Source organism: Engystomops pustulosus, chromosome 10 (assembly GCF_040894005.1).
Source record: "Engystomops pustulosus chromosome 10, aEngPut4.maternal, whole genome shotgun sequence".
In the NCBI taxonomy this organism is placed as follows: Eukaryota; Metazoa; Chordata; class Amphibia; order Anura; family Leptodactylidae; genus Engystomops; species Engystomops pustulosus.
In genome coordinates this window covers 97046864-97265210 of record NC_092420.1, presented here as the reverse complement: position 1 = coordinate 97265210, position 218347 = coordinate 97046864, and the positions used below count along the sequence as shown (strand labels likewise).

Here is a 218347-nt window from a genome sequence, read left to right as displayed (position 1 = left end):
CAGCCGCGCCCCCTTTCCCTGCAGCCGCGCCCCCTTTCCCTTCCAGCCGCCCCCTTTCCAGCCGCCCCCTTCCCCTCCAGCCGCCCCCTTCCCCTCCAGCCGCCCCCTTTCCTCTCCAGCTGCCCCCTTCCCCTCCAGCCGCCCCCCTTTACCTCCAGCCGCCCCCTTTCCCCTCCAGCTGCCCCCTTTCCCCTCCAGCCGCCCCCTTTCCCCTCCAGCCGCCCCCCTTCCCCTCCAGCCGCCCCCCTTCCCCTCCAGCCGCCCCCTTTCCCTCTCCAGCCGCCCCCCTTCCCCTCCAGCCGCCCCCTTTCCCCTCCAGCCGCCCCCTTTCCCCTCCAGCTGCCCCCTTTCCCCTCCAGCTGCCCCCTTTCCCCTCCAGCTGCCCCCCTTCCCCTCCAGTCGCCCCCTTCCCCTCCAGCTGCCCCCTTTCCCCTCCAGCTGCCCCCTTTCCCCTCCAGCTGCCCCCTTTCCCCTCCAGCTGCCCCCTTTCCCCTCCAGCTGCCCCCTTTCCCCTCCAGCCGCCCCCCTTTCCCTCCAGCTGCCCCCTTTCCCCTCCAGCTGCCCCCTTTCCCCTCCAGCCGCCCCCCTTTCCCTCCAGCCGCCCCCTTTCCCCTCCAGCCGCCCCCTTTCCCCTCCAGCCGCCCCCTTTCCCTTCCAGCCGCCCCCTTTCCCCTCCAGCCGCCCCCTTTCCCCTCCAGCCGCCCCCTTTCCCCTCCAGCCGCCCCCTTTCCCTTCCAGCCGCCCCCTTTCCCCTCCAGCGGCCCCCTTTCCCCTCCAGCCGCCCCCTTTCCCCTCCAGCCGCCCCCTTGATATAAAAAAAGAAGAGAGCGACACAGAGAGATACAACACAGTCTTGTATTTCCACTTCCGTTGTATAAAACATAACACTTTTTTTGTGCAAATATTTGAAAACAAAACTGTCGCTTTAGGGAACGTCTCCCCCTCCCCAATAATTACATAAAAACTAGTATTTATGTACATAAACCGTCAGTGTGAGAGTCAGGATCATAGCAAAAATACCGTCTGAACATCGCCAAGTGGTTTCATAAGAACAAATGAAAGTTACTACAAAAATAGGGCTCAAAAAGATTCATACAAGTAAAAAAAACAGAGGAGGGGAGGTAAGTACCAGACTGTAAGGAAGAAACTGCAGCTCATTGGTCGTAACTCTTTTGACACCTACGCAACAGGAATTAGGGGAATGTATAATGAGATCCGGATTGTCTCTATAATTTACCTAAAATATCTGATAATCCAGTATTTCAGAAACTTTTGCAGATTTTTTTTAAAGGGAACCTGTCACCACAATTTTCACACACACATCTAATGGCAGGTTCCTACATAGCCCTGGTAACTATCTGACCCCCTTCTTTTAGCTAAAAATCGCTCCCCTTAGATTCCAATTTATCCAACTTTATGGTTTTACATGGTGTCCAAGGATGTCTATAGCGAGTCAAGGTGGGCAGCTCCTCCCCTTGCTATCTCTGCATGCAGCAGTATGTCATGTGACCAGGGTGACATCATCGCAGGTCCTTTAGCCTTCTAACATTAGAAAACTATACACCAAGCATATATTACATGAAATCACAGCAGCAGCATGAAGAAGAGTAGAAGTCCATTCGAGCTGCTCTGATTTTTTTATGTGGTCAGATATGTGCATGGGGTACATTTTGCAAATGTTAAGAGGCTAAAGGACCTGTTATGTCACATGACATTAGGCCACGCCCCTCGACTCGCTCTATACATCACTAGATCCCAGGCAAGTTCATAAATAACTCTGATTTTATGGATAAATGGGGAAAACAATTTCTAGCTAAAAGAAGGGGGTTGGATAGTTACTAGGGCTCTTTGGGAACCTGCCACTAGTTGTGTTTGTGATAAATGTGGTGACAGGTTCTCTTTAAGCTGGAAGGGGAGTGTTGGAAGGAAAGTAACATATTTTTGCTTTTAAAAGGGGATGTCTAGTAAAAACAAAAAAAATCTATATAAATGGAGTCATTAGGGGGAAGGAGAATAGCTATGGAAGAGTCAGGAGGGGGCGGGGTGATAGGTAGAATGTAGGATTTTACTGCCCCCTGTTGAAGCAATTTATATAGATTTTTTTTCCCTTTGAAGGCCAAAATGAGTGCAATACTGTCACCTATGGACTAAAATCTAAACTATGATCTTAAGATTATTAACTATTTAATTTTAAGACAAATCTAATAAATTGCTAAAATGTTCCTTCCGTCTATAAGTGACTTTTGAATAAAAATTGTGTTTCCAATAATAATAAAGGCCACCGCGTCAAAATTGTCCACACATTCAACCCCATTTACTTAAAGGGGTCATCCACAGGTTGAAAAACATGGATGCTTTTGTCCAAAACAGCGCCACACCAGACCATGGTTAGTGCCGGTATTGCAGCTCAGTTATGGACAGATAAATGGATCTGAGATGCAATACCACACACTACCATTGGTCAGCTGTGGTGCTGTTTTTAGAAGAATGCAGCCATGTTTTCGAAAATGCTGGAACACCCCTTAAAATGGGCTGGAGCTGCAATACCATATACAACCAGTGAACAAGGGTGGCGCTGTTTATGGAATGAAGCAAAGATTTTTTTCTGTAAACCTATTTTAATACGGTGTGTGATACGTATCATCGCTCTGTGGGATATGAACGCTCATGTTTTGCATATTTCTGAACAGGAAGGTGTCAGGTTTAATACAGTACACGTGCGGCCGCCATAAAAACCGCCAAATACTTTTGGTAAAGGCAAAATGTAAGGCACGACCATCACTTCTCATGGCTTGAGTCTTCCCTAACTCCTGGTCTTGGCAACATTAAAGATACAAATATATATAAAAGTGTCCATGATTAGCGAAACAGCGCCACAGCTGTCCAGAGGTTACATGTGGTATTGCAGAAGTGACTGGACCTGAGCTGTGACACCACCCACCACCTGAGGCGGTTTCTCTAATTTTAGACATCCCCCCTTCGAAGGCAACAAGATTGAAACAAGAGATACCACACTGTGTAGAGGATAAGGTTAGGACTTCACAGAAGATACCCGAAGGAATGACCTCAGTTCAATAAAAATACTTTATATAAAACTTCTCTTTTTTTTTCTCAAAAAGTGTCCATTCGATTGTTTCCTTGCATATAGTATGTACATATTTACCACCAAATATTACAACTCCGCCGAGATCATGGAGTCGTTGTGTCCATGGATGCCGGGATCCTCCAGTAAGGAGGACGCTTTCAGGTCCACTTTGTAGGTTTTCATCCCTTTGCTGGAGTAGGATTGGACTCCTATACTACTGGGATGGCTCTGCATAGACATATGGGACAGTAATGGGATGTTTGCATCCTGGTTGGATCCTGAAGATGGTAAGCTGGTCACATGACCTGTACTTGTTGACCCACTAGCGCTACTTGGTGAGCGGCTCTTTGGTGGTGGGCAATGCTGGATGACTCTTGGTGGTCCAGGTGGTTGGTAGTGAGCAGTTGGGAAAGCAGCATATCCCGGTGGGATAGGGTAACCATTGATAGGTATGAACCTTTGATTTTGAGGTAATGGTGGCCCTATAAATCCAGCGATCTGGGCCTGAGGCATTCCTTGAGGTGAAAATAGAAAATTAGGATACCTTTGATTGCTCAAATTGCTGACAGGGCTAGCACTCAGAGATGTGGTCTGCGTGGTGGCATTACCTCCCGATGGTGTAGTGGAGCTGGTATGGCTCGAAAGTCCTTCCCACGACCTCAACCTCATGTGAATATCCTTGAACCTCGGCCTCCGAGATGGTATCTCCTGCCAACATTCGGTCATGAGACTATACATCCTTGGAGGGCAGTCCTCGGAACATGGAAGAAGTTGCCTCTTCCGGACCATCTCTATGACTTCTTGGTTACTGAATCCATAATATGGTTGAAGACCAAAGCTGAAGATCTCCCACAGGACCACACCGTAAGACCAGATGTCCGAGTCGGTGGAGAACTTCCCGTACATGATGGCCTCTGGAGGCATCCACCGGATGGGAAGAAGAGACTTGTTTTGGACTCGGTAGTAATCAGCTGAGTAGATTTCTCTGGAAAGTCCAAGGTCGGAAATTTTGATATGAAGTTGTTCTCCAACTAATATGTTCCGGGCGGCCAGGTCTTTATGGACAAAGAAGTGACTGGCTAAATACTCCATGCCGGCTGCAATCTGAACGGCGATATGAAGGAAATCTCCGTGGTCGAGGCTCGATTTAACTGTTCCATCCTCATCACTGCTGCAGCCTACATCTGAATGTGGAGACCTCATAATGAGGAATTCATGGAGATCCCCAATGTTCATGTACTCAAACAACATGCACACAGGCTGCTCCTGAGTGACCACTCCGAGAAGACACACAATGTTGGGATGGTGTAGCTCCGCCATCAGAGATGCCTCCTGCTGGAACTCTGCCCACTGCTGTGGATTGTTATAATCCTTCAATGTCTTGATGGCCACCAGTTGAGCGTGGTCCATGCCTGGGAGGTAGAGGTGGCCTTTGTAGATCTTTCCGAAGATGCATTCCCCAAGTTCTTCCATAAACCGCACTGCAGACAGGGGGAGCTCTTTAGCCTTAGTCTGTTTGGAGTAAAAACAGAGGAAAATCAATGTTTATTGCTAGGGAACTTCTGCACCCAAATGTAACATTATGCAATGAACATGACGCTGACATATTCACTACCACCATCACTAGGAGGCCATTATTGATGCCATAAAGTAAAGTTTTATCCCACAGGTCACCCATCTTCTACTCACACATAAAACTATTTTTTTTTACATCCTTTCTCTACTTCTACTCTTTCAGTAGCCCTACAGACAAGCCTCTATGTCCATGCTATGTGTGCCTGGGGTAGGTATGTGTGTGCCTGGGGTAGGTATGTGTGGGCCTGGGGTAGGTATGTGTGGGCCTGGGGTAGGTGTGTGTGGGCCTGGGGTAGGTGTGTGTGGGCCTGGGGTAGGTGTGTGTGGGCCTGGGGTAGGTGTGTGTGGGCCTGGGGTAGGTATGTGTGGGCCTGGGGTAGGTATGTGTGGGCCTGGGGTAGGTGTGTGTGGGCCTGGGGTAGGTATGTGTGGGCCTGGGGTAGGTGTGTGTGGGCCTGGGGTAGGTGTGTGTGGCATCTGCTTTCTTCTAGAAGGAAGAAAACTGCATCTCTAATGCCACCTATAGGTGGACCCTTGTATTGAAGGTTTGGCCAATCCAAAGAATACTACAAAAAACACAGATTAGAAAGCTGCAGATAGTTCTCTTGCAGTTCTTGACCCTTGACATTACAGATAAGCCATAAGATTGTGTGCTATGTGCAGGGTGTGTACTATGTGCAGTGTGTACTATGTGCAGGGTGTGTACTATGTGCAGGGTGTGTACTATGTGCAGTGTGTACTATGTGCAGGGTGTGTACTATGTGCAGGGTGTGTACTATGTGTAGAGTGTGTACTATGTGCAGTGTCCTGTGTACTATGTGCAGTGTGTACTATGTGCAGGGTGTGTACTATGTGCAGGGTGTGTACTATGTGTAGGGTGTGTACTATGTGCAGTGTGCATTGTCCCGTGTAGTGTGTACTATGTGCAGTGTGTACTATGTACAATGTGTACTATGTGCAGTGTGTACTATGTGCAGTGTGTACTATGTGCTGTGTGTATTATGTGCAGTGTGTACTATGTGCAGTGTGTACTATGTGCAGTGTGTACTATGTGCAGTGTGTACTATGTGCAGTGTGTACTATGTGATGTGTGTACTATGTGCAGTGTCCTGTGCTGTGTGTACTATGTGCTGTGTGTACTATGTGCAGTGTGTACTATGTGCAGTGTGTACTATGTGCAGTGTGTACTATGTGCAGGGTGTACTATGTGCAGTGAGTACTATGTGTAGTGTGTACTATGTGCAGTGTGTACTATGTGCAGTGTCCTGTGCTGTGTGTACTATGTGCTGTGTGTACTATGTGCAGTGTGTACTATGTGCAGTGTGTACTATGTGCAGTGTGTACTATGTGCAGTGTGTACTATGTGCTGTGTGTTTTTTGGTGCACCATTAACATGGGGCGTGGAACACATTTCTGTCGGACTTTGCATGATAAATCTGGTGCACGGTCCGACTGAGCACTGGAACGCCCCCTTAATTTGTGCCGCATAAAGACGAGTGCAGCCGTGCCACAAAATGGTTGTGTGTCACACAAATGTGGCGCGGACACTTCTTAAATATCTGCAAGCAGTTTGCTCTAAAAAGAACGTACAAAGAAAACTGGCGCAAGGGCCTTAGTAAATGTGCCACATCTCGCAGCCCCCCAGGGTTAGCAGTGCACTCGGGGTCCTATGAGCAGCTATTAATAGGGAATCAGATGATCTTCTGGCTGCAGTTATTAAATGGAAACTTTCTGACTTCCGATGTATCAACAAGCAAATTCCATGGTGTGCGGAGAACGGCGTCTGCCGGAGATGATGAGGATAATGACTGGATGAGTAGATAATGTATATAAACAGTGGGAGCTACAGCCGAGACGTCTCCCTATATCACAGCAATCACATGGATCTAAGGGGGGCGTGGCCAGCGGATTATTGACGGATTTAACAAGTAAAATTTTAAAAGCTGCAAAAATAAATAAAATGTGTTAATATTTTGGGTTGCAAAGTGTAAACGGTCTCCGAGTTTTACAATTAAAACACATTTGTATTTTGAAATGAGCCGACGTGTCTCCCCCTGACCACCTACTGTTGCTAAATTACACAGCAGATGGAAGAGGGAGGGAGCAGGGGGGAGAGTGAGACAGTGTATAAGCCAGTGAAGCTACTACACAGAGGGTTCTGGAAACACCCACAGATCCCTTCTAATTAGTTTAGTTATAAAAGTTGAGGCCATGGATAACAGATATAAGAAGACACCTCAGTCCTGGTGCCTGGATCTATGAGTAATGTCCCTGGTTTATCAGGATGGATTTTCATGATTGATTTCCTTTAAGCCTTTATGATTGTTCGAGTCTCTTAATTTTAAATCTGAAAACAAAAATAAAAAGTTTGGCTCTCTGGAGGACCCATCATTGCCACGAATGACCTTCTAGTGATGGGGTGCATGTAATACTTCATTTACCCTGTAGGGGCAGTGTGGGGCACAAAAAATAGCTGCCAGGTGCCTTTAAGGGTTACAGCTGATTGCTGGGGGGTCCCAGCATCATTATATAAGGAGGTGGCCTGAAGGCAGGGGGATGATTGTGACCCTAATGTCTCCAAAAACTACTGTCATGACTGTCGCTTGCTTATCGGTGATTCTCCAGATCAATACAAAACTGTTTAATAAATGATTGAATGGGACATGCACCAGAATTTCCTGCAGTAATGTTTTCGGCTCGTGGTACAAGCGGAGATCCTCCCAACATGACACAAGCTTCCAATTTTTCTCCAATTACTACAATATCCTCCTGATGTAACCGCACTCGGCGGAGTCAATCACCGTGTCACTGCCTCTTCACACAACGAGTGAGGGGATCGTCCCGAAATATGGAGCCAGTTAAGGGGACGGCCGCGTCAGGAAATTAGCTGTGTTGTCCGACTCCAGATGGTTCACGTTATACAAATCCTTTCGGCCAAACCTGTTTACATCTGGTGTATAGTAAATGATATCCCAGAAAGGAAAGTGCGATGACCTCTCCCTCACCTCCCGCTAGACCACATCACAGGGGCCTAATAACACCCCCAACCCGCTAACAACCTACCCTCCAACGACACCGCGCAACACACAAATACAAGGATAAAAACCGGAAACTGACACCGAGATCCGACAACCAGAGACTTCATCTTACAGGAAGACAAAAGATACAGTAACAGCTCGGCCTCATAAGTCGTACAAAATACTCAGAAGATAAGAATCTACAAAGTCCTCTGCATGAACGTGCACAACGTAGCGGTGATCTCTTCTATTGTTGTACATGAGGGCAGTATTATAGTACAGGAAAAATGGAAGAACGGTCCGGCACGCCAATGTCTGGGAAAAAACAGTATAATAATAATGATAATAGTGACTGTCTCTCTACTGTCTCTACCATCATGTCCTCTCTCTTCTTGAAACGTAATCTTCCTAAAACTGAACTCCTTATCTTTCCACCATCTACTAACCTACCCAACCCTGACCTCTCCATCTCGGTCTGTGGGATCACTATAGCCCCAGGGGCACAGGCCGGTGTCTTGGGGTTGTGCTGGACTCCAATCTCTCCATCTCGGTCTGTGGGATCACTATAGCCCCAGGAGCACAGGACGCTGTCTTGGGGTTGTGCTGGACTCTGACCTCTCCTTTGCACCATATATTCAATCTCTTGCTCGCTCTTGCCGCATCTCAGAAACATCTCCAGAATCCGACCATTTCTGACAATTGAAACTTCTAAAATGCTAATTGTTGCGCTGATTCGCCCTTCCCGTGCTCTTCAATCTGCCAGTAATATTAGATTAATTTCTACCTTAATTCGAACCTCCCATGCACATCTCCAGGACTTCTCCCGAGCTGCACCAATTCTCTGGAATGCCCTTCCCTGGACTCTGAGACTAAGGCCGGTGGCACACGTGGTGTTTTGAACCTGTTTTCGGGCCGTTTTTAAGCAGTCCATTAAAAAACGCATTAGCAATTATCTTAATTAAAACTGGCCAAAAAACGCATGCATTTTTTAACGGACTGCTTAAAAACGGCTCAAAAACCGGTTAAAAATGTGTGCCGCCGGCATAGTACCCACCCTCCAAAGTTTCAAACGTGCTCTAACCCATCTTTTTAGACGGATCTATCAGTCGCTAACTGCATGAAATGTCAACTCTCTTTACTAATCCATCCTGTGTTCTCCCCCCATCTGTTATTCAGCAATCAGCAGATATTGTATATAGGGGGCAGTATTATAGTAGTTATATTCCTGTACATAGGAGGCAGTATTATAGTAGATATATTCTTGTACATAGGGGGCAGTATTATAGTAGATATATTCTTGTACATAGGGGGCAGTATTATAGTAGTTATATTCCTGTACATAGGGGGCAGTATTATAGTAGTTATATTCCTGTACATAGGGGGCAGTATTATAGTAGTTATATTCCTGTACATAGGGGGTAGTATTATAGTAGTTATATTCCTGTACATAGGGGGCAGTATTATAGTAGTTATATTCCTGTACATAGGGGGCAGTATTATAGTAGTTATATTCCTGTACATAGGGGGCAGTATTATAGTAGTTATATTCCTGTACATAGGGGGCAGTATTATAGTAGTTATATTCCTGTGCATAGGGGGCAGTATTATAGTAGTTATATTCTTGTACATAGGGGGCAGTATTATAGTAGTTATATTCCTGTGCATAGGGGGCAGTATTATAGTAGTTATATTCCTGTGCATAGGGGGCAGTATTATAGTAGTTATATTCCTGTGCATAGGGGGCAGTATTATAGTAGTTATATTCTTGTACATAGGGGGCAGTATTATAGTAGTTATATCCCTGTACATAGGGGGCAGTATTATAGTAGTTATATTCCTGTACATAGGGGGTAGTATTATAGTAGTTATATTCCTGTACATAGGGGGCAGTATTATAGTAGTTATATTCTTGTACATAGGGGGCAGTATTATAGTAGTTATATTCTTGTACATAGGGGGCAGTATTATAGTAGTTATATTCTTGTACATAGGGGGCAGTATTATAGTAGTTATATTCTTGTACATAGGGGGCAGTATTATAGTAGTTATATTCTTGTACATAGGGGGCAGTATTATAGTAGTTATATCCCTGTACATAGGAGGCAGTATTATAGTAGTTATATTCTTGTACATAGTGGGCAGTATTATAGTAGTTATATTCCTGTACATAGGGGGCAGTATTATAGTAGTTATATTCCTGTACATAGGGGGGCAGTATTATAGTAGTTATATTCTTGTACATAGGAGGCAGTATTATAGTAGTTATATTCCTGTACATAGGGGGCAGTATTATAGTAGTTATATTCCTGTACATAGGGGGCAGTATTATAGTAGTTATATTCCTGTACATAGGGGGCAGTATTACAGTAGTTATATTCCTGTACATAGGGGGCAGTATTATAGTAGTTATATTCTTGTACATAGGGGGCAGTATTATAGTAGTTATATTCCTGTACATAGGGGGCAGTATTATAGTAGTTATATTCCTGTACATAGGGGGCAGTATTATAGTAGTTATATTCTTGTACATAGGGGGCAGTATTATAGTAGTTATATTCCTGTACATAGGGGGCAGTATTATAGTAGTTATATCCCTGTACATAGGGGGCAGTATTATAGTAGTTATATTCTTGTACATAGGGGGCAGTATTATAGTAGTTATATTCTTGTACATAGGGGGCAGTATTATAGTAGTTATATTCCTGTACATAGGGGGCAGTATTATAGTAGTTATATTCCTGTACATAGGGGGCAGTATTATAGTAGTTATATTCCTGTACATAGGGGGCAGTATTATAGTGGTTATATTCCTGTACATAGGGGGCAGTATTATAGTAGTTATATTCCTGTACATAGGGGGCAGTATTATAGTAGTTATATCCTTGTACATAGGAGTCAGTATTATAGTAGTTATATCCCTGTACATAGGGGGCAGTATTATAGTGGTTATATTCCTGTACATAGGGGGCAGTATTATAGTAGTTATATTCCTGTACATAGGGGGCAGTATTATAGTAGTTATATTCTTGTACATAGGGGGCAGTATTATAGTAGTTATATTCTTGTACATAGGGGGCAGTATTATAGTAGTTATATTCCTGTACATAGGGGGCAGTATTATAGTAGTTATATTCATGTTTCATTTATAAAATAACTTGTGCCTTTCTCTTTAAACCTTCACACTTTCTCGCTGTATTGTGTAGTATTAGGAGGTGTCTTGTGATTGGATGTTTCAGAGGTGATGTCTTTGTTTCTGGGAGTAATATTCTGTAATGTTACTGATGTGTTTGTGGTTATGAAATCAGATTCTGTTATACTTTGGTAAATCACGTTGTGTCCATACATCACACTCACATCTGTCGGGTTCGTATAAGTGCACAGGATCCTGCATCAGATTCATACACGAGGTTATAATTGTGATAATTGGTACCAGAGTCGGGGGGTCTATCCTGATTGCTATCCTGTGACTATGGGCCTTTGTCTCTCCTTAATCCCTCTTTATGAGATTACTTTGTGAGCAAACCCTTTTATTACGTCCAAAATGTCGGCATCTATTCTTCTTAAAGGGGTTTTCCTAAGATAGACAATTGTGGCCAATTATTAGCTTCAATTTGACATGGGGTTTAGATGTTGTTCCAACCTCTCGGACCTGTCTGGACAATGGGGGTTGGAGATTTGCCCCGTTGTTCCTTGTAAGTCCTATGGACACGAAACTTGTGCGTCTTTCCCTTCACTTTCGCTTAGAAGAAGCAGACGCAACCGCAAAACCGAGGACCCAAGTGCTCCTCAAGGGGGCGCCCACACTTGCAGGTATGGATCATAATGGGGAGGACTATCATTACGAAGATCTGCTCCTCCTCGATTTACTCTCCACTCCTGGTTTGGACATCGAAAACTGCATCTAAAAAACTGACCGTGTAGACGCACCTTTAAGGTTTGGATCTTGCACGCTATGTCTTACCTTTGGTTTATAAGCGTTCAACATGGACATCTCGACGTTCTGCCCGCGGACATGCTTGGGCTGTCGCTGCACGGCGGGGGAAGACGTCTTCTGATTATTCCGACAGATGCAAATGAAGAAAAACAACAGGGCAATGGCCAGCGGGATGGTGACACTGGGGACCAGGATGTAGAGGATCTCCATCTTGTTCTTTTCTTTAGAGTCCTGGGTTTCTAAGTCGGGAAAAAAACCAAGAAGTCGATATCAAACTGAGGTTAGAACAGAGAACAAGAGAACCTTTTCTAAGCATTTGCATTACAATATATTTGTGTGTTATAACTTACCTTGCATCCTGACAGAATCCTCTGTGTAGTCACAGGTGTTGGGTTTTGATTTGGATGAATTTCAAAAAACAACATGTGACTTGTCTGTGCTGCTCACTCCTCAGCCCTTTGTGCTCCTGTACAGCAACTCCCTCCCCCATTGATGTTAGCTCACCAGGCTGTGAGCTCTGTAAAGGAGCAGGAGGGAGGAGCTGTACAGGCGCACAAAGGTGGGGGATGAGAGGAGTGAGCATCACAGACAAGTCACATGTTGTTTTTTGAAATGCATTCCAGCCCGACCCCTGGGACTACACAGAGGATTCTGTCAGGGTGCAAGGTAAGTTATAACACACAATTATAGTGTAATGCAAATGCGTAGAAAAGGCAGAAAGTCATATTTGCACTGCACATGTAATAAGCTTCTGCAACCTGTCTTTAGTGACAATGAGGCCCCTGGTGACAGGTTCACTTTAAGGCATGTGGACCGCTTCAGAATAATCCCAGAGGACCTATGGCTATAACGGGAGATGCCTGAGCATGAAGTACTTACCGCCTAGTTTCTTAGTAAAGGTGCCTTATGTATTTGGTGACTCTTAAGCAACATGCACACGAATGGAGGGGGGAGGGGGGTGTATTTACAGCACATAATTGCAATACACCCCCGTAGGCCGGCAATGGGCACACTAATCAATATGGTGTCGCACATGTGAGGCAAAGACAGGACATGGCGAACGTATGCCTGCCTTCATTTGAATCTAGTCTTAGGCTGGGTTCATATCACGCTTTTTGGATACGCTAAGCATATACGTCGGGATAGCACCTGACCTATACACTGACAAATAGGGGCAGTCGGAGGCGTAGTTGTTGCCTCCATCTGGCCACTATTCCCTGTACGTCAAAAAATGCAGAATGGAAAGAAGTAGCAAGATGCGTCTTTTCATCCTGCGGCCCCCGGCTGAGCGACATATGCGCTTAGTGGAGGCAATGGACGGCTATGATGCAGCATATTGCACCAGTCCCAACAGCCCCACCGAGGGCATACGTCGCCCAGCAGGAGGGAGGACACGATGATGTCATTGTCCATATTAGGACAATTGGGGGAACACCCCTTTCATCAGCAGCAGTGGTGTGAGCCCAGCCTTATATATTCGGACCCCGGCTCTTACTGCTCTTCTATGTTCCCTGCTAACCTTTCCAGGCTTCGGCACAGCAGTCTCTTCCATCTGTTCCCTTATTGCCCCATACACTCTAGTGCTAGGATACTAAGTATTAGGGAACTGATACAAAGGGAATATGACTGTAGAACAAGACTACATAGTTTGTTTGTAGTCTGTTACCATAGAGACAACACATTTCTTGAATAGAACTGTAAACACAAAGCAAAAGGAATTTTTTAAATCAAAACTATTCACACATATGGCACATTTTTCATTTTAGTTTAACTTTTTTTACAAGAAGAACATGCAAAAATGTGTAAACAGGAGAGGATAGCGCTGGCATAATCGGAGCGGCGCGACCTTGAACCATACATACATGTGGGATTGTGGGAAGTATAGTATCTCCATTGTAAATAGAAACCACAGGGTCACAGATGGGAAACGGGCAGTAATGGGACCAATTAGAGCCATAACTGGGGCCCTTCCGCAAGGTTAGTAACGCCGTGGAGCTGAGATATCAGCGCGGATATTTTCTTTCCTTGTAAACATCTACAGTGAGAATCTCTGCTGTGATTTTGGGGCTTGCTGCACACATGGAGCAGCTCTGAAGCTTTGCCTTGTTGGGGAATTTCCTGTTTGAGATGTTGTGGCTTTGAGATCCAGGCCGCGCGCGGTTCCTCGGCAAGGCTCGTTTTTCATGTACTACAAAGGCGTCCTGTGTCCGGGGGCAGCGCCATCACACAGCACAGTAGCATCGCTAACCAAAACAGGCGCCTCCCCTCTCCCCACAATAAAGGAACGTATCAAACTTCCATGTGCAGGTTTGGGAATGGTACGTGCTATGGGGGTAATTGCATTACACTGCAGGGGGTAGACCTCCACCTCATCACAGAACTGGAAGTGGGACCCATGGGGCGGTTTAGGGGGTTTTCAGAAAAAAGAGACTGATTTATCAAGTCTGTTATAAGAGACTTAGTAACTCTGAAAAGTTTATAAAACTTTATACATATGCTAGTGACATGTTAGTAGTTATGATCAATGGGGTCCGAATGCTGAGACTCCCACTGCTCCCGGTACTGAAAGAGTAGAAGTTGAGCACTGTGCCTCTTCAACTCAAAGGCCTTCAAGGGGATGTCCACTTATTTCAGTTGAGTGCTTTTCTTATACTTCCAGTAGCTCCCCCTGCAGGTAAAGCTCTGTTTTACAGTCTCTAAGTGATGCAATAAGGCATTGGGGGTCAAGCTTGTGTCTCATACATATGAATATTATATAGATGATTAACCCTTGGCTTACCACAGGCTGGAATGTCGCATATCTCGTGCTTGACATTTTCGTCCAATGTGAAACACCAGGGGGCTTCTCTCTGATTCCCGGGATTTCTGCAGTAGGAATGACCCCCGTTCAGCTCGGGGTAGCGCAGGGCGTTAAACATGTGGTTATGCGGATACTGGGAGTTCCACGGCTGACACTGACGTCCGGATTTGGTGACGCTCACGGTCCCTCGATAGTCAACCCCGCTGCTGTTATAGCATTTATGGTCTGCAATAAGAAGAATCGATACACAAACATTACAATGACATTTAGATTGGAATAGCGTCAAATCCAATCACAGGCGGTTATCGCATCCGGTCGCTGCGGTTATCGCATCCGGTCGCTGCGGTTATCGTGTCCGGTTGCTGCGGTCACCGTGGACCCTCATCTTGTGGTATGTAGTAAAATAGGAGCCATGTGTTACTATGCGTAGGGCGATTATGTAACATAATGAAACCATTGACTCTGCGGATTGCAGCGTATCAAATTGCCGTGATCAAGGGCCGCAGCGTTCAATCGCTCCTTAACGCGTCACGCTCAGTTCTTGTTTTCAAGAGGAAAAAAAATGGCACGTGTTTCTGTCGCTGACGCAATGGAACGCAACAGAACAGTGATATCATGTTATGGATCTAATAATAAGAGGAGGTTAAATGCAAAAAAGTAACTCAATACTGTACAATAGAATAAAGAGGGTCAGAAAACAGCGCCCCTACTGTTCGTGTGGTTGCATCTGGTATTGCAGCGGAACTTGGGAATACACCCACCTGTCCCCCGCTGTTACAAACCATCCAGAGCCCAGACAACCTCTCTTTATGGTGATGTCTTTGCGCCCACTTACTCTTATTGATGGGGTCGGCCATCGGTATTCCGATCCGTATGCAGTTGCTGGCCTCAGGGCTGTCCGGTTGTGGAAGGTCCTCGCAGTTGGGAAGTTTTAATGTCCTTAATATCATAGGGTTAGACCTGGCGAAGATGTACTCGGCCTGACACAGAACGTTCTCCAGGATCTCACACTCGTCCCGGCACAGGTCCCGGGGTTTGGGTACGGAGGACGTCTCGGAGCAGTAGGGGAAGGCGTAGTGGCAAAGTGATGGGATGGCGAACTGGGAACATTTATCCGAGAGGTGATTGGATGTTCCGATCATCGTGAAGGCGGCTGAAAGAGACCAACGTGAAAAGATCAGAAAGAGACTCTGATAGCTCTGAGAGGTTTCCTATCCTGTCACTCAACAGTTTTATATTATAGTCAGAGCAAGAAGAAGACATATACAACACAGGCTATGGGGCCCACAGCATCAGGGGGCCCTGCCATCTAACCTGACACTAAGGAATGAAGGATGTCCACCAATATATACATTATTGTACAAATTATTATATATATATAACATATATGTGTTGTATATATCCTGTAAATGTGTGTGTATCTGTGATGTGTATATACTGTATGTGTGTATATATGCTGTACGTCTGTATATGGCACTGTGTGTGTATCTGTGATGTGTATATACTGTATGTGTGTATATATGCTGTACGCCTGTATATGGCACTGTGTGTGTATCTGTGATGTGTATATACTGTATGTGTGTATATATGCTGTACGTCTGTATATGGCACTGTGTGTGTATCTGTGATGTGTACATACTGTATGTGTGTATATATGCTGTACGTCTGTATATGGCACTGTGTGTGCGTATCTGTGATGTGTATATACTGTATGTGTGTATATATGCTGTACGTCTGTATATTGCACTGTGTGTGCGTATCTGTGATGTGTATATACTGTATGTGTGTATATATGCTGTACGTATGTATATGGCACTGTGTGTGCGTATCTGTGATGTGTATATACTGTATGTGTGTATATATGCTGTACGTATGTATATGGCACTGTGTGTGCGTATCTGTGATGTGTATATACTGTATGTGTGTATATATGCTGTACGTCTGTATATTGCACTGTGTGTGCGTATCTGTGATGTGTATATACTGTATGTGTGTATATATGCTGTACGTCTGTATATTGCACTGTGTGTGCGTATCTGTGATGTGTATATACTGTATGTGTGTATATATGCTGTACGTATGTATATGGCACTGTGTGTGTGGACATCTGTGATGTGTATTATGTATATTTTTAAGCGGGAAGTTTGCTATGGGGCCCTGCCTCTCCTAGTTACGCCCCTGGGAGCAGCTCCCAACTACTAATGACCAATATTATGGATATTTTGTCGTCAGTTCAGGACTCCAGAAACCCCATTAAAGGGAATCTACCATCAGGATGAAGGATTGTAAACCAAGCACACTTATATGCAGGTGTGGGCCCTCTCTGGCACCATCTGCTCTTCTTTTAGCTCTTATGCACTGGTTTCTACTAAAAAAAGGCTTTTAAAGTTATGCAAATGAGCCTGGGGGGGGGGGGGGGGGGGCTTCAGGCTCCATAGGTGCTAATGCATAATTTTTAAAAACTTTTTTTTTCTTAAAAGCAAGGGCATAGAGAGAGCAGATCCTGCCAGAGGGGGCCCACACCTACATGTAAGTGCGCTTAGTTTACAATCCTTCGTAGAATTCCTTTAAAGTGTAAACTTGCTTTGACAATAGTAAACTAATAAAAAAGGTGGAGGAACCAAATTCAATCATACTGAGCCGTGCCAATCCAATAAGATACAGCGGCAGATGCCTATATTTCTTTAAAGGGGTTGTCCGGAGGTTGAAAAACAAGGCTGCTTTCTTCCAAATACAGCTCCACACATTACCGTGGGTAGGGTTTAATATTGCAACTTTTGCAAGCTCCAATCATCTCTATACAAATAATAATTCTTTATTTATATAGGATGCACAGATTACGCTGCGCTGCACAGAACTTGCCAAATTGGTCCCTGTCTGCATGGGGCTCACAATCTAAACAACCTACCAGTGTGGGAGGAAACCGGAGGACACCCACGCAAACACAGAGAGAACATACAAACTCTTTGCAGATGTTAACCTGGGTGGGACTTGAACCAGATCCCCGGCGCTGCAAGGCAGAAGTGCTAACCACTGAGCCACCGTGCTGCAATATTGGCACAGACTATGGTCAGGGGTGGCGCTGCTGGAGGCTGGGAGACTAATATCATATATGTAGATAATACAGATACTACACTGCATCAGATTCCTAACAATCGCAGTCTTAAAGGCAAGGTCAGCGGCTTCTGTACCCGTGATCTGATTTTCGATCTCTCCTTGCATGTGCAGAGACTCCATGTAGATGGTGCGGTTCCCGATAAATCGAGCACAGGCGATTCCTCTGTATATCTGACAATACCCGTCTTCTTCAAACTCATCCCTGGTAATGGGCAATAAATCCAAAATATTTATATCATAATAATAATACAATAATACAATAATACAATGTTTATAACAACAAATGTAATAAAACAGGATTATATACAACAATAACAGAATCACATACAATGGAAGATCAGATACATTATAGAACAAGAGATATTTATAAAAGAAAAGTGATTAAAAAAATTACAATTTTTTAACAATTAATAAAATAACAGAACAAATATCATTTTAAGAAATAATACATTTATATATCATATAATGCTACAATAACATCACACAGGAAATCTAAATAAAACTACATGTAATAAATAAGTCATTATAGCAAGAGATATAATAAATCATGTACAGGCAGTTCCCCGGGTTACGTACAAGATAGGGTCCGGAGGTTTGTTCTTAAGTTGAATTTGTATGTAACTCGAAACTGTATATTTTATAATGGTAGATCCAGACAAAAATTTTTTTTGCCCCAGTGACAATTGGAATTTCAAAATTTTTTGCTGTAATTGGACCAAGGATTATCAATAAAGCTTCATTACAGACACCTTACAGCTGATTATTGCAGCCTGGGACTATAGTAACATCCAGAGAGGTCACCAGAGGTCACAGGGGGGTCCGTCTTTAATTATGGGTCGTCTGTAAGTCGGGTGTCCTTAAGTAGGGGACTGCCTGTACTTAAATATTATTTTATATAGTACAATAATAACAATAATAATAATAAGTTTGGATCTGCCACTAGAGGGCGCCAGAAAACAGAGCATCAAAAAGGTCCAAACTTTGTAACAAAAACTTTTTAGTTCCACAGAATAGTTTTATGTATGGATACAAAGAGGAGCATCAGGCGGACTACAAGTACCACAAACCGCACACATCTACACTGCCGTGTATGGTCTATGATATTCTTAGCATGTTGTGGGGAAAATGAAGACCCCTGCACTTCAGTGTAAAATTTATAACCCCCCCCTCTCCCCAGCATGATATATGTGGCCTTAGGACCCTCTTAGGAAGCAGGGCCCATGCCCTCCCCCCCCCCCTATACTATGCAAGGCCCATACCCCCCCCCCCCCCTCGTGCCCCCGATATACTATGCAGGGCCTCGTTCACACTGTGATTTACTGCCCTGACCATGGTGAATCTTAGCATCAGGAGACAGGCGGCCAGCGGCCATAAATTGAGTTAATTGGCTCCTTTCATCTGCCACTCAATATGTCTCGTGTAAAACAGAAGTTCTGGTATATTTTACTATTTTATGACGCTCATCCTTAAAGGGGCAAACACAGCAACAGCTGCAACAAAAAGGATGACTTTCCCTACTGAAAATTGTTAAAATTGTTGCATGTGGCTCTTATATATTGTGATACGTGTGGATTTTCCCTGCTGATTAGATGCACCAAGTCAATGCAGGTTTCAGGGTGATGGTTTGCTACAATGTGCCAGTACAGTGTAAAGGCTTTTAGGGACAAATTAGGCGAAAGGGAGAAAGTGGCATCAAATAAAAAAAAGATATTATATCTGTGATGTGTATGGACGTGCCAGAATAATCACTGAAGCCGAGAATTGGGTAGTGGGCGAAATCAACACAGACCAGTGGTGACCAGTAGTGGAGGATTTATCAGGGGATAATGGACAATTCTGTTCTATCATATTCTCTTTTTGGCCTATTTTATTCCAGGGTGAGTCCAAGTGTTTGAGTGGGTTTCCTCCGGGTCCTCCAGTTTCCTCCCACACTCCAAAACATACTAGTAGGTTGATTAGATTGTGAGCCCCATTGGGGACAGGGACCGATTTTCCAAGCTCTGTGCAGCGCTGCGTAATCTGTGTGCGCCATATTAATAAAGGAATTATTATTAAGTCCTCGGTGTCTAGTTAACAGAGGGCTCTCTCGACCTGATACAAGTGTAACAAAACCTCAGCTGTGAGAAGAATCTGCAAGTTTAGGTGCAATTAATCAATATGCTGCACAATTGCCATCATTTCTGGATTACCGTCTGGTAAACGGGGGCAGAATATTATTTGGGTGCAGGGGCTATTTTGGTACAGCATCCAGGCATCATACAGGAGGTTTGCAGGATCATTCAGAAGCCCACGAGGCTTCTTGTTATTCTAGTACTCCCCTTCCCCCACCAGATGTATTGATGAATCTGGCAATAAAATTTTGGGTAATTTTTTTCAAATCAGTCCCTAAAAACAGAAACACTCATTCACTGACTACAAATATGCAAAAAATTGCATATCTTTTTACTATACTAAATGTTACCTTTCGTGGTGACCCCATAAATATCCTGCAATTAGTAGTTTTGCTTGATGTAAATGCTCGAAGACTAAGGGTACACTGCACTACATGCTCCCTACCAACAGAGGGTAGCAGAGATGCATAAGATCCTGCAGTCTTAGAACTTCCAGTTACTCATCAGAATTAGGAATACAGCTCTGGAGGTAACTGTAGCATAAAACATGATGTAAAGCAAGAAAAGTACAGGTTATCCCGGTCGTACTGGGGACAGGGCGTGTGGCAGGCAAAAAGTTAATACTTGCTTTCAGTACTGGCGCCGGGTCAGACCTGGAATGGAGAACTGTGCAAGTGATTGGCCATTAAGAAGGGATTGAGGGAAGTGATACGGTGACACCAGAGCAGCATTCAGCCTGAATGACTCCACTGGGTTGTAATAATCACTAATCAGAAATAAAAGAGGGACATTGAGGAGATGCCAGCTGCATTCGGAGTGCCCCAGATTATTATATTGTCTCTTGGCACTCTACGGGTCTAAATGCACCAGGGTGACGTGGGATGGCGAGGCGGCTTTGTGATGTGAATGCAGACGAGGGCAGACTCTCAGGTCCTGGCTGCCCTCCATGCAGGGATGGGTACTGTAAGGCGTTCAGGAGAGGAGGGCAGGACAAGTATACGAGAAACGCCTTGTGTCTGAGATCACAAGTCCCTGCCACCATAGAATGGGCAAGAGGGGTATATGCCCCAGGTCTGCCACCATAGAATGGGCAAGAGGGGTATATGCCCCAGGTCTGCCACCATAGAATGGGCAAGAGGGGTATATGCCTCAGGTCTGCCACCATAGAGTGAGCAGGAGGGGTATATGCCCCAGGTCTGCCACCATAGAGTGAGCAGGAGGGGTATATGCCCCAGGTCTGCCACCATAGAATGGGCAAGAGGGGTATATGCCCCAGGTCTGCCACCATAGAATGGGCAAGAGGGGTATATGCCCCAGGTCTGCCACCATAGAATGGGCAAGAGGGGTATATGCCCCAGGTCTGCCACCATAGAATGGGCAAGAGGGGTATATGCCCCAGGTCTGCCACCATAGAATGGGCAAGAGGGGTATATGCCTCAGGTCTGCCACCATAGAGTGAGCAGGAGGGGTACATGCCTCAGGTCTGCCACCATAGAGTGAGCAAGAGGGGTACATGCCTCAGGTCTGCCACCATAGAGTGAGCAAGAGAGGTACATGCCTCAGGTCTGCCACCATAGAGTGAGCAAGAGGGGTATATTCCCCAGGTCTGCCACCATAGAGTGAGCAAGAGAGGTACATGCCTCAGGTCTGCCACCATAGAGTGAGCAAGAGAGGTATATGCCCCAGGTCTGCCACCATAGAGTGAGCAAGAGAGGTACATGCCTCAGGTCTGCCACCATAGAGTGAGCAAGAGGGGTATATGCCCCAGGTCTGCCACCATAGAGTGAGCAGGAGGGGTATATGCCCTAGGTCTGCCACCATAGAGTGAGCAGGAGGGGTATATGCCCTAGGTCTGCCACCATAGAGTGAGCAAGAGGGGTATATGCCCCAGGTCTGCCACCATAGAGTGAGCAAGAGAGGTACATGCCCCAGGTCTGCCACCATAGAGTGAGCAGGAGGGGTATATGCCCCAGGTCTGCCACCATAGAATGGGCAAGAGGGGTATATGCCCCAGGTCTGCCACCATAGAGTGAGCAAGAGGGGTATATGCCCCAGGTCTGCCACCATAGAGTGAGCAAGAGGGGTATATGCCCCAGGTCTGCCACCATAGAGTGAGCAGGAGGGGTACATGCCCCAGATCTGCCACCATAGAGTGAGCAAGAGAGGTATATGCCCCAGGTCTGCCACCATAGAGTGAGCAAGAGAGGTATATGCCCCAGGTCTGCCACCATAGAGTGAGCAAGAGGGGTATATGCCCCAGGTCTGCCACCATAGAGTGAGCAAGAGAGGTATATGCCCTAGGTCTGCCACCATAGAGTGAGCAAGAGGGGTATATGCCCCAGGTCTGCCACCATAGAGTAAGCAAGGGGGGTATATGCCCCAGGTCTGCCACCATAGAGTGAGCAAGAGGGGTATATGCTCCAGGTCTGCCACCATAGAGTGAGCAAGAGAGGTATATGCCCCAGGTCTGCCACCATAGAGTGAGCAGGAGGGGTATATGCCCCAGGTCTGCCACCATAGAGTAAGCAAGGGGGGTATATGCCCCAGGTCTGCCACCATAGAGTGAGCAAGAGAGGTATATGCCCCAGGTCTGCCACCATAGAGTGAGCAAGAGAGGTATATGCCCCAGGTCTGCCACCATAGAGTGAGCAAGAGGGGTATATGCCCCAGGTCTGCCACCATAGAGTGAGCAAGAGAGGTATATGCCCCAGGTCTGCCACCATAGAGTGAGCAAGAGGGGTATATGCCCCAGGTCTGCCACCATAGAGTAAGCAAGGGGGGTATATGCCCCAGGTCTGCCACCATAGAGTGAGCAAGAGAGGTATATGCTCCAGGTCTGCCACCATAGAGTGAGCAAGAGAGGTATATGCCCCAGGTCTGCCACCATAGAGTGAGCAGGAGGGGTATATGCCCCAGGTCTGCCACCATAGAGTGAGCAAGAGAGGTATATGCCCCAGGTCTGCCACCATAGAGTGAGCAAGATGGGTGTATGCCCCAGGTCTGCCACCATAGAGTGAGCAAGGGGGGTATATGCCCCAGGTCTGCCACCATAGAGTGAGCAAGAAGGGTATATGCCCCAGGTCTGCCACCATAGAGTGAGCAAGAAGGGTATATGCCCCAGGTCTGCCACCATAGAGTGAGCAAGAGGGGTATATGCCCCAGGTCTGCCACCATAGAGTGAGAAAGAGCGGTATATATGCCCCAGGTCTGCCACCATAGAGTAAGCAAGGGGGGTATATGCCCCAGGTCTGCCACCATAGAGTGAGCAAGAGAGGTATATGCCCTAGGTCTGCCACCATAGAGTGCGCAAGAAGGGTATATTCCCCAGGTCTGCCACCATAGAGTGAACAAGAGGGGTATATGCCCCAGGTCTGCCACCATAGAGTGAGCAAGAGAGGTATATGCCCCAGGTCTGCCACCATGGAGTGAGCAAGAGAGGTATATGCCCCAGGTCTGCCACCATAGAGTGAGCAAGAGGGGTATATGCCCCAGGTCTGCCACCATAGAGTGAGCAAGAGGGGTATATGCCCCAGGTCTGCCACCATAGAGTGAGCAGGAGGGGTATATGCCCCAGGTCTGCCACCATAGAGTGAGCAAGAGGGGTATATGCCCCAGGTCTGCCACCATAGAGTGAGCAAGAGAGGTATATGCCCCAGGTCTGCCACCATAGAGTGAGCAAGAGGGGTATATGCCCCAGGTCTGCCACCATAGAGTGAGCAAGAGGGGTATATGCCCCAGGTCTGCCACCATAGAGTGAGCAAGAAGGGTATATGCCCCAGGTCTGCCACCATAGAGTGAGCAAGAGAGGTATATGCCCCAGGTCTGCCACCATAGAGTGAGCAAGAGGGGTATGATCTGTACAGAGGCATAACCTGAAGCTGCTGGGCACCTACACTCCTGGGCCCCTGGATCTTAGGGCCCATTGCAGGCTGCATCAGAGACTGATATAAACCTTCCGGCAGATGTGGTTGTGATCGCCATCTGTGATTGAACGTGCCAATTCCTGGCAATGACTTTTATTACTGGATGCTAATTATTTGTTAGACAGCGCTTGTAAACCGCCGCGGCCTGATGTTACGGAGCAGAACATCTGATTTACATTCATCCACAGCCCCATCTACAGAGTCATTATGGGAGCAGATGGAGCCGGATCCCGACTCCTCCTGTGATGAGGATCTCATTCTTCTCATTAAGACCGAGCTAAGACGTGTCTCAAGATGCAACATGTTAGGTGTGGCACAAATCACATTATGACTGTTCTCTGCCAGACACTGCGCTCCATGGTTCCCCTTGGGCAGGGCGAAGAGCGCCTTGGGGGACATGTCATGTGACTGCACGAACCTCGACCAAGAAGTGGGGTCCCCATGATAGATCAACATAGGAGACCCCTCACTTATCTACTGGACATGACAAAAGAGTTTGGATTGTGCTTGTCCTGCACTTGGCCGGCCAATATTTTTGAGTACTAGGCTGTTACAGAACCTAGTGTGGTCAAGTTTTTTGGGTCCTGCTCACAACCCATTGTATTGCCAGTTTCCAGTATTTTTGGAATCCTCCCCCTATTGTGGTGAGTACTGACCCCATTGTTGTCCCGACCCCTATTGTGGTGTCCTGCTTCTATTGTGGCTGCTATTTTTGATTCCCAATTCCTATTGTTACCTGTATGTTTAAGTCCTGTCCCCTATTGTGCCTGTTAAACTTTGGTGAACCTACCTGCACCTCCTTGGGTCAACTCCTCAAACCCTTGTCAGTTGTTGTTGTGCAAGTGTAACAAGGAGTCATGAACCAACTAGTCTACCCTCTCCCGAAGTCAACCACGAGATGTTGCCACGTTCATATAAGTTGTGCTTAGATAGGATCACAGCGGTTTTACAATGGTGTATCCTCAGAATAACCATCAAAATCTAATATTGAGAAGAGGAAATCCCAGGACCCACATCCCCTACAATGAGATAGTCCTAAGGAAAGTGTAATCCTGCCACCATATATAGTGTTGTATAAGAATACAGAAGACCTATATGGCACTTACGGTATTAGGTTATATGGTGGCAGTATAACACTTTCCTAACACTATAGACAACCCTTCCCCCATATGTTATTAAAAATATAGAAAATCCAAGTGACTACGGGGTGAGATAACACTACTCCCTGGCACCCGCAGCTCGCTGGCAGGACTCCACCCGTGATGTCATCACCCAGAATGTACTGAGTGATGATGTCATATGATTATTCAGTCTGCAGAAATAACTTATTACTGAAACTGTGTGAGCAGAATAACATCTCTATATAGCGACGGTGCATTATATATCACCCTGACCCCCACCATTCTGCCTACATCATATGATGAAGCTTTTCAATTTACTTAAAGGGGTATGAAATGATCGACACTGAATGGCGCTGTTATGTATACACCATATGGCAGTATTACGTGGTCAGAGTAATAAACCCTGCATATCATCCCACATTACTCCAAATACTGAGCGCAACCAATCACATGTTATTTTAGCATAATAAAGAGAAGGTTACTGTAAGAAACATTTCAAAATGGCCGCCAAATGTTATCATAATGACACGACGCAACGTCAGATGGTACAGGCGGCTACAGCCGGCCGCCCCTTTCAGCCTAATACTGAATCCTCAGGCCCCCCTCACCCCATTACTGAGCCCTGCAGATGATATATGGGTTTTATGGGTTTTATTTACCTCAGTGATCTGTCACCTCAGAACCGCTGACAGAGATATCTCTCTGAAAATGAGAAACTGATGTGGAATGTATGGCAGCCGAGATAAGCCGCGGCCTTTCAGCACATTTAATTGCAGCTCCTCTCCCTGATGGCGCTCTGTGATAGGTACAGGGCAGGCTCCATGATTTTGGGAGAGTAGGCCTCAGTGAGGAGGCAGAGGCCTGAGGCCTAGGAGTCTCCCTCCAACCTGCAGCCAATGGAGGTGTCATATTTATACAGCGATCTCCCTGCGATTAAAGTGAGGATCGGCGGCTGCGAGGGATTTATCCACAGCTGGAACGCTTAGCTCCAAACCCCCATTATACACAAATATAAATACACGGAGCTTTACTCCTACGGTTTTATGCCAAAATTAACTCAGAACGTTACGTGGACGAGATCCACATGTTTTTATTTGTGGGTGATCATCTGGACCGGCGCACAAGGCCATATTTTATATTTATGCAGATTATGCAAGTTATAGATGTGTAGGGGATGGTATATATAAACGCAAAAGCGGGCTAAGTCCTGACACCCACAACAGATGTTATGGGCCGGAACCGGGAGTCAGCAGTGGTATAGGGTCAATGTTATGTAATACCGCGGAAGTGATGGTATTCAGGGCCAGCACCAGGCGTTCAACAAAAGCACACATTGGGGCAAATTTACTTACCTGGTCCTGTCACGACCCCCGATCCGGACAGTCCGACGAAGATGAAGTCCGGCGCGATTCACGTAGCTCGTGCGCCCGAGTTCCTGCATCTGTCGCTTCCCCGCTCAGGTCCACCGGAGTTCATCTTATTCTTCCCGATGCATGTAAGTGCATGTCTTGCGACACAATTGATTTGTGTCGCGTGAAAGCCAGTGCCGACGCGCCAAAATCCGATCGCTTGCGCCAAAAACCCTTTCTAAATGTGGCGCAACACGGAAATCTTTGGGTATTCCGACGATAGTGCGGACCGCAGACCCTTAGTAAATGAGCCCCATGGAGTACAGTGGCTTCCTGTTCATATTGCGCATGCACAGATATCAGGTGGAATTTTCAATTCCTGGAAATGTAAATTTTCTCACATAGTAGAGCAGCATCGGGGCTCCCCGGGTTAGTGGCTACTACTTCTGCACCCCCCATTACAATCAATGGAAGCTGAGCAAAGGTGAACATGCGCCAAACACTGGGCAAATGGAGCATGCGCAGGAATAAGACAAGAAACCAGAAGGAAACGGGGGATGAGGGAAGGTGCGCCAAGCACAATGTCAACACCCACAGTGCACCAAAGTTTACATCATGTGACACGTTTGTATTTTCTGTGATGGGTGACGCAGGCCACTAGATGCTTCTACATGATGGAAAATCCTTCAGATTTAGATCCAGACACTGATTTACAAAATTCAAGGGAAAAAAAATTGTCAAAATTAGGATTTTATTATACTCCACTGCTTGATCATATGGAAGATTTACATACAGGGGATGGATGGCTCCTCGCAGCGATGTAATGAAAGTCACTGATTACAATTCTATGATGTCAGGTCTCATTACAATACACCCAAGCTGAGACAAGTCAGACCTCTACCGAGACGTAAACACCGGCCCAGGAAGGTGACATGCTAAATGTCCTCATTAAAGAGCGGTCTGCCGTCTGCGAGATCCTGAGAAATTGTGCAAGCATTGTGCTGAGAGATTATTTATTGTACAAGACGAAGCGGAGTGGAAGAGGGGAACATGACATCTGACGCACATAGCTCACAAATACTACAAAACAAAGGGGCAGTATTATAGTAGTTATATTCCTGTACATAGGGGGCAGTATTATAGTAGTTATATTCCTGTACATAGGGGGCAGTATTATAGTAGTTATATTCCTGTACATAGGGGGCAGTATTATAGTAGTTATATTCCTGTACATAGGGGTCAGTATTATAGCAGTTATATCCCTGTACATAGGGGGCAGTATTATAGTAGTTATATTCCTGTACATAGGGGGCAGTATTATAGTAGTTATATTCTTGTACATAGGGGGCAGTATTATTGTAGTTATATTCCTGTACATAGGGGACAGTATTATAGTAGATATATTCTTGTACATAGGGGGCAGTATTATAGTAGTTATATTCTTGTACATAGGGGACAGTATTATAGTAGATATATTCCTGTACATAGGGGGCAGTATTATAGTAGTTATATTCTTGTACATAGGGGGCAGTATTATAGTAGTTATATTCCTGTACATAGGGGCAGTATTATAGTAGTTATATTCCTGTACATAGGGGGCAGTATTATAGTAGTTATATTCCTGTACATAGGGGGCAGTATTATAGTAGTTATATTCTTGTACATAGGGGGCAGTATTATAGTAGTTATATTCCTGTACATAGGGGGCAGTATTATAGTAGTTATATTCTTGTACATAGGGAGCAGTATTATAGTAGTTATATTCCTGTACATAGGGGGCAGTATTATAGTAGTTATATTCCTGTACATAGGGGGCAGTATTATAGTAGTTATATTCCTGTACATAGGGGGCAGTATTATAGTAGTTATATTCTTGTACATAGGGAGCAGTATTATAGTAGTTATATTCCTGTACATAGGGGGCAGTATTATAGTAGTTATATTCCTGTACATAGGGGGCAGTATTATAGTAGTTATATTCCTGTACATAAGGGGGCAGTATTATAGTAGTTATATTCCTGAACATAGAGGGCAGTATTATAGTAGTTATATTCTTGTACATAGGGGGCAGTATTATAGTAGTTATATTCTTGTACATAGGGGGCAGTATTATAGTAGTTATATTCCTGTACATAGGGGGCAGTATTATAGTAGTTATATTCTTATACATAGGGAGCAGTATTATAGTAGTTATATTCCTGTACATAGGGGGCAGTATTATAGTAGTTATATTCCTGTACATAGGGAGCAGTATTATAGTAGTTATATTCCTGTACATAGGGGGCAGTATTATAGTAGTTATATTCTTATACATAGGGAGCAGTATTATAGTAGTTATATTCCTGTACATAGGGGGCAGTATTATAGTAGTTATATTCCTGTACATAGGGAGCAGTATTATAGTAGTTATATTCCTGTACATAGGGGGCAGTATTATAGTAGTTATATTCCTGTACATAGGGGGCAGTATTATAGTAGTTATATTCCTGTACATAGGGGGCAGTATTATAGTAGTTATATTCCTGTACATAGGGGGCAGTATTATAGTAGTTATATTCTTGTACATAGGGGGCAGTATTATAGTAGTTATATTCCTGTACATAGGGGGCAGTATTATAGTAGTTATACTCCTGTACATAGGGGGCAGTATTATAGTAGTTATATTCTTGTACATAGGGGGCAGTATTATAGTAGTTATATTCTTGTACATAGGGGGCAGTATTATAGTAGTTATATTCCTGTACATAGGGGGCAGTATTATAGTAGTTATATTCTTGTACATAGGGGGCAGTATTATAGTAGTTATATTCTTGTACATAGGGGGCAGTATTATAGTAGTTATATTCCTGTACATAGGGGGCAGTATTATTGTAGTTATATTCTTATACATAGGGAGCAGTATTATAGTAGTTATATTCCTGTACATAGGGGGCAGTAATACTGCCCCCTATGTACAGGAATATAACTACTATAATACTGCCGCAGTATTATAGTAGTTATATTCCTGTACATAGGGGGCAGTATTATAGTAGTTATATTCCTGTACATAGGGGGCAGTATTATAGTAGTTATATTCCTGTACATAGGGGGCAGTATTATAGTAGTTATATTCTTGTACATAGAGGGCAGTATTATAGTAGTTATATTCTTATACATAGGGAGCAGTATTATAGTAGTTATATCCTTGTACATAGGGGGCAGTATTATAGTAGTTATATTCTTGTACATAGGAGGCAGTATTATAGTAGTTATATTCTTGTACATAGGGGGCAGTATTATAGTAGTTATATTCCTGTACATAGGGGGCAGTATTATAGTAGTTATATTCCTGTACATAGGGGGCAGTATTATAGTAGTTATATTCCTGTACATAGGGGGCAGTATTATAGTAGTTATATTCCTGTACATAGGGGGCAGTATTATAGTAGTTATATTCTTGTACATAGAGGGCAGTATTATAGTAGTTATATTCTTATACATAGGGAGCAGTATTATAGTAGTTATATTCCTGTACATAGGGGGCAGTATTATAGTAGTTATATTCCTGTGCATAGGGGGCAGTATTATAGTAGTTATATTCTTATACATAGGGGGCAGTATTATAGTAGTTATATTCTTATACATAGGGGGCAGTATTATAGTAGTTATATTCCTGTACATAGGTGACAGTATTATAGTAGTTATATTCCTGTACATAGGGGGCAGTATTATAGTAGTTATAATCCTGTACATAGGTGACAGTATTATAGTAGTTATATTCCTGTACATAGGGGGCAGTATTATAGTAGTTATATTCCTGTACATAGGTGACAGTATTATAGTAGTTATATTCTTGTACATAGGGAGCAGTATTATAGTAGTTATATTCCTGTACATAGGGGGCAGTATTATAGTAGTTATATTCCTGTACATAGGTAGCAGTATTATAGTAGTTATATTCCTGTACATAGGAGGCAGTATTATAGTAGTTATATTCTTGTACATAGGGAGCAGTATTATAGTAGTTATATTCCTGTACATAGGGGGCAGTATTATAGTAGTTATATTCCTGTACATAGGGGTAGTATTATAGTAGTTATATTCTTGTACATAGGGGGCAGTATTATAGTAGTTATATTCTTGTACATAGGGGGCAGTATTATAGAAGTTATATTCTTGTACATAGGGAGCAGTATTATAGTAGTTATATTCCTGTACATAGGGGGCAGTATTATAGTAGTTATATTCCTGTACATAGGGGCAGTATTATAGTAGTTATATTCTTGTACATAGGGGGCAGTATTATAGTAGTTATATTCTTGTACATAGGGGGCAGTATTATAGTAGTTATATTCTTGTACATAGGGGGAAGTTTTATAGTAGTTATATCCTTGTACATAGGGGGCAGTATTATAGTAGTTATATTCCTGTACATAGGGAGCAGTATTATAGTAGTTATATGCCTGTACCTAGGGGGCAGTATTATAGTAGTTATATTCTTGTACATAGGGGGCAGTATTATAGTAGTTATATTCTTGTACATAGGGGGCAGTATTATAGTAGATATATTCCTGTACATAGGGGGCAGTATTATAGTAGTTATATTCCTGTACATAGGGGGCAGTATTATAGTAGTTATATTCTTGTACATAGGGGGCAGTATTATAGTAGTTATATTCCTGTACATAGGGGGCAGTATTATAGTAGTTATATTCCTGTACATAGGGGGCAGTATTATAGTAGTTACATTCCTGTACATAGGGGGCAGTATTATAGTAGTTATATTCCTGTACATAGGGGGCAGTATTATAGTAGTTATATTCCTGTACATAGAGGGCAGTATTATAGTAGTTATATTCTTGTACATAGGGGGCAGTATTATAGTAGTTATATTCTTGTACATAGGGGGAAGTATTATAGTAGTTATATTCCTGTACATAGGGGGCAGTATTATAGTAGTTATATTCTTATACATAGGGAGCAGTATTATAGTAGTTATATTCCTGTACATAGGGGGCAGTATTATAGTAGTTATATTCCTGTACATAGGGAGCAGTATTATAGTAGTTATATTCCTGTACATAGGGGGCAGTATTATAGTAGTTATATTCCTTTACATAGGGGGCAGTATTATAGTAGTTATATTCCTGTACATAGGGGGCAGTATTATAGTAGTTATATTCCTGTACATAGGGGGCAGTATTATAGTAGTTATATTCTTGTACATAGGGGGCAGTATTATAGTAGTTATATTCCTGTACATAGGGGGCAGTATTATAGTAGTTATACTCCTGTACATAGGGGGCAGTATTATAGTAGTTATATTCTTGTACATAGGGGGCAGTATTATAGTAGTTATATTCTTGTACATAGGGGGCAGTATTATAGTAGTTATATTCCTGTACATAGGGGGCAGTATTATTGTAGTTATATTCTTATACATAGGGAGCAGTATTATAGTAGTTATATTCCTGTACATAGGGGGCAGTAATACTGCCCCCTATGTACAGGAATATAACTACTATAATACTGCCGCAGTATTATAGTAGTTATATTCCTGTACATAGGGGGCAGTATTATAGTAGTTATATTCCTGTACATAGGGGGCAGTATTATAGTAGTTATATTCCTGTACATAGGGGGCAGTATTATAGTAGTTATATTCTTGTACATAGAGGGCAGTATTATAGTAGTTATATTCTTATACATAGGGAGCAGTATTATAGTAGTTATATCCTTGTACATAGGGGGCAGTATTATAGTAGTTATATTCTTGTACATAGGGGGCAGTATTATAGTAGTTATATTCCTGTACATAGGGGGCAGTATTATAGTAGTTATGTTCCTGTACATAGGGGGCAGTATTATAGTAGTTATATTCCTGTACATAGGGGCTGTATTATAGTAGTTATATTCTTGTACATAGGGGGAAGTTTTATAGTAGTTATATTCTTGTACATAGGGGGCAGTATTATAGTAGTTATATTCCTGTACATAGGGAGCAGTATTATAGTAGTTATATGCCTGTACCTAGGGGGCAGTATTATAGTAGTTATATTCTTGTACATAGGGGCCAGTATTATAGTAGTTATATTCTTGTACATAGGGGGCAGTATTATAGTAGTTATATTCCTGTACATAGGGGGCAGTATTATAGTAGTTATATTCCTGTACATAGGGGGCAGTATTATAGTAGTTATATTCTTGTACATAGGGGCCAGTATTATAGTAGTTATATTCTTGTACATAGGGGGCAGTATTATAGTAGTTATATTCCTGTACATAGGGGCTGTATTATAGTAGTTATATTCTTGTACATAGGGGGAAGTTTTATAGTAGTTATATCCTTGTACATAGGGGGCAGTATTATAGTAGTTATATCCCTGTACATAGGGAGCAGTATTATAGTAGTTATATGCCTGTACCTAGGGGGCAGTATTATAGTAGTTATATTCCTGTACATAGGGGGCAGTATTATAGTAGTTATATTCCTGTACATAGGGGGCAGTACTATAGTAGTTATATTCCTGTACATAGGGGGCAGTATTATAGTAGTTATATTCCTGTACATAGAGGGCAGTATTATAGTAGTTATATTCCTGTACATAGGGGGCAGTATTATAGTAGTTATATTCCTGTACATAGGGGGCAGTACTATAGTAGTTATATTCCTGTACATAGGGGGCAGTATTATAGTAGTTATATTCCTGTACATAGAGGGCAGTATTATAGTAGTTATATTCTTGTACATAGGGGGCAGTATTATAGTAGTTATATTCTTGTACATAGGGAGCAGTATTATAGTAGTTATATTCCTGTACATAGGGGGCAGTATTATAGTAGTAATATTCTTATACATAGGGAGCAGTATTATAGTAGTTATATTCCTGTACATAGGGGGCAGTATTATAGTAGTTATATTCCTGTACATAGGGGGCAGTATTATAGTAGTTATATTCCTGTACATAGGGGGCAGTATTATAGTAGTAATATTCTTATACATAGGGGGCAGTATTATAGTAGTTATATTCTTGTACATAGGGGGCAGTATTATAGTAGTTATATTCCTGTACATAGGGGGCAGTATTATAGTAGTTATATTCCTGTACATAGGGGGCAGTATTATAGTAGTTATATTCCTGTACATAGGGGGCAGTATTATAGTAGTTATATTCCTGTACATAGGGGGCAGTATTATAGTAGTTATATTCCTGTACATAGGGGGCAGTATTATAGTAGTTATATTCCTGTACATAGGGGGCAGTATTATAGTAGTTATATTCCTGTACATAGGGGGCAGTATTATAGTAGTTATATTCCTGTACATAGAGGGCAGTATTATAGTAGTTATATTCTTGTACATAGGGGGCAGTATTATAGTAGTTATATTCTTGTACATAGGGGGCAGTATTATAGTAGTTATATTCCTGTACATAGGGGGCAGTATTATAGTAGTAATATTCTTATACATAGGGAGCAGTATTATAGTAGTTATATTCCTGTACATAGGGGGCAGTATTATAGTAGTTATATTCCTGTACATAGGGGGCAGTATTATAGTAGTTATATTCCTGTACATAGGGGGCAGTATTATAGTAGTAATATTCTTATACATAGGGGGCAGTATTATAGTAGTTATATTCTTGTACATAGGGGGCAGTATTATAGTAGTTATATTCCTGTACATAGGGGGCAGTATTATAGTAGTTATATTCCTGTACATAGGGGGCAGTATTATAGTAGTTATATTCCTGTACATAGGGGGCAGTATTATAGTAGTTATATTCCTGTACATAGGGGGCAGTATTATAGTAGTTATATTCCTGTACATAGGGGGCAGTATTATAGTAGTTATATTCCTGTACATAGGGGGCAGTATTATAGTAGTTATATTCCTGTACATAGGGGGCAGTATTATAGTAGTTATATTCCTGTACATAGAGGGCAGTATTATAGTAGTTATATTCTTGTACATAGGGGGCAGTATTATAGTAGTTATATTCTTGTACATAGGGGGCAGTATTATAGTAGTTATATTCCTGTACATAGGGGGCAGTATTATAGTAGTAATATTCTTATACATAGGGAGCAGTATTATAGTAGTTATATTCCTGTACATAGGGGGCAGTATTATAGTAGTTATATTCCTGTACATAGGGGGCAGTATTATAGTAGTTATATTCCTGTACATAGGGGGCAGTATTATAGTAGTAATATTCTTATACATAGGGGGCAGTATTATAGTAGTTATATTCTTGTACATAGGGGGCAGTATTATAGTAGTTATATTCCTGTACATAGGGGGCAGTATTATAGTAGTTATATTCCTGTACATAGGGGGCAGTATTATAGTAGTTATATTCCTGTACATAGGGGGCAGTATTATAGTAGTTATATTCCTGTACATAGGGGGCAGTATTATAGTAGTTATATTCCTGTACATAGGGGGCAGTATTATAGTAGTTATATTCCTGTACATAGGGGGCAGTATTATAGTAGTTATATTCCTGTACATAGGGGGCAGTATTATAGTAGTTATATTCCTGTACATAGAGGGCAGTATTATAGTAGTTATATTCTTGTACATAGGGGGCAGTATTATAGTAGTTATATTCTTGTACATAGGGGGCAGTATTATAGTAGTTATATTCCTGTACATAGGGGGCAGTATTATAGTAGTAATATTCTTATACATAGGGAGCAGTATTATAGTAGTTATATTCCTGTACATAGGGGGCAGTATTATAGTAGTTATATTCCTGTACATAGGGGGCAGTATTATAGTAGTTATATTCCTGTACATAGGGGGCAGTATTATAGTAGTAATATTCTTATACATAGGGGGCAGTATTATAGTAGTTATATTCTTGTACATAGGGGGCAGTATTATAGTAGTTATATTCCTGTACATAGGGGGCAGTATTATAGTAGTTATATTCCTGTACATAGGGGGCAGTATTATAGTAGTTATATTCCTGTACATAGGGGGCAGTATTATAGTAGTTATATTCCTGTACATAGGGGGCAGTATTATAGTAGTTATATTCCTGTACATAGGGGGCAGTATTATAGTAGTTATATTCTTGTACATAGGGGGCAGTATTATAGTAGTTATATTCCTGTACATAGGGGGCAGTATTATAGTAGTTATACTCCTGTACATAGGGGGCAGTATTATAGTAGTTATATTCTTGTACATAGGGGGCAGTATTATAGTAGTTATATTCTTGTACATAGGGGGCAGTATTATAGTAGTTATATTCCTGTACATAGGGGGCAGTATTATTGTAGTTATATTCTTATACATAGGGAGCAGTATTATAGTAGTTATATTCCTGTACATAGGGGGCAGTATTATAGTAGTTATATTCCTGTACATAGGGGGCAGTATTATAGTAGTTATATTCCTGTACATAGGGGTCAGTATTATAGTAGTTATATTCTTGTACATAGGGGGCAGTATTATAGTAGTTATATTCTTGTACATAGGGGGCAGTATTATAGTAGTTATAATCCTGTACATAGGGGGCAGTATTATAGTAGTTATATTCTTGTACATAGGGGGCAGTATTATAGCAGTTATATTCTTGTACATAGGGGCAGAATTATAGTAGTTATATTCATGTACATAGGAGGCAGTATTATAGTAGTTATATTCTTGTACATAGGGGGCAGTATTATAGTAGTTATATTCTTGTACATAGGGGGCAGTATTATAGTAGTTATATTCCTGTACATAGGGGGCAGTATTATAGTAGTTATATTCCTGTACATAGGAGGCAGTATTATAGTAGTTATATTTCTGTACATAGGGGGCAGTATTATAGTAGTTATATTCCTGTATATAGGGGGCAGTATTATAGTAGTTATATTCCTGTACATAGGAGGCAGTATTATAGTAGTTATATTCCTGTACATAGGAGGCAGTATTATAGTAGTTATATTCTTGTACATAGGGGGCAGTATTATAGTAGTTATATTCTTGTACATAGGGGGCAGTATTATAGTAGTTATATCCCTGTACATAGGAGGCAGTATTATAGTAGTTATATTCTTGTACATAGGGGGCAGTATTATAGTAGTTATATTCCTGTACATAGGGGGCAGTATTATAGTAGTTATCATGGAGGTATTATGGCGCTCATTTTTGATACATAATGCTATGTTATGTCTGGAGTAAATATGGAATAAACTGCCTCCATTATTGCAAACTAGGATCAAGGCAACATTTCCAAAAATAACTGTGACTGTATATTGTATCATTGTCTTATATCCAATACTATAACCAGATTTGGTGTAAAAGCAGGAATTGCCCTCTATTTAGATCTGCCCTTTAAATACCCCCTTCCCTTGCACTTTTACACTTGCTGTCTACACGCCACATGAATTGCTGATAATTTGCTCCTAATTACACAGGTTCTAAGTGCCGGAGTGTAAATAAGGCAGTAAACTCTATGTGAGGGGCAGGTCACATTAATGATCATATTAACCACAGGAGTCAATGAGAGCACCATTTAAAGGGTAATTATTTATTTCACCACAAACGACCTGACCACAATTAATCACATCTCTTAAAACTGGTTCAGCCCCCCCCCCCGCCCCCCCACATGCTGCTGGTAATAATAATGTATGCGCTAAGATTTACAGCCATCTCTGCATTAACTGTACTGTAAAACTGGAAAAGTAATGCATTGTATATCTGCTTCAGGCACAATAAGTAAATTGAGAGAATCTACACCACATGCACAGCTCAGGATCCGTGATTTCATGTATGTACACAGTGACTGCACCAGCAGCAGAATAGTGAGTGCAGCTCTGGAGTATAATACAGGATGTAACTCAGGATCAGTACAGGATAAGTAATGTCATGTATGTACACAGTGACTGCACCAGCAGCAGAATAGTGAGTGCAGCTCTGGGGTATAATACAGGATGTAACTCAGGATCAGTACAGGATAAGTAATGTCATGTATGTACACAGTGACTGCACCAGCAGCAGAATAGTGAGTGCAGCTCTGGGGTATAATACAGGATATAACTCAGGATCAGTACAGGATAAGTAATGTCATGTATGTACACAGTGACTGCACCAGCAGCAGAATAAGTGAGTGCAGCTCTGGGGTATAATACAGGATGTAACTTGGGGTCAATACAGGATAAGTAATGTCATGTATGTACACAGTGACTGCACCAGCAGCAGAATAGTGAGTGCAGCTCTGGGGTATAATACAGGATATAACTCAGGATCAGTACAGGATAAGTAATGTCATGTATGTACACAGTGACTGCACCAGCAGCAGAATAAGTGAGTGCAGCTCTGGGGTATAATACAGGATGTAACTTGGGGTCAATACAGGATAAGTAATGTCATGTATGTACACAGTGACTGCACCAGCAGCAGAATAAGTGAGTGCAGCTCTGGGGTATAATACAGGATGTAACTTGGGGTCAATACAGGATAAGTAATGTCATGTATGTACACAGTGACTGCACCAGCAGCAGAATAGTGAGTGCAGCTCTGGAGTATAATACAGGATGTAACTCAGGATCAGTACAGGATAAGTAATGTCATGTATGTACACAGTGACTGCACCAGCAGCAGAATAGTGAGTGCAGCTCTGGAGTATAATACAGGATGTAACTCAGGATCAGTACAGGATAAGTAATGTCATGTATGTACACAGTGACTGCACCAGCAGCAGAATAAGTGAGTGCAGCTCTGGGGTATAATACAGGATGTAACTCAGGATCAGTACAGGATAAGTAACGTCATGTATGTACACAGTGACAGCACCAGCAGCAGAATAAGTGAGTGCAGCTCTGGAGTATAATACAGGATGTAACTCAGGATCAGTACAGGATAAGTAATGTCATGTATGTACACAGTGACTGCACCAGCAGCAGAATAGTGAGTGCAGCTCTGGAGTATAATACAGGATGTAACTCAGGATCAGTACAGGATAAGTAATGTCATGTATATACACAGTGACTGCACCAGCAGCAGAATAGTGAGTGCAGCTCTGGGGTATAATACAGGATGTAACTTGGGGTCAATACAGGATAAGTATAAATTGGTTTATAAAACTGCTGATGTCTGTAATGTCTTGTACTATTATACCTATGATTGTCCCTATGATGGGTGTTTGCTTCTGGGCACAGATTGGACACATACAAGGTGTATATGTGAACACAACACAAGTGGTGGTCTCATTTGTGTGCGGCATCACGAGGGTTAAATTGACAGTCCTCACGTGTTTACAGCAATGGCTGCAGCAGCAAGAGTCGCAGCGCCGCAGCCACCGGTCAATTAGAGACATCGCTCCACATCTGGAATTCATCGGGACCCTCATTTTTAAAGAGCTGCCGCAGGATTCCCAGTGACAAGTGAATGAGTGTGCGGGAAAACTTCACATCTCATTGATTGTAACTTATTAAACACAAAGCTCTAACTGCTTCTCCCAGAATGCTTCATTAACTCAACCGGAGCAGAACTCCCCCCCCCCCCCCCCTCTACAAAACATATACGACTGAGGTTTATGAACTCTGAAGGACACAGCAGACTGCGCCCATTCAGGACGTGATTTACATCGAGAAGCCGCTTAATAATCACCACCGGGGATTTTTTAATTCCAATGTCAAAATTATATATTAAAAGCCGATCTGCCCGAGCTTTACTAATTATGCCATAATATGTCATTAACCCCTCGTTATGCCACCCCGTAGCGACATTCACACCGCACGATCCGCTGACACCGTGACCTGCATTTCTGCTTTGAAGGGACAATAAAAATGTAAAAAATTCTAAAAAAACGTAGCATGAAAATGTCTTCTTCTTTGATCGTGTTCTGTCTTCTATCACCTGTCTATCTGAAAGTTAGAAAATGTGATAAAACAGTCTCCTTTGTGTTGCCCTGGAGGCAGACATTTTGTTTCACTTCTTCACATCTTCTTTCTACATATAATGCACAACAGGTTTCGTAGAAGGGGGTCGGCAGCTGTTCTTACCACCAGATTGTGTTCTGTAATGGGAACCGAGTTAGACTTCCCCTTACCTGGTGCTTGGGTGGATGTCCCAGTGCAATATCAATGCTCTGGAGGGATCTGTATCGCACCCTCGGCATAGTCTTTGTCCACTTGATAAAGGGGAACTTGTCCCCAAAACACATTGGGGCTCATTTACTAAGGGTCCGAATCGCACACTTTCGTCATGATTCCCGCCGATTTCCGATTTGCACCGAAATGCCCCGGGATTTTGGCGCATGCAATCGGATTTTGGCGCATCTGCGCCGGATTTCACGTGGCAGAAATCGGGGAGTGTGGCCGTCGGACAACGGATTCGGAAAAACCACGGAATTTAAAAAAGAATTTGTGTCGCAAGATCAGCACCGGGACGAAGAAGGTGAACTCCGGCAGACCTCGGCGCAGCAGCGACACCTGCTGGATATCGGGCGCAAAACAAAGAGTGTCCGGCTCCAATTCCACCACAACATGGACCTTCAAAGCCCTCTACTGTATTCTAGCCTCTGATAATCTGGGGGGTTGTGTTTTGGCCACAAGCACCAATAATTGCAATAAATAATATGGTAACAAAGTCCACTTCTATGAAGTCGGTGATGCTTCTTGGCTCTGTTGTTGGCCTCTTTCCATGGGAGAACCTTGCCATGTGATGAGACAACCCACCTAAGGATTATGGTTGTTTCATCTATGACGTCATGGACAAGTATCACTCATCTGTATACTGACTGTAACAACATCACGGTTGTGTTGAGTTGACTATCATGTAGCTGGTAGAAGACAGTGTCCACATTCAGAAGCCATGTTTGAGCCTAAACCTAGACACAGTCCTCACCGCTTATACATCCTGGCAAGTCTGTAATCCCCATAATGAAGACGCAGTGTGGAGCTGACCGCTCTGTGGTGGAGATCTTCTCCTACATCCTCCGTGTCATATGTTATCTATGGAGAACATGCAGTGCGTAGATTTTGGTTTCCTGAATCCTTGTTCTTTTTGTCTCTGGGATTTTGGTGCGGATCCAAATGCTGATCCGTAAATGAGCTCCGGGAGATGGGTTTATCTCGGAGATTTCCCTCTCCTGCTCTTCGTCTTTCTAAACTGTGTATTGAATTTCTGGACGTTTTTCATCCCGTGCGGTGGAGGAAGAAGATTTCTGGAATTCCTGACTTACTGCATGGGACAAAGGAGGCAAAACCAGTCTGCTGGTCCCTATTCCGGTATGTACAAGGCCGAGGCAAAGAAGGGGATCTAGAGGGATTGGGCTACTGGAGAGGGGTAACTATAACATGGGCAAAGACCCTGCAAATAGGATGGAGTCCAAGGACAGTTATTCCATTCATTCCTTTAATAAAGTAGGGATTTGGAAATAGGGACCTGATGAAGGACGTGGTCTTTGAGGTTCTCTGAGGCTACAACATTGATGGCTAAGTGTATAAAAAAACCCATTACTTTTAGGTTCCCCCATAAATCACTGAAGTGCTGGAATCATCCTAAAAGTTGCTCATCTTATAATATAGGAATCCCATTGAATCAAGCTTAAAAAAATCATTGTCATACCCCCAGTTAGGGCTTTATAGAGATGGGTCTTCTGTTTAGGATCCTAATCCCTCACTATGGAGAGTGGTTACAGAGTGACTCTTGCCCCGGAGGACCTGTCCTACATGACATAGTCAATCCATGGATATCTGATATACATGACCACAGTGTAATACCTCATTTGTCCAGTGGTGGTGCTGCAGGGAAGATGGAAACTTCCGAAGATCGAAGGCGATCGCTGGGATTTATGGGGTTTTCTAAAGAGGAGAACCCCTAAAAGAAGCATCACTTCCCGAGGGTCCAATCAAGTTCCTCCTTACTCCGATGACTGGTAGATGATCATGTAATGTGGTTGAATGTAAACACTTCCCTATACGTGCGAATGATTTTGTACGACCACAGACAAAACCACATCCCCTCCCGTTGTTAACAAGGTCAATAAAACCAACGCGACTTAAGGAGAAGTTTCTGCAGAACACAATGGAGGAGACCGGATTAAGGGCCCCGGCTCCTCCACATGTATCGAATTATAGGGTTAAATTATGTAACACCTCGTAATTGCCTTTTTGTTGGACCTCAAATGAAATTTTTGTAAAAAAATAAATAAAATAAAGTGATTGGACACTTAGTTACTTTACCGTTTCCAGTAATTGTAACCTTAGACATTGTGTGGCGCTTTATAATGTACGGCCGCGGTGGAGATTATTGGGTTGGGGGGAGATTTATGGCCCCATTTCATGTTTTTATTAGGTCAGATAAACACGTTCCTGGGGCGGCCGGGTGTGTGGAAACAGATTGGTACAAAGGTCCCCGCGCTGTGATTGACACGTCGCCACCACAATGGCCGCCATTGTCACACCAGAACCTTCATTGTCCTCCTCGGACCCCTATTATGTTTCCCCCCTGTGCCCAGGTGGTCCTGGAAGCACAAACACCGTCCTGATTAATGACATCTGAAAGAGGCTGAGATTTCCAAAACACTTATCCTTAAGGGAGGGGAAATGTGTCCGCCGGAAGGTCACGCTGAGACTCTGCTAAATCTCATGCAATAAAAATATTTTTGGAAATTTTTTGAATTTCTTTCTATTTCGTGCAGGAGGAGGGGGGGGGGTAAATTGTTTGAAGTGGTAATCCAGTAATTGACGGATATTGCTAGGATATGCTGTCACCTGTGGATACAAGGGAGTCCAAGTACTGGGAGGCCCCACTAATTCATGGGATGAGGGGCCGGGAAACCTTTGGCCCCTGTCCAGGTGCCGAGCAGGAATGTATCTTGATTTGGATAGGAGTGTTCCCATAGTTCAACATTGCTGAAACTCCTTTGTTATGGCAATCGGGAGGGTTACATTCATATAAGAAGAAACTAACTACTAGATGAACCCTTTAAAAGGAATGCTATGGATATGCATTCCAGGATTGTAGCTTCACCAAGTTTACTGTGGTTGTGTCCTCACACTGCTGCGCTCTGTGCTTTCTGCAGACAGTGCCATGTATTGTCCCTGGTGAGATGTGTAGTCAGACCTTTTTGTATGTTGTTAGTAGCAGCAGGACTGTGATCTACGGATATGTATTCCAGAATTGTAGCTTCACCAAATTCACTGTGGGTTTGTCCTTACACTGCTGTCCTCTGTATACTATGCAGGCAGTGCTATGTATAGTCCCTTGGGGTATAATCATGCCTTTGTGTATGATGTTAGTAGCAGCAGAACTGTGAAATATGGATCTATATTCCAGGATTGTAGCTTCTCCAAGTGCACTGTGGGTGTGTCCCAATGCTGTGTTCTGTGCTCTCTGAAGCCAGTGTTCGGTATTTTCCCTGAGATGTGTAATCAGACCTTTGTGTGTGCTGTTAGTAGCAGCAAGGCTGTGATCTACGTATTTGTAATCTACGGAGCTTGGGGTGTCCTCACACTGCTGTGCTCTCCATGGATCCTCCCTTCAGCTTTCTACAGCTTCTACAGAGTTTGTCTTTGGAGGCACTCAATGCACAGAACACAGCAGTGTGAGGACACACCCCCAGTGCACTTGGTAAAGCTACAAACCTGGAATACAAATCCATTTTCACCAGCAGTCCTTACATTTACAGTATTGCCACAAATTTAGCAATAAATAATAGCAACAATCCTTGTAAACAATCCTTGCTCCGAATTCAACAATGAAAACGATGGTCTCTGCACCTTCAGACTTTAGGTTCTGGTGGGCATGCGCCGGGGGTCTTATAGCTCGCTCCCAACCATCATTACTGTATTACTGGGGCCCAGATGTGCTACGTCCCCTATAGATCCCGCACTAATAATGATGATACATTGTAATAATCCGGAGCTGCTGACATCCTATGACAGTCCTTGTCTGATCCCATTATCCACAGGCCCAGTCTAGTAATTATGTCTTATTGAGATTGTAATGAAAACCATCCGGGAACAATCCGCCGCTGCCGCTATTAATTATCTCATCCACATCAGAGGAGCCCCCCCCCCAGCGCATGACAAGACAAATACCCACGGAACAGCCAAAAATAACATTCACACTAAAAAACATGCAAATGTCATATAAATAGCACCAAAGATGTCATCATTATAGACTACAACTCCCAGCATCCCCAGCAGGCACCTCATGAGCTCATAACTCATCACTGTATAATGAAAAGTTCTGCAACTTTCTAATAAACTTTATTCAGACCAGTGTTTTATACACAAGCTTTAAAGGGGATCTCCATGACTGTGATACTGACAGCGTCATGAATGTCAGATCAGTGAGGGTCCAGCAACTAGCACCCCCCCCCCACCAGTCATCATGTGAAGAGATTGTCACGTTTGGATAAGTCCTGCTTTCTCTGCACTACTAACCAAGCACAGCGCCATGCACAGTGTAGTGGCTGTAATTGGTATTGCAGTTCAACCCCATGAACTTCAATGAGACTGAGCTGAGGATTGCCCATGAAAGTGATGTAACAGACCTGGGAAAGTGGAGCTCAAGTGTGGAGGGTGCTCGATGTTGGACCCCCAAGAGATCTAATATTGATGTCCCATGCTATCACTGGTTAGGTCATTAATACTTTTGGAGCTGGAAAACCCCTTGGAAAACAGTGGATAATTGTGTCCAAACCAGAATTTAGCACATTTTTAATATCACAGTTCTCCAAGGAAGAGCATCAAAGAATGCAGGTGCAGCACTAGAGAAGTCACTGAATCATTGTATTAAAGGAACCAACCATCACGGATCTGTCTAGTAAGGTAGATCCTGTAACGGGTTTTATTAAGGGGCTACTGGGGTGTGGAGTAGCAGTGCAGTGGAGTGGGAGTTACTAGAGGGAGTAGCCTCTTTTGCTCCCTCCTACCGCAGTCTTGCAGCAGCTGCACACACTCATCTGGGAAGCTGGACTTCTGCGCATGCACAGCAGCTCCGGAGCGGAAGGCGCACGCACTCATCTGAGAAGCTGGACTTCTACGCATGCACAGCAGCTCTGGGGCCGAGGGTGCACGCATTCATCTGAGAAGCTGGACTTCTGCGCATGCACAGCAGCTCCGGAGCGGAGGGCGCACGCACTCATTTGAGAAGCTGGACTTCTGCGCATGCGCAGCAGCTCTGGAGCGGAGGGTGCACAACACCTCATTTGAGATGTCGGGGCCACTGCGCATGCGCAGAACTCTGAATTTTCAGAATCTGCAGCTGTCGGGGGTGCGGCTGAAGACAGGAGCGTTGGAGGGATTCAAAGAGGTTACTGGGGCGTGGAGAAGCCATAACTCCCACTCCACAGCGCGGCTACTCTAGATTAGAGGAACCGGCCACCAGGTCTACCTTATAAAACAGATTCATGATGGAAGTTTCCTTTAAGAAAACCCATTCTCCCCCCCCCCCCCCCCCCGACTCCTCAGCACTTGCTGGGACTTGCAGTTTGAGCTTATAAGGATAACTCCGGATGTGAGTGAGCACTCGTCTTCTTCCCAGCAGGATTTCTTAATGGTTAAATGGAATTGTAGACGTTGCGACAAGTGATTTATGGAGCTATTAGGGGCATTGGGCCTGACACCGGGGTAGAATGTCTTTAATGTATTGTATATGTCAGTTTTAGCACTTTGGGCATCACTAGGAAACATAAAATGTAAAACATACATCCATATTTGTCAGAAGCAGAGCCGTCCCCCTGTGGTGCCAGGGAAATTGGCAGGATATTAAAGGGAGCGTCCGCTGCAGCGCGGAGCACTGGAGGCAGCGTGTTTGGCAGCGTTCAGCGAGCACTTCAGCGCGATTCTTCTTATTATACTAAGAGAAAGGGGAATGGGAGGACAGGGAGAGGGTATAGGGGTGAGGGTATAGGGGCGAGGGGTGACGTAGGTCAAGGGCTGGAGGGGGCGGAGCAATAGGGCATTACCATGTCGCGGCGTATTGGTACGTATGGAATCAATTCACATTAGGTGCCGAGCTGGGACTCTGCTGTGTTGTAATAAGTTGGTGTCATTTTGGAGTAGTGCTCTATAGCGCCCCCCTCTGGAATAAACTGACTGCTCTCTCATGTTACAGTTAACAACAAGTCTTCACTTTAACAAAACTTTAAGGAACTTTCTGATACTTTGTTTCACTTTGGTTGGTTTACTGCCTCATTACATATCTATGCTGTATGGATGGGAGCATTTCCATTGAGTTTCTGAGCCGCTGCACATCCACACCGCATACTACAGATATGACGCAGAGCAAAGGCTAAGAGCTCAATGCAGAGAGCTGGGGGCACAGCAGTGTGAGGACACGCCCCCAGTGCACTTAGAGAAACCAGAATCCAGCGATAAAAATCTGTAACATCCAAAAGTACTATGACACATCTCTCCAGGGACAATACTTAATACTGGCTGCAGAGAGAACAGGTTACAGCAGTGTGAGGACACAACCCAAGTGTATTTGGAAAGATAAAATCCTGGAATAGTAAAGCATATTTTACAATTCTGCTGCTAACAACATACAAAAGAAAGGTTACACGTCTGTCCATGGGCCATACCGGACACTGGCTGCAGAGAGCACAGAAAACAGCAGTGTGAGGATATCTCATTGCACTTGGAGAAGTTACAATCCTGCAATATAAATCCATGCTTTACAATCCTGCTGCTACTAACAACATACACAAAGGTGTCATAGCACATCTCTCTGTGGACATTACCAAACACTGGAGGCAGAGAGCACAGAGTACAGCAGTGTGAGGCCACTTCCAGTGCACTTGGAGAGCACACAATCCTGGAATATAAATCCAAATATCACAGTCCTGCTGCTACTAACATCACAAACAGAGGTTTGATTACACGTCTCTACAGTGACAATACATAACACTGGCTGCAGACAGCACAGCAGTGTGAGGCCATGCACCCAATGCATTTGTAGATGCTACAATCCTAGAATATAAATCCATATTTCACAGTCCTGCTGCTACTAACAATATACACAAAGGTCTGATTACACATCTCTCTAGGGACACTACATAACACTGGCTCTTGTGTGCATGGTCTCCTTTAAGTAACAGGATATCGTGTAACAAGTCAGATATTAATGGATGTGTTACTTACACTGAGCCGGGACTCGCTGTAGGAGGGGAACCTGGAAGTGAAAAGATCAGGGTCAGTAAAATCCGATTTATAATTAGTGTCTAAAATGTCTCATTTTTCTTTCCAAAAACTCACCAAATTTGACAAACAGGACCCCGGTGGTGGAGACCGTTTTCCTCCCGTTGGTGGCTACACACTGGAAATATCCGGTGTCGGTTGTGTCCAGGTTGCGTATGCGCAGCCTGGAGCCGTAGCTGGTGGTGCGGAAGGATATCCTGCGGGGTTCCTGCACCACTGGGGCATCGTTCTTTAACCATCGTATGGTGGGGGCAGGATTCCCCGACACCCTGCAGTGCATCTCCGCCGTCTGGCCCAGCGACGTGGTTATGTTATTCATTGGTTCATCAAGCGTCAAATAAATATCTGTCAGGAGAGAGCGGAGATAGGTCAATACAAGAAGCTCACCCTGTGAGGGGCGTCCTCCCTTAAAACCCAAATCTTTATATAGGGACAAGGTTTACATAGAAAGTTTAGATATTTGTTTTAAATAATAGAATTAGGTTTTAACCTCCAGAGCAGCGCTCATAATTCAGCTCCTATACGTTCTCATATCTTTCTACAGACCCTGCTGGTTCAGTGTCTGTACAGATCATGCTCTGCACATTTATACTCCAGTAAAATCTTGGCATTCTAGGATACGTTGCTCACAGATGTGTGATGCAAGGTCAGGTTTGAGGCATTCCCTAACTCAAGAGCCAAACAACGTAAGCAAATGTTGCAAAATGTAGCAAAGAACTTGCAAAGTGTAAATGAAATAGATGTTTTATCTGCACACATCCAGACTAAGTATATTGAATCACGATGAACAAAGGACTCTTCTGAAGCCCTCACATCTCACTGCATACCCTGCTGGTTCAGTGTCTTCGCAAAGCATATTCCCTCCATTTGTAGTCCTGTAACCTCTAACCAGTTGCTTTGTCTGTTAGAAGATGTTGCCTTTAAAACACCTATAAATTTCCAAATTAACATCAGATCAGAAACTGAACAAGCAGGGTCTTTTATGTGATCAACAGTTTATAGCAGCTGTTTCACATTGCCAGAGTACCTGCATCACACATTCTGGGATTCATATGGATACATTGGGGCTCATTTACTAAGGCTCTGCTGAGCACATTTTTGTCGGGTTTTCCCGATGATTTTCGCTTTGCGCCGAATTACCCCGGGATTTTGGCACACGCAACCGAATTTTGCCACATCGGCGCCGGCTTGCACTGCCCCATTGGGGCAGATTTACTTACCTGTCGTGATCCAGTGAGTTGTCCGACGAGGATTCGGGTCTCCCGCGGTTCACTAAGCTTGTGCGTTCAATTTCCTGCATGTGTCACTTCCGCGCCGAGGTCCCCCGGAGGTCACCTGCTTCTTCCCGATGCTTGTAAGTGTTTGTCTTGCGACACAATTCTAAATGTTAAATCCTGCACGTTGTCCGAATCCGTCGGGTTGTCCGGCGTCGCGCCCCCCGATTTTTGTTGCATGCAAGCCGGCGCCGATGCGCCAAAATCGGATCCCGTGTGCCAAAATCCCCTGTTAAATACGGCACAAAACGGAAATAGTCGGGGAACCCGCCGAAAATGCGCTCCGCGGACCCTTAGTAAATGAGCCCCATTGTGTCAACACAGGAATATCTCCCCTGTCATAATACCTGGCGCGATCACTAATAAAGCTTCTTCTTTAATTCCGACTAGAAATTATTTGTCTAATAGTATTCATGGTCTCTGCCAAGACAGAACCATGGGGCCAGTGTCTAGATATAAGGAGGACATCAAAGAGGGGATCCCATAAAAACAGAAGCCGCCCAAGACCAAACAAAAACGCATTTCTCCCCGTTCCTATTCTTCTTGGCACCGCAGCCGCATTGTTCAGCTGCCGACGCCATGTGCGCCTCTTTCATGTCAATCTCCAGCTATTCCCTAGGAAATTAATACTTTTGGTTTGGCCCGGGATTGCGCTGTAAAACGGTTATAATCCCCGATTTCGCCATGATTGTCACCAGACCATCTTCAGGACAAGCCAAGACAGACGGCCTCATCAGGAGGGTCCGGGTGATAGGACCTGGCAGGCCGGAGGCTGATCCTGTAATTCTCTGGTAATGAAAAGCCAGAAATGTTTTCCTAATGTTTATGTACAATAATAAGAAGCCGACCAAGAACCGCGCTGTCTCCAGCTCTACTCATCTTATATTATAAGGAGGAGAGACAAGGAAGTAAAGCCAAGACCTGATTCACCAAGACCGAGAAATGTACAAAAACTGCCTGGAAAATACATAAACTGCACTATATGTACATAGGAGCAGTATTATAGTAGTTATATTCCTGTACATAGGGGGCAGTATTATAGTAGTTATATTCCTGTACATAGGGGGCAGTATTATAGTAGTTATATTCCTGTACATAGGGGGCAGTATTATAGTAGTTATATTCTTGTACATAGGGGGCAGTATTATAGTAGTTATATTCTTGTACATAGGGGGTAGTATTATAGTAGTTATATTCCTGTACATAGGGGGCAGTATTATAGTAGTTATATTCTTGTACATAGGGGGCAGTATTATAGTAGTTATATTCTTGTACATAGGGGGCAGTATTATAGTAGTTATATTCCTGTACATAGGGGGCAGTATTATAGTAGTTATATTCCTGTACATAGGGGGCAGTATTATAGTAGTTATATTCCTGTACATAGGGGGCAGTATTATAGTAGTTATATTCTTGTACATAGAGGGCAGTATTATAGTAGTTATATTCCTGTACATAGGGGGCAGTATTATAGTAGTTATATCCCTGTACATAGGGAGCAGTATTATAGTAGTTATATTCCTGTACATAGGGGGCAGTATTATAGTAGTTATATTCTTGTACATAGGGGGCAGGATTATAGCAGTTATATTCTTGTACATAGGGGGCAGTATTATAATAGTTATATTTCTGTACATAGGGGGCAGTATTATAGTAGTTATATTCTTGTACATAGGGGGCAGTATTATAGTAGTTATATTCTTGTACATAGGGGGCAGTATTATAGTAGTTATATTCCTGTACATAGGGGACAGTATTATAGTAGTTATATTCCTGTACATAGGGGGCAGTATTATAGTAGTTATATTCCTGTACACAGGGGGCAGTATTATAATAGTTATAATCCTGTACATAGGGGGCAGTATTATAGTAGTTATATTCCTGTACATAGGGGGCAGGATTATAGCAGTTATATTCTTGTACATAGGGGGCAGTATTATAGTAGTTATATTCTTGTACATAGGGGGCAGTATTATAGTAGTTATATTCCTGTACATAGGGGGCAGTATTAAAGTAGTTATATTCCTGTACATAGGAGGCAGTATTATAGTAGTTATATTCCTGTACATAGGAGGCAGTATTATAGTAGTTATAGTATTGTACATAGGGGGCAGTATTATAGTAGTTATATTCTTGTACATAGAGGGCAGTATTATAGTAGTTATATTCCTGTACATAGGGGGCAGTATTATAGTAGTTATATTCTTGTACATAGGGAGCAGTATTATAGTAGTTATATTCCTGTACATAGGGGGCAGTATTATAATAGTTATATTCCTGTACATAGGGGGCAGTATTATAGTAGTTATATTCCTGTACATAGGGGGCAGTATTATAGTAGTTATATCCCTGTACATAGGGAGCAGTATTATAGTAGTTATATTCCTGTACATAGGGGGCAGTATTATAGTAGTTATATTCTTGTACATAGGGGGCAGGATTATAGCAGTTATATTCTTGTACATAGGGGGCAGTATTATAATAGTTATATTCCTGTACATAGGGGGCAGTATTATAGTAGTTATATTCTTGTACATAGGGGGCAGTATTATAGTAGTTATATTCTTGTACATAGGGGGCAGTATTATAGTAGTTATATTCCTGTACATAGGGGACAGTATTATAGTAGTTATATTCCTGTACATAGGGGGCAGTATTATAGTAGTTACATTCCTGTACATAGGGGGCAGTATTATAGTAGTTATATTCTTGTACATAGGGGGCAGTATTATAGTAGTTATATTCTTGTACATAGGGGGCAGTATTATAGTAGTTATATTCTTGTACATAGGGGGCAGTATTATAGTAGTTATATTCCTGTACATAGGGGGCAGTATTATAGTAGTTATATTCCTGTACATAGGGGGCAGTATTATAGTAGTTATATTCCTGTACATAGGGGGCAGTATTATAGTAGTTATATTCCTGTACACAGGGGGCAGTATTATAATAGTTATAATCCTGTACATAGGGGGCAGTATTATAGTAGTTATATTCCTGTACATAGGGGGCAGTATTATAGTAGTTATATTCTTGTACATAGGGGGCAGTATTATAGTAGTTATATTCCTGTACATAGGGGGCAGTATTATAGTAGTTATATTCCTGTACATAGGGGGCAGTATTATAGTAGTTATATTCCTGTACATAGGGGGCAGTAATATAGTAGTTATATTCTTGTACATAGGGGGCAGTATTATAGTAGTTATATTCTTGTACATAGGGGGCAGTATTATAGTAGTTATATTCCTGTACATAGGGGGCAGTATTATAGTAGTTATATTCTTGTACATAGGGGGCAGTATTATAGTAGTTATATTCCTGTACAAAGGGAGCAGTATTATAGTAGTTATATTCCTGTACATAGGAGGCAGTATTATAGTAGTTATATTCCTGTACATAGGGGGCAGTATTATAGTAGTTATATTCCTGTACATAGGAAGCAGTATTATAGTAGTTATATTCCTGTACATAGGAGGCAGTATTATAGTAGTTATATTCTTGTACATAGGGGGCAGTATTATAATAGTTATATTCCTGTACATAGGGGGCAGTATTATAGTAGTTATATTCTTGTACATAGGGGGCAGTATTATAGTAGTTATATTCCTGTACATAGGGGGCAGTATTATAGTAGTTATATTCCTGTACATAGGGGGCAGTATTATAGTAGTTATATTCTTGTACATAGGGGGCAGTATTATAGTAGTTATATTCCTGTACAAAGGGAGCAGTATTATAGTAGTTATATTCCTGTACATAGGAGGCAGTATTATAGTAGTTATATTCCTGTACATAGGGGGCAGTATTATAGTAGTTATATTCCTATACATAGGAAGCAGTATTATAGTAGTTATATTCTGTACATAGGAGGCAGTATTATAGTAATTATATTCCTGTACATAGGGGACAGTATTATAGTAGTTATATTCCTGTACATAGGAAGCAGTATTATAGTAGTTATATTCCTGTACATAGGAGCCAATATTATAGTAGTTATATTCTTGTACATAGGAGGCAGTATTATAGTAGTTATATTCTTGTACATAGGGGGCAGTATTATAGTAGTTATATTCCTGTACATAGGGGGCAGTATTATAGTAGCTATATTCTTGTACATAGGGGGCAGTATTATAGTAGTTATATTCTTGTACATAGGGAGCAGTATTATAGTAGTTATATTCCTGTACATAGGGGGCAGTATTATAGTAGTTATATTCTTGTACATAGGGGGCAGTATTATAGTAGTTATATTCTTGTACATGGAGGGCAGTATTATAGTAGTTATATTCCTGTACATAGGGGGCAGTATTATAGTAGTTATATTCCTGTACATAGGAGGCAGTATTATAGTAGTTATATTCCTGTACATAGGAGGCAGTATTATAGTAGTTATAGTATTGTACATAGGGGGCAGTATTATAGTAGTTATATTCTTGTACATAGAGGGCAGTATTATAGTAGTTGTATTCCTGTACATAGGGGGCAGTATTATAGAAGTTATATTCTTGTACATAGGGAGCAGTATTATAGTAGATATATTCCTGTACACAGGGGGCAGTATTATAGTAGTTATATTCCTGTACATAGGAGGCAGTATTATAGTAGTTATATTCCTGTACATAGGAGGCAGTATTAAAGTAGTTATATTCCTGTACATAGGAGGCAGTATTATAGTAGTTATATTCCTGTACATAGGAGGCAGTATTATAGTAGTTATAGTATTGTACATAGGGGGCAGTATTATAGTAGTTATATTCTTGTACATAGAGGGCAGTATTATAGTAGTTATATTCCTGTACATAGGGGGCAGTATTATAGTAGTTATATTCTTGTACATAGGGAGCAGTATTATAGTAGTTATATTCCTGTACATAGGGGGCAGTATTATAGTAGTTATATTCTTGTACATAGAGGCAGTATTATAGTAGTTATATTCTTGTACATAGGGGGCAGTATTATAGTAGTTATATTCTTGTACATAGGGGGCAGTATTATAGTAGTTATATTCCTGTACATAGGGGGCAGTATTATAGTAGTTATATTCTTGTACATAGAGGCAGTATTATAGTAGTTATATTCTTGTACATAGGGGGCAGTATTATAGTAGTTATATTCCTGTACATAGGGGGCAGTATTATAGTAGTTATATTCCTGTACATAGGGGGCAGTATTATAGTAGTTATATTCCTGTACATTGGGGGCAGTATTATAGTAGTTATATTCTTGTACATAGAGGCAGTATTATAGTAGTTATATTCTTGTACATAGGGGGCAGTATTATAGTAGTTATATTCCTGTACATAGGGGTCAGTATTATAGTAGTTATATTCTTGTACATAGGGGGCAGTATTATAGTAGTTATATTCCTGTACATAGGGGGCAGTATTATAGTAGTTATATTCCTGTACATAAGGGGCAGTTTTATAGTAGTTATATTCCTGTACATAGGGGGCAGTATTATAGTAGTTATATTCCTGTACATAGGGGGCAGTATTATAGTAGTTATATCCCTGTACATAGGGGACAGTATTATAGTAGTTATATTCATGTACATAGGGTGCAGTATTATAGTAGTTATATCCCTGTACATAGGAGACAGTATTATAGTAGTTATATTCTTGTACATAGGGGGTAGTATTATAGTAGTTATATTCTTGTACATAGGGGGCAGTATTATAGTAGTTATATTCCTGTACATAGGGGGCAGTATTATAGTAGTTATATCCCTGTACATAGGGGACAGTATTATAGTAGTTATATTCATGTACATAGGGTGCAGTATTATAGTAGTTATATCCCTGTACATAGGAGACAGTATTATAGTAGTTATATTCTTGTACATAGGGGGTAGTATTATAGTAGTTATATTCTTGTACATAGGGGGCAGTATTATAGTAGTTATATTCCTGTACATAGGGGGCAGTATTATAGTAGCTATATTCTTGTACATAGGGGGCAGTATTATAGTAGTTATATTCTTGTACATAGGGAGCAGTATTATAGTAGTTATATTCCTGTACATAGGGGGCAGTATTATAGTAGTTATATTCTTGTACATAGGGGGCAGTATTATAGTAGTTATATTCTTGTACATGGAGGGCAGTATTATAGTAGTTATATTCCTGTACATAGGGGGCAGTATTATAGTAGTTATATTCCTGTACATAGGAGGCAGTATTAGAGTAGTTATATTCCTGTACATAGGAGGCAGTATTATAGTAGTTATAGTATTGTACATAGGGGGCAGTATTATAGTAGTTATATTCTTGTACATAGAGGGCAGTATTATAGTAGTTGTATTCCTGTACATAGGGGGCAGTATTATAGAAGTTATATTCTTGTACATAGGGAGCAGTATTATAGTAGATATATTCCTGTACACAGGGGGCAGTATTATAGTAGTTATATTCCTGTACATAGGAGGCAGTATTATAGTAGTTATATTCCTGTACATAGGAGGCAGTATTAAAGTAGTTATATTCCTGTACATAGGAGGCAGTATTATAGTAGTTATATTCTTGTACATAGGGGGCAGTATTATAGTAGTTATATTCTTGTACATAGGGGGCAGTTTTATAGTAGTTATATTCCTGTACATAGGAGGCAGTATTATAGTAGTTATAGTATTGTACATAGGGGGCAGTATTATAGTAGTTATATTCTTGTACATAGAGGGCAGTATTATAGTAGTTATATTCCTGTACATAGGGGGCAGTATTATAGTAGTTATATTCTTGTACATAGGGAGCAGTATTATAGTAGTTATATTCCTGTACATAGGGGGCAGTATTATAGTAGTTATATTCTTGTACATAGAGGCAGTATTATAGTAGTTATATTCTTGTACATAGGGGGCAGTATTATAGTAGTTATATTCTTGTACATAGGGGGCAGTATTATAGTAGTTATATTCCTGTACATAGGGGGCAGTATTATAGTAGTTATATTCTTGTACATAGAGGCAGTATTATAGTAGTTATATTCTTGTACATAGGGGGCAGTATTATAGTAGTTATATTCCTGTACATAGGGGGCAGTATTATAGTAGTTATATTCCTGTACATAGGGGGCAGTATTATAGTAGTTATATTCCTGTACATTGGGGGCAGTATTATAGTAGTTATATTCTTGTACATAGGGGGCAGTATTATAGTAGTTATATTCCTGTACATAGGGGGCAGTATTATAGTAGTTATATTCCTGTACATAGGGGCAGTAATATAGTAGTTATATTCTTGTACATAGGGGGCAGTATTATAGTAGTTATATTCTTGTACATAGGGGGCAGTATTATAGTAGTTATATTCTTGTACATAGGGGGCAGTATTATAGTAGTTATATTCTTGTACATAGGGGGCAGTATTATAGTAGTTATATTCCTGTACAAAGGGAGCAGTATTATAGTAGTTATATTCCTGTACATAGGAGGCAGTATTATAGTAGTTATATTCCTGTACATAGGGGGCAGTATTATAGTAGTTATATTCCTGTACATAGGAAGCAGTATTATAGTAGTTATATTCCTGTACATAGGAGGCAGTATTATAGTAGTTATATTCTTGTACATAGGGGGCAGTATTATAATAGTTATATTCCTGTACATAGGGGGCAGTATTATAGTAGTTATATTCTTGTACATAGGGGGCAGTATTATAGTAGTTATATTCCTGTACATAGGGGGCAGTATTATAGTAGTTATATTCCTGTACATAGGGGGCAGTATTATAGTAGTTATATTCTTGTACATAGGGGGCAGTATTATAGTAGTTATATTCCTGTACAAAGGGAGCAGTATTATAGTAGTTATATTCCTGTACATAGGAGGCAGTATTATAGTAGTTATATTCCTGTACATAGGGGGCAGTATTATAGTAGTTATATTCCTGTACATAGGAAGCAGTATTATAGTAGTTATATTCCTGTACATAGGAGGCAGTATTATAGTAGTTATATTCCTGTACATAGGGGACAGTATTATAGTAGTTATATTCCTGTACATAGGAAGCAGTATTATAGTAGTTATATTCCTGTACATAGGAGGCAATATTATAGTAGTTATATTCTTGTACATAGGGGGCAGTATTATAGTAGTTATATTCCTGTACATAGGGGGCAGTATTATAGTAGCTATATTCTTGTACATAGGGGGCAGTATTATAGTAGTTATATTCTTGTACATAGGGAGCAGTATTATAGTAGTTATATTCCTGTACATAGGGGGCAGTATTATAGTAGTTATATTCTTGTACATAGGGGGCAGTATTATAGTAGTTATATTCTTGTACATGGAGGGCAGTATTATAGTAGTTATATTCCTGTACATAGGGGGCAGTATTATAGTAGTTATATTCCTGTACATAGGAGGCAGTATTATAGTAGTTATATTCCTGTACATAGGAGGCAGTATTATAGTAGTTATAGTATTGTACATAGGGGGCAGTATTATAGTAGTTATATTCTTGTACATAGAGGGCAGTATTATAGTAGTTGTATTCCTGTACATAGGGGGCAGTATTATAGAAGTTATATTCTTGTACATAGGGAGCAGTATTATAGTAGATATATTCCTGTACACAGGGGGCAGTATTATAGTAGTTATATTCCTGTACATAGGAGGCAGTATTATAGTAGTTATATTCCTGTACATAGGAGGCAGTATTAAAGTAGTTATATTCCTGTACATAGGAGGCAGTATTATAGTAGTTATATTCCTGTACATAGGAGGCAGTATTATAGTAGTTATAGTATTGTACATAGGGGGCAGTATTATAGTAGTTATATTCTTGTACATAGAGGGCAGTATTATAGTAGTTATATTCTTGTACATAGGGAGCAGTATTATAGTAGTTATATTCCTGTACATAGGGGGCAGTATTATAGTAGTTATATTCTTGTACATAGAGGCAGTATTATAGTAGTTATATTCCTGTACATAGGGGGCAGTATTATAGTAGTTATATTCTTGTACATAGGGAGCAGTATTATAGTAGTTATATTCCTGTACATAGGGGGCAGTATTATAGTAGTTATATTCTTGTACATAGAGGCAGTATTATAGTAGTTATATTCTTGTACATAGGGGGCAGTATTATAGTAGTTATATTCTTGTACATAGGGGGCAGTATTATAGTAGTTATATTCCTGTACATAGGGGGCAGTATTATAGTAGTTATATTCTTGTACATAGAGGCAGTATTATAGTAGTTATATTCTTGTACATAGGGGGCAGTATTATAGTAGTTATATTCCTGTACATAGGGGGCAGTATTATAGTAGTTATATTCCTGTACATAGGGGGCAGTATTATAGTAGTTATATTCCTGTACATTGGGGGCAGTATTATAGTAGTTATATTCTTGTACATAGAGGCAGTATTATAGTAGTTATATTCTTGTACATAGGGGGCAGTATTATAGTAGTTATATTCCTGTACATAGGGGTCAGTATTATAGTAGTTATATTCTTGTACATAGGGGGCAGTATTATAGTAGTTATATTCCTGTACATAGGGGGCAGTATTATAGTAGTTATATTCTTGTACATAGGGGGCAGTATTATAGTAGTTATATTCCTGTACATAGGGGGCAGTATTATAGTAGTTATATTCTTGTACATAGGGGGCAGTATTATAGTAGTTATATTCCTGTACATAGGGGGCAGTATTATAGCAGTTATATTCTTGTACATATGGGGCAGTATTATAGTAGTTATATTCCTGTACATAGGGGGCAGTATTATAGTAGTTATATTCCTGTACATAGGGGGCAGTATTATAGTAGTTATATCCCTGTACATAGGGGACAGTATTATAGTAGTTATATTCATGTACATAGGGTGCAGTATTATAGTAGTTATATCCCTGTACATAGGAGACAGTATTATAGTAGTTATATTCTTGTACATAGGGGGTAGTATTATAGTAGTTATATTCTTGTACGTAGGGGGCAGTATTATAGTAGTTATATTCCTGTACATAGGGGGCAGTATTATAGTAGTTATATTCCTGTACATAGGGGGCAGTATTATAGTAGATATATTCTTGTACATAGGAGGCAGTATTATAGTAGTTATATTCCTGTACATAGGGGGCAGTATTATAGTAGTTATATTCCTGTACATAGGGGGCAGTATTATAGTAGTTATATTCCTGTACATAGGGGGCAGTATTATAGTAGTTATATTCCTGTACATAGGGGGCAGTATTATAGTAGTTATATTCCTGTACATAGGGGGCAGTATTATAGTAGTTATATTCCTGTACATAGGGGGCAGTATAATATTAGTTATGTCTTTGCCCATAGAGAACAGAAATAAAATATACGGAGCAGAACCATCCATAACCACAGAAAATCTAAGCCTTGTAGCTGTGAGTGTGTTGTGTCTTGGAGTTTTGGCAGGGGATTCCTCAATTCTATAGTCGTAGGCAAAAAAATATATGTAAAAACAAATTACAATAATTATGTTATTTCTTAACGTCGTCATTATTTCCAGATTACGGCGCTGAAATGCGGCACAGATTTTCTATAATACGTCTCTCTCCTGTAAAGGGAGTGGGATGAAATATGTATTTTGCAAGTAATTGTATAGAAAATGAATCAGGTTGTGTCATGAAGTGTTCTGTGCCCATAATCTGTTACATTCAGGCGTGACCCCTTCCCACCAATGAGTAATAGACACTTTAATGATGTACAGATATTGGCCCAGCTGGGCTAGTAATGGGTTAATGTGTTGATAATGGTCCAGTACCACTTTGTTAAAGACCTTCTCCTTCCTCCGTGTACCGTATCCTCATCCAAGACATCTGCAGCAGCTTAAGTCCTTGGCGCTGAGCTCGGCATGAGGCGAGCCGTAGCGATTCACAGGCCTCCATTCACTTTCTCCGCAGCGAGCTTGGCTCGGGCGCCCGACTCTGCGGCCAGATACACGGAGCCGGTGCCATGCAGCGCCAGGCGCCTGCCAGCTACTACTCTGCCCCACATCTTGGAAAATAAAAAAAAAAACAAGTAAGAAAACCCAGTAATTAAAAGTGAAGCAGAACCTAATTACCCCGGGTCTATCCGCCGCGCGGTAAACTTGGATTGGCGCATTTCCTGGTAGTTTGAATATTTTCAGTAGATTCGACGTTTACAGCGTAATTCCACTTGAGATGCAATTGCACCACTTGAATTTACATCATGAATGGAGAAACTTTACAAATACAAACTTTGCTTTTTTGCCATTACTGCGAGTTTTGTATCCTTTTACTGTATCTACAAAGCGGCTTTCACTGCTGTGCTGCTCGCTCCCGAAAACCTACAACCGTTACTGCGGTCATGTGACCTGGCGACCTGGCGACTCCTTGCTGAAACCTCATATGATGCATTACACTAACAATCTTAAAGGGCATGTGTCCGCAAAATTGACCATACAACTGGAGTCATTGTTGGGTAATGTTAGTAGCAGCAGGACTGTGGTATATGGATTTATATTCCAGGATTGTGGCTTATCCAAGTGCACCGAGGTAGTTTCCTCACACTTCTGTGCTCTGTGCTCTTTGCAGCCAGTGTTAGATGTTGTCCTTGGACAGATGTGTAATAAGTCCTTTCAGTACGTAATTAGTAGCAGCAGGACTTTGATATATGGATTAATATTCCAAGATTGTAGCTTCTCCAAGTGCACTGGTGCCATGTCCGGTTTTTACAATGAACTGTACCACCGCCGCTCCTCTCTCCATGTTTTTGCACTGCTGTGATCTGTGGTCTCTGCAGCCTATGTTAGGTATTGTCCCCTGAAGAGATGTGTAATCAGAGCTCTGTATATCATATTAGTAGCAGCAGGACTGTGATATATGGATTTATATACCAGGTTTGTAACTTCTCCAAGTCCACTGGTAGTCTGTCCTCACACAGCTGTGCTCTCTGCAATCAGTGTTAGATATTATCCCTGCAGAGATATGTAATCATTTCATTGTGTACCATGTTAGTAGCAGCAGGACTGTGATATATGCATTTATATCACATAATTTTGGTGCTTATACAAGTGCATTGGGGTAGTGTCCTTATACTTATGTGCTCCCTGCAGCCAGTGTTAGGAGTTGATCTTGGAGAGATGTGTAATCAGAGCTCGGTGTATCATAATAGTAGCAGCAGGACTGTGATATATGGATGTATATTCCAGGATTGTGGCTTATCCAAATGCATTGTGGTAGTGTCCTCACACCTCTGTGCTCTGCGCTCTCTGCAGCCAGTGTTAGATGTTGTCCTTGGACAGATGTGTAATAAGTCCTTTAGAGTATGTAATTAGTAGCAGCAGGACTTTGATATAGCGATTAATATTCCAAGATTGTAGCTTCTCCAATGGCTCTGGTGCTTGGTGTCCTCACACTGCTGTGCTCTAAGGTTTGTGCAATGAATGTTCCCACCGCTGCTCCTCTCTGTCTGATAGTATCTGATCAGGAGCCTTCTACTGCTTTTCCTAAGAGAATAGAGAAGGTGCAGAGCACATAGCACAGAGCACAGCAGTGCTGGACATGCCCGAGAAGCTACAATCCTGGAATATAAATCAGTTTTTCCATAGTCCTGCTTCTACTAATAACATACACAAAAGTCTGATTGCACATCTTTACAAGGATAATGGGGCAGATTTACTTACCCGGCCCATTCGCGATCCAGCGGCGCGTTCTCTGCACAGGATTCGGGTCCGGCTGGGATTTAAGAAGGTAGTTCCTCCGCCGTCCACCAGGTGGCGCTGCTGCGCCGAAAATAATCTTAACGCCCCGGAATGCACCATCCCATAGCAGGTGAAGGTGAGCGCTTCCCAAGTGACACATTTCGGTTTTTAAATGCGGCGTTTTTTCCGAATACGTCGGGTTTTCATTCGGCCACGCCCCCCCGATTTCTGTCGCGCGCATGCCGGCCCCGATGCGCCACAATCCGATCGCGTGCGCCAAAAACCCGGGGCAATTCATGTACAAGCGGCGCAAATCGGAAATATTCGGGTAACACGTCGGGAAAACGCGAATCGGGCCGTTAGTAAATGACCCCCAATATCTCACTTTGCCTGCAGAGAGCACAGAACACATGAGGACACTTGGTGCATGTAACTGGAAGTCTAATAATTCTCCAAAAAAAAAAGGGAAAAATCTATAGGCTCCTGGATTCAGGTAAAGGGTAGAATAAAGAGGAGTAGGGGCGCTGCCTCGTTTGACCTTAATCTCCTTCCCTAAAGTTGCTGGAAATGTTCCCAATTCCTGGTCCAGCTAAGTGCCCGGAGCAGGGGCTGTGTCCTCCATGGGCCACCTCGACTGTAACGACATCTAATTTGGACCAATTCCACTACAACTCCCACCATCCTATTCACATTTTCCATCCCTATAAGGCTGGAAACATCACCTCATCCAGCTCGGCAAATCCCTTCTCCTTCCGCCTTCAGGCAATATCTCCATTCTTAGAATCCCACTTTTATCACCGGTTGTTAAACTTGTAAAAAAAGTTGAGAAAAAGTTTCTCCCTGTCCAAAAATCAGTGAAAACCTCAGGATAGCGGAGATGTATGGAGGCGGCTAATGTCTTGTGATGTACTGGGAGATTTACGGCTCTCTTATGGATAGTTATGCTGAAACACTCGACATAAATATTGTAAATGTATCAAGCACGAAGCCGGAGATGTTTGGGAAGAGCCGCCGCCGGCGCGTCCTAGGGAGCGGCGCTCGCTCCTCACTAATCAGAGAAGTGTTCCCCAAAGTGTTAATTTTTCTCTTCTTGCTCCAAAATTTTGGCCTTTTAACAAGTTCTCCAACATTTTCCTTGGCCCATCTTCCCTCCAGCGGAGGATACAACTATTTCCTCCAAATGTATCCATCGCAGTGAGACTTCCTTAAAGAGAACCTTGGTGTTCTGAGGAAGGGTATCAGACAGGTACTGCCCTGCCCGGGGGTGGGGGAGGGGTGGGCGGAAGCGCTGGGAGTAGTTGTTCCCCTGCCAAGTCTTAGACTCGTGGTCTGCAATGATTTTTCTGGCCATCGCGTCTTCCTTTATCCTTCGTGTTTATAGGAACACTTAATGAGTTCTGTGCTGTAAGCATGAATCCATGTGAAAACACGGAGCGCTGAGCGGGGACAGAGGAGCGATTCTGCAGGGACAAGCTGCGAAACAACAGGGAGTCAGAACAAAGGAGCGAGGGTAGGTTAGGGAGGGGCCACAGACTCTGTGAGGGGCTCAGTACAGTCACCCCCACAGCAAAACACGTACATCTATGACACAGGGAAGGAGGATTATTAATAGGGTTTTTTAACAAATGTATCCTTATAATAATCCTATAATACCAATGGATGAAGCAATCGATGCACTGGCAGGAGGTTTCACTCAGCGCTGATTGTCCCCCTACTGACTAATGTTCTACAGATAATGAGTAAGAAAGAGTTTACCGAAAAGCATTGACGGCTGGGACTGTGTTCCCGACTTACACCTGCACTTTTTAAGGATGTGAACAATTAAGAAAGAATTTGCTGTATCCCAATGGAAATATAAGTGATGGATACGTCTGCTTTTTAATACAAAACTAAATCCTATATACAAGAATATAACTATAACTATAATACTGCCCCCTATGTACAAGAATATAACTACTATAATACTGCCCCCTATGTACAGGAATATAACTACTATAATACTGCCCCTATGTACAGGAATATAACTACTATAATACTGCCCACTATGTACAGGAATATAACTACTATAATACTGCCCACTATGTACAGGAATATAACTACTATAATACTGCCCACTATGTACAGGAATATAACTACTATAATACTGCCCCCTATGTACAAGAATATAACTACTATAATACTGCCCTTATGTACAGGAATATAACTACTATAATACTGCTCCTATGTACAAGAATATAACTACTATATTACTGCCCCCTATGTACAAGAATATAACTACTATAATACTGCCCCCTATGTACAAGAATATAACTACTATAATACTGCCCCCTATGTACAAGAATATAACTACTATAATACTCCCCCTATGTACAGGAATATAACTACTATAATACTGCCCCCTATGTACAAGAATATAACTACTAAATTACTGCCACCTATGTACAGGAATATAACTACTATAATACTGCCCCCTATGTACAGGAATATAACTACTATACTACTACCCCCTATGTACAAGAATATAACTACTATAATACTGCTCCTATGTACAAGAATATAACTACTATAATACTGCCCCCTATGTACAGGAATATAACTACTATAATACTGCCCCCTATGTACAAGAATATAACTACTATAATACTGCCCCCTATGTACAAGAATATAACTACTATAATACTGCCCGCTATGTACAAGAATATAACTACTATAATACTGCCCCCTATGTACAAGAATATAACTACTATAATACTGCCCCCTGTGTACAAGAATATAACTACTATAATACTACCCCCTATGTACAGGAATATAACTACTATAATACTGCCCCCTATGTACAAGAATATAACTACTATAATACTGCCCCCTATGTACAAGAATATAACTACTATAATACTGCCCCCTACATACAAGAATATAACTACTATAATACTGCCTCCTATGTACAAGAATATAACTACTATAATACTGCCCCCTATGTACAGGAATATAACTACTATAATACTGCCCCCTATGTACAAGAATATAACTACTATAATACTGCCCCTATGTACAAGAATATAACTACTATAATACTGCCCCTATGTACAAGAATATAACTACTATAATACTGCCCCCTATGTACAAGAATATAACTACTATAATACTGCCCCCTATGTACAAGAATATAACTACTATAATACTGCCCCCTATGTACAAGAATATAACTACTATAATACTGCCCCCTATGTACAAGAATATAACTACTTTAATACTGCCCCCTGTGTACAAGAATATAACTACTATAATACTACCCCCTATGTACAGGAATATAACTACTATAATACTGCCCCCTATGTACAAGAATATAACTACTATAATACTGCCCCCTATGTACAAGAATATAACTACTATAATACTGCCCCCTATGTACAAGAATATAACTACTATAATACTGCACCCTACATACAAGAATATAACTACTATAATACTGCCTCCTATGTACAAGAATATAACTACTATAATACTGCCCCCTATGTACAAGAATATAACTACTATAATACTGCCCCCTATGTACAGGAATATAACTACTATAATACTGCCCCCTATGTACAAGAATATAACTACTATAATACTGCCCCCTATGCACAGGAATATAACTACTATAATACTGCCCCCTATGTACAAGAATATAACAACTATAATACTGCCCCCTATGTACAGGAATATAACTACTATAATACTGCCCCCTATGCACAGGAATATAACTACTATAATACTGCCCCTATGTACAGGAATATAACTACTATAATACTGCCCACTATGTACAAGAATATAACTACTAGAATACTGCCCCCTACATACAAGAATATAACTACTATAATACTGCCTCCTATGTACAAGAATATAACTACTATAATACTGCCCCCTATGTACAAGAATATAACTACTATAATACTGCCCCCTATGTACAAGAATATAACTACTATAATACTGCCCCCTATGTACAGTAATATAACTACTATAATACTGCCCCCTATGTACAAGAATATAACTACTATAATACTGCCCCCTATGTACAGGAATATAACTACTATAATACTGCCCCCTACGTACAAGAATATAACTACTATAATACTGCCTCCTATGTACAAGAATATAACTACTATAATACTGCCCCCTATGTACAGGAATATAACTACTATAATACTGCCCCCTATGTACAGGAATATAACTACTATAATACTGCCCCCCTGTACAAGAATATAACTACTATAATACTGCCCCCTATGTACAGGAATATAACTACTATAATACTGCCCCCTATGTACAGGAATATAACTACTATAATACTGCCCCCCTGTACAAGAATATAACTACTATAATACTGCCCCCTATGTACAGGGACATAACTACTATAATACTGTCCCCTATGTACAGGAATATAACTACTATAATACTGCCCCCTATGTACAAGAATATAACTACTATAATACTGCCCCCTACGTACAAGAATATAACTACTATAATACTGCCCCCTATGTACAAGAATATAACTACTATAATACTGTCCCCTATGTACAAGAAAATAACTACTATAATACTGCCCCCTATTTACAAGAATATAACTACTATAATACTGCCCCCTATGTACAGAAATATAACTACTATAATACTGCCCCCTATGTACAGGATATAACTACTTTAATACTGTCCCCTATGTACAAGAATATAACTACTATAATACTGCCCCCTATGTATAAGAATACAACTACTATAATACTGCCCCCTATGTACAGGAATATAACTACTATAATACTGCCCCCTATGTACAAGAATATAACTACTATAATACTGCCCCCTATGTACAAGAATATAACTACTATAATACTGCCCCCTATGTACAAGAATATAACTACTATAATACTGCCCCCTATGTACAAGAATATAACTACTATAATACTGCCCCCTATGTACAAGAATATAACTACTATAATACTGCCCCCTATGTACAAGAATATAACTACTATAATACTGACCCCTATGTACAAGAATATAACTACTATAATACTGCCACCTATGTACAAGAATATAACTACTATAATACTGCCCCTATTTACAAGAATATAACTCCTATAATACTGCCCCCTATGTACAGGAATATAACTACTATAATACTGCCCCCTATGTACAGGAATATAACTACTATAATACTGCTCCCTATGTACAAGAATATTACGACTATAATACTGCCCCCTATGTACAGGAATATAACTACTATAATACTGCCCCTATGTACAGGAATATAACTACTATAATACTGCCCCTTATGTACAAGAATATAACTACTATAATACTGCCCCCTATGTACAAGAATATAACTACTATAATACTGCCCCCTATGTACAAGAATATAACTACTATAATACTGCCCCCTATGTACAGGAATATAACTACTATAATACTGCCCCCTATGTACAAGAATATAACTACTATAATACTGCCCCCTATGTACAGGAATATAACTACTATTATACTGCCCCCTATGTACAGGAATATAACTACTATAATACTGCCCCCTATGTACAGGAATATAACTACTATAATACTGCCCCCTATGTACAGGAATATAACTACTATAATACTGTCCCCTATGTACAGGAATATAACTACTATAATACTGCCCCCTATGTACAGGAATATAACTGCTATAATACTGCCCTATATGTACAGGAATATAACTACTATAATACTGCCCCCTATGTACAGGAATATAACTACTATAATACTGCCCTCTATGTACAGGAATATAACTACTATAATACTGCCCCCTATGTACAGAAATATAACTACTATAATACTGCCCCCTATGTACAGGAATATAACTACTATAATACTGCCCCCTATGTACAAGAATATAACTACTATAATACTGCCCCCTATGTACAGGAATATAACTACTATAATACTGCCCCCTATGTACAGAAATATAACTACTATAATACTGCCCCCTATGTACAGGAATATAACTACTATAATACTGCCCCCTATGTACAAGAATATAACTACTATAATACTGCCCCCTATGTACAGGAATATAACTACTATAATACTGCCCCCTATGCACAAGAATATAACTACTATAATACTGCCCCCTATGTACAAGAATATAACTACTATAATACTGCCCCCTATGCACAAGACTATAACTACTATAATACTGCCCGCTATGCACAAGAATATAACTACTATAATACTGCCCCCTATGTACAGGAATATAACTACTATTATACTGCCCCCTATGTACAGGAATATAACTACTATAATACTGCCCCCTATGTACAGGAATATAACTACTATAATACTGCCCCCTATGTACAGGAATATAACTACTATAATACTGTCCCCTATGTACAGGAATATAACTACTATAATACTGCCCCCTATGTACAGGAATATAACTGCTATAATACTGCCCTATATGTACAGGAATATAACTACTATAATACTGCCCCCTATGTACAGGAATATAACTACTATAATACTGCCCTCTATGTACAGGAATATAACTACTATAATACTGCCCCCTATGTACAGAAATATAACTACTATAATACTGCCCCCTATGTACAGGAATATAACTACTATAATACTTCCCCCTATGTACAGGAATATAACTACTATAATACTGCCCCCTATGTACAGGAATATAACTACTATAATACTGCCCCCTATGTACAGGAATATAACTACTATAATACTGCCTCCTATGTACAAGAATATAACTACTATAATACTGCCCCCTATGTACAAGAATATAACTACTATAATACTGCCCCCTATGTACAGGAATATAACTACTATAATACTGCCCCTATGTACAGGAATATAACTACTATAATACTGCCTCCTATGTACAGGAATATAACTACTATAATACTGCTCCCTATGTACAAGAATATAACTACTATAATACTGCCCCCTATGTACAAGAATATAACTACTATAATACTGCCCCCTATGTACAAGAATATAACTACTATAATACTGCCCCCTATGTACAAGAATATAACTACTATAATACTGCCTCCTATGTACAGGAATATAACTACTATAATACTGTCCTCTATGTACAAGAATATAACTACTATAATACTGCCCCCTATGTACAAGAATATAACTACTATAATACTGCCCACTATGTACAAGAATATAACTACTATAATACTGCCCCCTATGTACAAGAATATAACTACTATAATACTGCCCACTATGTACAGGAATATAACTACTATAATACATCCCCTATGTATGATGGGAATCCTCTGTACGGTAAATACTGTAAAGTTTCTTTTCTTCGGTTCTGGATGATGAATTTCATTTTGCTACTGAGGGATTATAGACACTTGGGTCTTCCAGATTACAAAGTGCCAGATTAACAAATGACTCCCCCTCCCAGTATGACGGGTATGACGGGACCCCTCACATCTCCCACACTGGTTTACACTGATTCATGGTCTCCCAGGTGTCCTGGGGGGTGCGCGGGGGTCTCCAGACTCCATTGATCACATGAGAACAGTCGGAGTCTTTCACCTACAGACCATGAGTGATCTGAGGAGGGGGGCTGGATACAAATATCAGGGCCCCATTTATAAATGTGCGGGGGGCCTCCGCATCACATCCGTGTCTTTACACCCCATAATTCAGGGGCTTTGTGTTTTCGGGAGGTGGATGACATTTCCCAGGCTGGAGGAATGTAGCAGAGCCGAGCGCAGAGCCATCTCACATACAACATGCTCAGTCACTGGAAAGATGGAATACCACACCGGGGCCCAGCGCCTCCCTCCTACAGGCCGCGGCGGCCATAACTCATCGCCCTCCGGCCCTCCGACACATCGACATCAAATACTCTATCTACAGTATTCTTTATTTTTGTAGTTACTTTTATGTTTTGTTTTTACATTTTGGCTGATTTGTAGGGTTGAATGAGGGTTATTTTAAGGTAGGACTCAATGTGCTGTCATTATAGATCATTTTGGTTATTAGCACCCTCCTGCAACTTTGACTTTTTTCCCCTTGTCTGAAGAAAGATGTGAATCTCTATTAAAATGACTCTGTCAGCATTCTGGTGTTTATGTAGCTTTTAATTAGAGCCAATTGAGAATTTGTTATTATTTGTGTTTTTTAATGGCCTCCTGCAACTTTTACTTTTTTCCCTTGTCTCAAGAAAGATGTGAATCTATATTAAAATGACTGTCAGCATTTTGGTGGTTATGTAGCTTTTAATTTGAGTCAATTGAAAATGTGTTATTATTTGTGTTGTTTTACCTTATTAACGCCCCCCTGCAACTTTGACTTTTAAGTTTTTTTGTCTTAACTTCAACATGAATTGAAATCCTAAATGTGACCGAGAACTTCTGACTAGTTGAAATAAATTGGGGGCAGTTGAGAATTTATTAATTGTGTTGTTTTCTTTTATTAGCGCCTTCCTGCAACTTTTACTTTCAAGTTTTTTTTGAATTATTGAAATCCTAAATGTGACCAACAGCAAGTATTAGTCCCTTTATCTCAACATCTACTGAAATGTTTGCCAGATAATTGCCCAATTTTGTTTATTATGTGAATTTATAACATGTGTCTAATGATGTCACCTAGAACTCCCCAAATCCATCTTTACTACAGTAGTATAACACCTGTATATTCCCAGGTTCTCACTCACAATATCATATAGAGCAGTGATGGCGAACCTTTTAGATACCGAGTGCCCAAACTACAACATAGACCCGCTTATTTATCGCAAAGTGCCAACACAGAAATGTAATTTGTGATTTATACTCCCTTCTCTGTCACAGTTTTCATTGATACCAGCACCTGAGCACACCCATATAGCAGAACATAGTCCCAGGTAGAGCTGTTACTTTAAAATAGCTCTGTGCACAGCAAGTCCTGGGCTGTCTGGGACTGCAGGAAGATACCTGGAGTCATCTCTGGTGATGGCCTGGGTGCCCACAGAAAGGGCTTTGAGTGCCACCTCTGGCACCAGTGCCATAGGTTCGCCACCACTGATATAGAGGAAGTCAATGTTGTATGATGTTGTTAGTAGCAGCAGGACTTTGAAAATGGATTTATATTACAGGCTCTTAGGCATGTCAGTTCACTCACGGTGCGCAGCGTTCGGGCCGTGCGTTCCCGGCAGCATGCGTTGCGAGTGTGATGCGAGTTCATCGCATCACACTCGCAAGTGTGGAACGGGCCTTAGTTTCTCCAAGTGCAATGTGGGCACCTCCTCACACTGCTGTGCTCTTTGCTCTTTCATTAAACCTCTCCCTCCTCACTGTGTGACTATTGTAGTATTCAACCAGGAAACTGTTATAGCTTTTACTCTAAGCAGAGCTGGGGACCAGCTGATTGCAGACTGCACAGAGCACAGCAGTGTGAGACATAGCCTCAATGCCCTTGGAGAAGCTTCAATCCTGTGTAAATCAATATATCACAGTCCTGCTGCTACAAACAACATACACAAAGGCATGATTACAAATCTCTCCAGGGACAATACATAACACTGGCTGCAGAGAGCACAGAGCACAGCAGTGTGAGGTCTGATTACACATCTCTACAGGGATAATACATAACACTGGCTGCAGAGAGCACAGAGCACAGCAGTGTGAGGTCTGATTACACATCTCTCCAGTGACAATACATAACACTGGCTGCAGAGAGCACAGAGCACAGCAGTGTGAGGTCTGATTACACATCTCTCCAGGGACAATACATAACACTGGCTGCAGAGAGCACAGAGCACAGCAGTGTGAGGTCTGATTACACATCTCTCCGGTGACAATCCATAACACTGGCTGCAGAGAGCACAGAGCACAGCAGTGTGAGGTCTGATTACGCATCTCTCCAGGGACAATACATAACACTGGCTGCAGAGAGCACAGAGCAAAGCAGTGTGAGGTCTGATTACACATCTCTCCAGGGACAATACATAACACTGGCTGCAGAGAGCACAGAGCACAGCAGTGTGAGGTCTGATTACTCATCTCTCCAGGGACAATACATAACACTGGCTGCAGAGAGCACAGAGCACAGCAGTGTGAGGTCTGATTACACATCTCTCCAGGGACAATACATAACACTGGCTGCAGAGAGCACAGAGCACAGCAGTGTGAGGTCTGATTACACATCTCTCCAGGGACAATACATAACACTGGCTGCAGAGAGCACAGAGCACAGCAGTGTGAGGTCTGATTACTCATCTCTCCAGGGACAATACATAACACTGGCTGCAGAGAGCACAGAGCACAGCAGTGTGAGGTCTGATTGCACATCTCTCCAGGGACAGTACATAACACTGGCTGCAGAGAGCACAGAGCACAGCAGTGTGACGTCTGATTACACATCACTCCAGGGACAATACATAACACTGGCTGCAGAGAGCACAGAGCACAGCAGTGTGAGGTCTGATCACACATCTCTCCAGGGACAATACATAACACTGGCTGCAGAGAGCACAGAGCACAGCAGTGTGAGGTATGATTACACATCTCTCCAGTGACAATACATAACACTGACTGCAGAGAGTACAGAACACAGTAATGTGAGGTGTGATTACTCATTTCTCCAGGGACAGTACCTAACACTGACTGCAGAGAGCACAGAGCACAGCAGTGTGAGGACACACCCCCAGTGCACTCGGAGAAGCTGCAATTCTATAATATAAATCCCACACAGTCACTGCTACTACTAACATAGACAGCAGTATGATTTCATATCTCTCCAAGAACATTACCCAGCGCTGGCTGCACTATCACTGGTTGAGAGCACAGCAGTGTGAGGACACCATAAGATGTAATATGACTGTGGGATGAGATGGCACTGACTGATCAATCCTAATAGTCTGTACATTTTATGAGTGCAGATATAGCATGTCCCCGGAGACGTTGCGGCAGCACCCCCTCCCCCCCCCTGCGGCACAGCGTGCAGCGCAGAGTTGTCAGCGGCGTTACATGCACCACATTGCCGCATACAGGAAACATTACTCATCCATTTCTGCCGTAATCTACTCTGCAGGACATTTTATTTACCCAATCCCATTCTTAATTTCTTCCAAAATCTGTGTTCTGTTAAGAAAATGTTTTTGTTACTGGGAGAGCGCGGCGGAGCCCATGCGTTTCATTTCTGTATACAGTATATGTTACGGGAATTATGAGGGTGAATTATGATGTGTTTTCTGGGAGTTGGCAAAATATCAGAACGGAGTAAAGAGAAAATCCCAGGCCGACGTTCCAGGGATCCATGAACGGTCCCAAAGTTTACAAACGCAAACTACTCCATTGTTATCCCTTATTTATATAGAGCTGACATAGTCCATGGCGCAGCGCAGGGAGGACGCTCCTATGTACCAGACCCTGCACCGGACTACAGGGGAGGGGGTGCAGCACAAAAATGACATCACTCCCCCCTCCCCCACACACAATCTACTACAAGTTTTCTGTAGAGAGAAGCTGCTGCTACCATTATCTGAAGGTTATGGGGCGTCACTTTAGGGGGTACGGAAGTAGCAAGGCCTGGTACCTAGTGCCTATGGTGGTCCAAGGGACTATGTGGATGACGCATGATGGAGAGGTCTAGTATTGCAATATATAAAATATTTTTTAAATATTAGATTATCAGATCGGTAAAAGATCCAAAATCGGAATTGATTTTCTTATTTTCCCAAAAATATGGGGGCTGTCATTTTGCCTAAACTCCTGTTTACAGCATTTAGCGATTTGCTTTGCAGCAGTTACACAGAGCTGTAGTCTGGAGATTTGTAAGAGAAGGTTGTTGTGGGCATGCTCTGTGACCTGGATGGAGGAGGAGGAGGGACACTGTAACTTATCATCTTCCATGGGAGAGGCATTAATATGAAGCAGCTGAGGTTGACTCCAGGTTTCAGTAGGCCCTTTGGCAGCATTAAAAATTCTGAAACTATCCCTAAAATATTTGCTGGTTTATCATCGTAAACACGTAAACAGCCGCATCACGGTTATTTTATATACATACCCTTCATAATTTAATTATATACAACCGCCTTCACCCCTCACCAGACACTGCTAGGCTGCTGGGGACTGAGATTTAGGGCCCTTGAGCAGCTCTGGGCCCGAGGCACTTTGCCCGGGTATCCCGGGTGCCTGCGCCGGCCCTGCTGTGACTATTACCTACAATCTATAGGACATTGTGATGGATGGGGAAGAGAGGAGCTGTGACTTCTCACCTAACATCTTTCATGGGAGAGCGTATGCTATATGAAGCTATGTGAGCTATGACTATCTATAGGACAGTGTAGTGGGCATGCTCTGTGAACTACGCAGAGGTCATTGTGAAGGGAGGGGGAGGAAGTGAGCTGAAATATTTACTATTGTCCATGGCAGATCCTGGGTTTTACATTATATATACTGTAAATATGTCAGGATCAGTGGTAGTGGATCCTCTGGACCACCGCGGACGATGACGTAAGCCGACACCTGGGACAAGAGGCTGCAGCACGGGATCAGAGTCAGGGACGTAGCAGAATGTCAGGACAGGCAGCACGGGATCAGAGTCAGGGACGTAGCAGAATGTCAGGACAGGCAGCACGGAATCAGAGTCAGAGATGTAGCAGAAGGTCAGGACAGGCAGCACGGGATCAGAGTCGGAGATGTAGCAGAAGGTCAGGACAGGCAGAGTCAGAGACGTAGCAGAAGGTCAGGACAGGCAGCACAGGATCAGAGTCAGGGACGTAGCAGAAGGTCAGGAAAGGCAGCACAGGATCAGAGTCAGAGACGTAGCAGAAGGTCAGGACAGGCAGCACAGGATAGGAGTCAGGAACAGAATCGAGGTCACGACGCGAAAGCACTATAAACGCAGAGGACATAGGAAAACCTTTCTCAATGGCAACGAGGCACAAAGATCCATCAGGGAAGACAGGAAGGGGCTGAGAATTTATCAGAAATTTGCACCCAGCCAGCTCCAATTATCGACTCACCCTATCACTAGGATGCGGAGATGCGTGCGTCGTACCGCCGGAGCTGTCGTGGAAACATGGAGAGGTAAGCATAATGGCTGGGGTCCAGGGGCTCATATAGGAACACGGGCGCGTATATCTATGTATAAATATAGCCAGAATCAAAATCACCAAAAATACTTTAAAAATATGTATAAAACTTGACTGAAGCAGTGGGTCCATTCCTGATGACAGGTTCCCTCTCATATGTTCCATAACATTGATGACTGTCCCTTTAAGATTGTGTCTATTTTAAGAATTTTTTTTTTAATTAATTTTTCATTAACAAAAGGAAAATCGGTATCAAGTATGACAAGGTTAAGGATTTCAGTACATTGGTAGAATTTATAGACAATCCTTGTGCTGAGCACTATTTGAGGGGCTGCGCTATAGCAGTGACTGATGGGCTCTCTGGACTGAACCTCTTGTTATTTCTCCTTATCTCTGCTAGTCAGGCCCAGGCAGCGCCAGAGGGGCAGCAGGGACTGAGTGTAATAACTTATCCCCCACTACCATGAATATCAGAAGTTGGAGAATTCCTGCCATTCTCACAGAGACAAACTTTTGTGATTATCCAGCAGTCAGCACATAACTAATCAGAGTCATGAGAGGCCGATGAAACCGGCGCTAATGTCATATCTGTCTAACACTATTAGGTTGAATGAGGTTACATCCCCCCCCCCTCCCCTGAAACACTTTCTTTTTTTTCCCGTGTTTTCAATTGGGAATTATTGCAAAACTGTGATGGAGCCGCCAGAGATAGAGCCCAGCTGGATCTGCAGCTGTACGGACCATCTGGGTCATCTTATGTGCAGAAATGATAACAAAAATATTAAGAGGAGGCTAAATGATCCATCACGCTGATTGTGAGCACTAAGAAGCTTTTAAAGGGCAGTTCCATCCCAAGACATCTAGCATAAGTAGTGCAGTCTGTACTAGGTGCAGTGTCCTGTGGAGTGTGCAGGGGGCGCCAAATTATGTAATAATTCCTGGTTGTCAGGCTCCTGGGGTAGTGGACCCTCTGGACCACCGCAGATTATGACATTAGCCGACACCTGGGAGCGGAGTCTAAGTTGTACCCGGTTTTCACCAGAGCCGTGCTACGGCGTGGTAGCACCAGGTCACTCCACAGGCACGACTTTGACCGTGGTGATGGCCGAGCTGAGGTACTGAGTCGTGAGGCAGGCAAGAGGTCGAGGCAGGCAGCACAGGATCAGAGTCAAAGGCAAAGCAGGAGGTTAGGGCAGGCAGCAAAGGAGCGTTGTCAGGGACGGAACCGGGGTCACAACGGGAATTCACAACACAAGCACAGGGCATCAGGAACACAGAGGCACAAAGATCCGGCAGGGCATAAGGGAAGAGGCTGGTCAGTTATAGATCGCCACAAGGCCAGCGCCAATTAGCGGTGCACTGGCCCTTTAAATCACATCACATTCACATTGACATCACACATTGCAGCGCATGCACGGTTCTCTAGGCATAATGATGATAATCAGTTGGAGTTTGCTATGCTGAGAGCACCACATGTGCAGGAATTACCGAAAGTGGGGGAGGGAGAAGGAGGGCAGGAGGCATGTACAAAGGTGTTTATAATTAACACAGCCCCCCCCCCCCCCGACCTCCTAAGGCTCATTTGCATAGTTTTAAAAGAATTTATTTGAGAAAACGAAGGCACAAGAAACTAAAACAAGACTGGATTCTGACCGAGGGGGAACTCAACAACATGTGAGTTTGATTTAAAATACCTGAATCTGGTGGTAGATTTCCTTTAAAGGACATCTATGATCAGTTTTACTGATGGTGGACGTGTCGCTCCCCACTCAGGTCCCACAGAGTTCACCTTCTTCTTCCTGGTGCATGTAAGTGCTTGATCTTGCGACAGTCGGATCGTCTGGCGGCATGCCCACCAATTTCTGTCGCATGGAAGCAGCGCAGCTGCGCCACAAACCGATCGTGTGCGGCACAATCCCAGCGCAGACACCAGTTAAATACCTGTCAAAGCTGCTCAAATCTCGAAAACAGTCTGACGAAAGTGCGATCCATGACCCTTAGTGAATTTGCCTCATAGAGTTCTAAAAATTATGCTAATTAGACTGGGGTGCTCCGGCTATGTCACCGGAGCGTCTCGTCTTTTAGTTTATTTACCCTCCCGTTCTAATACAAGTCCCGCACGTCCCCTTCTATATGTCGTGTATAGAAAGGGGAGGGGGGAGGGGAGTGAATAAATAAAAAGATGAGTCGCTCTGAGACGCCATGGTGATGTAGCTGTAGCGCCCCAAACTAATTAGCATCATTTTTATAACTCTATATTGCCAAAATTGTGGGTTGTAGCATTATAATAGTCCTGAGGACCATGGTCCTTCTTGGTAGTACTCGTCTATCATCTGTAAAACTGAGGGTAGATGTCCTTGAAATTTTGTATTTTAAAAAAACACCTCCGTGTTGTCCTATGTTGAGGTCGGAGTAAGATTTTTGTGGGAATTTCTGGCTGCACCGTGCTGCGGACACAGGGGAAAGTCTCCGTCTATTAGCACTGGGCATTATGGAATGCAACGGCAGGAATTCAATGGCAAAAAGTTCAAAAATAGCAACTTTTCTCCTGACACGCAGACATATGGCTTCTATTGACTCTGGCTTCCATTAGGCCGTGGTTTACCTGCTCAGCGTCTGGGTAACAGCAGTGTCATATGAACCTATAATGGGACAAGTCTCCTGACCTCTCCATCACTTACAGTCTCCCCCGCCAAGTGTTGGCGAGCCGGCCGCGCCTATTAATATAATGTGTTTAATTAGTTATTTACGACCGCACAGTCGGAGGGTAATGTATCCCAGGAGGATAAAGTCGGGGTCTCCACTTCACGAAAACATGTGATTTGTGATACAGTATTGTGCGTCCTATAAATATTCATAGACGGGTAGTAAAAAAAATAAATAAATTATCATAGAAAATGCAGTTTCCTCGACTCCAATGGAAAAGAAAACAAAAGGAGTAAATGTTCTGCATCTACAATAATGTTTAAACAGACTCCGGGTAATTTACTGCAGGGGCTGGGGGTGTACGCGGGCCCCGCCGGGCGTGATGTAGCAAGGCTCCGAGGATTATGGGAGAGATGGGGGGGGGTATAAAGAGGTTAATTGGGCATTTAGGACGTGTTTGTGTTCCGCTTTATTGGTTAAAGGTTTGTTATTAACAGAAATGGGATGGACAAAAAGTTCAAAAGTTTGCAAAGAATCAATAATAATATGGAAGAATCGGGATTCAAAAGTGTAAAGGCAGAATAAGGACTAAGGTTTTGGTATGTTCCCCTGGAAGATTATTGAGGAATATCAACAACTGACAATGTTGTGGAGCAAAGGGGTTCATGGATCACTTTTGGAGCACAGGGCACTATTACAGTATAGGGTCAGTGAAGGGATACTATTACAGGGGGTCCCCGTTACTTGTTGGAGCACTATTAGTGTACAGCATAAGGGCACTATTACAGTATAGGGTCAGTAAAGGGATACTATTATAGGGGGTCCCCGTTACTTGTTGGAGCACTATTAGTGTACAGCATAAGGGCACTATTACAGTATAGGGTCAGTGAAGGGATACTATTACAGGGGGTCCCCGTTACTTGTTGGAGCACTATTAGTGTACAGCATAAGGGCACTATTACAGTATAGGGTCAGTAAAGGGATACTATTATAGGGGGTCCCCGTTACTTGTTGGAGCACTATTAGTGTACAGCATAAGGGCACTATTACAGTATAGGGTCAGTGAAGGGATACTATTACAGGGGGTCCCCGTTACTTGTTGGAGCACTATTAGTGTACAGCATAAGGGCACTATTACAGTATAGGGTCAGTAAAGGGATACTATTATAGGGGGTCCCCGTTACTTGTTGGAGCACTATTAGTGTACAGCATAAGGGCACTATTACAGTATAGGGTCAGTGAAGGGATACTATTACAGGGGGTCCCCGTTACTTGTTGGAGCACTATTAGTGTACAGCATAAGGGCACTATTACAGTATAGGGTCAGTAAAGGGATACTATTATAGGGAGGTCACCGTTACTTGTTGGAGCACTATTAGTGTACAGCACAGGGGTACTATTACACTATGGGGTCAGTAAACGGATACTATTACATTATAGGGTCAGTAAAGGGATACTATTATAGGGAGGTCACCGTTACTTGTTGTAGTACTATTAGTGTACAGCATAAGAGCACTATTACAGTATAGGGTCAGTAAAGGGATACTATTATAGGGAGGTCACCGTTACTTGTTGGAGCACTATTAGTGTGCAGCACAGGGCACTATTACACTATAGGGTCAGTAAAGGGATACTATTATAGGGGTCACCGTTACTTGTTAGAGCACTATTAGTGTACAGCACAGGGCACTATTACACTATAGGGTCAGTAAAGGGATACTATTATAGGGGGTCTCCGTTACATGTTGGAGCACTATTAGTGTACAGTATAGGGACACTATTATACTATAGGGTCAGTAAAGAATTACTATTATAGGGGTCACCGTTACTTGTTGGAGCACTATTAGTGTACAGCACAGGGCACTATTACATTATAGGGTCAGTAAAGGGATACTATTACAGGGGGTCACCGTTACTTGTTAGAGCACTATTAATGTACAGCACAGGGCACTATTACACTATGGGGTCAGTAAAGAAGTACTGTTACTATATGGGGTCACTGTTACTGTAAAGGGGACACTATCACTGGGACAGCCCCACTATGTGTATCTGTTAGCTGGTAAATTTAATCTCCAAAGCTGGTCACATGACACACTCCATGGCTTTCATTTTATATTTTGGATAAAAAATTGTGCGAATACCCTATTCTTAAGGCCTAAGTGATGGCGCCCCTTTAATATTAAAGTGATTTTCAATCTTTTATTCGTGTAATCTAGTATTTATAAGTCCTGGAGAGAACAACTCAATGTGTTACATACGTACAAGTGGTTTTTTAATATTTCTATATGTAACATGAGAGAATATTACACGGCAGGACTGCGTCCAATTTCCACCTGTCAATCAAAGGCAGGAAAATTGCTTCACCTGTACGTGACGTGTGTCATGGAGTCATGAACTGCTATCAGCATCGGATTAGGTCACTTCCACATGTGTTGAATTTACGAGGCAATAAGAAGGGAGTCCACAGGGGGGGAGTCAATGTGCGGGGTCAAAGTGAAGAACAATGGTGTATATTCACTGCAGAGCCGCTCTTGGCCACTTGTGGCGTCCTATAGATTTCGGGTACAGTATAGTAGGGACATTATAGAGGTACAGATCACTTATATTTGAAGGGCAAGTAGGGCCTACTGATCAGTTATAGGCCCAAAGCCTGAGTCTGCACTGCACAGACATTGTTGCTCATAGCAACCAATCACAGCACAGCTTAGATTTAGTTTAGTGCTGCTGATAAATGAAAGCTGAACTCTGATTGATTGCTGAGGTAACATAGCAACCAACAAGCTACAAAGAAAAACAGCAGTCGAAAAAGGCAAAAATTGGATGTGATAATGTGGAATAAAATTGCGCTAAGCCAAATTGTGAAGCCACAAATCCCAATAACACTATAATATGACCCCCTTTTAGGATAAATCATTCTGATTTATATGACATGGACGCTCAATCAGTCACGTCCCTTTTATCATAACAAAGGCCTCCCAAAAACACAACACTTTCTTTCCTTAAAGTCTCTGTGCTGCTGTTGACAGTGCAAATATAGAGTGCAAATGGAAAATGTCTGGAAAACAAAATGGTGACAGACATTCAGGGTCTCATTAACTAAGGGTCCACGGACGGCACAAACGTTGGATATTCCGCCGATTACCAATTTGCGCCACATTTAAAAGGGGATTGTGGTGTATGCAATCTGATTTTGGCGCAATTGCGCTGCTTTCAAGCAACACAAATCGGGGGACAGGCCGCCGGACAATCCGGCAGATTCGGACTGAGCGCGGGATTTAACATTTAAATTTTGTCGCAAGACAATGCACTTACATGCACCAGGAAGAAGACACATGCAGGATATGGGGCGCAGGATCTTAGTGACTCCCCGCACAGCGCATTATACACGGACAATGCACTTACATGCACCAGGAAGAAGAAGGTGAACTCCGGGGACCTGAGCGAGGAAGCGACACATGCAGGATATCGGGCGCAGGATCTTAGTGACTCCCCGCACAGTGCATTATACACGGACAATGCACTTACATGCACCAGGAAGAAGAAGGTGAACTCCGGGGACCTGAGCGAGGAAGCGACACATGCAGGATATCGGGTGCAGGATCTTAGTGACTCCCCACACAGCACATTATACACAGACAATGCACTTGCATGCACCAGGAAGAAGAAGGTGAACTCCGGGAACCTGAGCGGGGAAGTGACACATGCAGGATATCGGGCACAGGATCTTAGTGACTCCCCGCACAGCGCATTATACACGGACAATGCACTTACATGCACCAGGAAGAAGAAGGTGAACTCCGGGGACCTGAGCGGGGAAGCGACACATGCAGGATATCGGGCCAGGATCTTAGTGACTCCCCGCACAGCGCATTATACACGGACACTTACATGCACCAGGAAGAAGAAGGTGAACTCTGGGGACCTGAGCGGGGAAGCGACACATGCAGGATATCGGGTGCAGGATCTTAGTGACTCCCCGCACAGCGCATTATACACGGACAATGCACTTACATGCACCAGGAAGAAGAAGGTGAACTCCGGGGACCTGAGCGGGGAAGCGACACATGCAGGATATCCGGTGCAGGATCTTAGTGACTCCCTGCACAGCGCATTATACACGGACAATGCACTTACATGCACCAGGAAGAAGAAGGTGAACTCCGGGGACCTGAGCACATGCAGGATATGGGGCGCATGATCTTAGTGAATAGCACCGGAGTCCAGGATCGTCGGACAACGCACAGCGGGGATCGCGACAGGACCGTGTAAGTAAATGTGCCCCTCAATGGTTATACAGTTACGGGGTGCGAGGTTGAGGCTGGTTTTGAGCACCGTGTGGATAAATATTGGCTTCTGCTATAGTTGTGCCCCAGCGACAACCCATTGGTGCCAGTTTCCTCTATAAGCCTCACTGAGGTACGAGACATCTTGAAGCATTTTCGACATATGGAACATTTTATACCAAAAAAAAAAAAATTCCTGTGAAATCACCAAAATATCACTAATTAAATGTCAGGGCGATGAGGAGATGCACGCAGCTGCCTGTAGGGCGGGCCGGGTGCTTGGGACGCACCTTTGTCGAGGTCACTTGAAGCGCTCCACGTTGAGGTAGGCTTTAAATCAGCGTCGACTGTCAGCTCAGTTCCTGTGTGGGACAAAACAAGACATATTTAATATACATCAATTTATGAGCTGCTGCTAAGTCTCAATGTACAGATCTCCAGGTGAAATCCTATAGAGTTACCAGGAACTAATGAGATCTGACTATTTCCAGAGAGCTGCACTACACCAATATGTGTATGTATACAGGCGAGGAGCAGTAATATATTAATTATGTTTTAGGGGGCAGTATTATAGTAGTTATATTCTTGTATATAGGAGGCAGTATTACAGTAGTTATATTCCTGTACATAGGGGGCAGTATTATAGTAGTTATATTCCTGTACATAGGGGGCAGTATTATAGTAGTTATATTCCTGTACATAGGGGGCAGCATTATAGTAGTTATATTCCTGTACATAGGGGCAGTATTATAGTAGTTATATTCCTGTACATAGGGGGCAGTATTATAGTAGCTATATTCCTGTACATAGGAGGCAGTATTATAGTAGTTATATTCCTGTACATAGGGGGCAGTATTATAGTAGTTATATTCCTGTACATAGGAGGCAGTATTATAGTAGTTATATTCTTGTACATAAGGGAAATATTATAGTAGTTATATTCCTGTACATAGGAGGCAGTATTATAGTAGTAATATTCTTGTACATAGGGGGCAGTATTATAGTAGTTATATTCCTGTACATAGGGGGCAGTATTATAGTAGTTATATTCCTGTACATAGGAGGCAGTATTATAGTAGTAATATTCTTGTACATAGGGGGCAGTATTATAGTAGTTATATTCCTGTACATAGGGGCAGTATTATAGTAGTTATATTCCTGTACATAGGAGGCAGTATTATAGTAGTAATATTCTTGTACATAGGGGGCAGTATTATAGTAGTTACATTCCTGTACATAGGAGGCAGTATTATAGTAGTAATATTCTTGTACATAGGGGGCAGTATTATAGTAGTTATATTCCTGTACATAGGGGCAGTATTATAGTAGTTATATTCCTGTACATAGGGGGAGTATTATAGTAGTTATATTCTTGTACATAGGGGTCAGTATTATAGTAGTTATATTCTTGTACATAGGAGGCAGTATTATAGTAGTTATATTCCTGTACATAGGGGGCAGTATTATAGTAGTTATATTCTTGTACATAGGGGGCAGTATTATAGTAGTTATATTCCTGTACATAGGGGGCAGTATTATAGTATTTATAATCTTGTACATAGGGGCAGTATTATAGTAGTTATATTCTTGTACATAGGGGACAGTATTATAGTATTTATAATCTTGTACATAGGGGCAGTATTATAGTAGTTATATTCTTGTACATAGGGGGCAGTATTATAGTAGTTATATTCTTGTACATAGGGGACAGTATTATAGTAGTTATATTCTTGTACATAGGGGTCAGTATTATAGTAGTTATATTCTTGTACATAGGGGGCAGTATTATAGTAGTTATATTCCTGTACATAGGGGGCAGTATTATAGTATTTATAATCTTGTACATAGGGGCAGTATTATAGTATTTATAATCTTGTACATAGGGGCAGTATTATAATAGTTATATTCTTGTACATAGGGGGCAGTATTATAGTAGTTATATTCTTGTACATAGGGGGCAGTATTATAGTAGTTATATTCTTGTACATAGGGGGCAGTATTATAGTAGTTATATTCCTGTACATAGGGGGCAGTATTATAGTAGTTATATTCTTGTACATAGGGGGCAGTATTATAGTAGTTATATTCTTGTACATAGGGGACAGTATTATAGTAGTTATATTCCTGTACATAGGGGGAAGTATTATAGTAGTTATATTCTTGTACATAGGGGGCAGTATTATAGTAGTTATATTCCTGTACATAGGGGGAAGTATTATAGTAGTTATATTCCTGTACATAGGGAGCAGTATTATAGTAGTTATATTCCTGTACATAGAGGCAGTATTATAGTAGTTATATTCCTGTACATAGGGGGCAGTATTATAGTAGTTATATTCCTGTACATAGGGGGTAGTATTATAGTAGTTATATTCTTGTACATAGGGGGCAGTATTATAGTAGTTATATTCCTGTACATAGGGGGCAGTATTATAGTAGTTACATTCCTGTACATAGGGGGCAGTATTATAGTAGTTATATTCCTGTACATAGGGGGCAGCATTATAGTAGTTATATTCCTGTACATAGGGGGAAGTATTATAGTAGTTATATTCCTGTACATAGGGGCAGTATTATAGTAGTTATATTCTTGTACATAGGGGACAGTATTATAGTAGTTATATTCTTGTACATAGGGGGCAGTATTATAGTAGTTATAATCTTGTACATAGGGGCAGTATTATAGTAGTTATATTCTTGTACATAGGGGGCAGTATTATAGTAGTTATATTCCTGTACATAGGGGGCAGTATTATAGTAGTTATATTCCTGTACATAGGGGGCAGTATTATAGTAGTTATAATCTTGTACATAGGGGCAGTATTATAGTAGTTATATTCTTGTACATAGGGGCAGTATTACAGTAGTTATATTCTTGTACATAGGGGGTAGTATTATAGTAGTCATATTATTGTACATAGGGGGCAGTATTATAGTAGTTATATTCCTGTACATAGGGGGCAGTATTATAGTAGTTATAATCTTGTACATAGGGGCAGTATTATAGTAGTTATATTCTTGTACATAGGGGCAGTATTACAGTAGTTATATTCTTGTACATAGGGGCAGTATTACAGTAGTTATATTCTTGTACATAGGGGGTAGTATTATAGTAGTCATATTATTGTACAATGGGGTCAGTCTTATAGCGATTGTTGTACACGGCAGAGACTGAACCCCCACCAATCTCACTGTAATGAAAAATGTTTCCCGGACCCCCCTTTAACAACCCTAACAATGTTTTACATGTCAAACAGGCTGGCTCTATATTACATAAACATGAATACTATATAAATAACCAAATGTTCTTCACTTGGCCTCGAAAAAACTAAATCACAGAGTATCCCTTCTGTTCCTAACTCCTGTGCTGCATAGTTTCTCTATCAGTGTAGACAATGACCCCTATTGATGTTCTTCCACCCCGATCTTATCTTCCTTCCCGGCTTCATCTCTACATGACGTTACGGTTTGATCTGAGACTTCATTGTGTAGAATTTTATGATAAGACATAAATTAATAAAATATATCAGACCACCCCAGAGATGATGACAGATGTTCCAGGGGCCTCCCTCCAGCACCTTAACCGTGACTGTAAGGGGACGTGTGCCCTGTATAATACTGGATGCAGCTCATGCAAGAAGGGACACAGATCTTATGTGATATATATATATATATATATATATATATATATATATATATATATACCATATATACTCGAGTATGAAACTTGTTTTTCTGCACAAAAAAATTTGCTGAAAACCGAAACGAGGCTTATACCCGAGTTAAAAAAAATATATCAAAACTCACCTTTCTGGCTTTCCCCGCTACTGGCTATAAACTAGGTCAGGGGGCTGGCTATATACTGGGGGATATGGGCTGGCAGGCTATATACTGGGGCAGGGGGCTGGCTATATACTGGGGGATATAGGCTGGCAGGCTATATACTGGGGCAGGGGGCTGGCTATATACTGGGGATATGGGCTGGCAGGCTATATACTGGGGCAGGGAGCTGGCTATATACTGGGGGATATGGGCTGGCAGGCTATATACTGGGGCAGGGGGCTGGCTATATACTGGGGGATATGGGCTGGCAGGCTATATACTGGGGCAGGGGGCTGGCTATATACTGGGGGATATAGGCTGGCAGGCTATATACTGGGGCAGGGGGCTGGCTATATACTGAGGGATATGGGCTGGCAGGCTATATACTGGGGGGCAGGTGCTGACTATATACTATGGGGCAGGGTCCGGCAGGCTATATACTGGGGAGGCTGTGACCAATGCATTTCCCACTCTCGGCTTATACTCAAGTCAATAGGTTTTCCTAGGTTTTTGTGGTAAAATTAGGGGCCTTGGCTTATACTTGGGTCGGCTTATACTCGAGTATATACAGTGTATATATCAATACACATGTATCATTTTTAGGATGAGAAGGCACCTGCCCTGAAAATAAACAATAATTCAGTATCTGTACTTATAAGCTACATAAAAAAGCTAGGTTATATCTGTGTCTGGGAAAGCTGGATGACAACCCGTATAGTGGCCACTACAGCTACTAGACACAACTTTCCAAGATTCCTTCATGGAAAATGTACTTAGTTTTGTAGTAACAAATCTCAGTTTTGCTTTATGGAACGTAGTTAAGAAATCCTTGGAGCCCCATTATCTGGTGCTGCAGCATGTGGAGAGACCCCTAATAACCTAGTGGTCCCCAGCTTTAGGCCCCCCCTTTATCAGCCAGGCACCCCTCCCAATCTTGGCTGCACCTGCTTCCCGATAATGTCCTTCTCCAAATTATTTTTCCCCAATTATCCCGACAATAAATATTTGACTTTGGCTGTCAGCGTTAAGTGCCTCCATTGCCTTTGGACACATCAGCGATTGCATCCACTTCCTGAGCGACTGCAAAATCGCTTATTATTTTCAGCCGCGTCTGGCGTGCCGTAAGATTTCCATACAAGGCTCATATTGTCCGGCAGCAGGGGGACAGCGGACCATCTGGACAGTGCCCGGGACTGTTTATACAAGTGTCAGAGAGTCTGAGCAGCAGGAAAATGTCAGATCTTCATCTGCCAATACTATGCCGAGGGTCATTCTGTCTGAAGCCTTCTGTCTATACGTGACCCAGCATCTGGATAGGCAAAATATACTGGGGCAAATCCTTCTGTTTATGGGCAGCTGTATACCTTGCCCACCTACTGTAACCTCCAGCGATCGCTCATAATCTATGGCAATCTTGGCAGTAAATGTTCAGTTTAGCTGCAGCGCCCCTACAGGGGAAGTGAAGTATTACAATGGATTTACTGTGTAATATTGGACAGGACAAGTCCTCCAGGGTAATGATACTACTTTATACAGTCTATACATTTCCTGCTTCCCAGCTCCTCTATAGATTTTTTTTTAGTTCTGGAGCTCAATGCATAAAGCTAAGAGCAGAGCAGTGTGAGGACACACCACCAGTGCATTCAGGCAAGCTACAATCATAGAATTCATCCAGGGACAATGCCTGGCACACAACATACACAAAGGTCTGATTAAACATCTCTCTAGAGACAATGCCTAGCACTGTCTGCAGAGAGCACAGCAGTGTGAGGACACACCACCAGTGCATTCAGGCAAGCTACAATCATTGAATTCATCCAGGGACAATGCCAAGCACTGGATGCAGAGCCTAGAAATCATCAGTGTGAGGGCACACTCCCACTGCTCTTGTTACAATCCTGGAATATGGATCCATATATCACAGTCCTGCTGCTACTAACAACATACACAAAGGTCTGATTACACATCTAGAAACAATGCCTAGCACTGGATGCAGAGAGCACAGCAGTGTGAGGACACACCCACAGTCCACTTGTTACAATCCTGGAACATAAATCCATATATCACAGTCCTGCTGCTACTAACAACATATACAAAGGTCTGATTACACATCTAGAGACAAACCCTAGCACTGGATGCAGAGAGCACAGCAGTGTGAGGAAACACCCACAGTCCACTTGTTACAATCCTGGAACATGAATCCATATATCACAGTCCTGCTGCTACTAACAACATACACAAAGGTCTGATTACACATCTAGAGACAAACCCTAGCACTGGATGCAGAGAGCACAGCAGTGTGAGGACACACCCACAGTCCACTTGTTACAATCCTGGAACATGAATCCATATATCACAGTCCTGCTGCTACTAACAACATAAACAAAGGTCTGATTACACATCTAGAGACAAACCCTAGCACTGGATGCAGAGAGCACAGCAGTGTCAGGACACACCCCTAGTGCACTTGTTACAATCCTGGAACATAAATCCATATATCACAGTCCTGCTGCTACTAACAACATACACAAAGGTCTGATTACACATCTAGAGACAATGCCTAGCACTGGATGCAGAGAGCACAGCAGTGTGAGGACACACCCACAGTCCACTTGTTACAATCCTGGAACATAAATCCATATATCACAGTCCTGCTGCTACTAACAACATATACAAAGGTCTGATTACACATCTAGAGAAAAACCCTAGCACTGAATGCAGAGAGCACAGCAGTGTCAGGACACACCCCTAGTGCACTTGTTACAATCCTGGAATATGAATCCATAAATCACAGTCCTGCTGCTACTAACAACATAAACAAAGGTCTGATTACACATCTAGAGACAATCCCTAGCACTGGATGCAGAGAGCACAGCAGTGTGAAGACACACCTGTAATGCACTCAGGGGTTAATTTTGGTTAAACCAATGAGGAAATGGCCGAAAAACATCTATAAAAATATAAAACAATAGGAAAGTGTAAAAAAAAATAACAGTAAAAAAAATATGTCAAAGAAAACGAATAATTTAATAATTTTTTTTTATTAAAATATCTATTTAAATAAAAACTGAAATTGAAGTGGATAAAAATTATGATGACAAATTACGACTTTACAAATTTAAAAAAGTTCTAAAATCTGAGCTGTTTTGATAAACCATCAGAGGTTTATGTGACCTTCGTAGAAGTTGCGGTGGTAAGTAATAAGGAGACCACATAGTAAAAGTGTGACCCCCCCTGCCTGGCGGTTAGGAGGGGGATGATGTGAGCTCAGCTATTTGTAGCGCTCCCTGAGCTCTGCTTAGTCATACGACGTCCATGTGTATGAGAGGCAGGAAGTACGCAGCACTCCTGCATCACCAATGCTGCTTATGGAGCTCCAGAGCTTATAAATCACAGCTCATTACCCAAACTCTGCAGGAAACTATGCGGACGCAGCAGTCTTCACAACTTCTGGGCACCACAAACTTTTCAAGTTTACAAGCGTTTCCCCACTACGCCCAAAAAAAACAAAAAAATTGACCCCATCTCGTTATTAGGAGTCTATCAAAAATTGGAGCAGCAGAGGAGTCAGTATGGAAAAAAGAGTCATATTTGCCTCTTGTCCTGTCTTCCCGCAGTTTCAGTCCCAAAGGGTTCTGCAAATTTTACCCCACTAAACCCCCAACTCGTCAGGTAGGGCAGTGTCGGACTGGGAAACCTTGGGCCCACCAGTAAAATCTGATCTTAGGGCCCACCCCAGCTATAAATTTGCTACATAATCTATTAATGTAATCATATAAATACATAGGATAGATGCTCTTTGCTAAATATATTTATATATTACCTTGTCCAGCACTACTAATGCAGGGTCTGGGGGCCCACTGGTGGATCCACCTGTCCACCTGTGGGCCAGTCCGAGCCTGAGGTAGGGTATGAAATGTCCCTCATCTCACCTCCTTATCACATGAGATGAGTCAAGTTTAGTGGTTACAGGGGAAGTGTCATATCAGAAGCCCTTATCTTCTGTTCTATAGCACCTAGAAACAGGCTGCTGGTGTCATATTAAAGATAAGGATCTCATCTTTCCGGTCACATCAGGCTTATGGCTTGATACAGGTAGCTAAAACATATTTGGAAATGCAAGCTGCAGATAATGATCCAGTATGTCGGGGTCTGAAGCTCATAGAACCAAAGCTTGATGGGATCTCAAAGATTCATAGAATAATTTTTAAGGACAGATGAAACAAATGCTAAATATTTATGGTTAAAGGGTTTTTTATATAGACTTATTTTTATGGATAAGTCTTTGATATCAGATTTGGGAAAGGTCCAACACTCCTCACAGCTACTTCTGATGTCAGGATCAGAACCGAACCAGAAGTAGAGCTTGAATGGGAGATGAGCTGCAGTTCCCTGGGCTTGCCACTACATACAGAATGGAGCTGTTCATACAGCCTATTAGTCGGACCCACACTGATCCTCTAAATACCTCTTCATCATCACTGTCCTGGAAAACCCCTTTATGTATCATATTAATCCATCCTTTGTCCAGTAATAACTTATTTTATTTAAAGGGATTGGCTTTATTTTTCCAAAAACAGCGCCACTCTTGCCACAGGTTGCGTCTGGTATTGCATTTCAGCGTTATTGATCTACATAGGATTAAGTTGCAATACCGGACACAACCTGCGGACAAGGGTAGCGCCATGTGAAGAAATAACGCAGCCATGAATTTCTAATCTCACACATCCCCTTTAAGGATGATGGCAATCCGTCCATCCCTTAGTGTTACGATCCAAAATCCTGCAGGCAAACTCATCCCGCATTCAGCTCCACTACTTTGGGCAGCCAAGATGATCATTTCAATACGCGGAGGGATTCTACAATATTCGCAGGATTTGTTTTGGCACTACCGGAGGACAGCATGGCGCCATTTCTCCAAGCCCAGCCGCTCCTCCTCCGTGCAGGAATCTTCACATCAGGTCTATTGAATATTTAGAAAAACCCAATCTTGTCCCAGTTATAGACATGTGGGGGAGGGGGGCAAAGCGCGGCCTGTAATAATAAAATAGTAGGAATGTTTCATAAAAGTGAAAAAATATCCAGAATTTTTCGATGATTTTTATACTACGGCTACGAATCCGCCATCAGTGGAGGTGAGAATAGTAAAGCGTCTTATCTATCAAGCTATATGCTATATATATGGCTATAACACGCAGATATTTGTCATTGCATTATATCACATGAAGTATCACATTGTATCAAATGAAGCCCCGCCCCTAGCCTGCCCACAAATAAACTGGACACGCCCCTTCGAAAGCAAATTCACCAAAGCTCCACCCCTTTTTTTGCTTTTTAAGTGCCAAAATAAACCCATATAGTGTACAGATATATGCACTTTAAATATGTCTAATGAATATAAAATATTTGCCCCCACCCCTAAATAATCGGAATTTTAGAAACACCCAAAAAACACTCAGACACACCCATTTTTAAAAACCAAAATATTTACAATTCTACCGTGTTACGTACAAGATAGGTTCCATAGGTTTGTTCATAAGTTGAATTTGTATGTAAGTCGAAACTGTATATTTTATAATTGTAGCTCCAGACAATTTTTTTTTTTGTCCCCAGTGACAATTGGATTTTCAAAAATTTTTGCCCTAATTTGACCCAGGATTTGTCCCAGTCTGGGACTATAGTAACATCCAGAGAGGTCACCAGAGGTCACAGTGGGCAGAGGAGTCCGTCTGTAACTAGGGGTCGTCTGTAAGTCGGGTGTCCTTAAGTAGTGGACCGCCTGTACTGTGCATTGTGTGGAGTCCTGATTTTGTTTGCAGAATCGGTGCCCCCCTTTTCCATGCGTTACATAGGGTATTGCAGCTTCTCCTCGAGAATTTGTCATACAGGCAATACCAGGCATAACCTGAGGTCATGGGGGGCGCTGTTTGTGAAAAGATAAAATCTGTCTAAATGGCAAATCCTGGAGAAGCCCTTTAGTTATAAATCATCCCGTTACCATGGACATTGCCAGGAATTTGGCCCCATGGTCCGTAGGATGAAGGTCACAATAATGGGCACTTTGTAGAGGCCAGGACCAGATATGGACAGAAGTAATGGATCGTCTTCAGCCCTATCACATGGCGCAGGATTGATCGGGTTTCGTTATGTGGCGACGGGATTTCCCAGGAGTCTTTTCAAGCCTCAATGTTTTCTTATGGGGAAAGGAGCAGAAAAGCCGCAAATGATAGAAACAGAAATGTTGTGTGTGAAAAGCAAAAACTAAATCCAATATTGTCACAACAGAGGAACGGAGGAAGCCGAGTCCTGCATAGCTCCAGGGGAGAGCGGAGACCCCAGAGCCATGACAGGAACGTTACACCTTGTGCTAATGATTTACAGAATGTACAAGGCCGAGAATTCACACACGGACGGAAGTAATGCAAATGATTAGCTACAAATATATACTCCAGAGCTGCACTCACTATTCTGCTGCTGGTGCAGTCACTGTACATACATGACATTACTTATCCTGTACTGATCCTGAGTTACATCCTGTATTATACCCCATAGCTGCACTCACTATTCTGCTGCTGGTGCAGTCACTGTGTACATACATGACATTACTTATCCTGTACTGATCCTGAGTTACATCCTGTATTATACCCCAGAGCTGCACTCACTATTCTGCTGCTGGTGCAGTCACTGTACATACATGACATTACTTATCCTGTACTGATCCTGAGTTACATCCTGTATTATACCACAGAGCTGCACTCACTATTCTGCTGCTGGTGCAGTCACTGTGTACATACATGACATTACTTATCCTGTACTGATCCTGAGATACATCCTGTATTATACTCCAGAGCTGCACTCACTATTCTGCTGCTGGTGCAGTCACTGTACATACATGACATTACTTATCCTGTACTGATCCTGAGTTACATCCTGTATTATACCCCGGAGCTGCACTCACTATTCTGCTGCTGGTGCAGTCACTGTGTACATACATGACATTACTTATCCTGTACTGATCCTGAGTTACATCCTGTATTATACTCCAGAGCTGCACTCACTATTCTACTGCTTGTGCAGTCACTGTGTACAAACATGACATTACTTATCCTGTACTGATCCTGAGTTACATCCTGTATTATACCCCAGAGCTGCACTCACTATTCTGCTGCTGGTGCAGTCACTGTGTACATACATGACATTACTTATCCTGTACTGATCCTGAGTTACATCCTGTATTATACTCCAGAGCTGCACTCACTATTCTGCTGCTGGTGCAGTCACTGTGTACATACATGACATTACTTATCCTGTACTGATCCTGAGTTACATCCTGTATTATACCCCAGAGCTGCACTCACTATTCTGCTGCTGGTGCAGTCACTGTATATACATGACATTACATATCCTGTACTGATCCTGAGTTACATCCTGTATTATACCCCAGAGCTGCACTCACTATTCTGCTGCTGGTGCAGTCACTGTGTACATACATGACATTACTTATCCTGTACTGATCCTGAGTTACATCCTGTGTTATACCCCAGAGCTGCACTCACTATTCTGCTGCTGGTGCAGTCACTGTGTACATACATGACATTACTTATCCTGTACTGATCCTGAGTTACATCCTGTATTATACCCCAGAGCTGCACTCACTATTCTGCTGCTGGTGCAGTCACTGTGTACATACATGACATTACTTATCCTGTACTGATCCTGAGTTACATCCAGTATTATATCCCAGAGCTGCACTCACTATTCTGCTGCTGGTGCAGTCACTGTGTACATACATGACATTACTTATCCTGTACTGATCCTGAGTTACATCCTGTATTATACCCCAGAGCTGCACTCACTATTCTGCTGCTGCTGTAGTCACTGTGTACATACATGACATTACTTATCCTGTACTGATCCTGAGTTACATCCTGTATTATACCCCAGAGCTGCACTCACTATTCTGCTGCTGGAGCAGTCACTGTGTACATACATGACATTACTTATCCTGTACTGATCCTGAGTTACATCCTGTATTATACTCCAGAGCTGCACTCACTATTCTGCTGTGTACATACCTGACTTATCTTATATGGGGATTAGATAAAACTTTTTGATTGACATGAGGTTGATGTTGGAAGATTTCCTAGTAATAAGTGCCCTGTATTCCAGGCCCCTCCGCCTGCAGCGTAGAATGTATATGTCTGCCAAGGTTCTGGTAACAGGAGACGCTCAGTAACAACACGGCCTTTGTGATGCTCAGAGACAGCAGATGTGATCCTGCAGGTTAAGGAGGAACAGCAATACCCGGCAGACCCTGCAGCAGATGCTGCGAGCTCCATGTACCGCCTGATGCGCACGGCGCGGGTAGGAATCAATATAGAATAACATGTATCCAGTAGAGGGTCAAGTAGTGTAGTAAGATACCGGTACAACACTAACACCATATAAGGGCGCACCGGGGGTCATATAGTGGGCTCCGTGTACTGCCGGACCTGGCGCTGCGCTGGAATAGAAGTGAATGGAGTCACTACATGCATACATCCCAGCACACAAATAGACACTGACCATTGGGGGGTCTCGGTGGCCAGACCCCAATCATCAGACACCCATTTCCTATACTATGGAGAACTGTCTGTATTAGGAAAACCTTATAAATTAGGGGGTCATCAGTATAAGAGATGGAAGAATCGGACGCCCAAGCCCCCACCAATCAGCTGTGAAAGTATTAATGTAAGCAATGCTGCATCATATATCCATGACATCACTTTCCTTCATGGAATATTAGATACTTTATATCCCCCGTTAAGGGGTTTAGGTCGGATTCTCATGGCTTTGAACAAGGTGTCGCTCAATGTAACTCAATGCACCCCCATAAATCTCTATAGAACTGCCATAGATGCCCAAATACTTTGTGTCGGTGATAACTTATAGAATTACTTCTAAGCCCTTTAAGGGAAACATTCTTGTACAATGAGACATCTAATATGATAAATTGTTATTGTTATTATTGTTGAATTAAGAGTTAGAAATCCTTAAAGGGACATGACTCTCAGGACAGATACATTCCTGATTTGCTAGGGCTCATCAAAGTCATAATGGGCCACGTCTATGCCCAGGAGGCATCAGGGTGGTGGCCATATTGCCAGGAGGAGTAACCTGAAGCTCCTGCAGCATAATGGAGACCCTGTATATTGGAACAAAACTTCTTAAATGGAGTCAATTCTGCCGGTAATTATGTGGGAGACACGACGGTGGATGATGACCACGAACCTCCATCCAATGGAAAAACTAAACTCAAACACATGGACAGGTAATTGCCCCTAAATGTGACGGTTTAGGAGACATCATTTGGTCATTTTCAGTAACACTATACGGCAAATTAGCCAAAAAGTGAATATCGCTAATTCATTCTGACATCAGTTTTGATCCAGAGACGGTTAGATAAAATGGGGTTTAGGTCACATGACTTCCCATTACAGGGTTCAGATGTAATATGCAAAATGTGGGTCAATTATCTGCTGGAATTTTTATGTTATGTATTTTGATTTTTTTATTCATAACCCAAATCTTTGGTTTACATTTTGTGCAACACAAAACACATTGGGACTTATTTACTAAGGGTCCGCGGATCGCACTTTTGTCGGATTTTCCGACATTTTCCGGATTTGCGCGGCTGTGACAGGTATTTAAAAGGGGATTGTGTTGCACGTGATTGGAGTGTGGTGCGGCTGCGCTGCTTTCCTGTGACAGAAATCGGGGAGGCGCGGCCATCGGACGATCCAACTGATTTGGACTGAGCGCGGTATTTAACACTCAAATTGTGTCGCATGACAATGCACTTACATGCACCAGGAAGAAAGTGAACTCCGGGGACCTGAGCGGGGAAGCGACACATGCAGGATATCGGGAGCAGGATCTTAGTGACTCCCCGCACAGCGCATTATACACGGACAATCCACTTACATGCACCAGGAAGAAGAAGGGGGAACTCCGGGGACCTGAGCGGGGAAGTGACACATGCAGGATATCGGGTGCAGGATCTTAGTGACTCCCCGCACAGCGCATTATACACGGACAATGCACTTACATGCACCAGGAAGAAGAAGGTGAACTCCAGGGACCTGAGCGGGGAAGCGACACATGCAGGATATCGGGTGCAGGATCTTAGTGACTCCCCGCACAGCGCATTATACACGGACAATGCACTTACATGCACCAGGAAGAAGAAGGTGATCTCTGGGGACCTGAGCGGGGAAGCGACACATGCAGGATATCGGGCGCACGATCTTAGTGACTCCCTGCACAGCGCATTATACACGGACAATGCACTTACCTGCACCAGGAAGAAGAAGGTGAACTCCGGGGACCTGAGCGGGGAAGCGACACATGCAGGATATCAGGCGCAGGATCTTAGTGACTCCCCGCACAGCGCATTATACACAGACAATGCACTTACATGCACCAGGAAGAAGAAGGTGAACTCCGGGGACCTGAGCGGGGAAGTGACACATGCAGGATATCGGGCGCACGATCTTAGTGACTCCCCGCACAGCACATTATACACAGACAATGCACTCACGAGCACCGGAAAGAAGAAGGTGAACTCCGGGGACCTGAGCGGGGAAGCGACACATGCAGGATATCGGGCGCACGATCTTAGTGACTCCCTGCACAGCGCATTATACACGGACAATGCACTTACATGCACCAGGAAGAAGAAGGTGAACTCCGGGGACCTGAGCGGGGAAGCGACACATGCAGGATATCGGGCGCACGATCTTAGTGACTCCCTGCACAGCGCATTATACACGGACAATGCACTTACATGCACCAGGAAGAAGAAGGTGAACTCCGGGGACCTGAGCGGGGAAGCGACACATGCAGGATATCGGGCGCACGATCTTAGTGACTCCCCGCACAGCGCATTATACACGGACAATGCACTTACATGCACCAGGAAGAAGAAGGTGAACTCCGGGGACCTGAGCGGGGAAGCGACACATGCAGGATATCGGTCGGTCGGTGACGAGCTCTTACTGATATCTCAGGGGATCCATGCAACAAAAAATATGAATACAGTAAGTTCTACAACTACCTGTAATAGGTCGTCCTAAAGTTTATTATCATTAACAAACTCAGAGTCTGTCCTGAATTCTTAAACCATCTTATACCACTGGAAAATCCCCATTATTTTGGATCCTCTAAATGATGTATAGTGCATAGGACTACAGACCTCATGCGGCCGCAAAGAACCGCAATGCGCATGAGAGCGAGTAGTGATTTCAGAAACCCAAAATGAAAATTGTGGAAAATCCAAAACCAGCTTCCTCCTTCCCTTTATCTCCTAAATCCCTGCTGAAAGCCAAGGAAGCCATGAGAAGATAGCATCCAGCGCTGATAACTGATGTAGTCTGGGGGGGAGGGGGGGTCTCCATGCAACAAATGCCCTGACATCTCTCTCCCTGTGATCATACAAGGAGCGGAGGAGATAATCTATCAGTGCCGGGCACATTCTGGATGTCCAGCCACAAATTATCTACAACGTTTGTTGTCGGAGTGATGGTAACAAGTTGCAGAGCCGAAACAACAATGTCCTGGCTCCAGGCCACCAGATACTGGACCGGACCACTGAACCCAGAATAGAATTTTATGTTATATAAAAGAGATTTGTAACAGGTCCGAGTAAAAAAAAAAAACAACCTGAATGAACATTTAAAAATCTGTAAAAATACTATTTAAAATTCGATATTTATTTATTTTTAAATTGATACAATTTTTAACTGTCCAAAAACAATTAATATTGAATTTATTTACATTTTTTTAAATTGTTTAAAAATCATTTATGAGACCCCCGCCCACCAATGGGACTACATCCTCTTTAAAAAAAAAAAACAATAGAAATTAAAGAGGAAGTCCAGGATTAAAAGTAAAAAAAGTAAAAAAAAAAAACAACCTGAATGAACATTTAAAAATCTGTAAAAAATACAATTTAAAATTCGATATTTATTTATTTTTAAATCGATACAATTTTTAACTGTCTAAAAACTATTGATATTGAATTTATTTACATTTTTTAAAAATCATTCATGAGACCCCCGCCCACCAATGGGACTACAACCCCTTTAAAAAACATGGGTCCGGTATGGCACAGTAGACATTAAAGGGGAAGTCCAGGATTAGATATAAGAAGCCACTTTGAACAATAAATAGCGCCACATCTATCCCTGGATCATGCAGGGAACTGCAGCTCATCCCCATGCAAATAAATGGTCTGAAAAGTAATACCAGACACAACCTGAAAGCAAGAGAGGCGCTGTTTTTTAAAAAAAATGTTTGAATGAATTCACCACGGATAGATATGGAAAATGTCGTGTTGGATGTGAAATGATCCCCCTCTCTGATGGAGAATTAAGTACGTGATGGTCAGCGGCCAAGTCAATATTTCAGCTAATAAGTTGGAGCTTTCTTCTCATTCTTCCAGAGAGCGCAGGAATTCCCCAGGACTCATCTTCCCCGGCATTAAATTTCCATGAAATGTTTTCCTTGCGAGACCACAAGTAATAATGTGTCTTAAGAGGCCTGGAAGGATTAGGAGGTTTATGCTCCAGGTTCCTCCAAACTCATGAAGGAGATGATGACAATGTCTTTGTCTTTAGAGGCTGGAAATGAAGACACGTAAAGCTGTGAACGGCTTTGGTAATTATACGAATCGGGGGTCGGAGACGGTAATAAAATTAGAGGGTCTGCAAATAATCCTCCAGAAATTAGACATACAGGCGGTCCCCTACTTAAGAACACCCGACTTACAGACGACCCCTAGTTGCAAACGGACCTCCAGATGTTGGTAAGTTACTGTACTCCAGCACCAGGATACAATGTAACAGTTATCACAGGTGTCTGTAATGAAGCTTTATTGTTATTCCTGGTTCTGATGACAACCCAACATTTTTAAAATCCAATTGTCACAGAGACCAAAAAAATTTGTCTGGAGCTACAATTATAAAATATACAGTTCCGACTTACATACAAATTCAACTTAAGTACAAACCTACAGAACCGATCTTGTACGTAACCCTGGGACTACTTGCATAACATACCCATATATACTCGAGTATAAGCCTAGTTTTTCAGCACAAAAAATGTGCTGAAAACCCAAACTCGGCTTATACTCGAGTAAAAAAAATATATAGGTTTTACCAGGTTTTTGAGGTAAAATTAGGGGCCTCGGCTAATACTTGGGTCGGCTTATACTCGAGTATATACGGTAGTTAGAAGGAGAACGGTGAGGTATGAGGAAAGGTAAGTAAACGGAGTAGTAACTGTTAGGAAAACACTTATAGGTGGTAGAATTGTCTGGTGGGTGTCGGATATACTAAGAGGGCGGAGCCTGTAGGTAAATATGGCGCAACGTGACGAGGTGCTGTCCTAAACCCCGCAGAGCCCCTTTGACTCAAGTGACTCCTCCCTCCCACGATCATTTTGATCATATGTGGCTTAATTTGGGATAAAAACTCTGGGAATTCTAAATTCTGGGAATTCTTTTTCAATTTCCAACGTCATAAAAATGGGAAACATTTATTAAAACATTTTTCCGTGGAATTCTTAACTCTTCGGGGGCGACTTGCGCAGTAATTTCCCATTACGACCCTCGGCCTAGGAGGTGACATCACTTACTGGCGGAGAGCGGGGATATATTCCGCAGGTTATTTTCCAGATATTCCCGTCACCGGTGTAATATACAGTCGGATACAATGCGAGCAGGTGCGCTAATTGGCAAACGCCGGACCTACACCGCATTCCTGCTCCATTGTGTGATCCTTCTTGGCAATTTTGAAAGGTTTTTTAATGCTATTTTTTATTTGTTTTAATAAATCTGCCTCGTCCTTTACGGTTTATTACACGAGCAGGATGTGCGCCCGGCGCTGTCGCTCTTGTTTTATTATTATTTTTTACAAGTATTTTTGGTGCAGAGACCTTCAAAACGAAAAGTATGTTTTCCTTGGCCGATATGTCACCATTTAATGCAATTTCTACTGACATTTTTAGATATTTTTTTTATTGCCGTTCTCGCAGCGTTTAATGTCCGTGGAGGTCGGAAAGGAAATAGCTGTTCTAGGAAAATACAGATCTATAGCGGAGAGGACAGGCGTCAGCTGTGAATGGCTGCATTGTGGACGCTCTACATGTTGGGTCCTCAGGGATGCAGAAAAAAATTCAGGTTTTATTCAGCGAATACATTATAGGTTGGAGCAGAAGGAAAAAGAATACTTTTTGATTACAAGTATTATAATTGGTTATTATGCTTCCTGCTGGCCCCACAAACCCACACATTTATTTCTATAAATCTACTAGGTCCTCAGGGGCAGGACCACTTTATTCACTAGCACAACCCCCTATGGTACTTTAGGCAAGACCCGCCCCTGCTTAAGTAGAAGAAATTAGTTTGTAATACTTTGTCATGGAGGCGCATAGATATATACGTGATAGGAGATAGATATGCGATAGATATGCAATAGATAGATAGATAGATAGATAGATAGATAGAAAGATAGATAGATAGGAGATAGATAGATAGGAGATAGATAGATAGATAGATAGGAGATAGATAGATAGGAGATAGATAGATAGATAGATAGATAGATAGATAGATATGAAATGGATAGATATATGATAGGTAGGAGATAGATAGATAGATAGATAGAAGATATATAGATAGATAGATAGATATATGATAGATATATGATAGATAGTAGATAGATAGATAGATAGATAGATAGATAGATAGATAGAAAGGAGATAGATAGATAGATAGATAGATAGATAGATAGATATGAAATGGATAGATATATGATAGATAGGAGATAGATAGATAGATAGATAGATAGATAGGAGATATATAGATAGATAGATAGATAGGAGATAGATAGATAGATATATAGATAGATAGATAGATAGATAGATAGATAGATAGATAGATAGATAGATAGGAGATAGATAGGAGATAGATAGATAGGAGATAGATAGATAGGAGATAGATAGGAGATAGATAGATAAATAAATAAATAGAAGAAAGATAAGATAATATATGAGATAGATAATAAATAAATAAGATATGAAGGACTGTATTATATAGTGAACTATGAAATAATGTCTGGAATAAGATATTAGAGATTATACACAGATGGTCGGTAATTAGACAGATAGTTGCGCCCAGTATTATCCAATGTAATAGGAAATTACTCAGGTTTTTATATATATTTTATCATTATTGTAGGAATTAGAAGCAAAACTCGGTTTTTGCCCAAAAGTGAAACATCTGTATCATCCTTCTTCATTGGGCGGAAAAGAGAATTCCACAAGATCTGACAAGCAGCCGCTCTTCAAAAGTGAGGGATTTAGAAGGATATGAACTCGCACACCTCACAGGTCACATTAAAAAATCAAAGCTGAACCTGGATGCCTGACATAGCTGAGACAAGCTTCTGTGGAACTAATTCATCCAGCGCTGCTGATGTGACGCCCCGGGGTGATAGGATCAGGGACTATCAATCACAGGGGAAACAGAGGGGCCAATAGTAGCCAATAGGAATGGAAGATGAGATCTGGATGCACCAATCAAATGACTTTCTTGTCCCAGAGAATTTTGGAAGCTTCTTTATGCCTTGGTTTTTCCTAGAAAGGAGGATGATGTTATGTCTGATACTTGGTACAGGGTCAGGAGGGGCCGGGGTGTCTGCATTGTAATAATATCACATGTTATGGATGATACATGGTACAGGGTCAGGAGGAGCCGGGATGACTGCAGTGTAATAATATCACATGTTATGGATGATACATTGTACAGAGTCAGGAGGGGCCGGGATGTCTGCAGTGTAATAATATCACATGTTATGGATGATACATGGTGCAGGGTCAGGAGGGGCTGGGATGTCTTCAGTGTAATAATATCACATGAAATGGATGATACATGGTACAGGGTCAGGAGGGGCCGGGATGTCTGCAGGGTAATAATATCACATATTATGGATGATGCATGGTACAGGGTCAGGAGGGGCCGGGGTGTCTGCATTGTAATAATATCACATGTTATGGATGATACATGGTACAGGGTCAGGAGGGGGTGGGATGTCTGCAGTGTAATAGTATCACATGTTATGGATGATACATGGTACAGAGTCAGGAGGGGCCGGGATGTCTGCAGTGTAATAATATCACATGTTATGGATGATACATGGTGCAGGGTCAGGAGGGGCCGGGATGTCTGCAGTGTAATAATATCACATGTTATGGATGATACATGGTGCAGGGTCAGGAGGGGCTGGGATGTCTTCAGTGTAATAATATCACATGAAATGGATGATACATGGTACAGGGTCAGGAGGGGCCGGGATGTCTGCAGGGTAATAATATCACATATTATGGATGATGCATGGTACAGGGTCAGGAGGGGCCGGGGTGTCTGCATTGTAATAATATCACATGTTATGGATGATACATGGTACAGGGTCAGGAGGAGCCGGGATGTCTGCAGTGTAATAATATCACATGTTATGGATGATACATGGTGCAGGGTCAGGAGGGGCTGGGATGTCTGCAGTGTAGCAGTGTAATAATATCCCATGTTATGGATGATACATGGTACAGGGTCAGGAGGGGCCGGGATGTATGCAGTGTAATAATATCAGATGTTATGGATGATACGTGGTACAGGGTCAGGAGGGGCCGGGATGTCTGCAGTGTAATAATATCACATGTTATGGATGATACATGGTGCAGGGTCAGGAGGGGCCGGGATGTCTGCAGTGTAATAATATCACATGTTATGGATGATACATGGTACAGGGTCAGGAGGGGCCGGGATGTCTGCAATGTAATAATATCACATGTTATGGATGATACATGGTGCAGGGTCAGGAGAGGCCGGGATGTCTGCAGTGTAATAATATCACATGTTATGGATGATACATGGTCCAGGGTCAGGAGGGGCCGGGATGTCTGCAGTGTAATAATATCACATGTTATGGATGATACATGGTGCAGGGTCAGGAGGGCCCGGGATGTCTGCAGTGTAATAATATCACATGTTATGGATGATACATGGTACAGGGTCAGGAGGGGCCGGGATGTCTGCAATGTAATAATATCACATGTTATGGATGATACATGGTACAGGGTCAGGAGGGGCCGGGATGTCTGCAGTGTAATAATATCACATGTTATGGATGATACATGGTACAGGGTCAGGAGGGGCCGGGATGTCTGCAGTGTAATAATATCACATGTTATGGATGATACATGGTACAGGGTCAGGAGGGGCCGGGATGTCTGCAGTGTAATAATATCACATGTTATGGATGATACATGGTCCAGGGTCAGGAGGGGCCGGGATGTCTACACTGTAATAATATCACATGTTATGGATGATACATGGTACAGGGTCAGGAGGGGCCGGGATGTCTGCAGTGTAATAATATCACATGTTATGGATGATACATGGTACAGGGTCAGGAGGGGCTGGGATGTCTGCAGTGTAATAATATCACATGTTATGGATGATACATGGTACAGGGTCAGGAGGGGCCGGGATGTCTGCAGGGTAATAATATCACATGTTATGGATGATACATGGTAGGGGCCGGGATGTCTGCAGTGTAATAATATCACATGTTATGGATGATACATGGTACAGGGTCAGGAGGGGCCGGGATATCTGCAGTGTAATAATATCACATGTTATGGATGATACATGGTACAGGGTCAGGAGGGGCTGGGATGTCTGCAGTGTAATAATATCATATGTTATGGATGATACATGGTACAGGGTCAGGAGGGGTGGGATGTCTGCAGTGTAATAATATCACATGTTATGGATGATACATGGTGCAGGGTCAGGAGGGGCCGGGATGTCTGCAGGGTAATAATATCACATGTTATGGATGATACATGGTACAGGGTCAGGAGGAGTCAGGATGTCTGCAGTGTAATAATATCACATGTTATGGATGATACATGGTACAGGGTCAGGAGGGGCCGGGATGTCTGTAGTGTAATAATATCACATGTTATGGATGATACATGGTGCAGGGTCAGGAGGGGCCGGGATGTCTGCAGTGTAATAATATCACATGTTATGGATGATACATGGTACAGGGTCAGGAGGGGCCGGGATGTCTGCAGTGTAATAATATCACATGTTATGGATGATACATGGTACAGGGTCAGGAGGGGCCAGGATGTCTGCAGTGTAATAATATCACATGTTATGGATGATACATGGTACAGGGTCAGGAGGGGCCGGGATGTCTGCAGTGTAATAATATCACATGTTATGGATGATACATGGTGCAGGGTCAGGAGGGGCCGGGATGTCTGCAGTGTAATAATATCACATGTTATGGATGATACATGGTACAGGGTCAGGAGGGGCCGGGATGTCTGCAGTGTAATAATATCACATGTTATGGATGATACATGGTACAGGGTCAGGAGGGGCCGGGATGTCTGCAGTGTAATAATATCACATGTTATGGATGATACATGGTACTGGGTCAGGAGGGGCCGGGATGTCTGCAGTGTAATAATATCACATGTTATGGATGATACATGGTACAGGGTCAGGAGGGGCCCGGATGTCTGCAGTGTAATAATATCACATGTTATGGAGGATACATGGTACAGGGTCAGGAGGGGCCGGGATGTCTGCAGTGTAATAATATCACATGTTATGGATGATACATGGTACTGGGTCAGGAGGGGCCGGGATGTCTGCAGTGTAATAATATCACATGTTATGGATGATACATGGTACAGGGTCAGGAGGGGCCCGGATGTCTGCAGTGTAATAATATCACATGTTATGGAGGATACATGGTACAGGGTCAGGAGGGGCCGGGATGTCTGCAGTGTAATAATATCACATGTTATGGATGATACATGGTACAGGGTCAGGAGGGGCCGGGATATCTGCAGTGTAATAATATCACATGTTATGGATGATACATGGTACAGGGTCAGGAGGGGCCGGGATGTCTGCAGTGTAATAATATCACATGGTATGGATGATACATGGTACAGGGTCAGGAGGGGCTGTGATGTCTGCAGTGTAATAATATCACATGTTATGGATGATACATGGTACAGGGTCAGGAGGGGCCGGTATGTCTGCAGTGTAATAATATCACATGTTATGGATGATACATGGTACAGGGTCAGGAGGGGCCGGGATGTCTGCAGTGTAATAATATCACATGTTATAGATGATACATGGTACAGGGTCAGGAGGGGCCGGGATGTCTGCAGTGTAATAATAGCACATGTTATGGATGATACATGGTACAGGGTCAGGAGGGGCCGGTATGTCTGCAGTGTAATAATATCACATGTTATGGATGATACATGGTACAGGGTCAGGAGGAGCCGGGATGTCTGCAGTGTAATAATATCACATGTTATGGATGATACATGGTACAGGGTCAGGAGGGGCCGGGATGTCTGCAGTGTAATAATATCACATGTTATGGATGATACATGGTACAGGGTCAGGAGGGGCTGGGATGTCTGCAGTGTAATAATATCACATGTTATGGATGATACATGGTACAGGGTCAGGAGGGGCCGGGATGTCTGCAGTGTAATAATATCCCATGGTATGGAGGATACATGGCACAGGGTCAGGAGGGGCCGGGATGTCTAGAGTGTAACAATTAAGGATTTTTACCTTTGTCAGCACAGAAATCTCGACCTAAAGCAACTAAGTTTTAAAAGTTGTAACTGTGATGATAATTTCCCTCCTCCTGTTGGTGGAGATGATGGGAGTGCTGTCTGCTGGTGTAGATGATGGGAGTGCTGTCTGCTGGTGTAGATGATGGGAGTGCTGTCTGCTGGTGTAGATGATGGGAGTGCTGTCTGCTGGTGTAGATGATGGGAGTGCTGTCTGCTGGTGTAGATGATGGGAGTGCTGTCTGCTGGTGTAGATGATGGGAGTGCTGTCTGCTGGTGTAGATGATGGGAGTGCTGTCTGCATCCCCAGGACCTGACATAGAAAATCTGCTCCTAGGACAAATGTCTCAGTCAGATGTGCAGAGTATAAGAGGCGCAGCGCAGGCCGCGGGGAGGGGTAAGGGTAACCCCAGGCTGTAACAGATGACACAGGAAAGACATCGCCGCTCATGTACAAAGCGCAGACACAAATATTTAGAATGTCTTTGATTTTCCCGTGTTTTGTGGTCAGTGAGGCGCGACGGGAACGCGGCAGGAAACCGGAGGGGAAAATAATTCATATCAAGAAGGAAATGATATTCTAGTATTTATAATAAGTTATAATATTACATCCCGTTATATACAATGATATGTGATACAACATTGCACCCATATGATTTACTGTATATTATTATTCTCTTACATCTTCTATTATACAACATGAAATAACTGAATACATTGTATTGTTATGATCTAATCTGCTGTTACACATAACAATAGGCCGGACGTGTCCCAGAGCCCTGCGTGGGGGGGGGTGGGGGGGTCGCAGATCATCCAGGGACCCAACATCAAAGTCACCAAATCACTTCTGATGCCGAAAAAAAGCAGCCGCACTCCTCAGGGTCAAAGTGCAAACGGTTTAGTCACCAATGTTCCCAGAATGCAATGTTTCAGCTGCTCCTTGGAGCCAATTTCAAACTTGCAGCAGCTGAAACATTGAATTCTGGGAAGACGGGTGAATAAACCATTTGCACTTTGACCCCCGTGGAGTGTCTGCACAATACACACAACTGTACTGTAATATACTACACTATTATATTATACTCCTATACTGTGTCATTTATACTGCACAGTTACTGTATGTTTTACTACTATACTATGTATATTACACTGCACTTTATACTGCATTTATACTACTATAATATATCATTTATACTACACCACTGCATATTATACCACTGTACTATATTATAATACTAACCTATGCAACTTTTACTACACTATTACTGTATATTATACCACTATACTAGGTAAATTGCGGTATACTACACCATTATATTTTCTGCTATACCATTATACTATATCACTTACACAACATTATTACAACATACTTTAGTACTACACTATGTAACAAATACTTATACATTACTTATACTACACTATTATATGATACTATTACAGACGACCCCTAGTTACAGACGGACCCCTCTGCCCCCTGTGACCTCTGGTGACCTCTCTGGATGTTACTATAGTCCCAGGCTGCACTGATCAGCTGTAAGGTGTCTGTAATGAAGCTTTATTGATAATCTTTGGTCCAATTACAGCAAAAAAATGTTGAAACTCCAATTGTCACCGGGGCAAATATTCTTTTGTCTGGATTTACAATGATAAAATATACAGTTCTGACTTACATACAAATTCAACTTAAGAACAAACCTACGGAACCTATCTTGTATGTAACCCGGGGACTGCCTGTATATACAGGTGACCCCTCCTCCCTCCATAGAGAATAGCGGCGCACGGCCGCACACACACCGTGAGATAGAGCATGCTCTCTCTTTTTGCGGTGTGCGGCCCGGATCGTTGCACACGTGTGGCACCGTATCTGCGCAGCGCCGCTATTGCCGTTTATGGGGACGTACATGTGAATGAGCCCTTACATACAGGATAGAGTCTTGAGGTTTGTACTTTAAGTTGTATATAAGTCGGAACTGGTATATTTTATAATTGTAGCTCAAGATAAACTTTTTTTTTTTGGCCCCCTCTTTCAAAATTTTGCGCTGTAATTGGACCAAGGATTATGAATAAAGCTTCATTACAGACACCTTACAGCTGATCATTGCAGTCTGGGACTATAGTAACATCCAGAGAGGTCACCAGAGGTCACAGGGGGCAGAGGGGTCTGTCTGTAACTAGGGGTCGTCTGTAAATCAGGGATATATTATTATATTATATATTATTTATGCTGCACAATTTCTATTGCACTTTTGTATAATATTACTTCCATTCCCCTATTATATTATACTCTGTATAACTTATATTAAACTTTATAAAAATAAAGTTTATTAAAAATATACAATATTACTGCTTCTCCTCTGTATTATACTATTACACCATATAACTTCTACTACATTATTAAATTATACTCCATGACACATTTCTCTCTATTCATACGGCGCGGTGTTATTACACTCTCATACAATACTCCTATTATTAGACGTTTATACCTTATCACACTTATTATAGATGGTTATTTCTGCAGTAAATTCTCTATTTCTCTTCATAAGTTGAAATGACTTCATGACTGTTCCTCTTATCAGGAATATAAAGCAGAAGATGACATCATGTGATGACATCACAGCGGCCGGATGAAATGACTGCGTCCCGGGGGCTCAGGACCTTGAATGATTTCCAATTTGTCAATTAAGTGTTTCCCGTTTCCTGTTCGCTGCGTCTTTCTTGGCCGGTATTAACCATAGAGAATAAGTCTGATCCTCCCCCGGGGGGGGGGGGGGGGAGACAAGGATTGGGGTCCGGGTCCAGCAGCGCTCGATGCTGTGGTTTGTATCTGGTGCAGAGTTACTAGTTATCAGCCCAGGGTCTGGTGGAGACTCCTGTAAATCATCAGCTTCCATGACACCGTGTGATAGCAGGAGAGTACAGAGCGGATTTAAAGGGGATGTACAGGATTAGAGAAATATGGCTGACACAGCAGCACCACACCTGGGCTTGGGGCTTATTTGGGACTGTAGCTCAGAATTGGTCTTAGCTGCAATACCACTCACAACCTGTAGGGGGGTATTATTTGTGCACGGGGGTGTGTCCTCACACTGCTGTGCTCTGTGCATTGAGGTGGTCCACAGTCCCTCTACTCTGAGTTAAAACTATAACATTCTCCGACAGCAGTTAATCAGAGCATTGGCTAGGAGATGTGAAGCATGTCATTGCAGTGAGCAAAGAGCACAGCAGTGTGAGGACACTCTACAGAGAGAATGTATTAAGACATTAAGGATTCATGCTCATTCTCCACCAGGTCGGACCTGTTTAGACCAGATTTGGCAGATGTTTCCGCTATTAATTATCTCAGCCTACCGCACGGACAAAGTGGGATACTGGGTGGAAAGCTTCCGAACCGGCGGAGAGGGGGAGATTTATGTGCCTCCGAACTGGTGAAAAAGGAATAATAAATCTCCCCCTTTGAATCTAAATTCATATTTCACAGTCCTGCTGCTACTAACATACACACAGATATGATTACACATCTCTAGAGATACTGCATAACCCTGGCCGCAGAGAGCACAGAGCACAGCAGTGTAAGAATATGTTCTCAGTCCACAATCCTCTTGTATAAATCCATATTTCACAGTCCTGCTGCTACTAACATACACACAGATATGATTACACATCTCTGCAGAGACACTGCATAACCCTGGGGTACAGAGCACAGAGCACAGCAGTGTAAGAATATGTCCTCAGTCCACAATCCTGGAGTATAAATCCATATTTCACAGTTCTGCTGCTACTTACAACATAAACACAGGTAGGACTAAACATCTTGCCAGGGACAACTGCTATGACTGGGGCAGAAGTGTCACATGATTCCTGTGGCCAATCAGACATCATGGGTACCAGAGCAGCGCTGTCCAGTGATCTTGTGACTGCTCGGGCCACTAATTGTCAGCTTCAGTCACATGACCAGCGACATTGCTCACCCACCTACAGGGTCAGACTACACATAGTTTATTTGTAGTCTGTTACCATGGAGACATTTAGGTCTGTTCAGAAGCTGCATACACAAAACGGATATTTTTATTTAATAGCAAAATCCAATTTCTGTTCCAAATTGAAGCATCTAACGAGCAGTTGTGACGACGGACAGGAGGAACGTCCAAAATTAATGACGCAATTGATATTCTAACAATCAGTTTTTAATTATCCCCCAAATTTATATTTATAGGGCGCCATCATATTCCATAGCGCTGTACAGATTTTAGGGGGAGGGGCATAAGCAAATAAAATATTACAGAGTGATAACATAGAGGAAATAATATGAGGGAGGGCTCTGCCCCCAAGAGCTTACAATCTATGAGTCATTTTACATGAAGATTTAGTATCGCTTTAAATTTATTACAACTTCCAAGTGTGAATTGTGCCCAATAGTCCATAGAAAAAGCTCCATAAACACAATCTACGCTTAATCCAAGTGTTTGGCGCGGGCGTCTTGCGTTCCGTGAAATGTTGCCTTCCCCCCCTTGTATTATCTTGCCGCCATAAATGTGGAAAACGTGATAATTTTCTAGAAGTCTGGGTAACAATCGTTTATTTACAGTTTATCAGCGCTGAGAACGCGCCAGCACCGCACAGCGCCAATGTAAACCCATTAGAGCAGCTTGAAAGGAAGCGGTTAATAATATCTGGCAGAAAGGGACCGTAATAAGATTATGAGAGCGATATCAGAGACAGAAGAGAATTCCACAGGAATGAGACCTGAGACATTTATGGAGAGGCCACGAGAGAGTGTGAGGTCAGGAAAATAACTAATGTATCCATGATGAGAAAGAGAAGATAGATAGATAGATAGATAGATAGATAGATAGATAGATAGATAGATAGATAGGAGATAGATAGATAGGAGATAGATAGATAGGAGATAGATAGAGAGATAGGAGATAGATAGATAGATAGATAGGAGATAGATAGATAGATAGATAGATAGATAGATAGATAGATAGATAGATAGATAGATAGGAGATAGATAGAGAGATATGAGATAGATAGATAGATAGATAGATAGATAGATAGATAGATAGATAGATAGATAGATAGATATGAGAGGTGATTAACTTCCCTTCAGGACCAATACTTCACGCTGGCTGCAGAGAGCACAGAGCACAGCAGTGTGAGGACACGTCCCCGATGCACTTGGAGAAGCCACAATCATGCTATAAATCCATATATCACAGTCCTGCTGCTACTAACAACATACACAAAGGTCTGATTACACATATCTCCAGGGACAATGCATAACTGTGGCTGCAGTCTGGATGGCCACACCTGCTGGAGATCCCCTGAGCACAAGGGGTTAATGCCGCCTCCACAGATGACTTCATTCTGGGCGGATAGAATATTACACTCAATTAGTCGTGTGCAGCTATTTCGGTGCAGATTAGGGCTCCAGCCAAAATGGGGTTTAGCCGCCTGTGCCTGGTCTGGGTGGGGATCCCTCAGACATGTCTGCTCCGCCTGGAGAATTGATTACGTGATTTCGGAGCCTCTGAGGGCGACTTACCTCCACGGACAGAGGCCCATAATCCAGCATCACCCTATAAAGCAGGGGCGCATGCACCGCAGGTCACAGCCTAACAGGGGCTCAGTATCAGAAGGGCAGATGTAGCAGTGCCGAGTATGTTGATGCAGGAGATCTGACTTTGTGGATGTAGCAGTGCTGGTTCTGTCAATGCAGCAGAGCTGAGTTTGCTGATGGAGTTGAAATTGTAGAAGGATACGGGTTTGTTCCTGACTTATTGTTTAGTTTCTCAATGGATAAAAATGACTCTGCCAGAGCAATGTAGCAGTGTTAAGTTTGTTAATGTAGCAAAACTGAACCTTTTGATGTAGCAGAACCAAGTTTGACAATGTAGCAGTGTTAAGTTTGGGAGCCTGAGGATGATAATGTAGCAGTGCTGTATGTGTGTTGATGCCGCATATCTGAGTTTGTCGGCATAGCATTAGTCAGATTTCTAGTGTAGCAGGACTAAGGCCCGCAGTCCGTTAAAAAACACATCCGTTTTTCACTCATTTTAATTAACATAGGGCCACATTTATCACTTTTGTGCGCCTAAGTGTAGTATTTGCGCCTAAATTCGGCCGCACTGTTTTGCCAGAATTATCACAAGCTACAACCATCTGTGATAAGTATATTTTCTGCCTCTTATTAATCACTTTACTTTAACATAGTTTAGGCGCAATTTTGGCGCAGTTTAGGCGCAATGTTAGATTCAGGCAGTTACATGTGATCCTGCTACAAGCTCCTCTCTGCTTCTCCCACATCCCAGAATGAAGATAACACTCACAGCAGCACCCAGGTGTGTGACACCCAGCACCCAGTGATCTCCTAAGCCGCACCCAGGTGTGTGACACCCTGCACCCAGTGACCTCCTCAGCAGCACCCAGGTGTGTGACACCCTGCACCCAGTGATCTCCTCAGCAGCACCCAGGTGTGTGACACCCAGTGACCTCCTCAGCAGCACCCAGGTGTGTGACACCCAGCACCCAGTGACCTCCTCAGCAGCACCCAGGTTTGTGACACCCAGCACCCAGTGACCTCCTCAGCAGCACCCAGGTGTGTGACACCCAGCACCCAGTGACCTCCTCAGCAGCACCCAGGTGTGTGACACCCAGCACCCAGTGACCTCCTCAGCAGCACCCAGGTGTGTGACACCCAGCACCCAGTGACCTCCTCAGCAGCACCCAGGTGTGTGACACCCTGCACCCAGTGACCTCCTCAGCAGGGGCTTCTCCTGGAGGGGATCCCCCAGTGCTGGTCTCCTGCTGCACCCCTGTAATTCTGCACAATATCCCCCTCAGACACTGTGCAGAATTACATGGGGGACACTTGTTTGTAGTATCTGCAAACTTCTGCAAACTTGTGCAAACTTCTCTTGCTCTTGCTGTGAGCTCAGCGTTTTGCAGAATATTTTGTAAATAGAAGGTGATGAACTGTAAATAGTCTGCAGCTCCTGTCTGTAATGTATCTAATGTATCTATTATATGTTATAGTGTCTGCAGTGTATCTAATGTATCTATTATATGTTATAGTGTCTGCAGTGTATCTAATGTATCTATTATATGTTCTAGTGTCTGCAGTGTATCTAATGTATCTATTATATGTTCCAGTGTCTGCAGTGTATCTAATGTATCTATTATATGTACTAGTGTCTGCAGTGTATCTAATGTTTCTATTATATGTTCCAGTGTCTGCAGTGTATCTAATGTTTCTATTATATGTACTAGTGTCTGCAGTGTATCTAATGTATCTATTATATGTTCTAGTGTCTGCAGAGTATCTAATGTATCTATTATATGTTCTAGTGTCTGCAGTGTATCTAATGTATCTATTATATGTTCCAGTGTCTGCAGAGTATCTAATGTATCTATTATATGTTCTAGTGTCTGGCTGAGCTCTGCTGCTAGAAATGAGCTGTTCTGCAAAGGGGCTCAGTGCTTTCTTCTCAGATAACGCCACCTTCGAGCTGGAGTGTTTTTGCGCCCGTTTTTGCGCCTAAATGCAAAAGTCGCACGTGATGAATATCATTAGGCGCAGCAAAACATCTGGAATTGAACGATAGATGAGGGAAAGCTGGTTATTTTAGCTGCGCGGCTAATTTGACGTTTAATCGCAAAAATGGCGCAAAAACGGTGCGCCTAAACGAAAAGGCGCAAAAACAACAGAAAAAACAAGTGATAAATGTGGCCCTATTTCTGAAAGTCTTGATTGTGTTAACGCAGCAGATTTCAGTTTGATATGTAGCAAAGCTAAAGCGGAGTGTGTTAATGTAGCAGAGCTGTGTTTGTCGAGTCACAGCTTTTCTCAACACAGCAGATCTGAGTTTGTCAGCTTAGCGGAGTTTAGAGTGTTAATGTAGCAAGGTTGAGTTTCCTTAACTGATGTAGCAGAGCTGAGCTTGTCAATACAGTTAACATAAGGTTAGTAATGTGGCACATCAGAATGTATTCACATAGCAGAGGCGAGGTTTCTCAGTGTAGCAGAGCTGTGTTCGTCATTTGTCAATGTCAACCGTGAAAAAAAACAAAACTGCAAAATCAAATAATTATGCAAAGGAGACAAAGTCCCGTAAAGATTGTGCAGTCATGAAAAACTTCTCAGAAAGTCTGGGTCCCCTGTGATGCGATGGCAGCGGTAATGCGCGCCCAGCAGGAGGGTCCCGGCTACACATACAGTACAGGCAGCGACAAAACCATCAGGTCATTTATTAACAGTGACCGCCCCTTTAATTAATGCACTCAAGTTCACTCAGAGGTTAATACAGAGGCGGCCATTGAGCACCCGGCTGTCAATCACAAGATGGATGGATGGGTATGAATATTCGGCAGGGCCCTCCACGTTCCCAGGAGGGGATATTACAGTAGATCTGATACAAAAGGGACATTCATCAGCTCGTAACTCAACAGCCACTAATAAAGTCACAATAATGGGTGACGCACAGTATGGCGGCAGCAAGGGGGACACTGCGGGGCAAGGGGAAGGGTCCTTGAGGGTGTGCAGAGACACTAGGGACACATTTTGGAAAATTAATATAACATTGCCTGCATATATCATTTCCACATAATACCGCCATATAGTCAACTTATACAACTGCCATATACTGTCATATATAACCACCATATAATAAATCGAATAATATTCAAATAATACGGTCAAATGTGATCAGCAGCATACAAATACTGCCACATCTTACATAATACCGCCATATAGTTACCTTGTACAACTGCCATGTACTGTCATATATAACCACCATATAATAAATTCAATAATATTCAAATAATACGGTCAAAGAGTTCAAATGTGATCAGCAGCATACAAATACTGCCACATCTTACATAATACCGCCATATAGTAAGCTTCTAGTACTGCCCTTTAGAGTCATTGTTGATCCCAATATAATGAAAATAATAATATTCCAATAATATGGTGATACAGTTCACAAGTGATGAGAATTATACAAATACTGCCACATCTTACATAATACCGCCATGTAGTACCAAAACAATATGCAGTTTATATGCTGCCATATACTGTCTACAGACATCAGTATTTTCTATAGTTCTATAACAGTATTCCAATAATACCGCCATGTAGATCCCATATTACACTGACATCTAGTTCTGTAATAACAGGCAAAATTCAAAAATACCGCCATATAGTTTCCATGTAATACTTCAATATACAGTAGTTTTCACAATTACTGTAGGTAAAGAATACAGCCATGAAGTTCCCAAATAATCCGTGGTATTCAAATAATACAATCATATGGTGCCCACATCATACAACCATATGGTTCTCAAATAATAGTAGTATTGAAGAAATACTGCCATATAGTTTCCACATAATCGTGGCATGTAGCTATCACTCAACACTGCCATACAGTCCAATCAGTAATATTAAAATAATACCGCCACATTGTTTCCACATAATAGGCAGCATTCAAATAATAACACCAGTCAGTATTTAAATAACACTGTCACATAGTTCTCCTATAATACCGCCATACAGTTGTACTGAAATAATACTGCCATATACTTCCCACATACTAATGTCATTCATGCAGTGCTCCTATAATACCGCCATACAGTTGTACTGAAATAATACTGCCATATACTTCCCACATACTAATGTCATTCATGCAGTGCTCGTATAATACCGCTTTGTACGGTAGTTTATTAGGCACTTCTAAGTTCTTCCTATGGTTCCTCGCCCCCTTACAATATGGAAATGGCTGGAGGAGGGATGCAGAGCTGTATCACACATAGCTTAGATACATCACTGGTCCCATGAAAAGATGATATGGGAGTACATGAAGATTCTCCTGTCTGTAGAGGGACAGCCATAATGCCGCCACATAGTGCACAGCGTGGACAACTGCTGGGTCAGGGGTCCGGCAGGAGACGGTCGCCCCTATGGATAACACAGCTGTTCCTTTCCATTGTATCAGGTGGACCGTGAGAGATCGATCTTATACACAGCGGAGACCCCCCCCCATATCATGTGCCAGGAGCGCAGAGCACCGCACTGACAGATGAGGATTAGGGGGTCCCGCTATGGCGAGCTCTCTGGCCCTGCAGTTGTCACTCCTTCCACACTGATAAGATCTCGCCAGTTTTATCTATGACAGAGCCCAAAGGGAGAGGAGACACTTCAGAGGCTGCACCTGGCAAGGGTTAAACCTGAGACACTGAAACAAATATCCAGCAATGTGAAAGAAAAACAACACGATACATTGTTACACTGCATGAGAGTCTGGATTTAGAGGGGAACTCCATTCTAATTGCAATTTAGAGCAGACTGTCGGGCGATAGCCAGTGTTCTTTTGCAGCAGCTAAATATTTGGAAAGTGCCTTGGGGGTTTGTCCTCACACTGCTGTGCTCTGTGCAGCCAGTGTTATGTATTGTCCATGTGTAATCATATCTTTCAGTATGTTGTTAGTAGCAGCAGGACAGTGAAATATGGATTTACATTCCAGGATTGTAACTTCTCCAAGTGCCTTGGGGACATGTCCTCACACTGCTGTGCACTGTGCAGTCAGTGTTATGTATTGTCCATTGAGAGATATGTCATCACATCTTTCAGTATGTTGTTAGTAGCAGCAGGACTGTGAAATATGGATTTATATTCCAGGATTGTAGCTTCCCCAGGTGCCCTGGGGACGTGTCCTCACACTGCTGTGCACTATGCAGTCAGCGTTATGTATTGTCCACCTAGAGATGTGTTATCATATCTTTCAGTATGTTGTTAGTAGCAGCAGGACAGTGAAATATGGATTTATATTCCAGGATTCAAGCTTCTCCAAGTGCCCTGGGGACGTGTCCTCACACTGCTGTGCACTGTGCAGTCAGTGTTATGTATTGTCCATTGAGAGATATGCAATCACATCTTTCAGTATGTTGTTAGTAGCAGCAGGACTGTGAAATATGGATTTATATTCCAGGATTGTAGCTTCTCCAAGTGCACTGGGAGGTGTCCTCACACTGCTGTGCTCTGTGCATTGAATTGCTCTGAGTTGTAGCAGGACTAAGCAGGTTTCTAGATGATATGTTCTGTTTATCCATCTACTATCTGATCTCTATCTTCTGTATATCTATATCACTGTCTCTCTATCTCTCGCAGTTGCCCGTGTACAATTTCGTTACTCGCTGGAGTCGGTCACTTGTGGTCTATAAATTGCGCGTTAAATGTTTCCTCGTAAAAGTAAACCCTCCCCAGTGTAACGCCTCGTATTAACCTCTGCTGGAGATTACAGCAATAACCCCTTTTACTGGGGCTCTTAAAGGGACGGCTGTTTGATCTGGAAATTCCCCTTATTAGCCGCGTTTCATGTGATTAGTTGTATCATTACAGCGTCTTAAGAAATGAAAAGTGAGACGTCCGGATTTAGGATAATTATTGTTCCTATCGGTGAAATTACAGGGTGCTCCGCTGCCACAGGCGGGATCCTTAGGGCGCTGGATTTCCTGCACCTCGGAGGATGAACGCGCCTCCTGGAGGAGGTTTTCTTAATTTATTGGGCTGCCATGTTTGGGGCTCTCCAATAAATAACAGATCTGAGGGAATCAGGGAGAGGGCGGAGGAGATGTACAGCTCCGGGAATAGATCCGCAGGAATGCTGCGAGCACCGCTACACATCCAGGACATAGGATTCATCCCATAAACCACATCCTACACTGAAGGGGAACGAGCGCAGGGCGGCGGGTGTATAAAATATAGAATAGAATATAACTACTATAATACTACCCCCTATGTACAAGAATATAACTACTATAATACTGCCCCCTATGTACAGGAATATAACTACTATAATACTACCCCCTATGTACAAGAATATAACTACTATAATACTGCCCCCTATGTACAGGAATATAACTACTATAATACTGCCCCCTATGTACAGGAATATAACTACTATAATACTGCCCCCTATGTACAGGAATATAACTACTATAATACTGCCCCCTATGTACAAGAATATAACTACTATAATACTGCCCCCTATGTACAAGAATATAACTACTATAATACTGCCCCCTATGTACAAGAATATAACTACTATAATACTGCTCCCTATGTACAAGAATATAACTACTATAATACTACCCCCTATGTACAGGAATATAACTACTATAATACTGCCCCCTATGTACAAGGATATAACTACTATAATACTGCCCCCTATGTACAAGGATATAACTACTATAATACTGCCCCCTATGTACAGGGATATAACTACTATAATGCTGCCCCCTATGTACAAGAATATAACTACTATAATACTGCCCCCTATGTACAAGAATATAACTACTATAATACTGCCCCTATGTACAGGAATATAACTACTATAATACTGCCCCCTATGTACAAGAATATAACTACTATAATACTGCCCCCTATGTACAAGAATATAACTACTATAATACTGCCCCCTATGTACAAGAATATAACTACTATAATACTGCTCCCTATGTACAAGAATATAACTACTATAATACTGCCCCCTATGTACAGGAATATAACTACTATAATACTGCCCCCTATGTACAAGGATATAACTACTATAATACTGCCCCCTATGTACAGGGATATAACTACTATAATGCTGCCCCCTATGTACAAGAATATAACTACTATAATACTGCCCCCTATGTACAAGAATATAACTACTATAATACTGCCCCTATGTACAGGAATATAACTACTATAATACTGCCCCCTATGTACAAGAATATAACTACTATAATACTGCCCCCTATGTACAAGAATATAACTACTATAATACTGCCCCCTATGTACAGGAATATAACTACTATAATACTGCCCCCTATGTACAAGAATATAACTACTATAATACTGTCCCCTATGTACAAGAATATAACTACTATAATACTGTCCCCTATGTACAAGAATATAACTACTATAATACTGCCCCCTATGTACAAGAATATAACTACTATAATACTGCCCCCTACGTACAGGAATGTAACTACTATAATACTGCCCCCTATGTACAAGAATATAACTACTATAATACTGCCCCCTATGTACAAGAATATAACTACTATAATACTGCCCCCCTATGTACAAGAATATAACTACTATAATACTGCCCCCTATGTACAGGAATATAACTACTATAAAACTGCCCCCTATGTACAATTATATAACTACTATAATACTGCCCCCTGTGTACAGGAATATAACTACTATAATACTGCCTCCTATGTACAGGAATGTAACTACTATAATACTGCCCCCTATGTACAGGAATATAACTACTATAATACTGCCCCCTATGTACAGGAATGTAACTACTATAATACTGCCCCCTATGTACAGGAATATAACTACTATAATACTGCCCCCTATGTACAAGAATATAACTACTATAATACTGCCCCCTATGTACAGGAATATAACTACTATAATACTGCCCCCTATGTACAGGAATATAACTACTATAATACTGCCCCCTATGTACAAGAATATAACTACTATAATACTGCCCCCTATGTACAGGAATATAACTACTATAACACTGCCTCCTATGTACAGGAATATAACTACTATAATACTGCCCCCTATGTACAAGAATATAACTACTATAATACTGCCCCTATGTACAGGAATATAACTACTATAATACTGCCTCCTATGTACAAGAATATTACTACTATAATACTGCCCCCTATGTACAGGAATATAACTACTATAATACTGCCCCCTATGTACAAGAATATAACTACTATAATACTGCCCCTATGTACAGGAATATAACTACTATAATACTGCCTCCTATGTACAAGAATATTACTACTATAATACTGCCCCCTATGTACAAGAATATAACTACTATAATACTGCCCCCTATGTACAAGAATATAACTACTATAATACTGCCCCCTATGTACAAGAATATAACTACTATAATACTGCCCCCTATGTACAAGAATATAACTACTATAATACTGCCCACTATGTACAAGAATATAACTACTATAATACTGCCCCCTATGTACAAGAATATAACTACTATAACACTGCCTCCTATGTACAGGAATATAACTACTATAATACTGCCCCCTATGTACAAGAATATAACTACTATAATACTGCCCCTATGTACAGGAATATAACTACTATAATACTGCCCCCTATGTACAGGAATATAACTACTATAATACTGCCTCCTATGTACAAGAATATTACTACTATAATACTGCCCCCTATGTACAAGATTTGGGTTTCCTGGATTTTTCTTCTTTAGTTCTGACCTCAGATAATAGTTCCCTGGGTCCTTATCTTGCAGATGATTCGGTATTATTTTATATGACCCCTGCGCCTCTGTCTATGACTTCCTGTTTGGGTTTTGGTTCTGATTATTGTTCAATCAGGAGATTTATTTATTTTCTGACAATGAATCTCGGTCTCTATACGGCGGCCGGTGCCGGAGTCGCTCCTTGTGTTACATCTTCTTGTGTTTTAGTTTATTATTATACTCTCGGTCGAGTCCTGTCCAAATAAACGTGACGGGCGATGTCCTGGGATTGGCTGCCGCCCGGGGTGATGACAGAACCTCTTGGGTGTCTGTACTTATGAGTTAGCGCTTACAAATCTCAAAAACAAAAGCCGTCCCATCAAAAACGTGCTCATGCGGGAAAACAGATCCAACACATTCGGGGCCCGAGGGAACGGAGGTTACACAAAATAAATAAGGAATGTGATGTATCAGGAAGTAACGTTCAGATTAATTCGGGTCACATGACCAAAGCCGAGAGAATTTCCACCCAGAAACCTACATGACCTTGAGTTATCCACTAGATTTTGCAAAAATTCTCTTTTTAGTTGTGTTTGTATCTTCCAAACTTTTGGGTTATAACAATAGATGCAAGGATCTTTATAGCTTCTCTCTCCTTCCTACAGGAAATCTACTATGGAAATCCATCCTGATAAACCAGGGACATTACTCATAGATCCAGGCACCGGGACTGTGGGATCTTCTTACTTCTTATCCATGGCCCCCTTCCTTCTAAAAAAAATCAATGTTTAAAATTGTGCAAATGAGCCAGAAGGGTTCTTGGGTGGGGTGTTACCAGAGCCCCTCCGTGCTGCAGCTTCACAGGCTGTTACACTATGCAGGAGCACTTCTCTCTCCCACTGTGTAAGAGTACAGCAGGGAGATGAAGGGGGAAGTGCTGTGTGAGCAGGGGGAGATGAGACTATATAATAGCCTGAGAAGCTACTGCACGGAGGGGCTTTGGTAACACACCTATAACTGTTCTGGCTCATTGGAATGATTGTAAAATATTATTTTAGAAGGAAGGAGTCCGTGGATAACAAATATAGGATTACCACAGTCACGGTGCTGGGATCTATGAGATAGGTCTCATTCACGCGGTCAAATAATTCGCAGCCAGATCACGTCCGCCATAGACTTCTATGTCTCCTGGTCACCACGCGGTGAGCACAAGATGTGTCACCCTATGGAAGGAGGAAGGGTGAGTGGCACTCATACCCCCGACCTCCTACTCCTACACCCTGTGCTTGTCTGGGGTCTGGTCCGGGTGAGCGCACGGCTGTGTGAATGCAGCCTAAGTGTCCCTGGTTTATCACAATGGATCGATACATTGTTGCAACTTTGATCATTTTGCTTTTACTGATTCAGTTGACCAAGAACGTTGACAACCAACTTAGGTTCCACAGATTGCGCTGAGTGCGGTTGTCACTTCCCTTCCCCACTGCCTCCTCTAATCTGCACTGCCCAGCAGGGGGCGACTGTGAGCTCGGGGCAAAGTTCCTGCCAGAACTATACATTTCCGAAGAATAAACAACTTAAAATTTCTGGAAATTTTGTATCTCAAAAAGTTAACTACTCTCCAAAACTTGTCCTTATAGTTGACCTTAGTCCTGAGTCCTAATTATTTGATGTGGGGTCTCGAGCCGTTGGTGAGGAGAACGTGATCTGTAATCTCTGCAATCAGAAGAAAGAATTTGGTCAAAGTCTCCCCCGAGCAGGGAGACAGTATCGCCAGCCTTAAATAATTAAAGGGATTAGTTCTGTATAACACAAGTGCGGATTACTAATGATGTTATGATCCAGGATCGCGGGCACCGGCGGACCCCGGGATGGAAGACTTCACCCTCCGCTCGTCCTCAGTGCAAGTTATTTAAGGACACGTTAAGGAACAGATTAATAAATGGGAGTAAATCCACATTTCTGACCTTCAAGCCAAAATCCCAAAAAAAGTCTGAAACCGGGATAGACATTTGATGTGAAACCTGAGTCCTCCGCCGCTTAAATCTTTAAGTCCTCCAAACAAACATCTTGGAGGAAACCACTGGAAAGCGACAGAACCTCCAAAAGTCTTCTACTTAGGAAGGAAAACCATTAATTCCTGGGAGAGGAAACCAAAAATAATGTAATGGAAAACCCTCCAGGAGCAAAGCAAAGGGGGCACCAACACGTATCTCAGTGTATCTAAGGCGAATAGAGAGACCTGAAGGGTCCTCCAGGGTCCACAATGTAAGATGATCCCTCACTGACCTGTAAGATTTATTCCAAATCTCCAGTAAATCCCTCTGACCATATCAGTGGCAGACACAATGGTGGTTATACTGGTCGTTACTTCATTTCCCACAAATTAAAGGGCTTGTCCACTTTTTACCATTATGCAATTATCATTAAAATAAGACGACCACAAGTTACCCCTGTGCAAGAAGAAAACTTATTGTGAAGGTATTGAATTCCCCTACAGCTCCTCCACAGGGCAAAAGAGGCATTGCAAGTCCATGTACTGAACATACTGGGGCACATTTAATAAGGGTCGTGTCCCAGCGGGTCCCAAACCTCTTGCACGGGTATTTAAGAAGTGCACATTTGTGTTGCACATGACCCTTTTGTGGCGCAGGCAGCTGCGCTATTCTTCACTATTCACAAAGATTTCTGCACTGTAGGGGGCGTCTAGATCTCAGTCGGACCTTGCGCCACATTTATCATTGCAAAGTCTGACAGAATTGTGTTGCACGCCCCATGTTAAAGGTGCACCAAAAAAAAATGGTGCACTCTGCCGCAGCAGTGCAGGGGGCGCCAGATTCATGAAAATGTGTGCCAGAAATCCTGAATCTGGCGCCCCCTGCACAATACACAGGGAACTACACACTGCACTGTTCTTAGTAAATTTGGTCCACTGGATCCTCCAAAGAGAGAAATGCTATAGGAGTTGTTTTTTTTTCTTTATGGTAATTGTAGAGGACCCAAAAAAGTAACACCCCTTCTATTAATTTAGAGTGATTGCTAAAATATTAGTCCTCACACTGCAGTGCACTTTGCATTAAGCTACTTCCCAGCCCTTCTTTATGGTTCTCTACGAGTTCTCAACATTGAACTGCTCCACAGCCTCTTACTCTCTGCTCCGAGTAAAAGCTGTTGCAGGCTTCTGGTTCAATATTACAGCAATCATCAGAGCAGAGGGTAGAGGTTGTGAAGGTTGTGAGTATAAGGACACAACCCCAGTGCACTTGGGGAAGTGACAATCCTGGAATAAAAAAATCATATATCACAGTCCTGCTGCTACTAATAAAATAATAAGATTATTCATCTCTCCAGGGCTCACGCATAACACTGGCTGCAGTCTATATAGTCACACTTGGTGACACATGACCTTTAAGAAATGGTTGAATTGAACAGAGTTGTAAAGGGTTAACAGGAGTTCCCCAAATTCATTTATCACATCGGAACCAGTGACAATGTACAAAGTATCAGAGACCCTGAAGAAGCAGGAACAGGAGCTGCAGGACTCTGACCTCATGTCTGTCTATGGCCTCAGTCACCGGAGCTCCCATGGAGAGACACAGTTTCAGGTTCCAGCCGTGACCAATCCAGCTGCCGAGATGCTTTCACATGTCCACGGGGTCCTGGCTCCATGTCCATGTGGGCTCAGGTATCATTACACCCCCTAATAATAACTGTCCCAAAGCAAATATCAGCCATCAGCATTCCAGTGTCCATACGTGAAGAGTAGCATCACTTCTGGAAACCTCATGACCTTACAGCTCTCTTCACTGGGAGACCTAGCTGCTGGGACTCACTGCTCCCCCTCCCCTCTCCATAGACTGCTATATAATCTAGCTGCTGGGACTCACTGCTCCCCCTCCCCTCTCCATAGACTACTATATAATCTAGCTGCTGGGACTCACTGCCCCCCCCCTCCCCTCTCCATAGACTGCTATATAATTTAGCTGCTGGGACTCACTGCTCCCCCTCCCCTCTCCATAGACTACTATATAATCTAGCTGCTGGGACTCACTGCCCCCCCTCCCCTCTCCATAGACTGCTATATAATTTAGCTGCTGGGACTCACTGCTCCCCCTCCCCTCTCCATAGACTGCTATATAATTTAGCTGCTGGGACTCACTGCTCCCCCTCCCCATAGACTGCTATATAATTTAGCTGCTGGGACTCACTGCTCCCCCTCCCCTCTCCATAGACTACTCTATAATTTAGCTGCTGGGACTCACTGCTCCCCCTCCCCTCTCCATAGACTGTTATACAATCAGGGAGCGGTTTTCTCTCTAGCTGCTCGCAACAAACAGATTTCAAAGTAAAAAGTCGATTAGAAAGGAAGGAGGGGAAGATACGAGACAAACTTAGTGGAAAAAGAGGCGTCCTGCACTGACGTGATATGTTACCGTTTATTGTGGTCACTACTTTTACTGATTTATGCAAAATTTGTTGAAAAGCTAATGGACATTTACCAATGATCCCGGTCTCCATAGGTGGCACCTCATACCCCTGCTCTAAGGCGCACCTAGTGGCAGGACCTCTAACTACAATTGTATCCATATAACAACTGTTTGCATTTTGCTTCCCGATGAAACATTGTTCTCAAATCTTGCAAAATGTATCCAAAACAGAGTCTGCAGCGTTTTTACATTTAAGGCAAAAATATTATTACTTCAGAGATGAGATACAGATAATGGGCTCATGTCTGCCAGAAATAAGAGGGAACACAGGCCCCGCGCCAGGAAGCCGAGGGGGCAGGGGTGAGGGGCAGAGAGACGCTCAATGTAACACAACATTTCAATGTGTGATAGAATAAAAGCAATGTTGTAACATAATTGTGACAGTTGTTACTGTGTGATTTTGCGGGGTAACATAGATAGATAGGCCACTGACTTTACATGGAGGAATCCTGGTGGATCAGATGGGTCATGGGGTTAGTGTGGTCCATCCTGCGCTTGCACTGTAGAGAGAGACAGTTTGCACTGGAGGACCATCACCAGGAGCTGGAGGACCTGCAATCTGTACTGGAGGTCCTGTAACCTGCTCTGGACAACCAGCACCTGTGATAGACAACCTGAACCCTATGATGGAAGACCTTCACAATGTGCTTGAGGGCCTGCACCCTGCAATGGATAACCTGCACCCTGCAATGGAGGTCCTGCACCCTGCAATGGAGGTCCTGCACCCTGCAATGGAGGACCTGCACCCTGCAATGGAGGACCTGCACCCTGCAATGGAGGACCTGCACCCTGCAATGGAGGACCTGCACCCTGCAATGGAGGTCCTGAACCCTGCAATGGAGGTCCTGAACCCTGCAATGGAGGTCCTGAACCCTGCAATGGAGGTCCTGAACCCTGCATTGGAGGACCTGCACCCTGCAATGGAGGACCTGCACACTGCAATGAAGGTCCTGCACCCTGCAATGAAGGTCCTGCACCCTGCTATGGAGGTCCTGCACCCTGCTATGGAGGTCCTGCACCCTGCTATGGAGGTCCTGCACACTGCAATGGAGGACCTGCACCCTGCAATGGAGGTCCTGCACCCTGCAATGGAGGTCCTGCACCCTGCAATGGAGGACCTGCAACCTGCAATAGAGGTCCTGCACCATTTGCTGGACAACATGAGCCCTGTGTTAGACAACCTTGGTGGATCTTCACTCTGTACTTGAGGACCTTCACCCTGCAATGCGGGACCTGCAACCCGCACCCTGCTGTGTTGAAAAAATGATTTATTTATTATTTAAATATAATTATTATTTATAGTGAGCCCCATCATGTACATGTCTTACCTCGGGGGCCGCTGTATCACTGATTGCTTCTAATTTTACCACATTTATGTATTTTATATTTACAAAATACAATTTTGCTACAAAATCTCTTTACAAATAACATAAATTCTAACATTACAGAAGCCAAACAAACTTCAGAGCAGGTCCCGGGGCGCTGAGGTCCAGAAGATGGAGGGGGTGGACTAGGACCATGATAAAAACTATAGTTTTTTTTGCAGATTTTTACACAAATGGCTCTTAATTCTTTATATACAAACACCTTCTCTGGGAAGAATGCATGAAGACCTAGCAGGACATTAGCGTTCCCAGTAATTGTAGCTTCTGAGGCTTTGTAGAGCCTTGGACTTAAGACCCCCTAATGTCATTAATTTACTGCACTTTAAAGCTGGGTCAACCACTCTGACCCTGGGGGGGCTTTACTCTCGGATACTTCTCTTTGAAGGTGTCTGCTCCTGTTGACTGTTTACAAAGCGCTGTCCCTCCACCTCGCCCAGAGCAAGGGGAGACAATCTGCTGAGAAGCAGGGCTTCAGCCAATTAAAGGGATTGTCCAATTATATGTCCTATTAGGGTCCATGTATGGCATACAGAAGATAAAATACAGTAGTCAATGCAGGGCACATGCCAGGCTCACCATGACTAGATATTCACCTGTTTGCCAGGGGTATGGTTTAGCCCTTAAAGGGATGGTATATCATTATTTCTATGTGTAATGCATGCACTAGGGAAGCTCAATGGGTCTCTATTATAATGATGAGATTCGGCCTCCATTCATTGTTATCCACCAATCTTCAGTTTCGGTTCAGTGTCCAATCTCCTAATGTGCCAGGATGACCACTACATTATGGGCAAAGCAGCACCCCTATCATCCCCTACTGATGAGGTGGTCATTACTAGTCTAATCCCTATAACATGGACCATCCCTCTGGGTGACAGATGCTACCATTAAAGGAAATCTACCACCAGGATGAAGGATTGTAAACCAAGTACACTGACATACTGGTGTGGGCCCCCTCTTGTAGCATTCTTTAAGCTTCCTATGCCTTTGTTTTTACAAATAAAAGGCTTAAAAAATTATGAAAATGAGCCTGAGGGGCTCCAGGCTCCATTAACACCTATGGAACCTGGAGCCCCTTAGCTTAATTTGCATAATTTTAAAACCCCTTTTTTTTTAAAAACCAAGGGAATAAGAAGCTAACAGAAGAGTGAGTCCTGCCAGAGGGGGTATATACCAGAATGTGAGTGTACTTGATTTACAATCCTTCATCCTGGTGGTAGATGTCCTTTAAGCACTCATCATAGAAATAAGGTATGCCGGCACTTACCTGGTGCGCATGGTAAACATCCACTACAGATACAATATACAAATTGTCTTGGCAAACCATTGCTCCAAAAACAGCACCACTCCCATCCACAGGCTGTGCCTGGTATTGCAGCTCAGCCTCTGACTTCAAGCTGCAGTACCATACGCAACCATTGGGCAAGTGTGGCGCTGTTTGGGGGAAGAAAGCACCCGTGTTTTTTTAATCTCTTTGTAGCTTTAATTTTTTAAATCCATATATTTTTGGACCAAAGTAAGTGACACTCCATAAACCTTGTGCTGGGGTGAACTATTGACCGGGCTGGAAGCGTCATTCATGTGGGGCTCACACTTGGCTCGGCAGCGGAGGCCGCTCTGGTGATAGATCAGACCCCGCTGTCTCATCACAAAGGACGTGTAGTCAGAGTCACGAGTTGATCCTGAAGGCGCACCGCTGTTCTCCCCCCATTTATGGGCCGGGGGTCATTTGTCAGGGTCTTTGGGGAACGATACAGATGTTAAAGTCTTGTCTGCCAAAGGGCGCAGCACAACGTGTTGTATATCCCTGGCGTCTCTGGGGGTCCATGAAGTTCTAATCTTTGGAGAAGAATTTTAAGTAAATTACATTCCAAACGTTTTCTTAAAGGGAAAGTTTGTGATTCTATTGAGGACTTAACATTCATGATCTGATGCCAGGACTCCCTTCTTTGCTGTAATGAGTCCAGGGGGCGGTCCCTGCTGCCCAGTGATTGACAGCTTCTCCTATGCAGCTTGGATTCACTGCATCGCATCACATGCACTCAAGGACAACTATGGAGCATTGTCAGGCCAGTAAGTCTATAAACTACTGCTGTAATCCTATTTCCATACTCCAGACCACCAGGGATAATAGTCTGAACCCCTTTAAGACTATACAACACAATAATGAAGACATTAAAGAGAACCTACCACCACGAATCTACCTATAAAGGTAGATCGGGTGGTAGGTGGATGTAAGGGACGTGAGGAGAGCTCTTTTTAGAGCTAATCCTCACGTCCCCGCTAACTTTTGGGAAACTTTATTAACCTGATATGTAAATTTAGTTATGCGGCTACTGGGGCGTGGAGTAGCCGGCACGAGGCTACACAGCGCGGCTACTCCACGCCCCGGTAGCCACATTACTCCTCCTACCCTGTTGTGTCCGGCGCGCAGCTACGAGGAGCTGCGCGCCCTCGTCCGATATGATGGCGTTCTGCGCGTGCGCAGAACGCCGGCTGAGCAGTCCCAGCTCCGAGGCCGGAGCTACCGCGCATGCGCAGTAGCCGGCTTGTCAGACGAGGAGGAGCTGCGCGCCGGACACAACATGGTAGGAGGAGTAATGTGGCTACTGGGGCGTGGAGTAGCCGCGCTGTGTAGCCTCGTGCCGGCTACTCCACGCCCCAGTAGCCGCATAACTAAATTTACATATCAGGTTAATAAAGTTTCCCAAAAGTTAGCGGGGACGTGAGGATTAGCTCTAAAAAGAGCTCTCCTCACGTCCCTTACATCCACCTACCACCCGATCTACCTTTATAGGTAGATTCGTGGTGGTAGGTTCCCTTTAAACCCATTTCTGGACCACCAGGAATCATGAGTTAAACATTTCACTACTCTAGACCACCAGGGATGCTGACAAAAACACCTTCATTAGGTCACAGTTTATGACACTATAAAGTATTTTCCTACACTAAATAATTGGAAATTCTGTCAAAAAAACCCAGATTTTAATATGCTAGACTTAAATGCTGACCTTGTGCCGTAACTACTCTGGACCACCAGGGATGCCTCCATCAACTCCTTCACTAGACATTAACAACTTCACCGTATCTCGCTGTTCACTACCCCCAGACCACCAGGGAGTCTGGACAAAAACCTATTCTATCTTACATAGCCCCTGCACTGACCTAGACCACCAGGGATACTGATCGAGTCGTAAGACAACCAGGAATAGTCATATCTAGAAGTTCATTACTGTAGATCAACCCTTTGTTATACTAACCTGGACCATTTAGTGCTATGATCAACATGGGATGATGACCTATCCCCGTCACTACCACCAGATATTCTGACCTCTTCTACCACAGACCACCAGGGATACTGATCTAACCATTACCTTAGACCACAAGGGATGATGACCTATCCCCGTCACTACCACCAGATATTCTGACCTCTGCTACCGCAGACCACCAGGGATATTGATCCAACCTTTACCTTAGACCACAAGGGATGATGTCCTATCCCCTTCTCTTCCTTAGACAGTCATCTCAATGATCTCCATACACCACCTAGGGTAAAAGGTTTGATGTAGTAGACCCCCCTAAACCACCAGGGATATAATTAACCCTTCATCATCCAATATTTCCTTATAAAGTGGGTACAGAACTTTCCTTGGTGACTGTATGTGACTAGAGGGTAGGGATTTAAGCTTTAATAATGGACCTGAATCCATGAATCTGCAGGGTCCCTTATGTTAATGGTGGGTGGACGTGGACCCCCGAATATTAGACGGCCGAGTATTTGGGATTTCTCCACCGACCCCATTAAGCTTAAGTCTTTAATTCCATAATGGCTGTACCCGTCTCTGTATGGGCTGATGTTAGAGCCGTGTACATTACACAGGCGCAGATAGGACTGACGTGTGTTTATATACAGGGATCTGCTCCCAAATATAACAATCGCCCTTCAATGTCCTTACACACAAACAACAAGGAGCGCGACATAATGACTCACATTATAAAAAAGTGACCAGGATTCAAATCCATCAAACCCTTCGCTGTCCCCACGAATGGGCGGCCATAAATCATGACGTAGTGTTTACTATAGCGCAGTCACATGACATAGTGCAGGATTTAGGATCCCCGACAAAGACGCCCTATGTGTAACAGTCATTAGTCTTAATGATGCCGCTAATGATCCCAAATGGCGGCTGCGTCTGCTCACGAGATCTGCTAAATGTTACGTGGCAGGAAATGGTCCAAATGTATCACTGAGCGGCCGTCACGGGTGTGGACAAGAAGAGGTTAACATGGTGGGGGCAGAATACAGCTCTATTATATGTTACATATAGAGGACTATAACCCCCAACGTGACCAACTACTATCACCAAAATACAGTTCAACTCAATGGCCCATATTTATCAGAACCTGTGGAGTCTTTACTGGGTGCAGTGCCCTGTGGAGGGTGCAGGGGGCGCCAGATTATGTAATACTGGTGCAGGGTCTTCATGAATATGGCGCCCCCTGCACTGCTACAACCCCCAACATGACGGCCACTGAACATGACTATAATACAGTCCTATTATACCCTATAGACAGAGCACTACAACCCTCAACATGACTGGCCACTAGACATGACTATAATACAGTCCTATTATACCCTATAGACAGAGCACTACAACCCTCAACATGACTGGCCACTAGACATGACTATAATACAGTCCAATTATACCCTATAGGCAGAGCACTACGTTCCCCAATATGAGCCATACACTGGACATGACCATAAAACAATCTATGACACTCTATCCATAGTGCACTACAACCCCCAGTCTATCACACGCTATTTGTACGGACTACTGAACACGACCAGAATACAATAATATTACACACTATCCATGGAGCACTACAACTCCCAACATGAGCGAACACTGGACACAGCCATAATACAACCAATTAAACTCTATACATAGAGTACTACAACTCCCAACAAGACCCAGCCACTGGATAAGACCATGATACAATTATATTACACACTATCCATAGAGCACTACTACCCCCAACATGACCGAACACTGGACACAGCCATAATACAACCAATTATACTCTATACATAGAGCACTACAACTCCCAACATGACTTGGCCACTGGATATGACCATAATGCAATTATATTACACACTATCCATAGAGCACTACTACCCCCAACACAACTTACCACTAGTCATGACCATAATATGATCTATTATACACTATCAATAGAGCAACAATATTATAATACAATTCTATTATTAATAATATATTCTATATACAATTATATTACACACTATTCATAGAGCACTACTACCCCCAACATGACCATAATACATATAGAGAGAGAACTACGACCCTCCAAATCACCACAGCTTCATCCTATTACTCCCTATTCATGCATCACTACAACTCCCATCATGGCATGACCCATCCTGTGCCCTCTCTGCCCCCAGCCTCCTAGATCCTGCCGCCCCTCGGATCCATGATTGTTGGATAAACACAGGTAAGAAGACGCGGATCATGTGTCACAGAGTTTCCCTCTCAGACACATCTCCAGCAAGGTCACGGCCACATGTGTTCAGGAGATCAGTGTCACGCAGAGGGGGTCACATTCCTGGTCCCCACCCCCCAAAATCAGAAGGAAGGTGATTATCTCCAAAACTACTACTCTCAGCATCCCCTGTTACTAGTATAACTGTAGAGACTGGAGCATTCTCATGAGCACTGCAGTCTCTCCACTACTTGCAAAGTCTAGCGCCACACATTGTATAGTGGCCGTGCTTGGTATTGCAGCTCAGCCCTATTCACATGAGACTGAGCTGCAAACAAGTGACTGATGAATGTCATGTCACATGTGAGGGAGATGGAAGTGTCGATCATAGGAGGATCCTCCTCAGCACCCCTAATACTCATCCCCTATACTAAGGATGAGCCCCAAAAACCCCTTTCAAGATCTGACAACCCCATATAAATTCTGCTATATTTGGTAACATAAATCTCCAAAAATTCCATATTTCATTAAGATCCAGCAAGGTCCTGGAATTCCAGATATTTTGGGATTTTTCCATTGTATACACAGTGACGAAGTAAAGTCATAACAATAATAAGTCAAAATATATAATATCTCACGAGAAATACATCCGAAAAATTCTATCACACGATTCTTAGTCTCCCGGTAAAAAAAAAAAAAGTTTTTTTTTAGCTGATTAAAAGTTCTTAAAAAGTAACTCAAAAATACATTGAAAAGTAATAACAATATAAGATAATAGAAGTATAAAAGTGATCATTACATCAGAATGTAATAATAACAGTACCAAAAAAAAATCTAAAAATATTAATAACAAAAATATTTTATTATTAAAATATAAATATAATTTTAATTTATAATTTTATTAATATAATAATTTTTTTTTATAGTATTAAGAAAATAATAATAAAATAAAATGAATTAATTTTTAATTAAAGTTATGATTGTTCAAATGTAATTATGTCTAAATGTAATAATGATACAAATATATTTTCATATAACAATAATAATCCTAAATCATAGAAAAGTAACAATAATAACAGAGCAGGGTTCCAGTTAGTGGGTTCCACAGCCGCCACATCCTGGTGGTCTCCATGCTACACAAATTGGGTTGTAATTTACTAAATTTTTTGGATGGGTCAGGCATTCCGCGGCCGTCCAGAAGCCCATTGCGGCTCCACGGATCTCAGCTGGTCAGCGACTTGAGACTGCGCCAAACTCTGCTGGTAACGGCGGCCAGAATACGGTAATTCTAGAAGAATATCGTCCTGTCACCCGTATTGTGCCAAAATTCCATCAAAATATTCAAGAAAATTACATGGAAGTCAAGAAATCGTGGATAAGTAAATGCATAGGATAATAATGGCTGATAACAGAGAACAAACTATTTCACTCAATCCAGGGCAAAAGCAACAGAAGAGAGAAGAATGACATCTACCAGGGGCATCTCGCTCTCTGGAGGACACATCACCACCACGTAGAACATATAGGGGCTCATTTACTAAGGGTTCGAATCGCGCATTTTCGTCGGGTTTCCCGAATATTTCCGATTTGCTCCGAAATCCCCTGGGATTTTGGCGAACGCGATCGGCGTGCATCGGCTTTCATGCGACAGAAATCGGGGGGCGTGGCCGTCCGATTCGGAAAAACCACAGAATTTTTTTTTTTTAAATTTGTATCGCAAGAATAGCACTCCGGGATGAAAAAGGTGAACTCCGGCGGACTTCAGCGCAGCAGCGACACCTGCTGGATGTCGGACAATGTGCCGCGGGATTGCGCATGGACCAGGTAAGTAAATGAGCCCCATAGGTCCATTCGCGATCCCGCTGCGCGTTGTCCGACGTTGACGTTGATTCAGAGCTTGCCGGGATTCACCCGATGTCCACTAGGTGTTGCTGCTGCGCCAAGGTCCGCTGGAGTTCACCTTCTCCGTCCCGGTGCATGTGAGTGCTATTCTTGCGACACAATTTTTTTTAAAAATTCTGCGTTTTTTCCGAATGCGTCGTTTTCCGACGGCCACGCCCCCCCATTTCTGTCGCGTGAAAATCTGAAATGTTCGGGAAACCCAACGAAAATGTGCGATGCGGACCCTTAGTAAATGAGTCCCAAAGTCCTGCTATTATGGACACAATGTAATTCCTCCTCTCACCAGTGGTGGCGCTGCTGGGAAAATGAACAGCACCTGATTCCTGGGGATCTCAGAAAACTGCTCTTTATTTCTATATGTTTGGAGCCTCATTCAATTGCAAAAATAACTAAATAATTGATCCCCAATATTCCACTTCCCCTTTAAGTCCTCGTAGCTCGGGTGACAGCTTGGAGATTCCAGGTGTTCTGTCTGCAGATGATTCCTCCCTCCTAGAGCAGCAGGTGATGGAGAAACGTCCAACCTGATGCTGCGGATGTTCTCATAAACTCCAGACACCTACAGTGAGCGGCGGGGGTCTCACATCCGATCCGAGGGGCCCCAGCATTCCTCATCCTCCAGGATATGGGATCCCCCGCGCTCCGTACTCTCCAGTCACACGTTATACATGGATACATCTCTGTACACACTGTTAGGCCCCTTCTACACTGGCGTTTTTCACGCGCGAGTTCTGCGCGTGCATTTGACGCGCAGAACTCGCATTGCACTCTGTCCCATTGTATTCAATGGGTCTTTCTCCATTTGCGTGGTTTTCAACGCGCGTGCTTGCGTTCGTTTGCACGCGCGTCAAAATCGCAGCATGCTCTATTTTTGCGTTTCACACGCGTTTTTCACGCACCATTCAAGTCTATGGGGACGTATCAAAAACGCATTGCACTCGCAATCATTGCAAGTGCAATGCGAGTGCAATGCGTTTTAAACGTAAGGGTTGCTAGGTGACCAGAATAACATTATTTCCCCTGCTCGCGAACGATCATTTAATTAATAAAACACAGTGAAGAACAGTGAAGAATAGAATAAAAACAGTGAACACAGTGAACACAGTGACCACAGGATCATTTAAGATAAAAACACAGTGCAGAACACAGTGCAGAATAGATTACAGATGTTCGGCACATCTGCTTACTTGTCGGGAGATACGCGCGGAACGGCGCGAACAAAATAGCATGTGAAGAACAATATATATGTGTGAAGAACACATTGCAGATGTATTTAAACATCTGCAATTTGTTCTTCACACACATATATATTGTTCTTCACATGCTATTTTGTTCGCGCCGTTCCGCGCGTATCTCCCGACAAGTAAGCAGATGTGCCGAACATCTGTAATCTATTCTGCACTGTGTTCTGCACTGTGTTTTTATCTTAAATGATCCTGTGGTCACTGTGTTCACTGTGTACAATGATTTTATTCTATTCTTCACTGTTCTTCACATCTGCTAAATTGTCGGGAGATAATATACGCGCGGAACAGTGAAGAATAGATCGCAGATGTTTGCAAATTATCAGAAGACATTATTTTTCAATTAAATAACACATTTTAATCCCAAACCATGGTCCCTTTGAAAACTGCTCGAGTCTCCCATTGAAACGCGCGTCAAAAATGCGCCGAAAACGCAAAAACAACGCTAACAACACGCGCGTGAAAAACGCAAAAACGCAAATTACTCCAAGGAAAAATGGAACAAAAACGCAGCCAAAACGTCAGTTTTTCACGCATTGCACCCTGACGTGAAACGCAACGCTAGTGTGCAAGAGGCCTTACAATTATCTGCTCAATATGATACATAATATACAAAATGAAGAGCCCCCACTGCGGGAATTAAAGGGGCGGTCCACCATATATAGAATAAAAGGCAAATATTAAGGAGTGACCCTGCAGAGCCTCAGGCGCTGGAAGGAAGGAGCCAAAGAGGAGTCACAATGAACATTTATCCCTTATCCAAGGCACTTGGAGAAGCTACAATCCTGGAGTATAAATCCATATATGACAGTCCTGCTGCTACTAACAATTTATACAAAGGTCTGATTACACATGTCTCCAGGGACAATACATAACACTGGTTGCAGAGGGCACAGAGCACAGCAGTGTGAGGTCTGATTACATATCTCTCCAGGGACAATACATAACACTGGCTGCAGAGAGCACAGAGCACAGCAGTGTGAGGTCTGATTACACATCTCTCCAGGGATAATACATAACACTGGTTGCAGAGGGCACAGAGCACAGCAGTGTGAGGTCTGATTACACATCTCTCCAGGGACAGTACATAACACTGGCTGCAGAGAGCACAGAGCACAGCAGTGTGAGGTCTGATTACACATCTCTCCAGGGACAATACATAACACTGGCTGCAGAGAGCACAGAGCACAGCAGTGTGAGGTCTGATTACACATCTCTCCAGGGACAATACATAACACTGGCTGCAGAGAGCACAGAGCACAGCAGTGTGAGGTCTGATTACACATCTCTCCAGGGACAATACATAACACTGGCTGCAGAGAGCACAGAGCACAGCAGTGTGAGGACACACACCCAGTGCACATGGAGAAGCTACAATCCTGGAGTATAAATCCATATATCACAGTCCTGCTGCTACTCACAAGATATATAAAGGTCTGATTAAACATCTCTCCAGGGACATTACATCACACTGGCTGCAGAGAGCACAGAGCACAGCAGTGTGAGGTCTGATTACACATCTCTCCAGGGACAATACGTAACACTGGTTGCAGAGAGCACAGAGCACAGCAGTGTGAGGTCACATGCCCAATGCACTTGGAGAAGCTACAATCCTGGAGTATAAATCCATATATCACAGTCCTGCTGCTACTCACAAGATATATAAAGGTCTGATTAAACATCTCTCCAGGGACATTACATCACACTGGTTGCAGTCTGTATGCTCACATCTGATTCCTATTAAAAAATTGGGGGATACTGGTCCAAAGGACGATCATCATTCCGGGCTCTTAGATACACCCCATGATAACCTCCAGCAGGATCGGATAAGCTCGGCTTTGTAGAAGTTTTTATTCCGCATTATTCAAGAACTTCACAGACTAAGAAAACAGCCTTGAACACAAGGTCCTCAGCGGGTCGATGATTTGCAAGCAAAGATTTTCAAAGTACTCCCAGAAAAGCCGAAGTTACCCAAATTTGGCCTTGACATCCAACGATAAATTACATCCTACGGTAACAGCAACACCATCAAGAGATGTCAACTCTACCAGAGAGATGTGTATAGAGCCGCGGCGTGCGCTGACAGGACCCATATGCTGAGCCGAAACAAGACCTTACCGCAAAGAAGAAAGATCTGAGGCCTAACATCACATTAGCCCAATAATCCAGAGATACCACAGTAATACATCATAGAAGAGACACAAGCAACACATGATACATTGTACAAGAATATAACTACTATAATACTGCCCTCTATGTACAGGAATATAACTACTATAATACTGCCCCTATGTACAAGAATATAACTACTATAATACTGCCCCCTATGTACAAGAATATAACTACTATAATACTGCCCCCTATGTACAAGAATATAACTACTATAATACTGCCCCCTATGTACAAGAATATAACTACTATAATACTGTCCCCTATGTACAGGAATATAACTACTATAATACTGCCCCCTATGTACAAGAATATAACTACTATAATACTGCCCCCTATGTACAGGAATATAACTACTATAATACTGCCCCTATGTACAAGAATATAACTACTATAATACTGCCCCCTATGTACAAGAATATAACTACTATAATACTGCCCCCTATGTACAAGAATATAACTACTATAATACTGTCCCCTATGTACAGGAATATAACTACTATAATACTGCCCCCTATGTACAAGAATATAACTACTATAAAACTGTCCCCTATGTAGAGGAATATAACTACTATAATACTGCCTCCTATGTACAAGAATATAACTACTATAATGCTGCCCCCTATGTACAAGAATATAACTACTATAATACTGCCCCCTATGTACAAGAATATAACTACTATAATGCTGCCCCTATGTACAGGAATATAAATACTATAATACTGCCCCCTATGTACAAGAATATAACTACTATAATACTGCCTCCTATGTACAGGAATATAACTACTATAATACTGCCTCCTATGTACAAGATTATAACTACTATAATACTGCCCCCTATGTACAGGAATATAACTACTATAATACTGCCCCCTATGTACAGGAATATAACTACTATAATACTGCCTCCTGTGTACAAGAATATAACTACTATAATACTGCTCTTATGTACAAGAATATAACTACTATAATACTGCCCTCTATGTACAAGAATATAACTACTATAATACTGCCTCCTATGTACAGGAATATAACTACTATAATACTGCCCCCTATGTACAAGAATATAACTACTATAACACTGCCCCCTATGTACAAGAATATAACTACTATAATACTACCCCCTATGTACAGGAATATAACTACTATAATACTGCCCCCTATGTACAAGAATATAACTACTATAATACTGCCCCCTATGTACAGGAATATAACTACTATAATGCTGCCCCTATGTACAGGAATATAAATACTATAATACTGCCCCCTATGTACAAGAATATAACTACTATAATACTGCCCCCTATGTACAGGAATATAACTACTATAATACTGCCCCTATGTACAAGAATATAACTACTATAATACTGCCCCCTATGTACAAGAATATAACTACTATAATACTGCCCCTATGTACAGGAATATAACTACTATAATACTGCCCCCTATGTACAAGAATATAACTACTATAATACTGCCCCCTATGTACAAGAATATAACTACTATAATACTGACCCCTATGTACAAGAATATAACTACTATAATACTGCCCACTATGTACAAGAATAATACTGCCCCCTATGTACAAGAATATAATTACTATAATACTGCCCCCTATGTACAAGAATATAACTACTATAATACCGTCTTCTATGTACAAGAATATAACTACTATAATACTGCCCCCTATGTACAGGAATATAACTACTATAATACTGCCCCCTATGTACAAGAATATAACTACTATAATACTGCCTCCTATGTACAGGAATATAACTACTATAATACTGCCTCCTATGTACAAGATTATAACTACTATAATACTGCCCCCTATGTACAGGAATATAACTACTATAATACTGCCCCCTATGTACAGGAATATAACTACTATAATACTGCCTCCTGTGTACAAGAATATAACTACTATAATACTGCCCCCTATGTACAAGAATATAACTACTATAATACTGCCCCCTATGTACAAGAATATAACTACTATAATACTGACCCCTATGTACAAGAATATAACTACTATAATACTGCCCACTATGTACAAGAATAATACTGCCCCCTATGTACAAGAATATAATTACTATAATACTGCCCCCTATGTACAAGAATATAACTACTATAATACCGTCTTCTATGTACAAGAATATAACTACTATAATACTGCCCCCTATGTACAGGAATATAACTACTATAATACTGCCCCCTATGTACAGGAATATAACTACTATAATACTGCTCCCTATGTACAGGAATATAACTACTATAATACTGCCCCCTATGTACAAGAATATAACTACTATAATACTGCCCCCTATGTACAAGAATATAACTACTATAATACTGACCCCTATGTACAAGAATATAACTACTATAATACTGCCCCCTATGTACAAGAATATAACTACTATAATGCTGCCCCCTATGTACAAGAATATAACTACTATAATACTGCCCCCTATGTACAAGAATATAACTACTATTATACTGCCCCTATGTACAAGAATATAACTACTATAATACCGTCTTCTATGTACAAGAATATAACTACTATAATACCGTCTTCTATGTACCGGAATATAACTACTATAATACTGCCCCCTATGTACAGGAATATAACTACTATAATACTGCCCCCTATGTACAAGAATATAACTACTATAATACCGTCTTCTATGTACCGGAATATAACTACTATAATACTGCCCCCTATGTACAGGAATATAACTACTATAATACTGCCCCCTATGTACAAGAATATAACTACTATAATACTGTCCCTGTGTACAAGAATATAACTACTATAATACTGCCCCCTATGTACAAGAATATGACTACTATAATACTGCCCTCTATGTATAAGAATATAACTACTATAATACTGCCCCCTATGTACCGGAATATAACTACTATAATACTGTCCCCTATGTACAGGAATATAACTACTATAATACTGCCCCCTATGTACAAGAATATAACTACTATAATACTGCCCCCTATGTACAAGAATATAACTACTATAATACTGCCCCCTATGTACAAGAATATAACTACTATAATACTGCCTCCTATGTACAAGAATATAACTACTATAATGCTGCCCCTATGTACAAGAATATAACTACTATAATGCTGCCCCTATGTACAGGAATATAAATACTATAATACTGCCCCCTATGTACAGGAATATAACTACTATAATACTGCCTCCTATGTACAGGAATATAACTACTATAATACTGCCTCCTATGTACAGGAATATAACTACTATAATACTGCCTCCTATGTACAAGAATATAACTACTATAATACTGCCCCCTATGTACAGGAATATAACTACTATAATACTGCCTCCTATGTACAGGGATATAACTACTATAATACTGCCCCCTATGTACAAGAATATAACTACTATAATACTGCCCCCTATGTACAAGAATATAACTACTATAATACTGCCTCCTATGTACAAGAATATAACTACTATAATGCTGCCCCTATGTACAGGAATATAAATACTATAATACTGCCCCCTATGTACAAGAATATAACTACTATAATACTGCCCCCTATGTACAGGAATATAACTACTATAATACTGCCCCTATGTACAAGAATATAACTACTATAATACTGCCCCCTATGTACAGGAATACAACTACTATAATACTGCCCCCTATGTACAAGAATATAACTACTATAATACTGCCCCCTATGTACAGGAATATAACTACTATAATACTGCCCCCTATGTACAAGAATATAACTACTATAATACTGCCCCCTATGTACAAGAATATAACTACTATAATACTGCCCCTATGTACAGGAATATAACTACTATAATACTGCCCCCTATGTACAAGAATATAACTACTATAATACTGCCCTCTATGTACAGGAATATAACTACTATAATACTGACCCCTATGTACAAGAATATAACTACTATAATACTGACCCCTATGTACAAGAATATAACTACTATAATACTGCCCACTATGTACAAGAATAATACTGCCCCCTATGTACAAGAATATAACTACTATAATACTGCCCCCTATGTACAGGAATATAACTACTATAATACTGCCCCCTATGTACAAGAATATAACTACTATAATACTGACCCCTATGTACAAGAATATAACTACTATAATACTGCCCACTATGTACAAGAATAATACTGCCCCCTATGTACAAGAATATAACTACTATAATACTGCCCCCTATGTACAAGAATATAACTACTATAATACCGTCTTCTATGTACAAGAATATAACTACTATAATACCGTCTTCTATGTACAGGAATATAACTACTATAATACTGCCCCCTATGTACAAGAATATAACTACTATAATACTGCCCCCTATGTACAAGAATATAACTACTATAATACTGCCCCCTATGTACAAGAATATAACTACTATAATACTGCCCCCTATGTTCAAGAATATAACTACTATAATACTGCCCCCTATGTACAAGAATATAACTACTATAATACTGCCCCCTATGTACAGGAATATAACTACTATAATATTGCCCCCTAAGTACAGGAATATAACTACTATAATACTGCCCCCTATGTACAAGAATATAACTACTATAATACTGCCCCTATGTACAGGAATATAACTACTATAATACTGCCCCCTATGTACAAGAATATAACTACTATAATACTGCCCCCTATGTACAAGAATATAACTACTATAATACTGCCCCCTATGTACAGGAATATAACTACTATAATACTGCCCACTATGTACAAGAATATAACTACTATAATACTGCCCTCTATGTACAAGAATATAACTACTATAATACTGCCCCCTATGTACAAGAATATAACTACTATAATACTGCCCCCTATGTACAAGAATACAACTACTATAATACTGCCCCCTATGTACAGGAATATAACTACTATAATATTGCCCCCTAAGTACAGGAATATAACTACTATAATACTGCCCCCTATGTACAGGAATATAACTACTGTAATACTGCCCACTATGTACAAGAATATAACTACTATAATACTGCCCCCTAGGTACAGGAATATAACTACTATAATACTGCCCCTATGTACAGGAATATAACTACTATAATACTGCCCCCTATGTACAGGAATATAACTACTATAATACTGCCCCCTGTGTACAGGAATATAACTACTATAATACTGCCCCCTATGTACAGGAATATAACTACTATAATACTGCCCCCTATGTACAGGAATATAACTACTATAATACTGCCCCCTATGTACAGGAATATAACTACTATAATACTGCCCCTATGTACAGGAATATAACTACTATAATACTGCCCCCTATGTACAAGAATATAACTACTATAATACTGCCCCCTATGTACAGGAATATAACTACTATAATACTGCCCCCTATGTACAAGAATATAACTACTATAATACTGCCCCCTATGTACAGGAATATAACTACTATAATACTGCCCCCTTTGTACAGGAATATAACTACTATAATACTGCCCCCTATGTACAGGAATATAACTACTATAATACTGCACCCTATGTACAGGGATATAACTACTATAATACTGCCCCCTATGTACAAGAATATAACTACTATAATACTGCCCCCTATGTACAAGAATATAACTACTATAATACTGCCCCCTATGTACAAGAATATAACTACTATAATACTGGCCCCTATGTACAAGAATATAACTACTATAATACTGCCCCCTATGGGATTTTGGTACATTTTATCTAGTGACTGTACATAACACACAGAATATTGTATCGCGCCCGGCAATGAGTTGATCCCCTCTCCGGGGCTCGTTCTCTTATCTCAGATCCTATGGGGGGGGGGGGGTCCGGTGTTCGCCGCGCCAGTATATGAAAGCCAGATGTGTGAGTAGAGGCCGAGGTCACTACACGGGAGGATTCTCCTCTTCTGGGTCGGGTCTTGTCTACTGCACAATGTCACAGACCTGACAACAAGACTATGACTTGCCAGAACTTCTAGAAGCTGAGATATCGGAACCTTGTAGCAGAGCGCGACCCATGTGGACATCTGTATAATACATTGCAGAATAATGGCTGGACCTCAGCTGGGAGACTGGATCAGCGCCATCACAGGACAACACATAGCAAGAATTCAGGGTTTGTTAATTCCTTACTTTTTGTGTTAGATTGTTTACTGAGCAGAAAGTATCACACAGGATAGGATTAGATACACAGCTCAGCAGTCAGTATCACACAGGAGAGGATTAGATACACAGCTCAGCAGACAGTATCACACAGGAGAGGATTAGATACACAGCTCAGCAGACAGTATCACACGGGATCGGATTAGATACACAGCTCAGCAGGCAGTATCACACAGGATAGGATTAGATACACAGCTCAGCAGGCAGTATCACACAGGATCGGATTAGATACACAGCTCAGCAGACAGTATCTCACAGGATAGGATTAGATACACAGCTCAGCAGACAGTATCACACGGGATCGGATTAGATACACAGCTCAGCAGACACTATCACACAGGATAGGATTAGATACACAGCTCAGCAGACAGTATCACACGGGATCGGATTAGATACACAGCTCAGCAGACACTATCACACAGGATAGGAATAGATACACAGCTCAGCAGACACTATCACACAGGATAGGATTAGATACACAGCTCAGCAGACAGTATCACACGGGATCGGATTAGATACACAGCTCAGCAGACACTATCACACAGGATAGGAATAGATACACAGCTCAGCAGACAGTATCACACAGGAGAGGATTAGATACACAGCTCAGCAGACAGTATCACACATGAAAGGTTTAGATACACAGCTCAGCAGACAGTATCACACAGGAGAGGATTAGATACACAGCTCAGCAGACAGTATCACACATGAAAGGTTTAGATACACAGCTCAGCCATAAATTCCAATAGTTTCGGATCCAACGACACAATCCTGAATTTTGGGGTCTCTCTCGCAAACCAGTATCACATGATGCAGTACAATTCACTGATTCAGTAAATGGTGTCTTAGATACAGTAAATAGTGTCTTAGATACAGTATCACACTAGTAGTAGCAACACCAGGATAAGGCTCAGTTCACACTTCTATTCAGTATGAGCAGAACAATGAGAAGAACAGAACTACATGTGAAATAGAGAGATCTAGAGATATTCAGCCTTAGATACATGAGATACATGTCACAAAAACATCCTTGTATCTTTTCTGCTGATATTGGCTTAGACAAGTCGGAGTCTCAAGGAATGAGGAAGGAATTTGTGTGCACACGCAGGACATGACGGATCCTCTATGAAAATTTTTTTTTTTTAAAAATCCTAATTTTTCACATTTTAATTGAACATCCAGTAGTCGGCCCATTCCTATCATTCGTTATGACGACCCCCGTCACTCTTACCCTCTAATTTACCGCGTTAAACTGATGACTTTGAAGACAACAACACGCAGATGGCCTGAGATTAACTCCTGTCCCATTCGTCTCTGTACAATCCTGGATGCCCCCGATCATCTCCCTGGATCCCTTTAAGAATAACACAGGTGTCCCCCCCACCCCCCACCCCCCCCCCCGCGCCGCTGCAGGAAATACCGAGCTGATTAAAAAGTTGAGCGACACGAGCCAAAACAGCAATTCAACTTTTATATTTGGAAATTGGATTAAAAAAAAAAATTCAGCTGCAGATTTCAGCAAAAAAAGAAAAAAAAAACAAAATAAACAAAAAAAATGATTGTTTATTATAAGTTACGGGAAAACGGCCACAAGGCGACTTTTTGGCTCAGCGTTTTCAAAAACAACCAAAAGTATAAAGAAGTTATAATATAAAACGCGGCGAAACACGAGAAATCCACTTTTTTTTTTATTGGGGTTAAAACAAAATTTTAAAAAAATATATAAATAAAAAAAGTAAGAATAAACAAAGATAAAAAAAAAGAGATATAAAAAAATACATAAATAAATTGAATATTAAACTAAAATAAAACAAAATAAAAAATAAAAATATAAAGAAGGAGATACGTTTATAAGGCTCTTAGATGCGGTTCTCAAAGAATAACAAAATAGAGGCCCAAAAAATCCCAAGTGCAAAACCCAAAAATATTTCAATGATATTCGTCATTAAAAAAATATCATACACTGGGCCCCGGGGCGGATAAGATGTGGGCCCTGGGCTGTATGAATATTATAGTCCGTATTAGTCCAGAATACACATGGTAGTCAGGGGGGGGGGGGGGGTGTCACTAGGAGCCGCAGGACCCCATAGCAGACTTCTGAATGGGGCCTCTTTCCCCTTAAAAAAATATACATATTTGTATACTCACACACATTTATACACTCATTTATACACACATTTATATAAATATATACATATACACACAGTATATACACACCACATATACTTACACCATATACACCCATGCAGCATATATACATCACCTATGCACACACATATAGAGTATCTACGTGTCTTATACACACATGCAGCAAATACACACATACATACAATCAGGGGTGTAACTAGGAGAAGCAAAGCCCCATAGCCGACTTCTGAATGGGGCCCTCCTTCCCCCAAAAATATACAGGCGATCCTTTACTTAAGAACACCCAACTTACAGACGACCCCCTAGTTACAAACGGACCTCCAGATGTTGGTAAGTTACTGCACTTCAGCCCCAGGCTACAATGTAACAGTTATAAAAGGTGTCTGCAAATAAGCTTTATTGTTAATCCTGGTTCTTATGACAACCCAATCCAATTGTCACAGAGACCAAAAAAAATTTTGGCTGGAGTAACAATTATAAAGTATACAGTTCCGACTTACGTACAAACTCAACTTAAGAACAATCCTACAAAACCTATCCTGTATGTAACCCGGGGGCTGCCTGTACATATTTATATACTCACACATGTTAATTACAATTACACACATTTATACACTCATATATACACAAACCATTTATATACATAAACATACACCATAAACACACATCCGGTATATTCCCCCCGATATATACATACATACAGCATATACACGAATACATACAGTATATCCTCCTTATATATACATACATATAGCATATACACGAATACATGCAGTACCATATACAACCGTCACAAGTTGTTTTTCTATATGCATCCAAACCAATGCCCAACCCCTGGGACTACACAGAGGATTCTGTCAGGGTGCAGGGTAAGTTATAACACACAATTACATTGTAATGCAAATGCTTAGAGAAAGCAGAGAGGAATATGTGCACTGCAGGTGTGAGGGGCTTCTGTAACCTGTCTTTAGTGCAAAATGAGGTCCCTGGTGACAGGTTCCCTTTAACATTTACAATCTTGATTTACCCCTTCATTATAAAATGATATGGAAGAGGAGAAGGAGACAATCTGATGACGCATTTAGTTAATACAACATTTACAAAACATAAATACCATATATACTCGAGTATAAGCCTAGTTTTTCAGCACAACAAAATGTGCTGAAAACCCAAACTCGGCTTATACTCGAGTAAAAAGAATATTAATTTTACCAGGTTTTTGTGGTAAAATTAGGGGCCTCGGCTTATACTTGGGTCGGCTTATACTCGAGTATATACGGTAATCCAAATAATAAATAAAAATGTTATAATAAAAATAGAACACGATATAATTTTATGGAATCGGTTAAAGGTCGAGAGGATCTTAAACAAATGTTACTTTTATTTTATAATATTTTATCATTCTGGGGGATTCTTAGAGTCACATCATTTTTACAAAACTATATACAAATTTAAATGAATTATTATTCCAAATTTCCATATTTTTTTTTTAGTTGCATTTTACCTAAAACTTCAGTGCAGGACTTTCCCATTCAGTTAAAAGAGAACAAATCAAAAACTTTTTTTCCTGAAAATCCGAGGGGTTTGTGTTATATTTTCCTTCTGGGATTGTCCGTGCAATTGTCATATTTGGGGAGTATTTGTTTTCCAGGCACGGCCTGTGTGTTAGGAAATGACCCGTTCTGGGTCACCGACTCCCAGAAATCAGAGTCTTTTTCACCTCTGCCCTAAATTGTAGTTTGTAGTAATCTCCCTTTAAAGCCACAGGGATTCCCTGCACATTGCTGGGTTATGACCTGTAACAGAGGGATTAATGGGGACCCCCCCCCCCCCCAAACACCATAAAAAAACTAGAAAGAGAAAATAAGAATGTTAAAGCAAATCTCCCATCACAATCCGTCCTGATAAACCCGGGACATTACTCCTAGATCCAGGCACCGGGACTGTGGGATCTTCTTATATCTGTTATCCATGGCCTTATTTCTTCTTAAATCAACTTTGATAATTATGCTAATGAGCAGGAGGGTTCCAGGGGCTTCACAGGCTGTTACACTGTAGAGGAGCTCTTCCCCCACCCACTGGGTGAGATTACAGGGAGGGGAGAAGGGATGAGGGATGTTGATACTATATTTCCTTTAAGTCCTGGAACAATTATCAATGTATCAATCAAGTAAAGGCACATCAGGGGTTATTGTGTGTTATTGCCCTTTAATTATCTGCATCTGATTAAAGAGTAAGAAGATAAAGAGGGCAACATGCACACCAGGGGCCAGGAAACAGAGAGAGAGAGATAGATAGATAGATAGATAGATAGATAGATAGATAGATAGATAGATAGGAGATAGATAGATAGATAGATAGATAGATAGATAGATAGATAGGAGATAGATAGATAGATAGATAGATAGATAGATAGATAGATAGGAGATAGATAGATAGATAGATAGATAGATAGATAGATAGATAGATAGGAGATAGATAGATAGATAGATAGATAGGAGATAGATAGATAGATAGATAGATAGATAGGAGATAGATAGATAGATAGATAGATAGGAGATAGATAGATAGATAGATAGATAGATAGATAGATAGATAGATAGGAGATAGATAGATAGATAGATAGATAGATAGATAGATAGATAGGAGATAGATAGATATGAGATAGATAGGAGATAGATAGATAGATAGATAGGAGATAGATAGATAGATAGATAGATAGGAGATAGATAGATAGATAGATAGGAGATAGATAGATAGATAGGAGATAGATAGATAGATGGATAGATAGGAGATACAGAGTGATGGGTGTATGTTGGGGCTCTGTCCCGGCCTCTCGGTGTATGTTGGGGCTCTGTCCCGGCCTCTCGGTGTATGTTGGGGCTCTGTCCCGGCTTCAATCAAGTAAAGGCACATCAGGGGTTATTGTGTTATTGCCCTTTAATTATCTGCATCTGATTAAAGAGTAAGAAGATAAAGAGGGCAACATGCACACCAGGGGCCAGGAAACAGAGAGAGAGAGATAGATAGATAGATAGATAGATAGATAGATAGATAGGAGATAGATAGATAGACAGATAGGAGATAGATAGATAGATAGATAGATAGATAGGAGATAGATAGATAGATAGATAGATAGATAGATAGATAGGAGATAGATAGATAGATAGATAGATAGGAGATAGATAAATAGATAGATAGATAGATAGATAGATAGATAGATAGATAGGAGATAGATAGATAGATAGATAGATAGGAGATAGATAGATATGAGATAGATAGGAGATAGATAGCTAGATAGATAGATAGGAGATAGATAGATAGATAGATAGGAGATAGATAGATAGATGGATAGATAGGAGATACAGAGTGATGGGTGTATGTTGGGGCTCTGTCCCGGCCTCTCGGTGTATGTTGGGGCTCTGTCCCGGCCTCTCGGTGTATGTTGGGGCTCTGTCCCGGCTTCATGGTGTATGTTGGGGCTCTGTCCCGGCTTCATGGTGTATGTTGGGGCTCTGTCCCGGCCTCTGGGTGTATGTTGGGGCTCTGTCCCGGCCTCTTGGTGTATGTTGGGGCTCTGTCCCGGCCTCTCGGTGTATGTTGGGGCTCTGTCCCCGCCTCTTGGTGTATGTTGGGGCTCTGTCCCGGCCTCTCGGTGTATGTTGGGGCTCTGTCCCGGCCTCTCGGTGTATGTTGGGGCTCTGTCCCGGCCTCTCGGTGTATGTTGGGGCTCTGTCCCGGCCTCTCGGTGTATGTTGGGGCTCTGTCCTGGCCTCTCGGTGTATGTTGGGGCTCTGTCCCGGCCTCTCGGTGTATGTTGGGGCTCTGTCCCGGCCTCTCGGTGTATGTTGGGGCTCTGTCCCGGCCTCTCGGTGTATGTTGGGGCTCTGTCCCGGCCTCTCGGTGTATGTTGGGGCTCTGTCCCGGCCTCTCGGTGTATGTTGGGGCTCTGTCCCGGCTTCATGGTGTATGTTGGGGCTCTGTCCCGGCTTCATGGTGTATGTTGGGGCTCTGTCCCGGCCTCTGGGTGTATGTTGGGGCTCTGTCCCGGCCTCTTGGTGTATGTTGGGGCTCTGTCCCGGCCTCTTGGTGTATGTTGGGGCTCTGTCCCGGCCTCTCGGTGTATGTTGGGGCTCTGTCCCGGCCTCTCGGTGTATGTGGGCCTCTGTCCCGGCCTCTCGGTGTATGTTGGGGCTCTGTCCCGGCCTCTTGGTGTATGTTGGGGCTCTGTTCCGGCCTCTCGGTGTATGTTGGGGCTCTGTCCCGGCCTCTTGGTGTATGTTGGGGCTCTGTCCCGGCCTCTTGGTGTATGTTGGGGCTCTGTCCCGGCCTCTCGGTGTATGTTGGGGCTCTGTCCCGGCCTCTTGGTGTATGTTGGGGCTCTGTCCCGGCCTCTCGGTGTATGTTGGGGCTCTGTCCCGGCCTCTTGGTGTATGTTGGGGCTCTGTCCCAGCCTCTCGGTGTATGTTGGGGCTCTGTCCCGGCCTCTCGGTGTATGTTGGGGCTCTGTCCCGGCCTCTCGGTGTATGTTGGGGCTCTGTCCCGGCCTCTCGGTGTATGTTGGGGCTCTGTCCCGGCCTCTCGGTGTATGTTGGGGCTCTGTCCCGGCCTCTCGGTGTATGTTGGGGCTCTGTCCCGGCCTCTCGGTGTATGTTGGGGCTCTGTCCCGGCCTCTCGGTGTATGTTGGGGCTCTGTCCCGGCCTCTCGGTGTATGTTGGGGCTCTGTCCCGGCCTCTCGGTGTATGTTGGGGCTCTGTCCCGGCCTCTCGGTGTATGTTGGGGCTCTGTCCCGGCCTCTCGGTGTATGTTGGGGCTCTGTCCCGGCCTCTCGGTGTATGTTGGGGCTCTGTCCCGGCCTCTCGGTGTATGTTGGGGCTCTGTCCCGGCCTCTCGGTGTATGTTGGGGCTCTGTCCCGGCCTCTCGGTGTATGTTGGGGCTCTGTCCCGGCCTCTCGGTGTATGTTGGGGCTCTGTCCCGGCCTCTCGGTGTATGTTGGGGCTCTGTCCCGGCCTCTCGGTGTATGTTGGGGCTCTGTCCCGGCCTCTCGGTGTATGTTGGGGCTCTGTCCCGGCCTCTCGGTGTATGTTGGGGCTCTGTCCCGGCCTCTTGGTGTATGTTGGGGCTCTGTCCCGGCCTCTCGGTGTATGTTGGGGCTCTGTCCAGGCCTCTCGGTGTATGTTGGGGCTCTGTCCCGGCCTCTCGGTGTATGTTGGGGCTCTGTCCCGGCCTCTCGGTGTATGTGGCTCCTGGGTACTTGCAGCGCTGGGGCGGCTTATACTGGGGTAGAGAATGGCCCCATTGATGCGGTGATATGACTGTGCCATTGTCCTGCGCTCACACCGGGTCCTGCAATTATCCTCATTCCTGATGTCCTTCCCCGGGTAATCTTATCATTATGATGTCAGATTCTATCTCCAGTAAGAATGGGCCTTTATAGGCAGCGCTACCTGCGGAGCCTCCATCACACAGGAGTAACCAGCAGATGCTATCACTACACTACGTCAGCAAAACCCAAACAAGCCGGAGCCAGCGCTGATCCATACAGGACACATGAATAGGGGCTTCACCAGAGCAGCATATATACAGGCCAGGACAGGAAAACTACACGACTACATGTAATCCTCATCACTGCCTACACTGCAGCCATACAGGACAGAGGGCAGAGGGCAGAGGGCACCAGACCCTAGGGCAGCAGGAGCCGAACTGCAATTACTGGAAGGAAGAAATACAAATTAGCATCATCAACATTGTCTACACTGTCAGGACATTGAGATGTGTCTGTACTCTCTCCCTGCATATACATTAAGGCAAAGTACTGCTACTCCTATCCTGTATATATGGACATAGCACAGTACTACTACTCCTATCCTGTATATATGGGCACAGCACAGTACTACTATTCCTATCCTGTATATATATGGGCACAGCACAGTACTACTACTCCTATCCTGTATATATGGGCACAGCACAGTACTACTACTCCTATCCTGTATATATGGGCACAGCACAGTACTATTACTCCTATCCTGTATATATATAGGCACAGCACAGTACTACTACTCCTATCCTGTATATATGGGCACAGCACAGTACTACTACTCCTATCCTGTATATATGGGCACAGCACAGTACTACTACTCCTATCCTGTATATATGGGAACAGCACAGTACTACTACTCCTATCCTGTATATATGAGCACAGCACAGTACTACTACTCCTATCCTGTATAGGCACAGCACAGTACTACTACTCCTATCCTGTATATATGAGCACAGCACAGTACTACTACTCCTATCCTGTATACATGGGCGTAGCACAGTACTACTCCTCCTATGCTGTATATGTGGGCACAGCACAGTACCACTACTCCTATCCTGTATATATGAGCACAGCACAGTACTACTACTCCTTTTCTGTATATATGAGCACAGCACAGTACTACTACTCCTATCCTGTATACATGGGCGTAGCACAGTACTACTACTCCTATGCTGTATACGTGGGCACAGCACAGTACTACTACCCCTATCCTGTATATATGAGCACAGCACATTACTACTACTCCTATCCTGTATATATGGGCACAGCACAGTACTACTACTCCTATCCTGTATATATGGGAACAGCACAGTACTACTACTCCTATCCTGTATATATGAGCACAGCACAGTACTACTACTCCTATCCTGTATAGGCACAGCACAGTACTACTACTCCTATCCTGTATATATGAGCACAGCACAGTACTACTACTCCTATCCTGTATACATGGGCGTAGCACAGTACTACTCCTCCTATGCTGTATATGTGGGCACAGCACAGTACCACTACTCCTATCCTGTATATATGAGCACAGCACAGTACTACTACTCCTTTTCTGTATATATGAGCACAGCACAGTACTACTACTCCTATCCTGTATACATGGGCGTAGCACAGTACTACTACTCCTATGCTGTATACGTGGGCACAGCACAGTACTACTACCCCTATCCTGTATATATGAGCACAGCACATTACTACTACTCCTATCCTGTATATATGGGCACAGCACAGTACTACTACTCCTATCCTGTATATATGGGCACAGCACAGTACTACTACTCCTATCCTGTATATATGGGCACAGCACAGTACTACTACTCCTATCCTGTATATATGGGCACAGCACAGTACTACTACTCCTATCCTGTATATATGGACACAGCACAGTACTACTATTCCTATCCTGTATCTATGGGCACAGCACAGTACTACTACTCCTATCCTGTATATATGGGCACAGCACAGTACTACTACTCCTGTCCTGTATATATGGGCACAGCACAGTACTACTACTCCTATCCTGTATATATGGACACAGCACAGTACTACTACTCCTATCCTGTATATATGGACACAGCACAGTACTACTACTCCTATCCTGTATATATGGGCACAGCACAGTACTACTACTCCTATCCTGTACATATGGGCACAGCACAGTACTACTATTCCTATCCTGTATCTATGGGCACAGCACAGTACTACTACTGCTATCCTGTATATATGGGCACAGCACAGTACTACTACTCCTGTCCTGTATATATGGGCACAGCACAGTACTACTACTCCTATCCTGTATATATGGACACAGCACAGTACTACTACTCCTATCCTGTATATATGGACACAGCACAGTACTACTACTCCTATCCTGCATATAAGAGCACTACAGAATATCACAACTCTGATCAGTAGCTGAGGGGGCTTTTATTTCGGATGTAACATTCCCCCCCCCCCTCCCTCTATATTAACACCAAATTCACCAGGAGTTTGAGAACGGAGCCCGTACACTAAATAACCCCTGACACCCGATTCTATTGGGCTGAATATTTGGGCCGTGGATCCACCTGTACATACACCGGGGCGGGGGAGGGGGCGGACAGCTGCATAAATCACATGTGGGGCCTATGGAAGATGTTATGACAGGATCACCAGGAAGAGTCTGATCAAATCCATGGCCCCGAGGTCCGAGGAGATGGCGGATTAGCCGGACCGCACATCCCTGTCACTGGAAAAGCCTCAAGCAGAACTGACTTCTGAAAATGCAAAAAATTGACAACATCCTCAAATGCGAACCCCAGGCCTGGAGGTGCAGAGAACAGTAATAATATGTCCAGATAATACCGCCCTATAGTGCAATAATAATCCTATATAGTACCAGATAATACCGCCCTATAGTGCAATAATAATCCTATATAGTACCAGATAATACTGCCCTATAGTGCAATACTAATCCTATATAGTACCAGATAATACTGCCCTATAGTGCAATACTAATCCTATATAGTACCAGATAATACTGCCCTATAGTGCAATACTAATCCTATATACTACCAGATAATACTGCCCTATAGAGCAATAATAATCCTATATAGTACCAGATAATACTGCCCTATAGTGCAATAATAATCCTATATAGTACCAGATAATACTGCCCTATAGTGCAATAATAATCCTATATAGTACCAGATAATACTGCCCTATAGTGCAATACTAATCCTATATAGTACCAGATAATACTGCCCTATAGTGCAATACTAATCCTATATACTACCAGATAATACTGCCCTATAGTGCAATAATAATCCTATATAGTACCAGATAATACTGCCCTATAGTGCAATACTAATCCTATATAGTACCAGATAATACTGCCCTATAGTGCAATAATAATCCTATATACTGCCAGATAATACTGCCCTATAGTGCAATACTAATCCTATATAGTACCAGATAATACTGCCCTATAGTGCAATAATAATCCTATATAGTACCAGATAATACCGCCCTATAGTGCAATAATAATCCTATATAGTACCAGATAATACTGCCCTATAGTGCAATACTAATCCTATATAGTACCAGATAATACCGCCCTATAGTGCAATACTAATCCTATATAGTACCAGATAATACTGCCCTATAGTGTAATAATAATCATATATAGTACCAGATAATACTGCCCTATAGTGCAATACTAATCCTATATACTACCAGATAATACTGCCCTATAGTGCAATACTAATCCTATATACTACCAGATAATACTGCCCTATAGTGCAATACTAATCCTATATAGTACCAGATAATACTGCCCTATAGTGCAATAATAATCCTATATAGTACCAGATAATACTGCCCTATAGTGCAATAATAATCCTATATAGTACCAGATAATACCGCCCTATAGTGCAATAATAATCCTATATAGTACCAGATAATACCGCCCTATAGTGCAATACTAATCCTATATAGTACCAGATAATACCGCCCTATAGTGCAATAATAATCCTATATAGTACCAGATAATACTGCCCTATAGTGCAATAATAATCCTGTATACTACCAGATAATAGTGCCCTATAGTGCGATAATAATCCTATATAGTACCAGATAATACCGCCCTATAGTGCAATATTAATCCTATATAGTACCAGATAATACCGCCCTATAGTGCAATAATAATCCTATATAGTACCAGATAATACTGCCCTATAGTGCAATACTAATCCTATATAGTACCAGATAATACTGCCCTATAGTGCAATAATAATCCTATATAGTACCAGATAATACTGCCCTATAGTGCAATAATAATCCTATATTCTACAAGATAATAGTGCCCTATAGTGCGATAATAATCCTATATACTACCAGATAATACTGCCCTATAGTGCAATAATAATCCTATATACTACCAGATAATACTGCCCTACAGTGCAATAATAATCCTATATACTACCAGATAACAGTTGCATATAACAAAACATAGTTTTAGCTGTATGAATATCCAAATAATACCTCACTATAGTGCAAATAATAATGCTATACTCTGTAGTATCACAAATAATGGCACCCTATATTGCAAGTAACAGCGCTATACACTCTATAACCCCCTATATGCTGTAGTATCACAATAATGCCGCCCTATATTGCAGGTAATAGCGCTATACACTCTATAACCCCCTATATGCTGTAGTATCACAATAATGCCGCCCTATAGTGCCATATAGTTTCTAAATAATAGTTTCCTATTTCCCAATAATGTTACATTATAACAAAATGAAATTGCTACAATGTGCGTAACTACTCCCTCCTCCTCCACTAGAACAAGAGTCCGGTGAGCGGTGCTCGAAGGGTTAATCCCTTTCTGTAAAAATATATATGAGTCAAAAAGGCATTTGGGAACTTTACCAATTGTGTTAATTTCCTCCCCAAGACCCAAGTGTCAGAGAACGACTCGTGATACGGCCCTGGCCTCCGCTCGCCTCCTGCGCGCCAAATATTAAGCCCACAGAGCTTAGGAAACGTGACACAAAAATTCTACACGTCTGTAGGATGGACGAGTCCGGGACCCCGAGGGGGTGTCATATTGGGGAATGGCGTCGTGGAAAAACACAGGGATCCAAAAGACTAACCCATGGACAACCCATGAGCAGGGCCCCCAATGACACCGGCGTCCCACTGCAGAGCTGCAATACCAGACACAACCTGCAGAGAGGTGTGGCAGCGTTTCTAGAAGAAGACTTCCATCTTAGCTGAGTATTATATCTGCACCAGCACCTCTGCTCTAGGCGATACTGTGATAACAGAAGAAGAAAAGTTTCTATAACCAGAATCCACAATAGTATTACAATAATCATGGGGAAAACATGAAGGTAATAAGAATAACATGACACATAGGAGGGTGTGGCGGCATTATTACTGTGTGGCTCTGATATATATATATAACTACTATGATACTGCCCCCTGTGTACAGGCATATACGTATATATTCCTGTACATAGGGGTCAGTATTATAGCAGTTATATCCTTGTACATAGGGAGCAGTATTATAGCAGTTATATCCTTGTACATAGGGAGCAGTATTATAGCAGTTATATCCTTGTACATAGGGAGCAGTATTATAGTAGTTATATTTCTGTACATAGGGGGCAGTATTATAGCAGTTATATTCTTGTACATAGGGGGCAGTATTATTGTAGTTATATTCCTGTACATAGGGGGCAGTATTATTGTAGTTATATTCTTGTATATAGGGGGCAGTATTATATTAGTTATATTCCTGTACATAGGGGGCAGTATTATAGTAGTTATATTCCTGTACATAGGGGGCAGTATTATAGTAGTTATATTCTTGTACATAGGGGGCAGTATTATAGTAGTTATATTCTTGTACATAGGGGGCAGTATTATAGTAGTTATATTCCTGTACATAGGGGGCAGTATTATAGTAGTTATATTCTTGTACATAGGGGGCAGTATTATAGTAGATATAGTCTTGTACACAGGGGGCAGTATTATAGTAGTTATATTCCTGTACATAGGGGGCAGTATTATAGTAGTTATATTCCTGTACATAGGGGGCAGTATTATAGTAGTTATATTCCTGTTCGTAGGGGCAGTATTATAGTAGTTATATTCTTGTACATAGGGGGCAGTATTATAGTAGTTATATTCCTGTACATAGGAGGCAGTATTATAGTAGCTATATCCCTGTACATAGGAGGCAGTATTATAGTAGTTATATTCCTGTACATAGGGGGCAGTATTATAGTAGTTATATTCCTGTACATAGGGGGCAGTATTATAGTAGTTATATTCCTGTACATAGGAGGCAGTATTATAGTAGCTATATCCCTGTACATAGGGGGCAGTATTATAGTAGTTATATTCCTGTACATAGGAGGCAGTATTATAGTAGTTATATTCCTGTACATAGGGGGCAGTATTATAGTAGTTATATTCCTGTACATAGGAGGCAGTATTATAGTAGTTATATTCCTGTACATAGGGGGCAGTATTATAGTAGTTATATTCCTGTACATAGGGGGCAGTATTATAGTAGTTATATTCCTGTACATAGGGAGCAGTATTATAGTAGTTATATTCTTGTACATAGGGGGCATTATTATAGTAGTTATATTCTTGTACATAGGGGCAGTATTATAGTAGTTATATTCCTGTACATAGGGGGCAGTATTATAGTAGTTATATTCTTGTACATAGGAGGCAGTATTATAGTAGCTATATTCCTGTACATAGGGGGCAGTATTATAGTAGATATATTCTTGTACATAGGGGGCAGTATTATAGTAGTTATATTCCTGTACATAGGGGCAGTATTATAGTAGTTATATTCTTGTACATAGGGGGCAGTATTATAGTAGTTATATTCTTGTACACAGGGGGCAGTATTATAGTAGCTATATGTAGGCAGAATTTTACAGGAAATGATGAGATGTAACCTTTTGGGTAATGGCTCTCAGCACATAAGGGGTTGATTGTCAGATGACTCCTGGAGTTACATATTTAGCAGACACATAGAATATTATTAAACGTGCCACAATTAAAGGGGATCATTACTATTTTATTATGTCCTGGTAAGAAATCTTAGTGTGCGTGTTCCAGGTCTTACAAATCCCCGTGAAGCTTTGGGAAAGTTTTCTGTCTTAATGAAAACCTTCACAATGGATGAATTGTGCTGAGCGGATAATAAGTTGTTCCCCAATGAGCGCTGACATCTGAGTAAAGTCGCGGAGTCTGGGACTCGGGATCGGCTGACAGTCATCAGGACGAGGAGGACTGTGTGGAGGAGATGTGGATCACGACGCGTTTCGGCTCCCTCACTCCGCGGTCGCTGTACGTGCTCCTAGACCACAATTCCCGTAATATATTATTGTTCTCTCCTGGAAATCCCAGGCCCGGCTGTCGGAGTGACTCGGCTCGGCAGGAATGTTCCTCGTTTTCTGCTTCACGTAGCGGGGGCTATTGCATTTCACAGGCCGGGGCCGCGCAGTCATTATCAGTGATTATCTGTGGTTGGGGCTTATTATGGGGTTTACTTAGCCGGGAATCCTGTTATACTGCTTGTAGCACTGTCATCCCACTATGTAGGGGCCCCGCTGTGAGTGGGGGCCACATATACAGTGCAGGGTAGAGCCTGCTACACATTCTGTACTGGGTTCTAGGAGTTTGGGATTACAAGATACAAGAGATCACCATATGACCACGGTACAATATAAATGCAAGGTGCCAGGTCATGTGACTCTGGGCAGGCTATGGAGGTACCGGGTCATGTGACTCTGGGCAGGTAACAGAGGTGCCAGGTCATGTGACTCTGGGCAGGCTATGGAGGTACCGGGTCATGTGACTCTGGGCAGGTAACAGAGGTGCCAGGTCATGTGACTGTGGGCAGGTAACAGAGGTGCCAGGTCATGTGACTCTGGGCAGGCTATGGAGGTACCGGGTCATGTGACTCTGGGCAGGTAACAGAGGTGCCAGGTCATGTGACTGTGGGCAGGTACCAGAGGTGCCAGGTCATGTGACTGTGGGCAGGTACCAGAGGTGCCAGGTCATGTGACTGTGGGCAGGTACCAGAGGTGCCAGGTCATGTGACTCTGGGCATGTACCAGAGGTGCCAGGCCATGTGACTGTGGGCAGGTACCAGAGGTGCCAGGTCATGTGACTGTGGGCAGGTACCAGAGGTGCCAGGTCATGTGACTGTGGGCAGGTACCAGAGGTGCCAGGTCATGTGACTGTGGGCAGGTACCAGAGGTGCCAGGTCATGTGACTGTGGGCAGGTACCAGAGGTGCCAGGTCATGTGACTGTGGGCAGGTAACAGAGGTGCCAGGTCATGTGACTGTGGGCAAGTACCAGAGGTGCAAGGTCATGTGACTCTGGGCAGGTAACAGAGGTGCCAGGTCATGTGACTCTGGGCAGGTAACAGAGGTGCCAGGTCATGTGACTCTGGGCAGGTACCAGAGGTGCAAGGTCATGTGACTCTGGGCAGGTAACAGAGGTGCCAGGTCATGTGACTCTGGGCAGGTAACAGAGGTGCCAGGTCATGTGACTCTGGGCAGGTTACAGAGGTGCCAGGTCATGTGACTCTGGGCAGGTTACAGAGGTGCCAGGTCAAGTGACTCTGGGCAGGTTATAGAGCTACTAGGTCATGTGATTGTGGGCAGGTAACAGAGGTGCCAGGTCATGTGACTCTGGGCAGGTAACAGAGGTGCCAGGTCATGTGACTCTGGGCAGGTACCAGAGGTGCAAGGTCATGTGACTCTGGGCAGGTAACAGAGGTGCCAGGTCATGTGACTCTGGGCAGGTAACAGAGGTGCCAGGTCATGTGACTCTGGGCAGGTTACAGAGGTGCCAGGTCATGTGACTCTGGGCAGGTTACAGAGGTGCCAGGTCAAGTGACTCTGGGCAGGTTATAGAGCTACTAGGTCATGTGATTGTGGGCAGGTAACAGAGGTGCCAGGTCATGTGACTCTGGGCAGGCCATGGAGGTACCAGGTCATGTGACTCTGGGCAGGTAACAGAGGTGCCAGGTCATGTGACTCTGGGCAGGTTATGGGGGTACCAGGTCATGTGACTCTGGGTAGGTTACAGAGGTGCCAGGTCATGTGACTCTGGGCAGGTTACAGAGGTGCCAGGTCATGTGACTGTGGGCAGGTAACAGAGGTGCCAGGTCATGTGACTGTGGGCAGGTAACAGAGGTGCCAGGTCATGTGACTCTGGGCAGGTAACAGAGGTGCCAGGTCAAGTGACTCTGGGCAGGTTATGGAGCTACTAGGTCATGTGATTGTGGGCAGGTAACAGAGGTGCCAGGTCATGTGACTCTGGGCAGGTTATGGAGGTGCCAGGTCATGTGACTCTGGGCAGGTTACAGAGGTGCCAGGTCATGTTACTCTGGGCAGGTTACAGAGGTGCCAGGTCATGTGACTGTGGGCAGGTTACAGAGGTGCCAGGTCATGTGACTGTGGGCAGGTAACAGAGGTGCCAGGTCATGTGACTCTGGGCAGGTAACAGAGGTGCCAGGTCATGTGACTCTGGGCAGGTAACAGAGGTGCCAGGTCATGTGACTCTGGGCAGGTTATGGAGGTGCCAAGTCATGTGACTCTGGACAGGTTATGGAGGTGCCAGGTCATGTGACTCTAGACAGGTTACAGAGGTGCCAGGTCATGTGACTCTGGGCAGGTTACAGAGGTGCCAGGTCATGTGACTCTGGGCAGGTAACAGAGGTGCCAGGTCATGTGACTCTGGGCAGGTTACGGAGGTGCCAGGTCATGTGACTGTGGGCAGGTAACCCCTCCTTGCAGCCACCTTTGACCCTGGGTAGGTAACACAGTTGTCCAGTTATAGCACCCGTGACAGTGGGGAGGGTAGCAGCTCCTGGATCTGCTGTCAATGTCACGTCCTGGAAGATGTACAGGAGAAGGTTTAATATGAATGATGTTATGGAATTGGAAAAATATGGGAAGAGATTTATCCGTCCGCCTCGGCTTATATGACAGCACATTTATCCAGGCGCAACAATCCACTAAATGCAACGTGATACCGGACTCCATAAACCTGGACACTAGAGATGGAAACCTGTGGCTGGAGGATCAGATGTGGTGATCGCCGCTCAGTCACTGGCTCCATCATGTGCAAACGTGGCCTGGGTGAGGGGGGGGGAGAGCAGGACCCGGTGAACTACAAGAGATAGTGCAGATCCGATTGCAGCAATGGATTTCTCAGACAATTCTAGTCTCCTTTCATATGTTACATGACCAACTTCCGATGGAAAACACTAGTCCTAGATCCAATATGGCGGCTTTCAAGATGGCAGCCATGTTAATGAATACAATGCAGGGCTGCAGTATAAACTGACACAGCATTGATAGGAATCTCTTAGAGTAACTCTACTTACATATAATACCAGATCTTGGTTCTGTATTAGAATAAACCTGTGTGTGGGGGTTGGGGGGTTAGCCAACGTTTCCACTCCACAATCTCCTTTCAGGCTCCTTATTTTTCTACTTGTAAAACGTGAGAGAAATTGCTGTAAAACGCCAATTAAATCAAAGATCACAACAAGTCTGCAAGTCACTGAGCAATAAACTGCAAATTTCTCCAGTATATAAAACAGCATTTACCCCTCGTAAACTCCAAGACTGGAAGAAGGGAAACTCCACTCAATGACGTGTCACCCGAAAACCACATTCACTACCCCAAACCAATAAACCCTCCATGGCAGTCAGGTAACCGGCACAAGCGACAAAATTCTGAGTTAACTGAATAGTGAGTGCAGCTCTGGGGTATAATACAGGATGTAACTCAGGATCAGTACAGGATAAGTAATGTCATGTATGTACACAGTGACTGCACCAGCAGCAGAATAGTGAGTGCAGCTCTGGAGTATAATACAGGATGTAACTCAGGATCAGTACAGGATAAGTAATGTCATGTATGTACACAGTGACTGCACCAGCAGCAGAATAGTGAGTGCAGCTCTGGAGCATAATACAGGATGTAACTCAGGATCAGTGCAGGATAAGTAATGTCATGTATGTACACAGTGACTGCACCAGCAGCAGAATAGTGAGTGCAGCTCTGGAGTATAATACAGGATGTAACTCAGGATCAGTACAGGATAAGTAATGTCATGTATGTACACAGTGACTGCACCAGCAGCAGAATAGTGAGTGCAGCTCTGGAGCATAATACAGGATGTAACTCAGGATCAGTGCAGGATAAGTAATGTCATGTATGTACACAGTGACTGCACCAGCAGCAGAATAGTGAGTGCAGCTCTGGGGTATAATACAGGATGTAACTCAGGATCAGTACAGGATAAGTAATGTCATGTATGTACACAGTGACTGCACCAGCAGCAGAATAGTGAGTGCAGCTCTGGAGTATAATACAGGATGTAACTCAGGATCAGTACAGGATAAGTAATGTCATGTATGTACACAGTGACTGCACCAGCAGCAGAATAGTGAGTGCAGCTCTGGAGTATAATACTGGATGTAACTCAGGATCAGTACAAGATAAGTAATGTCATGTATGTACACAGTGACTGCACCAGCAGCAGAATAGTGAGTGCAGCTCTGGAGTATAATACTGGATATAACTCAGGATCAGTACAAGATAAGTAATGTCATGTATGTACACAGTGACTGCACCAGCAGCAGAATAGTGAGTGCAGCTCTGGAGTATAATACAGGACGTAACTCAGGATCAGTACAGGATAAGTAATGTCATGTATGTACACAGTGACTGCACCAGCAGCAGAATAGTGAGTGCAGCTCTGGGGTATAATACAGGATGTAACTCAGGATCAGTACAGGATAAGTAATGTCATGTATGTACACAGTGACTGCACCAGCAGCAGAATAGTGAGTGCAGCTCTGGGGTATAATACAGGATGTAACTCAGGATCAGTACAGGATAAGTAATGTCATGTATGTACACAGTGACTGCACCAGCAGCAGAATAGTGAGTGCAGCTCTGGAGTATAATACTGGATGTAACTCAGGATCAGTACAAGATAAGTAATGTCATGTATGTACACAGTGACTGCCCCAGCAGCAGAATAGTGAGTGCAGCTCTGGGGTATAATACAGGGTGTAACTCAGGATCAGTACAGGATATGACACAGGTTTTCCTCCCTCCTCTCCTATGATGGGACATAATTCGGTTGTCTAATAAGTTTGTGACTCTTTGTCCGGCTCCCTGATTCCCGGAGCCCATTAAATGATATAAAGCTGTGAATTTGGGCACCAGAACAATGCACTGGAAGCCGATGGCCAAATCCCTGTATAATTGCGTTTGCTGCATGACGGGGCGGTGAATGGCGGAGATCTCGTCTTTCGGAGGCAGGAAACAAGATCTATTTGTAGTTGGGGGGGGGGGCAGCTTATCTGCGGCACAGAACACCTGCCTTCACTTAACCCAAAGGGAGCGCTGCGTCTCGTTTCGCCTTTTCAGCAGGGTCAGTAAATCAACAGGGGCCCCGGGATCTTTGGAGGGAGCGCGCTTTCTCTAGACAATGTCCCACCGGCCTCCTCGCTTTCCTTGTGAATTCAGGCTCCAGCGTCCTCGGCAGGACAGAAAGGCGGTTTTGTTCCGACTCAGCGTTTCGATGCCGCCTTCCCGCTCCCGATGCCAATCAGTCCCTTTCTCATAGGTCAGAAGTTACTCCCGGGACCCTGGAGCCGCAACGGCCTCACAAGACCCACATTTGTATCCTGTAAAATGTTTGACCTTGAGAGACAGAGCGACTCCGGGGACGAGGTGACATCGTCTGCAGCGGATTCTCATCCACATGACAAAATCGTCTCATTGTTTAGATAGAAGGAGGGTGGACAAGTGCACATGGGGTCTAATCCGGCCCCTTCATCTAAACTAACAACATAAGACTGGAAAAGCTGGGTGGCCACCATTTCACTGACATTACTGTATACAGTACAGTGCCACCTGCTGTTTACAGTGTATAGCAATGTGCACGTCCACCTACGGACCTACATGATGGTGGACGCACATGCTCAGACACTCCCCTCCATAGCAATCTAGTAAACACTGCAGGCAGCAAATAGGAAAAGCTTTTTGTACTGCTTGTCAGGAAAGGAGCGGAGTCTCTGCAGTACATGGAAGTATAACAGTTACCTGCCAGAGGGAGAAAGAGACAGAATCCATCCAGAGTTGCCCAAGCTGGACCAGGTGAAGTCACAGACAGCAACCTGAGCCAGACACATCAAATTTTTACATTTACTGAAATAATTTTCTGTAAAGGGAACCTGTCAGCAGGTGTGACCATGCAGACTGCCATCAGTGCTATGTACTGTCCCTAGAGAGATGTGTAATCAGACCTTTGTGTATGTTGTTAGTAGCAGCAGGACTGTGAAGTACAGATTCCTATTCCAGGACTGTAGTTTCTCAAAGTACACTGGGGTTGCGACCTCACACTTCTGTTCTCTGTGCAGTCAGCGGTTGGTACTTTCCCTGGAGAGATATATAACCATACCACTGTGCATGTTATTAGTAGCAGCAGGACTGTGAAATGTGGATTTGTATCCTAGGATTGTAACTTCTTAAAGTGCATGGGGGGGGGGGGGGCATGTCTATACAGCCTATCCCTTCTGCTATGCGTAAAAGCTGTAACTTCTGTTTGTCTGTACAGCAGTGATTAAGAGCAGAGGGGAAGAATTGCGGGAAACGAAATAGAGAGGGCACAGAGCACAGCAGTGTGAGCACTAGGAATAACTGCAATTCTAGAATATAAATACAAGTCGGCCGTGCCACAATCCAGAAACACCCTCCCCCCATTATTATAGAGCGCATAAGAGGGCAAAGGTCAGTCCAGTCTTAGGCTTCATTCCTATGTACAGTCATCTGGTGTAATCCATATTCTGAAATCCATGAACCCCCTTCCCCCGATGAGGCCAGTTCTTTATAATTAGTCCAGTTTACACATTTGTCGGTCCTCCAGAAGAGCTGGGGGCGCAGTGTGCGGGGGGGACCCCCTGCCGCTAAGTCAATAATAAGTTCACAATCCATGTTTTCATAAATGATCCGAAACAGAGGCATCAGGAAATGAAGTCCTTCATACATCTCCCCCTCATACAGCCTCCCTCCCACGGTGTGACCCCTCTGGGGGGAATCACTGTCCCCCTCCCCAATCTCTGACTTTGAACTTTTTCTGATGGGAAATCCATTTCTGGTGACATAACATGGGGGATCACCCTCATACGGGGCAGAAACATAGAAGTCACTAAGATCAGGTTACAGCCTCATCCTGACTGAGAGGAAACAAACTGAGGAGCGGACCTATTCCTGGGGAGCAGAATAGATACATTAGAGATATATATAAGATAGATACATAGATAGATATTCAAAATGTAGAGATGAGGGAAAGAGATAGATTAGAGATAGATAACAAAAAAAACAAAGTTGAAAAAAAAACGGTGGTTTTTAATCCATTGGTGGCAAAGTTTCGGCACCTATGGATTAAAAAACACCCGGCCAGATGTATCTGCACTGTTCTGCACTCAAGTCTTGTGGTTGCACCTTAATTTGGGTGCATTGTTGCGCCAGAATTATCACAAGTTACAACCATCTGTGATGAGTTCCCGCCTCTTATTAATCACTTTACTTTAGGCGCAATGTTAGATTCGGGCTCTTACATGTGATTCTCCTACAAGCTCCTCTCTGCTTCTCTGCCGCACCCCAGAATGAGAATGACCCCCACAGCAGCACCCAGGTGTGTGACACCCTGCACCCAGTGATCTCCTCAGCAGTGGCTTCTCCTGGAGGGGATCCCCCAGTGCTGGTCTCCTGCTGCACCCCTGTAATTCTAAACAGTACTTCTCTGCAAAATCCTACACACTTCTCTTCTATCCTGCTACACAGGGCACTTCTCTGTCCTTTCTGCAAAACCCTACACACTTCTCTTCCATCCTGCTACACGGGGACACTTCTCAGTCCTGTCTGCATCTCCCACTCACTTCTCTTCTATCCTGCTACACAGGACACTTCTCTGTACTGTCTGCAGCTCCTACACACTTCTCTTCTATCCTGCTACACGGGGACACTTCTCAGTCCTGTCTGCAGCTCCAACTTACTCACTCCAACTCTGCAGATTGTTTGTAAACAGGAGGTCATGAACTGTAAACAGAGGTTGCACATAGTGTCTGTAGTGTCTGTAGTATCCGCTGAGCTCTGCTGCAGGGGATAAGCTGCTCTGCACAAGAACTCAGTGCTGCTTCTCAGTTTATGCCACCTTCGGGCTGGAGTGTTTTTGCGCCCAAATTGCACCTAAATGAACAAGTTGCTAATAATGAATGATTATTAGGCGCAGCAAAACATCTGGATTGGTAGGATAAATGAGGAAAAATGGTTATTTTTGCTGCGCGGCTATTTTGGTGTTTAGTTGCAAAAACAACAGAAAAAACAAGTGATACATCTGGCCCAACGTTTTTTAAAAAACGGTTTGTGAGCTGCCTTTTCTTCTAATAAATTAGATAGATAGATATGAGATAGATAGATAGATAGATAGATATGAGATAGATAGATAGGAGATAGATAGATAGATAGATAGATAGATAGATAGATAGGAGATAAATAGGAGATAGATAGATAGATAGGAGATAGATAGATAGATAGATAGATAGATAGATAGATAGATAGATAGATAGATAGATAGATAGATAGATAGGAGATAGATAGATAGGAGATAGATAAGAGATAGATAGGAGATAGATAGATAGGAGATAGATAGATAGATAGATAGATAGATAGATAGATAGATAGATAGGAGATAGATAGATAGGAGATAGATAAGAGATAGATAGGAGATAGATAGATAGGAGATAGATAGGAGATAGATATGAGATAGATAGGAGATCGATAGATAGGAGATAGATAGATAGGAGGGAGATAGATAGATAGATAGGAGATAGATAGATAGGAGATAGATAGGAGATAGATAGATAGATAGGAGATAGATAGATAGATAGATAGATAGATAGATAGATAGATAGATAGATAGATAGATAGATAGATAGATAGGAGATAGATAGATAGGAGATAGGAGATAGATAGATAGATAGATAGGAGATAGATAGATAGATAGGAGATAGATAGATAGATAGATAGATAGGAGATAGATAGATAGATAGATAGATAGATAGGAGATAGATAGATAGATAGATAGATATGATATAGATATGTCTTATAATATCTATTTGTGTATCTATGTTATTATATATCAATGTTTCAAATTATTTATGTATCCATGCAAATATTTATTTCAGGGCGAGTGAAATGTTCTCTATAAACCCCCGTCCTGTCCCCTGGAGGGTCCGGCAGATGATAGACGCTTCCCAGACCCTTCCATACAGGACTCCTCTTTCCCAGCTGCAGAAAATGTTCCATTCCCTCATATGTTTAATGAAGAGTCCGGAGCGCCGACGTCTGTGGATGTTCCGCCGCCCCATAGAGGTTTTGTCAGAAAGATCTTTTATGCCTGCGCAGCACCCAGAGCTGATGGCAAGAAGATAGGAGCTGATGGGGGGGGGGGGGGGGTGACCCCCAAGTGACGCCCATTATCGCTCATTATCTGTCTCTTTATCTAGAGAAACCACTGCTAATTGTAGCCACATTACAGATTATCCGTCAGACCTGCTGCTGGACGCTATCCAGGACCACCAGCATGGAGTCACTTACAAGAAGGACCCGGGTCTGTAACACAAACATCACAGCAGTAACAGAGAGGAGGGGCGGGAGAACTCCACCGCCCTGGCGGCCTCCTTAGAGGGATGGATCACCAGAAAATCACTGATTATTTACCTAAGGTTTTTATTTCTCAAAAAGTCTGGATTTGTTTTGTAAATTTTTTTTATACTATCTACAGAAAAATAATATTTTTCCATCTATTTTCCTGCAGCTTACTGCTCAGCTTTGCTGTATCCACTGGGGGAGAATCAGCAAAGTCATCTCATTATTATTAAAGGGGAGGTGGGTTATTGACAGCTACGTTGTAATGATACTGGCCAAGGTAAGGTAGATACACAATAAGGCTCCGTAAGCAGGTCTACTGTCATTCTATTATCTCTGACCGGCTTTGTCATATGGCCTGGGAAAGGATAAGCAGAGTCACCTCTTCCTATTAGAGAGAAGGTGGGTTACTACTGGAGGTCGATACATTGTAAGTCTCTGTATGCATCTTTTCTATCATTCCCTTGTCTCTTGGGAAGGCCAGCTTTGCTGTATGAGCTGGGACTTAATCAGCAGAGTCATCTCGTTATCATTAGAGGGAAGGTGTGTAAATGGCAGCTCTATTGCTATGCTGGAGGTCCGGGAAAGGTCAATAAAGAAAAAGGCTATGTTTGCGTCCCCTTCGTTCTGTTATCTCTGTGGGGGACCAGCTTTGCCGTATGAACAGGGACAGGATGAACAGTCACCTCATTATTATTAGAGGGCAGGTGGGCTACTTATGAAGGTCTAGGTAGAGTAAATGTACAATAAGGCCACGTATGCAGCTCTCCTGTTATTCCCTTATCTCTGAGGTGACACAGCTTTGCCGTATGTACTGGGACAGATTAATCAGAGTCAACTCATTATCAGGGGACAGGTGGGTTAATCGCAGCTCTCTTGTACAGTTTTAGGTTTTAGTAGGTCAGATAATCACATTATAAACACAGATAGAACAGAGTACATCACTTATGGATATATAGAAGGGAAATCATCCAATCAGAGCTCAGTTTTCATCTCTGCGAAATGGGTTGATAATTGAAAGCTGCACCGTGATTGGCTGCTTTTTAGGCAAAAATTGACATTTATTTTTAGATTTTTCAAGCATTTTGTATAGACATAGCTCTGGTGTCGGCGCTGCCTTTACTAGACCTCGTCCATTGAACCCAAAACGAATGCACCAGAGGCGATGTCCAGGCCTGAGTAATCAATCACTGTCTAGGTGCTTGAGGCAGTGTGAGCCCCGCGCCTCGCTCTGTTCTCTGTCAGCCTGACGTCCTGCGCTCCCATTATTATCAGCAGTGGGAGCGAAACCGATCCAAAAGAGCAAAAGTCTGCAAATATTTCATCACAATCTGCAGATGATTCCACCGGTCACTGACTACTATCCCCAACCTCCGCACAGGCAGGAAGAGGCACAACTCCAAAAATATCAAAACATTGTGATTTCTCTGACTGTATCACCCAAACAGTTAGATACACTGGTTCATAGGACTATGTCACAAATGGTAGGCTTAGATACACAACCCAACAGAGTGTTGCACACATGATAGTCTTAGATACATGGCTCAGCAGACAATATCACCATTAGATGGTATACACATAATAGGCTTAGATACACCAGCTTATCAGGAAGTATCACACAATATAAGCATAGATATAACAGATAAGCGGACACTATCATGCAGGAGAGGTATAACACAAGGTGGGCTTAGATACACCGGCTCATGACAGTAGAACACATCATAAGTTTAGATACAGTAACTTGAAAAGCAGTATCATGCATGATAGGATTAGATACACCGGCTCATTGAACAGTATGGAATAAAATAGACATTGATAAAGCAGAGAATCAGCAGTATCACACATGAAAGGCTTAGATACAGTGACTAATACAGCCTAGAGTTAGATACACAAGCCTAGAAGATAGTGTCACACATGAGGTTTAGATACACCAGATCAGTAGACAGTATAACACATTATAAACATAGATAAAGCAAACAGTATTGCGCATGATATGCTTAGATACAGTAACTCCGGCAGCATAAGGTAGAACTGACTTAGATACTACAGGTCATCAGACAGTATCACGCGTGAAAGGCTTAGATACATCAGTTAATTACAGAGTATCACACATGACAGATTTGGATACACCAGTCTAGCAGGCAGTATGACAAATGATAGGCTTAGATACCTCCCTATTAGGAATATTTGCCCCTATCCAGGATAACCAGTGCGGCCTGGCGGATGATGGGGGTGATCCCTCCTGGATATCAGATGTTAGTGATACAGTGACGCTGGGGTCTGGCTCATGTCCCAATGGCTACCGGTGCCAACATCTAACGGCCCAGCTGGAAACATAAATCCATGAGTAGTGGTCAGATCTGAGCGCTCACAGCGCCCCCAAAAGGCAGGATTTACAGGACAACATGGGGTGGGGGCAAGTAACTTTATGTCCTGGACCCTTGGTTAAGTCAGAAACCCAAATATCAAATCCTCTTGAGAAGAGGAATCGAAATCTCCATGAGGAATAACAGAAGATTCTGTTTTAATTTTTGTTATTTCACAGGAAATAAAACAATGGAACAAGAGTGGGTAAGTGATCTGTAAAGGGTTGCACCAAAATTTCAAGAAAAATTTGGAATTGATCAATATCAGTACATTGATTGGATAGACATGTTTTATTTTTTAGTGAGGTACATGGTAATATGCTGTCTGCCTGCAGCCACCACTAGGGGGAGATCAGGAGCTTGCTGCATACTGCTCATACATTGAATGCTATGGTATATTAGAATCTGCTCCCCCTTCTGAATGGAGTGGCAGGCAGTGGGTGCACATGATTTGTCAGATTATTTTCAATTTTTTTTCCTTCCCAGACATTTGTTAGATACAGAAAGTGGAAATATCCATCCCCGGAAGGTCCCGGTGCTCCGGCCTCCAGTCTAGCACACAGGACAGCGCTCCGCACACACTGAATAGAATTAGCTGTAAAATTGTCAGAGCAAAGTAAACAGCGGCTGATGGCCGCACCGCGCTGGAACACGAGGACAAAAGGCAGACGGCACTAAACCAACACAAACTCTTTCCCACTATTGAAAAACACTCGGATAACGCAGCGCTGAGGAACTAATCCCTTTAAGCAGAGCGTACTGAATGGATTATCAGGCGAAAAGTCTCTGTAAATCACAACTAAATTAGATGATGAGGAACAAACAGAGAACCTGGTACCAGGGGATTAATTATAGATAAATAGATAGATATGAGAGAGATAGATAGATAGATAAATAGATAGATAGAGGATAGATAGATATGAGATAGATAGATAGATAGATAGATAAATAGATAGATATGAGATAGATAGATAGATAGATAGATAGATAGATAGATAGATAGATAGGAGATAAATAGATATGAGATAGATAGATAGATAGATAGATAGATAGATAGGAGATAGATAGATAGATAGATAGATAGATAGATAGATAGATAGATAGATAGGAGATAAATAGATATGAGATAGATAGATAGATAGATAGATAGATAGGAGATAGATAGATAGGAGATAGATAGATAGATAGATAGATAGATAGATAGATAGATAGGAGATAGATAGACAGATAGATAGATAGATAGGAGATAGATAGATAGGAGATAGATAGATAGATACGAGATAGATAGATATGTAGATAGATAGGAGATAGATAGATAGATAGATAGGAGATAGATATATAGATAGGAGATAGATAGATAGATAGATAGATAGATAGATAGATAGATAGGAGATAGATAGATAGATAGATAGATAGATAGATAGATAGATAGGAGATAGATATGAGATAGATAGATAGGAGATAGATAGATAGGAGATAGATAGATAGATAGATAGATAGGAGATAGATAGATAGATAGATAGATAGATATGTAGATAGATAGGAGATAGATAGATAGATATGAGATAGATAGATAGATATGAGATAGATAGATAGATAGATAGATAGATAGATAAATAAATAAATATGAGATAGTCTAGATCGATATAGATAGATATGAGATAGATAGATAAAGAGATGGATAGAGAGGTAGATATGAGATAGATAGATATGAGATAGACAGAAGACGGAAGGAAATAATTCTAGGCCCGGTAGTTTTGCCCCTTGTCATGCAGGGTGCGCAGTCTCTGATCTTCCTACCAGTCTCTCTATTGTGCAGATCACAGGACATGGAGCACTGAGTCGCTGACCCGTGGCGCCTGACAAGTGACCTGTGTACATACCTCCAGTGTCCGCCATCTTGCCTCCTTGTCATACCGCCATAGTGCAGGCCTCTGCCGTGCTTGGTGTGACTAGACGTAGGCCTCACAGTAGTCACCCACGTCCTGCAGCGCCTGTTACTAGGCAACAACCTTAAAGCTTTTTTATTCCACCAACATCCCTTTAAGAAGGAACATTTAATAAACTGATCGCTCTGAGACCAAAAAGAAAAATCCAACCACATGAAACCTTCCTGCGCCTCCCTGACCCGGCGTCGCCCGACACTCAGGTGGGTTCTTCTTTCGGATTATTTTTTATCTATTTACGCTGTAATTTTCTGCTGAATTGGAAGCGGTGAGTCCTGAGTCAGAACGCACAAGGTAATCGCCCGGGGACCCCTTAAATCCTGAGATAGTTCCCCATTTATGGCTCCAATGGCCGCCATCCAAGACTAAGCTGTTGCTATGGCGACAGAGCACAACATGAAGGCCCGGTAGTGAGAGACAAGGCCTTAAGGTTTCAAATGAATGATATTTTCAGTATTTTTACATTTGTTTTGACTAAATTTGTCCCTCACACGGATCACAGGTATGCGCCGTGTGTAGAGTAGTGTGGGGCGAGTTCTGATCCACCATTACTGTTCTGTGTGAGGAAATCCCAAGGCCGCAACATAAATCTCCTGTACAAGTTATCTACGTGGTGCTTTGTGTATGTTGTTAGTAGCAGCAGGACTGTGGATTATGGATTTATATTCCAAGATTGGAGCTACTCGAAATGCATTGGGGCGTATCCTCACACTGCTGTGCTCTGTTCCATCTACATTAAGCCGCCTCAAGGCTCTTTCCCCTCTGATCTCTGTGACTACTGTAGTATTTATCCAGAGGAATGCTCAAATCAGGGGGGAGGCTCTATAAGACAGTTCATTGCAGAGAGGTAAGAGCACAGCAGTGTGAGGACATATACAGCTGTGCAGCTGCTAACAACAAGACACAAATGTGGCTGCAGTCTGATGGTCACACCTCAAGTCAGATCCCTTTAATGAAGTCCAGTCCCTGTGTATATACATATGACCCTATAGGATATGTATAAGGCCTATAGCAATGTATGTATGGTATATACCCGGAGAGGACGCTGAAATCCTCTAGACGAGGACGGCTACAATGTAATAACATCCAAGCCCAGAAGATCCCTTTAATTCCACAGATCGTAAAATCCTGGGGACTGTAATGTGATCCGACATCTTGGTGGAGGAAGAGACACAGAACGTGGACCTAGACTCATCCCCAAGCTCCGGCCCCGCAGGCTCCAGGCCGACAACATCCAAAAACAGTCCCAGTCCTTTACTCAAGGAATTCCGATATTCTGGAAATTTTAAGTCCAACGCTCAATCAGCCCAAGACCTCCCAAAACAGCTAAAAACACAGGGGTCAGAGCAAAGCAGGGTGAGGAAACGGCTCCACTGCACTGGGAGATGCTACAATACACTGGCTGCAGAGAGCACAGCAGTGTGAGGACATGTCCCTAGGGAAGGGGGAGACACTACAATCCTGGAATATAAAGCAATATTTCACAGTTCTGCTGCTACTGACCACATACACATAGGTTAGATTACACATCTCTCCAGGGACAATACCTTATACTTGCTGCAGAGCACAGCAGTGTGAGGACCCCCCCCCCCCTCTCCCAATACTACAATACTGGAATATAAATCAATATTTCACAGTTCTGCTGCTACTAACCACATACACATAGGTAGGATTACACATCTCTCCAGGGAAATACCTTATACTGGCTGCAGAGCACAGCAGTGTGAGGACCCCCCCCCCCTCCCAATACTACAATACTGGAATATAAAACAATATTTCACAGTTCTGCTGCTACTAACCACATACACATAGGTAGGATTACACATCTCTCCAGGGACAATACCTCATACTTGCTGCAGAGCACAGCAGTGTGAGGACCCCCCCCCCCTCCCAATACTACAATACTGGAATATAAATCAATATTTCACAGTTCTGCTGCTACTAACCACATACACATAGGTAGGATTACACATCTCTCCAGGGAAATACCTTATACTGGCTGCAGAGAGCACAGCAGTGTGACAACACCCCAATACTACAATGCTGGAATATAAATCCATATATCACAGTCCTGCTGCTACTAACAATACACAGAAAGGTTTGATTACACATCTCTCCAGGGACAATGCATAACACTGGGTGCAGTCTATGATCCCTCCTGCTGACAGGTTCCAGATCTCCACTTTATTAACTCTTTCATCACTGTCAAACCTGATCTCTAATAACCTACAAGGGCAGAATAGTCTTTTCTTCTCCTTCCTGACTTCAGTTCTGCATATTTTCTCCTTCTTTCCATCCCGCTCTCCTCCAGTGACCGCGTTCTTCCCCCCCTGGCCCGGGGACGGCCAAACCTCAGCCTGATCTAATTTGCGTTTTAAATGTTATTCATAAGAAAATGTGAGATTTCAAAATTTTGTTTTTCTCATTCTGAACCGCAGGAAATCTGCGCTGTGAGAGCGGGAGGAGATCAGAGCGCAGAAGTGACGGGAGGGGGGGCAGATAGCGCCAAACCTTTCCCAAACACAATCCCTTCCAGGACGGGGGCTAGAGGGGGGATCCGGACTCCTGATAGTAATAGTTTATGACATGGAAAGAGACCGGAGGCTCAGACATGAGATCATAGCGAGGACGGGACGGTGTCCTCTACGGAGAACGCAATTGGCAGCAGCGGACGCACGGCAATGGAGAACGGAAAAGTCAAAATTTACAATAAGATCTTTCAAAAAAATCTTCCAGTGTTCCGGGACATTGTCCCATTACACGGGGATCATCGCCCTTAAAGGGGAACTCCTCAGAGAGGTAAAGTGCCTCTAATAATGCGCCAGAGTTACATCTGCAAAAATACTTTAGTTGGCAGAGATCTGCACAGCGACTGGTGATACATCATTCATAGGAGCACTCAGGCAGACATGTCTACTGGGAACAGGGGGGACTACGGGCTTAAAGGGGATTTCTGGGCCAAAAATACATAGGATATGCCTTTAATATTAGACTGAAAGGGTCACACAGTGATGTCACAGTACAGGGATAATACACTCAGTGATGTCACAGTACAGAGATAATACACACAGTGATGTCAAAGTACAGGGGATAATACACACAGTGATGTCACAGTACAGGGATAATACACACAGTGATGTCACAGTACAGGGGATAATACACACAGTGATGTCACAGTACAGGGATAATACACACAGTGATGTCACAGTACAGGGATAATACACACAGTGATGTCACAGTACAGGGATAATACACACAGCGATGTCACAGTACAGGGATAATACACACAGTGATGTCACAGTACAGGGATAATACACACAGTGATGTCACAGTACAGGGATAGTACACACAGTGATGTCACAGTACAGGGGATAGTACACACAGTGATGTCACAGTACAGGGGATAATACACACAGTGATGTCACAGAACAGGGATAATACACAGTGATGTCACAGTACAGGGATAATACACAGTGATGTCACAGTACAGAGATAATACACACAGCGATGTCACAGTACAGAGATAATACACACAGCGATGTCACAGTACAGAGATAATACACACAGTGATGTCACAGTACAGGGATAATACACACAGCGATGTCACAGTACAGGGATAATACACACAGTGATGTCACAGTACAGGGATAACACACACAGTGATGTCACAGTACAGAGATAATACACACAGCGACGTCACAGTACAGAGATAATACACACAGTGATGTCACAGTACATGGATAATACACACAGTGATGTCACAGTACAGAGATAATACACACAGCGACGTCACAGTACAGAGATAATACACACAGTGATGTCACAGTACATGGATAATACACACAGTGATGTCACAGTACAGAGATAATACACACAGTGATGTCACAGTACAGAGATAATACACACAGTGATATCACAGTACAGAGATAATACACACAGTGATGTCACAGTACAGGGATAATACACACAGTGATGTCACAGTACAGGATAATACACACAGTGATGTCACAGTACAGGAATAATACACACAGTGATGTCACAGTACAGGGATAATACACACAGTGATGTCACAGTACAGAGATAATACACACAGTGATGTCACAGTACAGGGATAATACACACAGTGATGTCACAGCACAGAGATAATACACACAGTGATGTCACAGTACAGGGATAATACACACAGTGATGTCACAGTACAGAGATAATACACACAGTGATGTCACAGTACAGGAATAATACACACAGTGATGTCACAGTACAGGAATAATAAACACAGTGATGTCACAGTACAGGGATAATACACACAGTGATGTCACAGTACAGGGATAATACACACAGTGATGTCACAGTACAGGGGTAATACACACAGTGATGTCACAGTACAGAATAATGCACACAGTGATGTCACAGTACAGGGGTAATACACACAGTGATGTCACAGTACAGAATAATGCACACAGTGATGTCACAGTACAGGGATAATACACACAGTGATGTCACAGTACAGGGGATAATACACACAGTGATGTCACAGTACAGGGATAATACACACAGTGATGTCACAGTACAGGGATAATACACACAGTGATGTCACAGTACAGGGATAATACACACAGCGATGTCACAGTACAGTGATAATACACACAGTGATGTCACAGTACAGGGATAATACACACAGTGATGTCACAGTACAGGGATAGTACACACAGTGATGTCACAGTACAGGGGATAGTACACACAGTGATGTCACAGTACAGGGGATAATACACACAGTGATGTCACAGAACAGGGATAATACACAGTGATGTCACAGTACAGGGATAATACACAGTGATGTCACAGTACAGAGATAATACACACAGCGATGTCACAGTACAGAGATAATACACACAGCGATGTCACAGTACAGAGATAATACACACAGTGATGTCACAGTACAGGGATAATACACACAGCGATGTCACAGTACAGGGATAATACACACAGTGATGTCACAGTACAGGGATAACACACACAGTGATGTCACAGTACAGAGATAATACACACAGCGACGTCACAGTACAGAGATAATACACACAGTGATGTCACAGTACATGGATAATACACACAGTGATGTCACAGTACAGAGATAATACACACAGCGACGTCACAGTACAGAGATAATACACACAGTGATGTCACAGTACATGGATAATACACACAGTGATGTCACAGTACAGAGATAATACACACAGTGATGTCACAGTACAGAGATAATACACACAGTGATATCACAGTACAGAGATAATACACACAGTGATGTCACAGTACAGGGATAATACACACAGTGATGTCACAGTACAGGATAATACACACAGTGATGTCACAGTACAGGAATAATACACACAGTGATGTCACAGTACAGGGATAATACACACAGTGATGTCACAGTACAGAGATAATACACACAGTGATGTCACAGTACAGGGATAATACACACAGTGATGTCACAGCACAGAGATAATACACACAGTGATGTCACAGTACAAGGATAATACACACAGTGATGTCACAGTACAGAGATAATACACACAGTGATGTCACAGTACATGAATAATACACACAGTGATGTCACAGTACAGGAATAATAAACACAGTGATGTCACAGTACAGGGATAATACACACAGTGATGTCACAGTACAGGGATAATACACACAGTGATGTCACAGTACAGGGGTAATACACACAGTGATGTCACAGTACAGAATAATGCACACAGTGATGTCACAGTACAGGGGTAATACACACAGTGATGTCACAGTACAGAATAATGCACACAGTGATGTCACAGTACAGGGATAATACACACAGTGATGTCACAGTGCAGGGATAATACACACAAAGATGTCACAGTACAAGGATAATACACACAGTGATGTCACAGTACAGGGGTAATACACACAGTGATGTCACAGTACAGGGATAATACACACAGCGATGTCACAGTACAGAGATAATACACACAGCGATGTCACAGTACAGGGATAATACACACAGTGATGTCACAGTACAGGGATAATACACACAGCGACGTCACAGTACAGAGATAATACACACAGCGATGTCACAGTACAGGGATAATACACACAGTGATGTCACAGTACAGGGATAATACACACAGTGATGTCACAGTACAGAGATAATACACACAGTGATATCACAGTACAGAGATAATACACACAGTGATGTCACAGTACAGAGATAATACACACAGTGATGTCACAGTACAGGGATAATACACACAGTGATGTCACAGTACAGGAATAATACACACAGTGATGTCACAGTACAGGATAATACACACAGTGATGTCACAGTACAGGAATAATACACACAGTGATGTCACAGTACAGGGATAATACACACAGTGATGTCACAGTACAGAGATAATACACACAGTGATGTCACAGTACAGGGATAATACACACAGTGATGTCACAGTACAGGGATAATACACACAGTGATGTCACAGTACAGGGATAATACACACAGTGATGTCACAGTACAGGGATAATACACACAGTGATGTCACAGTACAGAGATAATACACACAGTGATGTCACAGTACAGGAATAATACACACAGTGATGTCACAGTACAGGGATAATACACACAGTGATGTCACAGTACAGGGATAATACACACAGTGATGTCACAGTACAGGGATAATACACACAGTGATGTCACAGTACAGGGGTAATACACACAGTGATGTCACAGTACAGAATAATGCACACAGTGATGTCACAGTACAGGGATAATACACACAGTGATGTCACAGTGCAGGGATAGTACACACAAAGATGTCACAGTACAGGGATAATACACACAGTGATGTCACAGTACAGGGGTAATACACACAGTGATGTCACAGTACAGGGATAATACACACAGTGATGTCACAGTACAGGAATAATACACACAGTGATGTCACAGTACAGGGATAATACACACAGTGATGTCACAGTACAGGGATAATACACACAGCGATGTCACAGTACAGGGGTAATACACACAGTGATGTCACAGTACAGGGATAATACACACAGCGATGTCACAGTACAGGGATAATACACACAGCGATGTCACAGTACAGGGGTAATACACACAGTGATGTCACAGTACAGGGATAATACACACAGCGATGTCACAGTACAGAGATAATACACACAGAGATGTCACAGTACAGGGATAATACACACAGTGATGTCACAGTACAGGGATAATACACACAGTGATGTCACAGTACAGAGATAATACACACAGAGATGTCACAGTACAGGGATAATACACACAGTGATGTCACAGTACAGAGATAATACACACAGAGATGTCACAGTACAGGGATAATACACACAGTGATGTCACTGTACAGGGATAATACACACAGTGATGTCACAGTACAGAGATAATACACACAGCGATGTCACAGTACAGAGATAATACACACAGTGATGTCACAGTACAGGGATACTACACACAGTGATGTCACAGTACAGGGATAATACACACAGCGATGTCACAGTACAGAGATAATACACACAGTGATGTCACAGTACAGGGATAATACACACAGTGATGTCACAGTACAGGATAATACACACAGTGATGTCACAGTACAGAGATAATACACACAGCGATGTCACAGTACAGGGATAATACACACAGAGATGTCACAGTACAGGGATAATACACACAGCGATGTCACAGTACAGGGATAATACACACAGTGATGTCACAGTACAGGGATAATACACACAGAGATGTCACAGTACAGAGATAATACACACAGAGATGTCACAGTACAGGGATAATACACACAGTGATGTCACAGTACAGGGATAATGTACACAGTGATGTCACAGTACAGAGATAATACACACAGTGATGTCACAGTACAGAGATAATACACACAGTGATGTCACAGTACAGGGATAATACACACAGCGATGTCACAGTACAGAGATAATACACACAGTGATGTCACAGTACAGGGATAATACACACAGTGATGTCACAGTACAGGGATAATACACACAGCGATGTCACAGTACAGGGATAATACACACAGCGATGTCACAGTACAGGGATAATACACACAGCGATGTCACAGTACAGAGATAATACACACAGCGATGTCACAGTACAGAGATAATACACACAGTGATGTCACAGTACAGGGATACTACACACAGCGATGTCACAGTACAGGGATAATACACACAGTGATGTCACAGTACAAGGATAATACACACAGTGATGTCACAGTACAGAGATAATACACACAGTGATGTCACAGTACAGAGATAATACACACAGCGATGTCACAGTACAGGGGATAATACACACAGTGATGTCACAGTACAGAGATAATACACACAGTGATGTCACAGTACAGGGATAATACACACAGTGATGTCACAGTACAGGGATAATACACACAGCGATGTCACAGTACAGGGATAATACACACAGCGATGTCACAGTACAGGGATAATACACACAGCGATGTCACAGTACAGGGGATAATACACACAGTGATGTCACAGTACAGAGATAATACACACAGTGATGTCACAGTACAGGGATAATACACACAGTGATGTCACAGTACAGGGATAATACACACAGCGATGTCACAGTACAGGGATAATACACACAGCGATGTCACAGTACAGGGGATAATACACAGCGATGTCACAGTACAGGGGATAATACACAGCGATGTCACAGTACAGGGATAATACACACAGTGATGTCACAGTACAGGGATAATACACACAGTGATGTCACAGTACAGAGATAATACACACAGCGATGTCACAGTACAGGGATAATACACACAGCGATGTCACAGTACAGAGATAATACACACAGTGATGTCACAGTACAGGGATAATACACACAGTGATGTCACAGTACAGGATAATATACACAGTGATGTCACAGTACAGGGATAATACACACAGTGATGTCACAGTACAGGGATAATACACACAGCGATGTCACAGCACAGGGATAATACACACAGTGATGTCACAGTACAGGGATAATACACACAGTGATGTCACAGTACAGGGATAATACACACAGCGATGTCACAGCACAGGGATAATACACACAGTGATGTCACAGTACAGGGATAATACACACAGTGATGTCACAGTACAGGGGATAATACACACAGTGATGTCACAGTACAGGGATAATACACACAGTGATGTCACAGTACAGGGATAATACACACAGTGATGTCACAGTACAGGAATAATACACACAGTGATGTCACAGTACAGGGATAATACACACAGTGATGTCACAGTACAGGGATAATACACACAGTGATGTCACAGTACAGGGATAATACACACAGTGATGTCACAGTACAGGAATAATACACACAGTGATGTCACAGTACAGGGATAATACACACAGTGATGTCACAGTACAGGGATAATACACACAGTGATGTCACAGTACAGGAATAATACACACAGTGATGTCACAGTACAGAGATAATACAAACAGTGATGTCACAGTACAGGGATAATACACACAGCGATGTCACAGCACAGGGATAATACACACAGTGATGTCACAGTACAGGGATAATACACACAGTGATGTCACAGTACAGGGGATAATACACACAGTGATGTCACAGTACAGGGATAATACACACAGTGATGTCACAGTACAGGGATAATACACACAGTGATGTCACAGTACAGGAATAATACACACAGTGATGTCACAGTACAGGGATAATACACACAGTGATGTCACAGTACAGGGATAATACACACAGTGATGTCACAGTACAGGGATAATACACACAGTGATGTCACAGTACAGGAATAATACTCACAGTGATGTCACAGTACAGGGATAATACACACAGTGATGTCACAGTACAGGGATAATACACACAGTGATGTCACAGTACAGGGATAATACCGGGGTCACATAGATGTAGAAAAGTCTATACTGTAATTGTGTGATGTGAGCAGATTTCTCCCTGTGGCCTCTGGTTGCCCCGGACCTGCAGTCCTGGAAAACAAGGCGCCTATGGGAAGGGAATGCGGAGTAATAAGTGGGAAGGGTCCGGGATCATGATAAAAGGCTTTGTGTCTGCGCTTAATAAGGACATTAACTCATTAAGGGATCTGGATTCCCACAGCTGCCGACGTCCTCGTACTTAGGAGTTTCCTGTAATTTCGATTTGCTTAAAACAGCGCTTTTAGGCCCAGACTCGGCTCGTAAAATAATAAATGATATGTTCTGTGAGATGATTACACCCCCACGTACAATCGCTGGACTGTGCCTGACACCCCCACTACAACACAATGATGGGTTCAGAAATCACAAAAGTGCAGATTTCCAAAATATCATCACTTATTCACAATATACAGTCACAGAACACTGCCCCCTAGTGGCCACTTTATGATGAAATATACGTTTACACATCACTTTTTATGAAATGTTATAGGGCAGCTGTTACAAAGATCCATGACTGTATATTATATCATATAGATACCCTATATACACATGACTAAAGAGAAGAATGGCGCCTCCTAGAGGGCCTAGTGAAGAGCCACTTACAGATTCCATTAAGCTGGTAAGGGTCACATGACTCCCTCACCTCTGGAACATAGGAACATTATTGGGAACATTTTCTGTTTCTGTTTATACTCACCCTGCTGTGCTCTTAGCTCTCTGTAGTGAACAACCCCTTAACAACTCCCTTCTATAGTATCCAACCAATAACCTGCTACATAATAGACTTAGAACAGAGGTTTAATGTACTAAGCACAGAGCACAGCAGTGTGAGAGCATACCCAAAGTGCACTTTCAGAAGCTACAATTCTACTATTAACAACACCAAAGAAATGTATGATTACACATCTCTCCAGGGACAATACATAACACTGTGTGCAGAGAGCACAGAGCACAGCAGTGTAAGGTCTGATTACACATCTCTCCAGGGACAATACATAACACTGTGTGCAGAGAGCACAGAGCACAGCAGTGTGAGGTCTGATTACACATCTCTCCAGGGACAGTATATAACACTGGCTGCAGAGAGCACAGAGCACAGCAGTGTGAGGTCTGATTACACATCTCTCCAGGGACAATACATAACACTGTGTGCAGAGAGCACAGAGCACAGCAGTGTGAGGTCTGATTACACATCTCTCCAGGGACAACACATAACACTGTGTGCAGAGAGCACAGAGCACAGCAGTGTGAGGTCTGATTACACATCTCTCCAGGGACAATACATAACACTGTGTGCAGAGAGCACAGAGCACAGCAGTGTGAGGTCTGATTACACGTCTCCAGGGACAATACATAACGCTGTGTGCAGAGAGCACAGAGCACAGCAGTGTGAGGTCTGATTACACATCTCTCCAGGGACAGTATATAACACTGGCTGCAGAGAGCACAGAGAACAGCAGTGGGAGGTCTGATTACACATCTCTCCAGGGACAATACATAACACTGTGTGCAGAGAGCACAGAGCACAGCAGTGTGAGGTCTGATTACACATCTCTCCAGGGACAATACATAACACTGTGTGCAGAGAGCACAGAGCACAGCAGTGTAAGGTCTGATTACACATCTCTCCAGGGACAATACATAACACTGTGTGCAGAGAGCACAGAGCACAGCAGTGTGAGGTCTGATTACACATCTCTCCAGGGACAGTATATAACACTGGCTGCAGAGAGCACAGAGCACAGCAGTGTGAGGTCTGATTACACATCTCTCCAGGGACAATACATAACACTGTGTGCAGAGAGCACAGAGCACAGCAGTGTGAGGTCTGATTACACATCTCTCCAGGGACAACACATAACACTGTGTGCAGAGAGCACAGAGCACAGCAGTGTGAGGTCTGATTACACATCTCTCCAGGGACAATACATAACACTGTGTGCAGAGAGCACAGAGCACAGCAGTGTGAGGTCTGATTACACGTCTCCAGGGACAATACATAACGCTGTGTGCAGAGAGCACAGAGCACAGCAGTGTGAGGTCTGATTACACATCTCTCCAGGGACAGTATATAACACTGGCTGCAGAGAGCACAGAGAACAGCAGTGGGAGGTCTGATTACACATCTCTCCAGGGACAATACATAACACTGTGTGCAGAGAGCACAGAGCACAGCAGTGTGAGGTCTGATTACACATCTCTTCAGGGACAATACATAACACTGGCTGCAGAGAGCACAGAGCACAGCAGTGTGAGGTCTGATTACACATCTCTCCAGGGACAATACATAACACTGGCTGCAGAGAGCACAGAGCACAGCAGTGTGAGGTCTGATTACACATCTCTCCAGGGACAATACATAACACTGGCTGCAGAGAGCACAGAGCACAGCAGTGTGAGGTCTGATTACACATCTCTCCAGGGACAATACATAACACTGGCTGCACAGAGCACAGCAGTGTGAGGTCTGATTACACATCTCTCCAGGGACAGTATATAACACTGGCTGCAGAGAGCACAGAGAACAGCAGTGTGAGGTCTGATTACACATCTCTCCAGGGACAATACATAACACTGTGTGCAGAGAGCACAGAGCACAGCAGTGTGAGGTCTGATTACACATCTCTCCAGGGACAATACATAACACTGGCTGCAGAGAGCACAGGGCACAGCAGTGTGAGGTCTGATTACACATCTCTCCAGGGACAATACATAACACTGGCTGCAGAGAGCACAGAGCACAGCAGTGTGAGGTCTGATTACACATCTCTCCAGGGACAATACATAACACAGGCTGCAGAGAGCACAGAGCACAGCAGTGTGAGGTCTGACCACATATCTCTCCATGGATAATACATAACACTGGTTGCAGAGAGCACAGCAGTGTGAGGACAATATCCCCTCACACTTGGAGAAGCTACAATCCTGAACATTATCTAACTCTTAACAATACTGAATGTTTTTGGCAGATTCCTGTTGAAATACAAATATGATTTGGGGAATTTTGTTTAATAAAAGAAACACTCCATGTTAACCAGATACATTTATTAGTAGCTAATACCAGTGCTTAGAGGGCGGGGCATGGCACATGATGATCTCTCTGTGAGTCTTTGTGTCCCGCTATCCTGGATCATGCGAGTCCTCTACTTGATACATTGTATCTTTTTTCTGGAGTGTCCCTTTAAATTTGTTAGTATAAATGATGGGTTCAGTTTGGATAAATATCCAATTACCTGGTGGAATCCCTGAAAGGTTATCAGAGGATTCTGACCTTTGACCTGTTTACTAAACCCCTGGATGCAGCCGCGTGACGGATCGGTTACATCGAACACGTATGTAAATAATAGTGGCATGTTCTGGCTCACAAGTGAGGACTGTACACAGCCCCTCCGCCACCCTATAGAGGGTCCTACAGTCCGTACAGGGACAAGCAGGAAAGCAGCCATGGACAATCCCTTTAAGCAGCCATGGACAATCCCTTTAAGCAGCCAGTCTTATGTATCCAGTCACCAAAGTGACAGAATAAGATTTGGGGCATCGGTCATCTAAAGGAATTTTTTCAATATTGAAAAGGCATAGAGACTTTTTCCAAAAACATCGCCACCCCTGTCTTCAGGTTGTGTGTGGTATTGCATCTCAGCGTCATTCATCTCAATGGTGCGGAGCTGCGATACCATATATAACCTATGGATACGGGTGGCGCTGTTTGCGGGAGAACAGTCATGTCCTTGTAATTGTGGACAATGCCTTTAAGTAAGGCCAGCCATGGAGCTGGCATCCTGGTACTTGTAGTCCCTCCACAGTCGCCCCAAAGTCTGGACACAAACTACTATTGTGCTTTCCTTTTTTTTTTTTGCACATGTAATTTTAAGGCGACGCTTTTGGGTTTATTTTTACAGTTTTCAGGTAACTTCAGGTCCATTTAAGTGGAAAAACAGAGCGGGAAAGACACAACATGGGAGCGGGGGGCGCAGCGGCCGTCTCCGTACATAAAGGGGGGGATTGTTCTGTCTCCGCTCTTTGTTTATTTAGTAATATCTGACATGCGGCGAGCAGAATGTGCGGCTTCTTTCAGTCTGTCCCGGAAGCCGCATGGCGATCGTCACAATCCACAGACGAAGCCCAGAGCCCGGGCACAAGCCCCCGACACATGCCAGCGGAGGAGGAGGCACCACGTATTGTCCTGCACCTTTTGCGGCTTTTTTGCGACTTTTTAGGTGCAAATTAGTGATAGATGGCGAGCAAACATCTGTATAGCAGCCGCTCACTATGTCAGATAAGGCGCAGGGACTCACAACCTCTAAGTGCCGGACTTTGCCGTGCGTCAGAAAAAGTCGCATAAACGCGTATAACGTGTATAATGTGCTGTGCGGGGAGTCACTAAGATCCTGCGCCCGATATCCTGCATGTGTCGCTTCCCCGCTCAGGTCCCCGGAGTTCACCTTCTTCTTCCTGGTGCATGTAAGTGCATTGTCAATGTATAATGCGCTGTGCAGGGAGTCACTAAGATCCTGCACCCGATATCCTGCATGTGTCGCTTCCCCGCTCAGGTCCCGGAGTTCACCTTCTTCTTCCCGGTGCATATAAGTGCATTGTCCGTGTATAATGCGCTGTGCGGGGAGTCACTAAGATTGTGCGCCCGATATCCTGCATGTGTCACTTCCCCGCTCAGGTCCCCGGAGTTCACCTTCTTCTTCCTGGTGCATGTAAGTGCATTGTCCATGTATAATGTGCTGTGCGGGGAGTCACTAAGAGCCTGCGCCCGATATCCTGCATGTGTCGCTTCCCCGCTCAGTTCCCTGGAGTTCACCTTCTTCTTCCTGGTGCATGTAAGTGCATTGTCCGTGTATAATGCGCTGTGCGGGGAGTCACTAGGATCCTGCGTCCGATATCCTGCATGTGTCGCTTCCCCGCTCAGGTCCCTGGAGTTCACCTTCTTCTTCCTGGTGCATGTAAGTGCATTGTCCGTGTATAATGCGCTGTGCGGGGAGTCACTAAGATCCTGTGCCCGATATCCTGCATGTGTCGCTTCCCCGCTCAGGTCCCCGGAGTTCACCTTCTTCTTCCTGGTGCATGTAAGTGCATTGTCCGTGTATAATGCGCTGTGCAAGGAGTCACTAAGATCCTGCACCCGATATCCTGCATGTGTCGCTTCCCCGCTCAGGTCCCCGGAGTTCACCTTCTTCTTCCTGGTGCATGTAAGTGCATTGTCCGTGTATAATGTGCTGTGCGGGGAGTCACTAAGATCCTGCGCCCGATATCCTGCATGTGTCGCTTCCCCGCTCAGGTCCCCGGAGTTCACCTTCTTCTTCCTGGTGCATGTAAGTTCTTGGGCTTTAAAGTTAAATCCCGCGTTCTGTTCAAATCAGTCGGATCGTCTGATGGCACGCCCTCGATTTCTGTCGCGTGGAAGCACCGCAGCTGCACCAAAAACAGACCGTGTGCGCCAATATCCTGCCCAAACCGTGCAATCCCCGAAAAAGGCGAACTGTCCGACAAAAGTGAGCAGCGCGACCCTTAGTAAATGAGCCCCATTGTGTCCAATCAATGGCCCTAAAGCGGAGTGTAACATACCGCCATACAGTCCCCATTTACAAGCTATAGGTGTGGATTGGGGTGGATTGGGGTGAATGTCAGCTCCTCTGGATTGCAGGTGCGGTATGATGTGCACATGTATAATGGTGGTATTTAGCAGGTTTTATTGCAGTCTGGGCCTTGTCATTAGCAGAGACATCTCGTGCTGACGTATAGTTTCCTATAAGCTCTATACGTGTCCCCGACCCCTGAGATCATCAGCTATTAATGAGCCCTAATTAAAGGTGTCTCTTTTATCTGATATTTACATTAGATTACGCTGGGAGCAGACAGTGACACCCCCACCCCCAGGTGTCACATCAGGAGATGTCCATCAGGAGTCACCTCTCAGCCTGGGAACCAATCTCTGCTACACTGAACCAGCTTAAAGGGGCGGTACATCGAAAATCAGCCATAGGGGCGGATTATGCTGGACCTTAGTGACATAGCAATAGAGTTGAGGAGGTGGAACTATCCTTATCCACATAACTTATATAGATAGAAAGGGAGACAGTACTACCTGTACCTAGCCCAGTTATACAGAGAAACAGGGAGGCAGTACTATCTGTACATACAGTACATTACTTATATAGAGAAACAGGGAGGCAGTACTATCTGTACATACAGTACATGAGTTATATACAGAGAGAAGGAGGGAGTACTATCTGTACTTACAGTACATGAGTTATATACAGAGAGTAGGAGGTAGTACTATCTGTACATACAGTACATGAGTTATATACAGAGAGTAGGAGGCAGTACTATCTGTACTTACAGTACATGAGTTATATACAGAGAGAAGGAGGCAGTACTATCTGTACTTACAGTACATTAGTTATATAGAGAAACAGGGAGGCAGTACTATCTGTACTTACAGTACATGAGTTATATACAGAGAGAAGGAGGGAGTACTATCTGTACTTACAGTACATGAGTTATATACAGAGAGTAGGAGGCAGTACTATCTGTACATACAGTACATGAGTTATATACAGAGAGAAGGAGGCAGTACTATCTGTACATACAGTACATGAGTTATATACAGAGAGTAGGAGGTAGTACTATCTGTACATACAGTACATGAGTTATATACAGAGAGAAGGAGGCAGTACTATCTGTACTTACAGTACATGAGTTATATACAGAGAGAAGGAGGCAGTACTATCTGTACTTACAGTACATGAGTTATATACAGAGAGAAGGAGGCAGTACTATCTGTACATACAGTACATGAGTTATATACAGAGAGTAGGAGGTAGTACTATCTGTACATACAGTACATGAGTTATATACAGAGAGTAGGAGGCAGTACTATCTGTACATACAGTACATGAGTTATATACAGAGAGAAGGAGGCAGTACTATCTGTACTTACAGTACATGAGTTATATACAGAGAGTAGGAGGTAGTACTATCTGTACATACAGTACATGAGTTATATACAGAGAGTAGGAGGCAGTACTATCTGTACATACAGTACATGAGTTATATACAGAGAGAAGGAGGCAGTACTATCTGTACTTACAGTACATGAGTTATATACAGAGAGTAGGAGGCAGTACTATCTGTACATACAGTACATGAGTTATATACAGAGAGTAGGAGGCAGTACTATCTGTACTTACAGCACATGAGTTATATACAGAGAGTAGGAGGTAGTACTATCTGTACATACAGTACATGAGTTATATACAGAGAGTAGGAGGCAGTACTATCTGTACATACAGTACATGAGTTATATACAGAGAGTAGGAGGCAGTACTATCTGCACCTTCATGATTTACATGTAGTCATCCACATCTATATATCTGATTATTATGGATACTAATACCTGTGCATAGGGACAGTTCAGGCACAGGGAGGCCGGGGGTGGGTGATACTTCTCCTGATGCCCCCTGCCTCACACAGTGGCAATAACCAGTCTCTGTCGCCCCGTGAAGGGTCAGTTTCTAAAATTAATGCAGATATCAGAGGGCGACTCATTAGTGAGGTCCCGGCCATTAATCAGGCTTAAACAAAGGTCATCGGTCTTCAAGTGTGGAGATAAGTGGCGTCCGCTGTGTGTTCTCCAGTATCTGCCAGATAACTTATCTCCCCAACAAGAAAATAACACCGACTTCTGCAAAACCCCCAAATACAGAGAAATGAAGTAAGATGGCGGAGGCTGCGATCAATCAGCGCTGACATCTCATATACAGGGGGCTTACAACTTACACATGGACAATCCCATAACATAAATTCTGCCTGGTGTTTAGACATGGGGGGGTCAGTGTGGGGGTCCTGCGCACCGCTCTGTAGGGCGCAGGGAATCACAATCTGGGAAAGCTGGGTGACAACCATCGGTGCCCCTCTTACAGCACCCGCCAGGGTTGTCAGTCACCTCTGTCGTCTCCAATCAGACACTGACCGGAAGGGTGATGTCACACATGGCGTTTTGAACCCGTTTTTGGTCCGTTTTTAAGCAGTCCGTCCAAAAAACTTTTTTTGAAAAGTGACGGACTGCTTAAAAACGGACCAAAAACGGGTTCAAAACGCCATGTGTGACATCACCCCAAGGTGAGCAGCCGCCAGCAGCCGCCATATTAGGCTGCGCAGGGCATGCTGGGAACTTAAAGGGCAAACAGTGACCCCCATATTTGGTTTAATGGGTTACTATGTGTATTATGGTTTAACCCCTCAGGCCCCGGCCTGCTGTGCCCTGCCCTGACAACCCCATACTTATTAATGCAACCGCCTTCAAAGGCCGACACGGCGGGGGTCAGGGGGGCTTATTGTGCCTCTTTGCCCCCTGCAGGGTCACAAGCAATACCTGGAATCTTCCTATTAGCTTTTCCCCAGATCTGTGACAACCCCATTAACCACGAATTACAAAGGTGTCAGCTGCAGCACATCCATCGCCCTCCTCATTAACCCCGTAGTATCCCTGCAGCATCACTGCTGACAACCGGCCTGCGCAGGATCCGCGATCTGTCTCTGTCACCAGCAGATGAAAACCATTAGAAATATCTGCTGCGTCTGGGGGCTTGTACCTCCCCGGACCCCCAGGACACAGGACGCTGCATCTCTCACCATCTGTGATAAAGAAAGTGAAAAATCACCCGCAGCGGAAAGACGGACAGAGAAAGTTGTCAGAGAACATGGCGGTCAGAACCTCTGCCATATCTATCATCTGCACAGGCAGATTGTACAGAGATCTGTGCAATTTATCTGCAATCTGTGGTCGCACTGTAGTCATGCGGCTATTTGGATGCGAATTGTGCGCAATTTAATTATAACGCTGGGATCTATCAGACATGTCACAAGGCAGCTGCACACGACTTATGCTAAAGGTGCGGTAACACGGTGCGTTCTTGAAAACGCACCAAAAATGGACAAAGAACGCAAGTCACATGCAGATTATTTTCCCATAGACTTTAGTTCCGGTGACATCGGAAGTGGTCACGTGACTGCTCTGGCCACAGAGCGTGACCGGCCCCATGGAAAACCCCTTTAAGTCATACGTCTTTCTCGCATGACACCGTTACCCATAACTGGGGGGAAAAAAATCTGACGTCTTATAAGTTGCGCCTGATGCACTCTAAAGTTACAGGTGACCAAAAACTCATCAGGTTCGGACTTTTGCATCTATTGTGTCCCAGTCGTGTCACGACTTACAATGTTTCGATTGTGATCCGCCTATGGCGCCAGTCTCTGTAATAAGGGGGCGTGGCCAATCACTGGTTACATTGTGACAAACCATCAGAAAAACAAATACAAATGGCAACAAATTTGTAAACAGGAGGTTTTGCAACTTCTTTGTTTCCAATCTCTCTGGATACGGAGCGACCAGATTCTCCCTCTCAGTCTCCATCACATAGTTCACATAGTCCCAAGTGTTGTTCTATAGATTGCAAGCTCTTTAGCCAAGGCTCCAATTTCAACCAAAACTTACACCTCGTCCTGGGAGACAGATACATAAATAACTCAACACCTTGTCGAGCAATTACAACAATTACACAGAAATCTTCACTGCTGGACGAACGGATCTGGGGCCCCCGGGGCGTCTACAGTCTGGTCAAAACCTTCTCGCCGACACATTGTAACGATGTTGGTGTGAAATAAATACATAATAACTGGAACACACACTGACCCCCTCCTATACGTGACCTCACTATGTCCTTCTATATGTAAGTGACCCCCCAGATGCTCTGATATAGGACTGTCCTGTTTAACCCCCACAAGCCTAAAAAGGAACCGTCCCCTTATATATGGGATTAACCCCCACATGACCAATCATAAAACCCCTGCAGGACAATTCCGCTCTATATGGAAATGATCCCACAAATCATATAGATCCCTATCCGCTCTCATAAGTGAATGACCCCCATATAATTTACAGTATCACACATGACAGACTTAGATACAATGGATTTCAGATACATGGGATTTAATACTTTTATCTGTAAATGATCCCCAGACATAATAAGCTTAGATACAATGCCTCAACAGACAGTAGGTGGAGAGTCTCATATTATTGACTTAGATACATTGGATTTTAGATACACAGAATTAGATACACAGGATTACACATGACAGGTTTAGATACAGACACTTGCTCATCACACAGTACCATATAAATAGGCTTAGATACACTGGATTTTAGATACATAGAATTTGCACATTTATCTAAGAATAAGCTGTAGAACATAAGATTAGATACAGTGGCTTATCAAAAAGAATTACACATGACAGACTTAGATACAGTGGCTAAGCATACGGTACCACTCGTGATAGGCTTAGATACAGTGACTCAGCAGCCAGTACCACACTTGATAGGCTTAGATACAGTGGCTCAGCAGAAAGTACAACAAATGATACTCTAAGATACAGTAGCTCAGCAGATAATACCATATGTGATAGACTTAGATACTGTGGCTCAGAAGACAGTATCACACGATTGGCTTAGATACAGTGGCGCAGCAGACAGTACTACAAATGATAGGATGAGATACACAGCTCAGGAGACAGTATCACACAGGATAGGATTAGATACACAACTCAGCAGACTGTATCATACCTGATAGACTTATATACTGTGGCTCAGCAGACAGTATCACTCATGTTAGGCTTAGATACTGTGGTTCAACAGACAGTACCACACATAATAGGATGAGATACACAGCTCAGCAGACAGTATCACACAGGATACGCTAAAATACACAGCTCAGCAGACAGTATCATATGTGATAGACTTAGATACTGTGGCTCGGCAGACAGTATCACATATGTTAGTCTTAGATACACCGGATTTTGCACTGGTAGAAGTGAATGACCCCCGATCATCCCTCTCATCAGACTGAGCCCTATCACATGACTGAGCCCTGGGTGACTCTTACCTTGAGTCCAGTGTCTCCCCATGTCCAGCAGCAGCACAAGGATCAGTAGTGGGGTCCATCCCCCCCGGTGCCTCATCCTGCTAGATCCTGGATGGAGGGTCCCTGTGGCCCCTGCTCGGGTGTGGGCAGCTGCTGGAGCTCCTGGGGCTGCTCTCCTCCTCTCTGCTGCCGCAGTCTGAGAGGTCGGGGCTGCTTCTGCCTCCTCTGCACAAACTTTCTCCCCCCTCAATTGTCACTTTCCAAACTCTGCAGGAGCAGCGCAAAACCGAGGAGGCGCAGCGACACCTGGCGGCCGCGGCGCTAACAGCAGCCCCAGAGCTGACACTGAGGAATCAGCACGAAATATTATACAAATCATATAAATATTCATCATCAATGATAAGGTAACAATAATAGAAGTAATCAATGATCAATGTCTGGGGGCATACAGTACAGTGTATCTAAGCCCAGAGTATGGGCTTAGATACACATCATGGGAGGTATCTTTTATAAACATCATCCACGTGTTGCACCTTATGAAGAGGATACAGGAGACAATAGCACACATGGAAGGCTTAGATACACAAGCAGGCAGTAGCACATTTGGTTTAGATACACCATCTTTGTAGACAGTATCACATATTGTAGGATTTGGTGCAGCAGTTCACAGCTCAGAAGACTGTATCGCATATGAAAGAATTAGATACACAGCTCAGCAGACAGTATTACACAGGGTAGGATTAGATACACAGCTCAGCAAACTGTATCATATATGTTGGGATTAGATACACAGTTCAGAAGACAGTATCACACATGATGGGATTAGATACATAACTCAGCAGACAGTATTATACAGGGTAGGGTTAGATACGCAGATCAGCAGACTGTATCACACCAGATGGGATTAGATACACAGCTCAGAAGACAGTATCACACCAGATGGGATTAGATACACAGCTCAGAAGACAGTATCACACATGATAGGGTAAGATACACAGTTCAGCAGACAGTTTTATACAGGGGAGTATTAGATACGCAGATCAACAGACTGTATCACACATGATAGGATTAGATACAGCATCTTGGAAGACTGAAGCACTGACCATGGGTGTTAAGGTTTTAGTATTATGTGGGAACTATAGGGCGGTATTATACAGAAGGACAAGTCACCTGGGTAGCAGAGTATCTGGGACTAGTATGCGGGTTGTGTCTGGCAGAATGATATGGACACTATATGGCGGTATAGAAATCTTACGTCTTGTATCTCAGGATGACGCCCCCTCGTCACATTGCGTTATATTCCATGAGATGACAATGAGGTGACGGAGGATTAGAGATCCACCAGATCTTATATACACAGCACAACGTTTGCTGATCCCCGTGACCTCCAGCCGGACACTGCTCAGGGGGCTACACACATAGGTGGTGTTTATAGAAGAGGATTATAATTCCTGAGACCCCCACCCACCCCCACCCATACAAGGATGGCTGTGAGATGGATAGAATGATGGATAGATAGGAGATAGATAGGAGATAGATAGATAGATAGATAGATAGATAGATAGATAGATAGATAGATAGGAAACAGATAGATAGGAGATAGATAGGAGATAGATAGATAGATAGATAGATATGAGATAGATAGATAGGAGATAGATAGATAGATAGGAGATAGATAGATAGATAGATAGATAGGAGATAGATAGATAGATAGATAGATAGATAGATAGGAGATAGATAGATAGGAGATAGATAGATAGATAGATAGATAGGAGATAGATAGATAGATAGATAGATTTCTACCATTGTTGGCTTCTCCAGTTTGTGGCCTCTATGATACTTTCTATCTGTGGGGGTCAGTATGATTCTGTAGTATCCGGTTTGTGTATTTCCCCCGGTCCCCCCGCTGCGTTGTTCTGCGGAAAATTCTGGCACGTTATAAATAAATGTTAATAATATTAATGAGCTGTTGGTGAGATGTTTCAGTGCAGCCTCATGATCGCAGCGAACGCTCAACCGGGAAATGTGCGACTTTTCCCTCCTGCAGCCGCTCCCCATCACACAAATCTCAGGGAATGAGCAAAGCAGGCGCTCCACTGAATGGGGGGTATAAAGATGGGGAGCTACAGAATGGGGGTATAAAGATGGGGAGCTACAGAATGGGAGGTATAATGATGGGGAGCTACAGAATGGGAGGTATAATGATGGGGAGCTACAGAATGGGAGGTATAATGAATGGGGGACATAAAGATGGAGAGCTACAGAATAGGGGTATAATGATGGGGAGATACAGAATGGGGGTATAAAGATTCAGAGCTACAGAATGGGGGGTATAATGATGGGGAGATACAGAATGGGGGTATAATGATGGGGAGATACAGAATGGGGGTATAATGATGGGGAGATACAGAATGGGGGTATAATGATGGGGAGATACAGAATAGGGGTATAAAGATGCGGAGCCAAAAATGGGGGTATAATGATGGGGAGATACAGAATGGGGGGTATAATGATGGGGAGATACAGAATGGGGGGTATAATGATGGGGAGATACAGAATGGGGGTATAATGATGGGGAGATACAGAATGGGGGTATAATGATGGGGAGATACAGAATAGGGGTATAAAGATGCGGAGCCAAAAATGGGGGGTATAAAGATGCAGAGCTGCAAATGGGGGTATATTGATGGGGAGCTACAGAATGGAGGGTATAATGATGGGGAGCTACAGAATGGGGGGTATAATGATGGGGAGATACGGAATCGGGGTATAAAGATGCAGAGCTACAGAATGGGGGTATATTGATGGGGAGCTACAGAATGGGGGGTATAATGATGCAGAGCTGCAAATGGGGGTATATTGATGGGGAGCTACAGAATGGAGGGTATAATGATGGGGAGATACAGAATCGGGGTATAAAGATGCAGAGCTACAGAATGGGGGTATATTGATGGGGAGCTACAGAATGGGGGGTATAATGATGCAGAGCTGCAAATGGGGGTATAATGATGGGGAGCTACAGAATGGGGGGGTATAATGATGGGGAGCTACAGAATGGGGGGTATAATGATGGGGAGCTACATAATGGGGGGTATAATGATGGGGAGCTACAGAATGGGGGGTATAAAGATCCAGAGCTACAGAATGGGGGGTATAATGATGGGGAGCTACATAATGGGGGTATAATGATGGGGAGCTACAGAATGGGGGGTATAAAGACCCAGAGCTACAGAATGGGGGGTATAAAGATCCAGAGCTACAGAATGTGGGTATAATGATGGGGAAATACAGAATGGGGGGTATAATGATGCAGAGCTACAGAATGGGGGGTATAATGATGCAGAGCTACAGAATGGGGGGTATAATAATGGGGGGCTACAGAATGGGGGGTATAAAGATGGGAAGCTACAGAATGGGGGGCATAAAGATGGGGAGCTACAGAATGGGGGGTATAAAGATGCAGAGCTACAGAATGGGGGGGTATAAAGATGCGGAGCTACAGAATGGGGGGGTATAAAGATGCAGAGCTACAGAATGGGGGGTATAAAGATGGGGAGCTACAGAATGGGGGGGTATAAAGATGCAGAGCTACAGAATGGGGGGGTATAAAGATGCGGAGCTACAGAATGGGGGTATAAAGATGGGGAGCTACAGAATGGGGGGTATAAAGATGCGGAGCTACAGAATGGGGGTATAAAGATGCGGAGCTACAGAATGGGGGGGTATAAAGATGCAGAGCTACAGAATGGGGGGGTATAAAGATGCAGAGCTACAGAATGGGGGGGTATAAAGATGCAGAGCTACAGAATGGGGGGGTATAAAGATGCGGAGCTACAGAATGGGGGTATAAAGATGGGGAGCTACAGAATGGGGGGTATAAAGATGGGGAGCTACAGAATGGGGGGTATAGCATGAGATGTTTACATGCCAATCCATCCTTCATCAACAAAAAAGGGCACAGCGATGGGCACGCACATTGCCCCATACTATGCCAGGGTCTTACTGGTAAATTAAGATATTGTCCTAAAATTCTTGAATTGATACATTGATGATCATTTTATAATTTTGGGTGTCTCAGAAGGAGGAGCACAGAATTTCTTTTGTGGCCATCTTGACATCTTGAATGATCTCTGTCGGTGCTACAGAATATTCCGTCTTGTACAAGGAGGACGCGTGGGGTCAAGGGTTTTTTAAGGAATTGTAATCTGCTGTCAGAGCCTGTGATTCCGCTCCAGGACCTCCCCGCACTGGTAGTAACGGGGTTAATGAGCGATTAATAATGGTCGGAGTTTGTGGTCGGAGTCCTTATTCCTTGGGGTGGAATCTTCTCCACTTCTTTGGTGAGATAATGAGAACTTCACCTGGAAACAATTCCCGGCTCCGGGGAAATCACCAGAGTATTTTTAGTAACAGATCTTCGGTGGAGAGTGATACAATGTTTCTGATGAACTGATGAAAGAGCAAATAATTACCTATAGTCATAGTAGGAATGTGAGCGGGGGAGGGGCAGGAGGAGGAGCCATAGCTCTGTACACATCCTGAGCTTTAGACAAGCTTTATATGTGGAGACTATGAAGTACAGACACGTCCTGTGATATTTCCCAGACTGGACATTAAGGGGTGAAGAATTCTCAGTGTATCCCCAAGTGGGAATCAAGCTCCTAAAGTACTGTATGTAGGGAAGGAACAGAAAGAGTCAACCACAGGCTGCACTGCTATCTATGAGCCACAGGCTGCACTGCTGTCTATGAGCCACAGGCTGCACTGCTGTCTATGAGCTACAGGCTGCACTGCTGTCTATGAGTCACAGGCTGCACTGCTGTCTATGAGTCACAGGCTGCACTGCTGTCTATGAGTCACAGGCTCAACTGCTGTCTATAATCCACAGGCTGCACTGCTGTCTATGAGTCACAGGCTGCACTGCTGTCTATGAGCCACAGGCTGCTCTACTGTCTATATGTCACAGGCTGCACTGCTGTCTATGAGCCACAGGCTGCACTGCTGTCTATAATCCACAGGCTGCACTGCTGTCTATGAGTCACAGTCTGCACTGCTGTCTATGAGTCACAGGCTGCACTGCTGTCTATGAGCCACAGGCTGCTCTACTGTCTATATGTCACAGGCTGCACTGCTGTCTATGAGCCACAGGCTGCACTGCTGTCTATAATCCACAGGCTGCACTGCTGTCTATGTGCCACAGGCTGCACTGCTGTCTATGAGCCACAGGCTGCACTGCTGTCTATGAGCCACAGGCTGCACTGCTGTCTATAATCCACAGGCTGCACTGCTGTCTATAATCCACAGGCTGCACTGCTATCTATAAACCACAGGCTGCACTGCTGTCTATAATCCACAGGCTGCACTGCTGTCTATAATCCACAGGCTGCACTGCTGTCTATGAGCCACAGGCTGCACTGCTGTCTATGAGCCACAGGCTGCACTGCTGTCTATGAGCCACAGGCTGCACTGCTGTCTATAATCCACAGGCTACACTGCTGTCTATGAGCTACAGGCTGCACTGCTGTCTATAATCCACAGGCTGCACTGCTGTCTATAATCCACAGGCTGCACTGCTGTCTATGAGTCACAGGCTGCACTGCTGTCTATAATCCACAGGCTGCACTGCTGTCTATGAGTCACAGGCTGCACTGCTGTCTATAATCCACAGGCTGCACTGCTGTCTATGAGCCACAGGCTGCACTGCTGTCTATGAGTCACTGGCTGCACTGCTGTCTATAATCCACAGGCTGCACTGCTGTCTATGAGCCACAGGCTGCACTGCTGTCTATAATTCACAGGCTGCACTGCTGTCTATAATCCACAGGCTGCACTGCTGTCTATAATCCACAGGCTGCACTGCTGTCTATAATCCACAGGCTGCACTGCTGTCTATGAGCCACAGGCTGCACTGCTGTCTATAATCCACAGGCTGCACTGCTGTCTATGAGCCACAGGCTGCACTGCTGTCTATAATCCACAGGCTGCACTGCTGTCTATAATCCACAGGCTGCACTGCTGTCTATGAGTCACAGGCTGCACTGCTGTCTATGAGCCACAGGCTGCACTGCTGTCTATAATCCACAGGCTGCACTGCTGTCTATGAGCCACAGGCTGCACTGCTGTCTATAATCCACAGGCTGCACTGCTGTCTATGAGCCACAGGCTGCACTGCTGTCTATGAGCCACAGGCTGCACTGCTGTCTATAATCCACAGGCTGCACTGCTGTCTATGAGCCACAGGCTGCACTGCTGTCTATAATCCACAGGCTGCACTGCTGTCTATGAGCCACAGGCTGCACTGCTGTCTATGAGCCACAGGCTGCACTGCTGTCTATGAGCCACAGGCTGCACTGCTGTCTATGAGCCACAGGCTGCACTGCTGTCTATGAGCCACAGGCTGCACTGCTGTCTATGAGCCACAGGCTGCACTGCTGTCTATGAGTCACAGGCTGCACTGCTGTCTATAATCCACAGGCTACACTGCTGTCTATGAGTCACTGGCTGCACTGCTGTCTATGAGTCACAGGCTGCACTGCTGTCTATAATCCACAGGCTGCACTGCTGTCTATGAGTCACAGGCTGCACTGCTGTCTATAATCCACAGGCTGCACTGCCGTCCATGAGCCACAGGCTGCACTGCTGTCTATAATCCACAGGCTGCACTGCTGTCTATAATCCACAGGCTGCACTGCTGTCTATGAGCCACAGGCTGCACTGCTGTCTATGAGTCACTGGCTGCACTGCTGTCTATGAGCCACAGGCTGCACTGCTGTCTATGAGTCACTGGCTGCACTGCTGTCTATGAGCCACAGGCTGCACTGCTGTCTATGAGTTACAGGCTGCACTGCTGTCTATAATCCACAGGCTGCACTGCTGTCTATAATCCACAGGCTGCACTGCTGTCTATGATCCACAGGCTGCACTGCTGTCTATAATCCACAGGCTGCACTGCTGTCTATGAGCTACAGGCTGCACTGCTGTCTATGAGCCACAGGCTGCACTGCTGTCTATGAGTCACAGGCTGCACTGCTGTCTATGAGCCACAGGCTGCACTGCTGTCTATGTGTCACAGGCTGCACTGCTGTCTATGAGTCACTGGCTGCACTGCTGTCTATAATCCACAGGCTGCACTGCTGTCAAAAATCCACAGGATGCACTGCTGTCTATACTCCACAGGCTGCACTGCTGTCTATGAGTCACAGGCTGCACTGCTGTCTATGAGCCACAGGCTGCACTGCTGTCTATAATCCACAGGCTGCACTGCTGTCTATGAGCCAAAGGCTGCACTGGTGTCTATGAGCCACAGGCTGCACTGCTGTCTATGATCCACAGGCTGCACTGCTGTCTATGAGCCACATGCTGCACTGCTGTCTATAATCCACAGTCTGCACTGCTGTCTATGAGCCACAGGCTGCACTGCTGTCTATGAGTCACAGGCTGCACTGCTGTCTATGAGCCACAGTCTGCACTGCTGTCTATGAGTCACAGGCTGCACTGCTGTCTATGAGCCACAGTCTGCACTGCTGTCTATGAGCCACAGGCTGCACTGCTGTCTATGAGTCACAGGTTGCACTGCTGTCTATAATCCACAGGCTGCACTGCTGTCTATGAGCCACAGGCTGCACTGCTGTCTATAATCCACAGGCTGCACTGCTGTCTATGAGCCACAGGCTGCACTGCTGTCTATAATCCACAGGCTGCACTGCTGTCTATGAGCCACAGGCTGCACTGCTGTCTATGAGCCACAGGCTGCACTGCTGTCTATGAGTCACAGGCTGCACTGCTGTCTATGAGTCACAGGCTGCACTGCTGTCTATAATCCACAGGCTGCACTGCTGTCTATAATCCACAGGCTGCACTGCTGTCTATAATCCACAGGCTGCACTGCTGTCTATGAGCCACAGGCTGCACTGCTGTCTATGAGCCACAGGCTGCACTGCTGTCTATAATCCACAGGCTGCACTGCTGTCTATAATCCACAGGCTGCACTGCTGTCTATGAGCCACAGGCTGCACTGCTGTCTATGAGCCACAGGCTACACTGCTGTCTATGAGCCACAGGCTGCACTGCTGTCTATAATCCACAGGCTGCACTGCTGTGTATGAGTCACAGGCTGCACTGCTGTCTATGAGCCACAGGCTACACTGCTGTCTATGAGCCACAGGCTACACTGCTGTCTATAATCCACAGGCTGCACTGCTGTCTATGAGTCACAGGCTGCACTGCTGTCTATGAGACACAGGCTGCACTGCTGTCTATGAGCCACAGGCTGCACTGCTGTCTATAATCCACAGGCTGCACTGCTGTCTATAATCCACAGGCTGCACTGCTGTCTATAATCCACAGGCTGCACTGCTGTCTATGAGTCACAGGCTGCACTGCTGTCTATAATCCACAGGCTGCACTACTGTCTATGAGTCACAGTCTGCACTGCTGTCTATGAGTCACAGGCTGCACTGCTGTCTATAATCCACAGGCTGCACTGCTGTCTATAATCCACAGGCTGCACTGCTGTCTATAATCCACAGGCTGTACTGCTGTCTATAAGCCACAGGCTGCACTGCTGTCTATAATCCACAGGCTGCACTGCTGTCTATGAGCCACAGGCTGCACTGCTGTCTATAATCCAGAGGCTGCACTGCTGTCTATGAGCCACAGGATGCACTGCTGTCTATAATCCACAGGCTGCACTGCTGTCTATGAGCCACAGACTGCACTGCTGTCTATAATCCACAGGCTGCACTGCTGTCTATAATCCACAGGCTGCACTGCTGTCTTTAATCCACAGGCTGCACTGCTGTCTATGAGTCACAGGCTGCACTGCTGTCTATGAGCCACAGGCTGCACTGCTGTCTATGAGCCACAGGCTGCACTGCTGTCTATGAGCCACAGGCTGCACTGCTGTCTATGAGTCACAGGCTGCACTGCTGTCTATGAGTCACAGGCTGCACTGCTGTCTATAATCCACAGGCTGCACTGCTGTCTATGAGCCACAGGCTGCACTGCTGTCTATGAGCCACAGGCTGCACTGCTGTCTATGAGTCACAGGCTGCACTGCTGTCTATAATCCACAGGCTGCACTGCTGTCTATGAGCCACAGGCTGCACTGCTGTCTATGAGTCACAGGCTGCACTGCTGTCTATAATCCACAGGCTGCACTGCTGTCTATGAGCCACAGGCTGCACTGCTGTCTATAATCCACAAGCTGCACTGCTGTCTATAATCCACAGGCTGCACTGCTGTCTATAATCCACAGGCTGCACTGCTGTCTATAATCCACAGGCTGCACTGCTGTCTATAATCCACAGGCTGCACTGCCGTCTATAATCCACAGGCTGCACTGCTGTCTATAATCCACAGGCTGCACTGCTGTCTATGAGCCACAGGCTGCACTGCTGTCTATAATCCACAGGCTGCACTGCTGTCTATAATCCACAGGCTGCACTGCTGTCTATGAGTCACAGGCTGCACTGCTGTCTATGATCCACAGGCTGCACTGCTGTCTATAATCCACAGGCTGCACTGCTATCTATGAGTCACAGGCTGCACTGCTGTCTATGAGCTACAGGCTGCACTGCTGTCTATGAGTCACAGGCTGCACTGCTGTCTATGAGTCACTGGCTGCACTGCTGTCTATGAGCCACAGGCTGCACTGCTGTCTATAATCCACAGGCTGCACTGCTGTCTATGAGTCACAGGCTGCACTGCTGTCTATGAGTCACAGGCTGCACTGCTGTCTATGAGCCACAGGCTGCACTGCTGTCTATGAGCCACAGGCTGCTCTACTGTCTATGAGCCACAGGCTGCACTGCTGTCTATGAGTCACAGGCTGCACTGCTGTCTATAATCCACAGGCTGCACTGCTGTCTATGAGTCACAGGCTGCACTGCTGTCTATGAGTCACAGGCTGCACTGCTGTCTATGAGCCACAGGCTGCACTGCTGTCTATGAGCCACAGGCTGCTCTACTGTCTATGAGTCACAGGCTGCACTGCTGTCTATGAGCCACAGGCTGCACTGCTGTCTATGAGTCACAGGCTGCACTGCTGTCTATGAGCCACAGGCTGCTCTACTGTCTATATGTCACAGGCTGCACTGCTGTCTATGAGCCACAGGCTGCACTGCTGTCTATAATCCACAGGCTGCACTGCTGTATATGAGCCACAGGCTGCACTGCTGTCTATGAGCCACAGGCTGCACTGCTGTCTATGAGCCACAGGCTGCACTGCTGTCTATAATCCACAGGCTGCATTGCTGTCTATAATCCACAGGCTGCACTGCTGTCTATAAACCACAGGCTGCACTGCTGTCTATAATCCACAGGCTGCACTGCTGTCTATAATCCACAGGCTGCACTGCTGTCTATGAGTCACAGGCTGCACTGCTGTCTATGAGTCACAGGCTGCACTGCTGTCTATAATCCACAGGCTGCACTGCTGTCTATGAGCCACAGGCTGCTCTACTGTCTATGAGCCACAGGCTGCACTGCTGTCTATGAGCCACAGGCTGCACTGCTGTCTATGAGCCACAGGCTGCACTGCTGTCTATAATCCACAGGCTGCACTGCTGTCTATGAGTCACAGGCTACACTGCTGTCTATGAGCCACAGGCTGCACTGCTGTCTATGAGTCACTGGCTGCACTGCTGTCTATGAGTCACTGGCTGCACTGCTGTCTATGAGTCACTGGCTGCACTGCTGTCTATGAGTCACTGGCTGCACTGCTGTCTATGAGTCACTGGCTGCACTGCTGTCTATGAGCCACAGGCTGCACTGCTGTCTATAATCCACAGGCTGCACTGCTGTCTATGAGTCACATGCTGCACTGCTGTCTATGAGTCACAGGCTGCACTGCTGTCTATAATCCACAGGCTGCACTGCTGTCTATAATCCACAGGCTGCACTGCTGTCTATAATCCACAGGCTGCACTGCTGTCTATAATCCACAGGCTGCACTGCTGTCTATGAGTCACAGGCTGCACTGCTGTCTATGAGTCACAGGCTGCACTGCTGTCTATGAGTCACAGGCTGCACTGCTGTCTATAATCCACAGGCTGCACTGCTGTCTATAATCCACAGGCTGCACTGCTGTCTATAATCCACAGGCTGCACTGCTGTCTATGAGCCACAGGCTGCACTGCTGTCTATAATCCACAGGCTGCACTGCTGTCTATGAGCCACAGGCTGCACTGCTGTCTATGAGTCACTGGCTGCACTGCTGTCTATAATCCACAGGCTGCACTGCTGTCTATGAGCCACAGGCTGCACTGCTGTCTATAATTCACAGGCTGCACTGCTGTCTATAATCCACAGGCTGCACTGCTGTCTATAATCCACAGGCTGCACTGCTGTCTATAATCCACAGGCTGCACTGCTGTCTATGAGCCACAGGCTGCACTGCTGTCTATAATCCACAGGCTGCACTGCTGTCTATGAGTCACAGGCTGCACTGCTGTCTATGAGCCACAGGCTGCACTGCTGTCTATAATCCACAGGCTGCACTGCTTTCTATGAGCCACAGGCTGCACTGCTGTCTATAATCCACAGGCTGCACTGCTGTCTATGAGCCACAGGCTGCACTGCTGTCTATGAGCCACAGGCTGCACTGCTGTCTATAATCCACAGGCTGCACTGCTGTCTATGAGCCACAGGCTGCACTGCTGTCTATAATCCACAGGCTGCACTGCTGTCTATGAGCCACAGGCTGCACTGCTGTCTATGATCCACAGGCTGCACTGCTGTCTATGAGCCACAGGCTGCACTGCTGTCTATGAGACACAGGCTGCACTGCTGTCTATGAGTCACAGGCTGCACTGCTGTCTATAATCCACAGGCTACACTGCTGTCTATGAGTCACTGGCTGCACTGCTGTCTATGAGTTACTGGCAGCCCTGCTGTCTATGAGCCACAGGCTGCACTGCTGTCTATGAGCCACAGGCTGCACTGCTGTCTATGAGCCACAGGCTGCACTGCTGTCTATGAGCCACAGGCTGCACTGCTGTCTATGAGACACAGGCTGCACTGCTGTCTATGAGTCACAGGCTGCACTGCTGTCTATAATCCACAGGCTGCACTGCCGTCTATGAGCCACAGGCTGCACTGCTGTCTATAATCCACAGGCTGCACTGCTGTCTATAATCCACAGGCTGCACTGCTGTCTATGAGCCACAGGCTGCACTGCTGTCTATGAGTCACTGGCTGCACTGCTGTCTATGAGCCACAGGCTGCACTGCTGTCTATGAGTTACAGGCTGCACTGCTGTCTATAATCCACAGGCTGCACTGCTGTCTATAATCCACAGGCTGCACTGCTGTCTATGATCCACAGGCTGCACTGCTGTCTATAATCCACAGGCTACACTGCTGTCTATGAGCCACAGGCTGCACTGCTGTCTATGAGCCACAGGCTGCACTGCTGTCTATGAGTCACAGGCTGCACTGCTGTCTATGAGCCACAGGCTGCACTGCTGTCTATGTGTCACAGGCTGCACTGCTGTCTATGAGTCACTGGCTGCACTGCTGTCTATAATCCACAGGCTGCACTGCTGTCTATGAGCCACAGTCTGCACTGCTGTCTATAATCCACAGGCTGCACTGCTGTCTATGAGTCACAGGCTGCACTGCTGTCTATGAGCCACAGGCTGCACTGCTGTCTATAATCCACAGGCTGCACTGCTGTCTATGAGCCACAGGCTGCACTGGTGTCTATGAGCCACAGGCTGCACTGCTGTCTATGATCCACAGGCTGCACTGCTGTCTATGAGCCACAGGCTGCACTGCTGTCTATAATCCACAGTCTGCACTGCTGTCTATGAGCCACAGGCTGCACTGCTGTCTATGAGTCACAGGCTGCACTGCTGTCTATGAGCCACAGGCTGCACTGCTGTCTATAATCCACAGTCTGCACTGCTGTCTATGAGCCACAGTCTGCACTGCTGTCTATGAGCCACAGGCTGCACTGCTGTCTATGAGTCACAGGTTGCACTGCTGTCTATAATCCACAGGCTGCACTGCTGTCTATGAGCCACAGGCTGCACTGCTGTCTATAATCCACAGGCTGCACTGCTGTCTATAATCCACAGGCTGCACTGCTGTCTATGAGCCACAGGCTGCACTGCTGTCTATGAGTCACAGGCTGCACTGCTGTCTATGAGTTACTGGCTGCCCTGCTGTCTATGAGCCACAGGCTGCACTGCTGTCTATGAGTCACAGGCTGCACTGCTGTCTATAATCCACAGGCTGCACTGCTGTCTATGAGTCACTGGCTGCACTGCTGTCTATAATCCACAGGCTGCACTGCTGTGTATAATCCACAGGCTGCACTGCTGTCTATAATCCACAGGCTGCACTGCTGTCTATAAGCCACAGGCTGCACTGCTGTCTATGAGTCACAGGTTGCACTGCTGTCTATAATCCACAGGCTGCACTGCTGTCTATGAGCCACAGGCTGCACTGCTGTCTATAATCCACAGGCTACACTACTGTCTATGAGCCACAGGCTGCACTGCTGTCTATGAGCCACAGGCTGCACTGCTGTCTATGAGTCACAGGCTGCACTGCTGTCTATAATCCACAGGCTGCACTGCTGTCTATAATCCACAGGCTGCGCTGCTGTCTATAATCCACAGGCTGCACTGCTGTCTATGAGCCACAGGCTGCACTGCTGTCTATGAGCCACAGGCTACACTGCTGTCTATGAGCCACAGGCTGCACTGCTGTCTAGGAGCCACAGGCTGCACTGCTATCTATGAGCCACAGGCTACACTGCTGTCTATGAGCCACAGGCTGCACTGCTGTTTATAATCCACAGGCTGCACTGCTGTGTATGAGTCACAGGCTGCACTGCTGTCTATGAGCCACAGGCTACACTGCTGTCTATGAGCCACAGGCTACACTGCTGTCTATAATCCACAGGCTGCACTGCTGTCTATGAGTCACAGGCTGCACTGCTGTCTATGAGACACTGGCTGCACTGCTGTCTATGAGCCACAGGCTGCACTGCTGTCTATAATCCACAGGCTGCACTGCTGTCTATAATCCACAGGCTGCACTACTGTCTATGAGTCACAGTCTGCACTGCTGTCTATGAGTCACAGGCTGCACTGCTGTCTATAATCCACAGGCTGCACTGCTGTCTATAATCCACAGGCTGCACTGCTGTCTATAATCCACAGGCTGTACTGCTGTCTATAAACCACAGGCTGCACTGGTGTCTATAATCCACAGGCTGCACTGCTGTCTATGAGCCACAGGCTGCACTGCTGTCTATAATCCAGAGGCTGCACTGCTGTCTATGAGCCACAGGATGCACTGCTGACTATAATCCACAGGCTGCACTGCTCTCTATGAGCCACAGGCTGCACTGCTGTCTATAATCCACAGGCTGCACTGCTGTCTATAATCCACAGGCTGCACTGCTGTCTTTAATCCACAGGCTGCACTGCTGTCTATGAGTCACAGGCTGCACTGCTGTCTATGAGCCACAGGCTGCACTGCTGTCTATGAGTCACAGGCTGCACTGCTGTCTATAATCCACAGGCTGCACTGCTGTCTATGAGCCACAGGCTGCACTGCTGTCTATAATCCACAGGCTGCACTGCTGTCTATGAGTCACAGGCTGCACTGCTGTCTATGAGTCACAGGCTGCACTGCTGTCTATAATCCACAGGCTGCACTGCTGTCTATGAGCCACAGGCTGCACTGCTGTCTATAATCCACAGGCTGCACTGCTGTCTATAATCCACAGGCTGCACTGCTGTCTATAATCCACAGGCTGCACTGCTGTCTATAATCCACAGGATGCACTGCTGTCTATAATCCTCAGGCTGAACTGCTGTCTATAATCCACAGACTGCACTGCTGTCTATAATCCACAGGCTGCACTGCTGTCTATGAGCCACAGGCTGCACTGCTGTCTATGAGCCACAGGCTGCACTGCTGTCTATAATGCACAGGCTGCACTGCTGTCTATAATCCACAGGCTGCACTGCTGTCTATGAGTCACAGGCTGCACTGCTGTCTATGATCCACAGGCTGCACTGCTGTCTATAATCCACAGGCTGCACTGCTGTCTATGAGTCACAGGCTGCACTGCTGTCTATGAGTCACAGGCTGCACTGCTGTATATGAGTTACAGGCTGCACTGCTGTCTATGAGTCACAGGATGCACTGCTGTCTATGAGCCACAGGCTGCACTGCTGTCTATGAGCCACAGGCTGCACTGCTGTCTATGAGCCACAGGCTGCACTGCTGTCTATGAGTCACAGGCTGCACTGCTGTCTATGAGCCACAGGCTGCACTGCTGTCTATGAGCCACAGGCTGCACTGCTGTCTATGAGCCACAGGCTGCACTGCTGTCTATGAGCCACAGGCTGCACTGCTGTCTATGAGTCACAGGCTGCACTGCTGTCTATGAGCTACAGGCTGCACTGCTGTCTATGAGCCACAGGCTGCACTGCTGTCTATGAGCCACAGGCTGCACTGCTGTCTATGAGCCACAGGCTGCACTGCTGTCTATGAGTCACAGGCTGCACTGCTGTCTATGAGCCACAGGCTGCACTGCTGTCTATGAGCCACAGGCTGCACTGCTGTCTATGAGCCACAGGCTGCACTGCTGTCTATGAGCCACAGGCTGCACTGCTGTCTATGAGTCACTGGATACACTGCTGTCTATGAGCCACAGGCTACACTGCTGTCTATGAGCCACAGGCTGCACTGCTGTCTATGAGCTACAGGCTGCACTGCTGTCTATGAGCCACAGGCTGCACTGCTGTCTATGAGCCACAGGCTGCACTGATGTCTATGAGCTACAGGCTGCACTGCTGTCTATGAGCCACAGGCTGCCTGCTGTCTATGAGCCACAGACTGCACTGCTGTCTATGAGCCAAAGGCTGCACTGCTGTCTATGAGCCACAGGCTGCACTACTGTCTATGAACCACAGGCTAAACTGCTGTCTATGAGTCACAGGCTGCACTGCTGTCTATGTGTCACAGGCTGCACTGCTGTCTATGAGCCACAGGCTACACTGCTGCCTATGAGTCACAGGCTGCACTGCTGTCTATAAGCCACAGACTGCACTGCTGTCTCTAATCCACAGGCTGCACTGCTGTCTATAATCCACAGGCTGCACTGCTGTCTATAATCCACAGGCTGCACTGCTGTCTATGAGCCACAGGCTGCACTGCTGTCTATGAGCCATAGGCTGCACTGCTGTCTATAATCCACAGGCTGCACTGCTGTCTATGAGCCACAGGCTACTCTGCTGTCTATGAGTCACAGGCTGCACTGCTGTCTATGAGTCACAGGCTGCACTGCTGTCTATGAGTCACAGGCTGCACTGCTGTCTATGAGTCACAGGCTGCACTGCTGTCTATAATCCACAGGCTGCACTGCTGTCTATGAGCCACAGGCTGCACTGCTGTCTATAATCCACAGGCTGCACTGCTGTCTATAATCCACAGGCTGCACTGCTGTCTATAATCCACAGGCTGCACTGCTGTCTATAATCCACAGGATGCACTGCTGTCTATAATCCTCAGGCTGAACTGCTGTCTATAATCCACAGACTGCACTGCTGTCTATAATCCACAGGCTGCACTGCTGTCTATGAGCCACAGGCTGCACTGCTGTCTATGAGCCACAGGCTGCACTGCTGTCTATAATGCACAGGCTGCACTGCTGTCTATAATCCACAGGCTGCACTGCTGTCTATGAGTCACAGGCTGCACTGCTGTCTATGATCCACAGGCTGCACTGCTGTCTATAATCCACAGGCTGCACTGCTGTCTATGAGTCACAGGCTGCACTGCTGTCTATGAGTCACAGGCTGCACTGCTGTATATGAGTTACAGGCTGCACTGCTGTCTATGAGTCACAGGATGCACTGCTGTCTATGAGCCACAGGCTGCACTGCTGTCTATGAGCCACAGGCTGCACTGCTGTCTATGAGCCACAGGCTGCACTGCTGTCTATGAGTCACAGGCTGCACTGCTGTCTATGAGCCACAGGCTGCACTGCTGTCTATGAGCCACAGGCTGCACTGCTGTCTATGAGCCACAGGCTGCACTGCTGTCTATGAGCCACAGGCTGCACTGCTGTCTATGAGTCACAGGCTGCACTGCTGTCTATGAGCTACAGGCTGCACTGCTGTCTATGAGCCACAGGCTGCACTGCTGTCTATGAGCCACAGGCTGCACTGCTGTCTATGAGCCACAGGCTGCACTGCTGTCTATGAGTCACAGGCTGCACTGCTGTCTATGAGCCACAGGCTGCACTGCTGTCTATGAGCCACAGGCTGCACTGCTGTCTATGAGCCACAGGCTGCACTGCTGTCTATGAGCCACAGGCTGCACTGCTGTCTATGAGTCACTGGATACACTGCTGTCTATGAGCCACAGGCTACACTGCTGTCTATGAGCCACAGGCTGCACTGCTGTCTATGAGCTACAGGCTGCACTGCTGTCTATGAGCCACAGGCTGCACTGCTGTCTATGAGCCACAGGCTGCACTGATGTCTATGAGCTACAGGCTGCACTGCTGTCTATGAGCCACAGGCTGCCTGCTGTCTATGAGCCACAGACTGCACTGCTGTCTATGAGCCAAAGGCTGCACTGCTGTCTATGAGCCACAGGCTGCACTACTGTCTATGAACCACAGGCTAAACTGCTGTCTATGAGTCACAGGCTGCACTGCTGTCTATGTGTCACAGGCTGCACTGCTGTCTATGAGCCACAGGCTACACTGCTGCCTATGAGTCACAGGCTGCACTGCTGTCTATAAGCCACAGACTGCACTGCTGTCTCTAATCCACAGGCTGCACTGCTGTCTATAATCCACAGGCTGCACTGCTGTCTATAATCCACAGGCTGCACTGCTGTCTATGAGCCACAGGCTGCACTGCTGTCTATGAGCCATAGGCTGCACTGCTGTCTATAATCCACAGGCTGCACTGCTGTCTATGAGCCACAGGCTACTCTGCTGTCTATGAGTCACAGGCTGCACTGCTGTCTATGAGTCACAGGCTGCACTGCTGTCTATGAGCCACAGGCTGCACTGCTAACTATAATCCACAGGCTGCACTGCTGTCTATAATCCACAGGCTGCACTGCTGTCTATGAGCCACAGGCTGCACTGCTGTCTATAATCCACAGGCTGCACTGCTGTCTATAATCCACAGGCTGCACTGCTGTCTATGAGCCACAGGCTACACTGCTGTCTATGAGCCACAGGCTGCTCTACTGTCTATGAGCCACAGGCTGCACTGCTGTCTATGAGTCACAGGCTGCACAGCTGTCTATGAGCCACAGGCTGCACTGCTGTCTATGAGTCACAGGCTGCACTGCTGTCTATAATCCACAGGCTGCACTGCTGTCTATGGGCCACAGGCTGCACTGCTGTCTATAATCCACAGGCTGCACTGCTGTCTATGGGCCACAGGCTGCACTGCTGTCTATGAGCCACAGGCTGCTCTACTGTCTATGAGCCACAGGCTGCACTGCTGTCTATGAGTCACAGGCTGCACTGCTGTCTATATGTCACAGGCTGCACTGCTGTCTATAATCCACAGGCTGCACTGCTGTCTATAATCCACAGGCTGCACTGCTGTCTATAATCCACAGGCTGCACTGCTGTCTATGGGCCACAGGCTGCACTGCTGTCTATGAGCCACAGGCTGCTCTACTGTCTATGAGCCACAGGCTGCACTGCTGTCTATGAGTCACAGGCTGCACTGCTGTCTATATGTCACAGGCTGCACTGCTGTCTATGAGCCACAGGCTGCACTGCTGTCTATGAGCCACAGGCTACACTGCTGTCTATGAGCCACAGGCTACACTGCTGTCTATGAGCCACAGGCTACACTGCTGTCTATGAGCCACAGGCTGCTCTACTGTCTATGAGCCACAGGCTGCACTGCTGTCTATGAGCCACAGGCTACACTGCTGTCTATGAGCCACAGGCTGCTCTACTGTCTATGAGCCACAGGCTGCACTGCTGTCTATGAGTCACAGGCTGCACTGCTGTCTATGAGCCACAGGCTGCACTGCTGTCTATGAGCCACAGGCTGCACACCTGTCTATGAGCCACAGGCTGCACTGCTGTCTATGAGCCACAGGCTGCACTGCTGTCTATGAGTCACAGGCTGCACTGCTGTCTATGAGCCACAGGCTGCACACCTGTCTATGAGCCACAGGCTGCACTGCTGTCTATGAGCCACAGGCTGCACTGCTGTCTATGAGTCACAGGCTGCACTGCTGTCTATGAGCCACAGGCTGCACTGCTGTCTATGAGCCACAGGCTGCACTGCTGTCTATGAGTCACAGGCTGCACTGCTGTCTATGAGCCACAGGCTGCACTGCTGTCTATAATCCACAGGCTGCACTGCTGTCTATAATCCACAGGCTGCACTGCTGTCTATTAGCCACAGGCTGCACTGCTGTCTATGAGCCACAGGCTGCACTGCTGTCTATGAGTCACAGGCTGCACTGCTGTCTATGAGCCACAGGCTGCACACCTGTCTATGAGCCACAGGCTGCACTGCTGTCTATGAGCCACAGGCTACACTGCTGTCTATGAGCCACAGGCTACACTGCTGTCTATGAGCCACAGGCTGCTCTACTGTCTATGAGCCACAGGCTGCACTGCTGTCTATGAGCCACAGGCTACACTGCTGTCTATGAGCCACAGGCTGCTCTACTGTCTATGAGCCACAGGCTGCACTGCTGTCTATGAGCCACAGGCTGCACTGCTGTCTATGAGCCACAGGCTGCACACCTGTCTATGAGCCACAGGCTGCACTGCTGTCTATGAGCCACAGGCTGCACTGCTGTCTATGAGTCACAGGCTGCACTGCTGTCTATGAGCCACAGGCTGCACACCTGTCTATGAGCCACAGGCTGCACTGCTGTCTATGAGCCACAGGCTGCACTGCTGTCTATGAGTCACAGGCTGCACTGCTGTCTATGAGCCACAGGCTGCACTGCTGTCTATGAGCCACAGGCTGCACTGCTGTCTATGAGTCACAGGCTGCACTGCTGTCTATGAGCCACAGGCTGCACTGCTGTCTATAATCCACAGGCTGCACTGCTGTCTATAATCCACAGGCTGCACTGCTGTCTATTAGCCACAGGCTGCACTGCTGTCTATGAGCCACAGGCTGCACTGCTGTCTATGAGCCACAGGCTGCTCTACTGTCTATGAGCCACAGGCTGCACTGCTGTCTATGAGCCACAGGCTGCACTGCTGTCTATGAGTCACAGGCTGCACTGCTGTCTATGAGCCACTGGCTGCACTGCTGTCTATGTGTCACAGGCTGCACTGCTGTCTATGAGTCACAGGCTGCAATGCTGTCTATGAGTCACAGGCTGCACTGTTGTCTATGAGTCACAGGCTGCACTGCTGTCTATGAGCCACAGGCTGCACTGCTGTATATGAGCCACAGACTGCACTGCTGTCTATGAGTCACAGGCTGCACTGCTGTCTATGTGTCACAGGCTGCACTGCTGTCTATGAGTCACAGGCTGCACTGCTGTCTATGTGTCACAGGCTGCACTGCTGTCTATGTGTCACAGGCTGCACTGCTGTCTATGAGTCACAGGCTGCACTGCTGTCTATGAGCCACAGGCTGCACTGCTGTCTATGAGCCACAGGCTGCACTGCTGTCTATAATTCACAGGCTGCACTGCTGTCTATGAGTCACAGGCTGCACTGCTGTCTATGAGCCACAGGCTGCTCTACTGTCTATATGTCACAGGCTGCACTGCTGTCTATGAGCCACAGGCTGCACTGCTGTCTATAATTCACAGGCTGCACTGCTGTCTATGAGTCACAGGCTGCACTGCTGTCTATGAGCCACAGGCTGCACTGCTGTCTATAATCCACAGGCTGTACTGCTGTCTATAATCCACAGGCTGCACTGCTGTCTATTAGCCACAGGCTGCACTGCTGTCTATGAGCCACAGGCTGCACTGCTGTCTATGAGCCACAGGCTGCTCTACTGTCTATAAGCCACAGGCTGCACTGCTGTCTATGAGCCACAGGCTGCACTGCTGTCTATGAGTCACAGGCTGCACTGCTGTCTATGAGCCACTGGCTGCACTGCTGTCTATGTGTCATAGGCTGCACTGCTGTCTATGAGTCACAGGCTGCACTGCTGTCTATGAGTCACAGGCTGCACTGTTGTCTATGAGTCACAGGCTGCACTGCTGTCTATGAGTCACAGGCTGCACTGCTGTCTATGAGTCACAGGCTGCACTGCTGTCTATGTGTCACAGGCTGCACTGCTGTCTATGTTTCACAGGCTGCACTGCTGTCTATGAGTCACAGGCTGCACTGCTGTCTATGAGCCACAGGCTGCAATGCTGTCTATAATTCACAGGCTGCACCGCTGTCTATGAGCCACAGGCTGCACTGCTGTCTATGAGTCACAGGCTGCACTGCTGTCTATGAGCCACAGGCTGCACTGCTGTCTATGAGCCACAGGCTGCACTGCTGTCTGTGAGTCACAGGCTGCACTGCTGTCTATGAGTCACAGGCTGCACTGCTGTCTATGAGCCACAGGCTGCACTGCTGTCTATGAGCCACAGGCTGCACTGCTGTCTATGAGCTCCAGGCTGCACTGCTGTCTATAATCCACAGGCTGCACTGCTGTCTATAATCCACAGGCTGCACTGCTGTCTATAATCCACAGGCTGCACTGCTGTCTATAATCCACAGGCTGCACTGCTGTCTATGAGCCACAGGCTGCACTGCTGTCTATAATCCACAGGCTGCACTGCTGTCTATAATCCACAGGCTGCACTGCTGTCTATAATCCACAGGCTGCACTGCTGTCTATAATCCACAGGCTGCACTGCTGTCTATAATCCACAGGCTGCACTGCTGTCTATAATCCACAGGCTGCACTGCTGTCTATGAGTCACAGGCTGCACTGCTGTCTATGAGTCACAGGCTGCACTGCTGTCTATAATCCTCAGGCTGCACTGCTGTCTATAATCCACAGGCTGCACTGCTGTCTATGAGTCACAGTCTGCACTGCTGTCTATGAGTCACAGGCTGCACTGCTGTCTATGAGCCACAGGCTGCACTGCTGTCTATAATCCACAGGCTGCACTGCTGTCTATGAGTCACAGGCTGCACTGCTGTCTATGAGTCACAGGCTGCACTGCTGTCTATAATCCACAGCCTGCACTGCTGTCTATGAGCCACAGGCTGCACTGCTGTCTATGAGCCACAGGCTGCACTGCTGTCTATGAGTCACAGGCTGCTCTACTGTCTATGAGTCACAGGCTGCACTGCTGTCTATGAGCCACAGGCTGCACTGCTGTCTATGAGCCACAGGCTGCACTGCTGTCTATGAGCCACAGGCTGCACTGCTGTCTATGAGTCACAGGCTGCACTGCTGTCTATGAGCCACAGGCTGCACTGCTGTCTATAATCCACAGGCTGCACTGCTGTCTATGAGCCACAGGCTGCTCTACTGTCTATGAGTCACAGGCTGCACTGCTGTCTATGAGTCACAGGCTGCACTGCTGTCTATAATCCACAGGCTGCACTGCTGTCTATAATCCACAGGCTGCACTGCTGTCTATGAGTCACAGGCTGCACTGCTGTCTATGAGTCACTGGCTGCTCTACTGTCTATGAGTCACAGGCTGCACTGCTGTCTATGAGCCACAGGCTGCACTGCTGTCTATGTGTCACAGGCTGCTCTACTGTCTATGAGTCACAGGCTGCACTGCTGTCTATGAGCCACAGGCTGCACTGCTGTCTATGAGCCACAGGCTGCACTGCTGTCTATGAGCCACAGGCTGCACTGCTGTCTATGAGTCACAGGCTGCTCTACTGTCTATGAGTCACAGGCTGCACTGCTGTCTATGATCCACAGGCTGCACTGCTGTCTATGAGCCACAGGCTGCACTGCTGTCTATGAGCCACAGGCTGCACTGCTGTCTATGAGCCACAGGCTGCACTGCTGTCTATGAGCCACAGGCTGCACTGATGTCGGAAATACCTTCACTTGCTCTCCTATGTTTCCTATGTGGTCACTTCTTCCTGACCTTATTTTTTCCAATGTTTCACATGTCAATGATTTTATCAAGATGAATGAGGTCTCAAATATGAGTTTCTCGCACTATAAATAAGACGGGGGTGCACCTGCGCAGCATCTGTCTGACTAAGCCTGCCGGAATTTCCATTCAGAGCTGATTTTATGTCCAAGAAACTCATTACCTGACACATGAAACACAAACCTGACCAGCAGAGACCCCCGGCCCCCCTAAGGAGAGCGCAACCATATGTGTGGCCCGAAACACCGCGCAGCACAAGTCTGCAAATACACATTGTCACGGACAAATTAAAGAGGATCCAACCCCCTCCTCCGCCCTGACACCCCATAATATGCAGCAACATCTCTCATACTTCTATCATCTACTGCTTCTCGGATATTCATCCTAGAAATTTAGGAATTCATTGACAAGTAGGTGTTACCAGATGGGGGTGTGCCTCTGCAGTTTGAAACTGTCAGTGCTGATTGGACAGTCTACGACTGTGCGAGACACACCCCCAGCTGGTAACACCCACTGAGCAATTAATTTCTAAATTTATTTAGGGGGCAGTATTATGGTAGTTATATTCTTGTACATAGGGGGCAGTATTATAGTAGTTATATTCCTGTACATAGGGGACAGTATTATAGCAGTTATATTCTTGTACATAGGGGAGCAGTATTATAGTAGTTATATTCCTGTACATAGGGGGCAGTATTATAGTAGTTATATTCTTGTACATAGGGGGCAGTATTATAGTAGTTAAATTCCTGTACATAGGGGGCAGTATTATAGTAGTTATATTCCTGTAATAGGGGGCAGTATTATAGTAGTTATATTCTTGTACATGGGGGGCAAAATTATAGTAGTTATATTCCTGTACATAGGGGGCAGTATTATAGTAGTTATATTCTTGTACATAGGGGGCAGTATTATAGTAGTTAAATTCCTGTACATAGGGGGCAGTATTATAGTAGTTATATTCCTGTAATAGGGGGCAGTATTATAGTAGTTATATTCTTGTACATGGGGGGCAAAATTATAGTAGTTATATTCCTGTACATAGGGGGCAGTATTATAGTAGTTATATTCTTGTACATAGGGGACGGTATTATAGTAGTTATATTCCTGTACATAGGGGGCAGTATTATAGTAGTTATATTCCTGTACATAGGGGGCAGTATTATGGTAGTTATATTCCTGTACATAGGGGGCAGTATTATAGTAGTTATATTCTTGTACATAGGGAGCAGTATTATAGTAGTTATATTCTTGTACATAGGGGCAGTATTATAGTAGTTATATTCCTGTACATAGGGGGCAGTATTATAGTAGTTATATTCTTGTACATAGGGGACGGTATTATAGTAGTTATATTCTTGTACATAGGGGGCAGTATTATAGTAGTTATATTCCTGTACATAGGGGGTAGTATTATAGTAGTTATATTCCTGTATATAGGGACAGTGTTATAGTAGTTGTATTTTTATACATAGTGGGGAGTATTATAGTAGTTATATTCCTGTTCATAGGGGTCAGTATTATAGTAGTTATATTCTTGCCCATAGGGGTCAGTATTATAGTAGTTATATTCCTATACATAGGAGGCAGTATTATAGTAGTTATACTCTTGTACATAGGGGGCAGTATTATAGTAGTTATATTCCTGTACATAGGGGGCAGTATTATAGTAGTTATATTCCTGTACATAGGGGGCAGTATTATAGTTATATTCTTGTATATAGGGGGCAGTATTATAGTAGTTATATTCCTGTACATAGGGGGCAGTATTATAGTAGTTATATTCTTGTACATAGGGGGCAGTATTATAGTAGTTATATTCTTGTACATAGGAGGCAGTATTATAGTAGTTATATTCTTGTACATAGGGTGCAGTATCATAGTAGTTATATTCTTGTACATAAGGGACGGTATTATAGTAGTTATATTCCTGTATATAGGGACAGTGTTATAGTAGTTGTATTCTTATACATAGTGGGCAGTATTATAGTAGTTATATTCCTGTTCATAGGGGTCAGTATTATAGTAGTTACATTCTTGCCCATAGGGGACAGGATTATAGTAGTTATATTCCTATACATAGGGGGCAGTATTATAGTAGTTATATTCTTGTACATAGGGGGCAGTATTATAGTAGTTATATTCCTGTTCATAGGGGGCAGTATTATAGTAGTTATATTCTTGTATATAGGGGCAGTATTATAGTAGTTGTATTCTTATACATAGGGGGCAGTATTATAGTAGTTATATTCTTGTACATAGGAGGCAGTATTATAGTAGGTATATTCTTGTACATAGGTGGCAGTATTATAGTAGTTATACTCTTGTATATAGGTGGCAGTATCATAGTAGTCATATCCCTGTAGATAGGGGGCAGTATTATAGTAGTTATATCCCTGTACATAGGGGGCAGTATTATAGTAGTTATATTCTTGTACATAGGGGGCAGTATTATAGTAGTTATATTCTTGTACATAGGGGGCAGTATTATAGTAGTTTTATTCTTGTACATAGGGGGGCAGTATTGTAGTAGTTATATTCCTGTACATAGGGGGCAGTATTATAGTAGTTATATTCCTGTACATAGGGGGAAGTATTATAGTAGTTTTATTCCTGTACATAGGGGGCAGTATTATAGTAGTTTTATTCTTGTACATAGGGGGAAGTATTATAATAGTTATATTCTGGTACATAGGGGGGCAGTATTATAGTAGTTATATTCCTATACATAGGAGGCAGTATTATAGTAGTTATACTCTTGTACATAGGGGGCAGTATTATAGTAGTTATATTCCTGTACATAGGGGGCAGTATTATAGTAGTTATATTCCTGTACATAGGGGGCAGTATTATAGTTATATTCTTGTCTATAGGGGGCAGTATTATAGTAGTTATATTCCTGTACATAGGGGGCAGTATTATAGTAGTTATATTCCTGTACATAGGGGGCAGTATTATAGTAGTTATATTCTTGTACATAGGGGGCAGTATTATAGTAGTTATATTCTTGTACATAGGGTGCAGTATCATAGTAGTTATATTCTTGTACATAAGGGACGGTATTATAGTAGTTATATTCCTGTATATAGGGACAGTGTTATAGTAGTTGTATTCTTATACATAGTGGGCAGTATTATAGTAGTTATATTCCTGTTCATAGGGGTCAGTATTATAGTAGTTATATTCTTGCCCATAGGGGACAGTATTATAGTAGTTATATTCCTATACATAGGGGGCAGTATTATAGTAGTTATATTCTTGTACATAGGGGGCAGTATTATAGTAGTTATATTCCTGTTCATAGGGGGCAGTATTATAGTAGTTATATTCTTGTATATAGGGGCAGTATTATAGTAGTTGTATTCTTATACATAGGGGGCAGTATTATAGTAGTTATATTCCTGTACATAGGGGGCAGTATTATAGTAGTTATATTCCTGTACATAGGGGGCAGTATTATAGTTATATTCTTGTATATAGGGGGCAGTATTATAGTAGTTATATTCCTGTACATAGGGGGCAGTATTATAGTAGTTATATTCTTGTACATAGGGGGCAGTATTATAGTAGTTATATTCTTGTACATAGGAGGCAGTATTATAGTAGTTATATTCTTGTACATAGGGTGCAGTGTCATAGTAGTTATATTCTTGTACATAAGGGACGGTATTATAGTAGTTATATTCCTGTATATAGGGACAGTGTTATAGTAGTTGTATTCTTATACATAGTGGGCAGTATTATAGTAGTTATATTCCTGTTCATAGGGGTCAGTATTATAGTAGTTATATTCTTGCCCATAGGGGACAGTATTATAGTAGTTATATTCCTATACATAGGGGGCAGTATTATAGTAGTTATATTCTTGTACATAGGGGGCAGTATTATAGTAGTTATATTCCTGTTCATAGGGGGCAGTATTATAGTAGTTATATTCTTGTATATAGGGGCAGTATTATAGTAGTTGTATTCTTATACATAGGGGGCAGTATTATAGTAGTTATATTCTTGTACATAGGAGGCAGTATTATAGTAGGTATATTCTTGTACATAGGTGGCAGTATTATAGTAGTTATACTCTTGTATATAGGTGGCAGTATCATAGTAGTTATATCCCTGTAGATAGGGGGCAGTATTATAGTAGTTATATCCCTGTACATAGGGGGCAGTATTATAGTAGTTATATTCTTGTACATAGGGGGCAGTATTATAGTAGTTATATTCTTGTACATAGGGGGCAGTATTATAGTAGTTTTATTCTTGTACATAGGGGGGCAGTATTGTAGTAGTTATATTCCTGTACATAGGGGGCAGTATTATAGTAGTTATATTCCTGTACATAGGGGGCAGTATTATAGTAGTTATATTCTTGTACATAGGGGGAAGTATTATAGTAGTTTTATTCCTGTACATAGGGGGCAGTATTATAGTAGTTTTATTCTTGTACATAGGGGGAAGTATTATAATAGTTATATTCTGGTACATAGGGGGGCAGTATTATAGTAGTTATATTCTTGTACGTAGGGGGCAGTATTATAGTAATTATATTCTTGTACATAGGGGCAGTATTTTAGTAGTTATATTCTTGTACATAGGTGGCAGTATTATAGTAGTTATTTTCCTGTACATAGGGGGCAGTATTATAGTAGTTATATTCCTGTACATAGGGGGCAGTATTATAGTAGTTATATTCTTGTACATAGGGGGCAGTATTATAGTAGTTTTATTCTTGTACATAGGGGGCAGTATTATAGTAGTTATATTCTTGTACATAGGGGGCAGTATTATAGTAGTTATATTCTTGTACATAGGAAGTATTATAGTAGTTATATTCTTGTACATAGGGGGCAGTATTATAGTAGTTATATTCCTGTACATAGGGGGAAGTATTATAGTAGTTATATTCTTGTACATAGGGGGCAGTATTATAGTAGTTATATT

At 43.6% G+C, this 218347-nt stretch overlaps 1 protein-coding gene across 3 annotated transcripts; it reads right to left on the bottom strand.

Moving 5' to 3' along the window:
• Positions 1-841: 841 nt before the first annotated feature.
• On the bottom strand, positions 842-190565 carry ROR1 (receptor tyrosine kinase like orphan receptor 1). Of its 3 annotated transcripts, none has more exons than XM_072127016.1 (9): positions 190369-190565; positions 80370-80441; positions 46226-46513; positions 46112-46142; positions 17603-17730; positions 15247-15564; positions 14391-14636; positions 11639-11850; positions 842-4597 (listed from the first exon to the last, which is right to left on the bottom strand). In XM_072127016.1, exons 1-9 carry the CDS (start codon positions 190442-190444, stop codon positions 3173-3175), a joined length of 2796 nt encoding a protein of 931 aa, XP_071983117.1. In that variant the 5' UTR covers positions 190445-190565; the 3' UTR covers positions 842-3172. The 3 variants fall into 3 exon arrangements, with proteins under 3 accessions (XP_071983117.1, XP_071983118.1, XP_071983119.1); XM_072127017.1 differs by lacking the exon at positions 190369-190565 and adding an exon at positions 169315-169727; XM_072127018.1 differs by lacking the exons at positions 80370-80441; positions 190369-190565 and adding an exon at positions 78161-78432.
• Between the last annotated feature and the right edge of the window lie 27782 nt (positions 190566-218347).

What these genes read in the sequence shown, in the direction of transcription:
- ROR1 (XM_072127016.1), bottom strand. Translation starts at nt 190,444, where the DNA reads ATGAGGCACCGGGGGGGATGGACCCCACTACTGATCCTTGTGCTGCTG. An exon ending in TTCAAGTGACCTCGACAAAG is followed by an intron (nt 46,514 to 80,369) that starts GTGCGTCCCAAG and finishes CTCTCCTGACAG; the next exon opens with ATATTTATTTGACGCTTGAT. An exon ending in GGCCGACCCCATCAATAAGA is followed by an intron (nt 14,637 to 15,246) that starts GTAAGTGGGCGC and finishes TTCTTATTGCAG; the next exon opens with ACCATAAATGCTATAACAGC.